Here is a 288,358-nt window from a genome sequence, read left to right as displayed (position 1 = left end):
GAAACACAGTAAATGTTGTGAAGGAGTATGAGCACACAAACTGCCCAAAATTTCTTGTGCGATTACATTCCCTCCACAAACATAGTCCCGCAGACATGTATGTGTATACTTTTGTATTCAGTTTTTTATATTTGCATAGTTCATCAGCAAAATGGTTCAATACTTTTCATAAAACTTTTTTTTTGTTGTTTTTTTTTTTTGTATGAAAACATAGCAAAGCACTCAAAATTACAGGAATGTTCCAGTCAGCTAAAAGCTTCTGCAACCTTTTTTCTGACAGCAGCTTTACTTATAAGATTGAGAAGTTACCTCTTTCGTTCAATTACAGTTTGGGGATGTCCAGATGTCAAGCAGTTAGCATTCTACATGCAAACTTTGATTTTGACTTGCAGAACGCCTAGAGGAGTTGCATGGAACCTCAGTTCTGAGGAAATATTTTGCCACTGTTTTACATAAATCTTTTGCCTATTTTAAATCGAATGGTGATATGCAGAATCTTTTAAGATTAATAAAGATGGCTTGAAATGCCAGAATATGCTTGAATATTTTTTCTGCATCTTTCTATCAAACAGTTCTATATAGAATTTGCAAACAAAAGACAATTCAATTCTAAAATTACATATTCCTTTTATAAATAAAATGCTGACTACTATGTTAATTTTTTCATACAAATGAAAATCTTCGGATATCTTTTTGCTTAATGAATGGAGTTACCACTGCAGATCTTTCAAAACTGAAATTTAAAAAAGTAACTGAACACATTTTTAAATTCATGTTTCATTTATTTTCATGATCGTTGAGCAGATTTACACTGCTCAACAATCATGAAAACAAACAAAGAATATTTTTAACTTCAAAATGACACATTACAGTAAAAGATGGTCTAGTCTACTAGTGCCTGACTGTATATGTGTTCCTCCAAGTATAATAGCTAGTTTCCATTAACCCATTCAGGGCTCATCCTTTAGAATGAAATGCTGTGAAAACGGTTGCGTTATTAGTTTAAAATTCCTTCCAAAAAAATAACTTTCACGATTGGAAATCGCTCTTAAAATGGGCCACTGCCCGAGGCGCTATGTTCACTTCCTCTTAGAATGCTGGATAAGTCACAAAATAACGTGCTAATGAATAACAAGAACCACTTGTTGCATTAGTATCTCACATCTCTTTCCTTTATACCTGTAGACTTGTTTCATTATCCGACTACGGAACTTTTCTGCAATCTTTTTGACGCATTTTAGCTTTCATGCTTGTTGCAAATTCTCGATTATTCGACGTGTTTAAGAAAGATTATTATTTTTTGACTGAATAGAACTTTTTTACACTATTTTATTTAGTATATTTCCCTATTTGTTTATTTTGGGGATTTAATTTTTAACCTCTTTTTTACCTACTCAGTTTTCTTTACATTATAAGTCCTGGGCAATATTGTACAGTACAAAGTCCGTAATCCATACTCATCGGGAGTTCAGCGATTCTGGATTATAGATCATTAACTTAAATATGGCATGCAGAAATTATACAATTAAAAATATGAAATCGTAATTTATGAAATAAAGAACAATTATAATCTAAAGGGTTTTAAAATTTACAAAACAAGCTTAATATTTATTTGTTTATTTTATTAAACATTTCTTTCAATGTAAGTCGTTTAAGATGCTTCCACAAAAACTTAAAAAAGTTATTTTTTCTTGTGTCATATATAGTGGACTTTCCATTGCTATACTTCTCGCATAATTTTTAGATGGATAGCCTTTTATCCATCTTTTGCAGCAATTCCACTTTTTGTTTAATGGACATCGAAACATGCTTTCGCTTTCTAGATCCTTTGGAAGCTCCAGAATTGGAAACTCTTTTTGACATAATCGAAAGTTCAAGCTTAATTTTTATAAAATTGTTCTATCAGTCTGCAAAAAATCATAAGCCAGATCCAATTAGAAGATTAAAGAAGAGCACAATCTGCAACATTAACTGAAATGCCTTAGATAATTTTAGCCTAGCTCATACCGTCCGTTATACATTAAACACACATGCACATAAAGTTTGTAGCTTTGAGTTCCGGATTATAGATCATTCCAGATTATGAACGTCCGGATTACAGACTTTGCACTGTATTGTATTTGCAATAACAATACAATATTCCCCAGGAATTTTTTCAAATTTTGGTATATTGATTTATACTTAGCGTTGAATTTTTTTCAAAAATTGTTCACTAACGGTCAATCCTCATAGACCAAACAATAATCTTTCTAATGAATGCTTGTGCAGCAAAATCAAAACTGAGAGAGGAAAGGAATGGAGAAAAACTGGTGTAAACATATGTGTGACACCAAAATCTTTTAAGTGTTTAGGGTCTTTAAAGATCTTAATCTGGCCCTGACTGTGTTGAACAAATCTTTCTATAATTAGAAATAATGTAAAACATGAAACAGAAAGTACATTAAAAAAATTTAAATAAATTAAAAAAAAAACATGACTGTATTAAAAACGATTTTTGATATTCTGATTCTAAAAGAAACAGAATAATATTCTAAATTAAATTTTATGAAGCCAGTAGTATATTTGATTATTTGATTTAGTAACAATCATTATTAAAGCATCAAATATTCAAAAGACTGATTTAATAACATTATAACTCATCCATTTAATTAAATACATTAGCACAAAATATTATTTACACATAAAATAAAATACATATCATTAAAACACATTCTAACAATTCGTTGATTGTCATAAAGGAAAATAAGGACTCTTAAATACATGATATTAAGAAGGACCAAACATAGCAGCAAAAATCTAAACAAAGTTTTATGAAGACAAAAATTCATCACATGCAATAAGTCATTGCTAAAGTATAGATTTTCAAAAAGCCCAATTTTAAGCAAAACTATGTCATACATATTTTAAATGAATTTTATGCAAAATGTTATTTACACATTACTTCACATAAAAATTATGCAAATACATTTTGACAATTGATACTTATTCATTTTCATAAAGGAAATTTCTCCCTGTAATAAGGAATCTTGAAAACATGATTTTAAGAAAAACATTGCAATAAAAAGCTAAGTAACATTTTTCAAAAAAAAAAAAAAAAAAAAAAAAAAAAAATTGCGATTAAGAATCATATAATCTTTACTGAAGTATCAAATTTTTGAAAGCTGATTTCTGAAAAAATGTATCATATACCTTCTAAACACATTAATGCAAAATGATATTTGCACATATATTCAAATGGAAGATATTCAATTCCATTTGAACTTTTGATACTTGTTGATTTTGATGAAGGAAATTTCTGACTGGAATAATCAATCTTGGTTTTAAGAAAAAATAAATATTAGAATAAATATTTAAATAATGCTTTATAAATGTTATGAAGGTGACATTTTATATTTTATGAAGCAAAATGTAAATTTGATTCAATTACCTTACTAAAGCAACACAAATAGGCAAAAGCCCATTCTGGTAATTTTATAATTTATGCACATAACTAAGTATGATAACATAAAATATTATTTACATATCAAAACAAAACTTATTAAACTACAGTAAAAAAGAATGACATGACACTTGTTGATTTGGTAAAGGAAAATAAAGCTTAAAAACATGATTTTTATAAGAAAGAAGCACTGAAATAAAAATTTAAATGATATCTTATGAAAACACGGTATATTTGATTCAGTGACTTTTTAAGTCCAAACTTACTAAGGAATTAAAATTATATAAAGCTGAATTTAGACAAAATATACTATACACTTTCTAAATATGAAAACATAAAATGGTGCTTACACAATAAACACAGTGGAAGTTCCTGAAATATATCACTAAATTTTCCCATTTTTTCCCTCTGAAGCAAAATTTTTTTCCCACTTAAGCAGCTTTGAAATTTATTCCCATCTTCGCAAATTCTTCAACCTTACTTTTTTCTGATACTGCATTATTATAGGTGAAAGAATATGCAGATATATATCTACTTTCTTAAGCTTAGAAATTAACAGAAAAAAGTTTTGTCACATTTACAATTTTCTATTTCTTTCTTAAAATTTCTATTCCATCTATTTATTCATTGATTACTTTTAACTTTAAACGGCTAAAAAAGAAGTCCTTTCATTTTAAAATTAAATGAAATTCTTGCTTTGTAATTTGAATTTAGTTTGTTTTTCTTATATATATATATATATATAAATTTTTTATAATTTCATAACCAAAAAGATTCTTTATATTGGGGAGTACCTATTAATGTCCATTTGAGTAATGCTTGAATTTTGAGAAAGAGGGTAAAATAAAAATGCTCCTAAAAAAGGTAGTCTCTTACCATGCAACACTAGCTCTCGTTCCTAAGCAATTAACATAACAGGAGGTTGCAACAGATCCTGCTGAATACATCGAACAACTTCAAAGTTGCATGCAGCAGCTTCCAACTGATTAGAATGGTGATAGGGTCATTCACTTGAGGTGTGAAATTTTTTTAATGTAATTTTTACAAAATAATAGCAAATCTTATAACTGAGAATAAATAGTTACATAATTCAAATTATTAAAATTGTGTGAAGATTCTGATGATCTCTGTCAAGTATACCAATATTTCTGTATGGAAGTAGCACATATCATGGTATCTGTTTGCTATGGTCAGAAAGTTATCAAAGATTTTTGAACTACTTCCTGATATGCTATTGAGTTCAAATTTCGTACACATACCGATTGTGGGTAATATATTTTGGCAAGACAAAGTTTATAAAATTCCATTCACAATTTTTAGAATTTAATGTTGAAACTATCTTTTACAAATATTTTCATTTAAAGAACAAACTAAAAGTCCCAAATACTGATAGTTTGCATCACTGTATAGAACATAAAACATTCTTTTAAATAAAATTTGGATGAAATTTATGTCATTTGAAATTTTGCAAGAAATTTTAAAAAATCAGAAGATTTTTTCTAGTATTTAAGTTGAGAGAATTATCAGAAGTAAAAGACTGATTATTCACTGTTGAAAAATGATTCTTCAGTGGAATTATTCTGTTGAAGTTGTGTTATTGAGATTAAAAGAATAAAAAAATTCTTTTAATAAAATAGTATTTTATTAAAAACTCATAAAATCCTTAATGAGCCCAAAGCAAAATAATAATTTTATCGTATAGTTTAATGGAAAAACTGACAAGCCTCATTATAAAATCCATGCACAGTTTTATATTACAAATAACAGAAGTGCTAGTACTAAATAATGAAATGAAATAACCAAATCGCATTAAAAGTATAAGCTTTCGTGAATTTATCAAGAGCACCCCACTTTTTGATTATTCATGATGTAAATTTGTAGATAAATTTTGTAAAGAGGATTAATTAATTTCTTTACCCCAATAATCTATATAATAAATTAATTTTCTCCTTTTAATTAACAATTTTATGAACTAAAAATAAAAGCTTATTAATAAGATTTAAATTATTTAAAATTAGATTTTTATAAAGCCAAATAATACTTATTATTTTTTTAATTTTTCTATTCCTTAAACAGAAATTTTAATCCTCCTTTAATCTGTTAACTGGGTATGACGAAATTTTTCGTCATGCTGGGAAGACTATTTCAATGGGTATGACGAAATGTTTCGTCATGCTGGGAAGACTATTTCAATGGGCATGACGAAATGTTTCGTCATGCTGGGAAGACTATTTCAATGGGCATGACGAAATTTTTCTTAATTTTTTTGCAATCTGTCACTTCACCGTTGTTCAAGAAAAATCGATCAATGGAAACACTTGTCCGCTCATAAATTGTGATAACACTCCTAATTTGCACAACTTAATTTCATTTTAGTCTGCATTTCAGTATTTTACATACTAGTAATAACTTGTTGATTTGAGTAATTGTTAGTTTTTTATAAATATGGCTAAAAATTATTGTGAAGCAGAAAATATTTTTGAATTGTCTGAAAGTGACAATGAAATATTGCCCGGGAGGTTTGGTAAACGACGTCGAATTCTAAGAATAAATATCAGTTCGGAAGAAAGCGATAACGACTTCTTTACTGATGGTCCAGACATTGAATCAAAAGATGATGATGTTATAGACCAAAATACTCAACCGACATCAGCTGAATGGAAATGTGAAAGAATAGTGCGATCGCCTTTCCCGTTTTTATCTCAATCTAGACTTACATTTGAAGGACCTGAAGAAAAGGATTGCCTTTTTTATTTCGAGAAATTTATCGATGAGAATTTTGTAGAACTTATTGTGGAACAATCAAACAAATACGCCGGACAGGTTTTTGAAAAAAATACTTCCATGAAACCACGTTCAAGATGTCTCTCGTGGGTTGACACAGATGACTGAGAGATGAGAGTATTTATTTTTTTAATAATTTTGCGAGGAATAATAGGAAAACCTTTTTATCAGCTTTATTTCACAAAGCGAGAAAGTCTGGAGAGTCCATTTTTTTATAAAACAATGTCAGAAAAAAGATTCCAACTGTTAGTAAAATTTTTACATTTTAGTGATAACAATGCTTTCGATCTAAAAGTCTGCAACAAAAAAACCTACAAAATTGATTCCATTTTGAACTATTTCAGAAACAAATTCACGTACCAGATAAGGAAATATCTGTAGATGAGTCTCTTTAGCTATGGCAAGGAAGACTGTCTTGGAAACAGTACATTCCATCAAAAAGAAGTCGATTTGGTGTTAAATTGTATAAGATATGTGAAAGTAAATCCGGATACATAAGTGATTTCATTATATATACAGGTAAAGACATGCAGTATGATTCGAACTATCCAGAAGAACAGGGACCAAATCGTATTGTTCTTGAATTGTGCCACGATTTGTTGGATAAGGGATATACGCTATATCTCGATAATTGGTATACTAGTACTGATCTAGCTGAGAAGATGTGCAGAAGAAAAACCGATGTTGTAGGAATAATGTGAAAAAATAGAAAGGGAATACCATCTGATATAAAAAATTGTGTTTTGAAAAAAGATGAACATATTGCTAGGTACAGAGACAAAATAATGATTATGAAGTGGAAAGACAAAAAGGATGTAATTATATTGAGTACTGTTATATTGAAGACATTAAATTTGTAGAAATAGAAAAACGATATCAAAACCGGAAGTTATCGCTGACTACAACAAAAATATGGGAGGAGTTGATCTTGCTGACGGACAAATGAACACTTATGAAATCGCTAGAAACCAAGTAAAAAAGTATTACTATGAGATATTTTTACATGCACTAGACATGGTGTGTTTGAATGCATATCTTTTATACAAGAAAGATGGCGGTCACTTAGATAGGCTTCATTTCCTTATCGAAACTGTAGGAAAAGGTGTTGAAAAATATAGAGACGGATCACAGTTTCCATCTACTAGTACAGGACGATTATCTTTGACACCAAAACCATCTCGACTCTTTGAAAGACATTTTGCAGACTATATACCTTCTGACTCTTCAAGAGTAAATGTAACGAGAAGATGCAAATTATGCTATTCCAAAGGTCTTAGGAAAGAATCGAGATTTAGGTGTCCCGACTGCAGTGTTGCTTTGTGTATGCCGCATTGCTTTAGGGAATATCATACGAAATAATTGTTTAAATTCGTTCAATTTGTTTTTCTGGATTAAAAATGTTTAATTTTAATATCATTAAATATTTTAAAACGATTTTCTTTTATTTATTCCTTGCGATGTGCTGAAATTACTGCAAAAGAAAAAGTCCCCATTGTGAAACGATTTTACTGAAAGCTTATTCCCCAGTTAACAGGTTAAAACCATAATTTTTAATACCCCTTCTATATGCACTCACTTTCTAACTCGTAAAAAATTTCTTGTTTTGTTAGAACCATGGTCTTTATCATAAAACATCAAGAAGATATCTTTCTGTGCTATTGAGGGTCATTACCTATTGCTGCACTTTCACCTCCAAAAGGCCTATGGGGATGAAAGTAAGATAAAAATCTGGACTAGTTGTTGATGTGTCTTTTCATTCTAACAAACATATTGACAGGCCCATATCTGAGAATTTATTTAAAATAATTTTCTGTACCGACGCATCAAGGAACATGCATAAAAGAGCGAGATAATCCAGGGGAGAACCATTAAAGGATTTTTAAAAAATCCAAAAAAGCATACCTTCCCTTAGGCAAACAGTCCTAATGTACTTTAAAATCAGATTTATAAAAACACATAAAATACAAAGCATAATACAATGTTTATAAAAGAACATAAAATACAAAGCATAATACAATGTTTACAAAAGAACATAAAATACAAAGCATAATACAATAAGTTTAAACTGAAATAAATGCTATAATATAAAAATTCTGCATTTTCTAATACAAAAATCGATACTCACTATTGGAGATTTGAGAACCTCTCGTTATACTCAGAGGAATGTTCCTCAAATGAAAAATTCGAGAATTCCAAAATTTGCCGATAAATTTCTGAAGCCTAAATCAAAGATTACATTCATTATTAACTATTATACACCTAAGTAGCTACCATTTACACTAAAACAATAAATTAATATAAAATGAAAAATAGTTAACTGAGCAAATTAAAAATTGCACACCAGAGAATATTTTGCCTGTCTCTTAAAAAATCTTTTTAACAGGACTAATAATTTTTGCCAACTAAACTACAAAATAATGAAAATCATAAGTTAAAACACAGGAAAGAAGAAAATTCTTTGGAAAGATTCTTTTGACAGAAACATTATCATCATACTTAACTAAAGAATAATCCTTATTTATTTTACAGCCTCATGATATTTATCTTAAACATGCATCTAAACACAGCAGAAAGCATATCCCCAAACAATTTGAAAGAGAAATTTGTTTCAGATTCTTTAAAAGCGAAAAAACAAAATAATACTTTATTTACTCGCACATTTCTCCACCTCGTACTTCCCCCCCCCCAAGTTTTTTTTCAGCATATGGTTTAGCTTCTGACTTACAGTAGCACTGAAAAATGTGTGCACAAATAGGAAAGTATTTTGCGTAAGAATAAAAAATCTTACTTAAATTGATAAGTTCTTTGAAATCGTGTTTTAACGAAAGCTTCCTGCCACCGCAATTATCCTTCTTCATTATTGAGGAGACAAAGAGAATGATCTTCAATCATTATTTTGATTTGTCTACCTCGAGGATTAGTATCCTTGTTCCCCCAAAGCGAACTATGGCCGTCAAAGTCGCCTATTATGACAAAAGGTTCAGGCAGTTGCTCTATTAAACTATCCAAATCCCTTTGATCAATGTGAACATTTGGTAGCAAATAAACAGAACAAACTGAAACCAAGGTCCTTGTATTTATTTGGATGGCAACAGCTTGGAGGCTTGTAGTTAAAAGAAGTGAATTGCTCGGGTAGTGCAGTGAGGTGAGGAGACTTACACCCCCACTAGCTTGTTCACCTACAATATTGTCTTTTCTAAAAATTGAGAACCTTTGAAGTTGTTTGTTTTTCTGGTTTCTGTAAAGTTTCCTGCAATGCGAAAACTACAGGATGATGCAAATTGATCAAGTCTTTAATGTTATCAAGATGTTGATGGAAACCGCAACAATTCCAATAAATGAGGGTGGCCATTATGTCCGATTTTTGTTTTTTCTATGCTGTGTTTTGGTTTTATGTGGAAGTAGGTTCTTCCAGATGTTCAATGCTTCTTCCACCTCCATTTCTGAGTAAAGATGATCAGAGCTACAGCTCGAAAATTTTATGTTTCTATCAGGCTTTGATGTTTTCTGTTTTTCTTTCACTTTATTACATTCTATTGTTATTATTGAATGTTTTGGTTTCACTTGCGTATCCAGTGTAAGATTTTGGACTGGTTGTTTATTTTGTATGTTTATTGTCTGGGTGCCTATGGATTTGACCGATTTTACTGCACTTGCATAGAATAGTTTTTCGAGACTGCGACTCTGCTACCAGTTTTCTTGCTTCTGCATAAGGAATATTTCTACTTATTTTAATTTTTTGCACCTCCTTCTCAGATTGCCATTTTGGGCTCGGTAAGTTGAGAGAATGCCGTTTGCTCCCGTTCGCAATTTGCACATAGTGCACATTTGTGACATTGCACTTTTCACTGTCATGACCTTCCATGGAGCATCGTGCACATGTGAGTTAGCCACGACAGGACATTTTTTAGAGGCCATATCGCTGGCATTGAGAACATTGTAAGGGGTTAGGTATGTAAGGTCTTAAGAGGCAGTGCAAATACCCGGCTTTAATACTTTACGGCAGATCAGGTGAATTGAAAGTCAGGATTACGTGTTTCGTATTGACCAACTGACCTTCTTTGCGCATCTTGATCTGCCTTGCAGAACTGACATTCTGATTGGACAGCTCCGAGACAATTTCTTCTTCTAAAACAAAGAGTAGGTATCTCACATCTTGATCAGATATAACACCCCGGCTGTAATTCAATGATTTGTGTTTTGTCAGATTAACATTAACTTGCCCAAGTTTTCTGAGTTTGAGAAGGGTAGCAGATTGAGCTGGAGAAACTGTTTCTATAAGGTCTCCAGAGTGCAGTCATAGTGGCTTGTATAAGTTTCTGTATCAGGAATGGTGACATTTTTTTAAAGTTCACCTTTAGAGTTGGTTATGACAAGAAATCTGGGTAGAGTAGCTTGAGAGTTTGCATTCATATTTGTTTTTACCTTTTTAGATGGAACACGTTTCATTTTTTTCATTGTGAGAAGCCATATTTAAGAAGAAAAATGATTCGGACTCAGCAGCCCTACCCACCACGAAGCCAACAAAGGGATGCAGAAACCTGCGCCAGAGTTAACCGGGTCTATACGCAATCTGAAACCTCACAGTCGACTTTCCCAAAAGCAGGAACTCCCGAAAGCTTATCCCCAAGCCACTGACCCTACGGACGAGTGACCAGCCGATTGATACTAGTGTGGACAACTAAGTGCCACTCGTTTCAATCTGAAGCAGAGGCCAAAGCAGTGTGTTGGGGACAATACCTTGTTCCTCAACTACCAGGACCCTCCTTTCCAGCCTTATGAGTCACAACACAACAGCAAACGTGTAGGTTTTCTCGCTGTGAGGAATTAGAAACAAAGACATGCATTAGAATCTCACTTTGAACCCAAACCTCCGAAAAGGAAAACCACAAGGGCAGAAGAAAAGAAATTATCACAGATAAGGAGAGATGAAAAAGAAAGGAGAAAAGATCACTAGGGCTCCAGAAGCGTGACCCCCGTCTTACCAAGAAAATGATCCCCTGAAGGGCTAGGGTACCTCGGGATTGCCCCACCTGTACTCACAAAAGTGAGCCCCTGAGGGGGTTCTTAAAAAAAAGTAATGAGATATAATACTCAGCTGATTTGCTTGCGTTAGAGTAAAAATACTCTCCGAATGTGCTTCCTTAATTAAAAAGGAAAATGAGAAAAAATGGCAAACAAAACAAAAAACGAAAGCAAAAGTGACACTTCAACATCGGTCGCTACAGTTAGCAAGCATTTTGGAAAGCGGACCCAAAGATATAATTTCTCTAACTGGAAGCTAAATTTTGAAATGCTGCAATTACAACAGATCAAACGAAATATGATTATTTCGTGTCCTTTGACGATATATTATCACAAGTGTCGGACATTCTGATAATCCCTCAAGGGATGACAAGTATGCAGCTATTCAAGACAGACTAATTTCCATCTTTGCCGAAACCAAAAAACAAAAGACCCAAAACTTATTAACCGAGATGAAATTGGGTGATAGAAAACTTTCACAGTTGTTATGCGAAATGAAGAATTTAGCTTCAGATAAGGTAGGTGAAGCTTTCCTTAAAACTCTCTGGCTTTCTGTCTTCAAAGATTACACATGGCACTCTCAAGCATTTTATCCATCAGTGGCAAAGATTTAGCCAAATTGGTAACAATGGCCTTAAAATTGGGGAAATAAAATCTGCATCACATCAGAATGCCACTGTAGCTTGCTCTAGAAATGACAATGTTTTAGTTAAATTATAGAAGCAGATTTCAGAGTCATTCCTACAAGTTAGCAAAGTGAATAAAGACATTATTCTAGACATCAACAATTCAGATACTGCTTTAGAAGTAATTCCATTAATAGGCATAGTAGCGGAAATGAAAGTTTATGTTATTATTACTCAAGGTTTGATGATAAGGCTTTCAAAAGTGATAATCCCTGCAATTGGCCTAACAAAACAACGTCCACTGGCAGGAAAAACAAATCCCTGATTATCACAGATGACAGAGGGCCAAGGGGTAGAGATGCGTCGTCTTTTTAGTTATGACAAGGAGAGCACCATGCAATTCTTAATTGATACTGGCGCCGAATTTTCATTATCGAAAGAAAAAAGAGCTGTTGCAAAGCTGAAACTCTTCGCTGCAAATGGAACCAAAATTAAGACTTACAGGCAAAAGTTGCTAAAATTAGACTTGGAACTGAGAAGAGCATTTGATTGGTCTTTTGTCACAGCTGATGTTGATAAACCAATAACAGGTATTGACTTTTTGTCTCCCTTTCACCTTTTGGTTGACAGCAAAAATCGCAAATCAATGGCATCACTTCATTGTCTTCTATTGGTGACCCCTCCTATGGTGTTGTTTCACCAATGGTTCATGCAGTGAAGAATCAGTACGAAGTAATCCTCAAACAATTTCCAGATCTTTTGTGGCCAACATTTGTCAATAATAAAATCAAAAGTCACAACATTGAACATTTCATTAAAACTAAGAGGGCTCCTGTTACAACTAGAATCAGAAGACTCTCAGCCAAAAAATTAAAAGCAGTAAAAGCCAAATTTGAGTTTATGTTGAAAGAAGATCTTTGCAGGCCTTCAAAAAGTTGTCGGCCGAGTCCTCTACATCTCACCCTAAAGAAATCAAGTGATTGGAGGCCATGTGGAGATTACAGGGCTCTTAATATCACCACTCCTGATCGATATCCTCTACCATTCCTCACCGACTGTTATATTCTACAAAGATTTTTTTCATCCATTGACTTAATTAGAGCTTATCAACAAATTCCAGTGCATGAAAGCGACATCCCAGAAATGGCAATTATAACTTCCTTTTGGGCTGTTTGAATTCCCATTCATGACATTTGGTTTACGCAACATGGCACAGACATTTTAGCAATTCATGAATATGGTACTATCATGATTGGACTTTACATTCTGTTATTTAGATGACATACTAATCACTTCTCCAGATGAAGAGTCACGTCATAAACACTAACACACAGTTTATCAAAGGTTATAAGACTGGTTTATGCATTGATGTTGCAAAATGTAATTCTGGCACTTCTAAACTTAATTATTTGGGGTATGAAATCACAACTGAAGGAATACATCTTCTGACGAAAAGTTGAGGCCATACAAACATACCAGAACCCACATCAGCCACCAGCTTGCACAGGTTCTAAGGGATGATAAATTTTTATCACCACTTCATCCTAAAGTAAGCTAAGCTTCAACAACCTTTAACTTCACAACTCAGTGGAAGATGTAAAAATAGTAAAAATACTGCTAACTTAGACCGAAGATAATCGCTATGCGAGAAAACCTCAAACATGCACTTTGTCACACTACTATGCTGTTCATTCCTCAACTGCTTCTACAATATCTCTCACATGTGATGCTTCAGATACAGCTATCAGGGATATCATTCATCAAATTGACCAGGGAGAGATGCATCCATTAAGTTTCTTCTCACGCTCTTTAATTAACACACAGAGAAAGTAGTAACACACAGAGAGCTCTTGTAAACCTACATGACAATAAAGCATTTTAGGTTATATTAGGAAGGTCTTTCAACATTGATATGGACCACAAACCTATCACTTTCGCTTTTCAACAAAATTTAGACAAAGCCTCTCCTAGACAAGCAAGACAATTCAGTTACACTGCTCAATTTTCAATGAATATTTACTTCACCAAGGGGAGAAGAAAATGTTGTTGAAGATGCTCTTTCCAGAATTAATACCATCTCCAACTGATTATGCAACTATTGCAGAACTTCAATATGATGAAGAGTTAACAATTTAAAAAAACCCAAGGCTGAGAATTGCTCAGATTCTCATTCCAGGCACTGACAAATTGATTTATTGTGGTGTCTCCACCAACAGTAACCACCCATACATACCCTAAAACTTTCACCGACAGATATTGTCTTCTATTCATACCCTATCTCATCCAGGGATGAGAAGCACAAGAAAATTAATCACGAAAAGATTCAAATGGCCAAATATCAATAAAGATTGACAATTATGGTATAGGGAATGCATGGAATGCCAATGATCTAAGGTTCAAAGACATACAAAGTCAGCTCTTATTGACTTCAAGGTTCTACCTGAACATTTTCCACATGTTCACATTGATTTTGTTGGACCCTTGCCTTCATGTCAATACTTACTAATGACGATTGATTGTTTTTCTAGATGGGTTGAAGCCCTTCCTATGGTGGATCAATCAGCAGAAACAGTTGCAAAGAGTTGCATCTCAACACGGATTTCTCGTTTTGGAATACCTCAGCATATGATCAAGGACGTCAGTTTGAAAGTCAACTTTTCTCATCTTTGAGCAATTACTTCACTTTTCAAAAATTCAGGACAGCAACATACAATCCACAATTGAATGGACTGATTGAGAAACAACACAGGATTATAAAAGCAAGCTTGAAATGCCATTTACAACAAAGCAAATCTTGGGTAGATGCTTTACCCTTTGGTTTTCCTCAGATTAAGTTCTGCACTGAAAGAAGGTACAAGATACTCTTCAACTGAGCTTCTTTACAGAAGTCCCCTCTGTTTACCTGGAGAATTCATCACCATGATACCTAATATCACACACTCAAGAGTTCGTGCAAAGGATACAAAGTATTATCTATACATGAAACCTTCTGCAACAACTACCCATGGCAATACAGCCGTATTCATTTCCAAAGGCCATTTTGAATTGCTCACATGTTTTCATCTACAATAATGCGGCCACTTCATCTTTGCAACCAGCTTATCTTTGGCCTTATGTTATACACCCAGCATCAAAGTACTTTGAAATTAATGGAACTATCAAAAGAATTTCAATTGATAGACTGAAACCATTTTTACCATAAAAGACAATGATGAGCAGCCTCTTGAAACCCATAGGCACATCCACACACGCAATATGAACCTCAGGGGAAAATTTTGCCACTGGTCAATCACAACCATACCACACGCAGTGGAAGGACCATCAGGTTTCCACCCAAATTAAAGGATTATGTCTCCTAATTGTGTTTACTGGGAAGGGAGTGTGCAGCATCCTCTATGTTTCCTCTTCAACTTATCTTTAATTTCTGTGCATTTTAATTTTCGTAAGATGGCAACAAGAGAGACGGTTAGAAAGACAAACATTCATTGAAATTTTGTTTTCAAAAAAGATACTTATCATTTATATCAATACCGTTTTCTCATTAATAAAAATGGATAAAAAAGTTTGTCCTTTATAGTTTATTAGTAATACTTTAGATTTTATGCAACGGACTTCATTGGAAGCAATCCACTTCAAGAGGAACATGTGTTTGATTGCTCTTAAAATCTATGCCAAACTAAGACCCCCTCTAATTTCACATCTTAACATTTCTCTTCCCCTTGACATTGAGCTTTCTGGAATCATATGTGCCTGACCTGCCTCAAATATTTCATTACATAGAGAAGTATTTATGAAAATTCTAGTTTTATTTGTGGGTCCATTGCACCTGACAAAATAAGTTTTGTAAAATGTTTTCATCATTCCACTTAAAGGTTAACGTAAAAACAGTGATTTTTACTTAATATGAAAGCCTCGGTGATATTTCTGTACATGTAGGCTAAACTGGCACAATCATAGTGCAAAGTATATTAAAAAAAACTGAGCCAAGTAAGGAAAAAAATAAGATTTTTTAAAACCAGATTCTGAAATTTAGAATTTAAAAAGAGAGACTGGGCACTGATGATTGATACCCTACAGATATTATATCTAATACTTTGTGAACTTAAAAAAATTTTAAATGCTTTCTTACTTACATATTGTGAAGTTGAACCTCTACCTGATTATTATCTTTATTTTGATGTAATTTAGTAAATCGCGATTGGCAACAGTTGAGTTTTTTCACATCTATGCTTTTGAGTTTGTTCTATAGTTTTACTTTTCGTTTTAAGTAATGAGAAAAATGACTTTTTGAGATGTTTTTCATGAGTATTTAAAAACTGATGAGTAATTTTATGCCATTTATGTTCTGAGTATTGCTTTGAGGTGTCAAAGCTAAAACTAACACTTAATTAGACTTGTAAATAGAATCGTAATATTAAACTGTTTGTGTTGTGACGAGATGTCTTTCATTGGATAATTGATTGTATACTCATTTTCCATCATAATTCTTCTCATATTGAAGGCAAAACGGAATACATATAATAATTTGGATATTCTTCTGTTTCTATAAAAAGGAAAAGATTTCATTAGAATTTGATATTGCTTTTATAGCATAAAGTGTGAGCCATTTGTTAAAATTTTCATAGTTCACCAATAGCTGAAGGTACCTGATCGACTTCTAAATTGAAGAAAATAATGGTTTTGAATTAGACATCAAATGTCATACATGCAATTAAAGACAAAAACACATTAATTTATGAAAACCTACCTTGAGACGGCGCAGAAAAAGTACTTCACTTAAATCATATAAATCACAAGGGAGAGAACTCTCAATATTGTGGCGAACTATTCAAAAAGGAAGAAACAGAAGAATTAGTACTTTGTAATATTATAATAAAACAAAATTTATGGTATAATATAAAAAATTACAAATTCTTTATTAAGAAAATTGAGTGAAAAAATTAATTCATATGAAAAAGTGAAGCACTATAATATCAAAAAATAACTTATAAGTTATAGACCAGGATTAATCAAACTGAATAATAAAATTTTTGGTTTATTTTACAACCATCCATTACAAAATTTGTTCAAAATTTGCATAAACACTGTTGCTGATTTGTACAGGCACAACTAGACATAAAAGCTGACAAGGAGTTAATTTACATGGTGATCAAGTATTTCTCTCCATTCAAAAATGTGACGCAAAGAAATGGTAGAATCTACACTCATTGCCATAAAAACTTGCACACCAAGAAAGAGTTGTCAGAAAAAAACGAAATTTTACATAAGTACGACTTTGATATAAGTGACTAGAAAATCAAAGAAAAAAGGATCATTTATTGCAGAAACAAGTACACATGAACACAAGTTTTAGCACTCTGTCGGACCACCTCTACCGCGAATGCACGATGCGATATAAGTGGGCATTTAGGCATACAATTCCCATATGGTATCCTCAGACATCTCGTTCCACAATTGTTGTAAACGTGCCTCTAGTTCGGCAAATCTTGTAGGCTGTCCAACTTGCCAACCAAAATGATCCCAGATATGCTCGATTGGTGACAAATCTGGGGATCGAGCAGGCCAGGTAAGGGTGTTAATGTGGTGAAGGCAGTCTTGCGAGATCCGTGTTGTGTGTGGCCAAGCACTGTTTTGTTTAAAACAGGCTCCTGGGAGCCGTGCCATGAAAGGTAACACATGTGGCTGAAGGATGTCATGGACGTACCATTCACCCCTAATATTGATCCATGGCTGTCATTGTGCCATGGATCAATATTAGGGGTGACCATGTATCATAAGCAATGGTCACCCCTAATATTGATCCATGGCACACCATGTATCGTAAGCAATGGCACCCCATACCCCATACCGTAACACCAACTGTGGGAACGGTGTGTTGCTGTAAAGTGAAGGCAGGACTGAGGCATTCACCACGGGCCCTCCACACACGAACATGATCGTCTTCACTGGTCAAATCGAATCTAGATTCATTGCTGAAGATGACCCGGTTCCATTCCGTTAAAGTCCAATCCTATCGTGCCTGACACCACTCCAAACAGAGAGGTTGATGTCATTGGCAGCACATGTAATGGGCACCGCGATACCAGATGTCCTTCAACCAGGTGCCTTACAATGGTTTGGAAAGACACAGGGGCCCATAATGAAGCTGCTGCCTGTGTCTGGATAGTGGAAAATGAGGCAGTTGACTCTACACGTGCGTGTTGTATGATGTGCCTGTCTTCTCGATGACTGGTCTGTCGAGGGCGTCCTGAGCCTGGTCACTATGTAAATGCCATCTCTTTTGTTCACTGGTTCCAAAATTTCCTCACAGTAAAATCAGAACGGCCTACCTGACGAGTTACTCGCCGAGCTGACCTCCCAGTTTCCATCATCTCGATGATTCTCTTCCTCTCGAACTCTTGACAGCTGCTGATAATGGCTTAGATGGCAGCAATTCTATCTCAGTGTTTCCTTAGCAAAAGATTAAGTACACTCAAACAAGCTCTGCTTACCTGTTTTATTCTCCAAGAAGAACTAAGTTCAATGCCCTATGCACAAACATGCTGCATTTCTAATCATTTGCATATCTACCTGACATGTACCTTCATGCCAAGTTTCATTACAATCCCACAATTATTTCTTGGTGCACAAATTTTTATGGCAATGAGTGTATATATTTGACAGCAAATAAGCAGATACATGAAGGGAAGTTCCCCATGAAACAGAAATGCTTAAAATTATTAATGATTAAGATACATGCAACTTAGATTTCAATAAATGATACACCTTGAAAAATTTTTACAGAAACTTGCTATTCTAAGTTAAGGCCATAAAACACCTAACTTCTAAAGAATAAATCATATGCAGATAATTAATGTTGCATGAAAAACAATCACAGTTTTGGTTTAAAAAAACCTTTAAAGTTTTATAGGAGTTCTCAAACTAAATGCCTTTAGCTTTCAATACTTACTCAGTATAATGACAGCAATCAAATTAATTTTATTTTTCGATTGAGTTGAAAGAAAAATTTTTTACTTTCCCAAATTTTAATGTAGTTTGCAAAAGTTAAGGCTAATTTATTAGCAGTTTTGTATATTTGAAAAAGAAGTCTTCCTTTTCAAATGCAATGAATTTCTAAAGAGGGATAAACAAGCATGAGCTATAATAAATCTATGCACCGATTATCCACTTTAGAGATGTAATAACCACCACTGCTACGTGGCAAAAATTAAAGTCAATATACGAGTGCTCCAATTTGAGCAGCAAATTGTATCTTCTAATTTCATTCAAGAATAAGTTATAGACCATTACAGATCATAAGAAAATTTTCTTGATTGCACGCAAAATGTATGCTTTGTATTGTATTGAATTAAGAGTTTATAATGAAAGTGTAAATCTCTTACTAGAAAACATTAGTTTTTATTGCCAGGTTCATACAGTTAAAAATTACTTCATTGAAAAAAAAAAAATTTTTTTTTCCAGTTGCACATGGCTGCACTTTTTAAAATTATTTCAAAAATGTTTTAAACTGCAAAAATTTTCTCTTTCATGTATTTATTTGCTTTACTTTCGCAGTCTATTTTTATTTCTAGCCTGTTGGGATTGGACAAGTAAGGCACAATTTTTGGTTTAATTTATATATATTATGTTTGACTGCATATTTGTTAGCTCAGAAATAGGCTTATTCTTTTGCAACTCTCAGTGTACCAACTCCCTGAAGAATATACATCTGGAAATTAAATCCTTTCCTTTTATTTGATTTTGCCATTTTATACAGTGGTGTTTGCAATATTTATCATTTCTTTTTCAATTGTTACCAAATTGAGTGTGATATTTGAATTTACATTGAAATTAATTATGAAGAGAGATACATAAACATGTTTCTAATATCATTAATATTATGAAGTTATTAGAAATTCCAGCAAATCACATAAAATGCGAGATTCAAATATGAGTTTTGTTTTACATACAGAACTCATGGTATATAAAGTATATGGTAACAAAAATGGATCCCTCTTAAAATTTTTAAAATATTCATATAAGGGATTCTCCAGTTAAAATTGCAAAAGAAGAATGCCTGTAATAATATTTGATTTATAAAAGCTTATAAAGAGAAAATTCTAGGATTTCAAAGTCTCAAATTTCACCTGCATGTCACAATATTTATGTCATTTGATGATTTTGATGTCTGTGAAAGGAACAGAGTATTGCCAACTATTTGCGAAGCAAACCAGTAAATATTGTAATAATTTCTCCAAAGTTTCTAGTTAAGTTTCAGCACATAACAAGAACTGGAATTATAAAATTATCATGATTTACCAGTGACTACAATATATCAAATCAAGATAAATGATGAAATTTTTACAATTCTCTTCAGAAATAAATAATAAAACATTAAGAACTACAGTGGTTTCAACAGCAGATAAAAATTAGTATTTTTGTAGCCTGCCATCTTTGGAGCAACTCCCCACACAAAAATGGAGTTGAAAGTACGATGTTTCATTTTGATCTGTTGCAACAAACTGGACAATACTTTTTAACTGGATTATGTTAGGCCATATATCTCCCTGCATGTGATGTTACTTATACTATTTTTGTTACATTGTAAAAATAGATAACAAAGCTCAACTTTTGTATCTTTCAACAACAGAATTTCAAAATGAATTACTCTGTTGGAATAATTCATCCAAACAATAAGCTTCAATTAATGGACAAACATGGAAACCAAAAGTTGCACAAGAATCTGAAATATTAAGCCATAGAATAATATTAGAGTCAGTATTGGCTACCAAGCACTTAAAATCGGGAAGGAAGTAATGGTTTTGAGATTAACATTAAAGTAGTAACTAAAAAATAATTGTTTGCACCTTTTCGAGAAACACTTCATGACATTCAACATATAGACTCTAAATTATGAAAGTTCTAACCCCTCCCACAAATTCACAAAACTTAATGATGTTTCAGCAAAACGGAAGGCAATGTCAATACATAAACTGTCAATGACAGTCCAATTTTGAATAAATCAAACTTCTACTTATGTATAATAAAAAGCACTGATCAGCTTTTTATGATGTTTTAGATAGGACTTTGAAGATATTTAGCACCTGACATTTCTTCCTTAACCATTTAACAGTTCCACTTGTATGTCATACGGGCAACTGTTTTGGTGCAACCTGATTTGCTCATAAATAGTACAGGCATCTGATTTCTGAAGTTTAGTTTCTAACAATCCCATATTATTTAGTTTGATTTACTTTGCTTCTAGATTGGAATTACCTGACTGTAAAAGCAAGTTTTCAGGGTTTTATTTCCTCCCTTCTATTGAATTTGTAGTGAAACATCTGCTTTCTCAAAGATAAATTGTACTACATTTGCTAAATATGTCTCTTAGTAAAGTTTGAATACAAATTAAGAAACTTTTATAATCTCATTATTAAAAGCATGTAAAATAACTTTTAAGTTTATTCTACTGTAACCGCATGTTTTAATTTTCATTTGTTCCTTGTTTCAAAATAAACCATACTGAGATAGAATATTAAATTATAGCTCAAATTTCCAGATGTGTAATACATGTAAATTAATCAACCACTTAGAAAAAATACCTTTTGTAACTTCCTTCCTTTCTTGTAACCCTAGCAAAGCCAAAGCACATGCCAACCATGGCCAGAAACGATATACAGTGGAACCCCTCTTTTTCCCCTATTCTTAATCATTATAACTCTCTCTTGTCAGCTTGTATATATCTTTAATGTATCCACTGCTTATTAATTTCGTGAAAATTGGAATAAATGTGATTTGTGTACAAACACATATTCCTACTATTAATGGTTACACGATGAAACATCCCTCACTTTAAGATTTTATTTTGGAGATTTAACCTGACTGCCAGACCAATGAACAAAAGGTAAGCAAAGTTTGCTATCTTCATTGGTTATTAAACTGATGATTCAAGTCTGTAAATCCCAGAACTAAAATAAAAAAAACTTTGCATGTAATGTTTAAACCTTCTGAAGCTGTAAAAACAAGAATTAATAATGGTGCAGTCAGGTCTTAGATTCAATGCAAATATTAAAACTGAATTTCAAAAACTATGCTACTTGGAAATTCAAGATTCAAATGCTTTTACTACCTAATGGGCTGGATGATCTTCTTTCTTCTCCCCCACTCTCTAAACCTGACGATGAATTTCTAAAGAGGGATAAACAAGCATGAGCTATAACAAATCTATGCATTGATTATCCACTTTAGAAATGTAATAACCACCACTGCTACGTGGCAAAAATTAAAGTCAATATATGAGTGCTCCAATTTGAGCAGCAAATTGTATCTTCTCGGAAAATTACATTCAGTAAAAATGCCTCAAGACTGTGATATGATCGCTCACATCACTCATATGGCAAACTTAGTCTAACGACCGAAAGCTATCAGTGAGAACATTCCGGATCAGCTTGTAGCCACACTTTTGTTAGTTTCAATTGCCGAATCATAGAATAATCTATAACTGCCCTAGAAACCTAAGATGAAACTTCCAGCTGCAGATCTTGTAAAAATAAAATATGTTGACAAATACAACAGAAGATTACAACAAGCAGGTCAAAGTTCTAATTCTTCAATGGTGTTTAAATCTGCAATAAATGTTAGACATTCTAATACCGTCCAGGGAAATTTTGTACTTTTTGTAAATGCAATGTTCATACTCATGAGCACTTAAATTACAAAACAAGAATAACTCAAAATTATCTATCATCAAAAGGATAGTAATAAATATGTGCACATATTCTGATGACAGTAGTCTATATAAAATTGTTGTAAACAAAAATCCAGATAATGTTAATATTTCAGTAGAATGTCAAAATAAACTGTACAAAAATGTGGCATTTAAAGTTAGGCCATCAAAATTATGATGCAATTAGACAACTAGTAAGAGAAAATCTTATGGAAGGAATAAAATTAGATAAAGCACACTCATATAATGATAGAAGGTCAGAATGTATAAAGAATAAAATACAGCAAATTCTTCATTGGAAAGCCGCTTGTGTTTGCACAAGCAAACCACTTTAATGACACAGTGGCATTTGCAGACATCTGTCACTTCCAAGTATTGTGGGAAAACTATTGCATAATCCTTATTAATGATTTTACTAAATACACTGTCATATATTTGCTGTCTAAAAGAAAATATGTCTTAGTAAATTGGTTTAGAAAGTTACTAAATTGTTATGGTTAGTTAGTAAATTGGTCTTTGTTGGTATAACAAACAATTTGGAAGAAACAATACAGACTCTCCGAACAGATAACAGCAGTGAATATACAGACAAAAGTCGTTAATCCGCACTCGTCGGGACTTCGGCAATTCCGGATTATCGATTTTTCTGGATTATAGATCATCAGTTTAAATCTGGTAAGATGGCATGCAGAAATTATAAAATTAAAAATATGAAACCGTAATTTATGAAATAAAGAACAATTATGATCTAAAGAGTATCAAAATTTACAAAAAGAAAAAGCTTAATATTTATTTGTTTACTTTATTAAACATTTCTTTCAATGTAAGTTGTTTAAGTTGCTTCGTTTCATGTGATAATACTTTCTCTTTAATTCTATTAAACAGACATAATTTCTTGTTTAGTTACAAAGTTCCGCTGTTCAAGTCCTATAATTGCTATGTCGAGAATACAGACTAATTTGTCAATCGAAATTTTTTTTGTTTTCAATAACCTCTGTGTCACTTTCTTCACTATCGGTAGCAAATTATAATGACTAAGAACTTGATTAAAATCATATCAAAGATGGAGTACATCGAGATGAAATACTACATTTAGTAAGGAATTATAAGCCAAATAAAATAAAAACATCTGTCCTGAAGATAAGGATAGTGCTGACAGATCAACTTTCATTGCGCACCGCGTCGTTTCCCTCCCCCCGCAGAGCAGCGTGAAATTGAAAAACATATTTTGGAATGATTAGATAATCAAAGGATATGCCTTTATCCATTTTTTGCAGCAATTCCACTTTCTGTTTAATGGACTTCGAAACATACTTTCGCTTTGTAGATCCTTTACATATTAGTAAATATATATCGGAAATTCTATTTGACATAATCGAAAGTTCAAGCATACTTTTATAAAACTGCTCTAACAAGTCTGCAAAAAATAATAAGCCGGATCCAATTCGAAGATTAAGGAACAACGCAATCTGCAACATTAACTGAATTAGATAATTTTAGCTTAGTTCATACCGTCCGTTATACATTAAACGAGCATGCATAAATGTATTATGAGCATGCACACACGCATATTCGCGACGCATGCGCAGAAAGTTTGTAGCTTTGAGGTCTGGATTATAGATCATTCCGGATTATGGGTGTCCAAATTAACGACTTTTGACTGTACTAGTAGAGAAATAGAGGGATTTCTATCAAATAATGGCATCAAACATCAACTGAACTGCTCCTTTTTCAGCTCCTCAGAAGGCTGTGAATGAAAGAAAGAATAAAAGTCTTATTGAAATGACCAAGTGCCGGCTGTCCCAAGGCTAAATTTCAAACAAATTCTGGGGCAAAGCTCTCAACACAGCCAATTACACCCAAAACCACCTTCCAACTAGAGCTTGTGATAAGACTCCCTATAAATTATGGAGTGAAAGAAAACCTAATGTAGCTCATATGAACCAATTTGGTTGCACATCCTATGCATATGTGCATAAAACTGAAAAACGTTAAACCAGAAAAGCAACTGAAAGAACTTTTGTTGGTTATGATCAGTGTTTAAAGGTGTACAAAATCTGTACAGGCGAAAACCGCATAATTGTCAGTAGAAGAATAAAATTTCTCGAAAAATCATCAGCGAATGAAAGTACTGAAATTTCCCTCCATCCAAAGGTTGAAGGTAATGAAAATGATGAAGAAACTGCGGGGGGGAAAAAAAAAAAAAAACCCTACAATTATATCTGAAAAAGAGCCAAGATGATCAGAAAGGAAAACAGGGAAACCATCAGAATGCTTTAACAAACGCAATTTATTTAAAAACACACCCGAGAATTTTAAAGACTTGAATAAGTTGAATTTCAAAGCGAAAAGTGTTTACTCGCAACTGACTAAGAAATCAATTCCTTATCCAAAAATAAAGCTTGGGAATTAAGCTGAGCTTCCTGTAGAAAAGAAAACGTATTGGATGTCGATGGATTTTCAAGCTGAAATAAAACGAAGGCAGAACTGTCATTTGTTACAAGGCGTAACTAGTCGCAAAAGGTTATAGTAAAAAATTTGGAATGACTATGGCCACATCTATCTTTGCACCATTAGGTCAACATACAGCCATCAGGAAACCTTTCTTGCTGTTGCAGCAGATGGTAAAATGCACTTGAGTTGTATAGATGTCACCCCAGTATTTGTTTAGGCACACATTTTCAAAACTAGACAGCAACCACAGGCAGATGCATATTAACTTGCTTGAGCTATGTGGCCAGAGTAAAAAAAATGATCTTGCATTGCCTTGGGTGTTTTTGTTTTGTTTTGTTCTTGTTGTTCTTTCCTTATTCAATATGTTTGCATTGATACAGTCCGCTTAAAATTTTACTTTATTACATAGGTTCTAGACTATCTGTTGGTCCATCAAGCCTATGCATTTTGTGATTTCAATTTAATTTATCTGGTGTTATTCAGAAGAATTCGCTTAGTTCCATTTTGCTGGATTAAATTCTACTGCGATTCCTTTCAACTTGTGGTGAGCTCATTTTCTACTGTGATTCTTTCAACTTGTGGCGAGTTCATAATTTCTTTAATGCAATTTGTGCATTTCATTGGCTTATAGTTCATAATGTATTTATAATGGAAAGTTTAAAGACTTTACTTGATAAAAAAAAAAAAAAAAAAAAAAAAAAAGAGGCAGTTAAATTCTCAATCACCTGCTTAAACAGCAAAACTCTAGATGAAATAAATAAAGTGAATTTTGCTAGCTTAAAAGTCAGAAGAAATAGATTTAATTCTATAATAGGGGAATTAAAAGATATTTTCGCTAAAAGATGAAATTGAGATGTACTGTGTGGAGAAAGAGGAATTGTTTGAAATTAGGGTTTGTACACATTTCTGCACACAGAAATTAAGGACTTTTAAGGACCAATTAATGAAAAACAATTAAGGACCTATAAGAAAATGGGAATGGAATGAATTCAATTAAAAAAATTACCTATGCTGAACATCACTTTTGTAAAACCATCCTAAAAATAAAATAGATCCATAAGCAGGATACATTATTACAGTACAAAATCCGTAATCCAGACATCCATTATACGGAAATGATCTAAAATCCGGACCTCAAAGCCACAAACTTTTTTTTGTATGCTTTACGCATGCACGTTTAATGTCTAACGGAAGGTATAAGTTAGGCTCTGATTCTAAGGCATTTCAGTTAATGTTGTAAATTGCACTGTTCCTTAATCTTCTAATTGGATCCGGCTTATTATTTTTTGCAGACTGTCAGAGCAATTTTATGAAAATTAAGCTTGAACTTTTGATTATCTCAAAAATTCCTGCTCCAATTCTGGAGCTGCCAAAGGATCTACAAAGGGAAAGCATGTTTCAAAGTCCATAAAGCAAAAAGGCTATTGAAGAATTTTTGAAATTTTTTAGCATAAAACCTGCTGTGTGGAGTATCACAAGATTATGGGAGGATGTGTCTCCAGATACATTAAAAAATGCTTGGCATAATTTATGGCCAGCTACCATATTTCATGGAAAGGACGATGAAGATGATAGCCATGTATTTGAAGGTTTTCGGACATCGCACACTAAAGGTGAAATTTTCCAGTTATTGGATTTTGTAAAGAAATGTGGAGAAGTGGTAATACACGAAGATGATATAACAGAAATTTTTCATTGCAACGACAATGCCCCAATCATCAATCAATTTACGGACGGCGAAATCTGTAGTATGGTTCTACATTCAGAAAATACCGCTTCCGATAGTGAAGAAAGTGACAAAGAAGTTAATGAAAACAAAATAATTTCGATTGACAAGTTAATCGGTATTCTTGGCACAGCAATTACAGGACTTGAACAGTGGAACTTTGTAACTGAACAAGAAATTATGTCTGTTTATAGAATTAAAGAGAAAGTATTAGCACAAAAATATGAAGCAACTTAAACAACTTACATTGAAAGAAATGTTTAATAAAGTAAACAAATAAATATTAAGCTTTTTTTTTTTTTTTTTTTTTTTTGTAAATTCAGATACCCTTTAAATCATAATTGTTCTTTATTCCATAAATTACGGTTTCATATTTTTAAATGTATAATTTCTGCATGCCATCTTACCAGATTTAAATTGATGATCTATAATTAGTCTATAATTCGGAAAAACCTCTAATCCAGAATCACCTAAGTCCCTACGACTCTGGATTATGGACTTTGTACTGTATTAAACATAATTATTCATACGTTTGAGAATAAAATACACTTTATGAAATTTATCAAGTAGCATTAAATACACTCTTTTGCAAAAAACTCGAAGCATCAAGAAGGACTTTTGCGATCGTGACAAAATTTGGTATGCCAAACCATCCTGATTGAACATGCAAACGACCAGGAATTGCAATCATAGCGCGCATTTCTAGTGCGAAATTCGCAAATTATAAAACCGGTAATAGAGGTGGAAAATTTATCTTTTTTTTTTCTGTCATTGTAATTCCGTCAAGAAGCAACTAAAGATGCCATTACAACGATATCGAAGACCTTACAGACAACTAAACAACTTCGAACGTGGTCGCATTGTAGGGTTGCGTGAAGCTGAGTGGTCATACTGAGCAACAGGCTGCCACCTGTAGCGTACAGACACTGCTGTGCAAAGATGTTGGCAGCAATGGTTGCTACAAGGAAATTGCCGACGAAATGAAGGCTCTGGAAGGCCAAGGAGCACAAACGTGAGGCAAGATATAATGATTGTTTGCCAGGCCCGGTATCATCGTCGACTTTTCAACGCACTAGTCATGTCTATACATCCCGTGGTACCGTCCACCATCTCACTGCACTTGTCTGAGGTGGGATTACACTCACAGAGGCCTTGAAGAAGTTTGCCTTTGACCCTACAACATCGGTGGAGTCATCTGGAGTGGTGTTGCAGCCGATCATCATGGCTGCCATCAGGCTAGCATCGTATAGTGTTCAGCAATGAGTCCCGCTTCATTCTTGAAGCAGATGACTACTGTGTTCGTGTCTGGAGAGGACCAGGCCAATCAGCCTTTGTTTTACAAAAGGATACAGCCATAACCCCTGGTGTAATGCTGTGGGGTGCTAATTCTTATGACAGAAGGTCATCTTTAGTCATTTTCCATATATCTTTAACAGCTCAACGATATGTTGATACCATCCTGTGGTTGGTTGCATTACCTTTCATGGCAAGTCATCCTGGGGCTATTGTCCAACAAGATAATGTCAGGTCACATAACGTTCCCATATCTCTGGACTGTCTCTGTGCGGCTGATACTCTTCCTTGCCACCAATTGAGCATGTCTGGGGGATAGTAGGCTGCCAGATTGGAGAGCCAGAAAAAATCGCAGATCTGGAGTGACAACTGATGAATGCCTGGCAGAATGTGTCGCAGGATGACATTAGGAACCTCTACCAATCCTTTGCCTCAACGAATTCAAGCATGTATATGAGCTATGCACATATTCAATTTCATGAAATACAACCACTTCCTTTACAGGGCTTCGACTGTTTTTGCAAAAGAGTGTATTTTACACTCATAATAACTGGACATATTTGAAAGAAGATAAGTGACATTTTATCTAGGTTTTATTAACAGTTAGCTTTATTAAGATACAATAACACGCTGAACAAATATTAATTTAGAAGTCAAACAACAAAAATCAGCACTATATTTTCAAAGGACTCGTTTCGATGGTTTTACCGAACCATAATCCTCAGTTGCAAAAGCGCAAATGAACAAGATAAGATATAATGATTAGATAAGATACGAAAGTTTGGGCAAGAGATAAGCTACTGGCGCCATCTGTTGATGAAACCAGAACTAAAACATAATGTCTTTAAAGGCTGAATGCAAAGATGAATTTGAATTAGGGTCGTTAACTAGAACAGAAAGATTTTTTGAATGTGAAATGCCTCTAGAAAATCCAGTTCATCAATGGAAGATGTCTTTTGAATAATTTTGGCAGCAGTAAAATTGAAAGTGCGATTTTCAGACCAACAATGTTGGGCAAAAGAAGATTTCCGAGTTTCCTTTTTTCTTACATATGCCTCGTGTTCCTTAACGTGAAATTTTAAGGCTCTCTTAGTTTGGCCAATGTAAATTAAACTGCACTGGCAAGGAATCCTATAAATACCCCAGGAATTCATATCCGGAATGGGGTCCTTGAGTATAGAAGTTGGAATTTTATTGATGGGAGAATAAACAACCCGAAAGTTAAATTTCTGCAAAATATGTGCAACTTTATAGCTAATTGATGGAAAGACGGGAATGACAACAGAATTTCTATAATCTCCTAAAGCAAGAGTGTGCCTTTTGGTGTGTTCAGATGAGAATTTTGTAACTGCTTGATTAATAATATTAGGTGAAAAGCCCCTGGTAATAGCTATTGCTTTCAAATAATTTAGTTCTTCATTAAGGGATAGTTTGGAGGAGCAAATTTGAAGAGCACGGAAAACATAGGAATAAAATGGAGCTAACTTTCGTTTAGTCGGATGACATGATTTGAAGTGTGGTGGAAGGCAAACTGATGAAGTTTTAAGGTAAACCGTAGTACTGAAGTTGGATGTGTTACGTGTGACGAGAATGTCGAGAAACAGAAGAGAATTGCAAGTCTCAAGTTCAAAAGTGAACTGAATAGCAGGATCAATGGAATTCATTACTGAAAGAACTTTATTGAAATCACCCTTATTACGTTCAAACAGGGTAAAAGAATCGTCTACATAGTGGAACCATACCGGGAAGTTTAAAGTTCAAACAATTTTGATTCATAATAATGCATGTAGATAAATAAATATCAGCCAGGATGTGACTGAGGGGGCTTTCCATGGCTAATCCCTCAGGTTACAGAGTTGGGTGAAAGAAATTAGCTCATCAATTTCGATGCAAGAGAAATGAAATTCGTGAAGTCTAGTTTCTAGACATCTCAATGCACCCTCCACTGGAACATTGGTGAATAATGATTTTACACAAAAAGAAACCATGAGTAAATTTCTAGGAGAAATTTTTTTAACCTTTTTTACAAACTCTATTGAATTTTTTATGATGTAAATGTTATTGTCTAATAGAGTTGAAAATCTAGAAACTAAATATTTAGCTAACGGATGCAAGGCAGTAGCTAAATTTGATACGATAGGGTGGAAAGGAATACCACTTTTAGGAACTTTTTTTTAGGAAGGCTTTTAGGAAGAGCATATAATCTGGCACAATTTGCAACAGACGGTATAAATGAATGTTTTATTTGTGAAGATTTGATCACAGTTTTTATTTTTGACAGGTCTGAAGGTGAAAGATCTTTAGGGATCGGATTATATGGTCCTTCGTTTAAGAGTTTAGTGACACCATCGATGTAAGTGTTCTTATCCATGACGACTATCTGATCACCTTTGTCGGCTTTTGAAATGGTAATATCCGGGTTAGAATGAATTCCGCGCATTGTAGCTCTTTCTCTTGTGGTTAGATTTGGTTTCAAAGGTTTATTATTGAAGTTCCCATTATGAGCGATAAGATGCCTAATCATTTCTTTCTGTGAATCTGAAACTTTACTGAACTTGAAAGCTTTTTCAATAGAAGCCAAAATCTTTGGAATCGAGGGTTTAGAAGTTTGTGAGAAGTTAAAATTGTATTTTAGAATTCTCTCTTGTTCTTCTGATAAACTAACATTAGAAATATTAACTATTGGCTTAATGTTTACAATGGGAAGATTTTTTGAATTATTTGAACAGGAATACTGTAAAAGAAGTTTCCCGAATTTAACTGCAAGGGTGTTTTTATTACTGTTAACTGCATTCTCCTTTCTAGACCAAGACTTTTGTTCAAGGGCAGTGAATTTTGGATATGAACTAGCAAGTTCCAGATGTAGCTCATGTTCAATTTTGGATAACTGTTGACGTGTATCCCTTATGATGGACTGAAGTAATGCTAGCTTGCAGTTTAACAGAATTCTTGAAACGCGACTGGAAGGTTTTTTTTTTGATTTAAATGAAACTGAGGATCAAAATTTTTACATTTACACTTAAGTAAAAGTCCAGATGATTCAGGAAATTGTCGTTTCAGGTGCAATTGAGTGAAACGATTAATGGATGAAGGCATGATAAACAATGCAGAAAATCAAACTAAATTAACTAACCAATAATAAAGCATGCATAAAACAGCAGAAAAATATTTGCAACTAAAATGCATGAAATCAGATGTTGGAAAAAAGGAAACACAGAAGTCTTCTGTTGCCCAACATTGTTGGTCGAAAATCACACTTTCAATTTCACTGCTGCCAAAATTATTCAAAAAACATCTTCCATTGGTGAACTGGATTTTCTAGAGGCATTTCACATTCAAAAAAGTCATTCTGTTTTATTTAACGACCCTAATTCCAATCCATCTCTGCCTTCAGCCTTTAAAGACATTATGTTTTAGTTCTGGTTTCATCAACAGATGGCGCCAGTAGCTTATCTCTTGTTCAGACTTTCTTATCTTATCAAATCATTATATCTTATCTCGTTCATTAGCGCTTTTGCAGCTGAGGATGATGGTTTGGTAAAACCATCGAAACTAGTATGTGAAAATTTGAAAATATAATGCTGATTTTTGTTGTTTGACTTCTAAATTAATAGTTAGCCTTATGTTGATTTTTTTTAATGTCTCATTTTGTTACATACTTGCTCAGCCTAGGGGTTTAGTAAATAGTAAGTAGATTTTACGTCAAGCGGCATAGGTTAAAATGAGATGTAAAACCACAATCAGCATGTTTCAAAACAAATGATTGGCTGTTGTCGCTCCTCCTGCTTGCCTAGAGAAAGACCTGCTAATCAGAACAAACTGAAAGTCCTGATGTAAGCACGGTTTGCAAGTTTTAAAAGTTAGCTGGGCTCTGTCTGACACAGTTAGAGTCGTAGCTTGCTGTAGAGTTCCAGGGGTTGTAACTCAGTTAATATACTTTATGGTCCTAATAATCTACTGAAGCACCAGAGGTGATAAGTTGTTTTGTATTATTTTAAGTCTCACTAGATGCGAAGAATAGGTTTTACATGAATTTTTACTTTTTTTGTGTTTTATCTTGTGACCATGACAAGGGTTAATGAAAGGCAATAACTTGCTTTAAAATGCAGAGATAATTTTTAAGGGTTATAAGTTAGTTATAAAGAATTAAATTAGGTATTAGATAACCTTACTCATTATGGATATACATGGACACTATTAAATTTTATTTATTTTTTAACAATATTTGTTAAAAAAGCCATATTAAAATCACAATCTAATAAAAAATTTCACAGTTTAAAATACATGTAATTTATGACTTTGATACTTAAATGATAGTAGGATAATTACACATTAAAAGCAACAAAATATTGGTTTTGTAGCAACAACACTCAATATTTATGTGTCTTTTTAATTTGAAGTCTTCCCAGACATTTTGGCTCATTTATATTGATTTCCTTCTCTTTAAGCATCTTTTCTAACAATCAGAAATTTGTCTCAATACGCAAGAGAATGTTCTCACTAACATCTGCGTATTTTATCTCGTAACCAGTCAACCTCTCCAAAATGTACCTATGAAGGTTTACTTGATCTGGTAAAAGTTAGTCCAAAACCCTCTGGACAGATGTGAAGCAAATTATCGCTATGTCTGAGAGTAACTACAAAGTCAGACAAATGTTTAAATAAGCTTCTTATTTAAAAAGAACTTAGAACATAAAGACATGTTCTTATGCTAACAAAATCAGTTACAACTTGTGGTGATGTAATTAAACAAGAAGAAACAAATTCCAACTAAAAATATGAACTAGTGATCAAAGACTATAGAATTTAATTTCATTTTAAACTGCCTCAGTAACTCTATCGTCATAACAAATTCAAATGTCGGCAGTGGTAATGTAAAGACGAATAATTACAAATTATGAAAGCTGGCAGGAAATAATGCAAGGAGCAAGTGGAGGTCAAAAACACACTCGTCTTATATTCCAAAAACCTAAGTTCAAAAACTGTCTAAGTGACTTGCATTATGGTGAAAAAATATAAATGGGAAATTAAAGGCTGAAATTGTAAACAACTGGGTGATCTACATAATAATCTGTACATCTGTACAATATCTTTGAAGAATAATTTCTTCTCTTAATGTATTCAGTTTCTTTCTTCCACGTTTCCTTTCAGTTTAGAATTTTTGGATTTAATTAAAAATTTCTGTTATTCTAAAAACACTAAATGCATTTAGAATGTATATAGAGAGCTGCTAATTTTATTTCTTTAGTAATATGAACATTCAGAAGAAATATGAAATATATATGGTAAGCTCATGTTACAGAGCTTGTGTGGCAGAAATTTTAGAATTTAGTAACACATGGAGCAACCAAATCTATAAATGTCAAAACTTTTAGAATTTAGTGACACATGGAGAAACAGAATCTATAAATGTCAAAACTTTTAGAATTTAGACCAGGCATTGGAAGCAAAATTTAGAAAGGCACCAGGCAGCACAATTTAGGATCCACAGATTGCATCAGGTAGAAAAATATCTAGTGCCACCCCTGTATATGATGCACTGAGGCACGTAAGATGAATCGTTTAAATTGCTAGTTTTCAATTTCTTTATTAATAAAAAAATTCTTTTCTATAATGCCTGTCCATATGATAAGATTAGAAGTATTTTTGATATTTTCCATGCTTGTGTCTAGTGCAAAGCAGAGAAAATAAAAGGAAGATAAAAATATTAAGAAAAAGATTCTAGTATCAGAAGTAAAACTATTATGTTTTCATTGTTCTTCCAGATGTTCTCCAAAAAATAATAAATTACATATTAATATCATGGAGACATTTTTCTGGAATCTTCTAGAATCATGGGTCTATAAATCTTGCCTTCAAATCTTTCTAAACTTTCCAAGATGCAATGTCTAAAATTCTAAAGAAAAATTACCGTACCAATTCAGTAACAGCAAAAAGCCACATATATTTTGGAAAAAAAAAAAAAAAAAAAAAAATCGGAGGAAAAAAAGTGTAAAATTAATTTTAGAGAAAACTGATGCATATTCGGAATTAAAAATTTTCTACAGAAACTGATCTTAAAACTTTCAAAATGTTGACAAGTCTCCAAATTTAGAGCAATTTAATAAAAGAATTCACATAAGCCAAAAGCGAAACGTTGTTTAAAAGCTCTTCACTAGAAAAAATGAAATAATTTCGAGATGCTTATGTTTCACTTCTTGCTCAGAAACTCTACCCTGCCATTTATATTAGAAATAGGAACAAATTATCACCCATGAACGCATTCACCCATTCAAAAGATAACGAGATTTGTCAGCGAATTATCAAAAATATTCCTCCAAAATGCTAATTCACACTCAAAATGGCAGTCGCAAAAACAGAGAGAAATTTCAGATGATTAAAACTAAGGAGCTTCTACCAATCTTGGCCAAAATTAAAGACTTTTAAGGACCAAAAATCAATTCCAAAAAACTTAAGAACTCTTAAAGGATCGTACGAACCCTGGAAATGTATGATGAAATGTTAGCTAATTTAGATACAGCAATATTAAGATGTAAAGAAAGTAGAGTTGATTCTGCAGTTGTAACACAAACAGTGCTGACGAAATCATCCGATTCCATTGAAATTAAACTTCCCGTTTTGTCCTTACCTACATTTTCTGGTGCTATTGATGGATGGTTAACATTTTTCGATTTGTTTCACGCAGCTGTAAGAAAAAACCAAAGATTGTCTGAGGCTCAGAGGTCACAGCATTTAAAAGGGGATGCTCAAAACATAGTACAATCACTCTCTATTACTGACAGTAATTTCCAAATTGCTTGGTATTACCTTGCAGAGATATATTTTCATATAAACGTGAGATACTGTCTTCACTGATAAAAAAATTCTTAAAGTTGTCCTCTCTAGCTAGTTGATTCAAGTAAAAAATATCTATAGACTAATAGAGTCCCTGGATGTGAAAATTGAAAATGCAGCAGATACTATTCTCATGTTTATTGTGCAGTTTAAATTAGATCCAGTTACAAAAGCCTGGAGGAAGCGGTTCATTACAGATGATGAAATTCCTTCCCTGAGTGAACTATTGCAATTTCTTTCAAAATATGCTAGATCGTTAATTATTAACAATCCAGATTCAAAAAAGAACTTTTCCTAAGCAGGTTAAACTAGTGGGTTTAGGTTTTCAATCACAGCATGTTAACTGCTTAAGTCATGTATTGACTAAATGTGATGCATTTCTCATGTTGTCTGTCCAAAAAAAAGAGTAAATTTTGTAAAATCGAAAAATAGTTGCTTCCATTATTTAACATGATTTTACCTCTGCAGGGTTCTCTGCACAGAGATGTCACAAATGTAAGAAAGCCCTTCACACGTTATTGCATTTTGATGACACCACTGAAGGTAGCACTGATCCTCCAACAAGGAATACAACTAATCCATATGGTCTTTCTATGGATGCTAAACTGTTTGACCCTTCCAATTCTAAAACTACTAATTAATGCTAATAACTAATTAAAACTTCAATGCAAAATGTGAAACTGTTTCAAATTCCATTAGTTCTTGTTGCTCAGACTTGGGCTCTGATACCCATGTGCTACTATGTATGGCTCTAGTGAATGCAATGGATTCCTCTGGCAGAATTTCTACTTGTCATGCTCTTTTGGATACAGGCAGCAGGATACAGCCACACAAGCGATTGCCTAGAAAGGTAGAGTTTCTCAAAATAGAAAACAAATGTGATAATTTCATGTTTGGGTGCATCAAACACTCATACAAATGGTGTTTCTCAAATTGGGTTCTCCTCTGTTTTTTTTTTTTTTTTCATTTTTCAAATCCTGTCTACATGGCCAAGAAAATAGTGGGTCAGCTTCCGCATGTTAATTTGGATCCTTCTGGTTCCAAACACTTCAATGATCCTAACTTAGCAGATCCAACCTTTTACAAGACTGATATTCTTCTTGGTGCGGATATAGCACTTTCAATGCTTAAAGGTCAGACACTCACTTGGAGATGGCTAATTGCAAGCAGGGTTCTCTCATGTGAGAAAAATTCAACTGTTCAGGTTAATAACATTCAATTATCAGTGATAAATTGTTAAATAAATTTTGGGAACTAGACAAAGTACCTACTGTAAGCTCCCTTGAGTCATGATGAAAAAGTGATGAGTCTGAAGAGCACTTTTAAATCTATGCATTCTAGAGCTACTGATGGAAGATATGCTGTGATGTTGCCGTTCCATACAGCACCTTCTCAGCTCAGTGAATCCGAGACAGCTGCCCTCCCCAGATTGAAATACTTGGAAAATTCCTTATCTTTCAACAGTTAAAAATACTAACAATATAAAGATTTTATGCATGAATATCTATCATTAGAACATATGGAACTGATTCCATAATCTGAGTCTACGAAAACAAATGCATACTACCTTCCTCGTTTTGCTGTTCTTCATGATTCAAGCACTACAACAAGATTGAGAGTTGTCTACGATGGTTCTTCCAAGTCATCCCAATCTCTGCCACATCTAGGATTATGTTTGGCTTTATTGCTAGCAAATTTGTTGCTTGCACTCTTAAGAAACTTTCCTTTACCAGTTAAACACATCATAGCTTGGACAAATTCAACAATAACACTGGTATGGCTAATTTCTGAAACTTATCGCTGGCAATTGCTCGTCGAAAACGAGTGTCCAAGATTCAGACAATGATTTCTCAAGTAAAATAGTGTCATGTTTCAGGAATCAATAATCCAGCGGACTTAGGTGTCTTACCTTCTCAACTAACAAATTATAAAAAATGGTTCAGAGGTCCTAACTGGTTAAGCAAATCTATAGATGAAATACAGAACTTTTCATTTATAAAGACACGCTCTTCCTGAAACTGCCTTGAAAAAAGAAAAGATGAGTTTTAACACTAGTGCTTTAGGAGTTCAAGACCTGTTCTTATTTCAAAATATTCTTTGTGGTCCATATTACTTCATGTCTTGACCTACTGTGTAAGATTTATGAATATCTGTTCTCATTCTGAGAAGAAATCATTAGATTTACTAACTACAAAGGAGCGAGAAAGCAAAATTCTAAAGGTGATACAACGTTCTGAATTCCAGGAAGAAATTTTGCATTTACTTAGATCACTCCCCTTAAAAATGAGTAGTAAGATCCTTTGCTTAAATCCATTTCTAGACAAAGAAGGGGTTTTGTGTGTCGGTGGTTGTTTAGGAAATGTTAATATTCCGGAAAATGAAAAACATCCAATTTTTCTTCCTAAAAAGCATTTCATAGACGAATTGATTATTTAACTTTTCACCTAAAGTATTTACATGCTGCACCTCAGTTACTGATCTCAGTTATTGATGTGTGTTCTGAGGCAAAGCTTCTGGATGATATCTACTCAATCTTCCATTCAGAAAGGCCTTAACAATTGCTTTATCTGCCACAGATATAGACCCAAACTTGCAACACAAATCATGTCCAATTTACCTGTCTTACGTGTAACATATTCTAGAACATTTTATTGTATTGGTGAGGACTTCGCTGGACATTTTATGATCAAACACTGAACTGGACATGGTCAAAGTTCTTTAAAATGCTACATATGCAGCATGCTATCCATTTAGAAATTGGCAAAGATCTTTCTTCTAATGCATTCTTAGAATCCCTGAAATGATTCATTGCGAGAAGAGGTAGACCAGTAGAGACTTTTAGTGATTGTGGCACTAATTTTAAAGGAGCTGATAGAGAGATCCAGAAGTGTTTTCAAAATATAAATGATATGAATCAGTTCGAGCTTATATTGCCTCCGAAATATAAAATGTATCTTGAATCCTCCAGCAGCCTCTCATTTTGGCGGTTTGTGGGAATTGGCTATTAAGCAGATGAAACATCACCTTCATTGAAGCATTGGATCTGCCATACTAACATATCCAGAGTTCACTACACTCATCACTCAGGTTGAACCATGAAACAAACAAAAAGTACGATACAAACTACTTATTAATATAAACTCAAATGCCCACCCCTTTTCCTCAAAGTATGATCAAAGGAGGGATTGTTGTAAATTTATCAAGCACTTTGAAAAATATCTTTTATAACTCACTTCTTTCAAGTAACCCTAGCAAAGCCAAGGCACACACCAACCACAGTCAAAAATCCCATGACCCCCTTTTTTTCTATTCTTAATTATTATTACTCTCACTTGTCAGCTTGTCTATTTCTTTAATGTGTCCATCGCTTTTTATTATTTTAATCAAAACTGAATAAATGTGATTTGTGTAAAGATGCACATTTCTATTATTAACTAATACATGATTAAACATCCCTCAATATAAGATTTTATATCGAAGATTTAACCTGGCTTCTGAACCCATGAACAAAAGGCAAGTAAAGTTTGCTATCTTTATCTTCAATAAATACAAAACATAGAGCTATAAGCAAATAATTATTACTACCAATATGTGCTAAAAAAGTGAACATAGCAGGGGTATTTTATATAAGATAAGCTTAACGCTCATGCTTACTGGTGTGTAAAAAGCCAACATTACAATGTAATTGTAATCTTCTTATTCTTCTTAATTACTTAAAAATTTCTCTGTGTACTTTATTTTTGACATATAAATGCTTTTTTCAGCGTTGCAACTCAAAGAGGAGAATGAAATTCTCCGACTTTTCCAGGTTTTCCAGGTGTGGTTTTAAAAAATTCCAATCTGTTCGCATAGTGCACAGAGGTGTGGCTTAGAGGTAAATTAATCATGGTACCACTTGAAAACACAAAAATTTGCCAATTATATACGACTGTATATATAATCCCTAAAGCATTACTCTTATAACTACAATAGGAGTTGTTTTTGCCACTGAAGATTGAGATTATAATCTGCACAATCTGGATTAAAAAATGCCCTTTTTTGCAGATATTTTGCAGCTGTACTTTATATCTATTTTACAACATACATAAGCAAAATATATGTGGATTAAATTTCATGATAGTATGTCATCATCTGCTAAAACTGGTTTCAGGAGAAAATTGCCTGAAATTTGAAAGTATTATTAACTAACAATAAATAAATTTAGAGGGAAGAAGTACATTAAATGATACGAATAACATTGAAATAAATTACTTAAAAATTGAGTTACAATAATCAGCGATAGTTTGGCGAATATAGTCATAATAAATGGTTCACTTAGATGACCGATTACTATTTTTTATTTTACTACAAAATGACAAATAAGGAATTTATTAAAAAGAAAACAGTTTAAAAGATTTTGAGGTAAAATCTTAGTATACATTATGGCCCTGGCATGATTTTGCATATTGTCACCAACACTGAAAAGACCCATTTACTGCTTATCATAATGACGGCAAATCTCATGCCCACTGTATAAAAAGAATATGTATTGTTAAAAAAGAAGGGAAACTTCTCCGCAACAGTGGATCCGTCCCAACGTAGAGGGAAACAGCTGCGCATACGCGAAATTTGTTGCCAAAGCTCGAAACCAGCGTTCACGTTTATCAAGAGTTCATAAAACGAACATACACTCTTTTGCAAAAAAAAAAAAACTGAAGCACCAAGAAGGACTTTTGCAATCATGACAAAGTTTGGTATGCAAAAACATCTTGATCAAAGATGCAAATGACCAAAGTTTCAAGGCAAATGAACAGGAATTGTGATTATAGCGTTCAATTCACAAAGTATAAAACCAGTAACAGAGGCAGAAAATCTTTTTTTTTTTTCTTTGTTGTTGCTGCCATTGTAATTCCGTGAAGAAGCAACTAAAGATGCCATTAGGACAATATTGAAGACTTTACAGACAACTAACTAACCGACTTCGAACATGGTCGCATTGTAGGGTTGCATGAAGCTGGGTGGTCATACCGAGCAATAGGCTGCCACCTGCAGTGTACAGACACTGCTGTGCAAAGATGTCGGCAGCAATGGTTGCTACAAGGAAATTGCCGACGAAATGAAGGCTCTGGAAAGTCAAGGAGCACAAATGCAAGGCAAGATAGGATGATTGTTCGCCAAGCCCGATCCGCCCCAACGGTATCATTGTCGACTATTCAACACACTACAGCCACGTCTATACCTCCCGTAGTACTGTCCACCATCTCACGGCGCTTATATGAGGCAGGGTTATGCTTACTTGGCGCTTATTCGAGAGGTCCAGGTTCGAGTCGTGGTGAGGGCATTGCTCATTTTTCATGTTTCTTACTTCAAAAATCCTAATGACTCTCATAAAAGGTAAATTTTAATTATTACATCATTTCTTAAGTTAAATTGCTCCTGCACTTTTATTTTCCATAAGCTCTGCCTAGAATATAAATTATGCAAGTTTAAATAATGAGTAGGAATCTAAGTTTGAGAAACCTTCAAACATGACTTCTGCAACTCTTGGATTCTATGCACTGTAATGTTATGCTGATTGTCAGTGAGTCTAGCTTTTAATAATAATTGAAATAAAAGTGCAAATGATTAAATGCAGTTAGAGTGGAACCTTGCAATTACATACCAAAAAATTTCACCTCTGGTCTCCGAGGGATGAATGGATCTTCTAATTAAAACTTCTGGGCCTTTCATCTGGCAAAAATATATGCCTATTTCAAAAATCTAAATTTTTAATAAACCATTTCATTATATTTAATGCTAGTTGCAATTACCTATCAAAGTATTTTACTTTCTCAAAAGTAATCGGCAGATCGTCTACATGTAGGAATTTATTCACAGTGATAGGAAGAGAGAAAAAATGCCCAGGCACATATCTAGAGAAGATCAAGGCCATCCTATGCTGCTGTACCATTGAAAAAAAAAAAAAAATGTGCATAACAGTAAAACGTTTAACTTGTATAATGGTTGCACAGTTTTATTTCTCATGTGCTGATATGTGCAAAGAATAAAATTATATACTGTTGATGTTATAGTAGACTATGAATGATCTGTTTCAAACTAAAGTTGGAATGATAAAAAACATCAAAAGCAAATACTGAAACATTTGATTCTTTTGCATTTTTCTTTAAAATGTTCCTTACAATTATATGGCGTTTTAAGAATTCCTTACTTCTTTACTATAATGCTCTAAATTTGTATAATCATCAAAGTATTGGCAAAGAGAAATCTTTCATGTGATCTGTGCCAAAATTTTGTTGCATAGACAGGAAGCTACATAAATTAACGTTCTTGATGCTATTGACACCACCTGTATGATACAGATTTCCTATATGCTCAGAAGAGCAAAATTACTACTGAGCATTATATAAAAATTTTATTATACCAACATTAAAACTAATATGATTTACTAGAAAAATATTTTATTATGCTAACAGGATTCCTGTGAATAACTGGAACTTCAATTAATGAAGGTTTTATTATATGATAAACATATAGAGAATTTTAAATAAAACTTACTCATTGGAAAATCCTTTAGTTTCATACCAGTTTCAGTTCTTGAATTTCTGGATTTACCTAATATTTAAAAGAATTTAAATAAAGAAAAAGACATAGTAACAAACAGACAAATGCATTAAATGGCAATAATGCATTAACATACAATAAAGTTAAAATACAGTGTGTTGTACCTTAAGTATTTTATATCTCATTCGCCATCTGTTTTCATGCAAAGTTATTTCCTTTTCATACGATTAAGGACCCATATTTAATACAATTTTTTTAAATAATTTTAGGAAACCTCCATAAGATTATCACATGTTAAAGTTACAGCGAAGGAAAAAAGTACTTCTCGTGAATAATAATAAGTATGTTTTAATTTTTTTCATGCTATTAATTACAAATTTTGATCAGTTATGACAATAGGGATATATGTCCTATTAAATGGTACATTTCATGATTACAAATTTTAAGCCAGTCTGGGAATACCGAACCAAGATACTAAATGATTGAATACACTGATTGTATGACATAGATGCTAATCTTGAGTATGAAAAACTGGTATATGGGAGGTTTTCACAATCTCCAGCTATGTCATTTTAAAACAACTTCAAATGAACCGTTTGAATACAAAGGGAAATCTATGTCCCACTAAAAGTGTAAAAATTACTGTTGGGTTAAAAAGCATTTAGAATCTCCCGAGTGTTGGAAATCACCTACCAATATTTATGAAATCAAGACGCTGCTGTGGTCGTTGTCCACAAATGAACACAGAGAAAAGAACAAATATGTGTTGGCCAATGTGTAATGCTGGGTTATGCAAAGAAATGCTTTATCCTGCACCATAGAACACAAAATCTATTTTATATAATAAAGTTTTCGAGAATAATAGGTGTGCTTAAAGTAAGTCGATTGCTACGTGTGAGACATGCATTCCACCATTTACTATGGCTGGGGCATATGTAGCCCAGCCTTTGGCTTGAAAACTGTTAGTCAAAAAAATCCCAAATGCTAAATTTACCTTATTTATGACATATTTTGTTCACTTGGATAGAAAACGGGATAATTAAAAAAAAATCATAGTTAAAGGGTTAAATTCACTTTATAATCCATTATTCAGGTAACTGAGCTACTTATAATGTGATTCTCCATTTATAATATATTAATAGTTAATTAGATATTCTAAATTTCATGTTTTTTGGCTAATTTTATTTTGGTATTTACTTACAATTTTATACTGAGAAAATTCTGAATAGAACAGAACAGCTTTCATTCATCGGAGTTTTATATGATGAAATATGATGAAAATGTAATAATTAAATAAAACATTACTATGCATATAAATTTAGCAACTTGCACTTCAGTGAGGCAAGGCAAAATTAAACATGAATATTTATTGATTAAATATTAGTTGAATCTTTATAGAAAGTTCTACAAATGAACATACAGTACAAATTCTGAGATTTGGAATCGCTGCAACTTTAGGGATTCCAGATTTTAAACAGTTTAAATTTAGTAAAACATACAGAAATAACTAAATATAGGAAGTAGTTTATGAAATAATGAAGTATTAATGATCTTAACGGAATAAATCCTCAAATTTTGTATGTTTACAGTTTATGTGTTTCTTTCATTTTATAGGTATAATTTCTTGTTCAGTTACAAAATTTCATCTTTCAAGTCCCCTAATTATTGGGTCAAGAATGCACATTAAACTATCAATCAAAATCTCTTAATTTTTAACAACTTCTTTCTCAGTCACTCTCTTCACTGTTATACCTATATTTTCTGGATTTATCATCATGTTATGGATTTTGTTATCCATTAGTTGATTGTAGGGCAATTATCATGGCAATGCAACCTCTTCATTTATTATCATATCTCTACATTTCTTCACAAATTCTACTAATTAGAAAATATTGCCTTTTGTTTGCAGTATCTCTGGAAAGCTCTAAATTCATGGCTATTGTTATCATCGCCATGAAATATGATAGCTGACCATAAATCATCCCAAGTATTTAAAAAAATATTTGTAGACATATCCTTCCAATGTTCCACATAATAGATTTTACGTTAAAATATTCTTGAATGATCTTGCAACTGTTTAGAAAATTTGACATAGATTTTTCAAAAAACTATATCTATACTGCAGTACATGCAGCATTCAGACATCCATTGGTTGAATGATGGATATAGAGTCTGGAGGAAAGAACAAGAGAGAGACATTATCTTTTACTAAAACTCTAAGTGAAGTATGAGCCAAATAGTTGCTTATTGTCACTACAACTTTTGAATCATCTAGTAAACCAACCAAACTCAAATGTTGCCAAGCTTCGCCTGTGAAATGACTTTCAAAACAATCATTTATTGTTCATGCCTTCCATTTGAATGATAGATAATGGGTGTATATTTATTTCTTTAAATGCAGAGGTTGCGTACTTTTTTCCAGTTAAAAAACGCTTACATTTGCACATGCCAAAAACATTACACTCACTTTGGAATCTTCAACACCTGTTACGGTTTTTTTCTGCAGAGGTTGCCAAAGTTTTCCAGGGCACATATTGGCAGAAAAGACTAGTTTTGTCAGCATTATAAATCTATTTTGGAGATGAATCTTTGCTGTTACTTAATTGCCCCAAATTCAGTTGCTCCATATCAGCTGAAGCTTTTAAACCAGCGATTTTTAACTGCCTTATACAATGATGATGTTAAAATTTCGTTAACAAACTTATCAAATATGTGTCTAGTCCTTATGAAACTTATCGAATAAAGTCTATTTCCTTATGAAATGCCACACTACTGGCCGAGCGTTAAAGATCATGTAATGCTGGACCTGAGTTCAAACCAGGTGAATAGGTTGGCTGCAAGGTTGTTTTCTCATACCCAACGTGAACATTTCTTAAAAGGATCTCCACAAAGGCATACCTCCTCCTAGGAGATAGTCCTCGTATGCTTTGCCGTATTTAAATAACACATCTTTATGAAATATTTCGACTTGAGCCACTAACATTAGCCATACCATTGCTACAACACTGACTCGCCCATTCAGTCATCACTTTTAGCATTATGAACAATTTTTCATTTGTCAGTTGTGAGTGAGATGTCACGATCTCCAAAAAATTCAAAAAGTTTCTTTTTCTTATATTATAGCCTGCTGACTTTCAAATGTCCTATCATTACATAATTTTGAAACGGGTATGCTTTAATCTAATTTTTTTTCCAGCTATTTCACTGTTTGCTGGATTAATATCAAAACAGCTTTTGCTTTGCATATCTTGCAGAATTAGAAAATCTTTTTAAGCTTTAAGTTTGAAAACATAGCTATAACAATAATATCATGTAAAATGCAATAAGCTGTATCAAATTACAAAGGATATGAGTAATTTGCTATGTTATCTGAAATTAAGTTCCTTGGAATCTCTTTTTCCCTCCTCTGCTAATATGACAACAGAAGAAACCCAGTATGAGCAATATCATACTCCAAATATGTCTGAGGGCTTAACTTATTGTTTAGATTAGATAGCAAAATGCTAACCCCTTTCAGCCATTCAAGGTCCAAAAGTGGGGTTGTGTCCATTATCAATCAATGCATTGCTACTGTATTGATTTCTTAGCAGGTGTTTGAAAGTGTTATGCACAAATCTCAGCTAGACAGAAAAATTATGTTTATGGCACACCTCTTCCTTGAAAATTATATTCTCCCTTTGCAAACATCAGGGGGGGGAAGGATTTGGGGCTGGCAGTCTGGAGGACTGGGTTGGACCAAATACTGAAAGTCCAAATTTATGATTTTGCACTACAGTGGATTAAAACAATTCAGGTTAATTTATATCTTATAAGAAAAATTACGCTGAAAAATCACGAGGGGGTGGGTGGATGGAATTTGTGTAACTTCAGTTTCATTAATTCAATACATTTAGTATATCGCTGGAAAACATTTACTTTGGTAAAAACTAAAAATAAAAAACCAAGAGATTCGGTGATTTACCATGAGACTGGGAGATGTAATGAAAAGCTAAGGTAATTGCCAACTATATATTACAAAAAAAAAAAAAAAAAAAATAGGAATTAGTAATAAACTGATTGTTTTCCCAATTGCAGTAGCCAGAAGTGTTATTATTTTCAGCATCGATCTTGATCAGATAAAACTCTTGCAGTCATAATACATACAAAGCTTGACTATTCGGAAAGCTCAGGAAATGCTGAATTCCGGAAGCATGAAAATTATGGACAGTTGAGTGCACAAAAAACAGAATCCATGTTAGAAAACCCAACTAACTGGGTAAAATTTTCGTTCCAAAATTCAAAAAACGATCATCTTATTTGCTAACAACTTTAATATCAAAAAACTATATTCAAAGTTAGATAAAATTTCGAGAAAAGAAATGCATTTCAGATGTAAAGCTTTTAAATATTTTCATAGCCTTTAAATATGAAAGTAAAGCATCTGATTCGGAAAATGTCACCAATCATTCTGGCAAAAGTTTAAATGAGCAGATCATTCTTTATTTAATTAGATAATAAACAGGCACAAATTACAGACACATATTAAAAAAATCTTAAAATCATTTAGTTTTTTACATTGAATCACCATTTTTTACCTGTTTTCAAAGTCATGTAACGTGGCTTTTGCTGATGGCTGGATCCTGTAACTTTGAAAATGCTTCATATCATGCAGTCCCAAATATTAATCATTGTTTCAAAACATACAAAAACATTCAAAACAACTTACAGCCTTCTTTAAAAATTTAAACCGGTTTATCAAATAATCAATAAATCAAATAAATGCTTTAGGCACGTGCATTTGATTTCCCCAGTAAGAAAAAAGTCTGGAGAATCCCGGTTCTTAATTTTCCTTTGGCCATTATTGAAGAATCAATCATTTTAGCATAAACTTGTGTGATCAATAATTTGGCTTCATAGCTGTGTACCTGCTTGGCATACATTTCAAACCAAAACATTCAGCATAGAAATATCTAATATTTTATATCCCTGACGCCATCCTGGCGAATAATAATTTATTATATTTTGCTTTCATCAGTGTATGTTTATCAACACAGGACAACTTGAGTAATGACTCATACAGCGATGCCTAAACAATTTTTTTTATATTAGTTAACAAAGAGTATGGAAACCTTTTATGTTGACATTACCCTTGGCAATGATTACAGATTTAAGTTAAATGCGCGAAATGTTGACGAGGAAAAATTTAACAAAAATCTTTTTCCATATGCTAAAAATAAATTTTGTTAATGAGACTCATAGGCCAAAAGATTACACTTAGTGCTAGTTGAATTAATAAGAGTTATTTTACCCAGAACCAGCACCAGAGCTCGTATGGCCGCATCGGAAGGCAAATTTTAGGGAAGACAAAATTTTTGGGAATTTAGAGAATTACCGAGTAACAAAATTAAGAGATGACAATGATAAAATTTTTGGAATTTAGGGAAAACACTGGGACCCAAAATCAAGGGCTGGTAAAAATTTAGAACTTAGGTAGGGGCTTGGTAGCAGAATTTAGGACCCGCAGAGACTGCATCAGGTGGCAAAATATTTTAGCGCCTGCCCTCAGTAAGCTTAAGTATATGTGAAAATTTATTTATTCAGGACTCAGATAAGTCTTAAGCATGTGCTAGAATTAGACATAAGTATAATAAATAACTAAATTAATACAATTCAGGCTTAACTGTCTTGGTGCGTGACAAAAGCAAGGCAAAATTTAATTTAACATTTCGTCGCCATGCTACATAGTCAATCATGTGTAGCATACGCTGTTAAGCTAGGCTAAAATTATATTTTACTGATTCCAAAGAATTTAAGTTAATATAGCAGATTGTGTTGCTCCTTAACTTTCTGATTTGATCCAGCTTATAATTTTTTGCAGGCTGTTGTAATTACTGCAATTTTATGAAAACTAAAGTTTGAACTTTTGATTATGTCGAAAAGAGTATATAATTCTGGAACTGTAGCAGGATCTACAATGCAAACGCCTGTTTCCATGTCTATTAATCAAAAAGTGGAATTGCTGCAAAAAATGAATATAGGTACATCCGTCTCAAAATTATGCGAAGATTATGGCACTGGAAAGTTAACTGCATATAACATAACAGAAAAAGGAACTTAATGAATTTTTTGGAAAGTCAACTGCACATAACATAACAGAAAAGTTAACTTTATGAATTTTTTGTGGATTCCGACATCCCACTTGCAATAAATAACAGACAAATTCTTCAATATGCTAGAAGAGACGATCATGACAAAGTGATGATTGAATGGTCAGACAGAGATGCAGCGAGGGTGTGCCATTCACAGGTCCAATGCTAATGGCTAAAGCCAAAATATTTCATGAAGAAATGAACTAAAAAAAAAAAAAAAAAAAAAAAAAAAAAAACTAGCTAAATTTTTAAAATAGAAAATTTTAAAATCATTGTGGTATAATGCAATTAAAAAGTTTAGATGAAAAAGCTTCAGCTGATATTGAACTATTTGCAGATGAATTCAATGAACTCATTAATAGTGAAACATTATATCCAGGACAACTTTACAACTATGATGAAACTGGTCTTTTCTGGCAATATGAAATACCTTGGCAACCTCTACAGAAACGACTCCAACTGGTGTCAAATATTCCAAAGCTAGACAATTTTAGCAGGTGCAAATGCTGCAGGAACACACAAACGTAAACTTTTCGTAATCGGAAAAAAGTACACGACCTCGAGTAAAGGTTTCTTGTTATATATCATGCAGATAAAAGAGAATGGATGACACAAGCGTTAATATATGATTGGTTTGAAAATCACTTCATACCCAAAGCTCGGGAAAATTTGAATTCGGTTAGTTTACCTGATGACGAAAAAATTGTCTTGATTGTAGAGAAATGGGGTGATCTTTAGAATATGGTAACTGGTAGTTTGGCGATAAAGGTTACTACCTGGGACTTTGGTAATAATGTGAGCAGTATTCAGTTCCGATTACGCATTATTTTGTGTGAGGGAAATGAGAGATCATGGGATATGTCATGTGATATTAATGGACGAATTACGGTTCTTTAATCAGAAAAGGGGGGAATTTGGAAAAATATCTGTGGCTGTATATTATTTTGTATTAAGCTTCATTGTGTGTTGTGTGAAGTAGGGTTGAATAATTTTGGGATTGTATGGCGCTGTCTAAAGTGAATTCTAGATTTTTAATGCGTTTGTGTGATAATTTAATGCATAAGTGTATCCACCATGTAAGCAAGATTCTGAAGAAGATTAGGTAAGTTAGTATTTTTAATTATTTGAGGATATTATTTTTATGCATTGTTCTAAATGTAAGGTGGAAGTAAAGTAATTTGGTATTATTGGGAAAATTGTTATTAGCTATGATTTAGTTTAAAGTAATTAGGATTGTAAGCTAATTTTTATTAATTTAATGTATGTGCTTATTTATATTTTAAGTAGTGTTTTTGAATTTAATTATATTTTAATTAAATGATAGTTATTTTGTGAATTTTATGTTTGTAGGAATTTGGTATATGTTTTAGTTGAAGTAAACGTGCATGGAAATAATTTAAATATTTGACACTAAGTATTTGTAATGTTTGCGGTATGAATTCGTTGGTGACGTTTATAATATAATAGATAATTTAGAGGTAAAAGTTTTTGGATATTTTATTTATTTTATATGTGGAAATGTTCATATTTGGAAAGGGTATATACTTTTTTGCGATCAGGTAATTTCATATATATTCTTTTTACCGGGTTTAAAGATTCAGAATATTGTCATGTATTTTCGTGAAATTTTTCTAATTTATGAGAAAAAAGCAGTGTACATGGATATAGTGAAGAGTGTGCGCAATGCCATTTTTGTGTAATTCTGGGATGTTTTTTTAAGTAAAAATAAGTCGACGTGTACATGGTTTATGTGTATGTGTTATTTTGAAAAATGCGTAAGGAGAATGGTATTGTGCAGTTTTTCCTAATTTTGCAGTGAATATTTGTCATGATTAAGCAGTTTTGTTAGATAAAATTTCTAGCATAAGTGTAATTCGGCTAGTAGATTGTTGGAAGAAGTGTTCAGTAGATAAAAAGAAAAGAAACATGTCTTTACTTCATGAAGACAAAATGGCGGCGGGGGAAAAAAAATAGAGGGTTGCTGTAGGAGAGTTGGTCGCCAAATTTTCGCCAAAAAATCGTCAAGTTACCATAATCTAAAGATCAACCGAGAAATGTTTGGATCATATTTCACTTAAAGTTTTAATGATGTAACCATGCTATTCTTTCCTCCAAACTGTATGTCCATCACTAAACCTATGGATATCAGAACAGTGCGAGTGCTGAAGTGCAAATATAAAGTCGCATTTTTAAAATCCATGTTAAGTTTCTTGAATAATGGCAGGACTATTCATGAATTTAAAAAAATATTTTAACATAAAAACCTGCTGAGTGGAGCATCGCAAGATTGTGGGTGGATGTGCCTCCAGATACTTTAAAAAATGCTTGGCATAGTTTATGGCCAAGCTACCATATTTCATGGTGAGGACGATGAAGATGATAGCCGCGAATATGAAGGCTTTCGGATATAGCAAACCACAGGTGAAACTTTCCAATTAATGGGTTTTGTAAAGAAATGTGGACAAGCGGTAATTAAATGAAGATAATATAACAAAGTTTTTCATTGCGGTGACAATGCTCCAATCATCAATCAGTTAATGGACAGCGAAATCTGTAGCATGGTTCTAAATCCAGAAAATACCGATAGTGAAGAAAAGTGACAAAGAGGTTATTGAAAACGAAAAAATTTTGATAAACAAGTTAGTTAAAATTCTCAAAACAGCAACTACAGGACTTGAACAGTAAAACTTTGTAACTGAACAAGAGACTATGTCTGTCTATAGAATTGAAGAGAAAGTATTAGCACAAAAAACGAAGCAATTTAAATAATTTACATTCAAAGAAATGTTAAATAAAGTAAACAAATACTAAGCTTTTTTTTGGTAAATTTTGATGCCCTTTAGATCATAAATGCTTCATTATTTCATAAACCACAATCTTATATTTTTAATTTTATAATTTCTACTTGCCATCTTACTAAATTTAAACTGATGGTTTAATATCCGGATAAATCCGAAATTGCCGAAGTCCTGATCTCAGACCTTGTACTGTAATTAGTACAGTCAAAAGTCGTTAATCCGGACCTCAAAGCTACAAACTTTCTGTGCATGCGTCAACGCATAATGTGTTTATGCATCCGCACAGGCGTTTATGCATGCGCATGCGCATAATACGTTTACGCATGTGCATTTAATGTATAACAGACGGTATAAGCTAAGCTAAAATGATCTAATTATCTATTTCAGTTAATGTTGCAGATTGCATTGTTCCATAATCTTCGAATTGGATCCGGCTTATTATTTTTTGCAGACTGTTAGAGCAATTTTATAAAAGTAAGCTTGAACTTTCGATTATGTCAAATAGAATTTCCAATGCTGGAGCTGCCAAAGGATCTGCAAAGCGAAAGCATGTTTCGATGTCCATTAAACAAAAAGTGGAACTGCTTCTAAAATGGATAAAGGCATGAAGAAAGTGACAGATAGGTGATTTGTTTCTCTAACCATTCTGAAATCTGTTTATCAATTTCACACTGCTCTGCGGAAGGGGGGGGTTGATCTGTCAGCACTATCCTCATCTTCAGGGCAGATGTTTTTATTTTATTCGGCTTATAATTCCTCACTAAATGTAGTGTTTCATCTCGATGTACTCCAATATAATTTAAATCAGTTTCCTCGTCATTATAAATATCAAGAATACACATCAAATAGTTTTCTGGTTGCAATTTTCTAATTTCGACTATGCGTAATGTATGCTTTACGCATGCGCGCATTGAAAGAAATGTTTAATAAAGTAAACAAATAAATATTAAGCCTTTTTTTTTGTAAATTTTGATACCCTTTAGATCATAATTGCTCTTTATTTCATAAATTATGGTTTCATATTTTTAATTTTATAATTTCTGCATACCATCTTACCAGATTTAAACTGATGATCTATAATCTGGAATAGCCGAAGTCCTGACGAGTCCGGATTAAAGACTTTTTACTGTATTACGTAAGTATTATAATTTGTATTATGAGTTTTATAATGGCATTACAAATCTTTAGTTACTAAATTTTTCCAGGGAAAATTTTTTCTAAAATATTCAGATTCTTGAATTCCAGATAGTCAGGCTTTTACGGTAAGCACATATTTTAAAACTTTGCATAATTAAAAAACTGAAAGAAAAATCAACTGCACAATTTAAAAATTATCTAGCAAAATATACAGGCAGACAGAGCAGATGGAAATAGATTTTGTGTGCTCAGATGTCGTACTGTGGTACAGGACATTATTAAATGGGAGATTAAAGTGTCCTGTTGGCATAAATTTTAACTCTCCATGCAGATTTCCAGTGGTATTGATTGCCAACATGGACACAGAACTCACCAACATGCATTTTATCAATGAGGCTGCAGATAGAAACAGTACAGCTACTCAAAGGAAGAACATGAGAACTGTTCATTGTACTTCTTTTTAGCAGCTGCTCACTCAATTTTAACTATAATTACATTATGATGATAGAGTCAGTATTTAAAATAAATAAATAAATAAATAAATAAATAAAATAACAATATGAATACAGTCAAAGTGAAATGTCATTTTTAACACATTTTTAAGAACAACATTACTTAATAAAATCAGAAACTCACAGTCTGGTGGTCTTTCTTCATTGATCATAGTTGATTTCTTTCGTAAGTTATATTGTTCTTTCTCACTCTCAATACTTTGGCAATCAGTGCCAAATTTTCTTTTACTTGATTTATGTAATGAATACTTATCCATTGAAGGCTTTACTCTTACCCCTCTATCATATCCATTTCTCAGAATTTCTATACTACTTATATCAACCTCGATTTTCTCAACTATCACTTTTGGCTTCTCGTTCTGGTGTTGTTTCTGGTCTTTACTGGTAGCTGACTGTTCAAAATCTTTACTGGCAGTTGACTGTACAAAATCTTTACTAGTAGTTGTTGATTGTTCAAAATCTTCACTGGTAGTTGTTGATTGTTCAAAATCTTCACTGATAGCTGATTGTTCAGAATCTTTACTGATAGCTGATTGTTCAGAATCTTTACTAGTAGTTGATTGTACAATATCTTCACTGGTAGTTGATTGTTCCAAATCTTCACTGATAGCTGATTGTTCAAAATCTTTACTGGTAACTGTGTGTTCACATTTTTTACTAGATGTATTTCCAAGGGATTTAGCATACAGATTAAGGTCATCTAACCAGGGAATATCATCAGTAATTTCAAATGTAGGCTTATTAGGCTCACATAGCCAGGGATCATCGTTTGGAAAATCAAAGCAATCAAATGTAGGCTTATTAAATTCAAATGTAGGCTTATTAATTTCAAATGTAGGCTTATTAGGCTCACATAGCCAGGGATCATCCTTGGGAAAATCAAAGCAATCAAATGTAGGCTTATTAATTTCAAATGTAGGCTTATTAGGCTCACATAGCCAGGGATCATCCTTGGGAAAATCAAAGCAATCAAATGTAGGCTTATTAATTTCAAATGTAGGCTTATTAGGCTCACATAGCCAGGGATCATCCTTGGGAAAATCAAAGCAATCAAATGTAGGCTTATTAGGCTCACATAGCCAGGAATCATCCTTGGGAAAATCAAAGCAATCAAAGGATAAATCAAATTTTGACCACTCTGCCATGTTATAAATTATTTTCCTGAAAAAAAAAATTATAAGGAAAAAAAATTTTTTTTTTAATCAAGCAGACATTTAAGAGAAGTAAAAAAAGCTGTATACATACATAGATAAGTAAAACTTATAAATACATTACAGTAAAGCATATGAAAGCTATCTGCATTAGTATGATATACACCATCATCAAACCATACTTTTATGTTTGATATAAACTTTATACACATTTTAGGTAATGGCTCTTAGCATTCTTACATTCACCAAAAATTATTAATGTTGATTTAGCTGATTTACTCTAATTAGCATGATCAAACTCAGACAAAATTCAATTTCTGAGAGTGCTGTTGATCAAAACTAATATACAATTAAGCAGATATAAACCAGGTGATCCAAAAGTTACAGAAATAGTAAAAATTCAATAATTCCAAAAGTAGCACAATGTGGATTTCACAGAAATGCAGTAAGATGCTAGATTTTTTTAATAACAAAAAGATGTTATTGCTAGAACAGCTAAATGTTTTGCAGGTGGCGTTGTAGCTATTCTGTAGAACTGGCATTTTATATGGGACTGAGTAACCAATAGCAGCTTTAAGGAAAGACGAAGTAGGATGACCATCAAGGGTCCCTGCTAAATGCAGGGACGTGCCATACTAAACAATCAAAACTGAGAACACCAAAAAGTATCTTTTGCAAAACTTTTTATAATGATTTTGCTATTTTTTTTTTTTTTTTTTTTTTTTGGTTTGTTTTTAGGGAAAAGAAGCAACAATTTTTTCCCAAGATGCCAAACAGAATATGTTTAGCCCTGTGTGTGACTATCAGGATCATCTTCGAGACGTATTCTTACAAAATCTGAAACCAACTGATTTTGAGAGACATGATTTTGCAAACTAAGCTTATCATCAGATGGAACACAGCACAGACTGTGTTCAAAATTTCTAACCAAATTTGTTATCTCAAGAAACTATTTATTACTCGGAAATAACTATCTATATCTCTTTAGTTATTTATGACTCTACGATAATTAAATAATTCCTTTACTCTCAAATAATGAAAACAAAAGTTACACTAACTCTCTAAACAGAAAAACAACATAGTATAGTATATTGCCATTCTCTGAAACATAAACTGTTACAAAACATAGATAATAATAATATGAATAGATAATAAATCAAAAAAAATCTATAGAGTAAAGAAAACGATTATATCTGCTTGAGGCTCGTGCAATATTACTCAGAAGCTGCAGTTAGAAAAAAAATGTAAACAAAAATATTAGAGTCAAAATATTGTTCATCCTCCCACCTTGCAATATGAAATTCGGGACTGAGTATGCAAAATAATAAAAAATTAAACATTGTTCTCACAAGTCCAATCAATGAGGAACTTTAATTGTCCTTCCTGATTTGGTTATCGTGGGCGATTTTAAATGGGTATGGATTATTCTATTTGTTTCTACAGGTACATCATCAATTGGAGTTTGCTCTACCGAAATATTTTCGCATCGTTGACTTCCGCTGAATTTCGATGGAAGTTCATCTTCAGTCAATAATTCCAAAGGATAAAGATTTTGTCCAGCACTTATGACTTCTCCATTTTGCACTTTAATTCTGGCTCGTCGACTTTCACCTTCGGTACCTGGAAATAATTGTATGATTTTACCAAGAGGCCAATTTAATCTCCTTTTGTCATTGCTTCCGATTAAGACAATGTCTCCTTTTAATTTACAACTTCTAGCACATTATTTGCTTGTTTTCAAAGTTCCCAGATATTCCTGGCAAAATCTTTTCTTGAAAACTTGGTTAACATTTTGGATATAACGCAATCTACGTTTATAAAAGTTAGAATTGAAGTCATGTTTCCCAATTGGCAATGAATAGTTTTGTTTCTCGTAAAAAATTTCCAGGTGTTATGGAAGCGAGACTTGAATCAGCCGATACAACTGTTAAAGGTCTATCATTTAGAATAGCTTCACAGTTACTTTCTTAATATTCTTTTCATCATTCCTACGAGGCGTTTCCACCAGCCACCCCACCATGGAGCGCCTGGGGGAACGAACTTCCAAATAATATGTTCATTAGCTCCTTTTTTTTTTTTTTTTTTTTTTTCCAATTTCATTGAATTTGATTGAAGCAAATGCATTGCATGCTCCAACAAAATTTGTTCCATTATCAGTATAAATTATGGATGGCTTCCCACGCCTAGCAGAAAAACGATGAAACGCTTGTAGAAATGTATTTGTCGTTAAGGATGTAACCAGTTCTAAATGAACACAACGGTACACTGCACAAGTGAATAGGCAAATCCATGCCTTCTTATAGTCTCTTAGAAATATAGGTCCAGCATAATCTATGCCGGTTATTTGAAACACTGAGGCATCATGTACCCGATCTCTAGGAAGTGGTGGCACTGGTGGGTTAACATTTGTGTTTGAATAACGCTTACAGGTTATACAAGTTTTCAAAACAGATGACACAACTCTTCTTCCCGCTAATATCCAAAATCTTTTTCTTAAGGAATTCAGGATGTGAGAAACTCCATGTCCTTTCAACTTATGTTCTTCCACTATTAAACTTCTTATAAGAGGATGATCACTTGACAAAATAGCAGGAGTTCTGAACTCAGATGTATCTTCTCTTTGAAATATCGCTGTTTTAGTTCTGATGATCCCACAATCAATGAATGGATTAAGACTTAAAATCCGTTTATCTTCTATTCCATTAAAGGACTCATTTTGTATTAAACGAATCAAGATATTCTCTGCTTCATTTAACTCAGATACAGTAAGTTCATCCTTTTTCTTGTTTTGATGTTTACAGTTGTAAACAAAACAACACATCCACGCTACAGCCTGACTAGTCTTGCGATTACTTTAGAATCTAGTTGCAACTATTTCACCAGCATTAAGATTTATTAAGGACGAAATAATCCTTTTCTTTTTCTCAAGAGCTATTTCTTCTTCCTCAGCACTAAAATCTTCTTTTGGCCATTTTTCTCGTGATAAATATAGCCATTTAGGACCTGCCCACTATCTAGATTTAATTAAATAAGAAGCAGAGCATCCTCTACTGAGCAAATCAGCAGGATTCAGTGATCCTGGTACGTGCCTCCAAGATTCAATAGAAGTCAGTCACTTTATTTCCTTAATTCTGTTGTGAACAAATACGTCCCATACTTCATTCCTCTGTATCCAAACTAGCACAGTAGACGAATCTGTCCAAAAATAAATATCATCAGCTTGAAATTCAGGTATTATGTTGGATGCTAAACGTGTACATATTGTAGCTCCAAGAAGTTCCAATTGAGCTATTGTTGTCTTTTTCCTTCCGTTGGGTGCAACTCTCCCTTTAGCTTGCACCAAATAAACTTGAACCGAAAATCTTGTTTGTACTCGAACAAAGGCCACAGCTGAATATGCAAGTTTACTCGCATCACTGAAGAAATGAAGTGAGATATTTTCAATCTCACGATCACAGTTTAACCATCTTGGTATTCTCATTCTTTCCAGACACTGCAAATCATTCAACCATTTACAAAATTGTGATTTTGAATTTGAATTAACTTCTTGGTTCCAAAATAACTTAACTTCCCATAGCTGCTGAAGTAAAAGTTTCTGCACAAGAGTTACGGGGCAAGCTATTCCTAAACGATCAAATATTTTGTGTGTAGTAGCTAAAATATCTCTTTTAGACAAAATTTCTGGTAGATTGTAAGTGATGTTAGTAATATTAAGGGAAAGGTAATCTCCACATCATTCCCAAATCATTCCTAATACATTTGTGGCACTAGAGGAATTATCTGTTGGGTCACTATATTCCCAACCACATACCGTATTTTTCGCCGTATAAGACGCACTTTTTCTCCCCAAAATCAGGGGGGGTCTTATACGGCCTGCGTCTTATACGGCAAATACAAAAGCCCACCATGGCCCTCTGCTGCCCCTCCACCTCTGCATACATACCTTACCGCAGGAATACTCGGCCACTCCGTTCCCTTCCACCTCTTGGCGCCGTCTGAGACCAGGAAGCCCCGCTCTGCCTCGCACTGTATTTGGACGGTCTCTGCCTCGTGCTGCGATTGGCTGAGCGAAGAGGCGCGTGCCTTTGCTCGCTCCCGCGCTGGCTTTGTGCACATTTTAGAGTCTCGTAAGCCAACGCGGGAGCGGGTGAAGGCACGCGTCTTTTCGCTTAGCCAATCGCAGTGCGGGAGCAAGCGGAGGCGAGGATAGCTGTGAGCTGTGATATATGTAGTATGGTAGCAGCGAAGAAGAGGAATTCTTGGGGTTAGAATAAAAACATGACAGCCTTTTTTTTGTTACTTTCACTGTTTGCTGACTGTTTATGAGAGTAAAGATAGCTCTTAGTACGTTACATGGTTGACATAAAATTTTTCTCAAATTGCTGTTAACTTTATACAGTTGATATAAAATATTTTACTACAGAATTTGGTTCATAATCTTTTTTTTTTTTCTAGATTTGCCTCCTTTAAAATTGGGTGCATCTTATATGCCGCTGCGTCTTATACGGCGAAAAATACGGTAATTTTAGCTTTCTTGTAGCTAAAGTATCTGAAGCAACTTGTATGAACTGTTGCAATTCTAAATCAATTTTCACACTCGTTAAACAATTATCTACATAAAAGCTCTTCTTCAATTGCTCAATAATATCCACTTTATACTTTGGGTTTCCATTTAGTTCTTTCAAAATGGATTCTAGAAGATGGTGAATTACAGAAACTAGCAAGAAAGGGCTACTTGTAACTCCAAATACTACCCTACAATGCCTGTAATTCTTCAGTTTTCCATCAGTTTTATATCATAAGAATCTTAGATAGTCTTTATCCTTAGGGTTGAGACTTAATTATAAGAATGCTTTTCGTATATCTGCAAAAACTCCTATTCTGTTCATTCGGAATCTATGAAGAATTGAAGGAATCAGTTCGATAAGGTTCTGACCTTTTTCTAGACAATCATTGAGACTAGGTGATCCTTTTTGCTTGGCCGAGGCACCAAACACTAGCCTGATTCATGTAGTACTGTTTTCTTTTACTACATGTTGATGTGGTAGATAATGGCATGTTACATCAATTTTGCTTTTTGGTACTCCTTCTATGATGTCTTCTTGTTTCCATTCACTAAAAACTTCACCATAAGCATCATAAAGTTTCTCAGCTTTTAGTCGTTTTACTGTAGAAGCTAATCTCTTTACAGTCATAGTTATCTTTTAATGGTAGACGGTTATCAAGTGTTGCACGTGGTTGCGGCTGTGTGCAACAACAAACTATGCGTATTGGAATTTGCCAGTGCTTTTAAGGATGAATTCATAACATGCCATAAGAGCCAATTTTTGATAATAAAAACATTTAATCACATCACAATATTAAAACTTAATTACTACAGTCGATAGACAATCACTTTGGAGGAAAACGAGTGACCAACTGCACCGACGACGAGACATGACTGTGTGTCGCCGAAATCACCTTCGGTTATGGTTAGTGATAACGGCGCGCGGTTGGCGAGTACAACACATGTTTACAGAGTCGCCACAGTACTCCCCCTCCAGTGGCAACGAATTAAAGGTACCGAGGGTTAAATCGGACTCTACGTCCGGAACGTGTATACTGAGCAGCACTTGTTTTCTGGAATCCAGGCACAGGAACTAATGTAGTAGTAGATGTTGGTGTAGACCCAATAGATGAAGGTACCTTCGAAGGAGGTGGGACTGATGTACCAGTTTCAACAGTTTGTGGTGCTAAGATAAAGGCTGGTTTGAGACGATCAAGGCTCACCACTGTCTCTTTGTCGCCGATTAGCATCCGATAGTTCTTGGATGTTCGACTTAGAACTAGGTGTGGGCCTGTATAGGTAGGCTCCAAAGACTTTTTTGATGCATCACACCGTAAGAACACATGTGAGGATGTAGCGAGTTCTTTAGGCACATACACAAGTCTTGAAGAATGTATGCTTGTGGGCTTAGGGTATAATGCAGCCATGGTTTCACGCAATTGTTTGAGGAATGCATGGGGCTGGACATTGGGTGAGTTTTTTTGCGGGATTTATAAAATCTCCCGGTAAACGTAAATTGGTACCATAAACCATTTCAGCACTTGAAGAACCCAGGTCCTCTTTGATAGCCGTTCTGAGTCCTAACAACACAATAGGAAGGATATCAACCCAGTGAATAGCAGTATGGCATCTAATGGCCTGTTTAAGAGAGCGATGGAACCTCTCAACAAGTCCATTGGAATTCGGGTGGTACGGATCTTTTTAGTTCCCAAGAATTTTGTTAATGCAGTAAATAATTGAGATTCGAACTGCCGCCCTTGGTCCGTGGTAACGTACTCGAGTACCCCAAACCGTGAAATCCATACAGAAAAAAAAGGTTTTTGCCACAGTGTCAGCTGACATATCTACAATAGGGATAGCCTCTGGCCAAAGTGTGTATCTGTCGACACACGTAAGAAGATATGTATAACCTAGTGATAGGGGTAAGGGTCCAACCAAATCGATATGTACGTGGCTAAAGCACGCAGATGGTAACTCAAAGCGTTGACATGGAGTTCGAGTGCGCCTGTGAATTTTTTATTTTTGACAGTCTGTACATGACCTCGCCCATGCAGCGATGTCCTTCTGCATACCAGGCCATACAAAACACTGTTGAATTAACGTGCGAGAAGCACGGATGCCATGATGGGATAAATTATGGAGGCCGCTAAAAATACCAAGCCGGAATTTCAGTGGAATGTATGGCCGCACCACATTACCTTGCACATCGCAGTACAGTGAAAGATCTGGTTCTAACTGCATAGGTACTAAATTAAGTCCACGAGAAGACTTGTCAGACAAAAGATGTTGCAATTCTGGGTCCTGTTTCTGGCATTCAGCAATGGCGGAGAAATCTGTTATTGATGGCAACTGAACCTCTTCAATTCTGGACAGAGCATCAGCAACTGTATTTTGAGGGCCTTCTACATGCCTAAAATCGGTTGTAAACTGCGCTATGTAATCAAGATGACGCATTTGCCTGGGAGAAGCCTTTTCAGGCTTTTGTCGAAAAGCGAAAATTAGCAGCTTGTGGTCGGTATAGATAGAAAACACACGACCTTCTACCATATGACGAAAATGTTTAAAAGCCTCATACGCACTAAGAAGTTTGCGGTCGTACGTGCTGTATTTTGATTGTGCTTCAGAAAATTTTTTCGAGAAAAAAGCCAGAGGCTTCCATGCTCCGTCTACCAGTTGCTGCAAAACTGCACCCATGGCCGTATTAGACGCATCAACCATTAATGCTAAAGTGTGCTTAGAAGGATAGCTAAGAGCTGTTGCCGACGCTAAGTCATTCTTACACTGTACAAAGGCTGTACGGGCATCATCAGACCAAATAATTGGCTGTGAATCTTTCTTTTTACTCCCAACCAAATATGTGTGCAAAAGTGCCTGCTTTTCAGCGGCATGAGGAAGAAAGTGACGATACAAATTTAACATGGCCAGAAAACGACGCAGCTCCTGAACAGTTTTTAGCTCTGGGAAGTTATGAATTGCAGTGACTCTGTCACTAAGTGGGCGAACACCCTCCGAAGAAACTTCGTGACCAAGAAATGACACTTTAGATTTCCCGAAAACACATTTTGATGGATTAACGACTACACCATAAGACTGAAATTGGCCAAGGACTATGCAAAGGTGTTCAAGGTGCTGGTTTTCAGTTGTCGAGGCTACCAGAATGTCATCAAAATATGGGACACAAAAATCTAAATCTCAAAGGACTTCATCAATGAAGCGCTGAAACGTTTGCGCAGCGTTACATAACCCGAAAGTCATGACAGGAAATTCGAATAATCCAAAAGGTGTTATTACAGCAGTTTTTGGTATATCAGGTGGATTGACAGGGATCTGATGGTAAGCACGAGTCAAATCTAACGTAGAAAAAATATTTTTGCCTTCCAAGACTTGCATGCAGTCCTGAATATGAGGAACCGGATATCTATCAGGCAAAGTAACTGAATTAAGACGTCGATAATCCCCACAAGGACGCCAGTCGCTGTTTTTCTTAGGGACCACGTGGAGTGGACTGGCCCATGAACTTTTAGATGGCTGACAGATTCCTTGCTCAAGCATGTATTTAAATTCTTCTTTTGCAGCCTTTAATTTCTCTGGAGGCAACCGCTTTGGCAAAGATTGGTGGTCCAGTAGTCTCTATGACGTGTACAATACCGTGACCAGCAGTCGGTTTGCCAGTTACCGTGCGGATGACGTTAGGGTATTGCTCAAGTAGTTTGTGGAAAGGAGAATTACCGGAAATTAATTTAATTCCAAAATTAGTGGCATTTCCAATGCTACCTACTGCGAACAATTGTGTGATGGAGTCGAGTAAGCGTCGATTTTTAATGTCGACCAACAGAGAAAATTTTTGCAGAAAGTCTGCACCAATTATTGGGTGCGAAACCGCAGCGATGACAAATGGCCATTGAAATTTGCGACGCAATCCTAGATCCAAAGACATTAATATTTCTCCATATGTTGCAATTTTTGACCCGTTAGCTGCAAATAAGTTAAATTTTCCAGGCGGCCATTTGGATTCGGCAAAAGAGGAAGGTACAACCACAATGTCAGCACCTGTATCAACAAGAAAACGTCTGCCTGATGGTTTATCTGTCACGAACAATCGACTAATGCACAGGCCGTTGTCACTCATGGCTTCGAGTGACGGCCCCCTCAGTTTAAAGAGGTCTTCTGAAATTTGCATGGAGGTGTACACTTGCATGCTTTATCACCGAATCTGCTGTGATAGAAACAAATGTCTGATTGAGTACCAGAATGAGCGAGTTGGTATTCCCTATTATTTCGGTTTCGGGACTTTGATCTACCGCGCGGATGATACTGAGATCGTGTCTGTAAGGCTGCGACCTGCAATGATAATTCCTGGATTTGTTGTTGAAGAGATGAAATATCAACACTGGGATGCTGAACTTGACTGATTGCTTGTGGTTGGAGAACATCATGAATTTTGTCTGCCATTTGCGACAGTTGGGGTAGGTTCTTGTTACTGGAGGCAAGAATAGCTTGGATATTGTTCGGGAGACGATTGAGCCACAATGATTGTAAAACATTGGACTTAAAATTGTCACCCGCAAGCTCCTGCATTTTTGACAATAACTGGGATGGGCGCATATCACCAAGTTGCGAATCTTGTACTAACTGCTTTAGTTTGGTGTTTTCAGACTCCTCATAAACTGAAATTAATTTATTTTTCAATTCCTTGTATTTATTTTCCGAGGGGGGCTTCAGAACAATCTCGCGTACTGACTGAAGAACCTCAGTGTCGAGAGTGGAAATATGCAGTATAAAATTTCGTGTCGTCGCGTGTTACACCCCCCGAGCTTGAATTGTGCATCTAATTGAAAAAAGCAAAGGTTGGGGTCACTACGGCAAAATGGGGCAGGTTTCGTAGCAATGCGAGCCATTTGTTTGTCATCAGTGGCTAGAGGATCGCTAGTAGCCATAATAAATATGAAATAAATACAGATAACAAAAAAAAAAAAAAAAAAAAAAAAAAAAAAAAAGATATAGTTCAAGAATATTGTTGCAGTACACGTGAAGAAACACAAAATAATTAATGTTAGGACCTGGGTTCTGATGATCTAGAACATGAGAAATATAGGAAAAAACTCATCCGCTTGATGAATACATACGAATCCATGTGCGCAATAAAAGGTAAAAAATATCACCTTGATGTACAGAAATTATCCACTCGCTTGATGTTGGAACACTATCACTAATGGAAGATGAAGATAATCCACATGTCTAAAAGATGATCACAAATATAAACATGAAGGTAATCCACGTGACTGTAATATGATGAAACTGATGCACGATCCAACAGACACGTGTGTGTGATTATGGCAAAGCCTCGAGGGCTATCTGCCTAAAGGGAGGGATGCCTTCGTGGAGGACTTTCTAAGGGAAACTGGCTCGTATACACGTTACACATGGGGAAAACCACCCAATAGACACGATAAGTAATCCAATACACATAAGTAAAAAATATTGGTTCAGCTGCGTTTCGCACAGTATCACAAGGTCTTGTTTAAGCACAAAATTCCTGCTGTACTATAAATTTCGACGATTCATTTGGCTTAAGCCTCACCGTCCTGAAGTCATCATTTGTTGCACGTGGTTGCGGCTGTGTGCAACAACAAACTATGCGTATTGGAATTTGCCAGTGCTTTTAAGGATGAATTCATAACATGCCATAAGAGCCAATTTTTGATAACAAAAACATTTAATCACATCACAGTATTAAAGCTTAATTACTACAGTCGATAGACAAACACAATGGATGAAAACGAGCGACCAACAGCACCGACGACGAGACGTGACTGTGTGTCGCCGAAATCACCTTCGGTTACGGTTAGTAATAACGGCGCGTGGTTGGCGAGTACAACACATGTTTACAGAGTCGCCACATCAAGCCATGGCAAGCTGACTTGAAAACGTCCCTCTTCGTTCACCTTTACAGTAGACAAGAAATGATCTCTTGCCTCTTCTTGAAGTTCCAGTTTATTTTTCTTTTCTGAGGGATCTAGAATTCCAAGTGAATCTAGAGACCATAGATCGAATATCAATATTTCCTAATTCAACATGGATGTGACGAGCAGTGCGGAATTTTTCGAGATCTCACGCATACCATTTTTCCTAAAAGAGCACAACCAAGTTTAGTTTCTATAGCAGCAAGGCCTGAAGTAAGCAATTTAAATCCTCCGGTCATCAACTTGCCTGCAATGTCAGCACTGATAAGTATTTCTTTTGGTCCATTACTATCGTCGCATATGGAAATATTGTTCTTAAGCTCTCGAATCCACTCGCCTTCAGCAACTGGTGGTATACTTCCACAAATAATATCTTGGCTAAGAGCTTTGAAGTTACAATGATAAGTTCCATTCGTTTTAGACAAAACACTGTAAAAACATCGTGGTTTATGACATCAATACATGACCCGCCAAATAATGAATGGCTCAATTTTTCTATAGACGTACTCTCAAATTTCATTTCATCTGCAGTGCTTTGTAAAATATAAGATCTTTGTGAAGCTGAATCGATAATAGCATGGGCCTGGCGCTTTCTATCTCGCCCTTTCAATGTAATTGTTAAAGTTTGCAAAAAAACATTTGTTGTTCTCGCCAAATTGGCGAGGGTTCCATCTCGTTCAGGTACTGCATCCATACTTTCATCCTTATTCATGCTAACAGGAACTGGAGATTTTGATTCAGCTTGGATATTTCTACATAAAAGTATGTATGTTTCTTCCCACAAATCACACACGATGTTCGTTTTTTACATTTAGCTATTACATGTTTTCTGTCTACACATAAAAAGCAACTGTGACTATTTAGAACTGCTTTTTTGCCTTTCCCCAGATGTCATTTTTCTTGCTTTAAAGCAACCACCAGAAGCATGATTTCCAGCACAAAAAAATACATCCAGTTGAATTTTGTTCAGATGTTGTTATTAGAGTAGAAGCAGAAGGTGTTTTGGAAAATTCTTCACAGTTTTTGAAACCAAAGTGTTTAGCATTCCCAGGCTTAGGAGTCTCATATTTAGTAAAGCACTGAGTAGCTATAGATACTCTCTCTTCACCTTCAATTTCATCTTGCAAAAATGAAAGCAAACCATCTAAATCCATGCGATGTGTTGACACATTTTTCTCTTTTTACTTTGAGATTCTCTCTGACTGCGATTAATAACTCGGAATCTTTGCCATGCTCTTAATGTATCATCCGGCAATGACGATTCGACTAGAGGATATAACATCGCCGCATATTTATCTCTAGCAACACCCAGAACTTCAAACGCTCCAAGTTATCATAGAGTTTTCCTAATGAAAATTTCTGCTGAGAGTTTTTTAATAATACTAATGAAAGGAGATCTCTAACATAGACTTCTATAAGAAGATCTTTCCCAAAACGCGATTGCAGCTGTTGTAAAGCTTTACTATAACTTTCGCCACCAGGCGGAAAGTTTTTGATTAACTCTTCAGCAGATGACCCTTTTTCCATAGACTGCAATAAATATGGAAATTTATCATGATCATCTAAATTGGGATCATTATCGATCTTTTTAAACTGGCCCCAAAATCTTAACCAGCTTTTAATATTCCCATCAAAAATCGGGAGTTTAAGCTTAGGATAACGAATAGTAGCATTTTGAGTTAAGCTTTCATTAACAGAACATTCAGAACCGTTTTCCTTTTCAGCTAGAAGCGAAACTAATTTGCTTTCTACCATTCACCACTTATCAATATAGCATTCTGACTCATCAAACTCATTATTTATCACAGTTTAATCTTTATCAATTCTTCTCTACAAGTCTGTTCTATTTCAATCATAGGTTTCGCTTTGTCCTTAACTAATTTAAGTTTCGAAATTTTTCCGTCTAAAGATAAATCCTTTTCATTCTTCTCAAAATCATTTAAAGCTCTTGTAAACAATCTCCTAAATTGAGATCGTTTGCACTTCAAAACATCCATTATAAATAAACGAAAAAATTCTACTTACAGATAACAGTTCTTCCAGCGGATGCCAAATGATCAAAATTTCTCACCAAATTTGTTACCTCAAGAAACTATTTATTATTTGGATATAACTATCTATATCTCTTTAGTTATTTATGACGCTACAATAATTAAATAATTCCTTTACTCATACTCCCAAATGATAAAAACAAAAGTTACACTGACTCTCTAAAAAGAAGATTATAAGTATATTGCAATTCTCTGAAACATAAACTATTACAAAACATAGATAATAATAATATGAACAGATAATGAATAATAAAAAAAACCTATAGAGTAAAGAAAACGATTACATCTGCTTGAAGCTCGTGCAATTTTACTCAGAAGCTGCAGTTAGAAAAAAATATAAACAAAAATATTAGAGTCTAAATAATTTTCAGACTGGTTATCAGACATCCTTTGCGCACCAATGAAACACACTTGTAATTTCACAGAAGTGTTAATGCATAGAACTGGCACATTTGGGCTCAAAGAGAGCTTGCAAACAATTTAGGAAACCATTCTCTTTCAGCCAGAGATAACATCATGGTACAATTCCCTGAGCTCATTCCCTTTTAATTTTAGAAATCAACAGTGGTACATAGAAATGTACCACTGTACCACATACACCTTGTGATTTTTAGCCATGTGGCTACTTGGAACTCACAGGGGTACAGAGCTTGGCTGACATAATTTGGCAGGAATTCTCTCTTTGATGGTGTGCAAAGTGTTTCACCACGTCTGACAATCATTCTCATGAATGATAGCCATCATGGTGAACATTTGTAATGTCACCTGTGTTACAAAGTCTGCTGCACTACTCAACAAATTTCTGCAGCAACTTGAGAACTCTCATTCAATCGGTAAAAAAATTAATTATTCTGGCAAGAAAATATTTCATTATTATATATATTTAAAAAATATAAAAAGTCTTTCTGTGAAAACTGTATCATGCCACTATGTTACCTTCATGTATTTTTCTTTAAAACTACAATTAACATCTTTAAACAAAAAAATAAGCAAATATCACTACTGACTTTTTCCTTTTCATTAAAATTATATGAACAATACAATAAAATTTTTAAAAATTATTAAAAGATTACATTGTGTTAATTTATGCTTCATTATAATGCGGATCATGATATTCACAAAACTGTAAAATCGCTAAGAAAATTAAAAATGTACAAAAGACACTAGGAAAGTTTTGCTCTACAATCAAACAGATCACCACAAGCAGTGAGAAGTTAGTGTGTGTTTTACTCTCGTTTTCCAAACTACACTGCAGCCACTCTAGTCATTGTCTCAGCATCATTTGGTCTTTAGCTGAGCGAAAAGAGGTAATGATATTGCGGTCAAAAACTGAATACCATGGCAATTTTGCACACAATTAAGTGCTGACCAGTGTTTACAGGAAATGATTCCTGTGCTTGAAAAGGATTGTCCTCGTTATACAACAATGATTTGGGTTCATAAGGGTTTGGAATGATAAGTGTACCAGATTTCAAACATAACCTGGCAGATTTCTTTGAAAACTGGTTTTAAAGTATAAAGCAGTGCATGTGTGATGGAAATTATTTTGAAAAATTATAATTACTTTGAATTAAAATTATAAATAGTCATATCATGATAATGGTTGCGTTGCTTTTATCATTTATACTTCTATCTTGGGATCTGTTCAGATCAAGTCCATGAAGAAAGCATCTACTATTTGCCCCACTGTTGAGCACCTTATAGGTGACAGTACAACTTTCAGCCAGCTATGTCCAAATTTTGTTGGACAACACAGGAAATGAATCCAAGGGTTTCGTACCCATCTCTACCAGCCAATGAGCTCTGAAAGAGATGTTAGGCTTGACCATATGCTAAAAAGACAGTATTACCTTCACTAGAATTTTAACCCAGGCATAAAAATACAGCAGCTGAGACTAGTAACCACACACAGATCAAGACACTTCTTCCAATCTTGCAAAATAATTGAATAGAATTATGTGAAAACACTTTGTGATAGACTCTGAAACCTACACAAAATTTTTTATTATTAATGAAATCTTTGCAGTCAGCAAAATTTTCTGATGATTCTATTGATATGTCTTTTTACATTTCATTTTGTGGAAGCAAATGTCATCATTTCATGTCCTAATAATATTCAGATTCAGTCTCATTATCTGTATCAAATATATCGAGCTTATCGCAAAACTTATGAATTTGCCAGCATTTTCTGACTAAATTCGATGTATATCCCATTTTTATCTTGAATTATTTTCTTCTAAAACTATCACATCTCAAATTATGACCTGAAAAGTCAGTTTCAAAATCAAAACTCATTGAAGTGCAAATTGCAACTTAGAAACACACATTGTCACATAAATGACATGCGAAAGAATTCAAATTAAAATATACACTGCCCTCCAAAAGTTGAGGAACAGCAAGTTTTTTGTGTCGAATTTGAGAATGAAGCAACACAGAAACAAGAAATTTACAGGACATGTTCATTGAACAGTTCTTTAATGAATGTGACATAGAATGTTTCTAAAGTTAAACACAAACATGAATTACAACAAAAAAGTGCACTCTAGGCAGAAAAATCGTCTTGGAGAAACAGCATATCACAGTTTTTTGAGGAAAAATGGGGTGGTAACATTACAAAAATGGGTTTAAATAAGGAATGTATTCACCCCTAGCTGCAATACACAAGCAGCAGCAATGTTCCCTGCTGTTAATTAAGTTGTCGGTCAGCGAAATGGGAAGCAACAACCAAACATGGAGTAATCCTTGTTCAAGCTCATCTAACAACCTTGGAGGAGGACTTAAAGCAGCAATCTGGCTTCCAAAGTAGTCCCAAAGATGATCTATCGGATTCAGGTGTGAGGATTGAGCTGGCCATTCCATCCGCTTCATACTGTGACCATCAAAGAAAATCTTCAGCAACCCGAGCTTGATGCGGTCACGCATTGTCTTCCATCAGAAAAAATCCAGAACCAAGAGCAGCAGTAGCATATAGGCGAACATATTGATCAAGGATCTAGTCTTGATATCTTACACCAGTCAAAGGTCTTCCATGGAACACATGCAGGTCAGTGTGACCATTGAGAGAAAGAGATCCCAGCCCAAACCATTACTCCACCACCTCTGTAACTGAATCTTTCCACATTGTAGGTTTGGTTGTATCTGGTGCGTTGTTCCCTCCATATAAGCCCTGATGACATAAATCAAGGGGACAGAAACAACTGCCACTAAATGATCAGCTATGAGCTGAGGCACAATAATGGGCCATATTTCGGGCTGAAAGAGCTAAATAATGGTCTCCTGCAGATGTTGTAACTCTAGGTCTCCCTGGAACATGTTTCTAGACACAGAATCCTTGGATTCAAACTGATTCTATAGTTGGTGAACCACACTACGAGAGACATTGACACGCCTAGCAGCATCAGCCTGTGACAACCCCATTTCCATCCATCCAACCTCAACAAATCGAGCAAACGATTTCTCCTGGACATTGATAGACTCTCCTGGATACTGTCCATGAAATTGCAATAACAACCCCGTGAACAAAAATTACAATATTTGCATTTTTTCACCAACTCTTTTATAAGTATTCATTTCTATAAAATAAAAGGGGTAGCTATTAATTTTGCATATATGTTCTTACTTCATTACTGTCATTCATATGAACTGTGAATTAAAACATTATTGGCATTTTTGTAATTGTGAGGTTTGAAAAAGAATGCTGTTCCTTAACTTTTGGAGGGCAGCGTATCACCAAAGTAATTAACATAGTAACTTGTGCCAGGTTAGCTAACACAACAGTAGGTACAAATAGTAGATATCTCAGGAATCCTCTTCCCAGAAAACCATGAGTCCTACTATGCCCAACAGCGTCCAAATCGTTAAGACAGCTGATCACTAAAGAGCCATTGAGACTGGGGCTTATTTGAGCTATAATGAAGATAACTGTTGTTGTCACTCATGCTCACTTGTCTAACAGTAACATCAGCCCAAGCCCATGAAATTCCTCGTGGCAAGAAGCGCAAGATACGCATGTCGTTGGCAACAGCCTTGAGCATCTTGCAGGTGATAGAGCAATTTAGCTCAGTTCTGAACCCAATTTTGATAGAAAGCACCCTGGAGGGACAGATCCAAGGGGTCTCCTACCCCTCTCCCCTTCCGCCAAACAAACCACAAGAGAGGACTTACGGCTCGGTGCATATTTAGAGTGCTGCACCAACACTATACACTTACAAACATCCATGCCTTCTCCGGGCCCTTCAGCACAGCAGTCAAAGTGTTAACCATTATGCTGGTTGGTCAGTACGAAGACAACTGACTTAGCCGCCCCATCTCCAAAAACCAGTTTTTCTCCATAATGCAGCGAGTTAAAAAATTCAACTGTGTGCATAGTGGAGCTAGGTGACACATGGAACTGACTCCGTTAGCTCAGATAAACCCCACTCTGAACAGCCGTTAATAGTTCAGTCTGTATTCTCATCCCAATGAATGCATTGACTGCGTGCCTTTTTCATAGATTTCCTCATATGTAAAATAAAAAGAAACAAGTTTCCCTTAGAAAGTTCTCAATGAAGGCATCTTTTCTTTAGGCAGACAGCCTTTTCTCAATTCATTAACATACGGTTTATTTAGAGAAATACGTTCTATGATAAATTTTTAATTGAAGATTGTTAAAATCTGAATATTTTTACTTTAAAAACAAAAAATTCAGCATTTTTCATTTTAGCAGTCTCGGCAAGTTTATGAAAATACTTACCAGCTGCCACATAGCATAATACGTTCAATTATATTTCAGAAGCATGCCACCCAGCTGGTATAGTGGTTACTGATCCTGACTGCTGTAGCGATGGGCCTGAGTTCAAATTTCCTGAACAAGGCATGATTGTAACTATCTATCTGTCCCTTCATAGGAGGCAAAGATAATAATGAAATGGTCACCACTTCCAGCCCCTGTAGTGGTGCGAGGCTAATGGCTATTAAACTAAGTGCCTGGTCATTTAAAAAAAAAAACATTTTAGAAGCAGAAATTTTACAGTTGTGCTTGTGCACTAGTGAAATAAACAAATAACCCACTAGTCCACTGAAAAGAACTGGAAGCTTCATGCAGTGTTGACTGAAGGCAGATAAATGACAAAGAGCCAGTCACTCATTTTTTGCTTCGTGAAATGTTTCACTTATAAAATTCAAGGAAAGTAAAAGCACAATTCATTTTAATTCCAATTTATGTACTAGTTTATGATTATGATAGACAAAGATGCAAATGGTAAGTGTGAAAGAGAAAACTCTTAATTCTAAAGAAAAAAATCAAAATCTTATATCTTTTACCTTAAATTTTAAAACCTCGGAAGGAAATGAATGGAGTTAGGATCGAATGGGTAATTGTCTTAGACACTCATTTAAACACAAAAGATTCATTGATAGTTTTGAAAACACAGCCAAGTGAAAAAAAGGCCCGAAACATTTTTTTACAGACACAGATTAGAGTGAATGAGAAAGGTTATCGTAATATCATGAAAAAGGATTTCCTGTCAACAAAATAATGTTGAAGGAAAACTAGCCACTTATGAAAAAAACTTTACCAAAGTAGCAAATGTAAAGCTAGCAAATGGAAGTTTGAGAATTTCAAAAGCAAGCGTACCATCATTTGCAGGAAACTTTGTGATAAAGTTGCACCTATACTTCAAAATGCTTGCAAAGAGTGGGTCAAGGAGCTTAGTGATATGCCATCAATAGAAGGACTACACTTGTCCCTTAGTCATTGCATGGTTTGGAACATTTTCTAAGTGATTAACTATGTCAACCAAAGAAATACATTATTTATAGGAAAATATTTATTTTTATATCTTTATTCTATATTTAATTTCTCACAAAAATGTCTCAATGATAAAAAGGGGTTACAAATGAAAATTTTTTAAGAAGTGCTAAAAGGACTCAATGCTGGAAATTACATATCTTTATTCAGCTTGGCACCAATAGAGCTTTTTCAGGTGTGCTTATTGGAATAAGCACAGGTTGTTGAATACAAAGCTCAATATTTTAGACAGAAAACAAGTTAGAGCTATTTAATACAGGTCTTAGCCAAAAATATCTGTAATTTCCTTAGGATGACTAAAAAGGTGAGGCATATGTTAGCTGTTGTTGCATGTACAATGTGGCAATCTTTCCCAGCATTTCTTAGCCTTGGACAACCTACACATGTATGAGGCCGCTCTGAATATTTCTCACGTCACCAACATAAGCACCATGAAACTGTACAGATGGAGTATTCTATTTCAGAGAATATATAATACTGTACAAAGTCTGTAATCTGGAGGTCCATTACCCGGAATAATCTTTAATCCGGACCTCAAAGCCACAAACTTTTTTTTTCTGTATGCTTTAAGCATGCGCGTAATGCATTTACGCATGCGCGTTTAGCACAAAAAACAAAGCAACTTAAACAACTTGCATCGAAAGAAATGTTTAATAAAGTAAACAAATAAATATTAAGCTTTTTTTTAGTAAATTTTTGATAACCTTTAGATAATAATTGCTCTTTATTTCATAAATTACGGTTTCATATTTTTAATTGTATTATTTCTGCATGCCATCTTACTAGATTTAGACTGATGATCTATAATCCGGAAAAACCCTTAATCTGGAATCGCCGAAGTCCCGATGAGTTCGGATTACGGACTTTGTACTGTATAATCAACTTGCTCTGGAACTTGCTCAGAAAATGAACCATTTTCATTTTCTGTCAAATGATAAAATGTTCTGCACTGACGTTTTTGGTGCACTGAAGTGATGAAGATAAATGGCGAGGATAAAGAAATCTGCAACAAGTACTGGAAAGAACCTTTGAGAGGAGAGTCCAGAAATTGAGGGATCAGTGCCATATCAGGATATTTACAACCGTGGCTGGATGCATTTCTGGCACTCTTTAATATTATCAGTAAAAAATAACCAGTTTAAATTAATTTCTTGATACATTTAAGGTCCTCAGTTGGTTCATTGACACATTGGTTTGTGTTTCTTGAAGAAAAAATTGTAAATCATCATTCAGAAGTGTTATACATTGACTACCAATAAGTATTTGGACACTACGCAAATGACGATATCTGTGGTACTAAGGTACATCACGGACTCCGCCGGTATATATCGTGTAGGAAACAGCATCGGCTTTAGTCGCATGCAAGATGCCTCGCAGTTCGGAGCTCTCTGATTGCGAGAAAGGTATAATTATCGGGTATCACAAATGTGGCCGATCCTTAAGGGACGTATCTAGCGAGCTGAAGTACCCAAAATCGACAGGGGCCTATGTGATTAAGAAGTGGAAGGTGAGCGGTGATTGTCGGAATGTGCCCCTAGTCGGCAGACTAATGAAACTAGGAGATAGAGACCAATGAGTGCTGTCCAAAGAAATTCGGAAGAACCGCACCCAACCGATGGCCCTCATTCGCGAGGAGTTTCAGCAGGCATCCGGGAGTAGTGTTTCAATGAATATCATCCGTAAGGAAGCACATCTGCTTGGTTTTCATGGTCGTGCTGCTGCCCATAAGCCTTTGATCACAAAGTCCAACCGCGCCGCTCGGTTAGTGTGGTGCAAAGCACATCAAAATCGGACCGTAGATCAGAGGAAACGGGTTCTTTAGAGTGACGAATCAAGGTTCAGCATTTAGCGTTCGGATAGCAGGGTCTCTGTTTGGCGTCTACCTGGAGAAAGTCTCCTGCCAGAATGCATTGTGCCAACTTGTCGAAAGTAGGCCCTGGAGGGTCCACGTTGTAATTACCTCTCGTGGAGGCTCTACCAACTATTGATTTTGAATAAAGTTAGTTTTTCTTTTCTATCACAGGTGTCCAAATACTTATTGGTAGTCAGTGTATCTATGCAAATAATAAATTTGATGATCAAACTCAAAAAATATATACATTAAAATTTTTAATTTCTCCCAATGCTTTTATGAATTAAAATTTCTTAAAGGAACAGAAAATCGTATTCTCTTCCTTTAAGAAATTTTATAGTATATATTTATTAGTATAGGGGGTACAGTATACCTCTGTATGGATTTTTTTTTTTTTTTACTAGCACTATAGACACAGAGAAACAACAAAAAATGCAACATGAAATGTTAAAAGAACATTGAAATGTTGTGTGTTCCAAATAGAAATATTTTTCACGTTCGGTGCAGCATGTTTTTGTTTTTCTGAGCTTTTTTGTTGTGCGAACACACTGCATTTTTTTTTTTTTTTTCCATTTCCGATCATTTTTTTCCCCAATAAAACAATTTATGCCATTTTCAGTCTTGTTTTCAGAATACATATCGGTTTATGAATCAGTATCATGTGAACTAAAAATTCATGATTACTTACTTCCATCCTCATTTTATTCAACAGATTTTTAGCCAGTTGATGCATCTAATACCTTTTCAACATTTCTTCCTTGTAAGATAATTTATGTGATATGTTCGCCGCTTTCTATACTATCAAAAATTAACTATGAAATAACAATATGAACAGCCGCGCTGGGACTAAAAGACCCGATCCGATCATAAACAAGCCTCCAAATCAAAGCCCTGGAGAAAAAACTTCGGAAACATTAAGACAGTGACCTCAAACACGGGTACACTGGACCTCAACAACTTGTGTAAAATAGGTGTGCTTTGAGAAAGGTTTGTCTAATTGGGTGGGTCCATTGGACCAAGTGTGCAAGCTTAGTTTAATCTGGCACTACTAAGACTTTCTACATTTGCCAACACTGGATTCGCCCACAATGATGCTCAAAACCTTTGCATTTTAAATCATTTGCAAATTGGTGTCTGGACGTCCTATGTCTTACTTTTGACAGTGTGTGTAGCTACACATTCAGGGAATGAAAATTTCCATTTTAGCCTTATAACATCCTGCACCCTCAAAAAAATTATCACATGGTTTGCAACATCTTCTAAGTGACTGACTTGATGAAGATAACACCACTCAGCAGATTATCAGAACCTGTAGGAGCAAGAATTTGCTTTTGAAGCTCATTGCCATAACAATTTCCCATTACCAAGTTGTGAATATTTAAGATTTCAAAATGCTGACAGCCACATACTTCACCAGCAATCATTTGACTGCAAATCCACAAAAGTCTATCAGAAACACCATTCTTCGTACGAATTCTCATATCAGCTCCGCATTTCGGACACGCCAAACTCCGTTTTAAAAGTTCCGACTCCCACAGAAATTTAAAAAATGCACTTCTATCCGCATAAACACACCCGTGAACAAAAGACTCGTTAACAACTCCAACATCGTACCTTTTAATACTAAATTTACTACACAATCTAAAATATGTGACTGAAATCTTAGCACCACATCTCTCACTGCAACATTCAAAACACGCACAACACGAACCAACGAGCAATTAAACCACTGCAGCAAAAAAGTTAAGTTTCAACGTCAAAAGGGTTTGGCACACAAACAGCATCATCCACCAAACCATCCCACAGCACGGAATCGCACCAAAAACCAGCACAGAACACATATCGCCACATTTGGTGATCTTAGGGCACATATAAGAGTAGGGCCAAAAATATTTCTATAGCAAGATATGGCACTGTTATTTAAAATGCTTTGATGTATCACTACTTTATCAGGGTCAATTGTTTACATGAAACTTTGCACCCTACTCCATATTTGCACAAATTTCACAGATCAAAGAACTGGGTTAATTTTTTTAACCCTCTTCCTCTGAAGACACTTCCTTCATAACAGCCTTTTGTTGTTGCTTCAGATTGCATTTTAATTCTTTCTTGTTGAACTCCAAGGGCTGTCATTTTGGTTTGAGACACAATATCATTGATAACCAAAAAGATGTAATTAAGATAAAATAACACACAGAACAAGTAACACCTTTACAAAAATTTACGCTTTGGCAGCCGAGGATGATTGGTCGGTAAAACCATTGAAACTAGACCTGTGAAAATTATATGTAATATGACATTGATTTTTGTTGTCTGACTTCTAAATTAATTGAAAAGATGAATTTAAAATATCATATCCACAGAGTAACGCATGTAAAAGAAAATTATTTAGCTTAGAAAATAAGACCCCATTTTTTGCTACATTTTTGTTCTTAAATTTGGTAGGTTCTTAGAATCGGATAGCTTAATAAATGAAATTGTACAATGAGAGAAAGGATTAGAATCATTACAGTATGCGAAATAATAGTACTCAACTCCATCACACACCCATTAAAAATTTGTGACCTTACAGACGACTTTAAAGAACATTTGCAAACTTGTTGGTGACTTATTTCATACCACGGTAATGCATGAATAGCAACAGCTGTTTTCACAATGGTGGTGCACTAAAGGATCGTTTCCACTGCTGTGTATGCGTTTCTCCAATCAGCGAGTGAATTCACTTTGATTGACATCTGCAATCCGGTCGATGTGCGGTGACGGATGACATACGGATGGAGTTCAACTTCTATCCGTATGTCTGCGGATGCGTTGGGGTCACGTGGTAAAAAAGGAGCAATCAGGTGTAGTCACCAAAAATTAATGGCGGCAGAAGTAGCGATGAACGCTTGCTTAGGGAAAGAATGTATTGCTAAAAAATACTTATTTCTGAATTAACATTCTAGCGAGAAATCTGCATTAAATTCAAATATATATGTACACTATCTACATTGTACACACTACGTGTTGAAAAAGACAGCAATCCGCTGAATTTAATTAAAAAAAGATAAGAAAAATTAGATAACTGCAACTACAGTACTTGTTCGTAGATAAAATCAGGCGTTCAAGAAATTCAGCGGCAAAAATTATAATTCCAAGTTCATGAAATAGCAAAATTTGTCCTGACAACTATTTCCTAGTTCTGCATACTCATTTACCTTTAATGAAAATTAATGTCTGACTATAGCAAACTGCTACAGCAAATTAGATATGATTAAAAGATTTGTTATTTTTTCCTTTGAAACAGGTAAAAACTAAAAACGTTAATTATAAATTAAATTTGATAGCCTTTTAAATATTACACTGCATTAAAGAGTATATTAAATTTGTATTTCTGTATTTATAAATATGCCTTTTTGGGTAACATATATTTGCAAGCACATGGAATATATTTTTAGCAGCCCATTTAACTTCAATCGGAACGCCACTTTGAAAGATAATGTTTTTTGTAAGAAATGTACTAAAAGCTGAAGAACAAACTCTGGTGAATTATTTAGACGATAGCACTCTGAAATAGGACCAAAAAATTTAGGTTTAAGAATTGATTTACATGATAATGTATATAAGCCCAAGTATGCATTCCATTACCGTGTGATGCTAGCTTAGTGGTAAAGCTAGTATCCCATACGCGTTTTCCACCCTCTCTGCAACTTTCTTAGCTTTTTGTACCAATTGATCTATATTCGTGTTTTATAATTTATTTCTATTATTATATGCATTAAATATAATGTTTTATTTATGCTCTTATTGATTTAAATTTTCCCCGCAAAAAAATTTTGAAATTTATATAATACGAATTTGAAGCGTAACCCTGTACATATATATTTGAATTTAACAAGCATTCTCTATTCGTAAAAAGCAAATTTAAAGTTAATAAATTTAAATGAAATTTAATGTAAACAAATAAATGATTAATTATTGCTGCGAACTAATCTACAATATCATTTGAATTCTGAGAGCATATGTAAATCAAGTGCAAATATCAAAATCCATGAATAAATATATAATTCCAAAAATTTATTAATCCTAAAAAATTTATAAAAATGCTTAAGTGAATAATAGGATAAATAAATTTTTGACTGGACAGTAAAGCCTGAAAACATAGGTAATAACTGTATCATTAATTTTTACTATCTGCTCTTTCCATACCATAGTAAAATACTGTACTTAATTAGGTAGCTTACTTTTCATTCCATTCAGAAACAAATGAATTCTAATCCTAACCCAACTCTCATTAAATACCTACCTATATTATTATTTTTTTAAAATTAATTCTAAAATGTAAGGGGATATTTTGGTACTGCACAAAAATACACAATCTTCAAACATTATAATTTTTTCTTTTAATCATAAAAACAAGAAGCCTTTTGAAATGAAAAGGGATTAATTAAATTGCTGAAAAAATCAGAAACACTGAAACATCTGGAAAACAGAATTTAAAATAAATTCGGGGAAAGTGCAGAATCAACCCCTGCCTGGCACGTTTTTAAGAATTGCACATACTCAGTATTCATGTACACCTCAACCTATTTTCACTTAAAAACCTCCCAGAATTGCACAAAAATGGCATTGCACATTCCCTTGACTTCGTCTATGTACACAGTGTCTTATTTTCAATTAAAAAGTAAAAGAAAATTGACAAAAATCCAATTCTTCTTACTCGACCTTGTAAAAAGCACCAAACAAATAAGTGGGCGATTCTACACTTTACCCATAAATTCATTTAGGGATTAAGTATATGAAGAACTATTTATGGCTAATAAGTGAGAAATAGAATTTTGCAGAATTTATATTAATATGCACAGTATATTTATAAACTAAGGAATACATGTAAATAATGTTCAGTCTTGTGAAATAGAAACAGATCAGCTTAAGATAGATTTTAAAAAATCCACAAGATTTCATTATGATTATGCTGGGCAAAATAACTGAAAGATGATCATTGATTTTAAAGAAAAAAAAAAGTGTTTTAATTATGCATTTATTGATTTAATTTAACATGTTTTTTTATTCTTGACATAACTTTCTGCTACATATTTAACACAGACTAGCCTCTAGAACAAATACTGCTCTTTGATTTAAAAATCTGTAGACTTAACAGATTTAGTTCACCATATTTTTTCCTTTAATTCTATTCCAGGCATATTTGGTCATATATATGAAGGAAAAGGTCATAACTTTTTAAATAAAAAATATTGGGGAAAGTCAAGCTTGGAACGTTTTCCAAAATTGCCAACTTCAAAATAACAAGTCAAAGAAGTGCACAAACTTGGTATCCATGTACACATCAGCCTATTTTCACTTAAAAAAAAAAAAAAAAAATCTGAGATTTGTACAAACTCGGCATAGTGCACTCCCTTGACTTCTTCCATGTACACATTGATAAAGACGGTGAATAAGTGGACAATTCTGCATTAACCTGTAAGTTTTCAGGCACATCAGTGACTAGTGCAGTGGACACAAACCCAAACTAAAATCGTTCAACTTGACTTCGCAACAGTTATGCTGTTCACACAAATGGTAATTAATTTTGAGATTTATTTTCTATTTAAACCGTGTAATTATTCTACACAATATGATAAGCAAACTCCTTTCTCCTTTTCAGCAATTTCATTTATCAAATTGCCCTATTATAAGACTCTGAAAAATGTTAAAACATAAATATACCGAAACAAAGGAGTCTCATTTTATGGTAATCACAATATTGCTTGGTTTCTTAATACGGTAACTGTCAAAGAGATCTTAAGTACTTGTTTTCAACAACCATATAAAAGCTGTTCCATCCATTTGTTCTCAAGAATAGTTCTGAACAATTATGAGCATCATCAAGCACAGAAAAGCATTAGCAAATTTAAAGTATTCAGCAATAGAACTTTTCAGTTATGTATAAGAAAAGAGCTTAGAAAATATCGTTTCATTTTGAGATAACGGACAAATGCTACGGAGAATTGCTAAAAACGAAAATTGTCTCTCTTAAAAGTTAGTTACAAATTGTGGGCGAAAGTTAGTTGCAAATAGAGACAAATATGTGTTTCCTGTTATAAAAGTATTAATAGAAACAGTAACAAGTTTTTGTGTTTATTAGTACTGCCGAAAATGTCAAATCTTACGAAACGAAACTGTTCGAAAGGAACTACAACGAAACCAAACTACTGACACTAAGTAAACACATAAACTATTAAAAAACAAATATCCGGTTGTTAACAACACAATCTATTCAGAATGTAATAAAAAACAGATCATATTAAAGTTTAAAACGAAAGTATATTCTCAAAACATCGTCAACTCACCATTCACCGGTTTTCTTAAATTTATACACTCCCGCGTGTTCGAGACTAACAAGCCTGAATCAAAGAATTTGCCTGAATGGTTTTACTTTTGGCGCTTACTACGAAACATTATTGGCAATAAATCGCCAGATTGGCGACTAATTGGAAGAATTTTCGGTAAATTTTACCTTATGTGTATTTATTGTCAAAAGCGTCTGCTGAATTTGCAAAAAGGACATGCTACTTAACACCAAATTTTAAAACATTATATTAATAGAATGGAGTTTGCATTATATATATTTCAAAGGTGACTGTATTATTTTCGTTATAATGCACCTGAACTTTCATAGAAAACAATAATCATGAAATGGATACTAAACAATTTTAATTTACCTTCTTCAAGTTTGAAAGTTGTTTTGAATTTGAGATTTGAAGCTTGAAATTTTATAAAATTCTGAAATGAGTTAAGATTCATAAAAGAAAATATCGTAGTAATCATTCAGTTTTACCGGATTTACGAAGACCGCATTTACAATTCAATATAATCAATTACTGAATTATATTGTTACGACTTTTATATAGCTAATTTTAGTAGAATTATAATTAAAATTGTTTTATTTACCCGTACAGTGCAGCGCAAGACAAATTTTCAGAGGAATGTATGCTGGAAAAGTAAAAATACAGGAGTACGTGCATTTAACATTGAATAAATGGATATCTCGGTAATTTGTATTGAAATTAAATAAATGTAACAGACTACTATGTTAGCTGTAACCGTAATTCCATCCTCTTGTTGCTTTCTGAAAATTTCATTCCAGGATGTTTATTTCCGACGGGCGCCATGGTGATCACCGAGGCAAACGGCAGCACGATCGCTGCGCTCCGTAAAAAAGTGAAAATTTTTCCTTTCCTCTTGGTGATTATCAATTAAATTTCTTTGAAAAATGTTTATTTTTCCCCTACAAAACCTATATCATTCCAATGAATTTCGGCTCCGATGTTGACGAGAATAAAACAGCGGACAATGTAAGGATATACTCCAAAAGCCTGGAATTTTAAGATAAGTACTTTTCTTTCATCTAAACTAAATCAAATTTCTATAAATAAGTGCCTTTAAATCAATAAATCTTAATTTTTCATCAGTTTAAAGCATTAAAAAATACTTGAAATTGCCACTGCTTGTGGCTTCCTTTGTGTATCAACTCGAAACAGACGCCAGCGTTATCAGTTCACGTCTGTCAACACTTACAAAGCCCTTAAGGAATACAAGCGTCTACGGAGAGAAGGCAACTTTTGGGATCATGAATCTGATCCTCCCGTCTTACGCGCATCTCAGTTTGCGCATCATGTGACGTTAACAAATACGTCAAAAATGTGTGTTTACATTTTGCATTTGACTTCGTGCGTTTTATGCTGCGTTAGTATGTGAATTTTGCTTTCACATATTTATAATGAACTGAAGAATCTCTCAATAAAAGACCCTTCTTACGGTCAAATACTTAGGAATATTGTGAGGATTCTGCTTCAGAATATTATAATATATAGCACCAATTTAAATGAGCTGGGTGGTGATATCAATGATCATTCAAGACAATAGATCTGAAATTCACATTTCCGCTTTGATTACGATTGGTAACATCTTTCAGAAAACTGTAATTTCAAAATCTTACAACTGTTCTATTTGCAAAAAGTGTTTTTCAAATGCCAGCAATTTATAGCATCATTTGAAGAACATACATTCCAATAAAAAGCATATTTCTACTGCTGAAATATTTAATTCCAATTCAGATCATGCATTTTATAAAGTCGTCAATGATAATTCGATTTCATATACTTTTGCTTCAAAATCCAGTATAACTTCAAAAAAGTTTTAGCTGCCTTGATTCCAAAAAAATGTTTCTCAAGTAACAGCAATCTAAAATGTCACTGCATGAAATTGCATATATCACAACAAACAACATTACTCAAAGCAAGTAAAAATAAAATTTTCCAATTTAAATGCAGTTTATATAGTCGTCAGTTCAACAATAATAAAAATTTATTATTTTCACAATCAGATAGTGCATTTACTGCCCTTGAGTGTTCATCATTAAAAAATTATATAAATGCACATTATGTAATGAAGGTTTTCCAAAGGAAAACTTTTCATTACATTTGCAAATGGAACATGAAATAGTCATTGAAAAAGAAAGAGATTTCTCTGTGTTTAATGATTTCATGTTGTGAAAGGAGAATTTTGAAATGGAAACATAATCTAAATTTTTTTAACTTACAAAGAAACATGACCCATTACATGTAAAAGATATTTATTTTGTATGCCATCATTCAGGACATTATTTTATATCTAAAGTGCAAGGCATGGGACATTTAAAAATACAAGGGAGTAACAAAATTAATGCTTATTGCCCAGTAAGCCAGTTTAATAATGGAAAATGTACTGCTTATATAGAAAAACCCATTGTAAGTCATAGAAAGGGTATAGGGCATCTGTCTCTTACAAAATTAGAACGGCAGTTATACCATTCTAATGTTAATTTATGTAACTTAAATTGCTGGAAAAGTATCTTTTGATGAAATTTTAGATAAAATTCAAGATTCTGTATATGATACTGCATCTTTTGACAAAGAATGATTTATGGAATATTGAAAATTTGGTACTCTTCCGTTATCAGAACCAGAATCAGAAATGTATGCATGTATGGCTGGATGGATGTGTTCATGTATGCATATATATGTGTACATATGAATGTATACATTTCTGAATCTGGTCCCAGTAACAGAAGTGTACCGAAAATTCTTATAATCCACAATCAAATGCTGTAAGGCATAAAAATGATTGTATAAATGTTAATGAAATGCCTGGGGTTAATGAAATTACTAGTGAGGATAACAACTCTTTTATTTTATAAGCCTTAAAATAGAATTTTAGAAAGTTATCCTGAATTTTAAAATGATGATTTCACATTAATGAAAATGAATGACTCCCAGAGGCACTTTCTTCAGAAGTTGGGATCAGACTATATATGTATAAATGGTACACATAGGTTGAACGGTTACAGAATTGAATTAATCACACTTCTTTTACTTGATGCTTTGCTTCACGGCTTTCCCTGTGCATTTATTATTACAAACAGAACTGAGCAGGAAGTTTTGTCTGTTTTCTTTGCACATCCGAAAGATAAAGTATGTCAGTTAACACCCGAAGTATTTATGAATATGAATACAAGCTAGTTTTGGCTCACCAGCGGCCGAACGGTAAAGTCACTGAACACTGGTAGTTTGGTCCGAGGTTCAAGTCCCTCAAACGGGCTGTCTGCATGGGCATTTCCATGTTTTTCCCCATGTGTAATGTGTATACAAGCCAGTTTCCCTTAGAATGTCCTCCACAAAGGCATCTCTTCCCTTAGGCAGATGGCCATCAAGTGCTTTGCCATAATAAAATAAACCAAACCAACAAACTAGTTTTGATTAAAAAGTCTTCCATGAAGGTATTTCTTCCCCCACATGATCTTTGCCATATTCCAGTTCCAACAATCAAATCAACACATTGTTATTTAACTACTTAATTTGAAGATTTTTGGGCCCACCAGCGGCCGAGCGAGCGATAAAGTCGCTGAACACTAGTAGTTCGGTCTGAAGTTCGAATCCCGTGAACGGGCTGGCTGCATGGGCGTTTTCGTGGTTTTCCCCATGTGTAACGTGTATAGGAGCCAGTTTTCTATAGAAAGTCCTCCACGAAGGCATCCCTCCTCTTAGGCAGATAGCCCTTGAGGCTTTGCCATAATCACACGCACACATTTTGAAGATTTTATAACAGATTATGAAATATGCAATATTATATTGATGCAAAAATATATTTTTTACTCAATTCTGGAGGAGGGGGCAAGTGTTCATTTTCCCGTTTCCTGCAGATTCCTACAGTCTAGCATTTTCAAACCTAAAACATGAGAACCCTAAGTAACATATCACCATCATTGGTACGCATTAGAGCAAACAGATCACTAGAATTTGCATATCTTCTATGTCTATTTGCTTCAATATTAAATCAAAGTTTCTAATAGTTAATGTGAAAGGCTTGAAATAAAGCAGTATGCATGATTGTTTAGAGCTCATATTAGCAATATCATTATTGTTTAGAGCCTGTTCTCTGGAAGTAATTTACAGACTTGCTGGGAATTTTACTAAAAATGATATACTTTTCTGTAGTTGCTGCATAAAAAGTAAAAGCCGTGTGTTGGCCATCCCTGGTGTAGGACGGTAAGGATAAAAATTGCCTTTCTCTCAACATGTTGCAATGCAGTGAATATAACTGAGCTTTAACTTCAAATATCTTGAGTTATACTTTGTGCAGCAAATGAATGACATATGTGTTATCCTTGTTTCATTCTTACTTTTAAGCAATTCTACTGCAGAACGTAGCTTGAGAGTTATACACCAGAAATATGAAATACTTGTCAGCTGGACTAACATGACAGATTTACATCAGTGGACAGGGCCGTCCCTAGGCCATTGGCTGCCTGAGTATTTTCCTAAAAATACAGTGCCCAAATTTAAAAAAAAAAATTCTTAATGATTAGTTGAATTTTTATTTCATACTCACTAAGTACTTATATGTGACAAATTGTATAAAAAGTATTTACATGTGACAAGTACAATGAATTAAAAATATTTAGTTGTGGTATCGCGAGTGTTCAGCTGTTGCATAATTTTACAGCTGCACCGCGCTAGGAACGGCCCCGACAGTGGAAGATAACCATATTCAAATCATGACAAAATTACTTTGGCAACAACACAATCAACTGGCTATTAAATTGCTGGTGAAGGTTACTTATCAAGTTCCTATAATTAATAAATATCCTTATTCAGGACTTAATTTCTAAACTTAGAAGTGCCAGAACCCTATGCTAAACTGTCAGCAAAGGAAAAGAAAAGTAAATAAATAAATAAAATGACTGTTACAATCATTAATAATTTAAAAATTAAATAGTTAATTAATACCAAATTAATTCATTATTATTTAATTAATATTAATAAGTATCAATTATTTTTAATTAATGATTGTTATTTAATTAATAAATTATTAAAGTAATTAAAATTAAGTAAAATGTAAAGAGATAAATTAAAATTTAATAAGCGATTTGTAATACAGTTTTACTGCAAAAAATTAAATGTTTGAGATCAAATTTTTGTTCAGTTGCATAAAAGAAGTGCCGGAGCCTTATTTATGATTTATTCCAAAAACTAAGAAGTACCGGAGCCAGGCTCCGGTGCAATTTAAGCTCTGTCTCTATTAACTTTTTAATAAACTTACACATTTAGTCATTATGAATATCTTAAACTTCCATTAAGTTATAAGGTTATTCTTGGTCTAATAATGGAATTTTAATCTTATAACCCTAATATAATTATCACTTGAGATATTACGACAAAGCTTTATGAAAGATTTTAAAACAACCTTTTTATTTAAACTGAACTTTTAACAAAACAGAGCATGGCCTGAACTTAGAGCATAACCACAGCTAGTGGCGATGCAAATAAATGCGAACAATCAAATAAATGAAAAATGTTGATCAGTAGTCTAAGACTACATAGTTAATTATTAAGCTAGCCACTAATTTACTGGCACATCAGATTAAAGTATCGGTGGCATGAGAACACAAAGCTGATACTTTTAATTATACTAGAGCTGGAAGAATCTGACCATCCAACACAGATGCCAGAAACACTCTCTAAAGATCCAAAATCCTCAATTTAAATAATGGAGGTAGAAATAAGAGGAGAGGTCTTAACTGGTTTTCCTCGTGTACTGCCCTGAAGCAGTAGTGCACCTCTCGTGGAAACCAAACTATTCAGTGACTATCCATTAAGATCAATAGGTTTTAACATAATCGGCGGTAAACATTTTGTAATTACATCGTAAATATACATATAAATATATATATTTTCTTTTTCCGTAATACTTCAAAGTCATAAGTATGTAAAAAGAAAATATTTTAAAACAATGTATTATTCTGAGCGGAATTAAATGCTATACTTTCCCAGAAAAGTTTAATTTGAATGAAATATTTTCACATGTTCTTGTTAATTACATTACAAAGAAATTTTAAGTTAATTTGATTTTATTTGGTTAATGATTACAAAAATTAAGATCAAAGTTTATTATAATACTAAAATCAAAATTATGCATTATTTCTTTCCTATTTACAGAGCTTCTTCCTGAAATACCTTCTCAAATGCAGAATGATTTTTTAGCTTCTGAGGCATCCTTTAAAAATCAGAGCTACTTTATAATTAATGCTCAGTTCAGTTAATTTCAAATTAGAGCAGCTGTTATTTCCATAGTAAAATACGTTAAATATTGCTACTGATTTCCATGTACTTAACTTTCTATGAGTATTTTTGAAATGGATTAAAAAAGTTTATTTTTAATATTGTTTAAAACTTGTAACTGATTTATTACAAAATGTAAGGAAAGAATTCTTTTGATACTTACAGTCAAAAGTCTTTAATCTGGACGTCCATAATCCGGACCTCAAAGCTACAAACTTTCTGCGCATGCGTCAACACAGAAATTATGGTTTCATATTTTTAATTGTATAATTTCTGCATGCCATCTTACCAGATTTAAATTTATGATCTATAATCTGGAAAAACCCCTAATCCGGAATCACTGAAGTCCCGACGAGTCCGGATTAAAGACTTTTAACTGTATTATATTTTTTTATATCCTTAATTTCAACAATGCATATTCTAAAAATTATTTTTTACTAATTCCTTAAGTACACATCTGTATACCTCACTTTTATGTACTTTGTGTGTTTCTGGACAAGTCCTGCTCATCTGGATATGTGCTCTGCACTTTAATGGTCAATAGCCAGGCATTTGATAGATAAAATTAAGTACACATCTTGTAGACTGTGCTTTACAGCACTTTTTAACAGATTGCTTTCCAGTATGAATAATTCTTGCTGAAATAGCAAATAAAAAATTCCTGCTAAAAATTTTCAATTTATGTTTACAATTAAATGTTAAGGTTATTATATATTTAAATAATATTTATAATCATTATAAATTTAGATATATTTAATAACTAGATTTCTTCACAATAACGTTAACAGGGGTTTATGAAAGAATAAATCCTTCATTTCCAAATACATTTATAATAATTTAATAAATATTTATGTATTTTAAGCTTTTTACAAGGATAATGTATACTCATATATTTAATATTTTTCGAAATGTGCAAATCTTAAATTTCTGTGTATTTACTATATTTTTCAAGTCAAGTAATTAACAGTAATGTAGCATATATCAGAATTTTTTACATATGAAATATGTATAAATTGAATGAAAATTAGATGTATTATTTTTTAATATGCACTCAAATGTCAGTTTTGCCTTGAAATTCCTCCATGAAGGCATATTTTCCTTTAGGCATATAGCTCTTGCATTCCTTACCTTATTTAAAAAGATTAACCTGACCTATGTGCCTAATTACAAAGTATTTAAACATCCATAATTTTATATTTACACTCAGCCATCAAGTTTCAAACTTTTGACTCAAAACATGTGTTTGGATACATTCATTATGAAATTCAAATTTTTTAGTAAACATATTTTCACGTAGCATTCAATACCTTCCTTGGCGATTATGCCCAGTTTAATAATTCTCTGATAATATAATAAATAACAACTTTCCATTTCACATTTAAACATTAATCTCATTGTCATCGGATCAAAATCTTGATTTCCTTACTCTGCATAATATTGCTTCATTTTTTAAAACAGTTAAAACAACTAATTGATCTGAATTCACAAGTGCATACATTATACAAGTAATTAAAAATATATAAATTATACAAATTTTCACACTTAATACTATTTAGATGTAAGGAAACTGAGGTTTAAAGAGTGTTATATTTTTCCGAAATTTTGACATTTTAAATGTATCTTAAGGTATTTTTCATTTTTTACGCATAACATGAACATTTTGCTAAAATCTATATTTTTGTTATCCAGTAGCTTAGAATTTCCTAAAACAAATTTATAATCAAAATCACTGTTGCAAGTTATTGAAAAATAACCAACACATAATTTTTACATAAATGCCACCAAACTGTACAAAGTACTATCATCCATCCAACAATTGAATGTTTCTTTTATTTAGAAGTGTCCCCCGTTTTCGATTTGTGTTGAACTGTCATGTGTGGAAAAAACACTATCAAAGAGCTCTGGATGTAAAAACAAAAAATTCTGCCTCTGGAGACAGTAAGTGAAAATACATGCAAGATCGAAGTACTGTAGGCAGTTCAGGTAGAATGTTATAGCTAACATTCAACCTGAAATGGTCTTTACTAATATCTCAACTATGAACTAGCAATAAAAATGTGTCAAATTTACTAACTGTAGTCTACTACTATAATAGTTTATGTTACATAATCCTTAGCCATTGAAAGGCTCCTCAATGATAAAATCACAAATATCTGAATTATTAAGTAAACTGCAGCTATGGCTCTTACAGTTATTTTAAAATTAGATACTTCTATTTAAGCTTCATGTCTATTAATTTCATTTTAAAATCCAGGTTGATGTATGTTTTTTAAGACAAAACACAGAGCATCAATGATAATTCTGAGCACCTTGTTCTCCAGCTGTTACACAGACAGTCGATTCATTGGCAGCAACCATCCAGTAAGATGATGTACATAAAAACACGTTATTCATGGATTGATAAACCTCTTTATTTTAGTACTGAGTAGTGAATCATGTTTAGTTACAGAAAGAATTCTTATACTTTCTTTGTCAACCTTGTCCTTGACATATAATATACCTCTTTTAAAATGATAAATTATCACAAATAATACTTAGGTATTATTAGCTTGACATTGTAAATATATTGAGAATAACATGATGAATATGAATGTCTAAAGTATTTATTTTTTCCAAAAAGTAACAGTTTTTTCAAAGAAATTGACTTTAATTTTCTTGTTTTCACACTATTGTAATAACAATTTAATGCATTTGTCTCACATGCACGACTTAATGATATAATTAAAATCTCTTGTACAGATGATGAAATGTCAATAGTTTAATTCATAGTTGAAATGCAGTTGTAACACCAACTTCTCACATAGCTGATGCAACAGAATGTGCTCATATGTGTCGTAAATAAGCTTTTTAATACACTTTAACGCATAAGCTTAGTATAAGCAATAAAGAAATTTCAGGAACAAATAATAGACACTCTCTATCATGGTCCTGTGATTACCTGCTAAGAAATAAACTAGCATAACGTATATTTCCTCATTATTTGCACATGTTTTAGCAATAATTTACAGAAGATAGGCATGCTTAATTAACAACAATCATAGATAATATTTCATTATTATTTAATGTATATAATTAATTTAATGTTTAATGTATAAAAAGAAATAAACTTTTTTAATGAAAAGTGCACTACTTAATAACTTTCATTAGCAAAAATTTTATTTTTTTATCTCCAAGCATAAATTAATTTTTTTAACAAACACCGATTTATTAATTGAACTGTATTTCACTGTAGATCAAATACAGATGTAATACAATTTCATCCATTCTCAACACATGACGCAAATTTCAAAACCACAGAGTACTTCACGTAAATAAACAAAATTTCACGAAGTGCACGGCAGCATATGCGCAAATTGAGATGCGCACAGGAGGATCAGATCACGATCCCAAAAGTTGCCTTCTCTCCGTAGACGCTAGTTTAAGGAATCTCGAGAGAGGGAAAATTTGGGGATGAGAGGGATAATTTGGGCATCGCGCTATTTCCCTCTCGGATCTTCTGGATTCTCTTTTCTTTCTAGATCGCTTGAATATAGTTTCGCCTTTAAATAATATTATACCTCACCGATTTTTTCTCATACTGTTCTTTGCTATCTGTTAAATGTCCATATGTAAGGGATGGTTTATTCTTCACCGCCTTAAATGAATTTTTAGAACTATGAGCTTATATAAATAACAGTGTGCCTCATTGTGTTATATTAACATTATTTAACTAGTAATAAATTATGATAGTAAAATAATTAATTTTGTAATAAATTATGATCGTTAAATTAATAAATACTGTTTAATTTGTGTTTTTAATACATATACTCAGTAATTTACACACACACACACACACACACACATATATATATATATATTTTTTTTTGGGTGTGTGCGATTGTTGTCTTGTATTGTATATATTGTATATGGTTCTCTGTTGTTAGTCTGATGCTGTTTTTTTGAAAAATGCATGAAAATGTTGAGAATGAAAGTAGCATAAGTTACTTTGGTTAAATTAATATATACTTTTGTTTGATGACCTTTGTTGATATCTCAGGATGCAAGCGTACATATTACTTTATATTCCATGCTAAATACCTTGATACGAAGAATTTTAACACCGTCAATATTTGTTTTTTCCCCAGTAACACATCTATTCACCATTACCAAACACACTCACTACACAAACACACCTGTGATACACTATTTATTGTAAATGAAGACGGTTTCTTCTCCTTTTAACTACACTCATGGACACAATCGTATTTTAGGATATTTTCTACTTCTTTTCCTTTTCTTTCTATAGGCCCTTTTTTTTTTTTTTTTTTTTTTCCTCTATTATTTTTGGGCCATTTATTTTAAATTTTATTTTGTCCCATCTTTTCTTCCTGGCCTTTTCAACTCGTACAAGATGTACGAAGTTCCTTTTTACTCTCCTCAAATACGAAATTGCCCCTCTTTCTATATACCTTTTCTTCGCACCTATGCTTGATTTTTCGCCCATCGGTGCAGAAAGACTTAGCGGGTGCAAAACAAGACATCTGTCTACTTTGTCTGTCTGTCTGTCTGTCTAATTTCATTCCAGAGATCGGTCTGCGATCACCGAGGCAAGCGGCAGCACGATCGCTGCGCTCCGTAAAAAAGTGAAAATATTTCCTTTCCTCTTGGTGATTATCAATTAAATTTCTTTGAAAAATGTTTTTTTCCCCTACAACACCTATATCATTCCAATGAATTTCGGCTCCGATGTTGACGAGAATAAAACAGCGGACAATGTAAGGATATACTCCAAAAGCCTGGAATTTTAAGAAGTAATTTTCTTTCATCTAAACTAAATCAAATTTCTTTAAATAAGTGCATTTAAATCAATAAATCTTAAGTTTTCATCAGTTTAAAGCAATAAAAAATACTTGAAATTGCCATTGCTTGTGGCTTCCTTTGTGTATCAACTGCAAACAGACGCCAGCGTTATCAGGTCACGTCTGTCAACACTTACAAAACCCTTAAGGAATCACGAGAGAGGGAAAATTTGGGGATGAGAGGGATAATTTGGGCATCGCTCTATTTCCCTCTCGGATCTTCTGGATTCTCATTTCTTTCTAGATCGCTTGAATATAGTTTCGTCTTTAAATAATATTATACCTCACCGATTTTTTCTCATACTGTTCTTTGCTATCTGTTAAATGTCCATATGTAAGGGAATGGTTTATTCTTCACCGCCTTAAATGAATTCTTAGAACTATGAGCTTATATAAATAACAGTGTGCCTCATTGTGTTATACTAACATTATTTAACTAGTAATAAATTATGATAGTAAAATAATTAATCTTGTAATAAATTATGATAGTTAAATTAATAAATACTGTTTAATTTGTGTTTTTAATACATATACTCAGTAATTTACACACACACACACACACACATATATATATATATATTTTTTTTGGGGTGTGTGCGATTGTGGTCTTGTATTGTATATATTGTATATGGTTCTCTGTTGTTAGTCTGATGCTGTTTTTTGAAAAATGTATGAAAATGTTGAGAATGAAAGTAGCATAAGTTACTTTGGTTAAATTAATATATACTTTTATTTGATGACCTTTGTTGATATCTCAGGATGCAAGCGTACATATTACTTTATATTCCATGCTAAATACCTTGATACGAAGCATTTTAACACCGTCAATAATTGTTTTTTCCCGAGTCACACATCTATTCACCATTACCAAAAACACTCACTACACAAACACACATGTGAGACACTATTTATTGTAAATGAAGACAGTTTCTTCTCCTTTTAACTACGCTCATGGACACAATCGTATTTTAGGATATTTCCTACTTCTTTTCCTTTTCATTCTATAGGCCTTTTTTTTTTCCCTCTATTATTTTTGGGCCATTTATTTTAAATTTTATTTTGTCCCATCTTTTCTTCCTGGCCTTTTGAACTCGTACAAGATGTACGAAGTTCCTTTTTACTCTCCTCAAATGCGAAATTGCCCCTCTTTCTATATACCTTTCCTTCGCACCTATGCTTGATTTTTCGCCCATCGGTGCAGAAAGACTTAGCGGGTGCAAAACAAGACATCTGTCTACTTTGTCTGTCTGTCTAATTTCATTCCAAATTCGTATATCCACCGTGATCTCAAAATAGATACAATTCAAGATTATATTCAAAAACTTGCCAGAAATTTCTTCTATTTGCTTCTCACTCATCCTAACAACTGCATTAACTCTCTTAGATGTTCCCCATTTCCCAGAGTAAAGCACAAATATACATCTGACATCCTCCATCCTTAACATTTTTTACTTATACTAGATTCTTCAGTTCACTGATTTGGACCTTCGACCAGACATTCATCTTTTTCGTCGACTGATGGCGGCCACCTGACTTTTACTTTCGTCTTTTTGTTTTACTGATGTTCTTCACGTGATACAGAGTAAAAGGAGGCGCTGCTTTCTGAAACTCAAATTCACTATATGTTCTTAGTAGTGAAATTAAATCTTCACTACACCACGTCAGCTCATTGTTTGCTCTCCCTTCCTACTCACTACTCAGTAAATTTCACCATACATCATTATTTCCAGTTCTTCTATTCTTTCACTCTTCTTCCACCCCTCTTCTTTATACAAATTACTCCGTTTCTTAATCCTGCTCTTACAAAACTTCTCCTCAAGACGCACTTATCTTTGCATCAGTACACATCTCCCTGACCTTGTTCTTAGAATTATAATCTATCCCCACCTTACATGGGTAAGTATGTACGAATAAATGGGAGCATGCTACATACTGAATTTACCTGAAGCCAGAGACCATCTTTCGCTCCACTTTTTATTTTATGGATACTTCAGGCTTGCCTCGTCTCTCTTCCCTTTATTTATTTATTTTCTATTTAACATTTTTCTTCTCTGTACTACCTCGGAAGGGGCTCCACTCTATCACCCACTTCCCCTACTATACCAATTCCTTTGTCTATTCCTCTCATCCAATTTTCCTTAGCCTCTGTTTAAAGATTTCTGAAATTCCATGCATTAACCAATCCAGACTGATATTTAGATCCATGTGAGTTGAAAGGCAAACTACTTTGGCATCGTCAAGTTTTCGGAAGCCCATCAGGACATCGAAATCGGAACGTCATGCGACGTATGAAGATGCAAACATGAAAAATGGTTTGAGACACTCCTTTAAAACTGTAAGAATTTTCCTCTTTACGCATAAATAAAATTATTTATATAAAAAAATGTATATATATGAGAATAAAATTAGTATTATTATTCTTAATTTTTTTATACACCTCTCCTATTAAACTTAAAATTTCTTGCTGATATTTAGCACTTGATAAGTAATGCGATATTATTATTATGCGTACTTGTGTGCAACTATTCGATGCCGTTTAGTATTCCTTTCCATGTGTACCAGAACATAGGGCCCTAGTCTGGACACCGTCGAGATAGAAGAACGGGTCGCTTTTTGCGATCTACTCGACAGAGAGCGAGTCTGGTGTCATCGTCTCGATCATTACAGAGATCGACGCGTCGGAAATTTTTCCGTCAGCTGGACAACTGCCGTTTAAGTTTCTAACTGTCGTTTTAAAGCTACTGAGGACGGCGGAGGTCACGGATTGTTTTTGAAAGTGTACGTAATAGATATTTTAATTTCTTAAGATTTGTGAAAAACTCGAGTATTTCGCTATAAAAATAACGCATTTGATGCTGACGGTTCTACATTATTTATTTATTCTACATTACCAATGCCTTAACCTCTCGAAGCCGGCTGGTACAGCAGTTGTACCAGGAGAATGACTTTCTCAGACGCCGGCATTGGTACAACTGTCGTACCATCCATGCCCTCCCCATTTTAGAGAATCGCCTATCTGTAGATCTTTGGGTGGTCCATTGTCGCTGGCTCAGAGTAGCCGCTGGCTACGCATTATTTCCCTCTTCTTATCAGTTTGGCTACATTTTGGCAAAAACCGCAGGTTTCGTCTCGCGCCAATATACTTGAAAATTAAATAGAGGCCATCTCTTTCTCAATCTGTCTCATAATTTTAATGCTAATTTTTTTAGTACTGACTTTTGCTATGATTAAAACGTCAGCGATTTTGCACGCTCTTTAAGCTTACCATATTTAATGTTTTTTAATCATAACAAATAAGAATAGATTAATATTTTAGATTTAATGCCCTTCTAGAAAATAGGTAAAACAGATTTTATCGTTTACTTCCTTTTCATATTTATGAATAATAAGATTTTATTTTGACATTTTTTTGTGCATAAAAAAAGAACTGTTAACTCTTTCAAAGTGCTTCTATTATGCAGGCAATTTTGTCTGATTTATCAGGAGATAAATAAGAGACAATTGTATGCATAATAGTTTTTGTGATTTTCATTCATTCAGTGATTGCTTTCAATGATTTTCATTGATTGTAAATTAAATAAAATCAATTTATCTTTAGACCCTCTTTTAGGATGAGATCTGCCAAAAAGTATTTAAATATCAGTAAAGCTCACGTTACTTCTAAATTGAATCAAAACATCAGTTACATTTTATAAAATTTCGGCTAGTTTTATTTGCTGAAATTCTTATACTCCTCAAGAGATAAAGGGAATATCTTTAAAAAAAGGTTGTTATTTTGTCTGTAATAAGGTGTATGTCAACTTACTATTAAATGTATGAAAATTAGGATTGGATTACGGAAAAGCACGCGAACGCTATCTGCTTAAGGGGATAGATGCTTTCGTGTAAACCTTTTTAAGAGAAAATTACTCGCATTTACGTTCCTGGTGGAAAACTCCACATGTAATCAACCCGTTCTTCGGTATTGATTGGATTAATTTTGTTCGCTTACTGAATTACATCAAAGCACACAACAATTACTTGTATAAGGGGAGTTATGCCTTCGCGGAGGGCTTTCTAAGAGAAGCTGGCTTGCATTTACGTTACACAAAAACCTTGAATCCAACTATTTAGCCGGGATTCAAACCCAAGCGAGCTACAAGTGTTCAGCCACCTTTACCGCTCTACTGAAGAGCCCGTAAAACTTTTGATAAAGGAAACGTATTGAAATAACCGGTTTACCTATATTTCTCAATCGACAGTACATAAATTACGCATATGAGGGGGATTATTTGTGAATAAATAATCTGTATTGCACTTTTCACCCCTATTTCATATTACAATGGAATTATTGCATTTCAAAGTTATTTCTCATGAATTAATTTTGCTCTTCATGATTTTTGATATTTTCAAAAAGAAAAATTCCACACTTTAATTTAAAAAAATATACACGAGAAGATACTTTATGCAAAATTTGGCGTAAACGGTTTTCTTAATTTTGCTTTGAAAATATTACAGGGTAATCGTTTTCATTACTGGAAGAAATATGAAAAACAGATTTACTACATTGTGTCAACCCCAATATTTCCTTATTCTTTTGAAAACGTGAAAGATTACTCTTTCTAAAATAAATTAGAAAATATATTATGTGCAAATAGAATATTCGTTGAAAATGAAATAGACTTCAACTTTTGGATATAACGATGGTTTTAGACGAAATTTCTACCTATGAAAAGAAATTGACGTATAATTAATTCTTCATGAACATTTAAAACTGTTCTCAAAATTCTTTTGATGATTGCATGTATAAGTCACAGATTTTTTTTCTCTGCTAACATAAACAAAAGCCAATTTTACAAAGAAAAATTCTCGTTAAAGATATACCTTCTTTGCCTGATAGTCCAATGTAATATTTGTTAAAGTTAAATGATTAAACGCAACTAATGTATCTCGGATTTTGATTTTTATATTATAATAACAAAATTATCGAAAAAAGCAGATTTAAATCTCTGTTATTGTTATGTAAAGCTTTATTATTGCTGTAAGTTCATCTCAAAATCTAATTGTATTGAATCTCATTCTAATCATCTAATGGTAATAAATATTATTATTATTATTTCATTAAATTAGTCATTACCATTATTTTATTAATGAAAATATGTTATTAAAAATCGCATTCCAGCCTGCAGACTTACAAATCTAGTCCGTATTTACTATATTTTGTTAAATTTTGTTCTCGCTTTCTAATTTCTAATACGAAAACACGCGAATATAAATGAAGAGTGAAAACAAAGTTAAAAAATTCACAAATTATTTACGAGATTGATTAGAAATAGTGAGTGAAATATAAACATTGAATACATTTTGTTCTAAATAAAGTGTGCACAGGATATGCATCCAGTACTGCATATTTATTTATGCACTATTTATTTAGAACTTCATTTAAATGAATGCAAAATAATCATCGAAAAAATTGCAAATCTAGCAACCCCTCTACTATGGGACGTAAGCGTCCGACAAACATGTAAATTTTACTTCATCCATGGAGGGGAACTAACGACTTTTCTCATTAGGAAAATGTCAAAGAGGGGGCAAAACTGTTTCGGATCGCGCCGGTCTGAAGGCTATATTATGAGAATTTCGGCCCGGTTTTAGAAGGTTAATTAAATTTTAGTGAAAATAATATATTTGGTGTTTTCCTATTTCACATATAAAGAAGGGGTGCATACTTTTAATTTAAAATTGTAATTTTTAAAATAATGTATATATCAATGTACTTAATTTCATGTTTTGATGAGTAATTTATAAATTTTGAAATTTTATGTTTTAAATTATAATGTATTTCCCTCTACTTTTATTTGAATTTGTAGTGTATAAAAATGTAATACATTAGACATGCATTAAAGAATATGCAGTATATATTTCAAACTATGCACATCCTAAATTCAACATTTACATTAAATTGCTTTTGAGTTAAAAAATTTATTTAAGTAGTTTTAACTGTACCGATATAAATGTCAATTTCCAATAGTTTCTAGAATCTCCTGTATAAAACAAGTTAAATTCCTGTATAATTTTCGGTTAAATTCTTGTCAATATTATAATGAAAGATTTATAATTAGTTATCAGATTTTTAAATGTGGTCTACTTTTAGATACTACATCAGTTTTGTGTATATTTATTCAGATAAAAAAAGTGCTTAGTTTTGGTTTTATGTAATTACGGCAAAGCCTTGAGGGCTATCTGCCTAAAGTGAGGGTTGCCTTCGTGGAAGACATTCTAAGGAAAACTAGCTCTTATACACGTAACACATGGGGAAAACCACAAAAACATCCATGCAACCAGCCCGTTCGCGGGATTCCAATCTTGGACCGAACTTCTAGTGTTCAGTGATTTTACTGGCCGCTGGTGAGATCGATTTAAAAAGGGTATAAATATATATGTACTGCAATTTCTTTCACTGCATCTGTTAATATATTTATACAGTTATATATATATATATATTTAAAACATATTTTCTGTGCCTTAAACTTCTATGCTTTCGGAGATTTTACCGCTCGGCCACTAGTAGGATCGACTTAAAAAGGGCTTAAATAGGAATATGTACTGCAATTTCTTTTCACTGCATATATTAATAATACGAGGGCCATCCAGGAAGTAGATTACGTTTCCGTCTGTGTCCGCTAGGGGCGGGGCTAGCGCGGCCATCTTGGGGTCAGAGCGTTGCGCAGCTCAGTCTGCATCTAGCCGTGCTAGTGAGAGGTTCGTGCTGTGCTCCGTTCAGATACCGTGACGGTTTGAAATGTCTGCGTTAATTGAAAATCCCGCGAGCTGCGAGGTGCGCTCAGTAATAAGGTTTCTGACTGCAAAAAACTGTAAACCGATAGAAATCTATCGGCAGCTTCGTGAAGTGTATGGGGACAACATTATCACTGAAGGTGGAGTGCGTCAGTGGGTCATAAGATTTCAAAATGGCCGAACCAATGTTCACGACGAAGATCGAAGTGGGAGACCCAGCATAGTGACCGCCGAACTTCTCGAAAAAGTCGATGCTAAAGTCCGTGAAAATCGAAATTTCACAATAACGGAACTTTCTTTGAGTTTTCCACAAATTTCGCGAAGTTTGTTGCACGAAATCATCAGCGAAAAGCTTGGTTACCACAAGTTTTGTGCAAGATGGATTCCAAAAATCTTGACAGAGGACCACAAAAATCAGCGAATGGCTGCAGCGTTGAACTTTTTGGACGCTTACCATAAGGATGGTGACTCTTTACTCGATCGCATCGTTACTGGTGACGAAACATGGGTGAAACATGTGAACTGTGAAACGAAATTGCAATCAATGCAGTGGGGGCACACAAGTTCTCCCCAAAAACCCAAGAAATGCATGCAAACAATGTCGGCAAGGAAGATGATGGCAACTGTTTTTTGGGACAGAAAAGGTGTAATTTTGGTGGACTTCCTGGAAAGAGGCACTACAATAAACTCTCAAAGGTATTGCCAAACTCTCCAAAAACTCAGAAGAGCAATTCAAAACAAGCGCAGAGGAATGTTGAGCTCTAAGATCTTGTTGATTCACGACAACGCCCGGCCCCACACGGCAAATGTCATTCGTAAAGTTCTTGAATCTTTTAAGTGGGAGTTGTTTCCTCATCCGCCGTACAGTCCCGACCTGGCACCGAGCGACTTCCACCTATTCCCAGCAATGAAGAAGTGGCTGGCTATGCAGCGTTTTGATGACGACGCACAGCTGCAAGAAGAGGTAACGAAGTGGTTGAAGGCGCAGGCGGCCGAATTTTTCGACGAAGGAATTTCCAAGCTCGTACATCGCTACGATAAATGCCTTAATTTGTATGGTGACTATGTAGAAAAGTAGTATTTGAGTGTGGCTTTCATCTGTATATAATAAAATTTGTTTCCTGTACTTTGTTTATTTTTTTATTCCAAAACGTAATCTACTTTCTGGATAGCCCTCGTACATTTATATATACATATAGTTATTTATTTAAAACAGGTTTTGTATGCCTTAATTTTTTATGCTTTTGGAAATTACGAGAAATATGTTGGTAATGACAGATATATTGGTTATCAGAGATATGTTGGTAATGCAACAAACCCGTTCGCAGTATTTGGACCTCGGACCGAATTACCATTGTTCAGCGATTTTACCACACGGTCACTGGTGGGATCGATTTAAAAAGGGTATAAATAGGAATATGTATTGCAATTTCCTTTCACTGCATATGTTAAAATATATATATATGTGTGTGCAAGATAATATGTTTTATGATTTTACCTATAGTTATTTAATTTTTTTTTTATTTTTCTTCCTATTACTTTTGTTAAAAGTTTGTTATATTTTTACTCACTGCTTATTGGTATCTACGATACATAGTATATTTGTAGTTACGTTATAGGTATAATTCCTGAATAAGTAAAATTATTGATATAATCATGGGTTGCTAAAAATTAAAATTTTTTTTGATTCAAATTCATTAGGAATACTAAACACGCGTATGCGGTGCTATATTTCAATGATTTGACTTATTACGTTATTGCATAACCTTTTCAGACAAAATAATGTATTTTAATCAAATTCTTCTTAACAAATAGTTTACAAACATGTAACCTTTTAGAAAACTTCCATTTTGCAAAAGATCATACGTAAAATTATGTTTACGTTTCTTCACATACCTGAAGTTTTGAAAAGGCCATTTCTTTCTGCGTTTAAAATATCCATTAACGTTCCCCATTTCTTTTTTTCATACTCTTTACTAAATCCAGCAGCGTATTTTTTCGAAAAATTTCACCATTTACTCGAACTCGATTTTTTTTTCTACCGCCATCCTCAGTAATAAGCACGTGCGAAACAGCCCCTTTGACAACAAACTACCCCTTCCCCTGAGCCTGGAGCAATGTAGAGGTGAGATAGACTGGTTGCTATGCAATAAACGTCACTTCACGGAATTTCCACTTCACTTTCCGCCGACGGAATTTGAAGCAGCCAGACTCGCTCTCCCTTCTGCTGTCGAGTGGAAAGAGAATCCCGACTGGTTTTCCGATATCGATCTCGACCGGTGTCCAGACTAGACCCCATAATGTTGTATCACTTCCCCCCTCTCTCTTAGTGCAACTAGATGTGTGCCACTATTTGTTCTAGTAGTACAAAGTATCTCCACTTCCCAGAATAAAGCACAAATATCCATCTGACATTCTCCATCCTTAGCATTTCTTACGCATATTAGATTCTTCAGTTCACTGATTTGGACCTTCGACCAAAAACTCACCTTATTCGTCGACTGATGGCGGCCACTTAACTTTTACTTTCGTCTTTTTATTTTACGTTTTACCGATGTTCTTCACCTGATACAGAGTAAAAGGAAGAGCTGCTTTCTGAAACTCAAAATCACTAAATGTTCTTAGAAGTAAATTATGAAGATCAAATTAAAATATAAATGTTATGCCAAAAAAATGCATTTTATCTACTTCTAAAATTTCACATGTTGACATGCTTTAGCACTGCGTAATAGATTTATGTTCTCGTCTGATTTTTCCGATCTCCCTTTCTTCCTGCAGCAGCTAAAGGTAAATTATTAACTTGACTTTACTGTTTTGCTACTGGACACACAATTTAAAATTTTATTTTATTTATTTAATTCCATCCCCACTCATCCCATCGATCTACCTTCACCATACATACACACTCATGGAAGCAATTAGCATATCAATAAATTTTTTACTTCCCTTCCTTTTCTTTCTCGAAGCCCACTTTTTTAAAAATCTTTTCCTTTCTTGTCTGAATTACTTTGGGCCATTTATTTTTAAATTTATTTTGTCCTATTTTTTCTTCCAGGCCTTTTTAACTCGTATAAAATAATACGAAGTTCCTTTTTACTCTCCTCAAATGCGAAATTGCCCCTCTTTCTATATACCTTTCCTTCGCACCTATGCTTGATTTTTCGCCCATCGGTGCAGAAAGACTTAGCGGGTGCAAAACAAGACATCTGTCTACTTTGTCTGTCTGTCTGTCTGTCTAATTTCATTCCAAATTCGTATATCCACCGTGATCTCAAAATAGATACAATTCAAGATTATATTCAAAAACTTGCCAGAAATTTCTTCTATTTGCTTCTCACTCATCCTAACAACTGCATTAACTCTCTTAGATGTTCCCCATTTCCCAGAGTAAAGCACAAATATACATCTGACATCCTCCATCCTTAACATTTTTTATTTATACTAGATTCTTCAGTTCACTGATTTGGACCTTCGACCAGACATTCACCTTTTTCGTCGACTGATGGCGGCCACCTGACTTTTACTTTCGTCTTTTTGTTTTACTGATGTTCTTCACGTGATACAGAGTAAAAGGAGGCGCTGCTTTCTGAAACTCAAATTCACTATATGTTCTTAGTAGTGAAATTAAATCTTCACTACACCACGTCAGCTCATTGTTTGCTCTCCCTTCCTACTCACTACTCAGTAAATTTCACCATACATCATTATTTCCAGTTCTTCTATTCTTTCACTCTTCTTCGACCCCTCTTCTTTATACAAATAAAGAATAATAAAGGTGCAAAACAAGACATCTGTCTACTTTGTCTGTCTCTCTTATTAGGAAAAGACTGTATTCGGAAAATTCGTTTTGTATGTTGTAATAAATAAAGGTTTCACTGGTGGAGCTGTGATCACGTACGATGGATCACGTACGATTAGAAGAGCTCCGAAATTTTCAAAGGTATTTTTCAGAAAACTTTCATTTCCTTAAAAAATGTTTTCGCAAATATCCTGTACAGTGTCTCGTTCTCAAAACCGAATGTTTTCCTTTCCCTAAATCTTCCTTGTTGTTGAACAAGGCCACTCTCTCTCAAAGCTGTTATTACGCACGGCCGTACTCAGGTCCTTGATAAGCTTCGTAGTCAATTAAGTTAAGGGGTCAGCTCAATCTGAATCTTGATAGCTTCGGCTATACTTCTTTAGTTAAACTTAGTTTTAGTTTAATTCTTAGTCCCTTAAGTTCAAGCCCAAGTGAGGGCTTTGTTTGTACACTCCCAGGCGGAGTTTTGTTAAATCTTTTTGGAATAATAAAGGGTTAGTTACCCTTCTATCTTGTTGTTTCTTGTCACCGAATGCAAGCGATTATTCTCTTATCAATTCTTAGATTCCTCACTTCCAACATTAGAATTCCAAAGTGAGGTACTCTACATTTGGCGGCCGAAAAGTTTTAACGGACCATGTCGTTAGAATCCGTGAAGTTTACGTTGACCCCTCCGACCTTTCAGGTCCCCACAACATCCACGAATCCAGTAGAAGGGTTTGGATTCCTCGTGGAAATGTTGCATGCAGCTATGAAACCAACAGCAACTTTTGACGGCAAGGGCTCAGTCCTGACATTTTTGGAGCAATTGGACCTACATTTCACCTTACACCCTATGAATCAGCTACAAAAGGTGATCATCGCTACTACAGCCTTAAAAGGTCAAGCCCTTAGCTGGCAGATGAGTATAGGAAAGTTCTTGTTGGAGGACCCAGGATCTGAATCATATAACTGGGAAAATTTCAAGTCTGCATTACTAAAAGCATTGCCAGTCGTTAAAGATCGTGCGAAGCTTGAATCAGAATTGTATAGTAAATACCAAGGCGGTTTCGAGAATTTGACCGAGTTCATTTTAAGAAAAGTTCATATTTTTAATCTATTATACGGGAAAAAGGCCCGGTGAAGAAATCATCGAACTAATTCTACCACGTCTTCTACCGTCAGAGCAAGATTTCTTCGAAGTCCGCAAACATTAGAAGTTCTATTTCAGCTGGCAGTGAAATTCCAAAGTAGAAGGAACTCGGAGAAAGCGCGTGCAAGTCAGTTTGGCCAGTACTCAAGATTTACGGGAGTAAATCACAAGAAAACCACAAGAGAAGAGAAGAACCACAAGTTCAGTACAAGGCGTATCGGCAGACGGGAAAAAGGGAAAAGTTCAAGAACAAGAGCGCAGATAAATCTGATGGCGGTGGATATAAAAATCAGCGAAAAGAAGCGGCAGGTAACCAGAATTTAAACGCAAACCGGTGATCGAGAAGGGGCAACGGTCACCGAGTGGGAAAGAAGACCCCTCAGAAATTTGTTTAAATACAGTGGTGGTACAAAATCTAGCTATGCCCGAGGTACAGATTCTGGTAAATAATGTACCAACCACTGCACTCCTGGACACAAGGGCACAAGGTTCATTCCTATCGGAGAATTTTTTTAAAAAGCATTTTCGTCGTTACAGACTGTTTAAAGCTACGGGACAGAAAGTAATTGCCGCCCAAGGCAAACAGTGCGTATGTTTGGGGAAAACCGCACTGCATGTTCAGATTAAAAATGAGGTTCTAAAAATTAATTTTTTAGTCGTGAAAAATTTACTCACGTCAGTTATATTGGAAGTCGATTTTTTACGCGCATCCGGCACAAATCTTAATTTTCAGAATTCTACGTTTCAGGCGCACATGGACCCGGTAGAAGAAGATGAAGTTTCCATGCCGGAATTGCATTTAGAACATTTGAAGCTCGAAGAGAAAAAGTAGATTGAAGGACTGGTAAGGAAATTTAATTTTTTTTTTAACGACAAACCTGGTTTTTGTCAGGTAGTTAGTCATTCCATAGACACTGGGAATGCCCCTCCAGTCCGGTCGAAGCCCTATAGATATGATAAAATGAAAAAAAAATTATCGAGAAGCATATTAAAAAATGCTAGGAAACAAAATAATCGTGCCTAGCACGAGTTCGTACGCACGTCTGGTGGTCCTTTGTAGAAAAAAGAACGGACTATTGCCTGAACACCCGGACGCGTATAGGTTTGCAGTTGATTATCGTAAGTTGAACAGTATAACAAAATATCCCACGTATCCCCTACCAATAATTGACGAAATAATTAGAAAAATTCGCTCGACTAAATTCATGACAACCCTAGACCTCACTTCGGGTTACTTCCAAATCGCTGTTAAGCCGGAGGATGTCCAGAAGACCACGTTCATAACAAAATCAGGCGTCTATGCCCTTTTTAAGAATGCCCTTTGGTTTAAGCGGAGCGCCAGCTACGTTCCAAAAAGCTATGGTCATAGTCTTGAAGCCAGTTTTAGGTAAAAGTACAATTATTTATCTTGACGATATCATAGTTACCAGCGAAACATTAGAGGAACATTTGAAACATTTGGAAGAAGTTTTTGCCTTACTTAACGAGGCCAGTTTCAAAATAAATGCAAGAAAAGGCAAGTTCGCGGCAAAGGAATTGCGATACCTCGGGTACGAAATCTCTAATAAGAGAATAGAGACTGATGATTCAAAAATTAAGTCAATTAAAAGTTATCCTCCCCCAAACACGGCTAAGAAATTGTCTTCATTTTTGGGCTTTCCTATTATAGAATGTTCATAAAGGACTTTTCGAAAATAGTTGAGCTTCTTCTAGTGCTAAAAAGAAAGAAAAGTAGATTTTCTTTGACAGCCGAGGCGAACACAGCGTTTGAACAACTAAGAATGCCCTAATCAATGCCCCAGTCCTTAAATTCCCAGAAGGCGAGCAAGGTCTAGAAATTTCAGCGGATGCATCCGATTATGTAGTTGGAGCGGTGCTCTCCCAAAATGGGCAACCAATAGCTTTTATTTTCAAAAACCTTGAATGCTACTCAGAGGAGCTATTCTGCTACTGAGCGAAAAACGCTCTCTGTATTATTAGCAGTTCAGAAGTATTTTGTCTGCTTCGGAAGTTCACCGATAACGGTCTACTTAGATCATGCGGCAGTGGGTCGCTTGTATTCAGGAAAAAAGTCATCGCCTCGCTTGATACGGTGGACTTTAAAGTTACAAAAGTTCAACTTAATCATAAAACACACTCCAGGAAAAGAAAACTTAGTAGCCGATGCCTTTTCGCGAATAAAAATTGATGAAGAGGGAAACACAATCAAGTGTGCTATGCTCATCTCAAGAGTTATTGAGTCCCATGAAACAATAGTCGAAGAATTGAAAAAGGACCCGGAATTTAAAGATACTTACGCATACCTGGAAGACCCTGAAAAATTTGAACATATAGATTTAACGGCTATTCGCAATAGGGTACAGCATTACGAAATAATAGACAAATTGTTATTTTATACAAAGGTAACGAATGAAAATCAGGAATACCGACCAGTAATTCCAGCGAGTCTACGTTCAAGTATCTTAGAGGAGTTGCACGATCTACCATCTGCCGGACATTTCGGAATACGAAAAACACTAAAGAGGGTACGCGAAGCGGTTTATTTTCCGCAGTTACAGAAAGTTGTTACGGCGTATGTTAAGTCGTGCCATATGTGCCAATTAATAAACGATGTTAATTACAGCCCGGCTGGGTATTTAAAAAACATAAAGACCACTTTTCCAAATGAAATAGTTGGCATAGATTTGCTCGGACCCTACCCTAGGACAAAAATAAATAAAAACTGATATCTTTAACAATTGTTGACCATTTTTCAAAATGGGTAGATATAGTCCCTCTTAATCGAGCTTCAGCTAAAATAGTCGCAGATTCGTTCTTAAATAAATATATATTAAAATACGGGGCCCCACTAAAAGTAATATCAGATAACGGAAAACAGTTTGTTAGTAGTATATTTAAAAATTTGTGCACAGGATTTGGCATACGCCATCTAAAAATGGTACGATATATACCGCAGTTGAATATAGCAGAACTCGTAAATAAGAATATTGTAAAAATTATCAGGGGATATGTGAAAAATTTTCATGACCGCTGGGACAGCTGTGTCAATGAGTTAGGTTTTGCCTTGAGAACCGCAAAGCACGATACTACGCAGAAGACCCCTGCGGAGTTATTTTTAGGAAGTAAAATCATAACGTCTTTGGATAAGCTGTTCTTTGTACAACAGAGACAAGAAGAATTCAAGTTAAAAGACATTCAAAAAATTATCGACGAAGCAATTAAAAGCTGTGATATAGCAAGACAAAAACAAAAAATCTACTACGATAGAAATAGAAGGGAATTTGAATATAAAGTGGGACAGAAAGTTCTTAAGTTGAAATATTCGTTATCATCGGCACCAGAACACAGAGTTGCGAAGTTTGAGCCCAGGTTTGAAGGGCCGTACATGGTGGAAAGAATAAGAGAAGCCACGTTTTATTTAAAGGCCGAAAATAGCCAACAACTGGTTGCAAATATCGATCAGTTAAAACCTTATTACAGCCGCACTGACTTTAAAATATTGCAGGATTTATTACAGGATCCTGGAAGTAAGGAGAGAAGCCCGCCAGCTCAGGAGCACAGCTGGAGTCCCCCAACACAAAAAAGAAAGCAGAGCCAGCAAACTTCGACCATGGAAACCCATTCCAGTAATGCTACAAGCGCACAAAAAAGGAGGAAGTTAGGACCGACAGATCAACGAGTCAGAACCGAGGATTCTGCAAAAACTCAAGTACCATCGATCACAAGAGGGAGGCCTGCTGACAAGGTTCCAGGAAAGGAGAAAATTCAAAGACGAATGAAAACTAGACGTTAAGCACAGTTTCCAGCATCAACAACTACAAGGGAGGCCCAAGGAGGACCAGCAGGGAGACCGAAAAACCAGAAAAGACCTGTAGACACAACCGTGCCGGACCAACAAGTTAGAAGGGCCAAGAGAAGATTCAAAGACCCTGAAGGACGGATATCCCCACCGGAGCAAAAAAGGAAATTGGCATTCCAGAATCCGCAACCCGCCCGCAAGAGTCCCATATTCCTAGACAAGGGGAAAAAAGGAAAAGAGTGGAATTAAACGGAGCGGAACATCAAAGCTCGAGAAGAAGATTGGTGGTCATCAGGTTCCCTGCATTTGAACAGTTCTGTAATGTCAGAATGCAGGAATACAGAAGAGAAGTGAAAATTTCTTTGCTTATTTTTCTTTGAAGTTCAAATTATATCATCTTGTTATAAGTTGCTAAAGATGTTTAGGAAAGTTAAATCGCAGATAGCGAAAGTTTGATTGTAAATGTTCGTAAGCATAGATTTTTATGTTAGTAATTTGGCGAGAAGATACTATAGTTAAATACTTTTTGTTAAGAACTCGCAAGTTGCACGAAGTAAATTGTGAATAAGTTTAGTCGGAAGACTATTAGAATACTAAAATCTGTTAACGAAAAGATAAGATTTCGTGTAAATATTGGTAAATTGTAATTAAGCAACTATGACTGTTGATGTAAAATGAATTCGAAAATGATGTGTAAATAATTAAAAGTTCATGTTCATGTAGAAATGTTTAATCTTTGTGTCGAAATATCGTAAAGTTAAAATGACATAGAAATTAAATTTTGATCTCTGTGTATTGGAATATATATATGTGTGTGTTTAATGATAGGCTTTCCAGTTAACACGCTTAAAAGTCAAATATGAGCTTTCGCTTACTTACATTAGGAAAGAGTTTTCGTGTAGGGAGTCTTGGAAGGTCTCGTGTGTCAAAGTTAACAAAATTATGTGTTGAGCGGTAGTTTTGTTCGCGGTAATACAACATAGAAGACCCTAAGTACATTTCAGTACATTTGCTGGAGAGTGTGGGTGAAATAAAACTGTAGTATGAATGAAAGAAAGTGCATGAGGGCCAAATGATGAAATAAAAGCGTAAGTTAGGATTTAAAGAAAAGCTTTGTAAATTGCATTACTAATGACATTTCCTTCCAGATATGGAAGGATCAAGACCTGACATGGTTATAACAGAATAAAGTGTCCATTCATGATGATGTATGTCAAGATATATGTCCAGAAAGGAGGAATTGTAAATTTTATTTTTCCTAGCTTTAGTCTAGCTTTTAGAATTGTTGTAAAGTTGGCCCTAAAAACGAAACTTTAAAGTCATTTAGTTAATTTAAAAGTTGGAAGAGTGTAGTTAACGTAAGTTTTCAGACTTTAAAGTCTTAAACAAGGTCGGTTTGAGACCTTATTTTTCGAGTATTTAAAGTCTGGTCGGAAGCTATGTAAGGATTATGTTAATTTTATTAACTGTTAAATTTTAAGTTAAAGTTCCTTTCCTGTCAAATTCTTAACTTCAACTTACTACTTCCGGCCAAAACGTAGTTTTGGAATTTGCTGAATATTTAATGAGGAGGAGCGGTATTTAAACCACGAAGTTTCTTACTGAGTCAGAGAGAATCAGAGTTTCTGATTTAAGCGCGTCTGCCTTTTTGTCCACTCTCTCTCTCTCAAAGCTGTTATTACGCAAGGCCGTACTCAGGCCCTTGCTAAGCTTCGTAGTCAATTAAGTTAAGAGGCTAGCTCAATCTGAATCTTGATAGCTTCGGCTATACTTCTTTAGTTAATCTTAGTTTTAGTTTAATTCTTAGTCCCTTAAGTTCAAGCCCAAGTGAGGGCTTTGTTTCTACACTCCCAGGCGGAGTTTTGTTAAAACTTTTTGAAATAATAAAGGGTTAGTTACCCTTCTATCTTGTTTCTTGTCACCGAACGCAAACGATTATTCGCTTATCAGTTCTTAGATTCCTCACTTCCAACATTTTTAAAGTGAGGTTCTCTACAACCTTTAAATTAATTTATTTATTACATTATTATTTTGCTTATTTTATTATGTTTTGGTATTAAATACTTAGTAATTGCTTTAAATCATGTGGTTCCTTTTTTTTTTCGTAACTATTCCGTAGGGGACGCTATGCTTATTAATATTCCTTATCAGTAGCATTCGTTTATTAGCACTACCCATCAGGGTCCCTCTGAGGAATTTCTCGAGAGGGAAAAAAGGCGATCTTGGACGGTTAAATAAATAAATAAATAAAATGTTTAATTAAAAAAGAAAAATTAACATTAAAATAAAAATAAACTCTGTAACTTATTTTCTTATTTAATTTTTGCTGATACGCTCTTGCACTGTATGGATTTATGATTTTGCCTGATGCTGTTTACTGAAAAATGTATGAATATGTTGGAAACCGCAATATATAATGTTACTTTAGTTAATATATAATTTTGCTTGACATTATGTGCCTTTTGTTGCTGTGTCAAGGTAGAGGCAAACATATTCCCATGGTAAACATATTCCTTGTTTCCCATGTTAAAAAAATAATTTAAGTTTTTTTCCCTCGTCATAGCAAAAGTTAGCTTCTAAACTAGATTTAAACTGTTATGTGACTGGACCCTCAAAATTTATAATTTTATATTTAATTTCCCCCCCCCATCTTCAAATCTAATCAGCTTTCTCAAACACACTCACTACGTACACCTGGAAGACACTTTTTTAATACAAATGACAACAACTTCCTCCCCTTTTGACTACACTCATGGTCACAACCCCTTTTTTTAGGAAAATTCTCCTACTTCTTTTCCTTTTCATTCTATAAGCCCTTTTATTTTTCTAAAAATATTTTTTTTTTCTCTCCATTACTTTTGGGCCATTTATTTTTAATTTAATTTGTTCCATCTTTTCTTCCTGGCCTTTCAAACTCTTATAAAATATACGAAGTTCCTTTTTACTCTCCTCTGAAATACGAAATTGTCCCCCTTTCTATATACCTTTCCTTCTCATCTAAGCTTGATTTTTCGCCCATCGGTGCACAAAGACTTAGCGGGTGCAACACAAGACATCTGTCTACTTTGTCTGTCTGTCTGACTCGAGAAGAAAGAAAGTACTAGAAATTCCTCGCTGCCGACTGAAAGCTATAAAAAGCCAGAGTTCAGATGAGAACAGCTCAGTTGTTATTGTTGCGAATTCAGCATGAGATCGGATTAGCTTTCTCTTTGCACTGCGTTGTAGTTTAATGTTTTTAGTAGTCTGAAGTAGAACTACTGATTGTATTGCGTGATACTGTGAACGCTTGTTCAAATATCTCTGAGGAAAATTCCAGAGTTCTGATATATTTCTTTTGATAAGAATAAATTTTTCTAACCTATTATCGGACTTGCGTATTCAATCTATTACGAACCCGTACGCACGCAGCACGTTTTGGTGTCAGAATTGGGATTGAATGCCAGTAACAAAAACGATGGAACAACAGGTTAAGATAGCTGGTAGCACCCTTTGCTACAGTTAAAGGAGTGATAAAATATTTCTTTAAAAAGAAGAGATGGAAACTGTTAAAGCGTGCCAAGAATCCGTTAAAAAAGAGATAAAAGCCATTCAAACAAAGATGGTATCTGTTCAAGAAACCGTTAAAGGAGAAATGAAATCGAGTCAAGATTATATTAAAGAAGCGATAAAAGCGCCTAAAGTAGTAATGATAGTAGGTCAAGAGAAAATTAAAAGAGAAATTACATGCAGAATAGAAAACAAAATTGTGGCTATGGATGGTAGAATAGACATCGTTGAAAACATAATTGGACACTTCCGTTAAAGAAAAAATAGAAGTAGTTCCTGCCGTTCAACAACAAATGAACAACAAATTGATGGCACGGTCGCCAAAGAAGTTGATACCTTGAAGAAATTCGTAGCGACGGCAGGGAGAAATACTCTGATAGTTTTAAAGTTTTACCCATCATCACTTTCTTCCCTCTCTAAAGCTCTCCACGTATGATGTCAAGACCTTCTGGCAAGTATGTAAGACACAATTTTCTGTAGTGGCGGATGCGAATGTATGGGATTTCCAAGCTAAGGGCTGTCATCTCGCCGCTTCTCTGTGAGCAGGGGCCGCGGATATTTTTCAAACTCTTCCAGAAAACCAGAGAATAGACTTTGAAGCTCTATCCGGCGCGTTAAAGCTGCGCTTTGGTGAGAAATGATTAAAAGATTGCAGCAGACTTCAATTATAATCCCGTCAACTAAAGCCCGCGGAAACATTGAAGGAACTTGCCACGGATGTCGAAAAACTGTTTCATTAGTCTTTCTCGGAATGCCTGACAGAAACAAGAAAAATCCTACCCTTGCAGTACTTCATCGATTGCATTGCGATCCTGAATTACAGAAAGTTCTACGAATGGCGGATGTCAAGGATTTAAAATGCGCTCTGGTATATGCCATGAAATTCATGGTAGACCAGGAAGCAACTCGTAGAGGTCGTCATTCAATCAGTGCTCAGGTCCAAGAGCCAGTGGATCAAGTCACTGCTCGTCTAGACGATTAATCAGACAACTCAATGCCTTGAGATGGAATATTAGTGACAAGAAACTGACCCTAAAGTGCTGGAACTGCGATGTGGTAGGCAACATACCAAGAAACTGCAGATCACCCAAGAGCACGGAAGCTAAGACCTCTCTCTGCAGGAAATAGGAAAACTAATTAGTGGCCATCTCCTCAGGACAGAGGTTGCCAGATGATCAGAAGCCCCATTTTAAAGCACTTCAGATTTCTGCAGTGAGTGACGGCAGTAATATACTCTTCATCATGGGACATATCAGTGGAGTTTCCTGCAATATGACCATGGATACAGAAGCCAACGTTACCATTATTCAGAGAATATTTGGCTCAATAACTGGAAGGTAAACGTGATTGGACGCTGTCCTGCGTTACCCTTCAGACTGTGTTCGGCTAGAAGATGGATATCGCAGTAAAAGTAAACGTTAACATCACGTTTGGAAGTGCCGCCGATCATCACACGCCATATGTGGCAGAAATTACAGATCCTAGCATACTGGGATTGGACTTTTCTGTGGAAATACAGTTTTTTAATGGACTTCATAAAAATAGCTAACTGCCTTCTGCCTCTAAGGACACAGCCCTGTTCGGAATTAATGACGAATGAGATTTTGTACTTAGCTACTCGTACAGTGCTATTGCTTAGCTACTTTTACAGAACACTTGCTTTATAAAACAATTTTTTGAGCAATTCTTTTTCAAAGTATTCACAGCACAATTACTTTTAAAAAAGAGTTGCGCAAAACTGTCCCCCAGTGTGCTACGTAAAGCTGATAAAATGTTTTAAACAACTACTTAACTGCTTAGAAGGTTTTCAGGGAAAATGTTTCATTTGTTATGTAAATTATCATGTTGATTCTGAATCGAAAAATATAACACCTGAATGCTCTGGACTAATATAATAAAAAGATGGACGTCAGCGAAACGAACTTCCTAAATAAAATTTTGGTTTACTCTTAAATAATTACTGGAAAAGAGAAATTAGGTTTTAAACTTAAATTATATTTATTAGGATTCTACGGCTGAATTAATCGAGTTATAGCGGATTAGAGATTATGAACTATTCCAAGTAAGAAAATTAGGCTACCAGCCAATAAAAGGTGTATTTATTAAGCCTTTTATTGGCTGGTACTAGAAATTCCTCGCTGCCGACTGAAAAAATAATTTAAGTTTTTTTCCCTCGTCACTAACAAATTAGAAGAAACTAACAAATTAGAAGAGATGATTATGAGCATTTGCAAATGAAAGAGTAATTTGCTCTAATTTCCTTAATTAATATGGAAGGAATTCTCAACCGTAACACCTTATTACCAAGGACAAGCTTTCACAATTAAAACATGTTAATTAAGCTTACCCGAGTTTCTCAGCGGCAATTCGAGGACGCAGAATATTATATTGTGTGAAACGATTTCTTAAATCTCCACGTTTCTTTCATGCTTGCATATTTCTTTTTTGCATTGTTATTGGCCTTTGTCCCTTTCGCATTATGCTCTAGACACGACAGTGTTTTGCTCATTTCAGTGACGAAATCTCAGAACGTAATAAATGAGAGGAGAAGAAGAGTTAATGCTAGTGACAAAACACACTCGCGTTCAAAAAAGGTAAAAGAAAAGATACGATGGTAAAAGGGTAATTAAAACATACAATTTGCATGTGAGATTGAGGTTGCATTCCCCAATGCAAATAGGCAACTAAAATTGGCACAAAACTCAATCATGCAGTCACCCCCCCAACGCTCTAAAAAGGTGCATGCAGGACCTATGCGTTAGTTCGCAAGCAGATATAGCTCCATGTAATACGAGATAGTAAAAGCTGAAAACATGAACGAAGACACCATTTGCACGATGAAATACGTTTAAGGGTTATTGAAATTTTCCAAGCTGGTGCAAGACAATCCGCTGTTGCGAGAGAGCTGAATGTGCATCGCAGTATCATTAAGAGGGTGCGGAATCCTTACCAAAGGGATTAAAAACCCTGCAGGAGACGTTGGTCTGGACGCCGGAGGAGTAACACAATGGCAGGTAGTCGCTTCCTGTTGCTATGTGCAAAACGCCGTAGATCACTAATATCACAATAGCTGGCATCGCATCCTCTGTTGCTGCAGGACGGCCCATATCCCGTTAAGCTGTATAGCATGGAGAGAACGGAGGTGGACAGTACGCCGAACGACCCGTGGTTTGTGTTTTGTTCCTATCGCATGTCAGAGTATGATTGAATTGGGCCCATGAACAACGTAGCTGGACACCAAAGCAGTGGAGACACGCAATCCTTACTGATGAGTCTCGAAATAACATCCAGAATGATTGCCGAAAGGAAAAGATATAGCGAGAGCTAGTTACACGCTATTGGGCGCTAAACATCGTCGAACGGCAGCATCGACCTGCGATGATTCCTGATGGTTCCGTCACAGCCGACCGATATCCCGACGAAATTCTATACTCTCTTGTGCGTCCTTTTATCTCTGTAATGGGTACCAATGCGATATTTATGGACGATAACAACCGCAAGCATAGGAGCTCGACTAGTGCGGAGTTATCTGGAGAGTGAAATCATTCGACATCTGCCGTGGCCTGCTAGATCACTAGACCTGAATACCATATAACGGGTGTGGGACATGTTGGGACGAAGGACAGCAAGTCGCAGTGCACCCTCTACGAATTCTGACATGCATTAATACAGGAATGGGCGCTACTGCTACAACAAGCGATCGACGACACTATTGCCAGCTTGTCTGGCTGTTGTCGAGCATGCATTTTAGCTACAGAGTATCATACCTGTTGTTAATGTGTGTTTTCAATGCACATTTTCCCGATCCATTTGGTCTCTTACTATGAGATGGTCGTAATGCAAGTGTTTTTGTATGTCTCCGCTTTATTGTTTGCTATGTGGTCTAGTAATGCCACACCAATCCCTTTAATCAATTTCACGTATATCCATTAAATAGTTTTTGTTTTATACCATATTTTGCGTTTTTGCTTATTTTTTTAGCAGGAGCGTTGTTCAGATATTAAACTTTAGAAAGGAATTGCTTAATGAGGTTGAAATCATGATTTAAGGTTAAAGAATTTTGTAACAAAGCGAAGTTTATTAAATGCGAAGATAGCATGCAACACCTTTTAAGGTGCGAAGTTATGAAGTGGAGTACGGAAAATTGCAGAAGACAAAGCAAACAAATTGTATTAATGCGAAAATGTTTCGAATAGGAATGTTCACTAGAGATGTAATGAAATTCATATTTTTTAAATTGGTCCACTAGCGGCCGAGCGGTAAAATCGCTGACCACTGGTAGTTCCAACCAGGGCTCGATTCTAGGCGAACAGGCTGACTGCATGCGTGCTTTCTTATATTTCCCCATGTATAATGTATTTACGAGCTGGTTTCCCTTACAAAAACCTCCACGAAAGCATCTGTCTCCTTACAAAGAGAGCCCTAGCGGACTTCGTCACAATCAACTAAATCAAACCAAGCATGCAACACCAAGAGATTTACATTGTGCTGAAGTTGTATAGCATCTTGATAAAATTAAAATACACAGTTAGATGCACCGATGATTTTAAACAGTATTTTATTACATAAAAGTTTAAATATTGTTTAAGAAAATTACTGTGAATTTAACGCAAATGACATATTTTTAGTATTCTCTATACATTTTTAAGAAGGCAGAAGACAATGACTTGTTCTTGAACCAAACTTCTCAATTTTCGGTCGAAGAACATGATGGTATAACAGTAGGAATTCTGTTGAAGAGGAAGTAAAACTTTAATATTACATGAATTCTGAGTGAATGAAGTTGTCCACCGAAGATGCATGTGTTCCCCATCTCTTTAGTGTTACTGTAATGAAAGCATAAGAGAATAAGAATGGCGATAAGAATATTTAAAGATTACTTATAAACATACATCAATTTAAAACTACAAAACTTGTGACTGCAAATTCGTCAAAATTAATTGCATAAACTTAAATATTTCCACGTATGTTCAATAGTAATGGATATCTGCTTTTGAACTCTGAGAGTTTTTTTAGTATCTTATTTTCAGGCATTAATTTTTATTCACAGCTCGTTCAAAGCTAACAGGAGATTTGACAACTCTTTACTAAATATTTTATAAAAATTTTGAAGCAAAAATTATTGGTGTTATTAAATTTTCATGTTTCAGTGTTATTCATAAGCTATTTATGAGTTGAAGTTATGAAAATGCCTTTAAAAGTTTACTGCTTTAAAATGTTATTTTCCCAAGAAAATATAGAATTAATGCACTGATTTAATGTACATTTAACCGTAACTTGGATATTAACAATTTATATTTCTTTAACTTCCGATAAAAGATTAAGAAGAATTTCAGGTTTTTGTCTTCTGTTAGCCTACTCGCATCAAGGAGGAGGTTAAGATCTGAAGCTAAGGGGCTGTCGCACACCAGAGTTTTGTGGTAATGCAAGGAAGGAAACAATGGGAAAAGTAGGATAATTGTGGTATAGAAGAAACGTATCCATGATCCATCCTACGAGATAGAGGCTGTTGAGCTGCACATTTAAGCTGCACTCTGCGAGAGCCCCATGGTAGTAACAGTGCATCATGCTGCTTCAACATCAGCGTCTCACGAAGCAGTGACTCGTGCTGCCAAGGATATTTCTGGCAAACATCGACCTTTGTAACACGCAACATAAATAGCTTTTGCGGCTAAGTGTCCCTATGAAAGAAAGTTTCTTTTGTATCCCCGACTTAGGGTCAATGCCTTTCTAAAAATTTTTGAAATAGTCTACATATACAATGCAACTAGAAAATGTCTGGCAAAAATTTAGAAGTAAGTACAGGAACAGAATAAGCAGATTTTGTAATGTCTCTTAAACAAGACCCCCAATTTTTAGCGATTCAGCAAGGATGGCCGGACAATCAAAAATATGTGCAGTTAACAGTCCTGTGTTCGGTCAATTATCACAATTCCTATAAGTTTTCCTACTATCTCGGTTAATTTTCCATCCTCTGTGATGGCCAGTTTTAAGTCTGAAAATGGTTTTAGTTATACATCAATTTCCATCGGTGTTATGGAACTGATGCTTTGTAGAGTCATTAGATTTATTTCGGAAGCAGGAGAGATGAAAAACATGCAACTCCTTCGCCGGAAATCGAACCGAGGATCTCTGGAATATGCGCCCAGCGTGCAGACCATCACACCACGAAGGCATGCCAAGAAGGCCGGGGAAATACCTTATATACTCCCCCTTTTAAAGGGCGACTGAGGTTTTTAGGGGACACAATAGCCAAATTCTCGGTGGTGAGAATCATCATCCACCACCCTTTTAGTTCGGGAGCCAGTGTAGAGACATTATGTATTTTCGAATCAGGAGAGATGAAAAATGAGCAACGCCTTCGCTTAGAATCGAACCACGAACCTCTGGAATACGCGCCTAGCGTGCAGACCACTACACCACGAAGGCATGCTAAGAAGGCGGAAGATATACCTTATAAACCAAACCATCATTAATAATCCCATGACAACGCTCAGCGTTGCATTTTGACATTTGTGAATTTTCTATGCACTTTAAAATCATCCGCTGCATACAATATATAATTTGTATAAGATAGATGATCAAACGTCATGAAGATTCTGATTCATTTCATTTGTGATTCGGTCCAGTCTAGGAGTTTTACCTAATTCTAAACTCGTAATAAAATCATCAACTTCAGCTATGGAAAAAGGAAAATCATCATCTGCATCATAAAAAGAAATTATCTCAGAGCGGAAAGAGCGTGAAATTTCTCAGAGTGAACAAAGCTGTCAAGAGGAAATGAGTGTTATAAAATGGCATCTACTGTAGCCTCAAAGGATGAAGTAACGTGCCCTAACTACAGTTCAGTTCATAAAATTTCAATATTTTAAAAAGAATTCATTTTAACACCGAAAGGATAAACCTTCTCCCAACCGAAAGAATAAACCTTCTCCCAAACATTTTGCATTGTAACATCATTGAGAAAGTACTTCCAAGAATTCAATTCATTTTCTTCTAACTTACTTGCAAATAACTGTTCTTATAAACATCTCTCAAAAATTGTGTGTCTAGCTCTGTGATACATACTTCTAGCTCTTTGTTCTCTTTGATACTTCTAGCTCTTTGTTCTCTCCTTCTAGCTACATTTAACCCTTTGCGCGTACAAGCGATGTTGATTGACCACCATGGAACATTACGCAAACGAGATTTCTTCAGTGGGATGAAGTGTTCTGTAGCAGAAATAATTATGTTTTGCAGTTTTACAACAATGTTACCTAACATTTATGAACAAGTATAATTTTGCAAAATGTTAAGCAATTATAATTTATATTTTATGTAAAAACTTTCAAAATGACTCCCGTTTACTCTTTTAATAAGAACACTTTCCGAGGCACACCTTAAAATATTGCTGAAACTAGACCCCTGTGTGCGTGTGCCACAATAAATGGCCCACAGGTATAACTAGATCTCTGTGTGCCATAAAGCTTAGTCCATAATCTTCATTAGTAAAAAAAAATGCCAGGCGCTCAGAAACTCAAGCAGCTTTAAAACCCTGGAGTCAGCGAAGGTATAATATAGTTTCTCCTTCCTTTTTGCATGGCCTCGTGGTGTAATTGGAAACATACCTGACGTATATTCCAGAGATCAAGGGTTCGAATCCCGGTAAAAGTATTGTACATTTTCACGTCCCATATTTCAAAATAACCTATTGACTCTACAGCGGCGTCCGAACTAAAAGTGGTGAATAATAATTCGTCACCACCAGGATTTGGAGCCTTGGGTCCTCTAACTCCCACTCGCCCTTTAAAAGGGTGAGTACATAAGGTATTTTCTCCCTCCTTTCGGAATGTATTCGTGCTGTAATTGGAAATATACTCGACGCGTATTTGAGAGGTCCAGGGTTCGAGTCCCGGCGGAGGCACTGCACATTTTTCACTTCTCTTGCTTCAAAATAACCTAATGACTCTAGAAAGAGACTAAACCAAGTACCTGATTCACTATTTGAATCCATACTTCAGATCAAATGGTGCATCTTTTTTTTTTCTTAAAACACCAAATGATTTCTGTAAGATCAGCCTCAGTGTTCAGCGTAGAAGGTTCAAAATAATAGAAAAACAAGACAAAATCAAAATACGCAACTGAAATATCAACAGTAATCATGTTATGATTAATATTTTCTAAGTCAAGCAGATACAGAACCTGAGCGAATTATAATGACTGCCTTAATAATTTCAGAAGTCGAATTGAAGAAAACTCTGTACTTTTGTAGATATCCAGAAAGTGTTCCGTTGAAACAATGAGGCTCTTGAATAAGAGCAACATGAATGTCAGCATTTTCTATATAAGGAAGTAACTCCTGTGGGGCAACTTTAGATTTATGCAAATTTAACATGCAGGGAAATTCGAAAAGAAATATTAGGCGTAGAAAGTTTGAGAAGTAATCACATTTTTAAAAAACTCACGTGTATTATAGCAATTTGAAAAGAGTTTATGATTAACATCAGCTTCATTTGCAGCATTCATAGTTCTTTTATTAAATTGGACACAGTCTAAACATATCTGAATATCCTGATCACATTCTGAACTCCCATACACTTAGGTGTGTGATTGTACGATAAATATTTGAAACAACTATTTAAGACAACAAAACTTTCTACTTTACACTTCCAGAATTAAAGAATTTAAACTTACGAATCTCTTATAACAAGCTGCGTTCGTTTTCATTACAATACGCCTTCCATCTCCAAATTTCTTCAACACAAATCTCACTTTCTTTTGATCACATACTTCTGTTAATTTATCCATTTCAGGATTCTGCTCTTTCAGCACATATACTAATTCGGCCTTGCTGATATTATTTGGGACATTTTTAAGAAGAAGCTTCGGATTTCTATCTTTAGCAAAAGCAGCAGTTGAATTTCGTTTATTCAATAAAGCATCTTGAAACTGTTTCTTATCTTCTCCTGAGGAGCACTTTACAAGCAGCTTTTTACCAACACATTTTATTCCCCTGACACCAACCTTTGCTTTTCTTCGATCGCCTTCAGCTTTGATCAGTTTTTTAACCTCTTTAACTGAGCAAATACAGTCAGTTGATTTAAGAAAATTATTAAATTCAAAAGTTTTACTTTGGAATTGGCTAACAGGTGGTGCTACAATTTCAGAATAAAATTTCCTGCAGCTATCAGGTAATGCGCTTTAGTAAGCCTGCAGAGACATTAGGTAATTTTTTTTTAAGCAAGAGAGATCAAAAATGAGCAATGCCCTCGCCGGGAATCGAACCATGGACCTCTGGAATACGCGCCCAGTATGCAGACCCCTATACCACGAAGGCACGCTAAGGAGGCGGGAAAAATACCTTATATACTCCCTCCTTTTTAAAGGGCGACAGGGGTTTTAGGGCCAAGCGACAAATCCTGGGTGAGGAGAACCACCCTTTTACTTCGGGCGCCAGTGTAGAGACATTAGGTATTTTTTAAAAGCAGGGGAAGTGAAAAATGAGCAACGCCCTCTCCGGGAATCGAATCACGGACGTCTCGAATACGCGCCGAGCGTGCAGACCACTACACCACGAAGGCACGCTATAAAGGAAGGAGAAATACCTTATATACTCCCACTTTTAAAGGGCGACTGGGGACCCAATCGCCAAATCCTGGTGTTGGAGAATCGTCATCCACCTCCTTTTTTCAGTTCGGGCGCCAGTGTTGAGACATTAGGATTTTTTTTTTTTTTTTTTGAAATAAGAGAGATGAAAAATGAGCAACGCCTTTTTCGGGAATCGAACCATGGACCTCTGGAATACGCGCCCAGCGTGCAGACCAGCACACCACGAATGCACGCTAAGAAAGGCGGGAGAAATACCTTATAAGCCTAGCTGCAATTTTCAGTCTTAAAGCTTTCAAACGTCTTCACAATTAAATGTTTTAATTCACCAAGAACATTCTTTGCTTTCTCCCTCATCTGAGCATTCAGATTTGTTTTGTATTTTATGCAATGTGGAATGATCTGCAACAGTTCTCAAATGCGCTGTAAAACGTATCACCGTCAACTGCCGTCTGCCGTCATGGGAGCAGTATCGCCGATAAATTAGGCTTAGCAGTAACGTTTACTATTTTTCTTTACAAAGCATAAAAAAAAAAAAAAAAAAAAGGATGAATGTACCGTAAAATTGCTTAAAATTAAGGCAGTGATCATAATTCCACTTGAAAAATCCTAAAATCACCGAAAATACACAAGATATAAATGCAAATAAATAATTATAACATGAGCCAAAAAGCACAGCATATTTACACTATGGTCGCAGCGCCTTCCAATTGCTAGAAATCCCTTCAAGAAGGGAAAATTAACAGATTTCCGATTCCATTAGAGAGGCTGCAAGATCAGTATTTAACTAGCTGATTTTATCAACTTTCTTCTGTGCTATGAACAAAGTTTTCGAAATATTATCTTGCGCACAGATAGTGTGCAGTTAGTTTCCGGGGCACAAACAGCCAATGTGCTCGGGACGGAGCGACATGTCCACTTATTATGGAAGAAATTGGTCGTATAAAAACTTGATGGCAGTCCATGTGCAAATTCGCAAGTTATTTCGCATCAGGTTTGTTACCTCAGTTCAGTATTGTTACTTCAGTTCAGTAAGTAAGAAGATTACATTTTTGATATGTAACGGATGAGGCAGGAGATTACGCACAGCGCAAGGAAGTCGCACACTGAATTTGTTTTCAAAACTATGTCGCACAGTTGGAATATCCAGCTTGAGTTCTTTGCACTAATGAAATTAGCTTCACACGTAATACCGCTCTTAATATGTGTAATGTGAATATCTGGATGAATGGACCCTAATAAGGTGTATAGCACATGCTGCGCACGATTCAAAATAAATGTTTGGGCAAGCAAAGTGCTTAAAGACTCCTCGCTTTCGATTTATCTTCTTCCATTACGACCAAAGGGATGTAGTTATTGGATATTTTTACAGAAAGTCGAGCTGAAACTACTGTATGATGTTTTGCATGGGTTTTCAGCATGGCAGCCTGCCCATTTCAGCTTTGATATTCATGAGTATCTCAGTAGAGTCTTTTTTGTGATCTACTGGTGAAGGTAGATCGGGCCTTTGACCATCACTATCACCCGCCTTGTCACCTAATATGATTTCTTCTCTAAGGGTTAACTGAAAAGCCTCATGAACGAAAACCTTGCAACCTCCTACACCACTTTTTTTTTTAAAAAGTCATTGAGGCAGCAATACTTGTGTCTGAAGGGCCTCGCATTTAATACATTCGCCGATCCATGACTTGACGTTTTTAGGTTTGTATTGCCGCAGATGGAATTAACTTTGTGAATTTCTTCTGACATTGTAAGCATGCTAAATACGTTTAAGAGACATGTTGCAACTCTGCGAAAAAAAGGCACTTCTATATCCCCCTTTCTACTGGGCCAATTGACGAAATTGAAATGGCGTTTTTCATGTCTCCAAAAGCGTGACTTAGGATACATATTAGATTTATATAAAGCATCTATTTTGACCCAAAATTGGACAATTTCTGAAACGATATGTCAATTTTCACTTCTACGACTCGATTTATGTCTAAATATTAACTTTTGTAAAATTTGGTTCGAAATTTATGGAGAAATTCAGAAATTTGTCTTGGCATATGTTTTTTCAGTTTTTTCGCCAAGAATAATTTACTTGGCGAGAACTTCTTAATTTATAGCCACCTAGTTTCCTTTCCTTTTTTTCATTCTAGAAGAGCAGGGAAAAGTCATCGTACATACTTCAAACAATTTTAACACATCTGGCGTTATTATCGCTCAAATAAAAGATGCCAAATTTCAAAACGTTCCAATATGTAAATTCACGTATATTTTAGAAAATTTTGAATAAAAAAACCTCTAATTTTTTTGCAAGTGTGCCTAGAAATAAATCTACTTTAAGATGACGTTAAAAAATTTATAGGTTATAATACAAAAAGTTTCTTGAAAAATTAATAAGAAATAATTTAAAATACATATTTTAAAAATAAATCATAAAGAATGTACGAATTACATTTATATTAAGCCTAAACTTCGAATTCTGGAAGAAAGAACCAAGTACGTTTAATAAAAAAAAGAGATATTAATAAATATATATCAAATTCAATTAACATTGAGAAGCTAAAATTTTGAGAGCTAATTTTTTAAAAATTACTCGTGCGATTTTTACACAACTTGGAAGTTTGGCATAGTTTTGAGTCGGTAATAATTTGGTACGTCATTTCAGAAAAGGTCCGATTTGTGTCAAAATACCTATATTAGAACAACGCTGTGCACAAATCTAATACATATCCTAGTCGCGCTCTTGAGACATAAAAAACGAAAGTTGGAAGTTCTTCAATCGGTCCAATAGAACAGGAGATGCGCAGTGTACCTTTTTACTTGTGTTGTAGAGTTTTCCTTCCTTTTTTTTTACCTCTGGCCCACCAGCGGCCGAGCGGTAACGTCGCTAAACATTGGTAGTTCGGTTTGAGGTTCTAATCCCGTGAACGGGCTGGCTGCATGGGTGTTTTCGTCGTTTTCCCCTGTGCAATGTGTATACGAGCCAGTTTCCCTTAAAATGCCCTCCCCGAAGACATCCCTCCCTTAAGGCAGATAGCCCTCGAGTGCTTTGCCGTAATCTAATTAACCAAACCAAACCAACATTTTTTACCTCTAATCCGACAGTTCATGAATTCTATATTAGTACACTTACAATGACGTTTAGTACCTGAGAAATGGGGATTCGTGTCGTGAACAGTAGAAATGCTTATGACTTCTTTTTTGTTATAATTATAATTAATGTTCAATTAAGGTTTCATTTAGCCCATTATTAATTGACAGTTCATTTACACAAATTGTATACTTAATTACTAAAAAGCATTTAAGTGTTATTTACTTACCATTAATTTAATCACCGCATTTTCTTCTACATCTGAAAAGAGAAGAGAGAAAAGTGTTAAAATCAGAGATGTAAAATAAGGATCATAAATTATCGTTCTTAAATTTATTTTTTGACACTAGAACAAAACAAGGCTATATTGGCGATTTAGTTATTAACTGTTTTTTAAGTCTCAATCCAAAATATAAGTAGAATGTCTGACTGCTGGAAAAGGTACAGAGTTAGTTTTTAAATCTAACCATCCTTTACGCCATTTGCTAAAAAGTGAAAGAACGGAGTGAATTTTGTCTCAACGGAATTCCATTTCAGATCCCTATGAATACAATTTTGTAAAAATTTATTTCATTTGAAATTATCGAATCTCAGCTATTATTATTTTTTTTTTTAGAGGAGCTTATTTTTTTATCAAAAAGGTGAAATTTATTCAATCTTATTCACCATGCTTCATTATTCAATTTATTCATCATTCGTGGGCGGGGCAAAAAAACTATCAAAGTAAAGGTAAAATGGATTAAAAATTGAAAACCTTCACCCTCTTTTTTACTGCAACAAAACAACACTGTTCACCCTCTTTTAGACTGCAACAAAGTTTGTTCTTACTTACAAAGTTTGTTCTTGTAAAGCGACGAGAAACGTGACTTTAAGTATTGGCCTCAGCCAAAATTCCTCTGGTTCAGCGAGATTTGAACTACCAATGTTCAATAGTCTTACCACAAGTTATCGGTTATTGGTAGGCTTCTGTGCTGTATGAAAATGAAGGAACGAAGTACAAAATCCAAGCAATAATCACGATGCAGTGACTATTCTGTGCAGAGCAATCTAAAGCACAATTAAAATCTTTTCAGTAAAGTCCTTTTCATAAATTTCTCTTTGTACTTTGCCTAAATATCACTTTCCATTCTGTATAATGCTTAGATATTTTAAGAAACCTAAAAGAAGTATCAAAACTGCACATACATTTATCTCTTTGCTTTAAACATCAAATATTCTATACATTTTTTTAGGCATTCTATAGAATGCTGCTTCTTACACGTCGCCGGTAAATCTAAAAACGCTCTTTAAAAATCAACCTTTCCACAAGCATAACAAAAAAAAGGGGAAGGACACTGTTTGGAAGGAATCATCTAAGGGGAAGGGAAGTTGGCTTGTGCAAAGTACACAGCAAGAAACGAAATCACAGTGATCAACAATGAAGTCATTTATTCGGATCAAATACAAGAGTGAAAATTATTCAGATAAACCATCTGAGAATGAAAAGAAATCTTATATTTTTTTTTTACATTGCTCAGTCAGACATGAGCGATTCCTGACTTCAATTAACACGCCTACAATTGATGGTAGCGGTTCGAGGCAGAACCGGCACTAGGGTGCTCAGTGCCCGCCTGAGAATTAAAAAAAAAAAAAGTGAAGTGTTTAAATAATTTTTTTAGTTTGGAACTTTTATTTTTTTATACTTTAAACGAATGACAGTAAAACTTATTTCCTTCATGTCTGATTTGGTACATACATAATTTTCAATACCTATTAACACTAGTTGCACAAATCTTTCACATGTCATACTAATACATAAATAACTCTTGATTAATTTTAGTTTAGAAATGATATTTCATCGCTTGCAGTATTCATAATCAATGGCATTAATATTCTTATGTATTCGGTAAGTTGTAAAAGCTAAATCCCTAGATGAAATTAACTGCAGAATGCAAAAGGATTTTGATTTTTAAACATATCTTTTTAAATACCTTTAACAGCACATTTCTAGATTTTTTCCAAAATTGTTACAGTTTTTCCGTAAATTACCTTTATCATTTCCTGATAAATTATGTAGAAAACTAAAATTACCACTGGGAAAATTTTAGTAATTCATAAACGTTCATTTAAGAATGTCCATGCAATATACACTCTTTTATAAAAATATCGAAGCACCATGAAGGAAGTGGTTGTTTCTGATGAAATTGAATATATGTATAGCTCATATACAGATAATAAAATGATTAATAGCCCTGGTGTGATCACGGTTGCCGCAAATGAAAGCTTAGTAGATCTGGGAAAGAAAATTTTTTTATTAAAGCAACTATCGGTTGGAAAGGCCGAGAAGGTCTATTTAAAATATATCTGCAGGCATGATATGATATGTGTTTGAGATATGATATGTACTTATGATATGTGATATGATATGTGCTTGAGATATTTAAAATATATCTGCAGGCATGATATGATTACAGACGTGACATGATATGTGCTTGAGATAAACAAAATTTATTTTCTGTACTTATTGCTCAAGATAGGGATCAGTATAATAAATTCATCTGAGTTCCCTCAGAATGCTGCCTAAAACTCATAGATGAAGTTATGCCGTATGGGATTTGCAGTATATATGATACTTTTAACAAGATATTGAACCAATTATATCTAAGCGAGTAATAGAAGTGTATACTGCAGGCGTAGACAGCTCCTAGTTGCAGTTATATCACGGAAGATGGGACTTTAAGATGAATATCACATTACATAACGTTACATAATGTTAAGCTATGCTTATGAAAGACCTAAACATGAGTGCAATGTTAGGTAGCGTATGTAAACTATTTCGTCACGGTAAAGAACACCGTTAATCATTAGATATTGGAAAGGCAACCTGTGAGCCTGGTGAACAATTTCAGCTGAACATTTCTGGGAACTGAAAAAGCATGTTTTGGTTATCATTATGAATTAACTCGCTTTCCTTTTAGTTACAGTTTTACGATGATGTCCTTTTTAAAAATTATATTTCACTTTTTTTCCTTGCATTCTTCTTTAAAAATGTCTTCACATTCATCTTTCTCAGTATAAAACCCCATAATTACGCCTTACAAGAAACGAATATAAATATAAAATATGAGTTAAAACAATGTAATTATAATACTCAATCACATTCCTGCTCCTTTTTCTTATAATACTTAAAGTACTGAATCAAAGTCCAGTTTTGTTAGAAAGCTGTAATTTAGAAAAATTTTAAACCTCACTTGCTTTCATTTTAAAAATATCTCAGAGGTCCTATTGATAGTATTTACAACTGTACTCAGGACCAGGGCCGGCCTTACTCTATTTTGCTACTTAGGCGAATTTTATTTCAGAGCTTTCTCCCCAAAACTAAAAATAGCGAAATCATGATAGATTGTTTCAAAAAATGCTTTTTGATGCTCTCAAGATCTCAATTACTTGTAGCAGCGCTCCATTGCGTTCAGCATTGTGGCTGGTTACCCAATATCGCCCGCCTTAAAATCGCTACGGCTCAGGATTTATGAAGGCGAGTTCAGATCAGATCAAATCATTCATTCATATTTTAGGTGGAAAAGACGTAAACGACCACTTAAACTGCTACTGAAAATCAGAAGAAATGAATTATTTAATGGACTCATATTACCAACATTACACATAAAGATATTTATTATAATGATAACTTCATGTTTAATTCTTTGAAAAATTCGATTGGTCGCAAAACGGGCTTAATCGAAAAGAATCATTCAAGGAAAAAAAAAAAAAAAAAAAGAAACACCTTAAGCAAAGAATTAAGTTTTAGGGCTGATTTATGCTGCCATCTATCGGGGGACATGTAAAGCAAGCGATCTTTATAAATAAATTCCGAACGAAAAATTTTGCAATGACGTGCTGTTATGATACATTGAATCGAATTAAAATGTCGTGTAAACTTTTTTTTATAAAGCAAGACATGGAAAGGGTCAAAAGCATTTCAAACGTTTATTTGTCAGAATAATTAAAACGTACCTCAGGAAAAGGATTGGAAAAATTCAGTTGAAGACATCATCAAACATATCAGTGTTTCATGATGAAGCTAACCCTTTCCGGCAGGCTACCTCTTAAAGTCGGAGTTTTGATAAAAAAAAAAAAAAAAAGAAAAGAAAAAAAGGTAGGCAGGCAGTCTAATTAGGCCTAGAGGAGCACACAAGTAAAATTTTGTGAAGATAGCACTTATCGTTTTAATTCTGTGGGTGTGCCCAAAGTGGCACACTAATTGAATAGCGCTTCGAAAAGAGTGGTGAAACGAGCATTGTTGTCAATGAACCGACCGATGAGATGCGGAGAAACAAGGAATACAGACTCGCAGTTGTCCTAGATTATCGGTGAGCCCGGTCTGGACACACATAGGGTTCGCCGTTTGATTTTAGGCAAGATTTCAAGGTAAAAATTTAAAACTTACATACAAGAATTGTAGAATAAGGAGATTAGTATACAGCCAAAACAATAACATAGAAATTTCTTTTCAAACAATTCCTTTTATACCCTAAAAAAATGTGAAAGATTTCTTTGAAAAATGAGGGTCTTAAAAAACTAAAAAACTAAACATGGCTAAAATATATGGACTGGTTTGTGGTGAGCTGCCATCTACTATAAATAAAGAAGGTTCAGAGTAACCTATAGTAACCTATAAATCCTTTTTCATTCAATTTTTCTGTGCGTAGAGAAGGAAATTTTTAGGTGTGTCCAGACTGGACACACTGTGCCGCAAAGGTTTAATGCTGTTATAGAGCCTCATATGGTAATAACGAACTTTGATCCTTCAACGGTTCTTCGGAGCCCATTCCTGATTAATGTTACCAAATTACCAAACCAGTGCCGATCCGAGATCGTCGGCCGCCCACATTCATATTAAAATTGGCTGCCCTTTTTTACAGAAATATAATATGTTTGATAAGCATCTTGCCGCCTACGTGCTATATCTATGCTACGTACGTGCTATACCTACGTGCTACGCCTACGTACGACTAAAGGAGTAAATAAATGCTATAAATAAATTCATTGTTTAAGCAAATTTCAGTCATTCATGTTTCAACAGAGGGTAATTTAATTTAAAGAGGCCATAAATATTTATTTGTCTATTAATTTGATTTTCTAGTATGTTTTAGTAGGTAACATACAACTGAACTGAAATGATAAAAGTTGGCCTTTACTACGTCTAGTTCCTTCACTGACTCCACAGCAAGGCAATTTCGTTTCTTTTTTTTTTTTTTTTTTTTTCTTTCAAACCTTTGCATTTGAATCATAGTAAATTTTTTTCTACAGTGGAATTGGGAGTAGGAATGGCAAAGAACAACCGCGTAATTTTCAGCAGATCAGAATGACAATGGTTACTTTTGAAGACATGGAAATATGGAACTCCTTTTCTTAAAAAAAATGTTGCTGACTTAATTTCTTCATTCATGTAACTTAGTTTAAACGCCTGCTGGTATCAATGTCAATTTCATTCCCCTTCAAGTAATCGTTAGATGATTAAGTTTCTGTTCATGAGAAATTTTCAAGTTTCATATACCTGAAACAAGAAGACTCCTCATCTAAGCAACCAATATACAGTATTTTATCTCTCTCTCTCTCTCTCTCTTTTTTTTTTTTTCAGACCTTTATCTTATCTCTGCTGAAAAACAAACTTAATTTCCAATCTTTGAAGACCAAACATTTTTAAAAATAAAATCGACAGCACCAATTTCCAGACACTTTTATTGATTCCGAAAATTTCTATCGAGTGTTAATATATTCTTGAATATGAGGGCATGTTCGGAAAAATGAGGACGTATTCTGTCCAAGATATGAATAGGAAAACTACAAGCAGCAATGCGCTTCCGTAGAGAAGCCGCAACTGCTCCGTAGGACTCAGAAGACTTGAATGGTTAATCATTGCACATGATAATTTTACCTTAAAGACTTTTTCCCCCTTCCAGCCATTTTTTACCTTAAAGACTTTTCCCCTTTCATTCTTAAGGATTCCCAATTGGAAAGATTTATCAAAGAAAATTCTCCTCTTCTTCTAAAGAGAGGTTCTAAGATTCTTAGAAGTCTAAGATAAAATCTCATATCCATGTCGAAAGCTTGAATCAGGCTCTGATGAAGAGAGATATAACTAATTACAACCAGAAAAAATATGATGGATTCGAAAAATGCCTCTCATACACTCTACGAATATTTTCCGAAAATCGAAAGATCTTATTCCTAAAGATACTGTAGAGACATTAGGAATTTTTGGTTGCAGGCAAGATGAAAAATTAGCAACGCCTTCGCCGGGAATCGAACCACTGACTTCTGAATACCGGCTCAGCGTGCAGAACCACTACACCACGAAGGCACGCTAAGAAGGTGGGAGAAATACCTTATAATACAAAGTTCAAATTTTTGGGAAAATATTATTTTGGTCAGGGACTGTGGTATTTTGAGGTACATTGTACTGGCCTGGGAGAAATTTAATTGTCAAAGAATGCAGAAACTCTGAAATTCTGATGCGTCCCAGTATCTACAGTTATCTAGCACAAGTTTGTAAGGTTTATTTTAATTAACGCGTTTAATTTATTTTAAAAATATGTCCTGTACTCCTGTTGTTTCTTCTGCCTTCCCCAAAATATGTAAATGAAAGGAGCTTTAAATAGCAGTAAGAATCTAAAAGAAGATGGAATGGCATTGTGTAAAGCAACACTTCTGGTTGTACCCGAGGCGAGCGCCGTTATTTTCTGAGCTGTAATAGGTTTTCCTTTCATTGTTGCATATTATATAATTAGTTCATCATATTCACCGTGTGAGATGCAAGGTTTAACTAGTGAATTGTACATGATCTGCGTTTACGTGTTGTCTGTTATCCCTTTCAGGAGGAGAAGTAATTTTTATTAAGTTTGTTTGTAACTTTAAGTTGATATCAACAATAAGTTTTTGGTCTTTTAATTTATTCTTCTGTTGTACTCATTCAGCATTCTATCACTACATTAAAAGCGGGACGAAAATTCTCTTGTCAGGTCTTACAGTTTAGTTTAAGGAGTGCAGAGTTCCTCACTTTGTAGATGCTAAGTTAGAGATAAACGTGAAGAATCTTAAGAACTGATAAGCGAATAATCGCTTGAGTTCGTGTGACAAGAAACAACAAGATGGAAGAGTAAATAACCCTTTATTATTCAAATAAGATTTAACAAAACACCGTCTTGGAATGTACAATAAAAGCCGACACTTGGGCTTGAACTTAAAAGGTTAAGAAGTAAACTAAAACTAATCTAAACTAAAAGAGATATAGCCAAAGCTATCAAGATTCTAACCGAGTTGGCCCCTTAACGCTAATAGAATGCGAAGCTATCAAGGGCCTGAGTATGGCCGAGCGTAATAACAGCTTTGAGAGAGAGTAGCCAAAAAGGCGGACGCGCGCTAACAGAAACTCTGATTCTCTCTAACTCAGCAAGTAGAACTTCGCGGTTAAATAGCGCTCCTCCTCATTATGTATTCAGACGTGATTCTAAAACTTCGTTCTGGCCGGAAGTAGTAAGTTGAAGTTAAGAATTTGACAGGAAAGAAGTTCAACTCAAAATTTAACTGTTAATAAAACTAACATAATCCTTACAGGAGAAATAGTATTGATTTAAGGAAAAGAAAGTGTAATCTTAGATGCTACCTGTACAGAAAGTTACTTATAATGTCTAATGAAACACGAAAGGGGCTAGTATAAAACAGAAAAGAATTAGTAAAATTGTTGAGCAGTTGTTGAAACCACTTATCATTATCAGAACATGGGAAGCAGCGACACAAAATGCTTCAGGACACAAGTAAAAGTATGTGTATGCATAGTTTGTAAAAGAAATCTTTCTGAATCCTTAAAACATCCTATATCAGAAACGCGATAAAAGGAAAAGGTATCGAATTAACTTATGACGCGAGCTTAAATTTGAAAGGAGATACAATGTATGAGAGAAGGATTATAAAAGCAATGAAAAAAAACCTCTTTTTTCTGAGAAATCTTAATCAAAGTTCTACAGGTAAGAAAGATGCAATAAGTATTTTTCTTTCTTACCTGTAGAACTTTGATTAATGCATGAAAATACGTTTAGACGTATACCTTTTCAAAAAAAAAAGTTCATAATAAGATGAGTTAGATAATATGAGATATAATTTTATCAAATCCTGAATGATGAGCTAGTGTCTCAGTGACAGTAAAAAAAATTTCTTTCCTAACTTGTGCAATAACACATCATACAGCATTTTATAGCGCTGTTTTATAATACTGTCTTATTAAAAAAATTTGAGGAAAAGTTTTATTTAATTCTTGTAAATTTTTCTCGACGTTTGTAACTTTTTTATATAAAGCAGTTAATTGTATTCTTTATCATTTATTGTCCCATCAAAGCGAAATTAAGATGAAAATCAATTTAGGTCCTCATATTCTTAATTTGTTTCGGAAAAAAATTAGCACTTATTCGAGTATTTTTAAGTATTTTTATGATTAAATATTTTATACAAAATTGTGAAAAAAAATTCTTTTCTTCTAGTTTATTTATACCATTAATTTGGAAGGTGCTCATAAATATTGTTTATTTCTTTGGTTACGTAGTCTATTGTAATACGCTGAAAGGAGACCAAAAGAGAATATTTCCGCAAAATTTTCTACGTCGAAAATATTTCCTTTTGTGACTAAAAGTGTGAAGTGCTTGAAGAAAAGCATACGCATCTATTTTTTGGGCTATCAGTAGAGTTAAATGGTTCGCTTTAAAAATTTTAGAAATAACTTTTAATTTTACGTTAGAAAAATAATCCATTTTAGCGTGTCGAAAAAATTAATAAATAAAAATAAATAAACAAAACAAACATTCAAGAACTCCATTTTTTACTTTAGAGTTCTGTTACTGCGTTTTAAAATATAAGCATAAATTCAAAAATCCAACAGCGTTTTAGAAGCATTTAAAACGGCGTTGTATAGTTTTATATCAACGTAAATAGAGACATGCTATGGTTTTTACTTGTCGCTAAACTACACAATAAAAATTTTTATAGGAAATATATACACGATTACAAAAATGATAAATGGCATTTACACTGTTCTGAATAGAAAAGCGTAGGATTATTGGAGAAGTCAAAGCAATAAGAATCAGTGTAATCATTTGTAAATTTTGCAGAATTGGTTTCCATGGTTCTGCAGTTAAACCATCGAAACTGGTCCAGCCAAATTTACAAATATTATGCTGATTCTTGTTGCTTGACTTCTCCAATCATCATTATTCGACGTGTTAATTTAACCTAAAGCACAGGATGTTTGGTCAGTGTAAATTAGCAATATCGTATCAGATTTCTATAATTTAATTAGACTGCAAAATAATTTTTTTTAAATTAAAGCCCATATATCAGGAAGAGCAAATATGTTTTCCCAAGCGCCTCTAAAGAGCCAAACTGGCCCGTCACAGTTCGATTCTCTAGGTCAGTTCAGCTGTTCAGCAGGTTTCAGATCCAAGTCCACTCAAAAGACTTTCCAACTTCCAGCTATTCATCCTGCAGATAAGCTGGAGGAAGTTTTGCAACATGTTTTAATAACATAAATTTTAGACCTAAGAAAGACCTAAAAGCTCTTCAAAATGTGATTTGGGAATGGATATGGATAAGGTAAAGTGTGGACACCAATTGCTTAACCTTTGGCAATGTGGATACTGACCAGCTGCACTAATTTCCCCACACTCCACAGGGTTCACAATTGGCTCCGCCAGACGTTGCTAATTATCAGTTGTTTAAAAATTACAAAAAATGAAGATTTTGTACGTTCAGCCTAAAATACAAAAGAAAATAAATCGAAAAATACTCGAAAAAATAACATACAATACGCGAAGGTTTTAAAAAACCTTCACGTATTGCATGTTCCAGTAATGATATAAACCTGCCATTGTCAATTTTAGAGTTAAATGAAACAGTCTTAATGAGCTATAGTTTCATTCCATAAATACGGCAAAGATACAGTGAAGCTCTTTATTTAAGCAGTTTATTCTGAAGTTTAGTACGCGGTTTAGTTTGTTAAGCACATATTCGTAATCTAATTTAATATTTTTTCTAAACAATGTTGTAAAAATTACGTTCAAAAATAAATAAATAAAATTGCTATTTAACGGAATTCTTTTCAATTTTAGAAAATGTTTAACGGTGTTTAAGTACCGCTCTGCAATTTATTTCAGATAGTTAACTAAATTTTCATAAACATTATTTATATTTCTTCAAGACACAAAAAGCAGGTGAAGGGTTTGAAAAGCCTATAAGTTAAATTTTAAATGGCACTTCTAAAGTTTGTAACGATCAAAATCATTCCTGCAGTGATATAGAATGACGTTTTAACAATTAAACAACTCACCGATACTTTCCCCCTTCTTCGCTTAACTTTGTGGTGGGTAAAGAGAAATAAGATGAGGTTAATTTTATAAATTTTTTCTTAGTAAGTAAAGTAAATTAGTGATTAAAAGATTTAGAAATGACCATCCCATAAATTTTAAGCAACATTTGATACTTATAATTTGCGTTAATTTTTTTGTATGTATTACAGAAAACTAGCAAATGTGATTCAACAATTTTTGCAGAAAAGTTTTGTCTGTAGCTTTACTTCACAACTCGCTGATTTTATTACTGACAATGAGGTTGAAACTTCATCGCAGTTATTGTTTTATATTGTTGTTCCGTTATTATTTTGCATTGTTTTGTATTATTTCTTAATTGATTATTGTTTTTTTATGATTTGTGATAACAATGATCAACACAGAAAATATCATTATTCAAACTAATGCTGAAATTACACATGAATTTAATGCAATTATTATTGCTTATTTGTACAAAAGAAAAAGGTGTTTGAGTTCACTTCATTCGGATGGATTTCGTTTCTTCAGTGCATTTATTTTTGGCATCCTTTCAGGAGAAGATATACGTATACTTTACGGTGTTTGGTAACGAACCAGACATTCAAACTTAAAACTTATCATCCAGAACATTTATCATCTCGTTAACTTTATTTATATTGTTAACTTTATTTATATTGTTAAGACAGAGTTTTCCAACCTTTGATCCAAACAATTAAGTCCTTTTTTTTAGGGGCTGATTAATGAAAGAATATTCATAAATGCAACATTATAGCCATTTTTAGCATCTTCGGATTTTTTAATATATCTTACTTCTAAGCCACTAAATTTCCTTATGCTTTACATACCGTCTGACAAACGTTTCCAGAATTCGAAACCGACTTTTGCTCAAATCTTAACATCAAATAGCATGAATAAACGATGTCTTTCTATCTTTTTGTGACTAGCGGCTTGAGAAAAGTTAACCAATTCACTCTCTTTTCTTTAGATAAATTGAGGAATGGTAAAAATTTACGCCAAAATCAAAAACTTAATATTATGATTTGTCATGAGAATAAATGCACTATTTTTTTCCGTATAAATGACAATCACCATATTATTTAGCTTTCAATAAATTACATTTTGTTGTTCTTATTTATGCTTCCATAACTCAGAATTCTATTTAGCATAGTATTTCCCAACAGTCTTTTCTTTTTCTTTACGCTGCTATTTTTTCTAATTCACACTAAGGAATAATTACAGCACACATTGTATTTTTTTAATATACTACTTAAAAATTTGGTAAATAATGCAAAACTAAACAAGACGGCAATACATACGAAATTCCTTACTTATACAGCCCTCCTGCGGCAAATGATAAAATAGCTGAACACTGGCAGTTCGATTTAGGTTTGAATCCTGGCAAACAGGCTGGCTGTATGGCTGTTTTCGTCGCTTTCCTGATGTGTGACGTGGATAAAAGCCAATTTCCCTTAGAAGATCCTCTAAAAAGACATCCCTTCCCTTAGGGGAAGATAGCTTCTCTAGTACTTTGCCATAATCAAATAAACCAAACCAAATCTTATTGAAATATTTCAAATTCATTGTAAAAAAAGAGCGAAGAAAATATGTAGATAGATATAAAGATATACTAAGGGAAATCATTTTACAAAAAAGTTAAATTACATTTAAAAAGAAGCGTATGCATTAAGAAAATGAACATTGCCACATTCCTATTTTACCCAGAAGTTTCCTTTAAAGATGCCAAGAATAATGATGACTATACCCGAATAGCAGCCAACATGAAACTAGGAAGAAAAGGAGACACAAGCTCAAATCGCTGCTTGAAGCAAAAACGTCAAGCTATGTGTATTTGTTATGAATATAGTATAGGATATATTTCTCTTGCTAAAATTTAGCTCCCCATTAAAATAAATGTATATACTATTTTCCCTTTTGATTTCATAATATCTTTGGACACCCAAATTTCTAACAAGCAAAATACATTTTTAAATAAAGAAGAAACTGCCATAAAAAATTCATTTTTTCTTCGTATCATAATTGCTGTCAAGTTATAATGCATGATTATTATTGAATGAAAATTGCTAACGAAAATATGTGTTAACGTACATCATAATTTTCTTTAATTACAAACCTTACCAGTGAACTTAATTGTCGAATTTAATGCATTTACTTGCAAGTTAAATAATGTTAGAAAAAATTTAAATATTAAATAAATTTGAATTTTTATTCGATCAGTTAATTATATGAAAAGCTACATGGCTTACAAGTTAAAAATCATAAAAAATGTCGGATTTTAAAAATAACAGACTTATACATAAAATAAAGCCGATGATCAATGCGCAGTCATACTTTCATCGTAGGCATTCAAAGTAATCTATCTTTTAACTGTTGCAATATTTTCAACAAACAAAATGAAGTTTTCAGATTTAGCTTAGAATTTTATTAAATGTTTCAAACTGCAGTGCGATGAAAAACATTTCATTTTAATTCAATGCTTCGTCTTTGTTAAAATTTGCGCAAAATGCCTGCGCCTTTTTTTCGTCATATTTTATTAAACTGCAAAGCGTTTGCACTCAAGTTTTTCCAATTATAGTTTACTTATTTATTTTGAAAAAAAAATTGCATTTCCTCATCTCTTTTTTCACTCAATCTCTTAGTTCAATTAGTGATTCTTATCCCTCACTTTTTTTTTTCTTTTCTCAGTCTTCCTCCTTTTTCTAGCATTTAAAAGAAATAACCATTAGTTAACGTAATCAATCTCAAAATGCTAGCTCACTGAAATGAATCATGCTAAACCTGCAGAGACATTACGTATTTTAGAAGCAGGAAAGATGAAAAATGAGCAACGCCTTCGCCGGGAATCGAACCACGAACCTCTGGAATACGCGCCTAGCGTGCAAACCACTACACCACGAAGGTACGCTAAGAAGGCGGGAGATATACCTTACACTCCCCCTTTTAAAGGGCGAGTGGAGTTTTTAGGGGACCCAATCGCCAAATCCTGGGTGTGGAGAATCATCATCCATCACCCTTTTTAGTTCGGGCGCCACTGTAGAGACATTAAGTATTTTCGAAGCAGGAGAGATGAAAAATGAGCAACGCCTTCACCGGAAATCGAACCATGGACCTCTAGAATACGCGCCCAGCGTGCAGACCACTACGCCACGAAGGCACGCTAAGAAGGCGGGAGATATACCTTATAAACCAAACCATCATTAATGATCCCATCATTAATGACAACGCTCGGCGCTGCATTTTAACATTTGTGAATTTTCTATGCTTTTTAAAATCATCTGCTGCAACATCCACTAGAAAGTATTTTGCTGTCAAAGAGATTTTGATGAAATTAAGTTTTTTTTTATTTGGCTAAATTTCGCTTCCGGTGTATGAGTGAAAAAATGTAATAAAATATCTTAATGTAAATTTCTTCCCCCAGAAAATTATACTGTTACCTTCGCTTTCCTTAACTATGGTTTCCAAAATATTTCACACATATTTTGGATTAAATCAACGAATTAAATGTCTAATCATTCGATCCAGTCTTGTATATCCAGTGTTATATTAATATATACCTAAAGAAAATGTTTCTAAGCAAACGGATAAATGACTTGTTTGTTTTCTCATTTTAAATAATAGTTAAAATAAATTTATTTTCCTGGGCCCTTCAGAAGCTAACTATCGTCGTTGATTTTTATACTTAAACTGAGTAATTGAATAAAAGCTAAGAGTTCATCTTCATGAACACACTTTGTGCAATACTTGATACGTTTCATATACTGTCGCTATTCAAAGCATCTTCAGAATTTCCTTTTAGCGGCATAAATAATTGTATTCTAAAGCGTAAAATAAAAAGGAAAGGCGACAGGCAAATATAGTAGATAAGTCTTCTAAACGAAGTTCATTAAAAATCTATAAATTTCTACTTTTACATTCACTTAAGTATTGGAAAATAGATTTTTATGTAAAATATGAGCATTTAGAAAGACAACTAATACAACTACCATTTTTTATTAAATATTTGTCATGAAAATATACAGAATATTGTTTCATTTCACGAAATTGGCGAAATATGAAATGATATCTAAGCTAGCGAACTCAAATGTACAATTAGGTGAGAACGCATTAAAAAATGCAGTTCATTTAATATTTTTAGAACTCCCCGTCTAGCTGTTTATTACGAGTTTAAACAAACATTTTTACTTTTAGAAATAAGCCAATAGTAACAAGTTAACAAAATTCCAGCGTTTTTAGCGCTGGGCACGAGGTGAAGAGCCTTTGCGTGGGTGTGCTCCAAGAATAGAAACGCATCTGCATCTCTTCGAAAAGGAGTGATTCTGAAGGGAGAGAAAATCTTGGGCAAAGTCCCAAAGAAGTTTTATCATCCCTCTAAAAGAAATTCAACTCTTAAAAACGAATTTTTTTGGTAATGGAGGAAACGTTCAGTTAAAAGAAATCTGAGATTTGAAGAAGTTGCCTAACTTCATGAACCATCAACATTAATTAAGTAACTCGAATTAAGTGCCTAAGAATAAACGTAAACAAAATTAAACTTATTGATGACTAAGATACGTCTGCGTTCTCTTGCACTTAAAACACGCGTAGTAATCTAAGCAGCTGTGGGAATGCAGGGAGAATTTTGATACTCATGAAGGTTTTGAGTTGTTTAAGTGCCTTCGACCATTTGAATGATTTGCATGACAACATAGGAAAAACTCTTGAGTACTTATCCATTCATCAGCTCTACAATCGGCCAGACTTTAAGCTGAAGGAAAAGAAACAGCCCATTAGTCTGTTTAACTTGAAGAATGATGTAAAGCTGATATAGATTTAGATCTACAAAGAAAGTCAGCTAAAAAATAAAATAAGATAAAAAAAGACACTTTGAAACGAAGAGAAGTGCCAAAGCTAAATTACTTCAAAATGAAAAAGTAACTAAAAACTAGAATAGGCCCTTTTTTTTTTTTTTTTTTTTTTTTTTTTTTTATGTAGTATATGTAGACACATCCATAATCTTTGATGAAGAGTATTAGCCTGCAGTTTTAAGGCTTTTGTAGACTTAATGGTACAAACAATAAAATTATAAATTTTTCTTCTTTTTCTATCTTTTCCTTCCCCCAACCTCCCCAATTTTTTTTTACTGAACAAGGTGCTTCGTGCTAAACTGTGTTAATGATTAACTTTTGTGTTTTAGTTGGAAATACATTCAAATTCTTACATCTTAAAAATTTTCCGTGTAATGAAAATTCCGATTCTGTTCTGTCATAGATGAGTAATGAATTGTACAGATAATTTTATACATGAGATACGAATTGATACAAAGAAGAATGTAAAATTCTCTTGGGTTGTAATTATACTCAGTTGAGTAGAGTTTGATTTCATAATTACACTTCAGTTTTAGACTGGCATTAGCTATAGTATAATCAGTTGTTTAATAGTAATGTGAGCAATGCCCCCTTTAGTTGGTGAGCACAATTTAAAGCATGTAAAAGATGAATTTACTGAAATCAGTGTGCTTTCTGATAATCACACATAATACTGCACATGATTCTAATAGTTCGTTTTTCAGGTTTTGTTTAGCGTTTCGTGATCAGAGATAACTATGTAGCTATATTTTTGAAGTTTATGATTTGATTTAATTCTATTGTTTTTGATATGATTGTGTTTTGTACTTAGAGTTTATGATTTGAACTAATTCTATTGTTTTTGATATGATTGTATTTTGCACTTAGAGTTGTTTATTTTTTCGAACTCCATATTAAAGAGAAAATAGGAGAAAGGAATAAAGGAAATTCGATGGCAAACGAAATAAATCAACAGTTTTGTTTTAACACTTTCCCTCAGAAATTAAACTACATTACTAGAAAACAGTAATGTATTTGAACTTTTCATGAAACTGTATTTGAATCAATAGCTCACTAATGGTTCTTTAAGGGAATAGATTGTTTTGCCCCGAAGTTGTGAAGAGTAGAAAGCTTGTTTACTTTTTAAAAAAAAGTATTTTAAATCCTAGGGAAACAGGGACATACCTGTAAATTATAGTAATAACATTCACTACGTTAAATAGAAGGCTTTTCAGGTGATCTAAAGGTATTTTTTGTTCTTCAGAGTACTGACATCTATGGATTGATTTTAAAAGCATTAACAAATCACGCAAAAAAGTAGTTTTAAACATCACTAACGATGATGCTCTATTATTAAAGGTGATTTATTTCTTTGTTCTAGTCTTTGCTTGTATGTCATCATTTGAGTTATAACCTGTAATTAAATATACATGTACAACTTTATCTGTGTCTACATATTCTTCTAGTTCATTAGAAAAATAGAACTAATAGTACCACTAAGATTTTAAAATGTAAATTGCAAGATTTATGTTTATGAAGGGATATAGCTATCTGTCACATCACGTCTTTCCTGACATAAAAAATATATCGAATTTTCCTTCTTTTCCAGATAAAACTTACATAAAAATAAGTCTCAGTTTAGGAAGTAGCAGGAAAAAATAGGGACAAAAAATATTTTTTTTGTACTGATTGTTAAAATGTTTTTACAATATTATGTTGGTGTTTCTAATGGTCATAATCATAGAACCTCCTGGAAGCAATTAATACGATGACATCTTAGTTTTCTGTTTGGCCCTTATATATAAATATGAACAAACAAATATTAAAGCAATTGCAATCAATATAAAGAAACTTTTTCTCTTATCGGGAACTCTACGAATAAATTATATTCAAAATCTTTAAAATCACTTAGAGGTTCTTTTACTTAAATATATAAAACTAACTTCAAAGCTCCCGTCTCCCCCCCATTTCCAGTTGTTAATATTGGTCCAAAATTCAGCAGATGTCAAGTTCATGTTTTATGTTCGACTATGATGTTTCGAATTCCATACTTTAACAAAGGATCAGGGTTTAATTCTTTTTTTATTTCTGCCAAAATGAAATGGTTTAAAAAATGATCTGAAAATTCACTGCTATGAAAAGAAAAATAATCTACCTGAATTCCTTCCTCACAACGCGAAAATTTCTAAAACTGATTAATCTAATAAGTGTGTTTTCAGGATTTCATTAATATGCAAACGCTAGAAACTTTATACACACTTCTAAATTTCGATCTCATCTCTACGAGATTAGGGTATAATTTGTTTAGCATAAAGTGACAACATTCTCATTAAATTCAATAAACGTTTACGATAGTACGATATTGAATTTTTAGAATTGAACTCCCGCGTTTAATGTAATGAAACCTATCTAAGAAAATCTACGCGGCTTTAGACGATAATGTGCGTCCCTAGAAGCAGTCATCTTAGAAAGGCCATATTCAGTACTGATGTTTATTTCTTTTCTAAGAAATATACGCATGTAGTACATATGTACATACGCATATACATATTGCTGCGTGCGTACGAGTTCGTAATAGATTGAATGCACTCATGTCCGATGATAGATTAATGAAATTTATTTTTACCGAAAGAAACACTTCAAAGTTCTGGAATTTTCCACAGATATCCTAGTACAGGTGTACACAGTATCACAGAATAAAATCAGTAGTTACACTTCAAACTACTAAGAACGTTAAACACAAGGCAATGCAAAGCACATCTAAAGCGAAAGCTAACGGAGGTATCTAAGTTCACGCTGAACTAAACTCGCAACAACTAAATAATTGAGAGCAGATGCTCTCTCTCTGGCCTTATACAGTTTTCAACCGGCCGCCGAGTTATTTCTCTAGTACTTTCTGCTTCTCGAAATTATTGGAAGGCAATATGAGATCGAATTACGGTTACAGCTAATACAGTGATCAATTACATTTATTCAATTTATTCAATACCTATTACGGTGATACAACGCCGCTGACGAGACAGCTTCCGTCCTAAGGCTATGTTACCAATCAGAATTAAGTGCCGTCCTGCTAAAAATTCAATCTACAATGTTGCGACCCCACAGAGCAAGGGCAGACAAAGCAGTACCAGTACGGTCCCTGCCGAGATTTAGACTGTACCGAGTAGCCTCAGGCCTTCTGTGAAGACTGATTATATACCCTCGTGGTTGAGACTGCCTAAGTACAGATCCTAGCCAGTACTTCCCAGGAATTCCCGAGTCAATCCCCGAGGGGAATTACGGGTGATACAAGGACCGGACCAAAATGTCGTCTAAAATGGTCACCAAGTTTGGCGACGTTTGGCGATTTCTCGCCAAATTTAGCGACAAAATGAGTCGCTAAAAGCAATTGACCAAATTAGCGAGATACACATTTACTCATTGTTAAATGGACTTGTCCCTGTATTTTTACGTTTTCGGATTAGCTTCTCTATTTAGAGTTTCGTGTTGCATTACGCAGCAAAATGCAACAGTTTCACATATAATTGCACTAAAATCATCAATGTATGTGCAAAATTCGTAACAATATGTACACATATTTGCACATATGTAATTAGATATGTACATAGATATCTACATTCATACAAGCATGTACGTACGAGCATGCTTATAAGCATGTACGTACGAGCATGCTTATAAGCATGTACGTATGAGCATGCTTATAAGCATGTACGTATGAGCATGCTTATAAGCATGTACGTATGAGCATGCTTATAAGCATGTATGTATGAGCATGCTTATAAGCATGTACGTAGGAGCATGCTTATAAGCGTACGTAGTAAGTACGCTATATATATGTATATGTATATATTATTATAAGCAAAGTTGTAAGAATAATACAAAAAAAGACCAATTTTGGTCAAAATTTTTTTGCGCGATGTGCTGCAAATTAAGGAAATGAGAAGAAAAATTGCAGTTAGCTTGCCAAAAAGTTACCAAAAGCTGTGGCTCCAAGAAAAATCCATCATATGCATACTCAGTAGTTTTATCAAGTTCGAATAAAAAACTATAAAGATTTTCGGAAATTTTAATACAGTTTAAAAAAAACTAATTAAATCGAATGAGGTGACATATTATTATGAGCAATATATATATATATATATATATAACATATATATATATGTTATTCGAAGCCAATTTTGATATTTCTTCCAACTGACAGTCATCCTGATTGATTATGATTATAAAACAAAACAGCTTCGCACAATCTTTGGCTAAATGGCATGGCTAACTTGCATTATTACAGTCAGATTATTTTGTGAATATACTCCACCCAAAGCTTTTGGGTAGAAAGTTTTCTGTCTCAGATCTGGAAGTTGTTAAATATGTTTATAAAATTAAAACATGTTCACCTATACACTGAAGTAAAGTTTTAAAGAAAAACTTAATGCCTTTTGAGTTACCTGCTAAAGATTTCATGAAAATGCAGAGAGCGTTTCTAAAAAATCAGTGTCAGTTTAAGCTTGGTTGATTTTGGCTAATTATAAAGTTCAAATTAACGTGATTTTTTTCCATCTGTTATTCCATATCAGCATGTGCTGAATATTATGTGAAACATTATTTAATGAATATTTAGCTTTTAGTTTGATAAAGCGTGATGCTCTATAAAAGTGCTCTAGTATTTTTACTGTGGTTTTATTCTGCATTGCCCTGCCCAGAAAAATCTGTATGATTTGCGGATTGTAGAATGTAAAAATGATATCATCTTAATTTCTTATTTCTCATGATTATTTTCTTTATCGTATATTAATGATGTTATAAATTAATTTCAGTATCATAATGCAAGTAATTAAATATCAGTTACTCTGAAATTGGTGCTGCCTTATTTATCAAAAATGGAACCACCGCAGAAAAGAATTGTCAATTTATTTTAGACGTTATACAATGTCTATCGTACAATAAGCGAAAATTGCTGATCTCCCTCCTCCTTTTAAAAATTTTCCTTGCTTAAGCGCTCCAGTTATTAGGATAATTGCTTTCTAAGTCACTATTTTGTTCACTTCAAGCTGTAGGCACAGAAGGAAAGTTTTTCTACCAGAAAAGAATCCTTTTTCAAATATCAAATGACTGTGAATTTTGATGAGATATCAAATTAATTGTATTCCGGTCTACTTTTTTTTCGGGGGGATGTTGAAGATCCGTAACTTTTCTATATAAAAGAATGTTTATCTTCTTTAAAAACTAATTTTAGAATTAAATAAATATTTGATGCATGAAAAAATCGAATCAGTTCATTAGATGCCTTTGATAGTTTCCAGATTGTACTTTATTTTCTGATGCAACCAGCTGTAATACGTTTCCGTTTTTAAAGCCTAAATCAGGTAATATTTTTTAAATCACACTAAGATTTGTGCCTAATAACCAACTCAGCCAGCAATTAAAAACACAAAACTATGCGCAAAACTAGTTGAATATGCTAATCTTTTCACCAATATTGTAATTTTTTGAAGCGTTAAGACCGAAATTCCTCCCTCCCGAGGAAAACAAAATTGTATTTGTATAATTATTTTAGGATTTTTTTTCACTTCGGATACACATTGAGCAAAACGATGCCAAGAGTAGATATACTTTCTGTAAGAATTGGAGTTATACAAGGGACACTAGAACGTTTCCCACGCATTGTTCTGTGATGCAAGCTCTTCGTTTCACAACCGATTGTTTATGATAAAGTGATATTCAATGATTAAATGATTGTAATTTTGAGAGTCTATATTTAGAATATCGTAGCATTCGTAGAAATTTTGATGAAAGCAAACTCAGTTTTACTAGGTGATTGGAATTTCTAGTGATTCCTCTTATAATACTATTTTTCTGATAGCTGTCTTTTGGCATCATAATTGAAGCATTCCTTGACTGTTTTCTTTACCTTCTCACTCGTTCTTTAATCTTTACAGCACGAGGCAGTTAGTTGGCTTGCTTCCAACAGATGTCTTACTGTTGTTAAAGCGAATTGTGATGCTCATATATTCTCTTTCGCTAACGTTTAAGGTTTAACATTAGCTTTTCTCATTCTGTTTTAAAACAAGCTTTCTATAATATTTCTTACACTATTAGAAAATTTCTGAGGATTTTTTTGCTGAAGGTGATTAATTTGAATATGTAAAATTTTAAGGAATGATCGCATTTCCTAGCTCGCTTTTGTAGTGTACGTGGTTAGAAAGTTCAGCAAACGAAGTAATAGATCTGTCATACGAAACCCGTGCAGTCCCGAAGTTGACTTTTTACGTTTGCTGATTTGAGAAACATAATACCTTCTACTAGATTAAGTAATATAATAATATGTATAAATACCTTTCCGTAAGAAACACAATTCTTCTTGTGATGTACAAATAAAAATCTGTTGCAAGCAACTAATAGTTTTAAAAGTGGCTATGCCACCCCAACGGGAAAATGGTAGGTGACTCTGACTGCCGTACCGAAGAGCCAGGGATGGAATTTGAAAGTCGTAGATGCTTGTAAATGTATAGTGTCTGTGTGGCATGGGGGCACTCTAAATATGGGACAAGCAGAAAGTCCTCTCGAAAGGTTGATGGTAGGGGAAGAGAGGTGGGAGACCTTCGGGGTCCGTCCCTTTGGGGTGCTCTCTCTCAAAACTGAGGGCGGGACTAAGCTAAAGGTCGGACTGTCACCTATACGGTGCTCAAGGCTCATGCTAACCACAGCAGTATTCGACTCCTTGCCACATTAAATGTCGCAGGCTTGTGCTGACCATTATCAGGCAAGTGAGATTGGTAACCACAACAATAAAAATGCCTTTTCCGGTGTTATTCCAGTACTTATTTTTTGACAGGAGACTAAAAATCCAACAAAGAACTGCTTTGTTTAAAAAAGATATAACATTCAAAATTTCAAATTAAATTTCTTATTTGAAAGTTAATACCGTTGGAGATCCCACATTAAAGAATTTCAAGATTATTAGGTTCAGCATACATGAGTTCTAAGCTGCGTAGCTAGCTAATTAATGCTAGCTAGCTGAACGTGCAATGATCAAGAGCTAGTTGGATGTATTAATCACAGGGGATACCAGAAGTTCTTATAAGGGATGAAAATCTTTAGTTTTATCTGATAAGTGGATGAAAATCAATTATACTTAAGAATAAAATATTTATTAAAATTAACAGCATAGCAGATAAACTAATAGCAATATTTACATGAAATAGGATGCACTAACGAGAATGATTATATAAAATATGGTTTGTTAATAATGCTTACGAAAAAAAGCCTATCAACTTGCGCTATAATGTTCAGTATTGAAAGGAAACAAATGAGACATATCTAAATCTCTCGTTTTACATCTGACAAAACTGAATATGGATTTTTTATGTTTCGAAAAGGGTCTTAGGATACATTTATAGAAGCTTTATGTAGTTTTGCTCTATGTTACGAATTTTGATACAAAATCGAACTTTTTATCAAATGGCCTGCCTAAAATTATGCCAAAACAAGTTTTCTAAAAATCTTACAAATGTTTTTTTAATACATTTAAAATTTAGCTCCTCAATATTAATTGAATTTTTATATACTTAATAATATCGCTTCCTGTAATTGAGTTTTCATACTTTCCTTCCGCACAGTCTGTACTTTCCGCACAATATAAATAAAGTTCACACATTTTATTTGATTTTTTTTTCAAAAATTTTAATTTTTAACTATTTTGATATATTTTTCGGAAAAAAGGTTTCAACTGTTACATACAAAAGTCTGAAGGTTAATTTAAAGTCGATATATTTTTAACATATTTTCAAAATCATCGTTTTTTATTATAAAATTTAAGAAGTCTATACATACATATTATACATATATATTATACATACGTGTTATACATATATATTATACATACACATATTAATAAATTGAATCGAGAATTGAAACCAATACATATTCAACCTGGAATAAAGAGGTGGAAAATATATAAACCATTTTGCAAACGCGCATAAACCGCGTGTGTAATTAATAAAAACTGCCAAGTTTTCTTATTGTGGTTTATTGCTTTTGCAAAATAGTTTATTAATTAACAGCTCTTCATTTTAAGTTGAATATGTGTTGTTTTTAAATTTTCGATTTGATTTATTAATATTGCCACCAATTATTGCAGCATAGAATACATAATCAAATATTGGTGAAGCTCCTTTCTTGTTTTATTTATTATCTCTCTCTCTCTCTCTCATATATATATATATATATATATATATATACATACATATATAAACATTAAAAACACTTAGTGAGAAAGCCAGTTTTGGCGTAAGATTAAAAATGATAACCTTGCAAAACTAAAGACTCCACATTGTTTCATTTTAGTCAGTTTTGCTGTAGCAGTGAATCCTTTTCCTTCATTCTGTTTTTACGATGAATTTACAGCGTGTGATGATATTTTTCTAATAGCTACTTGCTTTAACAGATTCAGCTTTTTAGTTTAAAATCTTTGGTAAAGTAATTTACTTACCGCATCTCTTTTTCTAAATCCCTGAAATCTTGAGTTATTATTTCACTTCACAGTTTTTAGATGTCGGATTAAACTAACTTAATTCTAAAATTTAGTTTTCCCTGATGCTAGTACAAGATTTTGCACAAGATTTACTGGGAGAGTGGCTCTTACCTGACAAAATATAAGTTTCTTGATCTACATGAGAAAAATTTTTTCCTTTTCATTGAGAATTTGATAGCAAAAATCTACTTACGTTTTCAGGCATTCCTCAAATTAAAATTATATTCATTCGCCTTAAATTTTCATCAGTTACATATTCTTTAATTTTTGAGTCGAATGAAGAAGAAATTTGAAGAAAACTACACTTGAATTTTCTATTGACATGAAGTATCAGTTTCCTAGCACTGCCCTGCCTACCAGCGGCCGAGTGATGAACACTAATAGTTCAGTCCGAGGTGCGAATCACGCGAATGGGCTGGCTGCATGAGCGTTTTTGTGGTTTTACCCACGTGCAACGTGTATACGTAGTTTCCCTTAGAAGGTCCTCTACGAAGGTATCCTTAAGCAGTTAGCCCTCGAATGGGAAACCCCCCAAATGCCCTAGAAATGCAAAACCCTCAAATGCCATAAACAACTTAACAATTCTCGATTAGATAAAATTGCTGAATACAAGTAGTTCGATCTGACCTGAAGCACAGGCGAATGGTCTGGTTGCATGATTCATGGCTTTAGCCATGTGTAATGTAAATAAGAGCCAGTTGCCTGTAAAAAGTACTCCACAAAGGCATCTCTCCTTTTATAAAGTTAGCCATTGTTTGCTTTGTCGTATTTAAGCGAAAGAAAAAAGACAGTTTTCCAGGTAATACTGATATTTGCTATACATATTTAGTATAGATATTAACGCTTCAAAGGAGTATTATATTTATTATATATAAATATATCCACAGCAAAGATCAGAAATAATAAAAGTACGTGCGGTGCTAGTCTGCATCAAAAAATTTAATAATTTTAAAATTTAATTTTTCTACACTTCTTAATGACAGCAATCCTTGCAGTTATTCCGAATGAGCTACCAAAAAAAAATCTATATGCATCGATTGCAACATTTCTAACTCTACTCTTTGTGTACACTATCATCTGTTATATTAAAATATTGTCTAAATGATTACCATTAAAATTTTGCCTCAGCTTGCAGGTCACAAGATTGTCTCTCTATCCTAATCTTTTAAACTTATGTAAATACTCATAATCATTTAAAAAAATTTTTTTTTTATATTCAGACATTCTTTTAACATCATTTTGCCCTTAGGGGAAAAAGCCTGAAAAACACACCAGAGGCTTTTAAAACTGAAATTATAATAAATTAAATGTTCCATTGACAATTATTAACTGGGCAAAATTTCAAACATAAATAGTAAAAAAAAATCAGATGAATTTTTACAGCCATTTTCTTTTATTTAAAATCTAATTTAACGTAATATATTTTTTACGGTTAGCTTCTGTTGATAACTTTTATCCGATATTAAATTCAAATACTTAACATTTGACGTGGCAAACGATCCTAAATATCGAATTTTTTTCGCAAATGAAATCGATTTTAGAAACAAATTTAACTGTCTAACTATCTTTTAAAATGTGAAGATTAAAAAAATATTTAGTATTTTTGGAAACTAATAAAAATAAAAAATATTAAGCCAGTGTTTTAAGTTGCTGTGATTATTTACTGAAGATGTAAAAAATCCAGTGTTAACGTAAATTAGAACTCGTCGGGCGAAATTATTTTTAGTACCAAGCTAAAAATCAAACGTATATAAATGCGTTTGATTTAAGTTAAATCAACGTTAATCTGCGTTAAAAATAATAATTGCGATATTTACAGAATTTGATATGTATTTAGGAATTAGAATGAAAATATGAAAAAACTGGCAGTTTATTTCAGAAGTTCGATTTTATATCAAAACACATATCTTAGAAAATTACTATGCATAAATTTAATAAATAACTTAAGTCGAGCTTTCGAGATACGAAAAATGCAATTTGAATCTTGTCGGTCGACTAAATAGAACGATAGATATAGAACTATGTGATATTAAAAAAAAAAAAAAAAAAAAAAAAAAAAAAAAACCCAACGTGTGGTTAACCAGAAGCCAAGCAGTGAAACCGCTGAGCGATAGTAATTCGATCCGGGCGCAGATCACAGTTAACCAGAAGCCAAGCAGTAATATCGCTGAGCGCTAGTAGTTCGATCCGGGTTCAAATCCCGACGAATAGACTAGTCACATGCTAGTTTTCACAATTTTACCGATATGAACGGAAATGCGAGTCAGTTTATGTTAAAATGTTCTCCATGATGCTTTTCTCCGCTTAGGCAGATAGCTCATGCGTGCTTTGCCGTAATTTAAATAATCACCTTTCATCCATTGACTGCTCTACATGACAAAACTAACAACAGCTTTCCATTTAACCTTTTTATGAATCCGAGTTTAAAATAATAATCGACATCTCGACCACGCTATGAAGCAATTAAATTCAAAATAATAGAATAAACCGTGCCATGATTATTTGATTAAGCTTCGAAACGTGATTTAGAGGCGTACGGCATTTAAAAAAAGGTTTACATAGAAGAAGTTTAGGGTAATAATGGAAAACCTAACGACGATGATACAAGGAGGGTTTGGGTTATTTTATAATAGTAAAGCACTCAACGGCTGTCAGTCTAAGGGAAGGGATGCCTTCATTGAGGAATTTGTAAGGGAAACCAGTTCCTGTCCTCCTTGCACGTGAAGAAAACCATCCATGCAACTAACCCGTTCACCTGGAAATCGAGCCCAGGTCGAACAACCAGCGTTCATCGATTTTGCCGTCCAGCCGCTAGTGAGCGGATGCAAAGAGGAAACTACTTTGATAAACTGGTTTAAAATGCAATGAGGATAAGATATTTAAGGATATTAGATAAATGACTGACTGTTAGAATCTGAATGAAAATTTCTGTCGCAAGTTTGCTAAATGAAAACTACCGTCTCAAGTTTGCTAAATGAAAATTGCTGTCGCAAGTTTGCTAAATGAAAACTACTGTCTCAAGTTTGCTAAATGAAAATTGCTGTCGCAAGTTTACTATGGGTATACACTACCAGATTACGGAGGTAAGCTCTGATAAGAGGCTAAGAGAGAGAAATTTTGGAAATCACATTGTTACTTAAATTGTTGAAAATGCATCTCAGGCTTCTGCAGAACTGTGAATCACAGAACGTAAACTAGCAACAGTAGCCGGAGCATTAAGTCTCTACTAGCTATAATAAAAATTGCTTCTTTAACGCAAACATCAAAAGAATTGAACCCTTTTAACAGATGCATTGGTAGCAATAATAATGATGAGTCATATAGGTTTGGATACTTGTAGCTACAAGTATCCAAACTTGTATGACGGATTATTATTAATGCAGGTCAAATTATTAATCAGTTTGGATACTTATACTGTTATATTGCTTATTTTATGCATTGCTTATTATTATTAAAAACTGACATCGCATTTCTCCTACACATTATTAAATACAGATTGGTCTTAAAAAGGAAGAATTTAAGAGGAAAAGTATTCATGTTCAGGAAATATGCACAAGATGTTTTCATTGTCAGTATTATAGCTTTCTGATGAGTGTTTCGACAGTAGTATTCTTGTAATGAAACAATGCGCAAAAGCCGCTATATTCTTTTTTCTGTTTTATTTGTAACTGACAGCTTTCGTAAACATTTGCACCATTACTGTAATTAACAATTGTTTCTAATGCCACATATTACATACATTAGCACAAAATAATCGTTTACTCACAGTCTAAGAATGAGTAACATTATGTTCCATCATCTTTATTATATTAATTTTTTATTAAATTTTTCACAAACTTTACCTATGCTTATATATTTTATTCCTTTATGTTTATTACCCCAAAGTGGACTTTGCGTTTATTTCCTTCATTTTGTATATTATAAAAATTATATTAGTTCTAAAACGCTAAAGTTTTACTTTGCAAATCGCTTTTAAAAGACGTAAAAAATTAACAGGTCGTAAAACAATCATTTTTAATGCAAATCATTACAATCAATCCTTAATTATGCGTAGAAATTGGAATTAGATATGAAGAAGATGTTAACTTCTTCAGCATATTTTATATAGAAGCGACAACTAACATAATTTTATAGACTTTTCGTTGAAGTATTAGAGTAGTATCAAAGCTAGTTACGCAATCGATTTGACATTTCTGCTTTAGAAACGTTTCTTTTGGGAAAACTGCATTCTCCGTTTCTAGTAAAGAAGTATTTAAAAGGCTCCTACCAATAAAATATTAAGTTTCCAGCACAGTAATTTAGAATGACTATTTTCTACTTTGTTATGGAATAGGTAAAATTTATGTAATGTAAACTTTTATGTATTCATTTTAAAACTGTTTCGGATTCTATGCGTTATAGACATACGTTGTATGTCTAAAGCACAGCGTAGTTACTAAATAAAAATAAAAAAATTGATGCATATTTTTAGCGAACGAGAAGCTTCAGGTAAATCATGCAAACTTTAACTCTGTATTTCGTTCTATAAGATAGATATATAAGTAGATAAACGTCTGAAGCTAACTAACAAGGGAGAAATACTCTATAAATACAGGTCAAGCCAATGAAATACGATACTTTTACAAGACGAGAGAGTTGGGTTCAGTTCTTGCACTTGACATTCCCAGAACACAGATTCATTCTAATATAGTTTGAGAGTATATTTTGCCAGATTAAATTTCTGTAGTCATCTAAACTACGTTAGCAAAAAGTAAAAAAAAAATAAAAAGATTTTAATATATGCAAGTTAAATTAAACATATTAAACTGAATCTGAATATCTCCACCTGTAACAGATCCAAAACTAATGTAGTGTGGAAACCTCATAAAAGAATTGCGTGCTATTTTCAAGCAGAAATTTTAGTAAATAAATATACTAGAAGAAATACAGAAAAGAGTATGAACTTTCCGACACCAAATCAGCTAAATATTTAGTCTAGAGAGCCCGTAGAAGGTTATAACTTAGCCGGAGTTTCATTTCCTAGATAGAGATCTTTACACTGAAAAGAAGTTAAAGATTCAAGAGAAGACACTATGTATTCCTAACTCCATACATAGAACTGATATAGATCTGTCAAAAACGCAAACAAAAATTTTTTTTTTTTTTTTTTTTTTTTTTTTTTTTTTTTTTTTTTTTGTGGTCTATTTGGGGGCGAGGAAGAACGTAAGAGAAACAGAGAAATCAGAGCATGGAAAACGAGATGATGCAGGAAAGCTCAGAAAATGATGTTTTGCCAGAAAAGAAACATTCTTATTTAATGGCGCTCTGAAAAACGAAGAGTCAGAGGACTAAAAGATTAGTATTTAATGCTATTAGATAACATTTTTGATAAATTATCTATATTTTTAACAATCATTTTCCTGATAATTATAATAGAAAATAGCTTAGTTATATTAATTTTGGATAGATAATTCCCCTCTTTTCTCTCGTTTTGTTAACGTATAGATTTATGTAACATGAATTCGGATAATATGGTATTTCTTAGACATCTAACAGCCATGTTATATAGTGGTTAGTATCCAGAAAATGAACAGGTGAAGCAGAAAGTTAGCGAAATGGATTCTGAGTTGTGAAAGCATTATGCTGAATGAAATCATACTCGTCATTCAGCATAGTGATAAAATGCTTAGTCTTGATTATATTTAGAAAATATAGTCATTGTAGTGGATTTTATCACTAAACTGATTGGACTTAATTACTAAATTTATATTTATGAGCATATTTAAATGGGCTACAGAAATATAAATTTAGTTCTAAAATTAATATTTTTATTACACTTAATGCCCAAGCCTTTCTGTGGAAACTTAAAGAATTGAAACTTTCATTTCACTGAATAGAAATTTTCATCTAAGAGCGACTACGATCATCTTTTTTTAGAGATTATCATTGCACCTTAATGCTGTCAACAATTCATACGAATGCTTTTGAAATCTCATGACAACATATGTAGTACTGCTTATGCAGGCTTGCGTCAAAACACTTGTCCTGGTTTCGCAGACTATTCCACGGAAGAAATTCTGTGATAAAAAGAAAGCACAATACGTATGAGTGAGGTATGAATGCCTTAACGAACAGATACCAAAGGAAAAAACTGATAATTTCGAACAAGAGTATAACTACCATTTGGCTGAGTGTTTAGTCACTACAAAAGCTTAAACAAATTCAACCATATTTTATTTTATAAAAGAGTTTTACTTCTCCAATGACCAAAAAAGAGTGAAATACGGGAACTTAAATATGGAAGATGTTTCTTTAGTGAATTAATAGAGCAAAATTTTATAAGGTTTGTATTATTTTCCTTACTATTTCAAGGTGTAAGGATTTGCATACAAATATTATTTTTCTCTTTTCTTATTTCCATTCCATGCAGTATTTCCCCCCCTTGTTTGTTTCAAGTTACCCGCAAGCGATTTTAAATGATTTACCTTTTGACGTTATTAACATAACGTTTTCGGAAATATTTATCTAGCATATCCAATCAGTTTTACTCTATACAAATTAAATAAATTTCCTGGGAAATGAAGCTTGAATTTTTATATGGAGTTCTCCATGCCGTAGGTACCACAGTATATGTAATAGCTTCTCTTACTAGTTTACTAACTTTTCATAGCAGTTTTACCATTATACTATGATAATATTCTTCTTCGAAGGATAATGTAACGTGAATGTTAAATTTTCCCCACTTCATTGGTTCCGCTGTGATGACTGTCATTAAGGCAGCTCTCGCCGCTACGGTAACATGACTATGGCAAATTTGTAGCTGCTTGTTTACTACGTAATTCGAATCCAAAGAAAAACTGCAAATGCTTAGCAGTTTCAAATCCTTTACCACCGATTATTATCGAAGGTAAATGGATTGCATTACAAACGGAAAACACTTTTGCATTACAAACGGAAAAGAAAACTTTTTCATTTCAAACGGAATAAACTTTTGCATTACAAACGGAAAAAAAAATTGTTTCAGAAAGAATATATAGTGCTAGAACATTTGGTACAAAAGTATCGGAATTTATAGTCGCGCATCCTTAAATGAATTTTAAGCAAAGAAAAGAATTTAAATTTCCCTCGAAAGTTTGGACCCAGTTACAGAGTAATCATGGCATTAGCAATGGAAATCGTAATTGTATTGAGAATTAGAACCAGTTGGTAAATTTCAAATAACTCGTACAATTACATTTGCGATTTCATTTATGCACTTAGCAAAGCAAAGTCATTGTTACTGATTTTATAAAGCTATTTTTTGAACTGAGATCAACTATGTTATACTGCTTCTGAGAACTGTGCTAATCTGTGTTCCAAGACTTGCTTCGTTTCATTGCTGAGACCAAATTATGAGCTGTCATTGTTTCACTAATCTTAGCATGGAGTTTTACTTGAAATTCTAATTTCAAGCAACAATTATATCAGGGATTCTTACCGCATACTAGTTGAATTTAAACTTAAAGGATAAAGGAGGGGAAAAGAAATATGGATGTTACTTAGGCTGTTATATAAATTCACGGAAAACACATTCATTAAGTTATAGGGCTTTTCTCAATATATAACTCATTATTTTGAGAATGCGCCTACCACTCATTCATTTAGATTGTTACATAAATTTACGAGAGATATCATATTTGTAAAAAATTCATCACATGGTCACTTACCCCAAGATACAATACCCAAAGAATCAGTAAGAGTAATATGAGTATTACATAGTTCATAACCAAACTACTGGCTTCCTTATCACCGAACATGGTACAAATTCCAGAAAACAAATCGCACCGATTCAAAAGCGGCTGAAGTAAGTGGCAGACGACGACGCAATAAACCGCGGAGAGATATGTAAAAATAGCGTACGATTTGAGTGACGGGATGGATTTTCTCCCCCGCTCCATATTTCCCAGAGCGCCTCACTTATATTTGGGGCTTTGGGCGCTCCTTACAGCAGCTTGAGGCTCACACTGGCTGTTGAAAATCCGTTAAAAGAAAGCAAGTTCGTATTTAAAAACAAAGCAGGAATTACCTTGGTGTCAATCCAGCTTTAGCCCAAACATTTCTTTAGTTGATGAAAACGATCTAATTTACTCTAATTTATTTTAGTTCATGCATTAAAACCATTAAAGTTCATCTCTTATTAATTAATTGCGTTAAGCTTCCTTAAAATTCCATGCTTAGAGAAATGAGACCTCTTTTAAGCCTGCAGCACGTTTAGGTGGTTATTGCTCCGAATATAATATTATTTATTGATTTGTTTAGCTGAGTTCATGTATGATGAACCTTAAATAAAAAGAATATTTTTAATCCATATGAAAGAAAAGATAAAATAAATAAATTTAGCTCTGATGTGTGATGATGATAAATGCTGAAAAAATGTGAAACTAAATTATAAGTTCCATTTTAGCAGATTAGGATAGCTAGTTACAGTATTTTAGAGTATATAATCTATCTGACTTAACAGCAGCACTTGAAAAATGACATATGACATATAGTCCAAATAATTAAGTGTGAAAAAAACTAAGAACTTTTTCTAGTTTTAGTTTTTATTTAAGGGTACAGCACAGAAGAAACTTTACTGTGTTTAATGCTACTGAAAAATTTTATTTTAAAATTCATCATACGTAGCAAAAAGCCACCTTTAATATAACACATAAACTTATATTTTACCACACATATGTGTGTGCACATTTTATACATGCATGCATATATATAGAAAGCCGCATATAATACAAATGTGTGCCCCTCCACCAGTGGTCGCTAAATAGTGGCAGTTTGATCCGGGTTCGAACCAATCAAACGCACTGGCCGTTTTCGTGGTTTTCTTTACTTGTAACTTGAATACGAACCAGTTTCCCTTGTTTAGAGAGATATCCACGAAGACATGTTTTCCCTAGGGTAGACAGCTCTCGCGGGCTTTGCCATACTCAAATAACCTAATCTAACACAATATACATAGGGTGATTATAAAATGTCTGATAAAAACGTAAAGACAAGTCAAGTTGACTAAAATAAACAGGATTTCTTAAGAAATATGTGGTCGAGATGGTCGTTGAGGTGGTAGGAGGCTGAGACCAGTAGGTGAAAGCTGTTCGTTAACTCAAACATTACTCTTTGTGCGGATTTTGAAAGTTATGCATCGCTACATATTACGGAAAACTATGAAACTGTAGAACTCCCGACATGCATTTTTGCTATAGACGGAATCGAAACATCTGCTCAACTGTATAGAGAATGATTTCCTAGTAGACAGGTTGTGGAATTGCTAAATGTTTGAGAGTCTTAACCGGGAGCTTGGAAATAATGGATTGTTCCTCGCTTGCAGGTTTTATGTGAACAGGGGGGGGGAAAGGAACAAGTAGAAGCTACGCCAGCACCTCTGTACTACCACAGGTGATTGAAATATTGCTGAATCTAGCTGTTAGGATTCCGCTCCAGTTTTGAGGAATAACACCCCGGGGAGAGGTCCAAGGGTCTCTAAATCCTCTTCCTCTACCAACAACCATACGAGAAAATTTCGGCTCGCCGTGTATTTTGAGTGCTTTCATGCCGCACGGACACTATATACGTACAAGTATCCCTGCCTTCTCTGAGATTCGAAGCTGGACCCATCGGTTTGGCATTTAGAATCATTAGCCACTATACAGGCTGGGCGGCGTTGAATGTAACAGATAGGTAAATAATACAGAGAAGAGATTGTCCTTGAAGCTGAGGCGCCGAAAAGTCAAAATATTCTTTCAGATGTCCTTTCTGAGGTGGAAGGTGTATCAAAATAGTCTTTGGAAGTCCCACCCATCAGAATTGCATTATGGAGTTTGTAAATTGCCGAAAATGATTCTTTATGGAAAAAATACAGGGACAATTTTGACCCAACTGCACTTTTCAAAAGAAAGAAATTGAAACATTATATCGTGAAAATGAAATTAATACTTTAAATAAAACTGTGCAAATGCAGTGATGCTACACTTGACAAATATCATGTCCAAGTCTCTGGATATGTATAAGAATGTCTCTAATCTTGGCCCTAACATGTCTATTCTTTATTGCATATTTTTTAAATGGAATTAGATTATCCCGAGACTTTGTCCGATTTATACCCACTGTCAGATTGTAAGGATCTTAAGTTTTACTAACGTTTATTTTATTTTAAATCTTTACTATCACTTCTTATTTTCTACTTCCGGCCAGAATTATAAGCGTGAAGGAGTTTATGCAAAGTTGTCTGGCGAACGCCAAGTATTTAAGTGTGGCCTTTTTGCCAAGCAGAAGAGAGGAAGCCGTGAGTTCGAAGCAGGCCGCTTACCTTAGAAGTTACGCAGTTGCTACTTTGCCTTCCAGGCCAGAGGTTTTAATCCTCTTGATAAATTAAACGTATTGTAGTGTTCACAGTCTCTGTGCTACATACGCTTCCTGTTATTATAAGGCCAATCTTATTCTAAAGTTAAATTAGAGTTTAGTTTTATTTTGATATCTTTTAAGTTAGACCCCGAGTGGAGGGTCATTGTATTCCGAAGTACGGAAGTCATTGTATATAAAGAAAAAAAATAAAGGGTTTTGTATACCCTTCGTCTGTATCCTGTCTACTTACTACAATTAGTGAACATAGCTTTAGTAAGCTCTCTGTTCTAGTCAGGTCATTGTATGTTTCCGAAGAAGGTTAGAAGAAACATTGAACCTGATAAGATCACAGTCAAAAATATAATGATCACCGTTACCCCTTTCCTTACATACGCAGAGATCAGTGGGGCACATGCCTCTGTCATGGAACACACCATGCTCTGTGATATATTGATTCAGAACCAAACATCACAGACGAAAACGTCGCGGAGAAGACATCGTAGAGAGATAATGTCGTCGTGCAAAACATCGTGGGAGAAAAGAAAGCGAAGAGAAAACATTGCAGTTCTAAAACATCGTGGTTTTAAAAATAAAAGAGGTTCGAAAACTTCGCCGTTTAAAAACATCACCGTCGAAAATAATTTGGTAAAAAATAAATCACTCGCAAAGGATCTCATGACAATAACATCGCAGACATACGTTTTCTAGGCTTGAAAAGTTGTAAATGCATATTCGCGTACCGATTTGTGAACGTAAGAAGGAAAGAGGAATCTTTTTACTTTTATATTTCATATTTTTGAATTAACTATTAATTTTGTAATGATAAAGTAAGAAGCAAAATTAAGCATTTAAAAACTGAAAATGAGTTGAAAATTAATGCAACTTATAGCACTTAATTTTAAACTTACATAGTTAACTAACAAAAGCCATTAATCTTTTTTTATAAAGTTTTACAGCTAATTTTTCATGAAAAATATAGTCTAAAAGATTAGAAAAAGGAAGATTACAATCCATTATGCGAATATGCATTTAACAACTTTAAAAGCCTGAAAAATGCATGTCTGCGATGTTATCGTCATGCAATGATTTGTAAGTGATTATGTTACCACGATATTTTCGTCGGCGATGTCTTTAAACTGCAAAGTGTGTGAACCGCTTTATTTTCAGCGACGATATTTTGTACCACGATATTTTAGAACTGCGATGTTTTCTCTTTACTTTCTTTTCTCCAACGATGTTTTGTACGACGACGTCTCCGCGACGTTTGAGTCCACGATGTTTTTGCCGTGATGTTTTCGGCGGACATCCCCGCGGAATCATTTATTCGCTATCTGGAAGAATCTTTTAAACTATTTCAATTAACTTAATTACAAAAGATTGAAAAATTGCTTACTGGTTCTTTAAAGTATTTATTTGATCTTTGAAACGTATTATATCATTGAACAAGTTAAAGGAAAAACTTTTACCTGAATTTTATTAGTAATATATAAGTTTAAAGATTAGTAATATATAAGTATATACAAAGTGAAGCTTTAAAAACATATTGCATTTCATTGCTTCGTTTGATCTTAGGAAGGTCATCCAGCATTTTTGATGATTCTACTTAATCTGGAAATTTTTTAATTCAACTGCTGGTTAAATTTATAAATCAAAATACTTTCCTAATTTGTAGCCCCCCCCCCAAATTACTTTTTTTGATTTTGTTAGAAGTTGTGTCAGACAATATCTTTCTTAGGTAATGAGGTTATGTGAAACTTAGACTAGTTCATTCACTTTTATTTTTTTAATGTCTCATGCGCAAGGACTTTCACGTTTTCACAAGTTTATTTCATAATGCCAAAGTTTTCTGTTTCTCAAAATTTAAATCTTTTTTTTTTTTTTTTTTTTTTTTTTGAATGAGTAATGAAACACTGAGTTGAAACGTTGCAGATAAAATTACAATGTTATAAAATGCGTTCTTACACTCACTCACGCTCTATTTACAATAGAAGGTCAGACAGTAGTTATAGTTAACTGAAACACCTGAAACAGGGTTTATAAACTGGGCATAAAATATAAAAACATTCACAAATATTATAAAAAAAAACTTCCCACAAATTAAAATTCAGTACATCTACGTACATCGTTTAAACTTCAACTTAAGTTGTGAAGAAATCAATGCTATTAAATGACCACAACAGAATACGTGACTCAGAAACTGCAGCTGATAACAAATATCAGGAAACTCATTTAAAATCAATGTACGTGACTACAATAAGAAAAAGCTTTATTTATTACGCTCAAAATATTTGTAAGTTAGTTATTTAAGTAAACGGCAAATGTAAATTTACAATTTTGTTTTTTGATTTTGATGAATGAACTATTTTGAGAAATGATAAACTTAACTTCATTACCATCTTAAATAATTTATGCAGAAGATTTAATAAATAAATGTTGCATCATATGCGAAGTATTTAAGTGATATAGTCATGATATAGTTAGACTTCTCAGAGAGAAAAACACTTAATTTATCAAGTTTCCCTATGCTATCATGTCATATGTTTTGCTTGCATATTTAAGGATACGTCCTAAATACTAAAATTTAAAAATTTCAAATTTTCTTAAGCCAAGTAAATTGTGGAGATATATATCTAAAAATGAGGAACTTTTAGCAATATTATTTTACATTATTTCAAGTAGTTTCGAAGTATAAAAGTTTTTTTCAAAGTATAAAATAATAATTTAACTATAAATTCTTAACTTACTACTTTTCTAAACTACAGATTTATCATTAAACACGCCACAGACAATAAAAAGGATCAGTTCTTTGTAACATTTATTATTTACCTAAGGTACCTGCAAAAACTTGATTGCAAGCATTTCTTATTTTTATTTTTACCAAAGGGAAATTTAATATCAAAAGTTGGGGCTTTGCAGGTTTCATGAAAAGTCACGGAAAGTGATTAAAACGAAAACAATTAGTTAATCTATAAAACTGGATATTTGATTTCGAAAGTCTAAAATGATCACGAGTTCTTTGCTATAATTAACAAATAAGCCTAATGTGATCAATAAATGCATAAATGAATGCGTGAAATAAATTTTGCAGCAATTCATAATTTACATCAATTTGAAAAAACTATAATTTATCATAAGAAGTCTTCTGTATGGTACTAATATTTCAAGACATCTTTACAATTTAATCTAATTTCCAAAACTTGGGAGTGTTCAAGTAAAACTATAGGTACTGATAGCTGTTTGGGTAACAAAATGTCAATATAGATTCAAATTATTTACTTCTGTTGATCATTTTAATGCCACTGATGATCACATCACTGCAAACTCCGTGCATGTGACAGTTCTAGATGAGGTACTGAAAAGAAAATATAAAATACTTTAACACAGCACCTTCTGAGCTCAGAAAACATTCTTTTGCATGCGATATTAAAATAATTAACATTAAGGGCACAATAAAGACTTATCAGATTAACTGTGCAACTCTATTTATTGTTATAGTATTATTATTGAAATTTGAAACTCAAAATGATTCATTTTTTAAAATGGCTGTGTGATTACACTTCGTGAGTTATCTTCTACTATGCACGCTATTTTTAGGTGCGGTTTCCGAGTAAAGAAAGGCATATAACATTGAGATCTTTAAGAAATGTTAGGCTTTCTAAAAGTACACATTAATGCTATAGATAATTTGAAGTTGAACTAAAATCTAGTTACTGTTAATGAGCAATATGTAGGAGAAAAAAATTCTAAGCACTATTCGTATGGTTGTAAAAAGATCTTAATTTGTTAGCTACGCAAACTTTAGTATATGTATATATGTGCAAGGAACACAGAGTCCTCGAAAAGATTGCACGACTATATGTCCCTCGAATGAGTACCCTTACACCCACACAAGTCCAGTTTAGTAACAGAATAAAATAAAGATAAAGTCAAATTTGACCACGAAATACCTTTTATTAAAAATATCCGAAATTATAATTTTACGCAGACCTTGTGAAAAATGTTTTCTCATCAACATTGATAAAAAATTGTCATACTATTTTCAAATTACTTTATATTTCACTAACTAAAAATTTCGAGGCCATCCAGACGGTAGAGTAGTTAAGGGAGCCTATTGAGATATCGAAGGTCCCGGGTTCAAATCCCGGAGAAGACATGGATGTTTGTAAATGCATACTGCCTGCGTGGCATGGAGGCACTCTAAATATGCGGCTAGCCGAAAGTTCTGTCCAGAGGTTGATGGTAGAGAAAGAGGGGTGGGAGCCTCACTGACCTGTTGTCTCCCTCCCCCCCAAGGTGCTGTCTTTCAAAACTAGAGGCGGAACTGAGTGATGTCGTACTGTCACCTGTATGTTGAACAACGTGGTAAGGAGTGTTGAACAAGGCTCTTGCCAACGATAGTCGTACTGTCACCTGTATGTTGAACAACGTGGTAAGGAGTGTTGAACAAGGCTCTTGCCAACGACTCCTTACCAAGTTGACATTCGTGGGCCTGTTCTGACGTTACTGTCCAACAAGTGAGATAAGTCACAATAACAACAAAATTTCGGAGAGTCTACAAATATTGCTAAAGACTTTACTCATATTAAGTCTTCATCTAGAAACAGTTAAAAGATAATTTTTGCGTCGAAGAGTAATGAATTTAGAAGCGCTAGATTTAAGCTGCCGTGTAGAAAAGTGCTAAAATACGAAATTTGGCTTTAAATGAATTTCAGTTTAATGCAAGCTCAAAAACTGATTTAGTTTAATTTAACAAAATTTGCTTGAACCACATAGCTGTTAATTTTTTTCTGGATTAATATTGCATACTACGGAGCCCCCGACTTAGTTTGTCTCTAAAAGATCTTTTTAGTAAGGCGAGAATTTCTAATTTCAGCGTTCTTCGAGAAAGACCCTATAAAAATTTTAATTTATCATATTTTTATTAAGAAGTATTATGTGATCAAAACTGTCACAGCTTGAAAGTGACCTTATCTCATTCATTTCTTAAACTGGAGCTATGGGTCTATGATTAAAAGTGAAAGGAATATTTAGTCTTTCGATTGTTTGGAAATTCCCTGTATTTATACAAGAGAGTTTTGCTAAAGTCAGTTTCATTTTATATGCTTCCTGGGCTTTAAAACAACTGTTGCGTGCGTACGGGTTCGTAATAGATTGAATGCACACAGCTCCGACGATAAGCTGATAAAATTTATTTTATCAAAAGAAACACTTCAGAGGTCTGGAACTTTCCACAAAAATAGTCCTACACCTCTTCACAAGATCACACACTGCAATCAACAATTACATTTCAAACGACTCTCAAAGTTAAACACAACGCTATACAAAACGCAGCTAAAGAGAAAACTACCCGGAGATCTTAGTACTCCGAACTCACGTTGAGCTAACAGCTAGCAACAACTGAGAGCAGATGCTCTCTCCGACCTCGGCGGCTGGTTTTTCACCTGGCCGAAGAGATATTTCTTGTACATTTTGCTTCTAGTGGAAGGCAATATGAGGGTCGAATTACGGTTACAGCTAAAACTGTGCTCAATAAATTAAATTAGTCGCCAATAAAAAATTAGTTGCCAAAACCGTTGCCAGCTTAACGATATCTCGTCAAATTCCCGAGATACCCTTTACTCAATGTTAAATGGACTTGCCGATGTATTCTCACTTATCTGGCATAGCTTGTCTATCTCGATTTTTTCATGTTTCAATACACAGAAAAATACAACAATTTCATACATAAAATCATCGATCTATGTACAAAATTCGTAACACAACGAAGAGCAAACTATGACTATGTAACTGAATAGATTGAACACCAGTATTCTTAAAATCAAGCAGATCTGAGAGGAAATCAGAAAAAAAAAAACTTTTATATTCCAGTTTTATAATGAAGGTTGCATGCAATAAAACACCTAGAAGCTGTATATTTATCGTATGGATGGGTGCAATGATATTTCTGACCGAAACATTGTTTTCATGGAGCTGTCTATACACTAAAAAAGTTAGCAAAATAATATAAAATACTATATAATCACTGCTGTTTTCATTACATATCTTATGTTCACACTTGCTTTATACCAATATATATATATATATATATATAATTATATATATATGCTTTTATTTTGACCAAAACAGAAATATTTTCACCTTTACTGGTTAGCTCTGAACAATCAGAGTTCCCATTATCTGAAAAATCTGTCAATAACTTTGCTTGATGCTGTAAAAAGCACAGAAGTATTATAAAAATTTGATTCATTACTTGCAGAGACTAGCAGGTTTTTTTTAAGAGATGGAAATATGAAAAATAAATTCTGCCTTTACTTGGATTCAAACCACGCACCTTTCAGTTGCTAACTGCGTGTACCAACTACTTACGCCTTAAGGACCCTATTAGGGCACGAGTGGGGAAATCACTGAGCACTGGCAGATCAATCACTTTCAGATTCTAGCGAACAGGCTGGTAGTATGAGAGTTTTGGAGTTTTTCCCGTGTATAATGTGAATATGAGTTAATTTCCCTTACAATGTCCTCAATAAAAGCATCCATCCCCTTTAGGCAAATAGCCTTTGTGTGCTTTGCCATAATCCAAGTAATCCAATCCAATCAATATACGAAGAGAGAAAGTACTAGTGAATGAGATAATTTTTCATGTTCTTCTCCATTTAAAGGGCAACTGGCGAAAAGCAGGGCAGCAAGTCAACCATATTCAGATGGTGGTAAGTTACCATCAACACTTTAATTTGGGCGTCACTGTAGAGGTTAATAGTTTTTTTTTTTTTTTTTTTGTGGTGGTGGTGGTGGTGTGTGTGTGTGTGTGTGTGTGTGTGTGTGTGTGTGTAAGAAAAACAAAAATGAACTCTGATTTTACCGAGTGAAAACCATGGATCTTTCAGCTTCTAGTTGGATGTGCTACTACTTACAACACAACAGTTGTAGAAGCATTAGATTTGTAGAAGCAGAAAACATGAGCCGTGACTCAAACACAGGACCTCCCGATTGCTAGCTGCACTTGCTTCCAATTACAACACAAAGGCATGCGCTAAAGGGAGAAAAGTACATTACATTCTCTCCCACATCAAGTGGTTCGTCTACCACATTTTATTTTGGATTCCACTTCAGAATTATTAGAATTTTAGAACTCAGAACGTCGGGATTGGAACTCAGGACCTTACGAGCGTGAGCCGGACGTGCTTCCAATTACGCTACAATGGCATGCAGTAAATAGGGAGAATATGCAATAATTCCTCACAAACTCATCGGACTTTATTACTAAAAATTATAAATCATTATACTTTATTATGTCCGCATATTTGCTCTTACATTCCTTATACTAGATAACACGGATTAAACCATTTGTTACAGACAATTAAAACAATTACTTTTTCCCTCAGGTAATATCTTTTCACAGGTTACTTAAAGCTCAGGCAGGCTCTGACTCGTAAAAGTCGGCGTAAACGAGCTAAATAGCAAGAAACGCTCAACGCCACAGAAATCTAATCACTAGTAAATCAAAGAAAATAGCATAGCCTTCAGGCAGGCAGAACACGCTCTAAATTCACCTTCCAAAACCTTTCCTTAAATACTAACTCCACTCTCCTTCATTTGAATGCACACGTGCTAGCTCATTGACATTCTGGCAAGAAAGCGTGGGTTGAAAGCAAGAGCGATAGGAAAGGTTGCTTCAAAATAAAATCAACTGTTAAGTAAATTAAATAAATCCCCACAATACTTATGAGAAATTAGGAATGGGGTTTGTTGCATGAAAGTAAGTGTTTGTTTTTAATTAATGAATATTAATGAAATCAAATTAAAATTTTGTTTAAAACTAATTTGAAAGCAGCGTATGACATAAGCTGGTGAAAAATTGGATCTCGTGTTTGTCTATGAACTTTGCTTTGTCAAAATTTTGCTTTTACATGCGCGTGTCGGTTGATTTCGGGTTCAATGAAGTGTGCTCAATATGCTATTCATATATGAAGAGATAAATAGGGAAAATTAAAATGAGCCTATAAATTAAAAATATTTATAGAACAGACTTATCTACATGATACCGGTATGGACAATATAAATATATGCTATGTTATACTCAGATTTTAGTTTTATGGTTTATGTGTATTCCTATGCATAGATATAAATGCTCAGGTTCGAAACAGATTGATGTTTGGTTTCTTATACTGCAATATAATAAATTACTTTGCATTTAAGATAATATTACCCTAGTAGTTATAGATTGTTGACCATTAAAATCGCTACACCAGAACGGAAAGCGAACAGACAATCTTGTTAATTATACATATACAGGATAATGTAAGAAAGATATACTTAAGTTTGCAAGGTATTTGGGTACACAGCGTGCAGAATTCAGTGCAACAGCGGCTGTAATCGGGGTGGGGATCCGAACGAACTGAACTTGGATAACAGATAATAGTACTTCATTTCGTGCAGCTTCAGTTGTTATGCCAGAGTTCATCAGATGTAGTAGATGACGAGCGGTGGGGTAACAGTCTCTCGGAACCCATGACCAGGGGTTCTCAGTCAGTGAGAGGTGACTGGCCAGGGAAGCAGACTGACACCTTCTGCATAGAGGAAAGTCAAGCCAGCATGAGCATCATGCGGTTATGCATTATTTTGCTGAAAGATGATGTCAGCCGGTCTTGAAGATAAGGTACAGACGCGGGTCTTAATACGTCCAGAAATGTAACGGCGTGCACAAGAAGCGATCGGTATGTGTACCCAGTGACACCCCATATTATTATGCCAGGTGCTAGGCCCTGGCCTGATAATGAATAAAAATAATTATAGCAAAAATACACTTTTTGGGTTTATTGTACTGTTCAATAATCCGTATGTAAACTACTATATAACAGAACATTCGCGCGCGTTACATAACCTCCTCATATAAATGCTGCGTCATAAGTTTTTCTACATTTTTCTAGAAGCTACTCTGTTACATAACCTTTCATATAAATGCTGCGTTTCTGTACCTTCAGAACGTGGGTACAGATCTATGCCGAGTCAGTTAAGAAGATAGCAATATAGCAAAGAAATATTGAAAACTAACAAATGTGTCGTTAAATTATAACAAATGATTAACATGCATACAAAATTCAAGTTTCATTAAAATGAGGAGTGTGGCTGGGCTCCGGTAGTCCTCGGATGGGGTATTCCTTGGGCTTCTGGCGGATTGCATGGTGGCGCCTGGAAATGGGGTGCGAGCTGTTGCGCGGCGCCTGGCGCTGAACTCTCGTAGGTGCTTAATGTGTGTCTTTTTAACATTAGCTGGGCTTGGCGATAGTCCAGTCACCAACGGCACTACACAGGTGCTGGTCTAGCTTTGTATCATGTTATGTTATGGTATACAGAAAACCGATGACGAATAACCCGCTGTATCTACATCGTTATATTATATGGTTAAGACATATTAACCTTTTCGAACTGAAATCGTATTATTTCAAGATAATTAGTTTAGATAATTAATTTCAAGATAATTCAAGACAATTAGAAGTTACGTGACAGCACCTTCATATGTGTTTTTACAGAATTTTTCTCTAACCAAAACAGGGTTTTATTGAATCTTAAGCACGATATGAAGAACGAGCATTAGAACACTCCAGAAGATGAACTATAAGCGATATTCCGAATACTGAGTTGGGTTTGCAGATCTTATATCAATACCCGCCTTAAGAATACATATATAATATACACTGGCCTTCTTATAACACCGTGTCCATAAAAGTTCTTACGAGACTTTTATTTTTGCAACCGTCCGTCGTAGGCATATATTTCCAGTTACAAAAATATTTTTGAAGGACATAAATATTAAACGTTTTAGCACTTTTAAATTAAAAAAATAACTTTTTAGACGATTCCCCATTGTTCAGAGTTAGGGAAATTTTTACTTATTATAAAAAATAAAACATAAAAGTATGATTTTCATACAACAAAAATTGAACGAACTATTTTATTTTAAAAATTGATATCATATTCAGAGGCCGTATCCGTATTTAAGAGTGATATATTTGCCTTGCTACGCAACTAAAGATAAGTTTAGCATTTTTTTAAAATTAAAAATACAGAAACATTAAATTTGGGGTCAGTTAAAAATTTTTGCAATTGGAAATACATGACTACGACCAACAATTACGAAAATGAATTTCGCGTAAGAACTTTTGTAGCCACGGTATGAAATTCACAGCAACTTTCTTTTAGGAAAAAATAAGTTTCGAGTATCAGAAACTGGCCCAGAAAAGTGAAAATGAAAGAAAGACGAAAGACAGCCATTAAAACTAAGCACGATTTTGTAGGATAAATTTCAAAAGTGGAAAGTTAATGAAACATTTCGGTCAGCAGAACGTTAAGCAAAATTAGATATCCTACTGGTGGAAATTTACAATGGTCTTTTTTAATACTCTCTATAATATTATTCTCCTAAAGCATTTGCTTAACTTTCAGTTTTTCAAATCATTTAGAAATGTTATTAAATGTCCATTAGGATTACTAATAATGATTATAATATCGTCACTTTACTTCTTTTTTTAAAATTAAACGTGTATATCATACACTAGCAGTACAGGATATCTGAGGGGGAAAAAAAGACATCATTTAGGTATTCGTTTCACTGTGAGCCAAATTAAAGGTTAACAAACTCACACAAGTTTTTACAGTGTACCTTCCATTCGTTGAATATGAAATATTCTTCAGCGAAAGCAATTATGAAGATTCAAGTTTCATGAGTGTAAGTTAAGTTATCATAGAAGATTTTTTTCCCTATCCTAAAGCCTTATCATAATCTGAAAATTTACACAATGGGAATGAAATTCGAAGTAAGCCGAAATTAATGTATTATAGTGAAACATTTTACGATAATCCGAAAAGTGAAGAATCTAGAGGTTTACTGGAAGGTTTTTGCATCAGATTTAACTAACATCCTAGGTCTCAAATAGTCTATCCAATCAGGATACAACAGAAAAGCATGATTAAGGCAATTATAATTCTTGCTGTATATGTATATATTTTTGCTGTATATGTATATATTCTTGCTGTATATTCTTGCTGTATATGTATATATTTTTGCTGTATATGTATATATTCTTTCTGTATATTCTTGCTGTATATGTATATATTCTCGCTGTATATGTATATATATTCTTGCTGAATATGTATATAGTCTTGCTGAATATGTATATAGTCTTGCTGTATATGTATATATTCTTGCTGTATATATATTTTTTTGTCCTGAAGAGTAACATTAAGTGAAAGTTACAGAATAGGTTAAATCAAAATATTAGTCAATTACTTTGTAGAGACATTAGGTTATTTCGAAGTAGGAGGTATAAAAAATAAACAGCGCTCTCTCGGGGACTCGAACTACGGACCTCTCGAATACACGCCGAGCGCATTGACCACTACACCACGAAGGCATGCTAAGAAGGTGGGAGAAATACCTTATAATTTGAAGAATGAAATGTTGCAAAATACTGAGAAACGTACACGAACAAACTTAACGCTACCTTTTTATGAACGAAGAGATATGTCATGGATCATGTGCAGTAAAGATATCATGACGCGATAAGAATGTAGGATTTACCAGGGCTTAGCAGAGAAGGATTAATTCATAACGCACCTGAAACAGGAAGTGAGGAGTGATGAACAAAATGTGCGGAATGAAACAGAAAGTGAGGAGTGATGGCGTAGTCATGTTGATACTGACTGCAAAGACGCAATATGCAGCAAAAAAGTAAACATTTTAAATTTGACAAAACATCCTTAAAAAAACTGTGCATGAAAAAATAGCTTTAATTTAGAAGAGAAGCTGTCATTACTGTAAGCATCTATAACGTTTAAAGAGTTAACAGTACTTTTTTATTAATTAAAAAATAATAGATAAAATAGCCTACGTTTTCTTAAAAGTTGAAGGCTTTTTCCCTTGCATTTATTATTAAATCATGAAGAGGGGAAAACTCTGGTATACATTATATTTTCTTCATCTGAACACTAAGTGGGAGAATTCTATTACTCTTTCTAAGGCAACTATAACAGCTTTTTAAAATTAGGCCAAAAGAAGAACTGGGTTTGGCGTAGTTTTTAATATGTATGTCAATTATTTTTTCTGCAGCTAAAGAAGAGAAACTTATGTTTGACTGCCCTTGAAATCGATATTTTTATTCAAAATTTAATCTAATCTAAGATTGCTTTTTTGACCTAATTATAAATTTTACATTGGTATGATTATCTTCCGATTTGATATAATAACAGGTATTGTAAAAATAATTTTCTGACTGACATTTATACACATACATTACATTAGATTTAAAGAAACACTATATCGACTAAATAACTTTGCTCACAGTATCTAAACAGACTTTAATCTTTCATTTCCTCTTCAATCTTTCAAAAGAGGGGCAAATAAGGAAGATCTTTTATATGCGAATTTACTTTGACGTTTTATATGATTATAAATTAGCTAAAATACTGAGCGAGCTTTGTTTTTTACATATTCTCAGTGCATTCTTGTTTATTTTCAGAGTTACGGCATTCAGCAATATTTACATCGTTATTTGTGAGTTCTGTTTTAAAATCATTCGTATTTGATTATTCTTCCTGTCATCACTTCAGTAATCGGCCTGAAAATGAATTTTCTTCAAATTTAATTCGTATAGTCCAGGGTTTCTTAAATTTTTTCACCCGCGACCCCTTCTTATCACTGAGATTTTTTCGCGACCCCCAGGACCCCATAATATTTACAAAAATTTTGTGGGGCCCCCCTAAATATTGAGCAAATCCGACACACATGTGAGTGAAACTGCCAATATACTATTGCAGGTTTAGGTCATTAACTTTAATTTCTAATTTTAAGACAGAACAATGTAAAAATTTTAAATAAGTAACAGACGAAATGACAGCGTCACGTGCAAAACAAGGAAAATGAACGTTTATATTATAAAAAGAATAAGTCAAAACGTTTTCGTTTTTTTGCTTTGTCTGTATAATCTTATCTTTATCTACTTTCAGTTACATTGCGTAAAATTATTTGGTAATTGTAAAATTATTATAATAAGTTAAAAAAATATCAAAACTGCTAAAATTTTTGTCGACCCCGTTGGAGGTCGCGACCCGCAGTTTAAGAAACGCTGGTGTAGTCGTTTAAAAGCACTCTGCATCATTTTTCTTTTCTTTACACAGTATTGGATTTTAACAGTTTCTTTCGCGGCAATCCTAGCAAGAAATTTTTCATATCATCTTCATAATCACTCCACAGAAAATGTCCGCTGCAAATTCTTGCGTTCTTCACATTAACAGAACCCTATTTTCGACACATGTATCCATTTTTTTTTTCGCAAAAGCAAATTTTTCATTGGAAAAATATGTAATCCAATATCATTATCATTCTCATTTCGATGAAATTTGTGGCACTTTGCTACAACGCAAGAAGACATGTTACATAAACGATACCTTACAACAGTAATCTCAGACTTACATTGCACACGGACCAATGCACAATCTGAAAGTAGCTGACGGGCACCAATAACAACAAAAAAAGTGGGATTCATTTTATTAACAAAACAAAATTTGCTAATTAAATTAAAAACTTTTTACTAGATATTTGTAAAAGCCTACGAATAAAAATAGCCCAAAGAAAAATATCAAATTTATACTTATATTTTGCCTGAAATCTAGAAGTTGGTTGGTGTGTTCAAAAAATTTCTGTTAGTCACAATTTTGAATTCAAACAGATAGGTAAATATTAAAATTTGACAGCAAAATATTAAAATTTTCAGATTGGCTTTTATTCAACTAATAGTAATATACTAAACTACTTAGTAACTTACTTTTAGTTTATAAAAAGAAATATGCTAAAGCTACCCAAGAGGGACAAAATTGGGAATAAATAATGACAACCTATCCTATTTCTTTTATTTATTAGACTTTTCTATGACGCAAAACAGAAAAATAAACATTTGTATGTAAATTATTGTAAACAACTTTGTTCTTTACTTTGTCCTTTCAGCTACACCACCTGATGTCGTTTCTATTTTCCTGAAGTTTGTAATCTTGGAGGGAAATTACTAAAAAATTGTAGATAGTTATCGGCAATTTGGTTCTTTTCGTAGACTTATTAATTTTCAACAATAACAAAAACTGTTCTCATGTAATTGTACTCAAAAACAAAGCGAGTATTCTTATTGTAAAAAATCCTAAATTAAAATATTTATCTTTTGAAAAGTACTAATAAAATCAAATAAATTTGTATCTTAAAATTTTTTTACTAAGATTTATATCACAGTGTAAATTAATTATCTCTATTTATAGATTTTCTGAAGACTTACGTTCGTTGTTTATAATGAAATTAACGTAAAACTGGAACACTTGAAATTTGAAAAATTTTCTTTTAATTCTTGCCATAATGATACTAATTAATTTACGGGAAATGGAATCGCAGGCAGCACAAAATTACTTAGAGGGTCGCCAGTTTGACTTTGGCCCTGCTTTACTCGAAAACAATATATGTGATTAAAAATTAATTTGGGATGTTCGCACTACTAGTTTTAAACAGGCGAAGTCAGAGCAGATGCAACATAGTGACGTCAGACTACTTCCTGTTAACCTTCTATGAGGATCGCGTCGGCGAGGCGTCGCACAAAGGAATGAGCAAGCCCATTCTATTTAACCCTGGGATTTACTATCTGTAAGGTAATTTGCGACTTTCAGTTACAAAAATTCATTGCTTCCATCTTATTTAATAGTATTTCAGAAATAGCACCTACAGTACTTTTCAAGTTCGAGTTGTCAAGGCAATTTCATTTCGCAGTATAAAATGTTTCCTGATAGCATCATATTATTACCCTAAAAAATATTCAAACTTGACTTTAATCTCCCAATGGTATTTATGAGAAAAATTGCCTTAAAGTCACTTTGAACTCCTTTTTAAGCAAAAAGGTATAATGATTAACTAATATTTAAACCTATGCAAAGTCATCTCTTTCGATTTACATACTTTCAATGGTTTGTATGTAATATACTGTCTTTTAAACAGCTAGCTGTAGTTTGTTCGAAAATTTTCTGGGAAGCTATCGTGAACGTATTTAAAAAAAAAATACATAACTCGCCTTGGAAAGCAAAATGTGCTGAGCCATGACAGATATTTAAAGTTTTGCAACGTCATCTCGTCTGAATTTCATGCTTTCTTGTGCAGTTCTTTCAACGGTGTGCACGTAACACTCACATTTTACTACTGGCTTAATTTTCTAGCTCTTCTCATCATAAACAGAAGTTATCGGATTAGTTTTTCTAACCGCATACAAATTCTATTCTTAAATAAAATAAATAAGTATAGTTTTATTCAACATATATTTGAAAACTAATTTCCAGATATTTAACCACTTCTGAAGTTATCTGTATTCTTTTTCTGATAGTATTCCCTCCGCTATGGAATGCAGCTTTAGAGGTAAAGCGGATTAAACATTATTAACTTTTGAAACTTAACTGTATTTGAATAAGAAGACCTTTGTGGTTTAATTCCTGTTGCTAAATTAAATTTTACAAACTATTTATGAGAAAACTGGTTCAGATACAAAACGGTTTTCATTTCCTGAGTATCCAGTTTAGAGTCCTGTACGAATCTATTAAATCAGTTTTAAATTCGAAAATGGCTACATACAGTTTTGAAGTAGTACTTGTATAGCCAAGGGATTAATTTCATACATTTTGAGTGCTTCTTTTCTAATAGTAGTATTTCGATTACTTCCTTTTAATATTGAAGTTTAAAAATAACATCAAGAAACAGCAGACACCAAAATCCAAGCTTAGTTTAGCCAAAACTGCAACAACTTTTGTCATACTTTGTGCCAAACTGTGTTCAGACTTTTCAATGCACACTGTGACGAATTCACTTCCTTTGGGAACAGACAAAATAACATGATCCATACTATTGTCTAGTAGAAAGCGTTAACATTTTTTTATGGTAAGTTACGACAAAACTGTGACCTGTGTCTAACTGCCGTCTAAATCTACAGATTTTTATTTTTAAATCTATGCTAAAATAAGGTTGCTATTTCTCCTAATTTAAAGTTTTACATTGCTACGTTTCTCTTTTTATCTGAGACTTAAATGATATATACGAAATCATTCTTATATACATCATTTCTGTGTTATCACTTATTTCGCTCCTTAAAATTTCATTGATGTCCTAATAAAATTCGTTTATCGGCGTTCTTATTTTTTATATTTTTGTTACATACTACCAAGAATGCTGGGATATTTAAAAACGCTATTTTTTACTTTCCAGATCATTTTACTGAACTGTGTAATTTTAAGAGTTTATTTTATTTTATTGGTCACAGAAGAAAAAAAAAAAAAAAAAAAAAAAAAGAATTGTTGCAGTAAATTGTAAACCGTTATCTTAACAAAAAATTACAGACCATGGCCTAATTAATATTGTTTTATCATCCTTGTTTTAAAAGAGTTAGACTTGTCGGTTTTGTAATTTAACGAAAATTTTATTAAGTGAAGCAAAAATTGAAAAATATGTAAAGAATTATGCCAACATTAAATGATGTTGTGTATTTAAGTATCGCAAAGCACACTGGGGCTATCTGCCTAAGAAGAGGGATGCCTTCGGGGAAGACTTTCTAAGGGAAACTGGATCGTATGCACGTTACACATGGGGAAAACCACGAAAACACCCATGCAGCCAGCCCGTTCGCGGGATTCGAACCTCGGACCGAACTACCAGTGTTCAGCGACTTTACCGCTCGGCCGCTGGTGGGCTTTATTAAATGATAAAGCTGTGTATCTAGTTATAAAAAAATATCTTTCAACACTTTTGTATTTTCTACATTTTTGTAAATCCGCACGCGCGAATTAAAAATTAATGTCAATACTTGTCCAAACTGAATGAACAGCTTATTATTTGCAACTTAAATATCTGTTGAACTTGGATTTTCTTTCTGAAATCGCTTCCCACACTAGGGTCATTCATTGTGCTTGATGAGGTTCTGTTTTCAGTGGACTTTCATGAGTCCGTTCCTTGTCTGTTATCCTTCCAGTCGAGCAACGCGGCCGACGACCAGAATTCGACCATCTTCTGCTATCCTTATGAAATTGCGAAAACCCGTCTTATCAAAGCGGATTGAGACTGACAGGGTTCGAGCTAGAGCTTGGGACCCTAACATGGGATTAACCTTTATCGAACTTAACTTTCTGCCTAATATGAAATTGACAAAAAATGGGCTTTAACACCGTAATTGCTACCATTTTTAGTGTCGCAAATAGCCATTCCCCTCCCAAGGATCATTAGATCTTTTATGATTTATTTTCTACGAAAAGTCACCATTAAAATTAAATTTTTATAAATGAAAATTTTACATTTTTATTTAATTAAACCTTCACCAATACGTCACAAACAAACCTAAAATGGAATCAAGAATCATATGTGAATGAACGCTGCAACGTCGAAGATTTAGCTTAAGAAGCATCTCTAGGGGTTTTCAGAATAATAGTCTAAAAATACTCAAGTATGGCAGCTGGAACATAAGAGCTTTTAGTTCCCTCCCACCCCTGCTTTTACAGATGATTGAACTTTGGCAACGATGGTTAAAATGTCTACAACAGGCGGACTACATCTTTAGTTTATTTGCGGGTGTCCGAATGGCTTCAGTCTCGGAAAATTCCATCTGCTGAATTTGCTATAAAAGCTAAAATATTACCCTTGATTAAAAAGCGTTAAAGTACTAAAGTTCTAAGAAATCAAACTAATTTTCGGAAATGAAGGTAACTGTGTCCCCAAACTCTACATTCACTAATTAAGTACACCCTCTCTAAAACTGGATATAAATCGATTTTTACAGGAAAGAAGGCCTTCTAGCTTTAGACTAAAAGCATTAATTAAGCATTACTACTAATTGTAGCGATACTAAAAGGAAATATACTTTGTGAAATAAACGATCTAATACTGCTTGGCTTTAGGAAGTAGTGCAGCATTTGTGTTACGGCTGCTGATCAAATAGTTTGAAAGGGAAATTAGATTTGCGTTTTATCCAAAAAATTCTTATTTCACACTTGCATTTCGTGGCATTATTTTATTTATTTTTATTTTGAGCAATTATAAAATGCTTAGTCTAAAAATGTACTCTCGTTCGAAACTTTATAATGCTGGATAATAAACCTGATCTTAATGTCTGAGAAGTAGAAGATACAGCTGCTAATCAATAGAATATGTGATTAGCTTCTACGTCATTTTGAATCTGAGAAAGATGACGGGAAAAGCGAATGTTTTGTGGATTATTTTCCCGTAGTCTATGACCTACAAAATGAGCATGCAATATATATATATATTCATCCATTACAGATAATAAGCAATCTAACAGTAGCAAACTAGTCTACCATGTTTACAGATTAAAAATCATTAAAAGCAAATTTTCGTTACTTTAAAATTACATTTTTAACAGTGCTTGCTTCCATAATTTTAGGAAACCCACAACAATGAAGAAAATTATTAGTAATTAATAAAAACCAAAAATTGCAGTTTCGTTTTCGCAAAATCAGTGGCAAATAGATCTTCGTCATTCATGGATCAGCTAATCTTTGTACATAAGAGCAAATGCAATATTTTTGCTTCAAATGATTGCGCAAAGAAAGAATAAAGAGCTAAGTCTAAAGAAATTTTAACTTGGAACAGTAAAACACGGCGATGAAGATGCGCTTGTGTAGGCTTAGGTAATGACTAAAACTTTAATTGAAGCCTTGATAAATCATTGTGACATTTTAAGAAGAGCTTGAAAACATCAGTATAAACATAGGACATTGTAAACGATCTTAAAATTTATCAAGACAAATATTCTAGACATACAACTTTAAATGTGTGCTTGTGGTGACTTTTCAGCTGTCCTGGAGGTGCACAAGTATGATAAATGCCTCTCCAAAATTAAATGTGGGATAAATGGCTCTCTAATCTCCCTGTCTGAATCCAACACAAGAACTGAAGGTACGAGTAAGGAAACACAGCATTTCATCAAAGTTGAAAATGAAACTTATGAAGGAAACGAATGGAGTAATACGGATGCAGAAGCTATAAAATTGTTAGATTACTCGATGTTAACCTAATTGATACACTTAATAAAAGAATGAGTTGCCCCATCAAGTATTAGCAGTTAAAAAGGGCTTACGGTTTTATTAATTTCGTTTCAGTGTCTAAAGACTTTTTCGGTCTGTTTTAAGCCCTTTGGTTGATTTTCAATCCTCTAAAAATTGTTAAATCATTCTTCCGATAAAAGTTGTGCATAATTTTTGTAAAAGATTGGAATTAAGATATCATTTAAAATAGAAAGTGAAAACATATTCCGCTTTAACTCTCTTACGCACTACTTTAACAGCAGAATCTAAGATTTTTTAATACTTTTGAGAGCCATCGCACATAAATTTTATGTACAAAGTTTATAAAACAAGAATTTCAGATAAGCATAGTTATGTATTTATTAACAATGTGTTAATTTTACATGTTTCAAACGAAACATAAAATCTAATTTTTAAAATGTTTTTTAAACGAAAGCCTCCCTTCAAGATGGATCTGCTTCAGTGGACCTGATGGTTTGGTATTCCATAATCCTGGTCGTGTAGGTCACCGCATCTTATGATAAGTGGTCTTTTTCTGTGGATGTACGTTAAAAATGTGTTCGTAAAGTTTTTGTTAACATTTTTATGTGATTTCAAAACACATATTGTTACTGCTATTTAAACAACAGAAAAAGGATGTGCTCGAACAAATTTGACAAGAACTTGATTATCGTCTTACCGCAGTTTGTGTAACTGAAGGAAGACAAATAAATTATTTTAAAATTCGAAATTTTCCTTGAACACAGTGTGACAAGTAAAGTTCGAAATTTGGTACTTTACTTGTCTCATTGCGTTCATAAGGTTTGAAAACAAAATCATTTGAAATGTAATAAATCACTTTGAAGGATCTTGTTAAATAAACTTTAACTACACACCTCGTATGTACTGCAGGGAAAAAAGTTAAGGCACATTTCATTTATGAAGCATTTTCATAGATTTAATTGTTTATCATTGATTTTAATAGTTCGCTACATACAAAATAGCACCAAACTGCATTAAGATTATACATCACGAGTATTAAAAATTAAGTGATGTTTTTAAAAATCATAATGCTCTGTAGTAACGTAATTACTTTACTATATTGCATCATAATACATAGTTACTACTTATGAATTATTAATCATTTAGTTGCTTAGATGAAACAGAAACTGTATGGAAATTTCTGTCAAATGCGTCGAACAAATGGACGCCATGTTTCTTTTTCTATGTATGTATGTATACCTTTTCTTTAAAGTATAATTACAAACTTGAAGTTAGAATTAAAATTTAGATGGAAATTAGTTATAATGTTAAATGACAAGAAATTAAATGAATTAAAATTTAGATGGAATTCATTATAAAGGGAGTATAAAAACATCGCCCAGGAATTAACAACAAGAGTAATTAAAATTTATTTCATTCCCTAAATACACTGAATTTCCTAAACAAATTGAATTAATTGTAGTACTAAGAATATTCAACTTATTCCAGTTTTTCTAGCATTAAGGAATCCTAATGCTAGCTTTATGAGTAAAAGTCACAAATTTATACATCTGTCTTTTTATAATGAAATAAGGAGTTAGAAACCTCAGAATTTTTAACTATTTCATAAAACAAATGAAAATTCAGTTTCTTAGAAGTTTTGCTATTTTACTGATTTTCTGGCACTTTAAACTGAAGAAGTTTTGTAAAATATTCTTCATTGTATATTAATGGCCATTTGGTTGTTATGTGGCTTCAACATAGACAGTTTTACAGTTTCAAAGAATCTACTCAGAAGTGTCTCCCCATGCCATTTGGAAATGCATACTTTTATTGCAATAGAAAAATATTAAACGCATTTGGTATCCAAATTACTTCTTCATAAAAAAGAAAACATTTTAAACAAAAGCAAGTGTTCGCATTGACAAAAGTCAGGTACAAAAGCAATGAACAAATCGCAAGGAAATGTAATTAAAAACATAGCAGACTGTAGAGACATTAGGCTAATCGGAAAAGCAGGAGAGATAAAAAAATCAGCAACCTCGTTCGCCGTGAATCAAACTACGGACCTCTGAAATACCGTCCCAGTGTGAAGACCACTCCACCACGAAGGCACGCTAGGAATGCGCGCGAAATACCTTATAAAATAAAGGTTAAAAAATGCGTTTATTCACACCATGTCTAGTATCAAGAAAAATTATCCGACCTAAAACTTAAACTGCTTCGTGTTTCTCCGCAAAAAACTAATCAAAATACAAACGTCTGCCTGGTTCTTTTTATATAGTGCCCTCAATACTCACAGTAATCAAGATTTGTAAACGTTTTCCACTTCTCGATTTTATTTCGATTAGAACACCATATTCCATGTTCTAAATATTTCCTTATAAAGTCAAATTTTCAGCATTGTTATGGTTTCGTTTATACAGCAAATTTAAATACCTTCACATTTGCATAGAAGTATTTCCAAAAGTTTTATCGTGCGTTTTATTTGTGTCTAACATTTTCTGTGTTTTCTTTTTAAAGCAGAAAAGTTTTCTTTGAAAGTGTAAACCACTGTAATTTTGTATTGTTATCTTATTATACAGTTTACAGATTTAGGCTTTCATTTATTATAAGTTACTAAAATGTAGTATAAAAAAGGCGGTTGATGTACTGGATAAGGAAATGGACTATTTCTATCATAATTTCTGAATCTATGCTGAAAAAAGTACATAGCGGAAGTTTCACTTGTATGGCAAAGCATATGTAAAAGGTATTTAAATAGTGCAATGGGTGAAGTTGCAGCACATGTAAACAGTGTCTTTGCCTTAACCAACTAAAAAAACTTATACTCAGATACTAATGAAGTATACCTTATTATATATAATGAAATTTATATTGCTACTGCACAGTACATTACGAGCAGGAAAAATATGAGAGCACTTAAAAGTCATACGCAAAACGCAGAAGCTAACTTCATTTTCATCTTAAGAATAAATACGTCTTCTAGAGAAACGTGGCCTACGTCATGAGAATATCCTAGTAAGACATTGGCAAGTCTCCAAAAATAACACATCTGTAAGCAAAATCACATTGAATGTTAGGTAGAATATTTAGAACTCTAAGAATCTTCCATAGGGACTTGGAATTTAGTTTTAGATCTTCAAGTACACAAACTTATTTTTACCATCGACTTGAAATGTATATATTTTTATATTTGAGTATGATGTACATATAAAGGTTTTTCAAGTATGTAGAGTTAGTTTGAATGACACACTAAAACAGGATTATAAAATCCTTCGACTGTACAATTTATTATATCGCCTAGATAAAATTATTTCTTTTTCTGCCTCTGCATTAATTTTCAATTTTCGAAATACAGAATGAAAAGTGGAAAGAAGAAAAACACGCGTGGATATAATGCAGTAATGTAATCAAAGATAAAAGTATCAAAATTATTTTTTTTATTACAGTTCAGAAAAGTATCTTCCAAAGATTGAAAACAGCACCTTCATAAAGTTGCTGGTCTCTCGTGTTATTACTTCGGATCAAAAGCGGTCATAAAATCCAAGATAAATGTAATCCAAGATAAATGTATCCAAATTAATTTTTTATTACAATTCAGAAAAGTATCTTCCAAAGATTGAAAACAGCACCTTCATAAAGTTGCTGGTCTCTCGTGTTATTACTTGGGATCAAATGCGATCATAACAACCAAAATAGAGGAAAGTAGTTTTATCTTAATACAAGCGAAAAGGTTTTTTCTGTTACGTTAGCTATGGAACAGCAGTTGTATTATCATTTGAGAGAGTATTTTGCAGTCATTTGAAGCATAATTGCAGAAATCCTCATTAAACCTAAACGATATTATTTGACTTCTATTATTAATTATATTATATCCCACACTTGATTAAATATAATTAATTCTAATTATTTACCTCGCAGTTTTTCTAATCTGATTTCATAAAAGAATAGCCAGCGTAATAAACTATTGCATTTTTCGAAACAGTTTCTGAATTTTGCTGAAGCAAATGTTTTCTTCGAAGCTTAATGTCTCTTCTAACAGCTTCTAATCTATGTAGAGTAATAGTAAAATTTTAATAAATTACATCTTGTGCTGATTTCATTCCTTACAAATTCGTTACTTGTTGCTTGTTTATTTATATTCATTAAAAAATCAAAAAGTTATCAAAATTAATGAGTTTATGGCAGACTAATTTCCACACCCCGACGTGTAGAGATCAATTAATAAAAAATTAAAACATTTTAATGAAGAAAAACAAGGCAAAATACTTACCCCGAAATATAATATCCACAAAATTCCTAATAAAATGACTAAAATGAAATAGTTAATAAGTAAACTCTGGAATTCCTTGTCTACTAACATGACTGCAATTGCTTCCAGTTAATAAGAAGGAGTATGCTCTGTGCAAGATTCAACAGAAATGGCTAAATCTCCTTCAAAAATTGTGCGGGTACTCGACGCATCACTTAAAACTCTTAGGATGGTTTTACTTCACCACATGGCGGACTGGGGAAGAATTATCAGTAGCACGTGGCTGAAACTAATTTTAGTGCCCTCTTGTAACTTCCATCATTTCATGCGAGTAAACCAAAGTTTTTGAAGATACGTCTAGCCCAAATACTTTTCAACTATGTATCAATATTTTGAAAAAAATCAGATTCTAGAAAAAAAGGTAAAAATACCATAGATATAGGCAGTGGTTAACTAGAAATCTTAGTCCCCTAAGCAAAAAAACTTTCTTGGTCCCTTTCGTAATTTACATTCCTCCAAAAAAAAAAAAAAAAAAGAAAAAAAAAAAAAAGAAACGAAACGGAAAGATAAAGAAAGAACAGAAAAAACAAGAAAAAATCTTAAAGGTTTTAAATTTTAACAGCCACCCAAAAGGGGTTTGTTAAGATTTTTTCCGCTCTCGCTGAGATGTTCAGTCTACCAGTCTGCTATTGCACTCCTTCCTACTAACCGCTTACCCCCCTTTTTTTAGGCCTAAGGGGCAACTTTCCCAGAATGATTATTAATTTCCTTGCGGTATTTTGCGTTGATTCACTTTTCAAATTGTTGCCACCAAAATATTAGTGCCCTGTATTATATTTAAAGAAATTAAATAATGAAGAATCTGCATATTTGTATGTATATGTTACCGTGAAAGACCGAAATTGAAGAATGTCGACTTTCACTGGAGAATATCAACTTTCACCAAATACGTCGGTGAAAGGTCGAATATTGCATTACATTCTTGTACATTCGGACCCTCACCGGTGTATGTCGACAACCACAGATATGCTTTGGTGTAGATCGAAAAGAGGGGCCATAAAGTGTCATAATAGTTTAGTTTTCATAAGTTGTTGCAATAAATAAGATTTGAATCACATAATTTAGCTAAGTTTTTTGTTACTATTAATTTATTTTATCATTTAGAACGTACTGTATAATTAGGTAAGTTTTTAATATTCTATTATTTTCCATTCTCATTTTGAATGTACTGTGTGTTTTAAGTTCTTATATTCTTAAGTTCTTATTTTAAGTTTCAAGTGTGTTTTCTCGTGACTGAATTACGGAGAAGAAAATGTAATATTATTATATGTTCAACATTCACCATTAGTACATGGTGAATGTCGACATTGACCGGTGTAAGTCAGAAATAAGAGTATTTGGGAAATATTTCGGACATGCACCAAGCGACTATGTGAATTACCGGTGAAAGTCGACATTTTCCAGATTTCGGTGTTTCACCGTAACATATACATGTTTCTCGCATTGTTTTTTTTTTCTTTTAGTCTTCATTATTAAGCATCGTTTTCTTCGCGCTTACCCCCTATACAGCTAAGCACAAAAATCACAAAATTTTTAAAAGCTGAATAGCAGCATATGTTTAGAACTGTCACTGCAATGCTAAGTGTTGGTATACAATTTTATATTCTTTTCAGTCTTTTCCTAGTTCACTATATCAATATTCAGTTTTCTTAGTAAAAATTATTATTAACAATTTATTTTTTGTCTCTCCATTATTAATTTTTTATATGCTAAGTTTATTTATTAGCTATCCCACGATCTCCTCACTTACGCTACATAAAATTAAATTCTACAGCAAAATCAAAATATATTTTAAAACAACGTATATTTAGAATTACCGATAGAGCGTTAGAGCGTCCATTCATATTTTTTCTTACACTGTTGCCATTGCTCGCTTTGAAATCGTTGAGTTTCTTAGCAAAAAACTCGTACATGCTTTACAAAATAAAAAATAGATAATAAAACAAATTCCATATTCGAGTAGAGACGTGTACGTTATTCAAAATTGGATGGCTCTACGTACCGTCGTTTTTTCACAATGCGATAAACATACATACGTTGATGCAGATTATTTCATTATTTAATTTCTTTAAATATAATACTGAGCAATAATACATGGTGGTAACAATTTAAAAAGTGATTCGCCGTTAATAGTGAAACGCTACGAAATGCCATTTTGAGACTAATAGCCCTTCTGGCCTAACTCTCTCTGGACTAACAAACTGTAAATTAACATTTTGGGCTTCCAGGTGCACATTTGAGGGTGGAGGATTATGTTATTCAGAATTTAGTGGCTGTACGTTCCGTCTTTTTTTTTTTTTTTTTTTTTTTTTTTTTCAACATGCGAGAAATGCAGAATCTTCATTATTTAATTTCTTTTTTATTTAAGTACAAGGCGATAATATTTAGCGGCAACAGGAAAAGGGAAAAGGAATATGCCGTTTACAGTGAATCAACTCAATACATATTCTATTAAACTGTAAGAATTACTCATATTGATAAATTGAATTTTAAGTTTATTATTAGGCCTGAGTTTTGTATTTGGTTTAATAGAAATGCTAGTAAGAGATTAAATATATGAACAAAATTAAACGCTGTAAATGACATGTTTCGAAAATTGAAAACTGTACATAATATACCTCTTTTAAGTTTCTAAATTAAGTGCTAGAATCGTGCCTAGTTATTTCTTTTCTTTGATTACTTAAAACTTATGTCAGCTTTTAATTATTAGATCATATAACGAAATATGTAGAAACAAAATAATGTACAAAATAATTGCATAAAAATAAAATAATACCGGTACAATAAAAAGTTAATATACCTGTTTTCCAGGCATCTTGTAATTTAACTCTTGTAACTGTAATCGTAATTTAATTATCGTGTAACTGTAATTTAATTAGTCTTCCTTTTAGAGAAACAAAACCATAATGTAATTTGTTTAATAAAAATCTGCGTTAATGATGTCAATTTCTTGTTGCTGTGGTTTTATTTTATTAAAAGTCATACAGGTTTAAGAATCATTTCATGCGTATTGCAGACTTATTACTGCAGATTAAAATTAAATGTTTTATGCATCTCTTGCTCAAACAATTTACTTTATATAACACTAGAAGCGTAATACCTAATTGCTGAAAATTTTTAGTTTCATCCTGAGTTCGATTTTGGAGTGGATATTTATTTTCATCATATGCAACCGAAATAAAATCAATTGTTTAAAAACATTGCCCAAATTTCTCTTGTAAAACTTATCAGCACAAAAAGCAGACTGAATGTCTATTTCGAATTCACTGAAGAGTTTTCTCACAAAATTTGGAAAAACGACACGTTTTAATTTGTTTACTGTATAACAGAAAATGTTCGGAAAGGTTTCTGCAGGCTTAATTTATTACATATTGGTTCTGTGCGTAAGCATTCAATAAAATAAATTGCATAATATTAAAAAAAAACTGCTTCTGCATAGTGAGGAAGATTGTGTATATTATTTACACAATCCTCTCCACCCTCACGGCGGAAAACTAATAAACACACTAACTAATTTTAATACAGATCTCTTGGAGGCAACTTTCTTATTAATAAATCATTCATTATACTATGTAAAATATTTAAATAAAAATTTCTGTACATTTACGTGCAAATTTTGCGAAGGTTCAGTAGCTAACGAATACTGTTTAGAATCTAAGTGACCTTTGCACTTAGAATTCACTGGATTATAGATGTCCCTTAGCTTCTTTAATTTGTTGTAATTTAACTTCACTCCTCTCGTTTCTGAAGACAAGTTATTCGGCAATCTGATTAGACGTATGCACACATAAAACACAAGTAATACAAATGCGCACAAAAAGGTCTTCTTAAGACAAAACATTTATGGAACATTTCGCAGAAAAGCTTTATAAGAAGCTTTATTCTTATATGTCCTATATCATTATGAAAGGCTTCCATTGGGTTATCTCAATTTTGCAGGAAAATATTCATTGCTTATGTTAAATAGATGATTGTTGTCTGTCCCTTCACTGAATTAGAAAGTGAATACCTAAATAGTTAGATTCTAAGAAAAACTTCCCCGAAATATTAGCACAATCGACGCTTTTTATAACGGTCGCTCTGCAACAAAGGCCTACGATAGATGAGAGTCTATTTTCAGTCAATTTACAAAATACTGTCATTCGTTATAACATAATCTTTTCTTCTATGCGATGCAAGAAGTTAAAATATATTTACACATCAATAGCTTATGAGTCATATCGAATGAGATTTCAAATGAGTTTAAAAAATAACTAAGCAAAGAGGCTTAGATATTTTTTCCCAAATTATATATACAAGAGCTAGTACTGATATTAATGTGCATGAGATGGGTTATAAATTATTCAAGTCTGACTACTGGGGAAAAAAGTGTGGAAAAACTGAAAGAGTAAAAAACATGAATAGAAAGAAAGGAAGAGGTTTTAATCTTTTTAAAAATTTTCTTCCGGAATGAACAATTATCATTGGATATATGTAAATAAATTAACTATGTAATTAAGTTTGAAAACAAGAACTGGTGGGAAGTCTACAAAGCTCAGACGAAGTAGTAATTTTTACCTCAACCAACTCACTCTTTTCGCATTCCAGAAAATTTGACATGTGGCTGTAATATAAAATCGTTTCCTAAAACTCGAATTTCTGGGAATTCTGGTGAATTTCAGGGGACCTGACTTCCTGTACCTTCCTTTCTGCCGCCATTGTCACGTGCTCGATAAAGAAATTTGCAACTTGTTCTCACAATAAACCCGAGCAAAAGTCTGTCCCGGTTATAGGTAATGACTTAAAAGCTCTCGTCTAGAGAAGAGTCAGAACAAAAGTATACAGCTTCATTGTTTAACTGAATGCAACTGCAATATTGCAATACTGAATTCAACTGCTTTATCTGCTTGCAAGAGCCCCCTATCTGTGTCATATATATGGCAGGCAGAGGACACTTAAAAACTTAAAGAAGTCATTTAAATTTAAACATACAAATGTAATTCAGCAGGACATTCAAGGGCCCCGTAAACCTTCGGGCCCCTATGCAACGGCATTCCTTTCATACCCTTATTTACACCTATATCATGTAGATAAAAAGCTGAGTATTCCATTAGCTACGAATTGGCTGCAAATTTATCTTATAGATCTGCTTTGAAGGGCAGCTTGTAACTGCGAGAAAGGAAATAATGATAAAAAAGTGAATTATGTTTTGTCTTGAGCAACGTTTCAGCAGAAAGTTGGATGTAGCCCAAAACGAAAAGTCGAGAAACTTGTTTAAAAAGTATAATCCGAAAATGGACAAAGAGAGTATTTTTCATGTATTATGGACAAAAATAGTATTTCTCATGTATTATGGACAAAATGAGCATTTCTCATGTATTATCCATCTTCAACTTTTAAGTGATTTTAGCACATAAGCACTAACACCATTCGATTTTTGTATACGCTTTCATGAAAAAACATAGATTTACAAAAGAAAATTATGCTTAGCTTTGTCGCTAATTTTTTAACAGACTGAAAAGGCAGGAAGTAGTTCAAAGCAAATACCAAATGAACTAAAAATAGCCAAAGAAAAGTAATTCCTTTACCTCAATATCAAAAAGCGGTCAATGTTTACCATTAGCAAATTAATTAAGTATCAGAAAGAATTTTATTTCCTCTATTTGTTTTACTCAGTTAACGCTTAGAAAACCGTTGCAAAGTTTGCAGCTAGGAAATGAACAGATCCCGTACTTGAAGTTATAGCTAAGCCGAGATTCATGTAGCATCTGAGCCCGTTAACTAAAAAAATAGTAACTGCTATTGGATTTTCCACTACATGAAAGATAATCCAAACCGCTTAATGTACGAAGATGATTCAGATGATTAATTTTCGCTGTATCTTCTACATTTTTATGTTATTAAAAATTCAGTACAACTTACATATGTTAGTAAAACTAGGAAGTGTATATTGCTGTTTCAAATTAAAATTACTGTTAACAGTAAAGATATAATTATTAACAAATCATATGATATATGCACCATATTTTCTGTACTTTCAGTTTTTAAAAAAAATTCTTAAAATTTTGTCAGTATCGTTGGATATACTATACAGTAAAAATGTAGTAATATAACGCTACGCAATTTTCATTCTTAATATACCGTGAGTATTAAATGTAAATGCTTTTAAACATTTATCACAGCTAAAGTAGCTATATAATCCCAATTCTATATAATATTCTATATAATCCCATGACTTGCTTTTTACCTCGATGAATAGACAGCTGCATTATTCGACATAAATCGCGTACTCCATGCGATGCCAACTTATTGAGGTTTCACTGTACTTTCTGAAAAATGTAATTTTAATTGCAATTGATAGTTCATTGAGATAACTTATTAAATCTATTTTTTCGTATAATTATATAAAAATTTTAACAAATGGTATTATTACTTATAAGGTTTCATTTAGTTTCATTAACCAGTTATTTTATGTGAATTCGCTTTTTTCTCCTTCTCGCTTCCCATTTTCCTGCCAGAATGTAAATTTTTGGATCGCATGTCGTATTTAAAGGAAGGTTTTAGAGAGTAGAGTTAGAGCATGTTTCGCCTGCTAAAGGCCACGTTGTTAATTTGGATCTCTTGAAAGCTGTATTCTGCAGGGTTTCATTATTCTTGCCTTAGTCTTTGGGTCAGAGTCTAGTCTCTGACCTAAAGACTAAGGCATTCTTTCCGTAAAATTCTTTTCTTAAAAAACGCTCTGACCTAAAGACTAAGGCAAGAATAATCAAACTAAAGACTAAGGCAAGAATAATCAAACTAAAGACTAAGGCATTCTTTCCTTAGTCTTTAGTCTTCATTATTCTTGCCTTAGTCTTAGGTCAGAGCGTTTTTTTATCTGTGTTAGCCATTGGACATACATTTATTTAGTTAAGAAAATTTCATAACCTTTCATTTAAGCCATAAATGCTGTAAACACGAGCTGTGTATTCTGTTAACTTTTATTTGAGTTAAATGCTAGGACCCTTTACACTCTTTCTCAGTCTCTGTGCTACAAGACATAGTGATAATTCCTTTGAGGTCTTAGAAGTTTTGTACATTTGATGCTACCAAAGAAGACGAAACATTATGAAAAATTGTTCATTTTCTCATTATTCTTTCAGCATTAATTTCTTTTTCTTTGAATCACCAGTAGTTCATATTCTAATATCATAGCCAGAAAAGGGCTAATAATAGTTTTAAGGTCAGCAAATTAGGAGGGCAATGAAACGATCAGTTGTTAAGATAATTCCTTTACCTTATCGGGATAGTAAGCTGACTTTTGATAAATGTTCAATCATATTCTTTTTTTGATGAAAAGCAACGAAAAATCAAGAAACTAAATTAAAAATATACTCACATTTTGAAAGAAATTTTCTTAATTTATTTTATTTGATTGCGTTTTGATAAAATGAAAAGGCAATAATTTATAATACTCGTATTAATTTATTTTCACAATTTTAAATTTAAAACTCATCATGAAAAAAAAATCGTTTGTTTCAGTTAAAGATTTTGAATTTTTCTCTCAGTATAATTTGCCATGCACAGATTTGTCTCTGTCAGAAGCACAAATGATTTATATTTATAATAGAACACGAAAAAGTTAATAATATAAAATATTAAAAGTTTTTCTTATCGTCTATATTTGCTACTTCAAAGATTTTTTAACGTTTGATTAAAGTACAATAAGGGACCTGTATATAACCTGAATTGTTAGCTAAATAAAGTGAAATGAAATAGTATGCGCATTTTAGCGACAATTTTATAATTATTTCAAACCAAGTATGGGTGCATATGTGTACACTGCTCTTAAATAATGTTATCTATACTAAATTTGTAAATCACTGAAAGTAAGACTAAAATGGCAGCAATTAAAACTACATTTTAACTCCTAGAAGGTGAAATGTAAGATTTTATTTATTTATCTTTAATGTTTTTCTCTGATGTACTCTGAACTTTATCTTTTTAACAAAATTTAGGCAAACCCATGTTCGTTATTGTGAATATTTTTACCAATGATGCAAACTGAGTAAGCAAAGGATTTCCAATAGCATCAAAAATGCGTTTATAAATCGTACTTAATAGGATCATTTCTATAGTATGATTAACGAGTTCACTCACTGAAAACCATACATTGACAATGCATCATAATGATGAAAAACTGGGATTTAATCAGTACGAGTTTTAGAACTCAAATCTGCTTTCTAAGTAGGAGATGCAAATAAGGGAATTTTCTTGAAAGGCAAACAATGGCCATAAAAGTGTGACAAAGCTTAAAGATCACGTTCCGTAAACTCATAACGTAAGTCAAATGATTTCTTATTGATTTATTTTATTTCCATTTACTTCGCATTTATTTATTTATCTTCTGTTAATATACAAACTGAGATATATTTTTCTGATAATTTTAAACATGTGCTGATTTTCTGAATTTTTTAATAACACGATATATGTAATCAGTTACGGAGAATTAGTGATATTAGTATAACTGAATTAGTACATTTTAAGTGCGTATAATTTTGCTATTCAAAATGTTATGGGGGTATAAAGGGAGTCTAAAACTTTAAACAGCAACTTTTCCGAAGTATGATAACCACTATCAGCCTATTCATAACAGTTACTCGGAAAGAATTCTGATTTTTAGAGATTCTGTTTTAGCAAAATGACGAAAAGCGATTTTTCTAGTGCCTGCCTATCTGCACTTCGTTTTTGTGTCGCGTTACTACTTCTGTTATATATTACTATCTGCCCCTTCCCGTTTCCTCATCTTTTCTCATGTTTATTTACTTTCCTTCTCCTACGTTCTTTTTTCCTTAATGCATTCGCATCTGCACAATAAACTGGGATGTTAAAGCAGAAGAAGTATTAGGTAGCTGAGGTGACTGAGAACCAGTCCTAAATATTACTTGCACTTCTATTTGCTACCGCATTTCTATTTATGCTACTGAAAATTTATCTTGTAATCACTTTAATAATATTAATACCACACATGTAGAAATCTTTCTAAGTATCAAATAGTTTGCGGGAGGATGGATAACAGAGCATTCTTCTTCACTAATAAAAAGTTTTTAAAAAATATAAATGGATGACTAGTAAGAAATTAAAATTTAATAAAGTTTTCGAAATAATCACTATAAGATTGGTTAATTTCAGAGACAAAATAAAATTTAAAAAAATAAAAATCATAAAGGATTCAAATTTTAACGTCACATCAGAGGTTTTGTTAGGTTTTTTTTTTAAATGCTTTCGTTGAGCTCTCAGTTTCCCAATCTGCTCTTGTTCTTACTCCTGCTAACACAACTTTTTACATTTTTAACTTCGTTGAGTATCATTTCTTCGCATTTACGCCACATAAAATTCAACACTAAAATCACATATTTAAATACAGCATATTTTAGATTTCCGGTTGGTTTTAGAGTGCTAAGAGATGCTATTAATGTTTTCTACTATTTTTTGAGTTTATCATATGGTATTCGGTTTTCTTAACAAGATGACCTGGGCAACACTTTTTTTTTTTTTTTTTTTTGTATTTTTAACTATATTATTAAACACCATTTTCTCCCTACTTACGCTTTAAAAATTCAACAACAAAATTACAAAGTTTTTAAAAGCAGCATATTATACAGAATTACGAATACAGTGTAAGCGATGGGATCATTTTTTTAAGTCTTTTTTATTAGTTCATCATATCAATGCGGAGAAACAAGAAAACTTACCAAGAAAATGACCTACGCAATTTTTTCTGTTTTTGTCTTTTTATTATTAATCTTTTGTTTTTTTAGCTTCATTTATTGAACATCACTTTCTGTGCACTTATGCTACATAAAATCCAACAGCAAAATCACAAAATACTTAAACACACATCTTTCGAATTCCAGATAGAGTGCTGAGTGTTACCATTCCAGATAGAGTGTTAAGTGTTACCAGAAATGTGTACCGAACAGATTATTACCCTAAAGTTTGGCTTGTTTCAAAATAAAAATAAACCCCTACAAATCGTTTATTTATCTGTTATCAGGCATTTTTCCCTTTTTTTTCGACATTCACTACATAATTTGTTAAAAAATGATGTATGGCGAAAACATTTCATGGCAACGTCCTTCTGTTTGAAAAGAGGTAAAGAAAACTAATAGTACCTTCGGTGATAATAATAGGTATCATCCAACTATTCCTACAAATGAGAGAGAGGGAACGATTGTTCTTACGATCACGTTATATTATTCCGAAATAACGCTAGTATCTCTCACAGCCAGTTACTCTCTGAAACCTCTGCTTCGACCGATTTCTCCTTATATTCTCGTTACAGAGAACTCCACGACCCAGAATTCTTCACAGTCAAGCTCCTATTAGGTAGATATTAAGGAGCTGGATCAGCATTGCTTCCAGGAAAAAATTGCATCAAGTTCAAGCTTTTTTTTTTTTTTTTTTTTTTTTTTTTTTTTTGTTTGTTCTCGAACAATAAATAATTTCATAACCAGATTTACCCCGAGATATTTTCAATAGCTGTTATTAAATGTTTCCTGTAAATGCTGCCAATTACAAGAACAGACCAAACTAAAACGAACACATCATAGTAAGGAAGAACGGTTTTCGTTCGACGCGCTCCATCAGAGTTTCTTAAACTACGAAATTTGGGCTCGCGAAAATTCAGTTCGATAGCTGAATTTAAACTGCATTCATAATACTTTTAAAGAAATTACTTCAATTGACATTAATGCAATTAATTACCTGTTATATAAAGTGCAAAAGGAATTTGTAAAGTTATCTAGCGATTCAAATTTTAAACTTGAGCTTTCACAAAAATACTTGATGAATTCTGGGTAGGAGTTAGAACTGGATTTCTCACGATTTCTGAAATGGCATTAAATGTTCTTCTCTCATTCAGCACCACATATATTCAGCACATTAGAGTTAAAGCTTCAACGCTAATTAAAGTAAAATTTCGTTCAATTTTGAAGCATGTTGAAGATGCCTTACGTGCAGCAGCAATATCAAATACTGCACCAATGTTTAATTTGTTACGCAGCAGAAAACGAGCACATCTATCTCATGAGAATTTTCTTTAATTTTTGTTTGCTTAAAATAAATCCCAAAACTACTTCTTTTTATATGTATACTGTTTACCAAAGAAGTAAATTATTTACGAGAGGATATTTATTTTTATATCTTTATTTTATGTTTAATATCTGGGGTCGTGAAAAAAATCTCAGTGGTAAGAAAGGGTAGCAATTGAAAAACGTTTAAGAAGCCTTGGGCTAGAGCAATGATTCTCAGCCTTTTTAATTACATGCATCCCTTTCACTATTATTAGAAGATAATCCCCCCTTCCTCTTTCCAAAATTCGAAAAATACATGCATAATTTGTTTCAAATTTAGATCATCTTTTAACTTGTTTTATAAATTAAACAACAAAACATAGAAAATGTTAATAAATACCAAAAACTGACTAAAAGTTGTATTTTATGCACATAAACTATAGCTAAATAACAGATAAATAAACTATTTATAGGGGTTTATTTTAATTTGCTAATTGTTATTTTTATTTTGAAACAAGCCAAACTTTAGGGTACATGGAATATCTCGACAGGAAAAATGAAGCAGTTTTTGCAAAAGATTCAACAACATAAATTTTATTTAAAAATACAGATATAATTGAGATTTTCTTCTACAGTAGATATACGTATTTCAGCTCATAGTATTTAAATAAAAAGAATTTACTTAGCTGCATAAATTAGCTTGCAAGAGCTAATTAACTTTTTATATAGTTGCATGAAATGCTTTAAATAATATGCTTGTTCGGTACACATTTCTAAAATCCTATTGAGTTTATCACCTTAAAATTTGGTATGGTAACAAAACATATACTGTTTGAGAATAATAAGAAGCAATTTTCATTTTGGTTAAAAAAATTAATTAATTTTTCTAAAAAACTTGGAAAATTCCAAAAATTAAAAAATATTTTTTCATTATTTTCAACATTTTTCCGTTCAGATCTATAACTTTAGGTATAAGAAACAGGTTAGTTGTGGAACTTGGGAAAGTTTAAATACTCTACCTTAAATAGAGGTTAAAAAAATATACCGAAGCATTAAAAAAACACATTTTGAGAAAAAGGCAAAAACCTGTATGCATACCCACAATGCTTAAAATGTACTATTTTGAAACCTTTCAGTACCATAATCATTTTGTTTTAACATTTCTGCATCAAATGTTCTCTGTTTCATCATTTTTATTTTTACTCTGACTGATTTAGAGAGATTTTAGAAACTTAAGGATGCTTCTCGAACTCGAGCCTCATCAATTGTTTTCAGTGAATATTTCACATTATGGCCCGGTTCAAGTCCCAAATATTTTAGAACGTTTTTTGCGGTTGTAAGCCCCACCATTAAAACAAATTACAGCATCTAAAACAGCTATTATCAAAGTAGTTATTGAGAATAATTCCCATAAACTTTCATTTGGATCCTGAGTTCTACAAAGTGTGCATTTGCATAAAATTTTTCTATCAGAAAAACGGAGAAATGTATCGAAAAATGTAGTTTGACTACTCTAAAAAGAAGAGGGATAAACCATAATGTAAAATAAAAAGAGGATTTACTCTTTTCAGTGAGCAAGAACGCTGAAAAACGTGAAAAATGTATGTCCCTGACGTGAGGAGGGTGTGGCACTGTTTGTTTACATTTTTAAATACCGTATTTTAGGACCTTATGTGTTCCAAACCCGCACAAACTGTATATTTACGGAATCATCTGAGGCTACTCCATTTTTTAAGACTATAATTGGAAATTCGAAAATTTGAACCATTTTATGTTCCATGTGCCCTTTACCGTCTTGTTTCCCACCTACGATTCCCGACCAGAATGAGTTTTATGTAAATGAGGAAGAAACCAGTATATAAGTTGAAATCTCGATCTAGCTACGAAACTAGAAGAGCCTAGTAGGGCGTTAGGACACCGTGTTCTGCCTTCTGGCCATGTTGTTGTTAAAAGTCTAATCTTACTACATTTAAGTAGTATTGTTTCTTGCCTGTTAGCGTTCACCTGTGATCTTTAATAAAAGCCAACTCTGTTAGTTATTTCTGCGCAGCTTCGGCTGGTTTTAGTTCGGCTATATTAGATTCGTTTCTTATTTTCTTGCTTGAGTTAAAGCCAAAATGGAGGCTTACTGTAAGGCCGAGAAGAGGCCATCTGTTAATAATTTTGAGTTGGAATAAAAAGGTAAATTTAATCCTTCTTTGTACTTGTCATTTGCGTACGAAAATTCGCTACACAGTTCTTAAGTATTCTAGCTTTTAAGGACTACTACCCTGTTTACTCGCGCAATAGTCGCACCCCCGTTTTGAAGCGAAAAAAGTAGCCAAAAGTGTACAATATTGTGTATTAGATTTCCCTGCATAATAGTCGCACCCAGATTTTCGCAATCAAAAATTGCCAAAAAAAGTGCGACTATTACGCAAGTAAATACGGTAATTTATCTAGGATATTACAGACTCGCTGCATTCATCCTTGAAGCTATGAAATCCACCCCCGGTTGAGAACCCCTGTGGTAGAGGAAAACTTTGCAGTGGTGCATGAATATAAGGAAACTGCGCAAATACAAGAAAGGATAGGGGGGGCAGCAGCGACGTTAAGAAGCGTAAGCAGAGAAATAGCCTAAGGCGCCGTATACAGAGGGGTGTTACACCAAATAAATCAGATTTTTTCAGAACAGGAAAAAGCATTTTTTTCGAACTAGTTTACTGCTTTTATAGTTTCAGATTTATTTTTTTCTAGCCTCGATTACGTTTTCCTTTAATCCTATTAACACTTCTTGGTGGCATTCTTAAAGAAAGCACAGTTTACTTTTTAAGGAATTTTCAACTTCCTTACCGTGTGCCTTCGTGGCATAATTGTAAGCAGATCCGCCTGGTAATCAGAATGTCCAAAGCTCGAGTACCGGCGAAGCCACCCCTTTTCGTGCTTCAGAATAAGCTTAGATGACTACAAATTAACTTTCTCACAGCATGCAACTACCACGACTTTAATAAATGATGTAATGAAAATTTATAAACACTTTCGGAAAATCTTTTGGGACTATTGTGAATCTGGACTAAAGGACCTGACTGAGCTTCTATAAAATTAAGAGATGGTTCTAAATCAGATTTTGAAAGAAATTTATTCTGTGACGAACTTTAATTGATAGGCTTTCTTTTATGATCCCAAACAGCGGCCGCGTGGTAAGGTCGCCGAACACTGGTAGTGTGGTGATGGCGATAAGGAGCGCGCCTTGCGCCCTCCGATAAGTGTGGCAACCCTAGAGGAGAAGTTTCTTACGAGTAGCGAGCAGAGCGAAACAGGCAGGCTGTCGGGGAGTATGCGCGATGTTCCTAAATAAAGTTTAATTTTTATTGTGCACTATGTCTTGTTAATATTTATATTAATGCAGTAAGAACATAATCTGTGATATGGAATTTGAGGATTGGTGGTAAAAACATAACCGGAAATCTCCATAATGGTAACCCGGACTGTGTTAAATCGTATGAACAGTTCTCAAGCACTTTCGGTTTTGACTACAAGCCATCACTCAAGATCTCCAAACCAGAAGTAATGGATTACATCGGTTTTCGTTCTCCGGATCACAGATGAGTAGTAATTATAGATCATTTTATAATTCTGTTTTCTACTTATCATTTAATTTCATTTTCTTTAGTTAAATTTTTCCTTTTATTTTGGCTTAAAAACCTTGCACAATGTCTGATGTTTATGCCGTCCAAATTCCGGTTTATAACCGATCAGACCCATCTTTATGGTTTATTATGTGTGAAAGTACCTTTGCTCTTGCCACCCCCAAACCTATCACAGAATCCATTACTAAATATAATTATGTAGTTGCTCATCTTCCTCCAGATATTGCATCAATAGTACGGGATTTACTTATGAAACCAGACCCTATTGATCCATATGCAAAGCTTAAAACTGAGTTAATAAATCGTTCAGGAGAATCTTCTCAGCAAGAAATTCGCCAATTATTATCTGGAGAAGAATTAGGTTCTCGAAAACCTTCCGATTTGCTTAGAAATATGAAACGTCGAGCAGAATCTTTAAATGTTCCTGATAACTTAATGTTAGAATTATTCCTTCAACGTTTGCCTTCGACTGTTCAGTCTATTTTGGCAGCGGTTTCCAATTTAACTGTAGATAAAGCTGCAGAAATTGCCGACAGAATTTTAGAAGTAAATCCAACCCCAGGGACTTGTGCCGTTTCTCGCACAGTCGATCAGTCTCTTGAGGATAAATTATTTAAACAAATAGAAAAATTAAACAAACGTATTGATCGCATTTCTCTTTCTCGTGGTCGCTCGCCAAATCGCGGAGATCGCAATAAGGAAAGAAGCAATTCCAAAAGGAGAGATTATTCTGTTTGCTGGTATCATAGACGTTTTGGGAAAAAGTGTAGAGATGACAAATGTACAAAACCTTGTTCATGGCAGGGAAACGAAACCAGCAAAGAATAGAGGCGACTTATTCTTTGCCTCAAGTTTCACGTCGCCTGTTCGTTCGTGACCGTAGAACAAACCTTTCATTCTTGGTCGATACCGGCTCTGACGTGTCCTTACTTCCAGCAAATAATTCTCAAAAACGGAATTCGTCCCAACAAACACTTTTCGCTGCTAATTCTTCTACTATTCATGTTTATGGTCAAAAAACACTTTCTTTGGATTTCAAATTAAGACGACAGTTTACATGGACTTTTCTTATAGCAAATGTTAGTACACCCATTCTTGGAGCAGATTTTCTCCATTTCTTTGAATTGGTGCCTGATCTCAGAAACAAATGTCTCAAAGATTTAAAAACGCATTTTAAAACCGTCGGTTGAGGGAAAAATGCAAGCATTTATTCAGTAAAAACTGTATTTAGTGATACACCATATCACAAAATTTTAAAAGAATTTCCTTCAGTTACTAGATTACCAGATCCTAACCAACCTGTTAAACACAACACCGTTCATTATATCATAACCAAAGGTACACCTGTGGTTGCAAAACCTCTTCGGCTAGCTCCAGATCGCTTAAAAATAGCAAAACAAGAATTTCAAACTATGATGCAATTGGGGCATTTGAGACCTTCGAGCAGCAATTATGCATCCCCACTTCACATGGTTCCAAAAAAGGGAAGTCTGGAATGGAGACCTGTAGGAGATTATCGAGCATTGAACGCTCAAACAATAAAAGACAAATACCCTATTCCATGTTTAGCCGATTTTACTGCTGCATTGCACGGTACTAAAATTTTTAGTCATGTCGACCTGATTAAGGCATACCATCAAATACCAATTAACCCAGCCGACATCCACAAAACCGCCATATGCACACCATTCGGTTTATTCGAAAGTATCCGTATGCAATTCGGCTTATGCAATGCATCTGCGACTTTTCAACGTTTTATAGATGAAGTTACGCGGGATTTAGAAGGCGTTTACGCTTTTGTCGATGACTTGCTCATAGCCTCTAAAGATTCTGAGGAACATTGCAGGCATTTGAAAGCTTTATTTTCCAAACTTCAGGAATATGGACTTTGCATAAATGTTTCAAAATGCACCTTTGGTCAAACATCTATTGATTTCTTAGGTTTTCACCTTAGTGAAAACGGAATTGAACCTCTTCCTGACAAAGTCAAATGTATTTTAGATTTTCCTCAACCTACCACTCTCACTCAGCTTCGCCGATTTTTAGGCATGTTTAACTTTTACAGATGTTTCATACCTAAAGCAGCACATATTCTTTCTCCTTTAATAAAATTGTTAGAAGGCTATATGAATAAAAAGAAATCTCGTTCGCGTGTTCAGGATTCATCCCCACAATTAAATTGGAACGAGAATGCTGAACAAGCCTTTATTGCTGCCAAAAATGCCATTTCTCAGGCTACCCTTTTGAGACACCCTATTCCCGGAGCCCAGCTAAGCATCTGGGTAGATGCCTCAGACGTCGCAATCGGCGGCACACTTATGCAGTTGTCTCAACAAACATGGGAACCTATAGCATTTTTCTCTATGAAACTCAATAAAAGTCAACAGAAATGGTCCGCGTACGATAGGGAATTATTTTCTATTTATTCTGCAATTAAGAAATTCCGACACATGTTAGAGGGCAGAAATTTTATAATTTATACGGATCAAAAACCGTTAATATACGCTTTTAAACAGAACCCTCATAAATGTTCACCTCGACAATTGCGTCATTTAGATTTTATTTCTCAGTACTCTACTGATATTAGGCATGTGCAAGGTTCAAAAAAACGTCGTTGCTGACGCTCTTTCAAGAATCGAAATTGATTCCATAACAAAATCTCCATTTTTGGATTTTAAAAAATTTTCGGAAGCTCAACGGCATGATCCGGAGGTACAAGACCTTCTCAAAAACAACACATCATCTTTGAAACTGGAATTTAAACCGTGCCAATATTCTGATGGTATTATTCTGTGTGACATATCAACAGACATTCCTCGTCCATTTGTTCCAAATTCCTTTCGCAGACTCATCTTTAATCATCTGCATAATCTGTCACATTCAGGAATTGCAGCTACTACGAAGCTTATTTGTTCTCGTTATGTATGGCCCGATATGAAACGTCATATCAAAAATTGGGTGAAATCCTGTGAATCTTGCCAAAAATCGAAAATTACTAGGCATACTAAAGCACCACTGGGCACATTCTCTCTTCCTGATGCACGTTTTTCAGAAATCCATATGGATATCGTCGGACCGTTACCTCCATCAGAAGGCAATGTGTATACCTTTTGACTCTAATAGATAGATTCTCCAGATGGCCTGAAGCCATTCCCATCCCGGATATGAAAACGGAAACCATTTGCAGAGCCATCTTCAACTGTTGGATATCTCGTTTTGGCTGCCCATCGATCATAACAACAGACCAAGGTTCTCAAATGAGATCCGCACTTTTTGCAGAATTTACGCGCATTTTAGGTACGAACAGAATCACAACAACAGCCTATCATCCAATGTCCAACGGCATTGTTGAACGATTTCATCGACATTTAAAATCTTCTCTCAAGGCTCACGAGACCAATAACTGGACTGAAACACTACCAGTTGTTATGCTTGGTATTCGGACAGCCGTAAAGGAGGATCTACAGTCATCTTGTGCTGAACGGGTGTATGGCACAACTCTCAAGCTGCCTAGTGATATGATAACGTCATCTAAGATATCTCCGTATGACACACAATTTATCACGAATCTTCGGCATAGAATGCAACAATTGAATCCAATAGCAACATCTGCACATTGCCAAGAAAAATGTTACGTAAGTGCTACCTTAAAGTCGTGTACGCATGTATACTTACGTGTCGATCGAGTAAAGCCACCTCTGTGCCAACCATATACAGGTCCGCATAAAGTCCTTTCTAGAACGGACAAAACTTTCACAATTGATATTAACGGTCTGAAATCTACTGTGTCTATAGACCGTGTGAAACCAGCCTATTTGCTTTCGGACTCTAATTTGCCTGAACTGAAAACAAATAAAGACTTAAAGACAGTTCAGCAGAATAAATCTGCAAACGAACTCTCTAAGACACAAACTGTCACCAGATCGGGAAGGCATGTTCACTTCCCTAAGAAACTTGCTTCTTACATAACAATTTAAAACACTTTTTTAAAATTCATATCTTAACATATTTCTTGTTATTTCATGTTTATTATATGTGTCAATACCTTGTTATATATTGAATTGCATTTTGATCTTTTCTAATTTTATATTCTAATTTTGTAATCATGTAAAATATACCCGACAGTACGGATCCTCTGAGATAATTTCATAACCTATGTCGTTCCTTTGAATAGCCATTAAAGGAACTGGGGGGAAACTCTGTGGTGATGGCGATAAGGAGCGCGCCTTGCGCCCTCCGATAAGTGTGGCAACCCTAGAGGAGAAGTTTCTTACGAGTAGCGAGCAGAGCGAAACAGGCAGGCTGTCGGGGAGTATGCGCGATGTTCCTAAATAAAGTTTAATTTTTATTGTGCACTATGTCTTGTTAATATTTATATTAATGCAGTAAGAACATAATCTGTGATATGGAATTTGAGGATTGGTGGTAAAAACATAACAGGAAATTTCCATAGTAGTTCGGTCCAAGGTTCGAGTTCTGGCAAACGGGGCTGGCTGCATAGGCATTCTCGCGGTTTTATACATGTGTATACGAGCTAGTGTCCATTAGAAAGTCCTGCACGAAGGCATCCCTTCCCTTCGGCAGATAGCCCTCGCTTGCTTTATGTCTTGTTAATATTTATATTAATGCAGTAAGAACATAATCTGTGATATGGAATTTGAGGATTGGTGGTAAAAACATAACAGGAAATTTCCATAGTAGTTCGGTCCAAGGTTCGAGTTCTGGCAAACGGGGCTGGCTGCATAGGCATTCTCGCGGTTTTATACATGTGTATACGAGCTAGTGTCCATTAGAAAGTCCTGCACGAAGGCATCCCTTCCCTTCGGCAGATAGCCCTCGCTTGCTTTGCCATAATCAAACAAAAGAAACCGAATCTTTTGTGAAGAAGAGAACCATTCGCTTATGTGTTAAAGTCTTCATTAAAGAGCATAAATTTCAAGTATTATACTTGCAATATAGCACTCTCATCGGAGCACATAATTTCTCCAAACTTAAAATAATAAAAACTTATTCAAGATCTACAATGTCACCCGTAAGTGTATTAGGGTTTGGTTTGGTTTATTTAATCACGGCAAAGGACACGAAGGCTGTCTTTGCCTAAGGGTAAGGATTTGTGGAGGACTTTTTAAGGGAAGCTGGCTGGTGTCCATGGTACAAATGGGAAAAACCACGAAACCTCCCATGCAACCAGCCCACTCGACGGGATTCACTACCCGGACCGAACCAGGAATGTTCAGCTACTTTACCGCTAGGCCGAGCGGATACAAGATACTTTATCAATAGGAAGGTTTATTCCGGATAATTTTGGTTTTTCGTTTTTAGTAACAGATTTTGAAATGGATAAAGCGTCAAAATTAATTTATCTTGATTTATGGTTATTTTTATAGCTACTTTTTTGTAAGTTAAAAGAAACAGAATTTTTTTGTTTTTTGTTTATTTTCAAATATATTTTGTTTGTAAATTAGGTTCTAACAACAAAACATAGAACGACCTTCAAGAATTAAAAAAAAACAAACCTATAGTTTGATTGTACTTTATGTAATCACATATCTTTTGCTTAAAAATTCTATCACGATCTCGCTATTTGAGGCTAATCGTGGGAGGGGAAGGCGCCTTCGAATACGTAAGCCCGGCGCTACGGAAGGGATACAATTGTGATGCAAATGAAACTGTTAAGTGCTGTCTACCGTTGTAGAGAAAAGCATTTTATTCTCCACACATGGTCGTTCTCTGTTTCCACTTTGTCTTTCACTTTTCTTACCTCGCAGAATTTTGATTCATTTAACGAATATCAAAAATTATTTTAGATCATTTTTAAGAAAGGGCATTTGTTTGTGTTCTCAATAAAATTGGAGTATTTTACTTTGTAACATTCATTGAGACAAATAACGCAATATTATCAAATTCTGCATATTAATTTAATAGTCACTAGATGGCAGCACATGATACGATCACTAGCAGACGGCCTCTTCATACTGCTTTCAGAGCTTGCGTATCTGAGCTCTTGTCATTAGTAAATATTTCAAGCCTCAAGATTCTAGAACAAGAAAGCTTTCATTAACAATTCATTCTTACTCTGTACTATTAGTTTATAAATAAACGTTTATGAAACATAACTTACTGCTAACAAATATATAAAAGAAATAAAATAAGCGAACATTATGAAAAGCATACGACACATGCCAACAAAATTCCTCTCCGAGACTTTTTTCTACTTCCGAAAGCTTTTTGTGTATAATTTTTATTTTCAGAACAAACTCAGAACTATAGATAATTAATTATTAAAATTCCTATTTTTATTAGCGTAAGGTTTTAAATAACGCTCAACCATAAGAAAACACAGCACAGTTTATCATCACCAGGCGCAAACTGTATTTAACAGAATAATATTTTCTGGAATAACAGACCAGAATACAGATCTCTCATGTACAGGAGCAAATTACACTTAAAACAATATTTAGTTTCGAATAAGAGACCATATTATTCGTCTCTGAGAATATTCTCAACCACTTAATTAAAAATTGGCACAAAAGAAAGCCATGACGAATATATTCGTCAGTCACAGAGTTAGTTGCGCTGGTAAGATATTGGATGTTTATTTTATAAAATTGAAAATTTTATTACCAATATTTACGTATTTGGTTAACATAAGCATATATTACATACATATTAAATTAAATATTATACGTATAAAAGTAAGAATTTAAATTCCTGCTGTGGAGTGAGGAGTGATATTCAGCGAGACAGGGTACTTACTATACACAATGGGATTCTGCAAATCGAACACCAGTAAAGCGATTCCTTCCTGATCTTACGTTTGTAGCAAAGCGAACACCTTCGCGTAGGGTTGGGTTTTTTTTTTTTTTTTTTCCCCCGAAGTTCCGGGTATATAATCCGGAACATGATTCCCGCCTAATTGGCTTGTATTAGGTCTAAATGGCCGAGTTTGTGTCGATTTATTTCTTTCAATTGGATACGTCGCAAAAGTGTCTTCAATAAATTTGAGCAAAACGTTGATACGCGATAATGTTCCATAATTTTTTTATATAATATGAATCCATTCAGACACATAATGTCTAAGAAATATCTTTTTGTAGTACTTTTTGAGTCATTTTCTTGCTGTGGAGTACGCTATGATAATTCCATCGCTTATAATCAATCACTAACTCCGGTTTCTTTGTTATTATTTTTCTTTTCTCTGTTTCTATTACGTTATCATTATGTACAGTACTTACTAAATAAATCTCCCTATTATTTTTCCATTTCATTATACGCATGACGAGTATACTCGTCAATCCCAGTTAACTGGTTAAATATCTCAAGTAGTGATTCAGAAGTCAAACAACAAAAATCAGCGTTAATTCACAAAATTTTCACAGGACTAGTTTCGATGGTTTTACCGAACCATCATCTTCGGCTGCAAAACCGCAAATGAACAAGATAGGAAATAATGTTTAGATAAGATAAGAAAGCCTGGACAAGAATAAGCAAGTGGCGCCATCTGTTGGCGAAACCAGAACTAAAACATAATTTCTCTAAAAGCCGAAGGCAAATTTGGATTGGAATTAGGATCGTTAACTAGAACAGAAAGATTTTTATGAATGTGAAATGCCTCTAGTAGGCAGTGTGTATTTATACCTCAGTTACATGTAATCGTAAGGCACTTTTTGCATGTAATATGCAGGTCTCCTACATAAAGACTGAAGCATTCTGTATGAAAGTTTATTTTGAATTTCATAATTAACATATACTATTAACACTGGTCTGTAACCTTACGGCCCATGTAATTCTTCTAGATTATTTTATAAATGCAATTGTATCCTCTCAAGCAGATATGTTGTGTTTGTGACTAAACTCGCTGAAATCAGAAAAAGCCACGAAATTTATCGCGTCAAGGAAAAGAAGATTACGCCTGCCGTTGGCAAGAACCAAGCAGAAAACTGGAGATTCTAATGCATTAAAAGTAAATCTGGTATGTGTAACCCACCCAAAATTACATTTGAGAAGTTAATGAATAAGTTATTATAAATTAACAACAAACAAATTAATATAATATACACCTTAGTAATAATAATATTCAATAATAAATCAATAATAATAAAATAAATAATAAATTCAATATACACCTTGGTAATGTATTTTGAATATTTCATGTTATTCAATAAATGCTGTACTATCAAAATTGTATGAATATAAAAATATTACTCATGTTCACAGCTTAAAAGTTGCAGGGCTAACAGATTGCTTGAAGGACAGAAACCATAAATCAATCTCAACTCTGTGATGAAGCTAAAAATTGCCGACAGAAAGCACTGGCTAAGAAATGGAGGTGCAGAGACAGAACTGCATCATTACTCTTGCCAAGTGGACCAGCACAAATATAGAATTTCGAGAGATTCCACGGTTTCGATATATCTCCTCCCCCTTCTTTCAAGTAAGCACAAGCATGTGGCACAAGCAAAAGCATGAGGCTCAAGTGCAGTTTCACTTTATTGAACTTATCGTGCTACCCAGCATACATTCCTTCCTTAAAGCTTAAAAATAATTTTGTCTTAATTTTTTTAATATTAATAATTTGTCTCCGTTAAGTGGTTTAGTTTGGGCAAAGTATGTGAATCTAATGGGAAAACAAATTTTTATGGAAAACTGGTTACAAAAGTATAATATTTTATTACAAAAAATAATTGTAGGAGAGAAAGAAAAATCACTTTATTTTCGGAGATATGTGAATATGATCCATTTTGAATCAGAAATTCCTCCACAAAGGCATTCCTTCCCTTAGGCAGATGGCTCTAGTGTGATTTGCCATGTTCAAATAAACTTACCTTTTCAATAATATTTCATCAGCCAGTATCATCTTGTGATTTTTAAGTCGTCTATTCTATTTGTATGTTACTCCGATACTTCAGATATTTTGTTTAATTTTTATGTGGAGCTGAAACGAAGGTTTTCAAATTTGAATAGCTGAAACATATAATAACACTAACTTATTTTCCATTAGGCTTAGAAATTAAATTAAATGTTAGTTCGTACGTATGCTTATTTTTAAGTATATACCTGATAAAATATTTTAAAGAACTAATTCATTAGTTTATTATTTCAACAATTCGTTTCTACATTTTCATGTATATAGTTTTTATTCATAATTTTGAGGATAAATGATAGGGATTAACAAAGGTTTAAATGAGTGCTTCTTCTTAACAAATGGAAAAGTACTTTATAAGGTTATTTCTCCCACCTTCCTAGAGTGCCTTCGTGGTGTAGTGGTTCTGCACGCTGGGCCGGTATTTCAGAGGTCCGTGGTTCGATTCCCGGCGAAGGCGTTGCTAATTTTTCATCTCTCCGGCTTTTCTAATTAACCTAATGACTCTTACATTGGCGCCCGAACTAAAAGTGTGTTGGATAATGATTCTTCTCATCCAGGAGTTGGCGACTTGGTCCCCTATAAAACCCCAGTCCTCCTTTAAAAGGTATATAAGTTATTTCTCCCACCTTCCTAGCATGCTTTCGTGGTGTAGTGGTTCTGCACGCTAGGCTGGTATTCCAGAAGTCCGTGGTTCGGTTCCCGGCGAAGGCGATTGTTCATTTTTCATCTTTCCTGCATCAAAAAATACCTAATGTCTCTACAACTTTTTGAATTAAATTTGCAAGGAGAAGGAATAATTTTGTTGAATATTATGCAGGAGTTATAAACCTCATAAACGATTTTTAATTTATATAGAGAGACAATAATCTTCATAAAATTTTTAAAGCATTCATTTTAGTTAGTTGTAAAATTTCTTTATTTAAAATGTTGATTTTTGTTTTGGGAAAAAATTAATTTATTGCAGCATTCTAATTCCTGCATCAATTAGTCAAAAGAATACTTGATGTTTTATGTTATGACACATGTGAAATATGGGAAAACGGAGGAGCTGTGAGTATGAAAAATTTTCTGTTCTACTCTGCTAGAATTAAAAGATTATCAAGAAACAAAATTGTTCAAGTTGAATAAATCAATATAGAACTAACTAAAATCATTAAATGAAATAAAAATAAACATTAATCTGTCCATGGCCGGACGTTTTATTATTATTAACCTAGGGTTACACATAATATGTGAGCAATGAATGATAATGATATATTAATGCATGTAATAAAATTAAACCCCAGAGCCTTTTCTTAAACTATTTTACATTCTAAATTAAAGTCACATTCATTCACTTATTCAGTTCTGTCTAAAATTGATATCTTACTTTCTTTCGCAGTCTTTCTATGAAGTGTGTGACTTTTACTCTTAAGATATACATTTGAATCGATGCTGCTTTGTTCAAGAAACAAAATTGTTCAACTTGGATAAATCAAGATAGAACTAACTAAAATCATTAATTGAAATAAAAACAAACACTAATCTGTTCATGGTCAAATGTTTTGTTATAATTAACTTAAGTTTACACATAATTTCGGATAACGACATCATTTTTTTATTTTTATTTAAAAAGTTCAGCAAAATTTGGGCTAATTGAATATTCTGATTTGAATTTAAGAACAAAATTTCTTTGCAATACATTTTTCGGAAATGCTAAAGTAATATACAATACATTGGGTTAAAAAAAGTAATTAAAAAAGGTGTTAAAAATAATTGTAAAATAAAAATTTCTCGAAATTAGTGTAAACTTGGGAAAATTAACTCAATTTCGCAAAAATAATCGCAGAATTTCGAGGTAAATTTACTGCTGTATACAAAACCAAATCCAATCAAAAATGCAATAAACGAAATAAAAATAAATTTTATTCAATTAAAATAAATTGTATTTGTAACCAGATATAATAAAATAAACCAAATGTCTCAGAAATTAGAGCGAAATTTATTGCAGTATACAAAACCAAATATGGATCGAGAACATTAGAAGATGGTAATTGTCTTTTCTGCAATATTAACGTTGTTGCCAAAGAAACAACTTTACAGTAATCTCATAACAATAAAGATAGATATGTCTGCGTTTCCACTTAACGCAAAAGAAGTCAATGAATCAAACGATTTAAATTCCTCGTTTATACTGCCTTTTATATAGAATAAGGTAAAGAAATCTGAAAGTTTTTTAGAATAGATATAACAAATTTTTTCTGCTCTACATTCTTTACACGGCAACAGCTTGTAATTAAAAAAGTTAATAATTAGCACATTTTTAGCATTAAGCGGTTATTAAAGTGACGTATAATTTACGACGTATTTCAAAAAATCTCCAGAGCTATAATTTCGATGTATTCAGAAATATCTAATTTCAAGCTACAAAGTTTTCACATTAAATAATTTCCATGTAACTTCAAGAGTACCTTTCGTAAGTACTTAATATAAAATATTAAAAAAAAATTCGTAATTAAAGATGTTTCTGATTTTAAATTTAAAATTTCACAATATTGTTTGAGGATGAACACAGTGCTTAGTCTTAACCTGGTCTAGCCGACATATGGATGTTTTGATATCTTAGAAGCAGCTGGAATTTCGGTTATGCCGCAGGCAGCAGAACTATTCCAATCAACAAGCATTTCGCAACTTTTTAACTATTTCATTTTTAACTGTAACTTAATAAACTGCATTTCTTCTTTCCAAAGCTGTTCTATTCACTCCTGCTAGTACATTTCTTTTTGTCTTTATTATTAAGTCTAATTTTCTTCGACTTATGCCATATACAATTCAAAAGCAAACTTACAAAAATTTTGAAAGCAGCATGTGTTTAGAATTCCAGATGCAGTGTGAAGTGTCAGCATACAGTTTTCTATTTTTTTCAGTCTTTTCTCAGTTGATAACACCAATGTTAATTTTCATAATAAGATTGCTCGCAAACCTTTTCTTCTTCGTTTTTGGCCCTTTTATTATCAACGTTTTGTGTATTAAATTTATTAATTAAACATTATGTTGTTCGCAGTTATGCCACATAAAATTCGGTTCAACAGCAAAATAACAAAATACTTAAAAACAGCATATATAGTCCGATATATAGTCACAAGGGCTGGACATAAAAAAGAGTTATTCCGTACAGTGTTGCTACTGCTCGCTTTCGAGTCCTTGAATTTATAAAATTTTCTTTACACTTATACAAAATTTAAAATTCGGGCTTCCAGGTGCACGTGTTCAGGTGGAGGCCTACGCTATTCAAAATCTGATGACCGTCGTTATATAGGTACCGTCGTTTTTCAGGATCTGAGGTACATACATACATGAAGATTCTCCATTATTTCATTTTTTTAAATATAATATAAGGCTATAATATTTGGTGGCAACAATTTAAAAGGTGATACAACCCATTTAAGTGCTTGAACGCAAAATCCCGTTTCGAGACTAATAGCCCATTCGGGCTAACATCCTTTGGGGCTAATAAACCCGAACGTTTTTATTATCGGTATGCGGGAATCATGCTATGAATTTCAAACTTGAATGTCTTTTATTTCTTCTGCAGCCTCTAATGTTGAATCCCTAAACGCTTTATCTGTTATATCGGTGTATTCAGTGACATTTTCTATACAATTTTTTTTTTTTTCTTTAAGAATATTACGTACTACAAGCTTAATACTTTTTGAGCAAATCCCGATTAATACATAGTTGTTGTTATTAATTGGATCATTAATTCATTGCATGTGTTATAAGTATTAGTTGGATTATTAATGCTATTGACGGTTTAAAGTAAAACTGTCACGGCAAAGATAAAAAAAAATAATAGTAATATTTTTATAGACTGAATCGACAACAGATGGCAGCACTGGATAAAACCCCGATTTATTCGAGTATTGTTTAACAGTAGATAATATGTCGAAGATATTTTATTTAGCAAATCATTCTGTTAATGTGCCCCAGTAAACGGTTTCAAATTTTATAGTAACAACAAAAAAATATTTTTTTTTTCAGTTACTAAAACTCGTAAGATTGAGGAAAATAGTTTTTTAACTTCCTAAGCAGTGCTTAAATTGCGCCGGAGGCCACCGGAGTCTGTCTCCGGTACTTTTCAATTTTTAAGATAATTTACAATTCTAGCCGGAGCGCACAGGAGCCCTAAATAAGAAGGGCTGCGGCACTTCATTTATGCAATTGAATAACAATTTCAGTAGAAGTTTTATCTCGAAACCTTATTTTTAGCAATAAAATTATATTAAAAATCGCTTATTAAATTTTAATTTATCTCTTCACATTTGACTTAATTTTAATTCTTTAATTACTTTAATCTTTAATTATTTATTTCAATAAATAATTATTGATTAAAACAATTTATACACAATAATTAAATAGCTATTAATTAATTTGATAATAATCAACTATTTAATTTTAAGATTGTTAATGAGTTTAATAGTCATTTTATTTATTTATTTACTCTGGTTCCTCTTTGCTGACGGTCTTCCATAAGGCTCCGGCACTTCTAATTAAAAAGGTTAAGCCCTGTTCCTTAGCCTAATCTTGAAATAACACTTGGAATCCATAAATTCTTTTAGACTCAAAGTACAGCTTTTCTTCTATTTATGCAGAATGTTAGAATTCTTACATTATTGGAATGTTGTTAGAATTCAGAATGTCTGCGAGAAAGGCAAAATTCTGTAGCCAAGCCGAATCTTCTAGTTCACGAAAGGATTCGCCTCGTTCTTTCAAAAATTCTACTAAGGCATTATTTAATAGTTAACTCTTGAAAAGTAACTAAGTAACTCTTGAAAATGTAAAACTCTGCCTCCACTCAACCAACGAACTTCCATATGAAGCACTAGATCACCACACTGGCAATCTAGTTCATCAGTAAGTGCCCTGAACAAACGCGTCTGAACTGCATGTGCTCTAACTTTGTTTAATATTTTTATGACTGTTTACATTATAATGTATTTCTCCGGCCTTCCTAGCGTACCTTCGTGGTAAGAATATAGAGCAAGGCCAAACCACCTGTCATCTAGGCGTTCTAGTTAAACAAGGCCTCCTCCGCCTGACAGCCATAAAATTACGAGTTAACAAAATTCAATTAAAAAAAAGCTCCAGAAAAACCAATGCATGGGTCCAAGTAACTCAAAAATTAGTATAAAGAAACTAAAAAAACTAATAAATATACATACAATATATAGGTTACAAAGCCAATCTTTTCTTCAAAACAAACACACATGAAAAGTGATAGAAAAGAGAAACTAAATATAATTAAAAGTATTAGGTATATAAAATAAAAGTATTAGGTAAATAAACAAGGTTAACAAAAAGGAAGTTTAATACATATATACAACACGGCAATAACATTACACATCATACACAAACTACAACACGTTAAGCAGAAAATCTCTAGGGCCCTACAAAATGAATACAATATCAGCAATAATACAGTTGAATCAAATAAAATCAATTAATTAATTAAAACGCGTATAAACACAATATCATCAATAAAACAAGTAATAAGTCACATTAAAAAACTCTTAATAAGACGCATAAAATAAATAATTCCTAGTTTCGCAGAAGAACGCAACATAAATCCATCACAAAAAATCAATCACCTTTTAAATACCACACAATGACATACAATAAAAACAATAATTTAATAAAATCTGATCAATAAAATTAATATTCAATCCTTAAAACATCACATATTTTCAATCTCTAAAACAATCAAGATAAAACCTAAATAATTAAAATCCTTCACAAACATTTATATCAGCATTAAAAAGATAGTAAAATCCATAAATAAAAACTCATACAAAAATTTCACATTTTATGCGAATTTATGTAGCTCAGGACGGCCTCAGAAAATCCAGTCAATCTATCTATATCCAAAACCGAATCCTTTCCAATACCAAATTTATCTCTAAAATCCTTAAATATCTCACAGTTGTAAATATAATGATCAACATCGGCCATAACACCATATTTTGGGCAAGTACTATTCTCGTGAATATTAAATCTAGACAAATAATTAGGGAACCTGCCGTGGCCAGTGAGAAATTGGTTTAGATCTATATTACAAAAAAAAAAAAAAAAAAAAAAAAAAAAAAAAAAAAAAAAAAAAAAAAAAAAAGACATATTTTTCTCAATTTTCAAACTCTGCAAGAAACCCCTGTTTCTCTCTGAAGCACACCATGAAGTCATCCATTCCTCTATACAATTATTCAAGATAATTCCATCTGCAAGCCTCTTCGATCCGGGAACTTCAACAAACTTGCCTTCCGCGGAAAACGCAGCCTCTCTGGCCAACACATCCGCTCTCTCATTACCAATATGCCCAACATGGGCCTTAACCCAGTGAAAACAGATGTTCATTTTTTCAGATTTATTTCTGTATAAATCCTTGATATTAAAAATTATAAAATTACTAAAAACAGGGCATTGTAGCCATTGCAACAGCGACAGACAATTACTATAAATATTAACGATAGAATGCCGTGGTATAAAATTGGTAACATACTTCAATGCACATTCCAAAGCACAACTCTCAGCCTGGAAAACAGAATTATATGCATTTAACTCAAATAAATCGTAAAAGATTTCAACGCCGTAAAAGTATACAACAAAAGCAGCGCCGATTTTGCCATCGATTCCGGAACCATCAGTATATACATCCTACATGTTAACCACGGGCAGTTCTGTATCAAAATCACGAATAATATTAAATGAAGGATGCACGAGTAATCTGTTAAACTTCTCATAAGTATTCCTAGTAATAATACTGTCGCCATACAATTTAAAATCAATTTTTTCAGATCTTAACAAAAATGCATCGTAATAATATTTGTACAATTTGGAGAGAGGCGGAGTGCCGGCCAGAACATAAAGTACTTCTGTCGGGACCGTAATGAAGCTACGTGTTAAGATTAGGTACCAGACCCTCTGGATAGTATCTAACTTCAATCTCAAACGGCTAAGCTTCCCTGCCCTGGAACCCCAAGAGACTATGCCATACATAACGATTGGTATTATAACATTCTTATAAACCTCATATAAAATCTTATTAACATTAAGGGTAAAAGCAGAAAAAGAACGCTTATAAAATAACAGAATATCGCTGGATTTCCTGTGTACGCCTTTAAAATGCTCGGCGAAATGTGAGTTTTGAGTCCAGGGTCACATCAAGATATCGCAGATGTTCAACGAATTTAATTCTTTCATTATTGAATCTCAGTTGCGGAGTCCGACAACTCTCCAGACAAAAATTGAGTTTCTCATTCGTCCCCCATCTCTCCGATTCTGGGATAACTCTTAAAAACAACCTTTCAAGCTTATCCAGCGAGTCATCTTTCATCAAAAGAAGCCAAGATTTTCACATCCTCAGGGAAATCAACTTGTAACAACTTATTAGCAATCAGGTTCCAGAACAGGGGTGCACTGCAGGAGCCTTGAGGGCATCCTTTAAACATTTCAACTATAGCATCATCCTTCTCTTCATTATCGATTCCATTAAAAGTAACAAATCTATTCTGAAAATAAGAAATATAGCAAGCCACGACATTTTTCGGGAATTTAAAATTTATCAACGTATTAATTAATGATGACCAACTTATTGAGTCAAAAGCAGACGTAATATCAAGAGATAAGACAACAACGTGTTTATTAGGCTTATTATTAATTATAAAATCAGTGACTTTCGACAAGGCAGAATCAGTACTTCGACCCGGCAGGAATCCATGCTGCCTATCACTTAAGTAATTATTTTTCAGTGCCCAGTATAAAACTCTATTAATCAAAACTTTATCAAAAACTTTTCCCAAAAAGTCCATTAAAATAATAGGCCTCTTTTTGCCATTTGACTTTGGAATCAATCTCATACGTTCGATCTTCCATATATTAGGATAGCAGCCATATTCAAAACATCTATTATAAAGCAAATACAAAAATTCAGAAAAGAATTGAAGATCTTTAAAAAAGGTGCATGCAAACCGTCCGGGCCAGGTGCACTTCTATTACGTAACCCTTGACTCGCCCATAATATTTCTTGATAGGAAATCTTTGGATCTAAATCTTCAATCTCGCTCAATCTTCCTCGCATATTCTCTAAATCCTCACAAACACCAATATCAAAAATGTCAGTAACAAAATTCCTATTTATGTCTTTCTTGCATGTATTACTCGAACTCCCAGGATTCACAATCAAATTTTTCTTCCTAGTCTTACCAGAGGCGCTACGCAAAAACCTATCGTAGTAATCCTTACTCTCCAAAAATGCCTTATTAATGGCTTCAAACTTTGTTCTACGCAGAGCCAGTTTATAAACCGCCAGCTCTCTTTTATAACACACTTTTCTTCTAACACGCTCTTCATCTGTTTTTCCCGGTATCTGAAATTTTTTCGGTACTTTTCCGTTTCGCCGGCGCAAATCTCGCCAAGACGACTTTGTTGGCGATAACATACAGTATACACATAAAAAAATGTTAACAAATGTTAATTCTAAACATTTTTTATTTTGAAGGCATAAACATTTTAATATGGTTTAAAATTTTGTAAAAAGCTAATAAATAAAGACAATAAATTTGTAAAAAGACATAATTTAAGAATTTACTATGCTTTCATGGTTCAAATTCCTGATTCGTAGGTTCGTATCACATGACCACAAGTGATCTCATCTCACGTAAACTATGCTATAAAAATCTAATTCTCTCGGTAATTATGTACAGTAATTTCAAGTTAAATCTTAATTTGGAATACAATTTTAAATGCAAGAGTTATTTCAGTTCTTACGAATAGCTTACTGAGAAATTATGTAAAACCGCAGTGCTTTACTTCGCTAGTGCATTCTCATTATAATTGATGGATCTAACACTTGATTTTGCCTTTTCTATATTTTTGCCTTCGTGTGAACGGTGTGATTGCATTCTAATTGACTTAATTACCGCGAATGGTCTTAGGGCATACAATTTAACTATCTTGTAAAAATTCTATGTAATTGTATGCCAGAATTCAAAGAAACAAGAAATGGCGATTTTTGAAAATGAGGCGTAAAAGAATACCAGCGAATATATTCCTTTTGGCATCCAGTTGTACCATTATTGGCGACTTTATCGTTTGCGCCGGCAAAACGGAAAAGTACCATTTTTTCCTTAATGCTCGAATTCTTCTGCGCCTCCTTGCAAGGTCCTCATTCCACCATGAGACAAAAAAACCTTTGCAAGGCTAAACCTTTAATCTTTTACCAGCATGAGTCCTTGGATCATTGACGAATATTTCAACAAAATTATTTAATTCCTCCGCAGAACTGATCTCCAATAATTGTTCATTTAGATGTACAATCAAAAGCTTATGATCACAAACGGATTCTTCTTCAGAGATCACTAAACTATCAGGCTGGCAGTCAATATTCGCAGTAGTCAAAACTAGGTCAGTCCAACCCACACCTACTGTAGATTGAAAGGTGGGAGGAGAATCCCTAGAATTCAAAATATTTAATCTACCGGCGACCACAAAGTCAAAAACTAAAGTGCCTCTAGGATCTATATTAGGGGCGCCCCACGAGGTATGCCTGGCAGTAAAGTCGCCAAAGACAATCATATTATCGTAATTAAGACATAAATTTTCTAAACGAGCTTTTTCAGTCTAATCTCCTGTTCTTTGCTGTTCATACCGATAACAAAATCTCCATTTCTTTTAAAATAAGTGTAGATAGGATCAACTTTAACCTCTTCTGGTTTTAAGACCGAACTCAGTTCATCATAAGGATCGATATCCTCAGTCAAAGGTTTTATAATAACCTCGTTTATGTCCTTTTTTTCCTTTACTTCTTTAAGTTGCTTCCTTTGAAGCATCTTTTCCAATATCCTCTTTATCACTTCTACCACGCCTTCCATTATTGTCCTTGCCCCTAAGGAGACCTCGTATTTCTTTTAGTTCCTCTTTGATTTCGCACAAAAATATCATATTTGGTCCTAATTATATCGACTTCGATTAAATTGAGACTGTGAGCAAGCAATTGGTCGGTGATTTTATCCACACAACCGACCATATTATCAATTGTGCCTTTTTTATAAGTATGAAGTTTAGTAACTAAACCATACATTTCTCTCACAACCGTTAGAATTCCGTCTGAAGAACCAAGTGTCCTGTCCATGATGCTTCCATTCCTATCCTCAGTCATCTCTTCATCTTGAGTATCTCCATTTAAAACTTCATCTAAGCTAATACTTTCCGACTTTCCTTGATTATGTTTCGATCCTATCTCATCTTCATAGTTTCTTTGATTGTCACTAGTAAGACCTAAAACCTCATTCATACTTTTATTCATAATTGTATCCTGACTCATATTTAATATAATGTCAAAATCTCCAATAAAAATAAACTCAGCAGCGCAGCATAAAATAAATTCAATCTAAAACATATTTGCAATAATATAACTAAAATCCAAATCTAAATTCAATGATAAAAACTTAAAAAATGTAAGATATCTTCTAAAATTGCAGAATCCAACCTTTAACTGCATATTTGTACAAATAAGAGCCCAAAATAATTTTTGAAATAAAAATCACAGTTCCAGCATTAAAATTTAGAAAATGTGCCAACAGGCAAAAAGTTGACAATTAAAATCACATAAAATACACTCAAAATAGTCTAAATGAGCTTAAAATTCAATAATAACAGTCACAATAGTAAAATCACAATCTAAACTATATAATAAACATATAGACAATCTGAGTTCTAAATCAAATTCCAGGTAAACTGTAGATTTAAGGAGGAAAAAAACGAAAATTTACGCTGTGTATGCAAATGAGCTATTACGCATAAAAACGATTCAAAAATGCTTATAACTTCATGAATTCCTGAGATAAACCAAACTGTAGTACTAAAATCTAAATCGGAGCTTCTAAATTTTCAAAAACACACAAAATAAAAATCACAGCTGTAATATGCACAATAATACAAATTATAAAGTGAAGAGCTCATATTTTTATAGATATTTGGGCTGATATTTGATATAAGTATTTGTTTTCATCAGATTTCAGTACACAGCTCAATAAACAAATAAGTAATCGGAATTACAGGTCAAATCCAACTAAATTGTCAATTTATATAGAAATATACGCTGTGTATGCAAATGAGCTGTTACGCATGAAACCGAGGTTGATCTTTACATTACGGTAACTTGGCGATTTTTTGGCGAACATTTGGCGACCAACTCCCCTACAGCAACCCTCTATTTTTTTTTCCCCGCCGCCATTTTGTCTTCACGAAGTAAAGACATGTTTCTTTTCTTCTTATCTATTGAACACTTCTTCCAACAATCTACTAGCCGAATTACACTTATGCTAGAAATTTTATCAAACAAAACTGCTTAATCATGACAAATATTCACTGCAAAATTCAGAAAAAGTGCACAATACCATACACCTTACGCGTTTTTCAAAATAACACATACACATAAACCATGTACACGCCGACTTATTTTTACTTAAAAAAACATCCCAGAATTGCACAAAAATGGCATTGCGCACACTCTTCACTATATCCATGTACACTGCTTTTTTCTCATAAATTCGAAAAATTTCACGAAAATACATGACAATTTTCTCAATCTTTAAACCCGGTAAAAAGAACATATATGAAATTACCTGATCGCGAAAAAGTATTTACCCTTTACAAATATGAACATTTCCACATATAAAATAAATAAAATATCCAAAAACTTTTACCTCTAAATCATCTATTACATTATACACGTCACCAACGAATTCATACATGAAGCATTACAAATATTTATTATCAAATATTTAAATTATTTCCATGCACATTTATTTCAACTTAAACATACACCAAATTCCTACAAGTATAAAATTCACAAAATAACTATCATTTCATTAAAATATAATTAAATTCAAAAACACCACTTAAAATATACATGAGCACATACATTCAATTAATAAAAATTACCTCAATCCTAATTACTTTAAACTAAATTATTGCTAATAACAATTTTCCCAATAATACCAAATTCCTTTCCACCTTACATTTCCAACAATGCATAAAAATAATTAAAAATACTAACTTACCTAATCTCCTTCAGAATCTTCATTACGTGGCGGATACACTTTTCTTCATTCTCTTTCAGAATCTTTAAAATCATACTTATCTTTCAAAGCAAGATACCAGGTAAAATAAATAACATAATAAAACATGTTTATTTCTCTCTCACACAACCTTAAAAAACATTTCTTACTATCCTTTTCAATACCACTAAATACCCATTTCGAATTCACTTTACTTACGGCCATGGGATCCAAAAATTCACAAACACTATTTCACACAACACAGAATAAAGCCAAATACAAAATTTCCAGATTTTTTCCCGATTTCCCCCCTTTTCCGATTAAAGAACCGTAATTCGTCCATTAATATCACATGACATATCCCATGATCTCGCATTTCCCCCACACAAAATAATGCGTAATCGGAACTCAGTACTGCTCACATTATTACCAAAGTCCCAGGTAGTAACCTTTATCGCCTCCAAAATGTCGCCAAACTACCAGTTACCGTAATGTAAAGATCAACCGAAACCGATTTTAAAATGCTTATAACTTCATGAATTCTTGAAATAAACCAGATTGTAGCACAAATATCTAAATCGGAGCTTCTAAACTTTCAAAAACACACAAAATAAAAGCCACTGCTATAATATGCACAATAATACAAATTATATCGTGAAAAGCTCATATATAAAAAATCTTTTAAAAATAAGTATTTGTTTCCATTAGATTTCGGTACACAGCTCAATAAACAAATAAGTAATCTGGTAAAAGTATAATTTAGAGTACCCCTTGGCGAAACTTGGCGGTACATGGATAGCGATTTTGTTCAACTCTTTGACTCGTTATTTTGGCTTGCGAAGCGCCAAAATAACAAGACAAACAATTGCACAAACTCGGTATCCATGTACACATCAACTTATTTTCACTTTAAAAAAAAAACCCGAATTGAACAAAAATGGCATTGCGCACTCCTTTGACTTTATCCATGTACACGTCGACCTATTTTCACTTAAAAAAAAATCTCAGAATTGCACAAAATTGCATTGCGCACTCCCTTTACTTTGTCCATGTACACATCTATATATTTTCACTTAAAAAGTCAAAGGAGCACCAAAGTCTACAATATTGGCAAACAAAAAATACATAATCTCAGTAAAATACATTTTAAACCAAACAATAAAATAACATAAAAAAGGAAAAACATGCTATACATTTAAGCACTATTAAAAGCAAATATTCACTTACCATGATTTTCGAGTTAGCTTCGTACACCCAGAGATCCGTAAAAATCAAAATATCAATCATACTCAAAATGACTTTTTTCAAACCAGGTATTCTTTCTAATCGAACGCTTCACATATTGACCATCTGAACCTGTCTTCCTACAGACCCATTCAAATCCATCTAAACGGTTTTAACACACACCACAAAAACGCTTACAAAACATCCCATGATTCAAAATTTCCCAGAATCATGCACCCGATTACGTCACAATAGGGTTTCCATAACATTCAACTACTCAGGCTACCATTAATGAAACAACAACTTGGCGATAAATCAAACAACTTCGCCATAATACAAGGGGTACCTTAAAGTCTACTCCACCCAGTAATCTGAATTACAGGTCAAAATCCAACTAAATTGTCAATTTATAGAGAAATAAACGATAATTTACGCTGTGTATGCAAATGAGCTGTTACGCATGAAACCGATTTTAAAATGCTTATAACTTCATGAATTCTTGAGCTAAACCAAATTGTAATACTAAAATCTAAATCCGAGCTTCTAAATTTTCAAAAACACACAAAATAAAAGTCACAGCTATAATATGCACAATAATACAAATTATATCGTGAAAAGCTTATATAAAAAAAATCTTTAAAAATAAGTATTTGTTTTCATCAGATTTCAGTACACAGCTCAATAAACAAATAAGTAATCTGGATTAGAGGTCAAAATCCAACTCAATTGCCAATTTATAGCGAAATAAACGATAATTTACGCTGTGTATGCAAATGAGCTGCTACGCATGAAACCGATTTAAAATGCTTATAACTTCATGAATTCTTGAAATAAACCAGATTGTAGCACAAATATCTAAATCGGAGCTTCTAAACTTTCAAAAACACACAAAATAAATGTCACCGCTATAATATGCACAATAATACAAATTATATCGTGAAAAGCTCATATATCAAAAATCTTTAAAAACAAGTATTTGTTTCCATCAGATTTCAGTACACAGCTCAATAAACATATAAGTAATCTGAATTACAGGTCAAATTCAAGCCAAAAAATAAATTTATAGAGAAATAAACAATAATTTATGCTGTGTATGCAAATGAGCTATTAGGCATGAAACTGATTATAAAATGCTTATAACTTCACGAATTCTTAAGAAAATCCAGGTTGTAGCACCAATATTTGAATCGGAGCTCATAAGCTTTCCAAAACACACAACTGAAATATCACAGCTATAATATGCACAATAATACGAATCATATTGTAAGGAGTTCACATACGAAGTAAAGTAGTTAATATCTCTAAAAACAAACACCCGATTTCAAAAGTTTACAGCACACAGTTCAGAAAACATGTAAGTAATCCAAATTGCAAGTCAGATTCAAGTTAAATAGTTGATTCAAAGGATAAAAAAAAACATAAACTTACGCTACATATGCAAATGAGCAAACTGGCATAAAGCCGATTTTAAAATGCTTATATCTTGATGAATCATTGAAATAATGCAGATTGTGACACCATTACGTAAACCGGAACGAATACACATTCAGAATAACACAAAATAAAGATCACAGTTCCAATAATTACCAGAAAATAAACCTTTTTACGACGAGCTCACAAATCAACAAACAACATGGATTCCGACCTGCGCAGAACTCCCAACATGCCTTCGTGGTGTAGTAATTCTGCGCACTGGGCTGGTATTCCAGAGGTCCGTAGTTCGATTCCCGTCGAAGGCGGTTGCTAATTTTTCATCTCTCCGGCTTTTCCAATTAACCTAATGTCTCTACAACATAACATCATACTTAAAAACGTTCCATATAGTAACTCCTGGTGTATTACTCATTGGTAATACAGAAACTTCGGAAAGCTGCTGTCTTTACGACACAAGTTTATGAATCCCTTTCCTCTGCCTAACATCGCAGGAGCTCCATCAGTTGCTAAGCCCACCAACTTATTTGTAAGAATATTTTCAGAGTTGAGAAGATCTTTAACAGCTAAAAATATGTCCTGTCCTGTAGTGCTCCTTATTAACGGTATGATCTTTACTAGCTCCTCGCTTATTTCAAAATGACACAAAAACCGTTCTTACATCAACGGCCAACTGAGCTGTATCAATTATGCCAGACAATTCGTCAAGTTGCCGGAGAAATAGCTGCAGCAATCAAAGTCAGTTTTAAGGAGCAAGATCAGAACTCATAACCTTCTCATTACTGTATTTTCAGAAAGCTGTACAGATTTAATAGAACACATTTTTCAGTTTTATTTTTGAAACTGTCAAATAATGCATCTGCAGCTTCTAAAAATGCAGCTTTGATTATTTCACCGACTTCCTATGGTTTCGTATTTTGTGCAATAATATTTGAAACTCGAAATGACTCCTTAGTTGCTCCCTTGTTCTTCTTTAATGATTTTTTTATAAAGTTTATTGTTGAGCATTAAGTTTAGGTTTTAGCTGCCTTACTTTTCTTTTTTTACAGCAGAATTCAGTGGGAAATTCTTTTCAATCCCTGCGTAAACGATTTTGAAGTGACGTTCGGCGTTCCCATTTTTCGCAACTTATACACTTGCATACCACAGTACAACTGAGCTATGCAAGTGTATCAGTTGCGAAATACTTGCATAGCACAGTAAACACACACATTTATCCTTTAACTGGGTAAAGAAGTAATCGGTTTCCCAATCCGAAAAAAAAAGAGATAGAGAGATTCTTCTTGCACACGCCATCATTAAAACAGACCAGGCTTAGTACCAGTGCATAAATCAAACTATCCAAATTAGGAAATGTCTCATATACTCACGAAAAACATAAACTTGCACAACCTCACGCGTATACAATCACCTACGAGATGAGGCTGACGATGGCAATTGCGCATGAGAAACAAGCCGTTGTTGACGTGCGGGCTCCTGTCGTCAGTGTCAACTTAATGGAGGAATCAAGGTTAGCCAACAGGAGCGTTAACGCGATCTATCGAAAATGTCCCTGCGAGCTACTGAAAATATCCCAGCGAGCCACTAGTAGCTAGCGATCGACGGTTTGGCTATCACTGGTCTAGGTGTACCCTGTCTCTCCTGAAAGTTTGCAACCGATTTGCTGAAACCCCCTATATATGCAATGCGTAGCTAACTTCAGCTTTGCCAACCAGCGGTCGAGAGGTCAGCGTACTCTGAGTTCTGGTAGTTCGAAAGGTTAGGTTATTTAATTACGGCAAAGCCTCGAGGGCTATCTGCCTAAGGGGAGGGATGTCTTCGTGGAGGAGTCTCTAAGGGAAACTGGCTCGTATACACGTTACACATTGGGAAAACCACGAAAACACCCATGCAACCAGCCCGTTCGCGGGATTCGAACCTCGGACCGAACTACCAGTGTTCAGCGACTTTACCGCTCGGCCGCTGGTAGGCGGCAGTTCGAAAGGAGTTCAGTTTCAGGTGAACGGCTGGTTGCATCTATGTTTTCGTTGGTCTTCTAAAAGTCTAACAGTGGATATGAGCTAGGTGTCCTTAGAAAGTCATCAAAGAAGGCATTCCTTTCTTAGACAGATAGTCCTATCGTGCTATGTCCCGATCAAATAAATCTGATTTCAGATTCCTTGTTGTGCATCGTAAACATTTTCCTTTAGTCGAGCTTCCTGCTCATTCCATACCCCAAGCTTCTGGAAGATTTAAAAAGGGGGAAGTTAGCTTATTTTTTGTTCTTTCGTTTTTATGCACTCAGGGTAAAAGTTCCCCCAAATCAGCTCTTGGTAAGGATTTCAAATAATTCAAACGTTTACAATTAATAGAGATTTCTAATCCATGTCTTTCAGCAAGCTGTTAAAAAAAACTTTTAGCTCATAACAAGGGGAAAATATTTTTTCATTCCGAAGTATCGTAAGAATTTAGTTACATTTAGCTATTCCTTTTTTAGTTATAAAATTAAGCACATTTTGTACTTCGATGCTGTTGATTCTATTTATTCTCCTAAAAAAGGAAAAAATTATTAGTCATAGTAATTCAGTTTTTAGCTCTTTGATTATAGACTTTATCCTAAATATGAACTCAAGGCATATATGCAGTATTTCTGGCAAGTGTAGCTTAATGGACTATAAGTAAAAAAGGCGGGTTTTCAAATTTTACATTAAATTCCACTACATTTATGTTGTAGGGATATTGAACGGACGGTAAATTTTGAGGAACTTCAAATTAAGATGGGGTTTGTTGACAATTAACTAAAATATTTTTATAAATTATTTTGTTGCATTTAAAAAAAATAATTATTTTAATTTTCACTACATTTTCTTTGTACAAATTTACTAAATATATAAGATTTCTAATAGTATCTTAAAATGTCAGTATTAACAATCATATAGACAGAATTCAGAAAAGTTGTTCTGTTGAAAATTCTTCGGCTGCTTTTTGATAAAGCGCAGGGAAATTTTCAACAAATTTTATAAATTTTATAGATATTTTTTTATTTTATATCAGTTTTCTTAATTTTATTGAGTTGTTTTTGTAGTTTGAAATGTTTTTGTTTTTATTTTAGCATATTTATTTCCTGTTAGGATGTAGCCTACCTTTCTTGGTTTAATTTTGATTTAATTATTATCTCTTGAATACATATAAGAATGAAATAAAATATGTATATTCCCCGCATTTTATTTATTTCTTTTATTAATTAATTAATTTTGTAGCTTTTTGCACGATACGAATAGCATTCAAACTCCATAAATCAGAGAAAAATTTATTGAAACCATTTTACCAAACTTTGCTGAATTCTTTTCGTTCTGAATTCTAAAAGCAGCAGTTATATTGTTTGCGATCTGAGCTGAGTAACACGTAGAAACGTTAACAACATGTAGAGATGTTCACAAACACAGTTTAATTTTGCAATGCTTTACAGTTAAGAAAATGTGGGTTATTTTAAATGATTGTTAAATTATTAATTTTAACACAAATTTCATGAATATGCAAAAGAAAATTTTGGATTCATATTGACAACTAAACTTTTTACGAAAGACTTTCAAGCTAAGGACTACAAAATATTATGATTATGTTACTCAAGCACAGATTTTACAGTACCGTGAACTCTTCCCGTTTTTTCTTCAAAAATACAACATTCATTGCAGTGCTTTTACAGAACGATGAACTTCCAAACTCTCAAAATTTCAATAGAATTTTGACGCAGACTTTCAAAATTTCTATAGCATCTTCAATTTTCATTTATTGTTAAAAACATCTACAAGATTTTGTTATTTTAAAGAATTATTTGATCAAAATTTTGTGATTTTTCCCCCCAAAACTGTATTTTCCTTGTTTCGCTAGTGCTTTAATGCTTTCTTTTAAAAGGCTTTTCTGTCGACAAGCCTTTTTCTCTTTGAAGGGCGAGAATATGTAAGATAAAAGTTTGTAAATCAGCTTCATAATTAATAATTAGCTTCTTTCTTCCTCATTTTTAATTTGGGTATTTCCTCTCTGTATTCTGAAAGCAGTCATAACTTTGCTGACTGAGCGATTTCTAGATTAATCTAGTGCGTCATATGCTTTGCATAACGCTGATGACGTAGCTAGTTCGAAACTTGAACTCAAGGTTTTGAGAAGTGAAACCTTTCTAACCTAAACCCAAACCTTCTCTTGGTGAGCTTCCATACTGTATAAAAGCGCACCTGAGCTGTTATCTTTGCCGCCCTTTGGACGCTATTTCGTTATGCTCTTTTCCTATCACAACAGTTAGTATCAACAATGTAAATGTTCTGGAAATAAGCCGATTAGAGTGCCAAGTGAATTTGGGCCACAATGTTAATTTAAATAAAAATGGAATTTAATCCACCTCGACTGCCAAGTTTCTTAGTTATTACGGATTTCACATTTTAGCATTCTGCACAATCAGATTTCTTCCTTCCTCTTTAGTATGCTCTACGTGCTTCACCATCAGTATTTCTGCGTTTCTACGTCTCGGTGTTCCTAGATTAGTACTTCTAAATTCGTTTTTATTACACATATATGTATAACCATTTAAAAAGTAGTTAAGCTTATTATCAGAGATCTTCCTTGTTAAGCTGCCCAAGCGCACTGCCTGTCCATTGATTTTTGAGAACTTGTATGTGTTTTTACTTTCAGCGCTTAGCGGACTGTGAAATGCTTCATTAAAACGTTCATGATGAGGCAAATCATAAATTGGCTGCTGAATACTGGGAATTTTACCTTGGTTCGATACCAGGTGAATAGGCTGGCTGCATGGTTGGTTTTCGTGATTTCCCCATGTGTAACGTGAATACGAGCCAGTTTGTTTTCGGAAATTCACCACAAAGGCATCGCTACTCTAATGCAGAGAGCTCCTTGTGCCTTGTCATACTCAAGTAACCTCTAACCAAATCATGAAAGCTTTATATGTAACATTCCTAAATACTGAGCAGCCAATATATTTCTGATTTGTGTAATTGTATCTACCAGACACAACTACAATACTGCCTTAGCCAGAAGGTTTAAGAAAATTTTAACGAATATCGGTCAGAATACATAAACAAATTTAAAATAATGAATAAGAGTTTTCTGTGAGACTCAACATTATAAATAACGTCAAAAATATATTACAACAGAGCTCCATATAAATGTTTTACCACAAAAAATTGGGGTTTCTTTATTTCACTTGCTTCTAACACATTATTTCACGAATATATGCATTTCTTTTTTGTGCTCGTTAAATTAAACCTAACCGTTTATTTACATTAAAACCGTGAAAATATAGTGAAGTCTGAGCAAAAACATGTAGAGTTACAGATAAAATGTTACTGTTTCAGTGATATAAAAAATGTTAAATTTAAAAAAGCCATGCTATTCAATGTTTACAATGAGATATGTGGTTAAAGGAGTACTTAGCAAGGATAAACTAAAAACTCAAAAACTTAATAGCCTTCTCCAGTTAACAGTAACTCTGTTTTATAATTAAAAAAAAAAACAACTCTGCTTCATGCTTTGTCTTATAATACTCAGTCTTTCATACTTTCTCTCATAGTACTCAGTCTTTCATACTCTGCCTCATAATTACTGTCTCATAACTGTGCCAAATTAGAAATTTAAAAACGTCTCACAGAATTTAAATCCACAGTTTTTTTCCACACATAATTTAATTACATCTCCTTTCTTCGGTAAAATATTTCTTGTAGTACGAAAAAAAATTGAAAATGAAAAAATTTCTCAAAGCCGCTGTAAGGATCTTAAGTTTTACTAACGTTTATTTTATTTTAAATCTTTACTATCACTTCTTATTTTCTACTTCCGGCCAGAATTATAAGCGTGAAGGAGTTTATGCAAAGTTGTCTGGCGAACGCCAAGTATTTAAGTGTGGCCTTTTTGCCAAGCAGAGAGGAGAGGAAGCCGTGAGTTCGAAGCAGGCCGCTTACCTTAGAAGTTACGCAGTTGCTACTTTGCCTTCCAGGCCAGAGGTTTTAATCCTCTTGATAAATTAAACGTATTGTAGTGTTCACAGTCTCTGTGCTACATACGCTTTCTGTTATTATAAGGCCAATCTTATTCTAAAGTTAAATTAGAGTTTAGTTTTATTTTGATATCTTTTAAGTTAGACCCCGAGTGGAGGGTCATTGTATTCCGAAGTACGGAAGTCATTGTATATAAAGAAAAAAATAAAGGGTTTTGTATACCCTTCGTCTGTATCCTGTCTACTTACTACAATTAGTGAACATAGCTTTAGTAAGCTCTCTGTTCTAGTCAGGTCATTGTATGTTTCCGAAGAAGGTTAGAAGAAACATTGAACCTGATAGTGGCGCCCGACGAAGAATAACCATGGCCGAGTTTCAAGAAGAACCTGTGCTGCCTGCAGAAACAGCTCAGAATCCAGAAATGCCAGCTGCCGCCCTGGAAGGATTTGGGTATATTGTCCAGACCATGCGCGCTTCGATGAAACCAAAAGCAACGTTTAATGGAAACTCACAGGTAACCAGTTTTTTGGAAAAATTGGATGACCACTTCATGCTCTACCCCGTGCACGAGTTTCAAAAAGTTACCTTAGCTACCAGCGCTTTGAGGGGCCAAGCGCTTAACTGGTTCAAATGTATCGGCAGAAGTCTCTTGGGTCAAGCAGGAAGTCCCACCTATACCTACGAAAATTTCAAGACTGCCCTACTAAAAGCCTTCCCTGTTGTAAGGGATCGTGCGAAATTAGAAACAGAACTTTTCAGTATATATCAACAAAGAATGGAAAACCTCTCCAGGTTTATTTTAAGAAAAATTCACGTTTTCAAGCTCTTGTATGGAAACCGTCCGGATCCTGAAATAATTCAAGTGATTTTGCCGAGGTTACTACCCCAAGTGCAAGACTTTATTGAATTGAGAAATCCGACTACACTGGAAAAATTATTTGAGCTAGCAATCCAGTTTGAAAGTAGAAGAACGGCGGACGTCGAAAGAAGACGCCAATATCAACAGCGAAACCAATTTGGTACGCCAAGACTACAGCAAACTCAAGCACATGGCTACGGAGAAAAAGCGAATCAGTGGGCAAGGAAACCCGAGCATTCAAAAACAGCCGGCGAACGTCGACAGTTCAATAGCAACCCAGAAAAAAAGTCTCAAGGCCAGTGGAGAAAGAAGGAAAGCACCGAAAGAAAAAATAATTTAAACTCAAACGGATTTCTGCTGACGAGAGGGTGCGGAAATCCGAAGGCCACGAAAACCCCTCTTCCTACAAGTTAAATACAGTAATGGTGAAAAATTTAACTCTTCCGAAGATTGAAGTCTTGGTAAATAATATCCCGGCCACCGCACTCCTGGATACCGGCGCGCAGTGTTCCTGTGTGGCAGAAGTCTTTTTTAGAAAGTATTTTCGCAAATACCGCATATATAATGCGGATAATACAACAGTATTAGCGGCGCAAGGAGAACAATGTAAGTGCGTAGGTAAAGTACCTTTGTACATCCGTATCAAGGACGAACAAGTAAAGGTGATGTTTTTTATAGTAAAGAATTTGCAAGCACACTTAATACTAGGAATAGACTTTCTTTCAGACGCACAAGCTACACTGGATTTTAATGAAGCGTCTCTTAAGCTGACGATGAAACCAGTGCGTGTAGAAAAGGTTGAACCGCCAAGGTTAAATCTCGACCACCTGCCTAACGACGAGCAAGATAGAATCCGACAAGTGGTAAGTGAATTTGCTTCCTTATTTAGTGATATTCCAGGATTTACCCAGGTTACTAACCATAGTATTGACACCGGAGATGCATTGCCGGTTCGTCAAAAACCATACCGGTATGATAAGAATAAGGAAAAAATTATAGAATGGCATATTACCGATATGCTACGTAAAAAGATCGTAACGCCTATCTCAAGTAGTTATGCTAGTCCGGTGGTTTTATGTAAGAAAAATAATGATTATCCTTTGGAGCATCCAAAAAGGTGGAGATTCGCTATTGATTACCGTAAATTAAATTCCATAACGAAATATCCGGTATATCCGTTACCGATTATAGAAGAAATTTTAAGGAACATAAAATCAACCAAATTTATGACAACTTTAGACTTAACGAATGGTTATTTTCAAATAGGGATCAGGCCTGAGGACGTGCCTAAGACTGCTTTTATAACCAAGTCTGGCACTTATGCATTTTTGCGAATGCCGTTTGGCCTTTCAGGCGCCCCAGCAACATTTCAGCGATGCATGGACATTGTGTTAAGACCTGTTCTCGGAAAGTCCACATTTATCTATTTAGACGATATCATTATTACTAGTGATAATCTAGACCAACATGTACAGGATTTAAGACAGGTGTTTTCTTTATTAAATGAGGCCGGTCTAAAAGTTAATGTCGAAAAATGCAAATTTGCAGCCCCTGAATTAAAATATTTAGGTTACAAAATATCGCAAAAAGGGATCGAGACAGATGAATCAAAAATAATCGCTGTACAAAAGTATCCGACTCCAAACACGGCAAAGAAGCTCTCTTCTTTTCTAGGACTTTGTTCATATTATAGGTCCTTTATAAAAGATTTTGCGGCTATCGCTGAGCCATTGTTAAAATTAAAAAGGAAAAAGGCAAGATTCTCGTGGACGGCCGAAGCCAATAGTGCTTTCGAAAAATTAAAACAAGCATTAACGCAAGCCCCTGTGTTGAAATTTCCTGAAAAGGATGAAAATTTAGAAATTTCAGCGGATGCTTCGGATTATGCGGTAGGAGCGGTACTTTCGCAAAATCAGCAGCCAGTAGCATTTTTTAGCCGAACTTTAAATCAAACACAAAGAAACTATTCCGCGACCGAGAGAGAGGCACTTGCAGTTCTGTTAGCAGTGCAAAAGTTCCGAGTCTATTTTGGAAAGGCGCCGATAACAGTATATTCTGATCATGCGGCGGTAACTAGATTGTACTCTGGAAAAAATTTATCCCCAAGGTTAATAAGATGGGCACTCAAGCTGCAAGAATATAATCTGGTAATCAAGCATACCCCCGGAAAGGAAAATATCGTAGCAGATGCCCTGTCACGAATTAAATTAGACGAACAGGGTAATACCGTAAAAGTTGCAATGCTGACAGCGTGTACAATAAATTCCCGAGAAACTGTAATAACCGAACTGGGTAAGGATCCTGAGTTTGGAAGTATTTATGAGTATTTGAAGGATCCTGAAAATTTTAGCCACCAAGATATTGTGGCGATAAGAAATAGGGCGGCCCATTACGAACTAATAGATGGTCTATTATTTTATACAAAAACTACGAATTCCAACAACGAATTTCGACCTGTTATCCCAGCTAGTCTTAGATTAAATATCCTGCAAGAGCTCCATGACAGCCCTTTAGCTTCTCATGCTGGTATTCGAAAAACTACTCAACGCGTACGCGAGGCAGTCTACTTTCCTGAACTGCAAAAGTTAACAAGGGCGTATGTCCAGTCCTGCCCAACATGTCAAGCCGTTAATTATATTAATTTCCGCCCGGCCGGGTTTCTAAATAGTATTAAATCCGAATTTCCAAATGAAATAATCGGCATCGATTTATTGGGCCCTTTCCCAAAAAGTCAGTTAAACAAAAGTCGCTATCTCCTTGTTATAGTTGATCATTTTAGTAAATGGACCGAAATTGTTCCCTTAAAACGAGCCTCCGCGAAATTAGTTACCGATTCTATTTTAAATAAATATATTTTAAAATACGGGGCGCCCCTAAAAGTTATATCGGATAATGGTCCTCAATTTGTAAGTAATATATTTGAAGACATGTGCCAAAAACTGGGCATACGTCATTTAAAAATGGTCCCGTATCGGCCGCAATCAAATATAGCGGAACGGGTCAACAGAAATATAGTGAAAATTATCCGTAGTTATGTTAAAAATTTTCATAAAAGCTGGGATAACTATGTCAATGAATTTGCTTTCGCCCTTAGGACCGCAAAACATGATACAACGGGAAAAACTCCTGCTGAGTTATTTCTAGGCAGAAAGATTATAACACCGTTAGATAAACTATTTTATGTGCAACAAAGAGCCCCAGAATTTAAAATGGGTGATATAGAAAAACTAATAAAAGAAGCAAAAAAGAATACAGAAGTAGCACAAAGAAAACAAAAATTGTATTATGACTTGAAACGACGGGGAGTAACTTATAAAGTAGGGGATGAAGTACTAAAAATTAAGCATTCACTTTCTTCAGCACCAGAAGATAAAACTGCCAAATTTTTCCCACGCTTTGAAGGACCATATGTTATAGAAAAAATAACTCACGCTGTTGTAGTATTAAAGGCAAGAAATGGTGAAACCTGTTCCGCAAACATTGACCAGATAAAACCATTCTATGACCGTAATAAAATGCAAATCTTTTCAGATCTTTTGCAGGATCCGGGACGGCAGACACCGCAGGTACAAGTTCCAGAGGTGGGAAAACGACAAGTACAAGGGCAAGCCAATGAGAGACAGAAGCAAGTGAAAAGAAAATTGCCCCGCGGAAAAATTGAAGGTACAAAGAAAAAGAAGCCGTTCCACCGTCCAAAAAACAGAGTTCACGAACACCCCCAGAATGAAGAAGGGAGAAGGACGACGTATGTGGAAAAGACCGGGAGAAAGGACGGCAACTATAACCCGGCTGTGAAACGGAAGATTGACTCATCCGACAGAACTCTCCGCAGCAAAAGTCGCCGAACTGCGGAAGGGCCATCAGCGGCGGAGGAAAAAGTACAAGAAAAATTTGAACGGCCAACAACGAGGTCCAAGCAGGATCACGACAGAATTTTTCCGGTTCCACCAAGACCAGCTGCCTTCAAACGGCCAAGACCACAAGCAGAGGACAGAAGGAAGATGTTCAAGGGTGGCCGTAGTGGTGAAAAACGGAAGCTTCCAGAGGAAAGCACTGAAGGGCGAGCCCGTACAAGAAGGAGGATCAACCAAGCTACGGTCTGCAGCACCTTTAAAGACTGGGCCCAGAAAAGGATGTCTGAATATTACAAAGATAAGTAAAATTTTATGTTACTTTACAAACTTAAGTTAATCTTTCATTCTTACTGCAAGTGGCAGATATCAAGAAGTTTTACCTCATGCGAGGTGTACCTTTATCGCCAAAAGGGCGAGAAATGAGTTGTGACCGATTTTCTTATTATGTTTTTCAATTACTCGCGCGTAAAACTAAAGTTGATGTATAATAGCGTTGTATAAAGACTTAAATATTGTAAAAAGTTATTGTATAAATTTTATTTAAAACATTCTAACAAGAAAGAAGTTTTAGTTTGAAAGACTTTTTGAAATGTAGTATTATTTCAATGTAGAAAGAATTGGCACTTGCTTTGAAAAGAATAGAAGTTAACAATGTACTACTAATGTATGTTTTCAAATGTGTAAAATTAACGGCATCTTGATATGTTCTTGTATACATGTGAACTGTTATTTTGAATGTTTAGAAATACCGTGATATGGTAAAAGTGAAAGTAATGTTAAAAAATTTGTTATTCGTGTGACTGTAAAGATTAAATCATGGTGAATATGTGTTAAAGGTTGAATGATGTAGTTAGGCTCTCTGACGCTACACTTTAGAGTTAGCCACTTTCAGAATAGTACCTCAGGGTCTAGAGTTGAAATTAGGGTGTGTTAAGAGGTCTCGTATGTTGAATTTTAACACATTAGTGTTTTGATTGTAGGAGGAAGTGTTGAACACATAGACAGAAACACATTCGTGTTTGGTGTTTTTACAACACATGTCAGAGAGCACGGGGAGAGATAATTAAAATAGTCATGAATGAAATAAGAATGTTAAGAAAAGTATATTCTATATGTTATTTGCAATGTCATTCTGTAACATTTCATTAAACTAGTTTTCCTTCCAGATCTCTGGAAGGAACCAGAATTGAATAAAGCTCCTGTTTTGATGCAGTACAGATGAAAAAGAAAAAAGATTGTTGTATATTCCGGGAGCTGCTATTGTAACAAATTTCTTTCTTTTAAAATTTTCTAGTTTCTAGCTAAGTTATGTTTGTAAAAGTTTGGCCTCGCGTTAGTTTCTAGAGCTAAAAGTTTTCAACAAGGTCGTTTTAGACCTCAGTTTCAAACTAATTAACTCTGGCGGGAAGTATGTAAGGATCTTAAGTTTTACTAACGTTTATTTTATTTTAAATCTTTACTATCACTTCTTATTTTCTACTTCCGGCCAGAATTATAAGCGTGAAGGAGTTTATGCAAAGTTGTCTGGCGAACGCCAAGTATTTAAGTGTGGCCTTTTTGCCAAGCAGAGAGGAGAGGAAGCCGTGAGTTCGAAGCAGGCCGCTTACCTTAGAAGTTACGCAGTTGCTACTTTGCCTTCCAGGCCAGAGGTTTTAATCCTCTTGATAAATTAAACGTATTGTAGTGTTCACAGTCTCTGTGCTACATACGCTTTCTGTTATTATAAGGCCAATCTTATTCTAAAGTTAAATTAGAGTTTAGTTTTATTTTGATATCTTTTAAGTTAGACCCCGAGTGGAGGGTCATTGTATTCCGAAGTACGGAAGTCATTGTATATAAAGAAAAAAATAAAGGGTTTTGTATACCCTTCGTCTGTATCCTGTCTACTTACTACAATTAGTGAACATAGCTTTAGTAAGCTCTCTGTTCTAGTCAGGTCATTGTATGTTTCCGAAGAAGGTTAGAAGAAACATTGAACCTGATAGTGGCGCCCGACGAAGAATAACCATGGCCGAGTTTCAAGAAGAACCTGTGCTGCCTGCAGAAACAGCTCAGAATCCAGAAATGCCAGCTGCCGCCCTGGAAGGATTTGGGTATATTGTCCAGACCATGCGCGCTTCGATGAAACCAGAAGCAACGTTTAATGGAAACTCACAGGTAACCAGTTTTTTGGAAAAATTGGATGACCACTTCATGCTCTACCCCGTGCACGAGTTTCAAAAAGTTACCTTAGCTACCAGCGCTTTGAGGGGCCAAGCGCTTAACTGGTTCAAATGTATCGGCAGAAGTCTCTTGGGTCAAGCAGGAAGTCCCACCTATACCTACGAAAATTTCAAGACTGCCCTACTAAAAGCCTTCCCTGTTGTAAGGGATCGTGCGAAATTAGAAACAGAACTTTTCAGTATATATCAACAAAGAATGGAAAACCTCTCCAGGTTTATTTTAAGAAAAATTCACGTTTTCAAGCTCTTGTATGGAAACCGTCCGGATCCTGAAATAATTCAAGTGATTTTGCCGAGGTTACTACCCCAAGTGCAAGACTTTATTGAATTGAGAAATCCGACTACACTGGAAAAATTATTTGAGCTAGCAATCCAGTTTGAAAGTAGAAGAACGGCGGACGTCGAAAGAAGACGCCAATATCAACAGCGAAACCAATTTGGTACGCCAAGACTACAGCAAACTCAAGCACATGGCTACGGAGAAAAAGCGAATCAGTGGGCAAGGAAACCCGAGCATTCAAAAACAGCCGGCGAACGTCGACAGTTCAATAGCAACCCAGAAAAAAAGTCTCAAGGCCAGTGGAGAAAGAAGGAAAGCACCGAAAGAAAAAATAATTTAAACTCAAACGGATTTCTGCTGACGAGAGGGTGCGGAAATCCGAAGGCCACGAAAACCCCTCTTCCTACAAGTTAAATACAGTAATGGTGAAAAATTTAACTCTTCCGAAGATTGAAGTCTTGGTAAATAATATCCCGGCCACCGCACTCCTGGATACCGGCGCGCAGTGTTCCTGTGTGGCAGAAGTCTTTTTTAGAAAGTATTTTCGCAAATACCGCATATATAATGCGGATAATACAACAGTATTAGCGGCGCAAGGAGAACAATGTAAGTGCGTAGGTAAAGTACCTTTGTACATCCGTATCAAGGACGAACAAGTAAAGGTGATGTTTTTTATAGTAAAGAATTTGCAAGCACACTTAATACTAGGAATAGACTTTCTTTCAGACGCACAAGCTACACTGGATTTTAATGAAGCGTCTCTTAAGCTGACGATGAAACCAGTGCGTGTAGAAAAGGTTGAACCGCCAAGGTTAAATCTCGACCACCTGCCTAACGACGAGCAAGATAGAATCCGACAAGTGGTAAGTGAATTTGCTTCCTTATTTAGTGATATTCCAGGATTTACCCAGGTTACTAACCATAGTATTGACACCGGAGATGCATTGCCGGTTCGTCAAAAACCATACCGGTATGATAAGAATAAGGAAAAAATTATAGAATGGCATATTACCGATATGCTACGTAAAAAGATCGTAACGCCTATCTCAAGTAGTTATGCTAGTCCGGTGGTTTTATGTAAGAAAAATAATGATTATCCTTTGGAGCATCCAAAAAGGTGGAGATTCGCTATTGATTACCGTAAATTAAATTCCATAACGAAATATCCGGTATATCCGTTACCGATTATAGAAGAAATTTTAAGGAACATAAAATCAACCAAATTTATGACAACTTTAGACTTAACGAATGGTTATTTTCAAATAGGGATCAGGCCTGAGGACGTGCCTAAGACTGCTTTTATAACCAAGTCTGGCACTTATGCATTTTTGCGAATGCCGTTTGGCCTTTCAGGCGCCCCAGCAACATTTCAGCGATGCATGGACATTGTGTTAAGACCTGTTCTCGGAAAGTCCACATTTATCTATTTAGACGATATCATTATTACTAGTGATAATCTAGACCAACATGTACAGGATTTAAGACAGGTGTTTTCTTTATTAAATGAGGCCGGTCTAAAAGTTAATGTCGAAAAATGCAAATTTGCAGCCCCTGAATTAAAATATTTAGGTTACAAAATATCGCAAAAAGGGATCGAGACAGATGAATCAAAAATAATCGCTGTACAAAAGTATCCGACTCCAAACACGGCAAAGAAGCTCTCTTCTTTTCTAGGACTTTGTTCATATTATAGGTCCTTTATAAAAGATTTTGCGGCTATCGCTGAGCCATTGTTAAAATTAAAAAGGAAAAAGGCAAGATTCTCGTGGACGGCCGAAGCCAATAGTGCTTTCGAAAAATTAAAACAAGCATTAACGCAAGCCCCTGTGTTGAAATTTCCTGAAAAGGATGAAAATTTAGAAATTTCAGCGGATGCTTCGGATTATGCGGTAGGAGCGGTACTTTCGCAAAATCAGCAGCCAGTAGCATTTTTTAGCCGAACTTTAAATCAAACACAAAGAAACTATTCCGCGACCGAGAGAACTTGCAGTTCTGTTAGCAGTGCAAAAGTTCCGAGTCTATTTTGGAAAGGCGCCGATAACAGTATATTCTGATCATGCGGCGGTAACTAGATTGTACTCTGGAAAAAATTTATCCCCAAGGTTAATAAGATGGGCACTCAAGCTGCAAGAATATAATCTGGTAATCAAGCATACCCCCGGAAAGGAAAATATCGTAGCAGATGCCCTGTCACGAATTAAATTAGACGAACAGGGTAATACCGTAAAAGTTGCAATGCTGACAGCGTGTACAATAAATTCCCGAGAAACTGTAATAACCGAACTGGGTAAGGATCCTGAGTTTGGAAGTATTTATGAGTATTTGAAGGATCCTGAAAATTTTAGCCACCAAGATATTGTGGCGATAAGAAATAGGGCGGCCCATTACGAACTAATAGATGGTCTATTATTTTATACAAAAACTACGAATTCCAACAACGAATTTCGACCTGTTATCCCAGCTAGTCTTAGATTAAATATCCTGCAAGAGCTCCATGACAGCCCTTTAGCTTCTCATGCTGGTATTCGAAAAACTACTCAACGCGTACGCGAGGCAGTCTACTTTCCTGAACTGCAAAAGTTAACAAGGGCGTATGTCCAGTCCTGCCCAACATGTCAAGCCGTTAATTATATTAATTTCCGCCCGGCCGGGTTTCTAAATAGTATTAAATCCGAATTTCCAAATGAAATAATCGGCATCGATTTATTGGGCCCTTTCCCAAAAAGTCAGTTAAACAAAAGTCGCTATCTCCTTGTTATAGTTGATCATTTTAGTAAATGGACCGAAATTGTTCCCTTAAAACGAGCCTCCGCGAAATTAGTTACCGATTCTATTTTAAATAAATATATTTTAAAATACGGGGCGCCCCTAAAAGTTATATCGGATAATGGTCCTCAATTTGTAAGTAATATATTTGAAGACATGTGCCAAAAACTGGGCATACGTCATTTAAAAATGGTCCCGTATCGGCCGCAATCAAATATAGCGGAACGGGTCAACAGAAATATAGTGAAAATTATCCGTAGTTATGTTAAAAATTTTCATAAAAGCTGGGATAACTATGTCAATGAATTTGCTTTCGCCCTTAGGACCGCAAAACATGATACAACGGGAAAAACTCCTGCTGAGTTATTTCTAGGCAGAAAGATTATAACACCGTTAGATAAACTATTTTATGTGCAACAAAGAGCCCCAGAATTTAAAATGGGTGATATAGAAAAACTAATAAAAGAAGCAAAAAAGAATACAGAAGTAGCACAAAGAAAACAAAAATTGTATTATGACTTGAAACGACGGGGAGTAACTTATAAAGTAGGGGATGAAGTACTAAAAATTAAGCATTCACTTTCTTCAGCACCAGAAGATAAAACTGCCAAATTTTTCCCACGCTTTGAAGGACCATATGTTATAGAAAAAATAACTCACGCTGTTGTAGTATTAAAGGCAAGAAATGGTGAAACCTGTTCCGCAAACATTGACCAGATAAAACCATTCTATGACCGTAATAAAATGCAAATCTTTTCAGATCTTTTGCAGGATCCGGGACGGCAGACACCGCAGGTACAAGTTCCAGAGGTGGGAAAACGACAAGTACAAGGGCAAGCCAATGAGAGACAGAAGCAAGTGAAAAGAAAATTGCCCCGCGGAAAAATTGAAGGTACAAAGAAAAAGAAGCCGTTCCACCGTCCAAAAAACAGAGTTCACGAACACCCCCAGAATGAAGAAGGGAGAAGGACGACGTATGTGGAAAAGACCGGGAGAAAGGACGGCAACTATAACCCGGCTGTGAAACGGAAGATTGACTCATCCGACAGAACTCTCCGCAGCAAAAGTCGCCGAACTGCGGAAGGGCCATCAGCGGCGGAGGAAAAAGTACAAGAAAAATTTGAACGGCCAACAACGAGGTCCAAGCAGGATCACGACAGAATTTTTCCGGTTCCACCAAGACCAGCTGCCTTCAAACGGCCAAGACCACAAGCAGAGGACAGAAGGAAGATGTTCAAGGGTGGCCGTAGTGGTGAAAAACGGAAGCTTCCAGAGGAAAGCACTGAAGGGCGAGCCCGTACAAGAAGGAGGATCAACCAAGCTACGGTCTGCAGCACCTTTAAAGACTGGGCCCAGAAAAGGATGTCTGAATATTACAAAGATAAGTAAAATTTTATGTTACTTTACAAACTTAAGTTAATCTTTCATTCTTACTGCAAGTGGCAGATATCAAGAAGTTTTACCTCATGCGAGGTGTACCTTTATCGCCAAAAGGGCGAGAAATGAGTTGTGACCGATTTTCTTATTATGTTTTTCAATTACTCGCGCGTAAAACTAAAGTTGATGTATAATAGCGTTGTATAAAGACTTAAATATTGTAAAAAGTTATTGTATAAATTTTATTTAAAACATTCTAACAAGAAAGAAGTTTTAGTTTGAAAGACTTTTTGAAATGTAGTATTATTTCAATGTAGAAAGAATTGGCACTTGCTTTGAAAAGAATAGAAGTTAACAATGTACTACTAATGTATGTTTTCAAATGTGTAAAATTAACGGCATCTTGATATGTTCTTGTATACATGTGAACTGTTATTTTGAATGTTTAGAAATACCGTGATATGGTAAAAGTGAAAGTAATGTTAAAAAATTTGTTATTCGTGTGACTGTAAAGATTAAATCATGGTGAATATGTGTTAAAGGTTGAATGATGTAGTTAGGCTCTCTGACGCTACACTTTAGAGTTAGCCACTTTCAGAATAGTACCTCAGGGTCTAGAGTTGAAATTAGGGTGTGTTAAGAGGTCTCGTATGTTGAATTTTAACACATTAGTGTTTTGATTGTAGGAGGAAGTGTTGAACACATAGACAGAAACACATTCGTGTTTGGTGTTTTTACAACACATGTCAGAGAGCACGGGGAGAGATAATTAAAATAGTCATGAATGAAATAAGAATGTTAAGAAAAGTATATTCTATATGTTATTTGCAATGTCATTCTGTAACATTTCATTAAACTAGTTTTCCTTCCAGATCTCTGGAAGGAACCAGAATTGAATAAAGCTCCTGTTTTGATGCAGTACAGATGAAAAAGAAAAAAGATTGTTGTATATTCCGGGAGCTGCTATTGTAACAAATTTCTTTCTTTTAAAATTTTCTAGTTTCTAGCTAAGTTATGTTTGTAAAAGTTTGGCCTCGCGTTAGTTTCTAGAGCTAAAAGTTTTCAACAAGGTCGTTTTAGACCTCAGTTTCAAACTAATTAACTCTGGCGGGAAGTATGTAAGGATCTTAAGTTTTACTAACGTTTATTTTATTTTAAATCTTTACTATCACTTCTTATTTTCTACTTCCGGCCAGAATTATAAGCGTGAAGGAGTTTATGCAAAGTTGTCTGGCGAACGCCAAGTATTTAAGTGTGGCCTTTTTGCCAAGCAGAGAGGAGAGGAAGCCGTGAGTTCGAAGCAGGCCGCTTACCTTAGAAGTTACGCAGTTGCTACTTTGCCTTCCAGGCCAGAGGTTTTAATCCTCTTGATAAATTAAACGTATTGTAGTGTTCACAGTCTCTGTGCTACATACGCTTTCTGTTATTATAAGGCCAATCTTATTCTAAAGTTAAATTAGAGTTTAGTTTTATTTTGATATCTTTTAAGTTAGACCCCGAGTGGAGGGTCATTGTATTCCGAAGTACGGAAGTCATTGTATATAAAGAAAAAAATAAAGGGTTTTGTATACCCTTCGTCTGTATCCTGTCTACTTACTACAATTAGTGAACATAGCTTTAGTAAGCTCTCTGTTCTAGTCAGGTCATTGTATGTTTCCGAAGAAGGTTAGAAGAAACATTGAACCTGATACCGCTATTTTTTTAATTCACAGCTCGGTGGCAAAAATCTAGCTCTGATCCTGCCCAGATATCTCTAATTCTAGTCGTTAGTAAAAATAAAACTAAGAATGAGGTTGCCCTTAATTTATCATTTTATTAGCCGTTATATAATATTGACTTTTGATATTCAAACAAATATTACTCCTATTGTCTATCACAGGTTTGCGAAATATAAAACGACCTGAAGATGAAAGCACCGTTTCAGAAAACCATGCCTGTCTTATATTCGCCCAAGTTTAATACTTAAAAATCATAATTATGATTATTTTCTAATTTTGTGAAGATAGCACTTATCGTTTTAATTCTGTGGGTGTGCCCAAAGTGGCACACTGATGGAATAGCGCTTCGAAAAGTGTGCTGAAACGAGCATTGTTGTCAATAAACTGACCGATGAGATGCGGAGAAACAAAGAATGCAGACTCTCAGGTGTCCTAGATTATCGGTGAGCCCGGTCTGGGCACACCTAGGGTTCGCCGTTTGATTTTAGGCAAGATTTCAAGGTAAAAATTTAAAACTAATATAGAATAAGGAGATTAGCATACAGCCAAAAAAATAACATATACATTTCTTTTCAAACAATTCCTTTTATACCCTAAAAAAATCTGGAAGGTTACTTTGAAAAATGAGGGTCTTAAAAAACTAAACATGGCTAAAATATATGGACTGGTTTTGTGTTGAGCTGCCATCTACTATAACTAAAGAAGGTTCAGAGTAACCTATAAATCCTTTTTCAGTCAATTTTTCTGTGCGTACAGAAGGAAATTTTTAGGTGTGTCCAGAACGGACACACTGTGCCGCAAAGGGTTAAAGGAAAATGTATTTATTCAGTTTTTAACTTAAAGTGATGTTTAGGCCCGTTAATTAGTATGTTTCGTGTAAAATATCCCTTAATATATATTCATATAGGTGTTTGTTTGCTTGAATACGGCAAAGCACATAAATACTATCTGTTTAAGGGGAGAGATTCTTTCGTGGAGGACATTCTGAGGTAAACTGGATCACATTTGCGTAACATATGGGAATATATATGTGAAACTGTCTTACATGCAACCCCTTTTTTACCGTATGAAAGATCATCGTATGTGCAGGGTAGTCTTTTATATGTGAAACCTTCTAACATTCCAGCAGTGCGTAATTAGCAGAATACTTAAGTACCCCCGTTTTGAGTAATCCAGTCCAATCCGAAAATCATAACAAGGTTTAAAACGAATCATTTCAAGAAGTAACATCAGTTACGGCATAAAAAGAACATGCTTTTAAAAGTATATTTTATAACCTTAACATCAATAATGACATTTCTGGATTTAAAAACGCGGAGTCAAAATCTGCCGTTTAGCTTACAAACTTCCCAACCGTACTGTCGTTTTGAATGGTTTGATGGGAACAATTAAGCTTGTCATCTCCCACTACATTCGGGGAGTCAACCCGCAGCCCGCGGGGGTCGGAAATGAGGAAGACAAGAATCCCCAGTGTTTAGAAATTAATGAGGGGTTACAACAGCCACAGGAATCTTATAGTATCCATGTGCAAAAAGCGGCGCTTTCGGTTCTCAAAGAGAACTGCAGCCGCCAAAGAGGATAGCAGATTCTTATTTATGCCAGGCATTTTCTCAGTGCACGCATGGTGCATTCAGACAGCTATTAAGTGATTTAATGTAGGAAATGGTCCTTCCGGGAAGAAGTGTGACTTACACAGAGACCTTTTGATTAACATTTACGAAGCTTATGTAAGATCAGAGCAAAATGGTTGGTTTGGTCACGGGGGTAGGAAACCAAAACGTAAAGGAACACTGCATCTCTTATAGAATGGCTTATTCCCCTTTTTATCTCCCTCAAAAGAAATGTATATAGCCTTCCGTTTAAACTGTTTTGATAAAGAAAAAGTATCAGATTTTCTGAGAAATTTGCGAAGATTAAATACCAAGGAGGTATAAGCAGCGTTTATTTAAGCCTTTTATTAAGGATTTGCTTTAAGAGCGAGCGGAAGGAACATTTGCAGCTCGAAGAAGTCTCATTAAAAAAACAGTGCGGGGCGCTGAAGGAGACTAATTGAAGGACCACCTAAGAAGCTGTTTGCTTGTCTTTTTTTCCCGATGACAGCTGTGTTTAAATTGTTACAGGTAGACTATAATGAACTTGACGAATGGCGTATTGTATTACAAAATATATGGGAGCTAAATAACTTTCAAAAATAGTTACTTTTGACAAGAAAAGTTTGCAAAACAGTAACATATTTACGTATTAAAAATAGTATTTTCCAAAAGCAGCATAGTAAGCCTAGTTCTATGCCTTTATGTTTCATCGAAAAGTACAGAGGCTACGTTATATTCGAGGAGAGCAGAAAAGCTAATAACCAATTTTTGCAATTATTGATAAAATGGTTCATTATTTTTATGAGTTGAAATTACTGAAAAATCATAATCTCGTCAGTATATAAGCTAAGAAACAGCAGACGCATAGATGGATAGCGTATACTGCATTTTATACGTATTTCGATTTCACAATTGCTAGTGTATACAAAGAAGACTTCAAAAAAGCATAAACGTACTGCTCAAATCTGTAATGGGTAAGTTCTGAAAGTATGTTGTTTTATATGAGCAGGGGCGTAGCTACAGGGGAGTTTGTCGTGGAGCGTATCATCCAGGGGCGCCAAATTAATGTGAGGAAATTTTAGAATGAAAATGCTTTTCATTCTCGGCAAACAGGAGGCAGCGTGACATCTTCAGTTCTCACCGAAAATTCTAGCTACGGTTCTGTATATAAGGTCCACTAATGAGTAAAAACAAGAAACTAAGAATGTTCATTTACAAATTGTATTGGGAACATCAAGTAATGCAAATATTGTTTGGTCTCCTTGAATTACAAAAATGCACATTTTCTAGCTTTAAATCAATGATAAGAATTATTTTCCCCCTCATTTTTCTTTAACTCTTAACCATTAATCCACTGTGATATTTTACTAAATCACAAAATCTTTAACCCACAATGATTTTTTACTAAAAGAAATGCATAGCAACTTAAGGTAATCAATTGCTTTGTACATAAGTATATAATCAAGTACACTTATTTTTATAATTTCAACTCCTTCTACTTAAGCGAAGTAAACTAGATTTAACAAAGTCTAGAAGCTAAATTTATGCACGTCTCTATTATTTTTTAAAAAATGGAAAATAAACAAACATCCTAAACTTTCTTCTTTCGGTTTGGATTAAAAGAACAAAAGCAAATGATACGATCCAACAAACTGAAGCTTCTTTGTCTAATTAACAATTTAAAATGCATAATTACTCAAATAACCGATACATTAAAGGAGGGGTCAACTACGGCCCGATAAAATAAGGAAATAAATATACAAGCACTTTCAATGCCTGAAAAGAGGAAGGCGTTGAATGAAAATATGAAGGAATTGAATGAAAATATGAAGGAATTGAATGAAAATATGAAGGAATTGAATAAAAATATTAAGGAATTGAATGAAAATATGATGGAATTGAATGAAAATATGAAGGAATTGAATGAAAATATGATGGAATTGAATGAAAATATGAAGGAATTGAATGAAAATATGAAGGAATTCACCTACAAATCTTTCATACAAAAGTCTGCGCACTGAATTAAAAATATTCCTAACAAGCGCAAATGATACCGAAAATAATCATGTACGTTAACTGCTGAAAATATCGAATTAAATTATTTTTTAAAGTGTTGTTCATGGGAAAGTAGGTAAGAGAATGAATAGATTATTTAGCCGACGAATCGGTATAGTGGTTAGCGTCGCTGACTGCCGTGCCGAAAGGTTCGGGTGCCAATGCCGGAAAAAGCATAGATGTTTGTAAATGTATAGTATCCGTGCGGCATGGGGGCACTCTAAATAAGCGGCGAGCCGAAAGGCTTCTCGAGAGGTTGGTGGTAAGGGAAGAAGGGTGGGAAAACTCTCGGTCCCATCCCCCCGGCGTTGTCTCCATAAAAATTAGGGGCGGAACTGAGCTAAATCGCACTGTCACCTGTATGATGCTCAAGGCTGTTGCCAACGACAGGCGTAAATTTGCGCTCCTTGCCACGAGGAATTCCGTGAGCTTGGGCTGACTATAAGTCAGACAAGTGTGAGCATTAGTAACAACATAGTAGATTATTTAGGTACCTAAAATTAGTAATGAATTTGTGCAAGTGGAAAAAAAAAAACATGCTTGTTATGTTCAGAGTCAAGAACTATGCCTCTGAATTACGTAGCAAATGAATACGCGAGTCTGAAATTTAAAGTGTATTAAAATTCATACTCCTCAATTATTATATTCATAAATGATATAAAAAATTAATTTAATCTTATTTTTGCAATTTAATCAGTTACGGTTTCAAATAAAATCTACAAGAATTATTTGATTTCTTATCGTTTCCTAGTTTCTTCCAGGAAATAAAAACAAGAAAACACTGATTTAAAATGTATAAGTTGAAACCACCAAAACATTCAACCAAATAACTTGTGATCACGAATCACAGCCCAGGTCAAAATATCAGCGTTCAGTGGTTTTTATCCATTCAGCTTTCCTAGTGGTGGTGGTGGGGACTCTTCTGTAGGTTGTATCATCCATCTCATTATATGAAGCAATGAAACGACTCTCATTTTGAAAAAAAAAAAAAATTAAATAAATTGCTCCTCTACTTATTTTACTGCTCGTAATTGCTTAAGTACTAACTTAAGATGCCTGAAATTCAGCCAGTCTCTTAAATTTGTATATGGAAAATATAAGTAACACTAAAACATATATCGGATATAAACATAGCTCTAATAAAGAATTAAAAGATAAATCTCTTTATTAGCTACAGAAATCTGATAGGGAGAGGCTGACGTAAATTGTAATAAATAATTAATGCTTACATAAAGGCAATATTTTGTTTAAATCACTTCCATGTAGTTCAGCTCAAAATTACCAAAAACATGTATTAACTGTGCAGCAAATGAAGGGCTGAATCAAAATGCGAAAATTGTTAAATTTAACAATTGAATTTCAAGAAGTAACTAAAGAACCAAAATTCACCCCTAAGTTTCGCTTTCTTTTTATACACAACAGCCTAGGTATTTAATCAGCTGTAGCAATAGAAGAAAGAGCTTTCCGTCTAAGGCAGTGAGGACCTATCGGAGGACTTTCTAAAGAAACATTTACACCACGAAAACTTCACGCAGTGCACGTTCGACTGGAACCAAACTGTACACTTAGCAACGCAGCTACTGGTGGGCTGTAGATGAATGAAAACGTGTGTGTGAAAACCAGGCGGAAAAGTGGTTCGAACTCTAATAAGTTGGCAAAAATAGACATTAAATACCAACTACTGTTTAAGTTGAACTAAATGAATCCTCGGCACTATTTTGGATTTGAAATAGGACATAATCAGCCATTAACTATTACAGAGCTCTGCAAACTTTATTAATTGCCCAAGAGTTTAAAAAGCATTCTGTGTTGAACAAGTATTTCCACCAAATGTTAAACTGATAACGTATCCCTTTTAAGTAGATCCATATTACCTGATCTTAGCGAAACTTACAAGGGCCTATACGAAAGTATACTTTAGCGAATATGTTTTTGCGAAACTAACCAGTCTTTACTTCACATAAGAGGAAAACCATGAAAATATCATACAGCTAACCCTATCTAGCCGCAGATCGACAATGCCATGGTGCCGAGACGAACCACAGTACTTCGCGGCTTTAGCTACTCGGTTACTCGTCGCCTCCCCTTCCGACTGGAAATATATTTCAAGAACCATGAAATGGCTCAGGGGTTTGATTTGGTTTGCTTTATTTTGATTATGACAAAGCACTCGAGGGCTATTTGCCTAAGTGAGGGATGCTTTCGTGGAGGACTTTCAAAGAGAAGCTGGTTCGTTTACAGGTTACGCAAGAGGAACCACGAAAAGGCTTATGCAGTTAGCCCGTTTGTCGGTATTAGAATCCCGGACGAAACACCAGTGTTCAGTGCTCGTCCGCTGGTAGGCCCGTCTCATGATAGTGTAATGATAAACGTATAGTTATTAATGAAACAATAAATTACATCATTTTACTCTCAGTATTGTCTCGTCAGCATGCTCAGTTAATTTCATAGGATTATCTCTACCCATGATGCATTATATAGCTGATAGAAGACCTATTCCTCAATTGCTTGATTAACTGAAGACCAAAAATTCGACTATAATTCGAAGATGAAATAAATGTTATTTTTTTCACGATTTCGGTGACTATGGTCAGAGAAATAATAATAATGTGAAATATAAAATAAATAATAACATTATAAAATAAATGGTACTTACGTACGCACATAACTCTCTGAGCAAAATTCATCGATCGAGTATTCACCGAAGAAAAGGAATGATGACACTCAATTTCAAGATATTATTTATTAGATACAAATTATTTCATTCGTATTTTAGGATTTAATTATGTATTTATCCCGAAAATCAATCAACGAACCTATTTACAAGCGGGTTTTTTTTCTCTTTTATGTTTCGGTGGCAATAAGAATAGATTTAAAACAATTGTTCCCTTTACAGATTTTTCGGCAAAATATTCTTGAAAATGTCTTGCCGCAGTTCCTTCCACTACAGGCAAATCGGAAAAGTTACATACATAAAAATTAAAACAAAATTATCACGATTTGTCTTTAAAAACCGTCAGAACTTGAGTATGACGAAAAGAATGCTTACGAAAATGCAACGTTGCATGTTAGAACTGTTATGCGCATGGATGGCAGAATTTAACGCAATCTGAAAATTTGGGTGGGGTGACTTTTACTAAGTGATTAATACTTCATTTTGTTACGGTGGCACCTAATAGGCAGCCACCGTTATCTTCTATGAAGGGACAGACAATTTACATCCGTGACTTCTCCGGGGTTCTAACCCCGGCACTTCGGTACGGCAGTCAGAGTCACTAACCGTTTTCCTGTCTGGATGGCTTGCGTTAATACGTAAGTAGCAAATAAACGATAATATGTTAGGTGATGACTCTAAATTTTTATTTTGTTGCTTATATGCTCACCGAAAGCATAAGCAACGTTCTCATAAAAAAACGCAGCCCACCAGCGGCCGAGCGATAAAGTTGCTGAACACTGGTAGTTCGGTCCGAGGTTCGAATCCCGCGAACGGGCTGGCTCCATGGGTGTTTTCGTGGTTTTCCCCATGTGCAACGTGTATACGAGACAGTTTCCCTTAGAAAGTCCTCCACGAAGGCATCCCTCCCTTTAGACAGATAGCCCTAGCGTGCTTTGATAATTAAATACACCACCACACACCACACCACACATAAAAAACGCAATAGAGTACTCAGCCCGAAAGTATTGTAATACCAGTGAATAAAATTGTAGAATACAATTTTATTCACTGGTATTACAATTTCATTCATCAATAAAATTGTAGAACAGTAGTCCAGTGAATAAAATTGTAGAATGCTAGTAATCGACTCAGGTTCGAATCCCGACAAACAGACATGTTGCTTGGGATTTTTGGTGATTTCTCCATGTGCAATAATAATACCAGCCAATTTAACGCAAAAGAAGTCTTCCACGGAGGTATCTCATCATTCAGACAGATAATCCTGGCGTACTTTGCCAAAACTGATTAAAAAAACAAACAATCGGATTTCATAGCGTTAGAATAAATCTGATAAATGCAAAATTAAAATATATATATATATATCAATAATATTTCGGTAGATATTCTAACTTGAAAATTCTTACCTCAACTGATTTGCATTAATTTTCTAATTTCTGGATTCTGAATGAATTGGGAAATCCACAGTTCAAAGAAGAAAACTATGCATATTTGTTATAATATGTGGCTAAATATGAGAAATTTATGTTTGATACAGGTCGTTAATTAAAAAATTCAGATTCTGATAAAATTTCAAAAAATTTGTATCATTTTGGTTTTTCTGGTAAGGTTAATAGGATGGCATTTTTTTTTTTTTTTTCAAAACATAAGAAATGTATTTGTTAAAATAGTAATTTCAATAAATAAAGAACTACTATAAAGTGACTCAGTTTAAAAACTTTAGATCTTCCGTGATGTTATCAAACAAAGCATTCACAAACCTTGCGGTTACTTTCATAAGAATGTCTGGAAGCAATCAGTATTTCTTGAAAAAGAAAAAATACGAAAAAATAAATGAAAAAAAAAACCTGAAATTTTTCAAATTTTATATTACGTCCAAAGGAGCTTTTTTTACAATTTCCGATACACCTCGCACGCTGAAGATAATTTTTTTTCCTCTTACGGTGCTCGCTTTGAAATCGTTGAATTTCTTAATCAGAAACTCATAAATGCTTTACAAAATATGAAATAGATAATAAAACAAATTCCAAATTTGGGCTTCCAGATGCCCATATTCGGGTGGAGACGTACATTATTCAAACTTTGATGGCTCTAGGTACCGTTGCTTTATCACAGTGCGAGAAACATACTTACATTTATGCAGAATCTTCATTATTTAATTTCTTTAAATATAATACAGGGCGATAATATTTGATGACAACAATTTGAAAAGTGAAGCGCCGTTTATAGCGAAACGCCGCAAAATGCCAAAACAAAATTAATAGGCCTACTGGGCTAACGCCCTTTGAGCTAAAAACATTCGAAGACTGAGCACTCCCAAACATGCAGTAAAACTCTATGAATACCATAAAATTTTTAGTAATCCATACCACCAAGCCAGTTTAGTATTAGTTAAGTATTTAGTTTAGTTTAAGTATTTAGTATTAGTTCCAGTATTTAGTTTAAGTCAGTGGTCACGATCTAGAAATAGCTAAAGGGCAGATTTTTTTTTTTTTTTTTTTTTCAAAATTATAATTTATTAAAAAATAAAAAGATATTTTAAGTAAACTTTAAATTTCTTTTGCTAAATATTTATCAAAACATAGCTAAACAACAATAATACTATCTCAAAAGGAAAAATTCTAATTCATAATTTGCTCATCGATAGTAATCATTTTCTCTAAGGCAATGGGAAAGCAAAATTGCTTGGAACTTTTCCGATTTGGAGGAGTTTAAAATGCATAATTTCTGAGAACAGAAACAGATAAGTAGATAGGTGAATGTGCTAAAATTTAAAATGTCCCGATTTCTTGTTTTTAAGTAAAATGGATTGATGAATATACTACTTTATCAAGCTAATCGTAATAAGCAATTTTAGTTCATCATCATTCTTTGTTGGTGTATTTAATTATGGCAAAGCACACTAGGGCTATCTGCCTAAGGGGAGGGATGCCTTCGTGGAGGACTTTCTAAGGGAAACTGGCTCGTATACACGTTACATATGGAGAAAGCGCCTATGCAGCCAGCCCGTTCGCGGGATTCGAACCTCAGACCGAACTATCAGATTTCAGCGACTTTACCGCTCGGCCACTGGTTGGCCCATTCTTTGTTGGAAAAAGCCGTCCATCCGGCTTGAAGCGGGGTGGAACTACCGGTGTTCAGCTGTCTCACAGGCACGGCCGCTCTGCTCGCTTTACTTCAACAACAACAACAACAAAAAAAAAAAAAAAAAAAAAAAAAAAATGCTTAAAAATAGTAGCAAGCTTCATTTCATGTAGCCTAGACAAAGTAAGTGATCCTGATAACTGGGATTCCAGGCAACTGCAATGGAAGAAATTTAGAGTTCCTTGGTATTTCTTTTAAATTGAATATTGATATAAACATGCATACTGCAAATATGTTAATATTATTTTCTCCTAATAGATATTCTAATGGTTTGGTGGCTTAATGGTTGGATGGCCATTCGTTTGAACCGCTAGCATTGCCATTTCTATGCAGGTTGCCAAATGTTTACCAAGCCAAAACTCCTCCTAATGGTGCTGTGGCATAAAATGTTCGACACTTTTAAGTTCAGATATTAGGCTTTAGTCTGGGAATTTTTCTAACAGTACCAGCATCTTCATATAACACGATTTTCTGCTAGGAAGCATGGTTTAAATTTATATTCTAATTAATTTATTGAACAGAGTATGTATTAAAATCGCGGCACGTTGTTGCAAAATCTCTTTACTTGCATAATGAGAAAACATTGATAATACATGCATTATTACTATGGACAATTCGATTTAATGGTTTATTATTAAAATTAAAGTGAAAACAACATCTTAACTTTACAACCATCAAAATTCTATTCCACTATTTTGATACAGAGCAGTGAAATCTGCATTTGTTCTTTCAATGAACTGATTTTATCAACAATTGATTTTGAACAAATGTATTAAAATTTTCTGGATTTTATCAACAATTGATTTTGAACAAATGTATTAAAATTTTCTTGATTTTATCAACAATTGATTTTGAACAAATGTATTAAAATTTTCTTGAACACAGAACACGATTTTTTTTTTTTAACATAGTTTCTTCGCGCGAATATACTTGGCCGTTCCTTAATTTTACACCAGGGTTTGAATCCTGGGGAACGATCTGGCTGTATGGACGATTCGTGTTATTCCTCATGTGTAAGATGTATACGAGCCAGTTTTCCTCAGAAAGTCCTCACGATGGCATCCCTCCCCTTAGGCAGATAGCCCTTGTGTGCTTCGCCGTAATTAAATAAATCAAACCTTAATTTTACATATAAAATTCCGAATATGTAGTTTACCACTGTTCAGTATTTTAGGTTTATGCAAACATTCTTTGCTTGTTTCTTTTCTGTATACCCTTATTGCCTTCAAATTTTCAGCAGAAAGATGAAAAAGTGTGAAAGTAATTTGATAGTAAAAAAAATAGCCGTTACTACTGATCCGCGAGGTGCCTAAATGGTATTAAAATTTGGTTACAACCATATAAAACGGAACATGATTCGAAACCTGTTCTTCAAGTTGGGGGGGGGAAGTAAATGTAGTGAAGGCTACATCTCTATTTTTTTAGAAAAAAATGCGCAAGTATGAAAACGTACTCATGATCATGTGGTACACCGTTTTATACACCGTTTTATACAGAAGGAATGCCACTAACAAATCCCAACAATCAGCTGAGTGTGCCTTCAAAAGAACTGATTTATTAAAAGATTTAGAAAATTTTATGCACGATTCCGTTAGGAAATTTTTAACGTAGGAAAAGAAGCAATTGCTACGGCATTTTAGATACTTGAATCGCAGGTCGCAAAAAAGGAACAATTTTTTGGATGAACGTAACGAAGGATCTAAAATTATTATTAATTTTTAATATGATTTTTGACAATATAGTACAGAAATTGTTTGTATAAATGAAGTACGTAAAGATAACTTATAAATTTTAAACCTTCTTTAATTTTAGTTTGTTGAATTTTAAAAATAAGTCTGTGTAAGAAAGGTTAAAAGTGACTTATTAAAACCGTATAGACACTGAGCATGTAGAAAATATCCATAACGTAGAAATTATTAAAAAACCTTTTTTCATTATTCCAATTTCCGAAGAATTTAGAGAAATGTCTTTCTCTGTGTTAAAAAGGATAAGAAAGCTATTTAACAAGTATGATATCAGAAGTAAGATTAAACTAAATGACTCTGTGGAAAAGGAAGTGTTAAATATCATCGTCACTTCAAAAATTGCTCGATGAATTTGCTAGAAAGAGGTCAAGAAAAAAATGTATAAAACCTTCTACTAAACAGTCATCTAAATTAATAATCAATTATCTTAATTTTAAAATATTTCATAAAAGGATAGTTTATATGGATAGTTTATATGCAATGCCCTTTCCTCATTTAAATATAGTAAATTCTAATAAACTTCAATCTAGTTCTATCGTAAAATTCTGATCGCATACCTAAGAATATAAAAAAAAAACGTGAGAAAAAGAGATATTAAGCGATATCGAGGAATTACTATTCCAATTTAATATAGACTGAATGATCTCTAAGCAAATTACCTCTACTGAAGTCGTTTGTAACCGTGAGTGATTGTCTTAGAGAGAGTTCATTGCACATAAAAATAGATATCTCTTCTTTCTGGATTCAAATCTCTTATTTCATTTAGTACCTCTAATTTCATAAAACTAAGTTAATTTCTATATAAATAAATATGTGAACGAAAGCGACCATAATAAATGATTAAAATTTGTAGCAAAGCGCATAAGTCATATTTCCATTCTAATGTTTATAATCCTTTTCTCCATAAAATTTACGTCATAAATACGGTAAACGTACGTACATTTTAAATTATTCTTTATTGTTTACCGAATTAAAATTAGCTTAAAAGACTCATGAATTTTAGTATACTAAGTGACAGTATCTTAACAATTAGTAGAGCAAGAGAAAAAGCATTCATGTTACTACTTATGGAGAAAAGAAGAAATATCCGAGTCTTAGTGAAACATGCTTTCAGTGATTTAGCTAAATTGATACACTTATGTCAAAATATAATGAAACCTTTCGTGGCAATTCCTGGATAAGACGATCACCTCTGAAAGTTTCCGGTACTTTTGAAAAAACACACACACATTTTTATTAAACTCACCTCTCTAAGAAGAGCCTTTCTACTGAAGGCTAAAATTATCTGGAGCCAGGAATTCTCAACTTATAGACAGGGTTCACTGAACTCAGCCTTATTTCTGAAATAATGCAAATTTAAATTATATTTATAAACAAATATTTTATTTCCTAAGGAAAAATATTACAAAATAATAATACAACACCATTCTTTATTGAAATTTTGCAAACATGTACTCAAGTACGCTTTGCACAATATGCATTCTTTTGCATGGTTTAAGAAGGGAGGAGAGCACCTTAAAATATAATTTTGGTCCTATAAAAATTAAAAGCAATCAAATAGGAAATAATGGAATTAAACTCTGCAGAAAGTTGTCTGTAAAAAGAAAGAAATATATAGCATCCTTTTTCGAAACGATAAATATAGAAAGTAAAATTCCTAAAAATTATATAAACATTCTAAAGAAATTTACTACATAAATAGAAAGGTTTTACTACATAAATAGATTGGTTTTACTACATAAATATATTTAAATGTTAGCAAGAATTAACTGTCCTAATGTGTATAATTTATTCTACGGTTTACTAGTGTAGAGACATTCGGATTTCTTTGGAAGCCAAAGAGATGAAAAATTAGCAAATGCCTTCGCCGGGAGTCGAACCACGGACCTCTGAAATACCGGCTCAGTGTGCTGACCACTATACACCACGAAGGCGGGAGAAATGCCTTATATATTCTGCCTTTTTAAGGGCGATTGGGGTTTTTAGGGGACCCAATCGCCAAATCCTGGGTGTGGAGAGTCATAATCCACAGCCCTTTTAGTTCGGGTGCCACTACAGAGACATTAGGTTAATTGGAAGCAGGAAAGATGAAAAATATGCAACTGCCTTCGCCGGGAATCGAACCACGTATCTCTGAAATACCGGCTCAGTTTGCTGACCACTACACCACGAAAGCATGCTAGGAAGTCGGGAGAAATACCTTACACTAGTATTATGGCATTAAATGTAAGATGAATTTATTTTTCATCTTCATTACTCCGGTCTGGTTGCGTAGGCATTACAATGTTTTTCATAATTGAAAGTTTTTCTTACTAAGTCTTCCATGAAGGCATCCCTCCCCTTACCCCATTATTGATTTAACGAACAAATATCTGTGTTACTCATTTTTGCGAGTGATCACAGAGCCTCATCTGCAAAAGTGAGTAATCCTCCGAGTTGAGCATATATTATGATACAAAACTTACTGTTTATTGCAATAATGGTCATAAAATGTAATTAATAGTTTAAAGAAGAATTTCATTAACAGTGAACCCTTTCTAAGACACCCCCACACACAATTTGCAGATAACTTTGGCCTAGGATGTTAGTTTAATTAACATCCTAATTTCCTAAATTAGACCCTAACTAATTTAGGGAAATGATGTTCGATAAAGATACTTATTTATGTTCTCGGAAGTATTAGTTATATTGACATTCAGAGGTAACCGTAAAAGAGATATTCATTATATTTTGTTTTGCCTTGCTAACAGTGGCAAAGCATTAATAGTTATCCGGTTCGAATCATTGGAAATTAAAAATAAACTAATTACACTGATTCCTCTATAAGACGTTCGCTCACAGTTCTAAATGGTTTTTATTCTTAATGAATGGAACGTCTTAAAAATTATGTTTAATAAAAATATCACTTTGTATTCTCAAAAATACTGATCACTTTCAGAGGTGGTCACCACGAAAGGATTGAATGTAATAGCAGGCGGTAACCTAGTATTTTAGCACATGTTTTTGAAAACAGTGTTGAATTAAATTTATTTCTAAATAATGAAAGTGAATTTTAAACTAATGGCTTAACTCTCACGAAAAATACTCATCTCAAATTGAATAAAACGGATCCTCTCATGATACCGACCTCTGAAAAAGAACAGTATTTCTAACGACATGAATATACATCGGTAATGAGCATTGCTTCTCTAATATGACCACCTCTACAGTAAGAAAAAATCAAAAAACGAAACTGTGAGTGGTCGTTTTAGAAAGACCTATATATAAATTAATACCATCGACTTCGCAAATTAATTTTCATGAATTGTGATGTTCTTCCTAATCAATGAAATAAAGGGGGAAATACATAATTAACATATTTTGTACAGCCTTCTATGAAGGCCACGACATTCACGGATTAGGATCATGTGTTTTAACTTCATTAAAATTACCTACTCATATACTGTCTGAACATTCCTTCATAATCAACTAATCAAGTGCACAATTACTGAATCGTAAGCTAATAAACAAATTTAGAAGGAAAAAAAAGGTGATTAAGACGTAACTTACAACTCAATCATTACAGAGATTTTTTGCCAATTTTCCTTTAATTGACACTTAAACCTCTTGTGGCGTCGAGTTCTCTAAATGATTACCTTCGAAGTTGTCCTGTATTTCAGAATTTACGAATAAACTTTAAGAACATCACCTGTCTAGTACGACTAGCTCCTCAGGTGAACATCTTCTGTAGCCGTAGGTGATCATCCTTGTACGTACATTACTTAACAGTTTTTGTGTCACCCAACCGATATAGTGTTTAGCGTTGCTGGCTGCTGTGCCATGTTTGTAAATGCATAGAGTCGGTGCGGCATGGCGGCACTCTAAATATGCGGCGAGCCGAAAGTCCTCTCGTGTGGTTTGGTGTAAGAGGAGAAATGTGGAAGACTTTCGGACCTGTCTCCCCCCCGGGGTGCTCTTTATCAAAATTAGGGCGGAACTGAGCTAAATCACACTGTCACTTGTAAGGTGCTCGGGGCTGTTGCCAACGACAGTCTTGGGCGGATGTTACTGTCAGCAAGTGAGCATAAGTAACAACAACAGTTTTTGTACATTTAACCGGAAAAGAGTAGCTATTACGAATACAGATTAAATAATTACAAACCATGATAACTTTACACTACATATGTTTAAAAACTCTTCTCAAATAATAGCCAATAAGTGTCTTTAGAAAATCAGCCAAACTAGAGGATTAATATCTCTTCTCTGATTATTCGTAATTTTATCTTACATTTGTTTAAAAATATGAAAATTGTGAATTAAAACTACTGATGTACAATATAAATAAACAAGGAGATAGAAAATACTGATGATAAATATCGAACTAGACATCAAATTACACCCAAATTCATAGCAAAAAAGACGTGTTTTTTACATTTTTTGCACCGATGAAATGAACTCTTTTGCAGCGATCACCTCTGAAAGTAATTAGCATTTCCTAGAACACAAATTAACATCTGTGGAGACATTAGGATATTTTGAGACAGGAGACGTGAAAAATGTGAAAGGCCCTCGCCGGGACTCGAACCCTGGACTTCTCAGATATGCTTCGAATATGCTTCCAATTACACCACGAAGGCACGCGGAAAAGAGGGATGCGTCCTAGAAGATGCGTCCTAGAAAATATCTTATACATCTCCATTAGACATTAGGTTATTTTGAAGCAGGAAAGATGAAAGATGAGCAATGCCCTCGCCGGGACTCGGACCACGGACCTCTCGAATACGCGTCGAGTGTGCTGTCCACTACACCACGATGGCATGCTAAGAAGGTGGAAGAAATACCTTATAACATTACCTCTCCAAGACGATCACCTCCACAGAAGACCAAAATCATATGAAATCATAACCAGTCGTCTTAAGAAGGATTCGCTGTAGTCTAAAAATAGTGAATTCCTGAAAACATGTTTCTCAAAATTCTGAACGTCCTAGATATACATAAAACACATATTTCTGCGATTTTCTTTCTCTCGCTGTTTTGTAGCCGCTTTAATTTTTTACTGTGCTTTGGTACGACAATGTTTTGAAACTATTTTGTCGTGACTTACTTTCCGTGACGATATTCTGCACCTTGATATTTTAGATGAGCGGGTACTTCTCTTTCCCTTTTCTCCTACCATAATGTTTTTCACTACGATGTTTTTCCTTCATGTTATTTTCTCCGCTATATTTTCGCTCGTAAGCACAAAGAAAACCCTAAACTTTAAGAAATTTTCAATAATTATGTCTGAAAAAAATTAAATGCTGTAATCTTTATAAATGAAACTAACTGCACCACTAATGAGATTTTGAGCGGAAAGATAAGAAAATAAAGTTTAAAAAAAATGTTACTAGTATATTTTTTTAATGAATTTTATCTTACCTTCAAAATATAAAAGACCATTTTTTCTTAATTATGCGTAATTTACGTATCATACGTTTTATGTGTAATTTACTTTTTGAAACAAAATTTTAAATTACCTGTTTAATGGGAGTTGAAAAGCTGTTTAAAAAATTAGCTTACATTTTGTTCGAATTCTTTTTATTACACTAATTTAACTTAATTCTTTTTATTACACTAATTTAACTTAATTCTTTTTATTACACTAATTTAACTTAATTCTTTTATTACACTAATTTAACTTAAGTGTTAACTCTTTTTTTTTAAAAAATATTTGTTTCTAATCTGATATTTAATATTTGGATTACAAAGCTTAACTGGGCAATATAAGCTGGACCTGAAATTTCCGGGACACAAAAATGCGCCAGTCATTTCTTGATAAAAAGCGTTACAGAATAAAATATGGTTGTAATTTTGGATACACGTTCTGAAGAATGTCGGGCGGCTTTCATTTTCTTCTAATGCGCTTTTGCATTGGATCGCATGACACAAGCTGCGGTGACATCAGTCGAAGCTCCTCCTAACCCACTGAACATTTCCGCTCAACGAATGAAAGGTAAATGTTAATTGTTGATTTGAGGGTTGCGTAAATGCTCCGCCCCGCACCTTGAATAACTTGCTCACTATGTGATAACTATCGGCATTCTCAAAGAGTACATGCGAAACAAACTGAGTGGATTAAAATTTGGAAATTTCGTAAAAGAATATCGGATACAAAGAAACTAGGAAAAGTAAGTTTTTTAATATAACTTTTTTTCTTTTTCCTGTTGCTTCAGTCTTATAAAAAGTTTGAGTTAATTTTATAAATGAGCGGTATTCTAAAGAATAAATGGTTGCATATAAAGTACTTAACTTTGTTCTGAATCATGGAGCTCTACGACACGTAGTCTTCGACAATATTCTGATGGAATTTAACCTGAATGTTCAGTTTAAAGTGCATTAAGATCATTTATAAGGTACGAAAAAATTTAATGCACTACATAAAAGTCTTCATAGATTTCCGCTACGAGAATTAATAATGGGATTTTTAACTTGCGATGCTAATTCTTACGGCAGAACTTAAAAATTCATTGTGATATCCTTTGGCCTTAAGTCTGCCAATCATCACTTCTTGCTCAACCAAGTTAGAAATTCCGTGAAAAAAAAAAAAAAAAAAAAAATTTGCATTTTTTTTGTATGTATTTTTCTTCTATACTCATAGTTCACTAATGAAGACTTTATGCGTCCCATTTTAATTTTGGGAGGGGGTGTGCAATGGTTTTAATCACATGTAAAAATTGAAACTATAGATCAAAGAAACAATTCCAGAATTTATAATTTCTGTAATTCTTTGCTGCCATATATCACTTTAATAGTTAAAACGAACGAAACATTTCAAGTGAGATGCATTTATTATCAGAGAACTTGTAAGGATCCTAAGTTTTACTAACGTTTATTTTATTTTAAATCTTTACTATCACTTCTTATTTTCTACTTCCGGCCAGAATTAAAAGCTTTTACTTATTTATGTAAATTTGTCTTGCTAACGCTAAGTACTTCTTAAGTTGTGGCTTTTTGCCAAGCAAGAGGGAGGAAGGAGTTATTAGAAGCAGGCCGCTGGCCATAATAGTTTTACTCGTTTGCTGGTTGCCTTCAAGGCCAGAGGTTTAATCCTCTTGATAATTTTAAACGTATCGTAGTTTTAGCAGCTCTCTGCACTACATACGGCTTTTTGTTAATTAACGGCCAATCTTAAAGTAGGCACTTGTATATTAATCCAAAGTTAGTTTAGTTAGAGTTTTAGTTAATATTTTTATATTCTTACGTTCAGACCACAAGTGGTTGGTCTCTGTATTCCGAAGTCCGGAAATCTCTGTAAAGATAGAAAAATAAAGGGTTTCGTATACCCTTCCTGTGTGTATTGTCTACTTCACAATTTATTGAACATAGCTTTAGTAAGCTCCCTGTTCCGAGTCAGGACAGTTCATGTTTCCAAGGCAAGTAAAGAGGAATACCAGTCCTGATAAACTGTAATACTTTAATATGCATATAATATATTTTATGTAATTAAGGGCATGCGTGGGGATATAAAATAAATTAAGTTTAAGAATAAAATTCAAGTTTAATTTTATATATTAAAATATATTCTTGAGCTCTATGTTGAGACAAGAATATTGGACTCGAAAATTAAGAAAATTAAGCTTTTAAGACGGTAGTATTAAACCAGTATATTTAATATTTGGTTCGGCATTTAGCTTTCATTGCAGCACGAACCTGTTTTTGGCATTAAAAGTATAAATTTTCCTTCCATTTGGTATAATTTTAAGCCTTAGCTTAAAAAAAAAAAGGTATATTTAATAGGCGTTTGTTGAGTACTCAAACCTCAGTAAATATCTTCTGAGAAAATAGTCTTAATAATGCTATTGATTTCACAAATATTCAAAAATTTCTGCATAGGATTGAGATATGTCTTATTCAGGAGTCATTTAGTTCTCTTAAATGTTATTTAACAACCTAAAATCTACAAGTGGGAGAATTGCAATCCTGAAACACAATCGAGGCATTGAAAAATTTATCTTTCGATAATTAAAAGTTAAAAAAAATACTCCAGAATGCTTCTATAAGCTTTACACTTTGAATACACAAACGAAGTTTGTATGTCCTATACATGATATTGAAATTCAAATCATGATGCTAACCGAATGCTTACTAAAACAGGATATAGTGTAATCCTGAAACTCAATCGACGTATTGAAAAATTTATCTTTCGATAATTAAAAGTTAAAAAAAATACTCCAGAATGTTTCTATAAGCTTTACACTTTGAATACAGAAACGAAGTTTGTATGTCCTATACATGATATTGAAATTCAAATCATGATGCTAACCGAATGCTTACTAAAACAGGATATAGTGTAATCCTGAAACTCAATCGACGCATTGAAAAATTTATCTTTCGATAATTAAAAGTTAAAAAAAATACTCCAGAATGTTTCTATAAGCTTTACACTTTGAATACACAAACGAAGTTTGTATGTCCTATACATGATATTGAAATTCAAATCATGATGCTAACCGAATACTCACTAAAATAGGATATAGTGTAACCCAGTGCGGTAACTAGAACTCTTGGGCCCCTATGCAAAAAAACTTTCTTCAAAGGCCCCTAAAAATTTACAATATTAAAAAAAGAAACAAAGAAAAGAAAACAAAAAAAAAGGAAGGGGAAAAAAAAAAAAAAAAAAAAACCTGAAATGTTTTAGATTTTAACAGTCAACCAAAAGTGTTTGTTACGGTTGTTTATGCTCTCGCTGGGCACGCAGTCTACCAGTCTGCTGTTGTACTTATTCCTGGTAACTGTTTCTTTTTCTTTTATCTCCCCTTTTTTTTAGCTTTATTATTAAACATCGTTTTCTTCGCACTTGTGCCACAAACACTTCAACACCAAAATCACAAAATTTTTAAAAGCTGAATAACAGCATATGTTTAGAACTCTGGATGCAGTGTTAAGTGTTGGCATACCTTTTTATATTCTTTTTAGTTTTTTTACCAGTTCTTTATATAAGTATCCAGTTTCCTTAGTAAAATGGCTAAGAACTTTTTTTTCATAATTAAGTTGTTATGTGTTAAGTTTATTTATAAATTATTACGTTCATCTAACTTACGCCATATAAAACTCAGTTCAACAGCAAAATCACAAAGTATATTTGACATTGTAAACAGCATATTTATATTCGTTATATATTTTTTTAAACTAGCAGCTTGTACTGCAAGCTGCACAATATAGCTGCCATAAAAAAGAAAAAGTACGTAATGATTTTAATGAGTCGGATAATATTATTTCATAAAAATATTGAATACATCTATTTAAACATGTCATGACTTTATCATGTTTACTTAAATCAATCACATCAGAAATTAGTAAAAAAATGTTCTCAAGAACAGCGCTTGTTGCTTTTAAAACACTTAGTTCAGTAACCTTCCGAATGAAATATCAAACATCTTAGGCTTTACTGAATAGCAACACGGTGATGTGTGACTAATTTGCTTCAAATCTGAGGAATTTTCTTCAAATCTGAGGAAGATAAAAGAATTTTACTTCTATCAATGGCAACACATTGCTTTCATAGAGACGACTTTGTTAATTAAAATTGAAAGATAAATATATATCTTACATTTTTCGGACTGGTAGCACTCTGATGCGCTGAGATAAAATGTTCTGTTTCAAACAGTATTGCCACTGCTCGCTTTCAAATTCATTACAGTCTTACAAAATATGAAATAAATAATAAAACAAACTGGAAATTCAAAATTCAGGCTTCCAGATGCACATGTTTGGGTGAAGGACTACGTCCTTCAAAGTTTAATGGCTCTAGGTACCGTCGTTTTTTTTTTTTTAAATGCCAGAAACGTACATTCATACATGCAGAATCTTCATTATTTAATTTCTTTAAAAATAATACAGGGCGATAATATTTGACGGCAACAGTTTGATAAGGGATATGCCATTTATAGTGAACCAAAGCAATGTGTATTATATTTAAGTGTAAGAATCACTCATATTGATGAATTTAATTTTTAAGTTTAATACTAGGGCTGATTTTTAGAGTTTGTTAATGGAAATGCCAGTAACAGATTCAATATATGAACGAAATTAAACATTCCATATGATATGTTTCGAAAACTGATAATTGAAAATGCAAAGGTCATTTTAAATTTAAGTACCAGAATCATGCCTAGTTACTTTTTTGATTTATACTTCAAAAATAAATCTATTGATTATTCGATCATAATAACAAAATATATAGAAATAAAATAGTACACAAAATAATTACATAAATATAAAATAATACCAGCATAATAAAAAATTATTATACCTATTTTCAGGCATCTTATAATTTAATTCTTGTAGTTTTATAGCTTGTTATATATTTTGTTCCATTCATATATGCCTATATGCATATAGATACATACAATTTAAGGATTCCATAGTAACTAATACATATATAACCAAAAATTACATCAGTAATGTATTTTTCAGTATGATTAACTTCCTTCTTAAGAATTTCTGCAGTCTAGTTTGAGTTGTTTTTTAAATCCCGAATCAAAAACAATTAAATGTTTACATTGTGTTAGTAAATTAACAAAACAAAACAAAAAAAAAAAAAATAGCGACCCGCAATGTATTTGTAATTTAGTAAACGGTCCTTTGACGTGAAAAAGTTGAAATACAGTTGAGTTACGACTACTTTCTCAGATACTCAGATATTTCATATACATGTAATAGCATTCGGAATAGAAAACTCACTACTACACTACAAATCCATTGATGTAACAAATATGTGTCTTTCTGCTCCTATGTTTTTTTAAAAAATGTTATTTGCCTTACAATTTATCGTTCAATAATGCATTTTCATAGTAAAAAAATTGCATTCATTCAAAGAATTCAGTTTGTTTTCTTATTTTCCTCTCTATAAAACGGAATGCAGAGAAGTTAGATTAAAGAACCCCCAAATTTTCCCACGACTCCGAAGAGCCCAGTCTTCCCTTTTTCAGCATCACCTGTGTTTAGGGTCATTTGCAATTTATGACTTGACCGCATTTGATCAGTATTCATTTAGGCCACCGTCCTCGAAGACCGTTAATTTGTTGTGATTAAACTTCGCTCTTCTCGTTTCTGAAGGCAAGTTATTCAGGGAAACCTAGGCTCGTTTCTTATTAGACTTTTGCATAAACATAACTCATAGAAATGGGTAAAAAAAGATCTTCTTAAGTTAAACATTTATCAAAAATATCCGAGGAAAGCTTTTTAAGAATTTTTTGGTAATATTCTTATTTGGCGTTATTATATGAAAAGCTTCCATTGGGTTTCTTCATCTTTCAAGAAAACATTCATTGTTTATGTAAAATAGCTGATTGTTGTCAGTTCCCTTTATATTTTCACTGATTTAGAAAGTCAATATCTAAATAGTTAGATTTTAAGAAAAACATGCTTAAAATGTTAACACGAACGACGTTTGATATAATGCCCTCTCTATTACAATGACCAGTTTGAAAGACCTAATGTAGAGTCATTAGGTTAATTGGAAGCAAGAGAGATGAAAAATATGCAACCGCCTTCGCCAGGAATCGAACCACGGACCTCTGGAATACCGGCCCAGCGTGCTACCGTTACACCACGAAGGCACGCTAGGGAAGTGGGAGAAATACCTTATACTATAACTGATGACAATCTAGTTTAGGTATTTTCCGCAATAACTACCATTCGCTATAACATATTTTTTTTTTTCTGTGCGATGCAAAACGTTCAAATAGCTTCAAATAGACACATCAATAGCTTATGAGTCATATCGAATAAGATTTCATTACAAATTTAAAAAATAATTAAGTAAATTATAAAGGATATTTTTTCCTCAAATTATATACACAAAAACTATTGAGAGATTTTTATCGCTTTTTAAATTTTCTTCCGGAATGAATCATTATCATGAGATATACGTAAATAAATTAATTTCATAACCAAGTTTTAAAACAAGGACTGGTGTGACGTCTACAATGCCCAGCAGAAGTAATCATTTTTACCTCGGCCAACTGACTCTTTTCTTATATGACAAAGTTTGACATGTGGCTGCAGTATAAAATCACTTTTCGAAACTGAAATTTCTGTGAATTCCAGTGAACTTCAGGAGGCCTGACTTCCTGTATCCTAATTTTTTTAGCCATTGTCACCTGCTCGCCTCAACAATATCAGAACTTGTTTTGACAATAAACCCGAACAGCAGTCTGGCCCCGGTTATAGCTAATGACTTAAAAGCTATCCTCCGGAGAGGAATCAAAACTAAAACATACAGCCCTTTATTATTATTATTATTATTATTATTATTATTATTATTATTATTATTATTATTACAGTTCAACACTGAATTCAGCTGTTATATCTGCTTGCAAGGACCCCCGATCTGCGTCATATGTATATATATATAATTATAAGTAAGATTATAAGAACAAACGAAAAAAGACCAATTTTGGTCAAAATTTTGCGCATTGTGCTGCAAAATTAAGGAAATTAGAAGATAAATTTTAGTACGTACGCCAAAAAGTTACCAAAAATTGTGGCTCCGTGAAAACTCCAACATAATCATATTTAGTTACTAAGAAATGTGTGAAAGACGAGAAAAAATATTTGAATATTTACACGTTAAATTAATAAAAAAGCTATATGCTAAACAAATTAGGTAATTTTTAACACAGTAAAAAAACAAATCAATTGAACGAGGTAAAATAAAGATAGTAGGCTATATGCTAAACGAGAAAAGTAGATTATAAAACACAGTAAAATACTAATCAATTAATATATATATATATATATATTAACAAACATGTATATACGTAAAAAGCAAATTTAAAGTTAAAATAATTAAAAAATGTGCAAGCATTTAAAAGATTTAATTTTCGAACTAATCTAAAATATCATTTAAATTCAGATAGCATAAGTAAATCAAGTGCAAAACCAAACCATGAAAATAAATTCACCAATTAAGCAAATTAAAATTAATCTAAAAATATTTTTAAAAAATGCGTAAGTGAATGACTGTTGAGCAGGCAGGAGACAGACTTATCAAGGGGAAGTTGCCTCCAAACCTAACTCTACAATCATTCATTTCGTGTTTCGTTATTCATGCAGGCAAGTGTAAAAGTCAAAACCAAAAGTAAATACATAGTGAAGAATATCCAAAAAGAAATACTAATAAAATGGTACCTTGAGAAATGAGCAATTAAAATAAAGGTCTAAAGGGAAAATACCAATAATGAAGTATTTTGAGAATTAAGCAATGTAAGTATTAAATTAATTTTTAAAAATTTTTTTTAATTACATTTTTCAGAAAAATTAATTTAGAAACCAATGCATTTTAGAAACCCTTGTCTACAGAAACCTCCCCGACACGAATATGCATATCAATCAAAAAGAAACTAAAAAGAACTAATTCCTAATTTATAAAAAACAAATAAATACTTAAAAATATAAATTCATATCTAGAAAATACTTAAATACTACATAAAAAAGACTTAAAAGCAAGTAAATAGTAAGTTTTAATTCTATCTTACCTACCATATAGCGTTGGGGTCTGTAAAAGTATTTCTTAAGTGATGTAAGTGTGTTCTGCAAATTATATAGATGGCGCTTATGTAAGTAAAGTTGAGTGCCAAGCTGCTATCTTTGTTTTATTAAAAATTTTGTAAACTTTAATATTAAAATATTTAAATAATATAAATCTAGAAAAAATCAAAGAAAATCCTAAAAGTATGTAATTCAAGTTTTAATTATAACTGACCAATTATTTATGGTAGGGAGTTAAGTAGCTGAGCCAATCAAGAGATGTAAGTTTGCTCTGCAAATATCATAAAAAGAGTACTCTAATTGAAGTAAAGTAGAGTTAAGTGGTTATTGTGAATTAATAAATGTAAACTGTTTGTAATGTTAAATGTGTGTTGCAAAATTGTGTAAATAATGCAAATAAAAACGTAAAGTGAAAAAAATTATTATTTTTTAAGAGAAAATTGCAAATTAAAAAGTAATAATTAAAAAGTAATTAAGTAAAACTGAAATGTTTAAAATTTAAAAATGTTTTAAAGTAAAATTTAAATTTAAAAAAAGTCTTAAAAGTCTTTAAAAAAATTCCCCAAATTTTTTTAACTAAAATTTAAATTTTGAAATGAATTCCTAAAAATTTTTTATTTATTAAATTGAATTCCTTAAAAAATGTTTATCAAAAGCTAAATTTAAAGAAAGAAAATATATATATATGCATATAAATGTAGTTCAGCAGGACATTGAAGAGCCCCTAAGCCTTCGGGCCCCTATGCGACGGCATTCCTTGCATACCCTTATTTACGACCTAAAATCGTATTCTCGCGTCATTACTATAACCGATGTATATATGTACGTTGTCTATTGTCTGAAAACTTTACATTTTCCTTGATTTTATCTCAGTTATCTTATTTGGCTCAGTCTAAAGCTCTTTTTCTTCAATCTGGAGATACTGACTCAATACAACACATAACTTAGGGTTTGAAAACGCCTACTAACTGTTCTTGAAGATACTTTCCCTACATAGTGCATCCTAATTTGCTTCAAATTTTTATTCGGCGAAGTCCAATTACACTTTCAAAGAGTTTTTAAACTCTTTCAGTCTTATAGTTTTCCAAGTTATAGTTTCCAAGTTATAGTTTTTCCAAGTTATACTTATAGTTTTTCAGTCTTATAGTCTTATAGTTTTTTTTCTTTCATTTTTTTAGCACTACCAAAACTTCAGTACTTTATACTCAGTATAATTTAGCACAAGAATCTTACTGATGTTTACGCGAAAAACTAATTTTATCTGCGTTATCTCTGTCATATTTTTCTAATAAAACGCGATTCTTTGTAGATTAAGACTTTTTTAACATTCCGTTTTTAAACAGCATCACAGTCACTTAGAAAGGAATTCATGGGTCACTTATCATCCCTTATAAAAATACTGAAATCTCACATTGTTTAAATTAGTATGGTGGTTATGCTCCGAAAATGATATGTTGATGTCCTTCTTGCTAATGTACAATATGCAGCTACAATAGATATATATATGTATACATATCTATATGTATAAACCCAGCGGATAACTCAGTATCGGAAACGGTTATCCCCAATCAGAAGAACGAAGACTGGCAGTACAACTTATAAGGTATTTTTTCCACCTTCTTAGCATGCCTTCCTGGTGTAGTGGTTAGCACGCTCGACGCGAATTCGAGAGGTCCGTGGTTCAAGTCCCGGCGAGAGCATTGCTCATTTTCACATCTTCTGCTTCGAAATTACCTAATGTCTCTACAGTGGCGCCCGGACTAAAAGGTGGTGAATGATGATTCTTCACCACCAGGATTTGGTGACTGGGTTCCCTAAAACTCTAGTCGCACTTTAAAAGGGGGAGTATATAAGGTATTTCTCCCGCCTTCTTTGTATACCTTCGGGGTGTAGTGGTCAGGACGCTCGACGAGAATTCGAAAACTACGTTCTGGCCGGAAGTAGTAAGTTAAGAATTTGACAGGAAAGGAGTTTAACTCAAAATTTAACTGTTAATAAAATTAGCATAATCCTTACAGTTTTTATAACCAAAAGTTGATGCCGAAAGGAGCAAAAATGTCTTCCTTACATCGTGATGATCCTAGTTATAGTATAAGGTATATTTTAATTTTATAACAATTATTTTAATTTAGTTTACCTTTCCCATCTTTCCAAGCTTCAGCTTACAACTTCCTACCAGAATGAGTTTTTAGAATCGCCGTAAATGCAAATGAGAATAGTGTTTAAGTCAAGTTCAGTTGACTTCGCAGAGAAAATTAGGATTTCCGAGTAGCACGCGTTTGCCTTTGGACTACGTCTCTCTAAGCTGTTATTACGCTCGGTCGTATTACGTGCCTTATGATAGCTTCGCTGTCTAATTTAATATTACGGGCCGACTAGTTTAGAATTGAGTTAACTTCGGCTAAATCTGTTTAGTTAATCATTAGTTAGTTCTTATTTCTTACATTTTCAGTTTAAGCCCAAGTGGAGGCTTTTCTGTATGCCATGAGAAAAGGGCCGACTGTTACATTATGTTTTGAGTAGATAAATAGTAATTAGTCCTTCTTGGTTTAACGTTTCTGTTCTTGGACTTAAGCGATTATTCGCTTAGCAGTTCACTAGGTTCCTCGAGACTTAATTTAACAGAATAAAAGTGAGTAACTCTATAACAGGTCTGCCGTAAGCAGTTAAATCTAAGCATTTGAGAAGCGCACAATCAAAGGATCATGCTTCATGGGCTGAAATGAAAAAATTCGAGACATTACTTAAATTGTCTCTCTTAAATCAGAAATTCCATTCCCGTATTAGAAAGAAATACAAAATTGAGTTTAAGGAAAACAAATTTTCAAAGCATTTACTACTTGAAAACTCTACGTCAAAGTTAATAGCTATAGACCTGTTCAAGTTATCAGTGAAGACGTGATGAGTAAGGACAAGTGCTATATTCGGAGATTGGGACGAGCTTTGTCATACACGTGCTTTCATTCTTATATGTACCCGTAAAGCAAATGTTTTTAAATTTCATCTAAAGGCGAATTATTGGTAACAGCAGATCTAACGAGGCTAGAGTGTGCTTTTATTCGAGACTTACATTTGGGATAATTTATGCTACAAGATACTCGTTTAAGTTTCTGACCTGAATTGAATAAAAAGTATCTAGAAAACATTGCAGAGCAGCGGTTGTTAACCTTTTTTAATGATCTGTATCCCCTTGGATGTGAAAACAAGGTCTCGCATCTTGAAAAACTTCCTTGCAGCAATTTGATATAAGAAGAATGCTTGGCTAGGAAAGACATTAATTTGAAGTCGCGAATGGATTGAGATTAGATCACTGAAAATGTCTTAGAAAAAATATAAAAAAATAATAAAAATTACTTAGTAGAAGATGCGGGGAACTTTTGAAGAATCACAAAATCATTTGATAATCCAGATATCTCTTTATTACGTGTTGATTGCCCTATGGCATATCCCAATGGGGCCAACTCTGCACCCCACAATTTTATGATAAAGTAGCACCCAAGCAAGAGACGTTCTTTAACTCGCAAGCATAAGCAGAGAAAGAGAAAGGCTAGTTGGATTGCAACGGTATTTATAGGAAACTTTTTCGTTAATCTGATTGGCTAAAATTTATAGGCAATGCAGATGTTTAAGATGACATAATGCGGAATTGGTTTTGGATATGAAGCAGTTTTGAGAAATTTACTAGAGAGGAAGTACCCAAATTAAAAATGAGCAACTAAGAGGCCTTTTTTAAATCGTAATTTTCATTTATATATTTTTATCTTGCATACATTCAAACAAAATATTAATTTCCAATGGCTAACTTGATGTTGGTTCATAATAGTAATAATTTTGAAGCAAGTCTCCTTTTTTGAAAGTGGCACGCGTAAATCATCTCTTGCATTCATGCAATTTCTGACTTTTTCTTCTATTGAGGCAGGTGGTGCAAATGGTAAGAGTGTTTGCAGTGTTGCTTTTGCCAACTATGGATAAGGTTTTAACTGTGGGCACCAGAATTCTTCCAAGTCCAGTTTTCAAATTCCATTTGAATATATATATACATGGCTCGTATTACAAAAATATCGTCTTTTATAAAATCGCTGTTTTCCAGCAAATTTGGCTTAAATAGAATGCATCCAGTCTCCATCTCTGAACTTATGGTACAGTATGCATGAAATGATTCACTCAGTTTTTTGCAGGTACTATATTTCAATTTCAGTTATAATTATTTTCTAATTTTCTAGAACAAATGGATTAAACAAAGGTAAATTTGAAAATACTCATTTTGTACTCAACATCTTCAAATTTTTAGTTTTGCAATAAATGCAGATTTTTCACTAGCCGTTATTGTATTCTTAACAAATACTTGCATTAATGTATTTAATTCATTCAGGTGGCTAAGCATATCTTAAATGTAGTATATTAAAAGTAGTGCTTCTCTTTTTTCAAAAGCTTTAACTAAATATCAAATTTCTATAATAAAAATTGAATAGCAAAAACCCTGCCTAACATGCAGTCTTTGAAGAGCGACCGTTTTCCTGTGTGATAAAGAAGCACAGTATGAACAACGCCGATTTCTTCGTATAAAGCACAATAGATATGATGATTAAGCCCTTATCCTCTAATAGTAAAATGGGTCTTTGCGTACCACCTTTTTATGTTACACAAGCACCATAATCGTAAGCTTTATGTAATCAATTGATCGCATCCTGTATGTCAGTGGATAGTGTTGGTCAATTAAAGAAATCAGTATTCGTTTCTGTGTCAGACTATCTCGTTCCCGCAGCATGCCAATACATGGGCGTATCCCCCAAATTGTACCGCTACTGAAGAGGCGCCCACATATTACATAAAGGCTTATAGTTCACTATTTTCAAGTATTTCTGGCTGCTATGCACTCTTTCTCACAAACAGATTATGAATCCTCTGTCACTGAATTCATCACTATCCGAAACAAAATCAAAATGCACTAACAAATAATAAAAATAAATCTCGCTTGATTACAGCAACTAGAACAAAATATAAAGCACGAAGAAAGCAAAATATTTAAATTTGTCAAAATGAATGAGAAAAAATGTAGCAAAACATCAAATATATGATCAGGTCTCTACAATTCGTAGCTAGGATTATTTAAATAACATAGAATTGCAAAAGCTGTCATAAACAATAGAAACGTTTCTAAGAAAACATGACTAGCCTCATCTATTTGCGTCATTGAAAAAGGCAAGAGGAAAGCGTAGCACGCATAAGCTCCATCCTAAGTAGGCCAGAAAAACAAAATGTGTGACTTGCTACTTCTGTCGATTAAATACAATTTAGAATGACACATTTCGTACCCCCTTTCCATAAGTATTTTAACTACATTTTTGTTAAACGTTTCTCTTTGTTCTTACTTTACGATACTAAATGGTGGATACTCGGAAAATTATTTTGTAGCCTAACTTTTACAAATCTTGTGCCAAACGTCGACATAGCGATGGCTAGTTCTCGGCAGGTAGCAAGGCTGATAGAATCCATCGAAAATTTAGAAACTTCTCTCTCACCCCAAGTTAAGATCCACTACTGTAGTGGTATGTTATGATATTTATGGTTCAAAATTAATAAATTGTTACAGATTAGTTTACTGAGGACGTAGGCGGATGAAAGAGACTTTTTTAAGGTATTTAATTTTTACAAAGTGCCTTTAATAGCTCGTTAAGCGCTTATGTTGACCTAGCTCTATTCCTTTTAAAAGCACTTTGACGTAAGTTCTTGTATACTTGCTTGTATTTTGTAATTTTAATGTTAACTGAGCAAAAAACTGTAGAGAAATAATAAACGTAATATCACAGTCAGCGTAAGATAAAAATTTTAGAAGAAATCTAAATTTGAATTTTAGAATTATGCCGTAACTCAATTACTTAACTTCCCCCCCTCTCGATCTCTAAGCTTTACGTACAAGAAATATCTCACAACCTTGAACTCTCAGTTCTCTGAAATAAATATATATGATTCTGCTTATCGAGGAATAGGTGACAGTAAAAAAATAACTGCCAATATTCAATAAATAATGTAAAAAAAGCTTAAAATAGATTGTTTGAGCCCCAAAATTTGAAATAATTTTTTGTAACATTCCCAAAGCTACGTTGCCAACTATAATTAGATTCATGTATTTTCTACTTTCTATTGAAATAATTTAGCAGTTACTTTTTATAACATCATGTACTTCTAAATCAGCAAAAGCCTTTTCAGTTTTTTATGTATTGTTTTAATTCGATATTGTATACCTAAAAGTTAGGTTACTTGAATATAGCAAAGCACACGAGAACAATTTACCTAAGGGCCTGGATGTCTTAGTGAAAGACTTTCTAATTGAAATAAACCGGAAAAAAGACTTTATAATGGCCCTGCATATAATGAAAACTACGAAAACAACAACCAGCTAACCTAATCGTTGGGGATTTAACCTGAGTCAAACTATCAATGTTTAGCCCTCTTAACTATTCGGCCATTGGTGGTGTTCAAAAATTAAGGACACTGGTTTCTATAAATTAAGGAATAATCACAAAAATAGCGATAACTCGTTCAAAAATAAGCCAATCCGTACAAAATTTGAATAGGTTATCAAATAAGAATTGCTAAGTAAAACTAAAGTATGCAATCAGTGGCGCTTCAATCGAAATACATCACCTGCGAGGAGGATAAAAGTGCATGTTTTAGAGCAATCCTGCACTACGTGATGCTGAAATCAGAAATCTGGGATAGCCAGTTTCTAACAATGATTTCCAGGCATCATTTGCCTGGAGAACTGGAATGGAGAGCTATTGGGAAAGAAAGGCAGGACAAGAAGTGGTTAATGTGAATGCTTCTGTGGTTCGTAGACTTTGGCAACAATTTCTAACCACGGATTCAAAATCCAGAAAGCTCAGTCAAGGACGGCCAACCGCTACGATGAGCGCTGATAACCGATATTTGTTTTCATGTGCGCGAAGGACTAGAACCTCAGCTCCGACTCGATCCTCCCTTAGCCAGTAGAAGGTTGATGTCAACGTCGACTGAGCGTAGAAGGCTTCACGAAAGAGATGTGTACGCGAGGCGACTTTTCATTCGCGTGCCGCTCATGTCACGTCATTGAAGGGAACGTTTGAGGTGGCGACGTCAACGTGTCCACTGGACAGCTGATGAATAGAGGGCCTTTCTCTTTACGAATGAGTCCAGGTTTAGCCTCCGAAGCGATAGTAGGTGTTATTTGATTTGAAGAGAACCTAGAACCCGTTATCATCTATCAAATATCCGTGAAAGAGATGCATATGGAGAAGGCAGTGTCTGTGTTGAGGTGGTATGATTCTGGGCGGAAGCAGAGCCCTTCATACCTGAGCATTCCACGTGGAACGTCACGTGGAATGCTCAGATCTATAGAGTCATTCTTGATAATTATGCGCGCCCTTATGCCGAGGCAATAGGTGATAATTTCCTGCTACAGAATTTTACGCACAATGATTATCTTCAGCAGCAAACTATTCACCGCATGCAATGGTGAGCTGCGTCACCGAACTTTAATCCTATCCCACCATATTTGAGATGAAGATGTATAGATGTTCTCAATCCTTCACTTCAGACTCTTACCACGCCTGCAACTGTTTTGCAAAAAGCAATGGCTCTCACTTCCTACGGAACTGATAGACTACATAAATGACAACATCGCACATCTCCCTGAAATAGTTTGTACTGCTTCTAGGGGATATCATATTCCATACTGAAGGTAATTTTCCTTTACCAAGCTAACACATCCGATTTGTTCATTTATACTGTAGAGTTCCTCACTTTGTAATTCTAAGTTAATGTTAGAAGTGAAGAATCTAAGAACTGATAAGCGAATAATCGCTTAAGTTCGGTGACAAGAAACAACAAGACAGAAAGCTAACTAACCCTTTATTATTCCAATAAGATTTAACAAAACTCCGCCTGGGAGTGTACACACAAAGCCCGCACTTGGACTTGAACTTAAAAGACTAAGAATTAAACTAAAACTAAGATTAACTAAAGAAATATAGCCGATGCTATCAAGGTTCAAATCGAGTTGGCCCCTTAACTTAATTGACTACGAAGCTTAGCAAGGGCCTGAGTACGGCCGAGCGTAATAACAGCTTTGAGAGAGAGTGGCCAAAAAGGCAAACGCGCGTAAATCAGAAACTCTGATTTTCTCTGCCTCTGTAAGTAACTTCGTGGTTTAAATACCGCTCCTCCTCATTAAATATTCAGCAAGATTCCAAAACTACGTTCTGTCCAGAAGTAATAAGTTGAAGTTAAGAATTTGACAGGAAAGGAACTTAAAATTTAACTGTTAATAAAATTAACATAATCCTTGCATAACAAATGCTGATTTCTATCCCATTATAATTGTCTGGTTATTCCTTTTCGTGTTATTTTATACCTTACTATGTGTTGTATACTATGGGTCAGTTTCATTAAATTCTAACATGTAACTTTTTGACCAATTGTCCTTTTTTTTTTATTTTTCTTAATTAATGATAGCCAGTGTAGAAAAGTTTTACTTGCGTTTGAACACTTCAAGTGCTTTTGTCGGTACATTTATAAAGTAACAAACATTTCTACATTAACTGAAGTATTATCTATGTATAAGCTTAAAATTTAAACAAGCACCAGTAGTTATTACAGCTGAAATCTGTAACCAGTTTAAATTTTAAACACGCTACAACAGTTATTATATAGTGAAAGCTGTAATTTGTAATAAATCATCGAAATATTTAGGTATCAAATGAAACCTGGCTTTTCCTCTGAGAATTTGGCTGAAAATTATTAAAATTCTGAATAAATTGTGAAGTAGTTGACCCTAAAGTGCTAAACGTCTCTGTACTTGGTCCCAAAGTAATAATTATGTGCTTACTCGAAAACACTAGTTTCGATGAAATTAAAATACTCAAACCTTTTAATAAAACTTCAGAATTTTAGTATCCTTGAGTGTATGAACTCCCTAAAAGTTAAAATTAGCCTCGCAGTGGATTATTAGATATCGTGATATGTTCCAACTTGGTAGAAACTTCATGTTCACAAATGAATTTATCGCTTCTCTTCTTAATAGATAACACAAATTTTTATGCCATCAACAGTTTTCAGTATGGGCAAGTAATAAGAATTATTTGCTTTAACGGGGGGAAAAAAGTTTTCTCATAAATCAGTGGTCTTTGAAGCTAGACTACGATGAATGTCCACATTATTCTGACCACCATGGATAAGGGTTAAATTTATCAAATTATTGTCAATTTACAGAAAAATAAAAAATTGAACTTATTCTGAGAGTATTCTAAAAGTGAACTTATTCTGAGAGCATCCTGAAAGTGAACTTATTCTGAGAGTTATTACTAAAATGGTAAAATTCTTATATTTGTTTTAAAAAATTTCCTTTTTCTAATAACTCTAAGACTCAAGGATTTGTTATTCGCATAAATTTTTAATGCTTCCGCGGTGAATAAAAGCAAAACTAAATTCAAACCTCTCGCGAAGAAATGAATTCCTTACTTTCCACTACAGCGCATTTTAATGTTCATTTTTACAGCATATGGAGACGCTGGTTGCCAGTGCGGATGCTTGCAAAAAGAGGAGACAACTTCGGAAGCCGAAATGCGCCCGCTGCAGAAATCACGGAGTTGTATCGTGTTTGAAAGGACACAAAAAATTCTGCCATTGGAGAGAATGCGTGTGCAGAAGTTGTGTTTTAGTTGCAGAAAGGCAGAAAATTATGGCTCTTCAGGTTGCACTTCGAAGGTAGGTGAAGATAAAATCTGTCAAAAAGTTACTTTAAAAAAAATAATAATAATAATCACATGTGTTAGCTGAGTTTTGAGACTTCTGAAAACAAAACCTGATAAAATTTTAAATAATTCACAAATGAAAATAATCTGTCCAATTTTTCTATGCTCATATTTAAATACGAAAAAATTAATAAAAAAATATTACATCGACTTTTAGACAAATAAAAGGCAGGAAAAGCAGGAACAAAATACAAAAGCAGCAGGAATACAAAAGCAGGAACTTCATTGAGACACATCGTAGGTAGAAAAGTTAATAAATATGCATGATATAACATTTAAAATCATGTACGCTAAATTATGCTTTATACATAACCTGGCACACTACATTATATCTTGCTCATGTTTTAAGGAATCTTGTACAAATTCATTATGGCTTATACATTTTCCAGAAAAAAGTAAGAATTTGTAATAGAAAATTGAGCATAAAAGGAAAAATTCAGATTTCAAACGTAATTGTTAAAAATAACTTTCCATTAATTCCCTTTCAATTATTTTTATTTAGCTATCTTAATACGCAATAATATCTGCCGCTTTATTCTCGTTTTAAAAAACGGACTATTTTTCCTAATTTCCTCAGAATTACCCCATTGAAACTTCTGAATATCTTTTTCAAAACAAAGAAAAAATTATGATCTACTTTCTGCGAATACCATAATTTTATAGTGCAATTTTGCATTACTTTCTTGTCATAAAAATGGATACACAGACAGCTTAGCGTCAGTTGTTGAACGTGATACTCTTCATATTTCAACAAAGCGATTTGAAAACCTCAAACGTTATTCAACTTAAAAACGTACTCATCTATTGAAAAATCTTTCGATAAAAATTTTTAATTACTACCACTCTAACAAGGATTATTTTAAACACAGTCGTATTTTGATATGTTATTATACTAAAACTGGTTTTCCGAATTAAACGAAGCTGGCATGTTACAACTATAAATGACTTCTAATTGTAAATTTCCTTCTTATGTAACTGTACTTAGTTGAATACAAAGAATCAAAATAAAACTTATTCACTTGAGTAACTAAGATGTATTTCTTTAAAAAAAAATCAAATGTGAAATTCATTTTCTTCCGTTATACTCATTATTAATTGATTCGTGTATTAATCCAATGCATTAAAATATGTTTTAACTCTGATAAAGTGATAACATGAGCAATGTGAACAAAAGTTTGATTAAAGGGAATTCGAACAGTTATCTTTTTATTCTTTTGATAATCGTTGAGCAAATGCATATCCTTCAAATTATATCTCACCTTTTATGAACTAATAGTGAATTAGTTTTTTTAATATCTTTTTATTAAATCCAGTTTTCTCTAAATGGCTTTCCGAAGAATTTTGAAGTCTACTGAAAATGCAAGAACACTAAATGCTCCTTAACATGAAACTAAAACTCACTTCATGAAGCTCAGGTTTTTAGTAGATCATTTACAAAAGGTAGGATAAGGCATAATGAACTTATGCGAAACTGAAGAAGACTGTTAAGTGAAGATAAAGCGAGCCATATAAAAATTAACTCTTAAAACGAACAGCGACTTGATCAAAATCAGGGAGAATAATCCCATATGCGTGCACTTCACAGCATAAGAAACTGTAAAATATTTATATAAAACTGCTATTCCTAAAACAACCCGAACTGTCCTCTATAAACGTGCCTTAGCTTTAGCTATCCTTTAGCTTTACTTTAGCTCTGACATGCTGTAATCGAATAAACGAGCAAGTAACTAAAGGACTGGAATACATAGGATTAAGCAGATTGTTGCAATCTGAAAAATAGGAATGAAGAGACTCTTGAACTGTGTTTTACTTAGTCTTTAAATTATATTGCAATTTTTCTTTTATCTGAATTAAATCCTTCTAGAACTTCCTATCTCTGTTCTTCTTTCTTGAACATGCACAATTATCATACACGACCCATTCGAAGCACACTTAGCATGCAAACCCATTTAAGCGATTCTCTTTCACTGTTGAGAGCTGCCAAGTTTTTACTATGTGCAGGGTACTAAAGAACGATTAGTAAGTATTGGTATGCAGTGATGTACAGCCGCCAATAGGGCGATCAGACCGTCTAATCTGGGTGTGCTGTGGAAAGAGTAACTGGGTAACTCGCCTTTTTTCTTCTTACTTCTTTATGTGGATATATAAGGACAGTATAAAATCTAGCTCTCTCATAATAACTCATTACTGAACACTCTCTTTATATATGTTACGGTCAATGTGATTAATCGGTTATTATTAATAATAACCGGTGACTATTTATAATAACCAACTAAGCCGGTTAAAGTGAATACTTTATCAGACTTACTGATTAATATTAATAATTATCAGTGAAGTTTGGCTAATGTGATAACTTCCAACGCATTTGGCTAGAGATTTCCAATACTCATGCGTACAATGTCACTTGCTTGTTTACTTTGGGTGTAGACGCCCGCACTTTGCGTGCGTTGTTCATTTGTTAAGCGAATACATCGTGCTTGACGGTTTTGATCCTTTTTTATACAGTTGCCAGTTTTTGCGTAAGTTTATTTGTCAGTTTTCGGAGTGTGCGTTGCTCTTTTAACATTTTCACAAATTTTATTGCAATTTAAGCACAATGGAAGATGCTTTAGAATTCATTAAGTCACATTTTAACGATCATTTGGACATGTTCAAGTAGAGAGAAAGGATAAACCATCAGTTATTTACAAGAAAACAGTATCATTCCTTTATTGCGAAACTTAAGGAACGCAAAGAGAAGATTTGCGGCAAAAAGACTATCAACGAATATCAAGATATGATATTGTTAAAATTTGGTAGTGTTGAGAAACTCATTATTCCAGTGCAAAATGAAAAAGGTCCAACTGTTTATTATACTTGTATGGAAGAGAATTTTCAAATAATCCACAAGCCTCATATTGTAATCGGCCAAGGTGGTGGTGTATTGAGAATACGGCAAAGCACACGAGGGCTATCTGCTAAAGGAAACTGGCTCGTATACACGTTACACATCGTGGGGAAAACCACGAAAACGCCCATGCAGCCAGCCCGTTCGCGGGATTCGAACCTCGGACCGAACTACCAGTGTTCAGCGATTTTACCGCTCGGCCGCTGGTGGGCGTAATCGGCCAAGGAGGACGAAACAGAATGATGAGAGAAATTAAGGCCATAAGAATATTACAATTGAAATGGTGATGATTTATTTGAATCTTTGTGGACCTTGTCAAAAGGTACAAAGTAGTCCAAGAAAAGGCCTTGTTGTTAAATCAATTAAAAGCAGTCAATTCAATCCTAGGTGTCAAGTTGACTTCATTGATGTGCAGTCACACTTGACAATTGACAAATGAGAAGCAGGATCCGAGCACCCGGGCGGCTTACACAGATTAGTCGGGTATTGTTCAAATCCCGCAGCTGTCCAGAACAACGCCCTAAAACAGAAAGGTTGAATATTGCCATACAAGGCATACATGGGCTGGTGGCATCGTACATAAAAACTTTTTATGATACTTGCTTACATACATGATAATTGATACACGTATTAGATAAACATACTGATTCATAATAGATAAATATACATGAGCTAAACATATATGATACATAATCATACAACTGAATTGCTCGGTGGCATACTTACGATTACTGATACTGATTTATAATACAAAAACACCCGTGACTCATAATCATACTACTGAATTGTTCCGTGCCATACATACAGTTACTTTCTTACACAATTTCTGAGTTACATACAAATACTGAATTGTACAAATCAAGCCTAATAAGTTGTGTGTGTGATCTGATCACTTTGTGTGTAATTTGGACATGGCGTGTGTTAGTTCATACTGAACAAGCCATACTTTACTTACATATATGATACATATAATTGATAAACATAATAGATAAACATACTGATTCATAATACATAATAGATAAACATACTGGTTCATAATAAACATACATAATAGATGTCGTTTTCAAGTGTTTTTTGCAGCAACGTTCTATGGAAACCCAATTTCGGATCTGATTCCTTGTGAGAAAGCTAAGATCTTAGCTCAGAAGCTTATTTGTTCATCCTTTAAGCAAGTAACGTCTGGCTAAGAAATATTAAGTGCAGGCACGGTGTCCGTGAATTAGATTTAAGTGGTAAGAAGTTATCAGCAAACTCCAAAGACGCAGAAGGTTTTATGAAAAAATTTTAAATTGTAACAGACTCCTACGATTCTGAGATTTTGTACAACGTCGATAAAACCGATCTTGTTTGGAAAGTTCTGCCTAAAACAACGTTAGCATCTAAAAGGGAGAGTAGTGCACCCCGATACAAAGTTAGTAAAGGCCATGTTACGGTGCTTACCTAAGCAAGCCCTACGGAAGCCATTAAATACACCTTCTGTTGATAGGGAAGTAAAAGATGCCAAGAGCATTTAAAAATGTGAAAAAGCTTCCTCTCTTTTATAGAAACGAATCTAAGGTTGGGATGACTGCAGCATTGTTTAGCAGAACCCATTTCCGAGTGGTACGACGAAAATTTCATCCCTCAGGAATGAGCAGTTTACAACAATCTTTTTACCGCCAAACGTCACAATCTTGTTGCAACCAATGGACCAGTCTGCTACCGAAACCATGAAACGCCATTACAGAAGACAAATTTAAGGAAACTTTTGCTAGATAGTGAAGACGAAGAAGGTATATTCGCTAACCAAAAAAAAAAAAAAAAAAAAAAAAAATTTGAAAGACTGCGCTTACATGGTGGCTGAAGCTTGAGCTCCAGAAAGTCTAAGTAAAAAGGCCACCAAAAAATTCAAGTAATAGATGCACAACAGGTTTATTTTAAAAGCGACAATATCCGCTAGTTAACAGTTCAACTAGTTAATTTTTCATTGACTTAAAGTGCCACATGTTAAGTATAAAAAATGAAGTTCCTTCCCCGTTGTTTCATGTGCATTGTTTAATTCTATCCCGTTGTTTTATTTATGGTCACCTAGCTCACATTGCGCTATATTAATGGACCAAGTACTCTATAATAGAGCTTATCATTGATCCTCTTACGTCAGGTTACAAATTTATTTCTTTTTACAATGGCATTCACGATAAACAAGCCATTAGAGCATTTAATTAAAGTAAAGTAAGCGTAGTTTTGAATATCTTTGTGTCAATTTTCCGGATGCTTTCAAACATGAGATATCTTACAGACAAATGTAACTTAATAATTCTTAAGTTTTTCTTTTATCCACTCTTGTTAACTTTGCGTTCCTCCTTTTTTTTTTTTTTTTTTTTTTTTTTTTTTTTTTTTCCCCGCAGACATGGATCATCCGCAGCAAGTAATGAAAAAATGGAATTTAATTCGCAATACGTGCTTGAGCAGAAAAAGAAATACCAAAGACAACTTCGATTATTAAACAGAAGCGTTTTTGTAAAGGATTCTGCAGAAAGTAAGATAGCTTGTTTTTATGAACTAACAAATTCAAAAGAAATAAATATACCGCTCACAGCAATACATAATTTAATAACTTATAGTATAATATTATACTCCTGTGTTTCGATGAACTTGTTATCAAATTTCCATTAACGCAGTTACTGTAGTACATTTATCTACATTAATTGATTCGTGAATTAAATTTATGAAAGTTTAAGAAATTTGTGTTAGGCGATCTTCTCTTAATGGAATTCCCAAAATGAAATCAAATTATTTTGATGATCTTCTGTAATAATAAATTATTTGGTGAATTGTTGTAAGTTATTATAGCTGACTGTTTAGTGTATTAGGCTGTTACAGTTAAAATGGTTGATTTCATTGGTGTCAAGAAAGCAAGCTTACAAAAAAAGAAGATGCACATGATTTGAATCAATACGTTTTCTCCAACCTATGTGAAAATCATTTATGCCAAAAAAGCTGTAAAATGTTTAATCTTTTATTGAAGAACGGATATCAAAGTTCTTCTCAGACAAAAAAAAAAAAAATGGTCCAAATGTTAAAAAAAAAAAAAAAAAAAAGTGATAATCTTTAGCCAAAAAATCTGAAAAAATTAAAGCAGAACCTTCTATTCCAAATCATTGATTTTCTGGAGGCTTTCGTATGACTCGTAAAACATTAAAGATATTCATTACGTACGAAACATTCAACATTTCAAGTCGTGAGACATACATTTTGAAGTAGCAGAACAGTATATTTGTTCATTAACGTGGTTACCTTTGTGCTCACATTTTCGCCGCATCATTCCTCTTTCGTAATGTGACCACGGTTGACGGGACGATACCAGCAGACATTGATTAAGCAGGAATCACCACATTCTTTGAAAGAAAATCTAACTAAATTCTTTTACATTGTACATTAATCTGTGTCAAGCTATTGGCCACTAAAGCCTGCGATTTTGCTGAAAAATCTGTTTCTTATCAATAATTATAATATATTGCAAGTTTTTCTCTGTTTCGAGGAGAACATAATATTTTTAAGCAAAGTAGAGTTTGATTTCTTCACCTAGCATACACGCCTTTCCCGACCAAGCATTTTCTTGCTCTATCAATACTTTTAAGAGTGTCAGCATATAGTTGAATAGCAGAATTTCAGCTTCTTCGTAGACTCTCATACAATTTGTACAACCGTTAGTGAATAAGACCTATAGACAGGGAATGGGACTATTCGCCGTCAAGACATATTTTTCCTTACACGACTGTATTATATCTTGTAATATTATATTAAGTTGATTTAAATTAATAACTCTGTTTAGTTAAATAATTTCATTTAATTTAATAAACATTTTTATATAAAATGATTTTGTGTACAGTTTTATACAAATACACCATTACACATGACATATTAATTTTAAGAAAGTCATGTGCTGACAAGATTCCAAAGTAATTCCGTTTTCCATTCACATTTTATAAAAATGTGAATTTCCTGCTTGTATGTGTGATTTCTCTGAACTAGCCGATTAAAATTTCAAGAAATTTTGGCGAATTGTGTAAATATTGTACCCGCATAATTTTAAAATCGATAGTATAACTTCTGATGTAACAGAAGTTTAGTCCCAGTTCTCTTTGATACTGACATAATTTTCCAACTAACTGTATGTTTTTCTTTATATCTCATACTTGTAAATAACTATATATATTACAAGCAACCTTTATTAAGTATACAAAAGGTAAACAGAATTATTAATCTAAATGAAGTTAATACGAATGTAATACAGTCATATAAAGAAAAATAAGTCTTGACGGCGAAACATCCCGACGGCGAAACGGCTACGGTGAAATCGCGAAGGCAAAAAGTCTTAGACCCCTATAGACACTGGTAGTTCGACTCGAATTGAACTCCCGAGTAATGGGCTGGCTGAATGCGGCTTTCGAGATTCTTTTCACGTCGGACTTGAATAGAATAAACGTCTCTTAGAAATCCTCCATGAAGGTATGTCTGCACTTTGACAGGAACTCCAAACATGCTTTGTCATGATCAGTTAACTATCCATGCATCCAACTGAATAAGACGCCTTAGTTCAAAAAGTTTAATTCGTTTCATTTTTCGACTTAGTCAGGAGATTAGTATCATCGGAACGGAATTTGATAAGCCAGCAGCATATACAGTTAGTCAATAAAGTCTGCGTACATCAAGAAAAGTAATATCAAATCCAAATTTTAAGGTGCGAAAAGGGTAGTTTCTTAAAGTTTTATTTTTTAAATATTTAGTTTCAATAAGGGACTTTGAAATTATTTAAGTGTAATATTTTTATATCTAATAATTTATGCACACTAATTTTTAAAAGATAAGTGGCCAGAAATCAAAGCCAATAAAGTTTGCGTACAACGCGAAGGAGGCGGGGGATTTCTTATCTAACTTTTAAACTTCAAATTTGAGAATGCAAAGAAGGTTACACTTTTAAGGTCATTGACTTCCGAAGCAAATTTCACGTTGATTGGAAGTTGCTATTTCTATTTTCTTTGACGAAAATGACAACCAATAAAGAAATTCCTTTAGTTACAAGACAACTAATTATCAAATTGAGAGATGAAGGTAAAACTCTTCGTTATATTGGTAAAACCATTGGAAAATCATTTTCTAGTGTGCAAAGAGTTATTCAAAACTATCTTGACACTGGTAGTCTTGCTGTAAAACCAAGATGTGGGAGACCGAAGAAGCTAACGCAGAGAGAAGAAAGAAAAATTCTTTTACGAATTAAACAAAATCCTAAACTTTCTGCTGCAAGAATTTCAAAAGACATTTTTTTAATTAGCAACAAGGAAATTTCTCCTGAAACTGTACGAAAAGTGCTGCGAAAAGTGTATGAAAAGTCCGATTATCATGAACGCAAACCTAGGTCTAAGCCGTACATTTCCGAGACAAATAGAAAGAAAAGAATTGCTTTTGCCAAAACATATTTAAAATCTTCGCAGGACTTCTGGAACAATGTAATTTGGTCAGATGAAAGTAAATTTACAATATTTAAAGTTAATGGCCACCCTATTGTATATAGAAAACCAGGAACAGAACTGAATCTGAGAAATTTAAATCCAACTGTCAAACATGGATTTGGCGGTGTGATGGTATGGGGGTGTATGTCGTCGAAAGGAGTTCGAAATTTTCACATTATTGATAAAGTCATGGATAAGTATGTTTATCTGGATATTCTGAAGAAAAATCTACGAGACAGTGCCCGAAATTTAAACCTTTCTAATACCTTTATTTTCCAACAAGACAACGACCCGAAACATACAGCTAAAATTGTGAAGGAATATCTCCTTTATCACACTCCAAGACAGTTGCGTACTCCTCCACAGTCACCAGACCTCAATGCAATCGAACATTTGTGGGCAAAATTGGAGAAACGAATTCGAAAACACAATATTACGTCGCGAAATAAGCTAATTAGTTAACTGTAGGAAGAATGGGCGAAATTTACGTCGGATGACACTGAAAAACTAGTTCAGTCAATGCCCAGACGTCTGCAAGCTGTTTTAAAGAATAAAGGATATCCTACAAAGTATTGAAGTAATGTAAAAAACTTATATTTTGCCTTTTTTTTTTTTTTTTTTTTTGAAAGTGTACGCAGACTTATTGGAGGGAATTTCTGAGTTTTTTTGACAAAATATATTTTTGAAAAAATGTAAAATGTATTACACTGATATTATTTACTTTTTATTTAAGCTTACAATTTTAGCTAATAGAAGAAAAAAAATGCAATGATTAAAATACATTTTTCTATGCTTTAAGTGTTTTTTTAATTTAAAATTTAGTCTACGCAGACTTTTGTGACTAACTGTATGTCCACTCCTTAATTTCTCTCTCATAAAATGCTGTATTTATTATTATAGGCAGCCTCAGATCGCGAATATTAAAAATTAAATTACTATACCCACCGTTTTATGAAATCTCAGCATCATGAAGAAATCGTGAAAATAAACAAACTTAAAACAAAGCAGGGCATGATATGCGAAAGATTAAAATTTCAGAGTGATAGTCATTACTGATGTCACACACCTTGTCCTCATGACAGTGACGGACCATACAGATTCATCTCGTTAGTTGGCACAACGTTATAGCACTCTACAACTATGGCACTGTCAGCTTCAAAAGTTTGCCAGCGTCGGCTGCGCTTTGGATTATGTGCATATATTTCTTAAAGAAAACTATCAACAACTGTGGTTACAATGGGTTCATTAACAAAGGCACTGCCTTGCTGACTGGCAAACGATACTCTTGTACGATGAATCCCGCTTCAATATGGAATACAAACATGGTCGTTAAATGCTAGAGGGGTGATCTCCAGCTTCTGGAATGCAACATCGTACTGAATGATTTCCAAGCATATAGAACTCGGGCATCATTGGGTGTGATGGATGATCTGGTCTATAAAGAAAGGAGAATTCTCTCACCAACCCCCACTAGTTCGGGGGAAGTCCTACCCTTCAATCTATGTATTCCTTCAGGTGTATTTCAACAGACCCATACACATGTTGTTAGAAATGTTTGATTTTTCTCAGTACGTCAGATACCATCTCTTCTTCTGCCCGCCCGTTTATCACACATGTCGCCTATCATCTTGGATTTTATAATCCGGCAGTTCGCTCCTGACACTCGTCCCACAGCTCATACAGACCTTTAGGCTTTGACGGATGCAAAGTTTAATGCTTATCTCTCAAGTACATATTAAAAGTCTATTTGATTCAATGCCATGACGCATAACAGCTCTTATTTCGGTACTTACGTATTAACGCAACCAGGCCAAAATTCGCATAAATCGCCAAATTTGGCGACCCTACTTACGGCAACCCTACGTGTTATACGTAGTTTTGTAAAAAGAATTTATTTGTAAAAAGAAAAAATAACACTTGGCGTGTACTACCACAGCAATGGGTTTTCAGTGGAATTTGCCGAGAAAAGAAAGAGACTTTTTTTGGTTACTGTACCTAACAGAAGCGCCGTTACCCTCATGGAAAAAATTTGCGAAAATATCAAGGAAGGAAGCATCATTTATTCGGATTGGTGGAAAGGATACAATACAAGTGAGATCGAAAATGCTGGATTTCTGCATGGAACTGTTAATCACAAATATAACTTTGTGGATCCCAACACGGGCGTTCACATACAACATGTAGAGCGCATGTGGGGCTCAGCCAAATGGCGCAACAAAAAACAGAGAGGAACAGCCCGTCATCATGTTCACTCATACCTTATCGAATTTATATGGCGCCAAGCTCAAGCTGTTAATGGTGAAGACGGTTTTCAATCAGTGCTAAAAGCAATAGCCAAAAGATTTCCGCCGAAAAAATAATTCTGCAACTTATTCAAATTCGAAACCGGAAGGGTTTAATTGCTATTTTATATTTTAAAACAAAATAATATAAAAAACTGTATTAAAAATTATCTGTAATTAATAAATGTACATTTTCTTTCTATTCATACTTTTTTACTCAAACTCACAAATCGCGCCAACCTGGTTGCGATAATACGTAAGTACCCTTATTTCAGAACACGATAGCTTCACTAAATACTGATTTTTGGCATTTAATATTTTTGTATTCCCAGAGAATTCAATCGTTTCTTAGGACATCTGTGAAATAAATTTCATAAATTTCCTTTAATTCTGATAATTCCTCCATGGTGTTGCTCTTTTCATAAACGTGAGTGTACACAAATTACATGCATTTGAATTGGTTCTGTAATTCACTTTCTCTTTAATATGTTCAGTACTGTACCAGTAAACAGATAACAACAAAAAATTCCTTGTTTTCAGTCTTCCTGCGGGACGTGGAAAATTCGCATATACTTAAAGATGCACCTCTTACCCAACGGCATGGTGCGACAGGACCATGCAATCGGCCATTTTACCTGTAACAACCTCGTGCTTGACGAAATCCTATCAATTACAACAGCTTTATAGTTTAAAGTAACGCTAGCCTGCATGGTCATCTTTATGCATTACATCCATTAATTTGCTTTATAAGATGTCAATAAACATTATCACTTGAAAGTATCTGCATAAAAATTTAAAATACATTCAATTGAATATAGATTTCAAATCATTAACATATTCTGATTTTTCATTCATTTGACTTTCTATACAGGACACGACTATCAAGGAAGAGAAAACCCTCATTCAACCATTCTTCTTGGAGGATGTGATCGACTAAGAAAAAGAAAATGTTTTGCAGACAAAGAGCTTGATGCGTTACTAACACCACCTTCCTATCATCGAAGAATATTTCCAGCCTATTTAGAACCAATAAATTTAGCAACTATGTCATACCTCCCATCTAATTTAATGAAAAAACAATCAATTGACTACTTTCTAACGAAACAGAATAATAGCAAAGGAAGTGCTGAAATCTTTTTCAGACACCTTACGCCAACATTTTTTTGTAAAGGGACTGCATTCTCCTCTCAGCTGAAAGAAGCAAGCGATAACTCTGTTGAAGCTGAGCAGAAGAGTACTTTTAGCAAAAGGAAGGCTTTATCATTTTCGGTTGAGGCTCTTATCGGAAAAAAATAGTAATGAGATACTCAAAAAGAACTCATTGCATTGTGTTCTAGCGATAACAGAAATATATATTTTATTAGGGACATTTGACTTGCTTCATTTATAATTGTGATAAAAAATTTTCTCGACCAAAAAAAAAAATGATTATACAACATTATTCTTATGACAGTGTTGGCAAATAGTTAGTTCCTTTAACGAATGCAAAAGAAATAGAAACTCTTTGGGTACAACAAGTTTTTAGCAATAAATGATTTTAAAATGGGAATAACATTTGTTGGTTAGTCTCTTCTGGAGTCATGATAAACCACTGCTTCCAATCAGAAACTGAGTCTCTTCTAGAGTTATGACACACAATTCCTTTCCATTAAGAAACTGCTTTTGACAAGCAATAAAATTGCTAACGTAAGTAAAAGCACTTATTCGAAATAAAGAATAAAAAAAAATCAAAGTAATTTGGAAATTAAAACACTACGTAATAAATGTAGAAACGATCTTGCTTTCTTTATCGACACAAAAATTTTTCATATAGCTTCATATTTTAACCAGCACAAATGCCTTCAGGATTATAATTATGATACAAGCCTTGAATGGCTGTTTTGTTGATTGTGATATACAAAAAAAAAAAAAAAAAAAAGGATAACACTTGAAGAAACAAGAACTCTTAAGAATTCAAAGAGTTCATCAGCATTTTCCTCAGTGTCCATATCCCTAGGAGCCTAAACGCTGTTTTAATACAATCAATTTTCGGTTAAATGTTTTGGAACAATAACAGTCATCACTTCCAACTTATCTAACATATTTTTAATGAGTTCAGTGAAATAAAATATATTATGCTCTTATAAGAACAATTCACGGAATACTAAACAACAGACATGGCCAACCTGCGGCTCTTTGACCCCTGTAGTACAAGTCATCTACAATCAATAGAAGTCAGTCTAAGACCACGAAATTCCTCGTGGCAAGGAGCGCTAGAATCCGCATGCTGTCGGCAACAGCCTTGAGCACCATTCAGGTGAGAGTGCGATTTAGCTCAGTTCCGCCACGGCCAACTGGATATAACATGGCCTGGTTAGCTACATGGACCTTTCTTATAAGGTCCATGGTTAGCTACGAGTGACGTCACGGAAGGCATCTGAATCTTCCGCGACTTTGCTTCGGCTTTGAAATATGCGCGTTTCGTTAAATGTTTAGATTCTTTTGCTTTAAATAATGCATAGTAATTAAATTTTCAGAGATTTACGGATAAACGCATATAAAAGGTCGTTTATACATTTATAGTTAAGATTGATAGCTTTAGAGGTATTATTTAAAAAAATATTCATGAAATTTTCTAGCCAATGTGTTACGATATTTTGTACAATTATTTTTATACTGCATAGTAATGACATTTTAAGATTTGCTGAAAAACAAAGTTTTAAAATAAATAAAGATTGCTATTTATTAACATAAATTAATCTTTACAGTTTGATTGTTCTTACTTCCACTAAATACTAAAATAAAATTCTTTAATAAATACTCTGAAAAAATATATTTACAAAATTTACTGTTGATTTCACTGATCTCAAATTTTGCAGGTTTATTTTCGCAGATGTGAAGGAAAATAAACCCTATTCAACAAATTAAAAGACATAAAAACGATTTTTTATTACCTTATCTCAATATAATTAATTATTTATTAATAATTACTGCTGTTTTTAATTTTAAGAATAACTTGAATGAACGATCAGTAATATATCCAATGATTTACTGCAGAGCTTGCAAAAAGTATGCACATGTATTTATTCCTTTCAGTAATTATCTAACAAAAAGAAATGGAGATAAAAAGTTGCAGAAAAATTCAAATTTCCTTAAATTCTCTTGTGATTTGCCAACATAAATTAAATAAAGCGTAATTTTGTGTTGCATTACAGCAAGCGAATTATTACTAATGTAATGATATCTTTATAATCTGATAATAAAGAAGAAATCATAACAGACTGAACAGATGATGCTTCAATACTTTCAAGATTCTTAGGAAAGTCGATTATTTTTTTTTTTTTTTTTACCTTTCTATGTTACCTTTTTTCACTCGAACCTCATCAGTATATAAATTCACGAATTGCTAATGCCCCAGTAAATTTTTAACTTTACCTTTTACATACTTGTAATTAGGTTCATTGTTCGTAGATACATCAAGTTTAACAGGCCTAAACAGGATTGTTCAGAAATGGTCAATGTATCAAAAGCAGATTAGTTGACTGTCATAGAGGCAACTATAACAAACAGCTTACTTTAATGTATAACGATTTGATTTGACTTGATTTAGTTTATTATAGCAAAACACACTAGGGTATTTGCCTGAGGTATGCCTTCATGGAAGACTATCTAAGGCAAGCTGGCTCATATGCACGTTATACAGGGTGAAAATCACGAAAATGCCCTTGCAGCCAGCTCCTTCGCCCGGATTCGAACCCAGGTCGGAACTACCAGTGTTCAGCGATTTTACCGCTCTGTGGCTGGTGGGTGTTGGTGTTGGTGTTGGTGTATTTAATTACGGCAAAGCACACTAGGGCTATCTGCCTCTGTGGCTGGTGGGATAATGTATAACGAATAAGCAAAGACTAGTACCTTCTAGCCATTTTACTTTTATTACACATCTTAATTTGTTCCAAAAATAAAATGTTTTATTCTTCAAGTAAGATTCTCAAATAATTTTTATTCAACGTATGCTTCCTAGTTATATAGTGGTAAGTAATAGTTCGATTTTAATGTTTTTAATTACTATGCTTTTGACATAAATGTTTTTAAATTCAGTCCATAAAGTAAGTTTAGTATTTCCATTTAATATATTTTTACATACTCCCATTTCAACAGCTTCTTGTCCAAGAAGACACTGCAGTATTCATATGAAGTGATAGTTAGATACATTTCCCAACTTTAGGCTGTAGATTAAAACTGAGCAATAAAATATAATTTCCATCAGCAGATTTTATGTCATATTAAATCTCAATCATCTGAAATGTTTAGCTTATTCCATAATGAAGAAGAAAAATCCTCAAAAGATGCAATTTTGTCCTTTTTCAAAAATTGCTTAAAAATATGTTTATCCGTATTGGCTTTTTTTTCCCTCCGTGCTCATCCTCGGAGATGTCGGATTTTCAGGTAAGTATTTTGGACAATAAAAAAAAATGCATGCATAAGCATCGTTTATAATTTAGGGTGTACTTAACAAAGTTAAACAACAATGCCTTCACTTTTGCTAAATAATCGTACCGAATGATATCATACCTAAACCGACCTATAACCTACTTAACTCAAATTTAGTAATAAAAAATACATGAATAATGAACAAACACAGTGCAACGTTAAGTAACAGCACACAAACTAACATAGGAATTCTTCGCTTACAGTGTCCACAGAGAAGCACGAAGGGGGAAAGTTCAGACACCTTTCGTGACGTCAAATCACGTAACTTTGAAGCTGACCAGGCCATCTATTCACGAAGGTCACGGTTCCGCCCCCAGTTTTGATGGAGAGCACCCCGGGGAGACGGGTCCGAGGGTCTCCCACTCCTCTCCCCTTCCACCAAACCCATGGAGGTAGGAAGTAAGATGGAGTAGCCCTAAACAGGTTTCTCCCGTACCCTGCTCTGAAGTACCGGCGATCCCTACGTGGTGACCAAAACATTGGGTCATTTACATTAAGTTCAATGGGTTTTGACGCGATCGGATGTAAATATTTTGTAATTACGTCATAAATATACATATAAATGTATATACTTTCTTTTTCTACAACACTTCAGAGTCCTAAGTATATGAAAACAACATATTTTTAAACATTTCATTCTGAATGGAATTAAATGCTATACTTTTCGCAGAACAGTTTTCTCAGAAGGTTTAATTTGAATGAATTATTTTCACAAGTTTTCGTTAATTACATTAGAAAAAAAATTTCAGGTAATTCGATTTTATTCGGTTAAGGTACAAAAATTAATATCAAAGTTTATTGTATTATTAATATTAAAATTATGCATTATTTCTTTTCTATTTATAGAGCTTCTTCCTAAAATACTTTCTTAAATATGACATGATTTTTTGGCTTCTGAGGCATCTTTTAAATCAAAAAATATAAGTCAATTTATAATTAATGCTCTATTCGGTTCATTTTAAATTAGAGAATTATTAGAAATTAGCGAAATACTTTAAATAGTACTTAACTTTCTCTGAACATTTCTGAAAGGGAATAAAATAAGGATTTTTTTAAAGTATTATTTAAAACTTGTAACTGAGTTATAAAATGTAAGGGGAATAATTCTTTTAATTATACTTATCAGATTCTTTTTTACCATTAATTTCAACAATACATATTCCAAAACTCTTTATTACTTTCTTAAGTGCGCATCTCATAGCATTTGCTTTACAATGCCTTTTAACAGATTGCTTTCCAGTACGAACAATTCTTGTTTAAATAGTTTTATAACGTATTTATCAACAGGATTTCAATTTATGTTTACAATTCAACATTATGGTTATTATATGTTTAGATAACATTTATAATCATTATAAATTAGATACATTTAATAATTATATTT

General features: G+C 33.8%; 2 protein-coding genes and 1 long non-coding RNA gene across 19 annotated transcripts in view; 1 reads left to right on the top strand and 2 right to left on the bottom strand.

The window, feature by feature from the left end:
• LOC118186366 (uncharacterized) overlaps window positions 1–80,771 on the bottom strand; it is a 99,015-nt gene extending 18,244 nt beyond the window's left edge. The window contains exons 1-5 of one of the 3 annotated variants that reach the window (XM_085808413.1): window positions 80,283–80,771; window positions 52,126–53,162; window positions 41,421–41,477; window positions 16,622–16,698; window positions 8,349–8,443 (exon numbers count right to left, since the gene is read on the bottom strand). In XM_085808413.1, the coding sequence (XP_085664539.1) occupies window positions 8,349–8,443; window positions 16,622–16,698; window positions 41,421–41,477; window positions 52,126–53,162; window positions 80,283–80,356 (1,340 nt within the window). In that variant the 5' untranslated portion in view covers window positions 80,357–80,771. Of the gene's footprint in view, window positions 1–8,348; window positions 8,444–16,621; window positions 16,699–41,420; window positions 41,478–52,125; window positions 53,163–70,444; window positions 70,477–79,681; window positions 79,837–80,282 lie in introns of those variants that run through there. The other 2 variants (XM_085808415.1, XM_085808414.1) reach the window with 2 other exon arrangements.
• Window positions 80,772–107,235: 26,464 nt separating this feature from the next.
• LOC118186993 (doublesex- and mab-3-related transcription factor 2-like) lies at window positions 107,236–285,725 on the top strand. Of its 3 annotated transcripts, none has more exons than XM_035357169.2 (4): window positions 107,236–107,577; window positions 271,588–271,796; window positions 277,118–277,248; window positions 283,376–285,725. In XM_035357169.2, the coding sequence occupies exons 1-4, from the start codon at window positions 107,536–107,538 to the stop codon at window positions 283,798–283,800; spliced, it is 807 nt and encodes a 268-aa protein (XP_035213060.1). In that variant the 5' UTR covers window positions 107,236–107,535; the 3' UTR covers window positions 283,801–285,725. The 3 variants fall into 3 exon arrangements, with proteins under 3 accessions (XP_035213060.1, XP_085663134.1, XP_085663133.1); XM_085807008.1 differs by lacking the exon at window positions 107,236–107,577 and adding an exon at window positions 171,193–171,300; XM_085807007.1 differs by lacking the exon at window positions 107,236–107,577 and adding an exon at window positions 254,599–254,686 and having other exon boundaries at window positions 283,376–285,724.
• LOC118186994 (uncharacterized) lies at window positions 114,423–218,466 on the bottom strand. 13 transcript variants are annotated; one of them, XR_015038306.1, is made up of 4 exons: window positions 218,268–218,466; window positions 159,895–159,970; window positions 122,775–122,806; window positions 114,423–114,707 (listed from the first exon to the last, which is right to left on the bottom strand). It is a non-coding gene; the product is annotated as an uncharacterized LOC118186994 (long non-coding RNA). The 13 variants fall into 13 exon arrangements; XR_015038307.1 differs by lacking the exon at window positions 218,268–218,466 and adding an exon at window positions 216,843–216,966; XR_015038309.1 differs by lacking the exon at window positions 218,268–218,466 and adding an exon at window positions 215,619–215,640.
• Window positions 285,726–288,358: the final 2,633 nt, after the last annotated feature.

This window comes from Stegodyphus dumicola, chromosome X1 (assembly GCF_044657685.1).
Source record: "Stegodyphus dumicola isolate Sdum_Otavi_A_Nest chromosome X1, ASM4465768v1".
NCBI lineage: Eukaryota > Metazoa > Arthropoda > Arachnida > Araneae > Eresidae > Stegodyphus > Stegodyphus dumicola.
The sequence above is the reverse complement of the archived record's forward strand: the minus strand, read 5'-3'. Positions and strand labels throughout refer to the sequence as shown.

Coding starts and splice junctions, on each gene's coding strand:
- LOC118186993 (XM_035357169.2), top strand. CDS start 107,536: ATGATGATGTATGTCAAGATATATGTCCAGAAAGGAGGAATT. Junction 107,578..271,587: donor ATGTCCAGAAAGGAGGAATT/GTAAATTTTATT, acceptor TCATTTTTACAG/CATATGGAGACGCTGGTTGC. Junction 277,249..283,375: donor TGTAAAGGATTCTGCAGAAA/GTAAGATAGCTT, acceptor CTTTCTATACAG/GACACGACTATCAAGGAAGA.